Source organism: Gopherus evgoodei, chromosome 8 (genome assembly GCF_007399415.2).
Source record: "Gopherus evgoodei ecotype Sinaloan lineage chromosome 8, rGopEvg1_v1.p, whole genome shotgun sequence".
Classification (NCBI taxonomy): domain Eukaryota; kingdom Metazoa; phylum Chordata; order Testudines; family Testudinidae; genus Gopherus; species Gopherus evgoodei.
Window position 1 is genome coordinate 111,158,670 of NC_044329.1, and position 241,246 is coordinate 111,399,915.

At 53.5% G+C, this 241,246-nt stretch overlaps 1 protein-coding gene and 1 non-coding gene across 3 annotated transcripts; both read left to right on the plus strand.

Moving 5' to 3' along the window:
* The first annotated feature begins 1,639 nt into the window (after nt 1–1,639).
* Nucleotides 1,640–236,314, plus strand: ERI3 (ERI1 exoribonuclease family member 3). Of its 2 annotated transcripts, XM_030573808.1 has the most exons (8): nt 1,640–1,704; nt 15,670–15,944; nt 34,907–35,023; nt 41,627–41,686; nt 47,282–47,373; nt 75,844–75,916; nt 153,926–154,025; nt 234,911–236,314. In XM_030573808.1, exons 2-8 carry the CDS (start codon nt 15,693–15,695, stop codon nt 234,991–234,993), a joined length of 777 nt encoding a protein of 258 aa, XP_030429668.1. In that variant the 5' UTR covers nt 1,640–1,704; nt 15,670–15,692; the 3' UTR covers nt 234,994–236,314. The 2 variants fall into 2 exon arrangements, with proteins under 2 accessions (XP_030429668.1, XP_030429669.1); XM_030573809.1 differs by lacking the exons at nt 1,640–1,704; nt 15,670–15,944 and adding an exon at nt 34,134–34,345.
* On the plus strand, nt 111,067–111,139 carry TRNAV-AAC. Its single transcript has one exon. It is a non-coding gene; the product is annotated as a tRNA-Val (tRNA).
* Nucleotides 236,315–241,246: the final 4,932 nt, after the last annotated feature.

Sequence of the window (241,246 nt, forward strand, 5' to 3'; positions counted from 1 at the left end):
GGTTCTCACACTACCAACGTAGTGAAAGGAGAGAGTCCTGCTGAGAAGAGTCTGAACTCTCACAAACAGGCCCTTGCACTTTTGAGATTTCTTAAACAAAGTGAATCCCCTGGACAAAAGCCTCTCCAAAGCATGTTGCTGACGAGATCTGGGTGTGTGGTGATGATGTGTGTGTGGATCCATCATTTGCTATAGTTTTGGTTAAAGATTGTACAGAAAAAAAGGGGGGAAATATGTGATGGTATGTGTGCTGTTTCTTTAGAACTGTGGCAGGAAGGGGCTTGGGCAGGTTCTAGGCAGAAAAAAGACCTGGGGGCAGGGATGGCTCAGTGGTTTGAGCATTGGCCTGCTAAACCTAAGGTTGTGAGCTCTATCCTTGAGGGGGCCACTTAGAGATCTGGGGCAAAAATCAGTAGTTGGTCCTGCTAGTGAAGGCAGGGTGCTGGACTTGATGACCTTTCAAGGTCCCTTGCAGTTCTAGGAGATAGGTATATTGCCAATTTAAAAAAAAAAACCTGCCATAAAGCAGAGGGACAGACAGTAGCTTCAGGGACAATACAACTTTCCATATTCTAATAAAGATGAATAGCCCTAGGTTCCTTAATCCTCAAGGACCTGAGTCAAACCCCAGCCGCACTGCAGTGTTGCCAACTTTAGGGCAAGTCTCACCATATTTGGTCTTTTTCTCAACCCCGCAACCTGCTGGAGGCCTGGGGCAGGAGGGAGATTTTGTGTAAGTGTCTAGCCCTCCTTGTGACAGAAAGAAAAGTTTGAAAACTCTAAAAGCTCAAGAACCCGAAGGCAAAGAGAGAGAAACGGACTATATATTCAAAGTATCATGGCGTCTGAACATGTGGGGTTGGCACCACCAATGCCCCCATACATGGTGCCAGTGACCCCCAAAGCTGGGGCCCCGATTCCTGGTCATTGGCCCCATTGCCCCCCATGGCTAGGACCACGATTCCTGGCCATCAGCCCCACACCGGCCACGGGACCTGCCCCACTGCCCCCCAGGATCCCAATTCCTGGCTATGGGCCCCACACTGCCCACAGGACCTGCCGCACTGCCCCCCAGGACCCCGATTCCTGGCTATCAGCCCCACACTGCCCATGGGACCTGCCCCCCGATTCCTGGCCATCGGCCCCACACCGCCCACAGGACCCGCCCCCCATGGCCGGGACCCCGATTCCTGGCTATGGGCCCCACACTGCCTAGGGGCCTGCCCCATTGCCCCCCATGGCCGGACACCGATTCCTGGCCATCGGCCCCACACCGCCCACGGGGCCTGCCCCCCATGGCCGGGACCCTGATTTCTGGCCATTGACCCCACAGCGCCCACAGCACCTGCCCCACTGCCCCCCAGGACCCCGATTCCTGGCCATTAGCCCCACACCGCCCACGGGGCCTGCCCCACTGCCCCGAGGCCCGGGCCGCCTGCCCGCCCCGCCAGCAAGGCCTGGGCTGGGCCCTGCGCTCCCCAGCGGAGGCGTCGAGCCTCGGTCCCCGCCCCGCGCGCGCCCCGCCAGGGGCCGGGACTACAGGCCCCAAGATGCCGCGCGGCGCGCGCCCCCGCTGCCAGCCGCCCGCGCGCCTGCGTCCGGGTCGGCGGGGAGGAAGCCCCGCCCCCGGCGGCGGGAGCGGGCGCTCCGGTTGGCCGGCCGGGCTGCCGCTCAGAACGGGGTCGGGGGTCAGAGTGCGCGGAGGTGAGTCGCTGGCTTGGGGACTCGTGGTGCCGAGTGTGGGGGGAAGGGCTGGCGCTGCCCCCGCTGTAAACACCCCGACGGCCCCCGGGGGCGGGGGGGGCGGGGCGGCGGCCGGCTGGGCCCGAGGGGCGGCGGGCCGGGCCGAGGGGAGGGGGCTGCGCTGCGCTGCGCGGGGGGGGCAGGCCCAGGCCGGCCTGGCGGGGACGGGACCGGGACCCCCGCGGCTGGGCTGGGAGCCAGGCCAGGGAGGGGCGTGCCCCGCGGGGGGGGGCTCAGCTGGTTGTGTGCACACGGGCCCTGGGGCGGGAGAGGCGGTGCCGGGCTGGCGGGGGGGGAGCGAGGGGGGAGCCGGGTCTCCCCCCGTGGCTCAGGCCAGCCGTGGGAGTCAGCCTGCAGCCATGCAGTGTGGGCAGAACTGTGAGAGCGGCGGGGAGCCCTGGGGCACCTTGCAGACTGAGGGACCTTTTGGAGCATGAGCTTTCGGGGGTGAATACCCACTTCGTCGGATGCCGGATGTATTCACCCCCGAAAGCTCATGCTCCCTTAGTCTATAAGGTGCCACAGGACTCCTTGCTGCTTTCACAATCCAGACTAACACGGCTCCCCCTCTGATACTTGACACTGTGCAGAACTGGGCATTCTAGCTGTGTCTTAAGTATTTCACCTCCCTGTGTGGCCCCACTTCTAGTAAGGAAGGAAGGAAAGAAACTCTGAATCTGGTTACGGAAGAGGGGCCCGGCATTGTGGCCCAGTGACTTTCACCGTGTTTCAATTCTGTGTTAAGTTGGGCCTCTGCTCCCTGGGCAGTTGCTTGTTCTTCAGTAGAACTATTCGGAGTGTTGCTCTTGTGGTCACTCCCCAAAATTGTAGTCTGATTTTGATAAACTACTGTTAAGTCTTTGGGCAGCAGAAGGGTGGGGGGTAGCTCAGTGGTTTGAGCATTGGCCAGCTAAACCCAGGCTTGTGAGTTCAATCCTTGAGGGGGCCATTTAGGGAACTGGGGTAAAAATCTGTCTGGGGATTGGTCCTGCTTTGAGCAGGGGGTTGGACTAGATGTTCTCCTGAGCTCCCTTCCAACCCTGGTCTATGATTCTAAGCTGATTGCCCACTGAACTGACTTAAAAGAGGCAAGAAATATTAACAGGGATTTTGGAAATTCCTTTTGGGGTTTGAAGGTTCTGAAAGGGAATGAATGAGGGAGTAAATAGTTTGACTTATGAGATTACACTTATTGCACATCTTCTGAGTGTGAAAGAGCTTGAAACTCAGGAGTGAACTTGAGAGAGTTGAGAAATACAGTGTGTTTGGGTTACTTGTGTGACTGGTCGCAGGAGTTTCTCCTCTCTCCCTTTTCTTGGTACTGTAGTGTCACAGGTGTTTCTCTTAAACAGCATAAACAGATGTTGTGCCTTTTTTCCTGATACTCTGTTGTAAGCCTTATGCCTGGTAGCTTTACATGGCAATGAGGCATTATTAGGAAATAAATCCAATGTAGACTTGGGTTTCTCTTTATTTCTTGGACTTCTGGTTTTAGAAAGAGAGTGGATTAATGGCTTCAGTTTAGTCCGATCTGTGGTATTCTTTAGGCCACAGCACAAAGGGCTGGTCTGATTGGTTAGATTGCACCAGATCTCAACTCAGAAGAGATAAAGAAGGCTTTAATCAAGTGCTTTGGGGGTGGTATTTCTAAAAGGACTTGGTCCTGTCAGACACTGTAAGCTGCCCATTTTGAATGGTAACTTAAGGTACTTAATAGTTTTGGTGCTCTGTGCAATACCGTGGCGTTTCATAGCACTTTCACTGTAAACTTGGCAATATAAGATTTCACAGCAAGAATGGTTTCTTCTTAAATAAAATGTGTGTTAGAAATCCAAATGGTTACTCTTCTGGATGGAGATGGGTGGTGGAAGTGACTTCAGATGTACTTTTGTACCTTAAATTGTTAAGTTTGGGGTGGGTTCTCTGTAACTGAAATTTTGCAGGCTGTTAATTTATACTGTAGATGAAATGCTTCTATTGTTCTCGAGAGACCTTTTTCGTGGCAGTTTCTTCTCTGAAGCATAGGTTGCTCTGCGTACAATAACGTGTGTGCACGCGTTCATAAAAAAGCTTCATACGTGCATGTAGCCAGACTTGATTCTCACCAAAAGTAAGAAGACCGACTGCATTAAAAAGAAAATGCTAATTAGTTTGGACACTAAACAAAGAAGTCCCTGAATAAGTGCACACAGATTGAGATGACCTTAACTTCCATAGTTTTGAATGAAGGATATTTAGCTGGAACTTGATTCCTTTAGGAGGATTGCTATAGCTGCTACAATGCCTGTCTTGTTTTGGCTGTGTTACTTTTAGTAGGTATTGAATTTTTCCTTTGTTTAATCTAGGAAATAAAGTTTTGAAAGACATTTGGCATGTAAAGTTCTTGCACTTGCACTTCCTCTGTTTTGATCTAATAATAACCTTTGCATGAACTGCACTGAATCTGTACAGCATATGGGAATGGTGATTCATGAACTAAATCTGAATGGGAATGGACACCATTAACTATATTCATAAGAGGCCATTGGTGACTACTAAACAAATATACATATTTCCGAGCCTGCTATTGGGTGAGAAGGACACATAGTTGTGGCAGGTGGTGGTCCTGGAGAAGCGCAACAGAAGATGCTTTCTGTTGGTTCTGAACCATTTCCCCAGCATAGGGCTGGGGGTGCTGTGATACTTTGGGGGATGGGGTGCAGTTTTGTAGATGAGAGGCAAAACTGAGGCCTCTGACCATTTTAGTCACTAAATATTCTCTGAGACTATTTTTTTAAACCTAAGAATAGAGTGGTTAATGATACTGGCCAGATTCCAACTGGGTAATTGCATTGTGTGTCAGAATCTCTCCTGCATTTTCAATTGGATGAGGATTCTTCACTTCCTGTCCTAAATTTCTTGGCAGTATAACTATGTACTGTTAGCATTGCTGTTTTTACCCTAGAAGTGACTGGTTTTCATTGCCTTTGGAAACTCTCTGTGCAGTGCCTCTATCCCTTGCCTGGTTTTTTTTCCAGGATTATTGTGAATTTGAGTGGTTTCACAAAATCTGGTATACCTGCCTTCTTGAAGTATCTTCTGGCCCTTATGACCTTCAGATTCCAGAAAGCAAACTTTCTTTAAAAATATCTAGACCATATGATTGTATAGAGAACGACTCAAATGTGAACTAAATAGAAAATCATGCAGAATTGTCAACACCAAACTGTAGACAGCATTAAACAGTTGAGGTGTAAACCATCCTGTGTGTCTCAGCTGAGTGTTAACTCTTGAGCCTGACAGTAACAGAGCCAGATTTTCAAATAATTTAGCTACACAACTGTGTACCTGATTTGCATCACAGCAATTGCGTGTGCAAATCAGGTAATCACATCTGCCAAGTACCATATAACCAAAGGGCAAAAAGACACAGTCCTAAAAGTGCCTGGTATTTTTACTTTCCACTGAATTAGGCTATGTGTAACAGCAACTCTGCTAACTCCATTGCACTTAGGTAGGAACTCAGCTGTGGACTGAGAGTTGCATGTGGCCTTAAATTATAAACCCAGCCCAAGGACCACAATTAAAAATCTAACTTGCCCCTTTCCACAGAACACACTGAGGCCATCTGATGAAGGCACTATACCAGGTACCACATACATTCTTCCACTGTAGCTTTACAATCTGTCTACTCATGCACTTCAGGTTTTTTTCCTCCCTCTACTTTCTCACTAAGGGGCAGTGCTGCTGTCCTTCCATGTGCAGAACTCTGGCAGATCTCAGCATGAGATCCATTTGTGTAGCCACTGCCGCTCTTGGGGAAAATTGAAAAATACAGTAAAATCTGTTTTAAGAGACCATTCAAGGAGCTAACAAAAGTTGGCTGCCTAGCAGAGTTGGCCTTGGAGCAGAATTGTATCTTGTATCTTTGGGAAATACTTCAGGGACAGCCCTGAGATAAGTGGTCTGGTGAGAGCTGCATCTTGATTAGGTTTCCCTGCAGTGTCAAGTAAGCTGTGATACCTGTTTCATTCCCCGCACACCGATTATCCATGCGTTAGCCACAGGAAGTTCTCTTCTTAATTTTGCTCCTCCTCCTCCTCAGTCCCTGTGATCTCACAAGACATTGTGTCTGTGACATCACTATGGAAACAGTTCTGATGGTCTATGCAGTGGTTTGGCATGGCGTATCTCTAAAGGAATGTGGGAGGAGCAGGGTGCTTAGATAGGAGAAAGCTTCCCTACTCATGGAATTCCCTCCCTGTTTTAGTCACTCCTCTCCTTCACATGCCTCTTTAACTCACTTCACTCAAAATGCCTACACATAGTGAGTCAACAATGGTATTTTCTTTCAATTGAACTATCAGTGTGTGCACATGATCTCCCTGGAATAACTCTCATCCTCTCCACTGTTCTTCTCATTTGTGTCCCATCTAATTGTAGCTTGTAAGGTTTTGGGAACAGGGGAAGGGCTAAGCACAGTCTTGAGGATCTGTAAAGATAGTCCAATAGTCAATTGTATTGGTGACAAGTAACGAATAGGAACAATACACAGACATTTCAGGGAGTGCTTTGGGAAACTTACAATGTAACTTTCCCAGAATGTGGGTTTGCAACAAACAAACCCAACCAAAACCCAAAGGAATTAAACTAGGAAAATATATTGAACTAATGGTAAAAGGATATTGTCAGATGAATTGATTAAACCAGTTTACCTGGTTTTCTAACACCACTTTAAATCATTACAACTTTTAGAATACTGTGTTAATGTGTTTTTATTTATTTACCCTTTTTAAAATAAGTTTGAACAGTGCCGCTAGACTCACTAGTTTTTGTTTCTAGTCTTTAATTTTCTGGCTCTCAGGCCATGCCAAAGTGCTGTGATATTTGGGTTGCAAACACTGCAAGAACAGACTTGGTATTTAAAAAAAACGTAAAGTTCACTTAAAAAAAAAAAAAGTCATGGACATGTAAGCCTCAGTCTGATAGAAACATCTGTACCAAATCTAAACATGGGCCCATGTTTGATCTGAAAGTGTCCTGTTAAATGCTGACTAAAGTGTGACCATTCTTGGACTCCAAGTCTGGGCTGCTGTTGCTGCCTTAATGCTAGGGTTTGCTTGTTCTTAGATCGTGTCTTCCCCCTTCTCCCAATTTGAGGCTATGTTATCACTCCAGACTGTCAGCCTGAACAGTGAATGTGTCTGCTCTTGGGCGGAAAGCAGGCTGTTGAATTATCTGACTGTCTCATTTTGTCCTTGTATGATTTTGATTTGTTTTAATTAGTAAAATTTAAATATTAGTATTATGCACAAAGAACCGGTAAAGCTAAGATTCATAGACTAATTTGTCTCTCTGTGCACAAATTAGTCACAGGCATGAATGCCATTCATCCTACAAACCACAAGGCGTACATACGTATGCAATGCATTTATTTGTGGAATGAGGTCTCATACTTCTGCTACCAGTGGAGAAAGTTGCTTAAAGTGCCCTGATCACTTCATGACTGGCACTGGTTGTTAGTTTCCCATCCCTCTAGCGCAGGGGTTCCCATACTGTGGTATGTGTACCCCTGGGGGTACAGGAGACATCTCTAGGGGATACGCAATTTTTCCCGTGTAATGGTGGATATTATTTATTAATTTTATTTACTGCATTTTCATAATAGGCTATTCGGATGAAGCTTTGAAACTCTGAGAATTTGTTTTATAAAATACAAGAGTTAATTTACTTCAACATGTACCAGCGAGAACACAGAGACACTGACGTATCATAGAATCATAGACTATCAGGGTTGGAAGGGACCTCAGGAGGTCATCTAGTCCAACCTCCTGCTCAGAGCAGGACCAATCCCCAACTAAATCATCCCAGCCAGGGCTTTGTCAAGCCTGACCTTAAAAACCTCTAAGGAAGGAGATTCCACCACCTCCCTAGGGAACCCATTCCAGTGCTTCACCACTCTCTGAGTGAAAAAGTTTTTCCTAATATCCAACCTAAACCTCCCCCACTGCAACTTGAGACCATTACTCCTTGTTCTGTCATCTGCTACCACTGAGAACAGTATAGATCCATCCTCTTTGGAACCCCCTTTCAGGTAGTTGAAAGCAGCTATCAAATCCCCCCTCATTCTTCTCTTCTGCAGACTAAACAATCCCAGTTCCTTCAGCCTCTCCTCATAAGTCATGTGCTCCAGTCTCCTAATCATTTTTGTTGCCCTCTGCTGGACTCTCCAATTTTTCCTCATCCTTCTTGTAGTGTGGGGCCCAGAACTGGACACAGTACTCCAGATGAGGCCTCACCAATGCTGAATAGAGGGGAATGATCACAGCCCTCGATCTGCTGGCAATGCCCCTACTTATACAGCCCAAAATGCCGTTAGCCTTCTTGGCAACAAGGGCACACTGTTGACATATCCAGCTTCTCGTCCACTGTAACCCACAGGTCCTTTTGTGCAGAACTGCTTCCTAGCCATTTGGTCCCTAGTCTATAACAGTGCATTGGAGTCTTCTGTCCTAAGTGCAAGACTCTGCACTTGTCCTTGTTGAACCTCATCAGGTTTCTTTTGGCCCAATCCTCTAATTTGTCTAGGTCCCTCTATATTCTATCCCTACCCTCCAGCGTATCTACCACTCCTCCAAGTTTAGTGTCATCTGCAAACTTGCTGAGAGTGCCGTCCACGCCATCCTCCATATCATTAATTAAGATATTGAACAAAACTGGCCCTAGGACCGACCCTTGGGGCACTCCACTTGAAACTGGCTGCCAACTAGACATGGAGCCGTTGATCACTATCCGTTGAGCCTGATGATCTGGCCAGCTTTCTATCCACCTTATAGTCCAATCATCCAGCCCATAGTTCTTTAACTTGCTGGCAAGAATACTGTGGGAGACCGTATCAAAAGCTTTGCTAAAGTCAAGGAATAACAACACATCCACTGCTTTCCCCTCTCCCACAGAGCCAGTTATCTCCTCATAGAAGGCAATTAGGTTAGTCAGGCATGACTTGCCCTTGGTGAATCCATGCTGACTGTTCCTGTTCACTTTCCTCTCCAAGTGCTTCAGAATTGAAAAGAAGGGATCTTGAAAGGTCATTGAGTCCAGCCCCCTGCCTTCACTAGCAGGACCAAATACTGATTTTTGCTCCAGCTCCCCAAGTAGCCCCCTCAAGGACTGAACTCACAACTCTGGGTTTAGCAGGCCAATGTTCAAACCACTGAGCTATCCCTCCCCTCCAGTCACCGTACAGCATGGGCTCAGTTGCCCAGTCTGAGTTCAGAACTTAGGGTTTTTTCCCAGTTGTATAGGTCCCGCTATAACTCTATCTGTACTTAACGGTGAAATGTCTACAGATGGCTAAAGACAGGTAGTGTTAAAAAGAACACACGCACTATCCGTGATGAGGGGGTAGGTGTACGCGGGCAGCTGGTAGATTTGGAATGGGGGTATGCAATAAGAGAAATTCGGAACCTCTGCTCAGGGGTTCTCACAACAAATTTTTTGGTGAGCTCAGAGTGTGGCCACCAAGTCTTCCTGGTGGCCGCTCTGGCAGTTTTTCCTAAAATACTTTAGGAAAAACGAATAAATAGGCACATGCACACGTCCAAATTGTAATTTATTTACATAGGATTTTTTTTATTTTGCAGACTCAATAATTAAAAAAAAAAATAGTAGTACGGTCGTCTCTCTTCTTTACTAGACCTAGCAGAATAGAAACACAAATAAGGTGCTGTGCACATTCTTGTGTTTTTTGTTGTTGTTTCTTTTTCTTTTTTGGTTGCTTTTTTTAGACTTACTAGCAGGTAAGTCTGCTGCTGTGAAAAGTGATACTTGTATGTTAATACACCTCTACCTGTCCTTGGGAGCCAAAAAATCTTACCGCGTTGTCGGTGAAACCGTGTTATATTGAACTTGCTTTGATCCACCGGAGTGTGCAGCCCTGCCCCCCCCCCCCCCCCAGCACTGCTTTACCGTGTTATATACAAATTCATATTATATCGGGTGGTGGTATATCAAGATAGCAGTGTATCACTTGTGACAACCTCACTGCTAGCTGCTAAGTCTGCTGTGAAAAGTGATATTAACAAACATACAAATATCACTTTTCACAGCAGACTTACTCAGCCCAGGGACAAATTAAGCCCTGGATAGGGACATGGTAGGGAGGCAGTGGGGGGCCAGAGGTCATGGGGGAAATGAATGGGGGGGCTAGGAGAGGTAATAGGGGCCAGCTGTGATGGCGGGGCAACCCCGGGACCCCAGGGCTGAAGCATGACCCTGCTTCCCTGGGCAAGTGGGGAACTTACTGGCTACCTACTCCTCCAGCATTTGTGTCTCTGTGGGAGGGGGTGGGGCGTAAGGCCCACTCCCAGCTGGTGGCCCCAGGGTAGGGGCTCGTGCTTCCCCAGCCCCCATTCTCCACCCAGGAGGCTGTGGCCGCGAGAAAAGCCCCTGGTTGCCGCATGCAAGAGTGCTGCTCTAGTGGATACTTGTGGTTCCCAATAAGCAGTTCTCTCCGATTCATTCCTCTTGAGACCTGAAGTGAGAGAGGCGCCGGTGGAAGTTCTTCTCTGTACAGTTAATGAGACATCCAGCAGCCAAGCCCGTACAGCCGGTGCTTGTCTGGCTTTTGACTTTCCTTACTTTATAGAGCTCAGCTGTGGTGCTTTGCCATCATTAACATGGCACACAGATGAGGAAGAAACCTGACTGGTCTGGGTTTGCCCCATGCCATTCTGGAGGCAGAATAACTGCAGGTCAGACTAACTTCCAGGATTTCGTAAGCAATAGTTACTGGTTACAGCAAATGAAGAAGTCATGTGTGACATACAGTAATACACAGCCTATAAAACTAATGTTATCTCCCAGCTGTAGCCCCCCGCAGGTGGATATTTTCCATGTTATTGGGAGTTACGAATGTAAATGCTGTAACTTTTCCTATGTCTGTGTACAATCTGTCAACATACTTCATGAAGTCCAGCCATAGTTTACAATCCCACGACAGTTAATGTATATATCTATATAAGGAATTGTAGCTGGATAATATGAAACATTAAGATGGTTGGACTGAGTGCCAGATGTGGCAGTCGACATGGAGATTATAATCTGTCCCTGTGTGCATAAAATACATTTATCACACTTCATTTGGGTTTGGAAATTGAATCATTCAACACGTGAATTGATCAGGGTAGTGTAGGGTTTGTATTTTCTTTTTAAAGTTGTGTTCTGACTGAGTATCTGCGTTGCTGTGTGTTGGAATAAATATTGGATAATTAGGAGTGCCTTGCATCTTCTGTCATAGCTATAAATGCTTTACACAGGGTTTAATAAATAGCATCTGCTCACCAGCTCCCTAATGCTCTGAGACACTCTGAACTCGCCTAGGAAGACGTTACAGTCTCTTCCCAAAATACCTGGAAGTCTAGAGTAGAGACTGGCTAATATTATAGTTAAGACTTCACTTGCCAAAAAAGCAGAGAGCAAAAGTTTGCTATTGGATTGTTCCTAGTCACGTGCTGGCTGTCCAGGGGATTAGCAAAATGTCCCCTCGCATGCTTCTGTTCAGTGCTTAGCTGTATCTACACAGTAATATACATTAGAGAAATACTGGTCTTACCTAGCCATATATATTATGTTAATGGATGTATTTAATTTAAGGGGCCATTGTCTGACTCCCTCCACAACTTCAGTTGTATTTTTTCCCTTTTCAGAGTAGGTTAAATCAGAATCATAGAAATGCAGGACAGGCAGGAAGGGCCTTCAGAGTCATTAAATCCAGCCTTCTGTGCTGAGCAGGACCAAGTAAACTTAGATCATCCCTGACAGGTGTTTGTCCAGCCTGTTCTTTAAAATCTCCAGTGATGGGGATTCCACAGTCTCCCTGGGAAACTATTCCAGAGCTTACCTACCCTGAGAGTTAGATAGTTTTTCCTAATATCTAACCTAAATCTCCCTTGCTGCAGGTGAAGCCATCCCTTCTTGTCCTATCTGCAGTGGACATGGAGAACAATTGGTCACTGTCCTCTTTATAACAGCCCCAGGGCTGGTGCAAGGATGTTTCTTGCCCTAGGCGAAATTTCCACCTTGCGCTGGCCGCCGCCCCTGGCCCCCCGCCCTGAGGGCCCCCCCCACAACAGATTCCGCCCCCCGCCCAGCTCACCCCTGCTCCACCTCCTCGCCGAGCACGCCATCGCTGTTTCATTTCTCCCGTCTCCTCCCCGAGCACGCCATCGCTGCTTCACTTCTCCTGCCTCCTCCCTGAGCGTTCCGTGGCTGCTTCACTTCTCCTGCTTCCCAGGCTTGCGGTGCCTAAGCTGATTGGTGCCGCAAGCCTGGGAGGTGGGAGAAGTGAAGCAGCTACGGCGTGCTTGGGGAGGAGCCGGGGCAGGGGTGAGCTGGGGCGGGGAGTTCCCCTGTGTGCTGGCCCCCCCCATACTTGCTACAGGCAGCCCTCCCTGCGTTCCCCTGCCCCAGCTCCCTCCGCCTAAATGTTGGCAGTGACTGGGGCGGCCAAAGATCCGGCCGCCGCGGTTGCTGCCGAAGAAAATGGCGCCCTCCAAATCCTAGCACCCGAGGCGACCACCTGGGTTGCCTAAATGGTTGCACCGGCCCTGAACAGCCCTTAACATATTTGAAGACTGTGATCAAGTCCCCCCTCAGCTCAGGGCTTGTCTACATCAGAAAGTTGCAGCGCTGGTGAGGGAGTTACAGCGCTGCAACTTTGAAGGTGTACACATCTGCAGGGCATCACCAGCGCTGCAACTCCCTGTTTGCAGCGCTGGCCGTACTCCCGTTTTGTCTCGGGTGTAGAGGATCCAGCGCTGGTGATCCAGCGCTGGTAATCCAATGTAGACACTTACCAGCGCTTTTCTTGACCTCCGTGGAAGGAGGAAGCCTCTGGTAATCAAGCTGGTCTCCTTTCCCGGTTTGCTCTCTCGTTCCCGGAACCCCGAGCAAGCAGGTCTCCTTCCCTGCGGTTTGCAGGGGGGTTCGGGGAACGCGAGAGCAAACCGCGGCGAAGCTGGTCTCCTTTCCCGGTTTGCTCTCTCGTTCCCGGAACCCCGAGCAAGCAGGTCTCCTTCCCTGCGGTTTGCAGGGTGGCTCCGGGAACGCGAGAGCAAACCGCGGCGAAGCTGGTCTCCTTTCCCGGTTTGCTCTCTCGTTCCCGGAACCCCGAGCAAGCAGGTCTCCTTCCCTGCGGTTTGCAGGGTGGCTCCGGGAACGAGAGAGCAAACCGCGGCGAAGCTGGTCTCCTTTCCCGGTTTGCTCTCTCGTTCCCGGAACCCCGAGCAAGCAGGTCTCCTTCCCTGCGGTTTGCAGGGTGGCTCCGGGAACGCGAGAGCAAACCGCGGCGAAGCTAGTCTCCTTTCCCGGTTTGCTCTCGCGTTCCCGGAACCCCGAGCAAGCAGGTCTCCTTCCCTGCGGTTTGCAGGGTGGTTCGGGGAACGCGAGAGCAAACCGCGGCGAAGCTGGTCTCCTTTCCCGGTTTGCTCTCGCGTTCCCGGAGCCCCCCTTGAAGCCGCCCAACAGCGCTGCAGTGTGGCCACATCTAACACCACTTGCAGCGCTGGTTGCTGTAAGTGTGGCCACTCTGCAGCGCTGGCCCTATACAGCTGTACTAATACAGCTGTAACAACCAGCGCTGCAAAATTTTAGATGTAGACATGGCCTCAGTTTTCTTTTCTAAAGACCAGTCTTCACCACAACAAATTATTAGCAGCTTTATTCCAAGATGTTTTATCTCCTCTGATAGACCTTCAGCTCCACAGCTGACAGCTTTGAAGATCTTAAGCATAAATATCTGTTATCAAGGATAGGTTAGATGTGAATGGAAGTGATTTCTATTTGGCTGTAATTAATCTATTAATGGCAATAAAAGTACGAGATGGAAAAGTGATAGGTCTTGCTGAACACCTTTAGGATTAATACAATGTTAGGCTTGCAGGGCAGCTCTTCATTATGGTTTTATAACTGAGGTTTTTAGTTTTCCAGGTGACTCTTGCTTGCAACGCTGCTTTAATAAAATATACGGCCCCAAAAAACGAAAGCCAGGAGATACAACCAGTTTATGCCCCGAAAGTCAGACTGCAGGAAGTGACTCTGTATTAAACCTCAGTCTCTGATTTCCACCTGTGATATGCATGTGTGTTTCTTTAACACAAAATCCTTCTAAGGGAAGGTTACAAAATGTGTATTTACCTAATGCACATGACCTGCTCAGCGGCAATTATCTCCTAATCTGGTCTTTCTGAGTTTCTCTGGGTCTCTCAGGTAAATACAGCTTTAGCTGTTCTTCAAGGCATATTATCTCATTAAGTGTGTATTTTGGCACGTGCATTATTTACCTGATAGACTAACAGATACACAGGAACAGTTGCTGTCTGTGCAAATAATCACAGTGTTGTTTGTGAATGATCGTCCTCTGGTTTCTTTGAGGCAGTTTTTATTTTGTTGTGTAAATCTGGCTGCTCATCATCTCCACCAAGAGGTGCTTCCTGCCCTCCGTGCAGGTGCTGGAGGCATTGTGTGTACACCCAGGGGAGTCTGCACTTTGTTCCGCTGCAGTAAGAAACTAAACAAAAGCAAGACACGTGTCCCTTCGTGCATGGAAGGAAGGAAGTCTGTACTGCTCCCAGCGTCTAGACACCTGCTGTCCTGTGTCTTCTATCCAGTCTAGCATGTGAGCTCCTTGGAAGCATGGACTGCGCCTCCCTATATGTGCTGTGCACACTTGGAACTGTATGCTCAGAACAGCGGTGGTACAGGCAGTGACCCACTACTGGCTTGGCCCTGCCTGTAGGGGCTGAACTGAGTTCAGTCTCCATGTTTGGTCGCTGGCCTAGGGGCTAGATGTGGTGGGTTTTGGGGTGATTGAGATCCACCTCCTAGCAACCAGATTTCAAATAAACCACTGAAAGGCCAGGTAGCAAATACTGACCTGGGCTGGCTTTGAACTGGCATCCTAGAGTTGAAAGACTCTGTTACCTATCCCTGACCCATGCATTCCTGGAGAACAGCATTTTTTCTTTTTTTCTTTTTTTTAAAGAAATCATTTGAAACTTCTTCCTCTCCCCTCCCCCAGCAAAAAACCCAGATGCCAAAGGGTCACATTATGGATGAGTGATCTGTAAAACTACCACAAAGTTTTTAAGTCCTAAGAGTATAAATAAAATAAATAAATAAATAAATAAAAACTTAGAGTGGGTGGGATTTTCATAGGGGTGAGGGAGGAATGAATTAAACTTAATCAGTTTGGATTTTGTTGGAAGGAAAATTCATCCCTTGAATGTCAACATTTTAGATCATTTCTCCCCTACCTCCTCTGCCCTCCTTCACCCTGAAAACCCCCTGCTGAGCAAGAGATTGTGTGTGGCACCTGAACCCTGTTGAGAGTAACCAAGTGGGATGCCCTATGGAAGCATGTTATCAAGAGGCTGACACACGGGGTGAGAGGGGGAGAAAAACTGACTAATGTATGGGGAGTGGAATTGGCTCTAGCTGGGGGGCCTGGGGCCAAGCAGATGATATCTGCACTTGTCTCATTGTGCCTGACTCCTATTGTGTGCAACTTCTGTTACCAGTGTACATGTATCAAGAGACTAAGAGTCTTTCCACAGACTTCAGTGAGCTTTGCATCAGACCCCTAAGTCCCTAAGCAATCTATATAGTGTTCTGTAGCATGCAGATGCCTGATCTGGCCCCTAGAGCAGTGACTGTGGTGTCTTTGCCTCTTAATGTAGAGCTATTCACAGCGATTAATTTCTAGGTTGCTAGTGGGTCTAGACGCTGTCTAGTGTATTTGCAATAGGTCACAGTATTGCCTGGGTTTTTTAGTGGAACCTTTCATCTAAAGGCACAAGAGTGTCTGTTACAAAATGGCTAGGTTGAGCAGATGGCAATAGAAGTGAGATGTGTGTGCATTAGTAACACAAGCCCCTCTCTCTTTCTAAGTTTCAGATGCCTCTGGATGTTCAATGATAGCACTCTTCCATACTGGAGCAGCAAAGATTCCTCCAACCTTACTTCCAAGGGTGAGACAAGCTCTGTGCTCCCACCGCCTACGTTGCTTTCTCCAGGGGTGCGGCTCCACCTTAAACAGGAAACTGGCGTCCCACGGCTTTGGTGCGTCCATGGCAGCAATGTCATCCTTTCCTCCACAGAGATATCACTACTTTTTAGTGTTGGATTTTGAGGCCACTTGTGACAAACCACAGATTCATCCTCAGGTAAATACCCAGCCCCTTTTATTCTTCCTTTGCAAACTGCTGCCTCCACCCTGTGAAGTGGGATGCAGTGTCTGTCCCTTCACATCCTGACCAACAGCTCTGAGGTTTACCCCATGCCCTCCCACTTCTATGCACGCTTCCTCAGCAGCTGTTATCGGCCCAAGTCGTTTCTGATGAGCAATATGAGTCATTCCTGCCCCTTAAAATGGCCGTCTGCAGCACTGCCAATTTATCAGTCCAAAGGGAATGAAACCAGAGACCTTGGCCTCCATCGTGACAGCGTTGAAAAGACATTTGTTGTCTGAGAAACTTTACCTGTCTTAGGCCTTAAATGCTTCTCACCTCTCTGGCTTGGGGATGGATTGAGCTGGTATTAGCTGGGAACCCCGTATTATTGGCACACTCCAGACTGCCTCATCCATTTCTGCAGGAGAAACACGTTTCTAGCCTATAAAGTTGTGAAGGAAGCAGTCTGGAGGTGAATGTATGCGGGGCTGCTTGTTGGAGTCCGCAGGTCTTTAGTCATCATAGCGTTGAAAGGTGTGAACTTTCCCAGGCTTGTCTTATCTGGGTGTTTAACTCTGAAGTCCAGCGATAATCAAATAATTAAAATAGAAACCTCCAGCTACACTGGGATTTTGGGTGCATCCTGAGAGTGCCATTTGCAGCTTCTCACCCCTGGAACTAATACCAGGTGTAGACCTCTTCATGTGTCTTCTGCAAATGGTTGTTTCCTTGACAATGGAATGCAAAATTAAATTAATAACTATATTTTCAATAGGGCTATCGAGAGATTAAAAAAATTAATCGCGTGATTAATTGCACTGTTAAAGAATAATAAAATGCCATTTATTTAAATATTTTTGGATGTTTTCTACATTTTCCAATATATTGATTTCAATTACCTCACAGAGTACAGTGCTCACTTTATATTATCTTTTATTACAAATATTTGCACAGTAAAAAACAAAAGAAATAGTATTTTTCAGTTCACGTAATACAAGTACTGTAGTGCAATCTCTTTATCGTGAAAGTTGAACTTACAAATATAGAATTATGTACAACCCCCCCCGCATTCAAAAATAAAACAGTGTAAAATTTTAGAGCCTACAAGTCCACTTAGTCCTACTTCTTGTTCAGCCAGTTGCTCAGACAAACAAGTATGTTCACATCTGCAGGAGATACTGCTGCCCACTTCTTGTTCACAGTGTCACCTGAAAGTGAGAACAGACGTTTGCATAACACTACCGTAGCCGGCGTCTAAAGATATTTACGTGCCAGATCCAGTTAAAGATTCATTTGTCCCCTTCATACTTCAGTCACCCTTCCAGAAGACATGTGTCCATGCTGATGGCGGGTTCTGCTCGATCATGATCCAAAGCAGAGCGCACTGATGCATGTTAATTTTCATCATCTGAGTCAGATGCCAGCAACAGAAGGTTGATTTTCTTTTTTGGTGGTTCAGTTCTGTAATTTCCGCATTAGATTGTTGCTCTTTTAAGGCTTCTGAAAGCGTGCTCCACACCTCGTCTCTCAGATTTTGGAAGGCACTTCAGATTCTTAAACCCTGGGTTGAGTGTTGTAGCTATCTTTAGAAATCTCACATTGGTACCTTCTTTGTGTTTTTGTCAAATCTGCAGTGTTCTTAAAACAAACAACATGTGCTGGGTCATCATCCGAGACTGGTATAACATGAAATATTGAAAAATACGGGAAAAACAGAACAGGAGACATACAATTCTTCTCCAAGGAGTTCAGTCACAAATATAATTAATGCATTTTTTTTTTAAACGAGAATTGTCAGCATGGAAGCGTGTCCTCGGGAATGGTGGCCAAAGCATGGAGAAGGCTTATCAATGTTTAGCGTATCTGGCATGTAAGTACCTTGCAATGCCAGCTACAAAAGTGCCATGCAAACCCCTGTTCTCGCTTTCAGGTGACATGGTAAATAAGAAGCAGGCAAGGTTATCTCCCGTTAATGTAAACAAGCTTGTTTGTCTTAGCGATTGGTTGAAGAAAGAGTAAGAGTGAGTGGACTTGTAGTCTCTAAAGTTTTACACTGTTTTGTTTTTTTCAGTGCAGTTATGTAACAAAAAAAATTCTACATTTGTAAGTTGCACTTTTATGTTAGAGACTGCACTTCAGTAGTTGTATGTGGTGAATTGAAAAATACTATTTCTTATCATTTTTACAGTGCAAGTATTTGTAATAAAATGATATAAAGTGAGCACTGTACATTTTGTATTTTGTATTTTAATTGAAATTAATATATTTGAAAATGTAGAAAACATCCAAAAATATTTAATACATTTCTATTGGTATTTTATTGTTTAACAGTGCCATTAAAAATGTGATTAATCACGATTAATAAGTTAATCTCAATATTTTTGAGTTAATCACATGAGTTTACTGCAATTAATCAACAGCCCTAATTTTCAATCATTAACATAAGAACAGCCATACTGGGTCAGACCTATGGTCCATCTAGCCCAGTATCCTGCTTTCTGATAATGGAGGGTGCCAGAGGCTTCAGAGGGTATGAACAGAGCAGGCAGTCATTGAGTGATCCATCCCCTGTGGCCTATTCCCAGTATCTGGCAAACAGATGTTAGGGACACCCAGAGCATGAGCTTGTACCCTGACCTATCTTCCATGAACTTTTCTAATTCTTCTTTGAACGCTCTTATAGTTTTGACCTTCACAAAATCCCCTGGCAAGGAGTTCCACAGGTTGACTGTGCATTGTGTGAAAAATACTTCCTTTTCTTTGTTTTAAACCTGCTGTCTATTATGTTAATTCACTTACCCCTGATTCTTGTGTTATGTGAAGGGGTAAATAACACTTATTCACTTTCTCCACACCAGTCATAATTTTATAGACTTCTGTCATTTTCCCCCTTAGTCGTCTCTTTTCCAAGCTGAAAAGTCCTAGTCTGTTTTATGTCTCCTCATATGGAACGTGTTCCAGACCCTTAATCATTTTGTTGCCCTTCTCAGTACCTTTTCCGTTTCTAATATATCTTTTTTGAGGTGGCTACCAGAACTGTACACAGAATTCAAGGTTCGGGCATATCATGAATATATATAAGGGTATTATGATATTTTCTGTCGTCTTATCTGCCCTTTTCCGAACATTCTGTTCGCTTTTATGACTGCTCTTGCACACCGAGTGGGTGTTTTCAGAGAACTATCCACAATGACTCCAAGATCTCTTTTTTGAGTGGTGACGGCTAATTTAGACCCCATCATTTTGTATGTATAGTTGGGATTATGTTTTTTCAATGTGCATTACTTTGCATTTATTAACATTAAATTTCATCTGCCATTTTTTTTGCCCAGTCACCCAGTTTTGTGAGATCCCTTTATAACTCCTCACAGTCTGCTCTGAACTTATTTATCTTGAGCAGTTTTGTATCATCTGCAAATTTTGCCACCTCACTGTTTACCCCTTTTTCCAGATCATTTAGGAATATGTTGAACAGCACTGGTCCCAGTACAGACCCCTGGGGGACAGCACTATTCACCTTTCCATTGTGAAAACCGACCATTTGTTCCTGCCCTTTTTTTCCTGTCTTTTTAACTAGTTACTGATTCATGAGAGGCCCTTCCCTCTTATCTCATGGCACTTACTTTGCTTAAGAGCCTTTGGTGAGGGACTTTGTCAAAGGTTTTCTGAAAGTCCAAATACACTAGATAAGCCTTGTCCACATGTTTGATCCTCTCAGAGAATTCTAATAAATTGGTGAGGCATGATTTCCCTTTATAGAAGCCATATTGACTTTTCCCCCACAAATCGTGTTCATTTATGTTTATGATAATTCTGTTCTTTATTACAGTTTCATCCAGTTTGGCTGGTACTGAAGTTAGGTTTACCAGCCTGTAATTGTCAGGATCACTTCCGGAGACATTAGCTATCCTCCAGTCATCTGGTCCAGAAGCTGATTGAAGTGATAGGTTACATACCACAGTTAGTAATTCTGCAATTTCATATTTGAGTTCCTTCAGAACTCTTGGCTGATTACCATCTGGTTCTGGCGACATATTACTATTTTACTTTGTTCCAAAACCACCTCTCTTGACACCTTAATCTGAGGCAGTTCTTCAGAGTTTACACCTGAAATTAATTGCTTGGGTGTGAGATTCTCCCTCACATCCTCTGCATTGAAGACTGATGCAAAGAATTTATTTAGCTTCTCCGAAATGTCCCTATCTTACTTGAGTGCTCCTTTAGCACCTCAGTCGTCCAGTGGCCCCACTGACTGGCAGGCTTCCTGCTTCTGATGTTCTTAAAACATTTTTTTTGCTGTTAGTTTTTTAGTCTTTTGCTACCTGTTCTTCAAGTTCTTTTTTTGGTCTGTCTAATTATACTTTTACACTCAACTTGCCAGAGTTTATCAGTGTGGGTCTTGGATTTCTGTTTTTATTGAGTATTTTTATGCATCCAGGGCCCAGCGTGGTAATGAACAGCCAGAATTGTAGTGTCTCACAATAGTCACCAGATTTGGTTCCTGTACACTTCATCTACACTAGGAATTTGACCAGTCGCTGGCATTGGCTGTTAGCAGTGGGTGTCTGATGGTATGCTAATAGCTTTGTCTCATTTGTACGGAAAGTTAAACAGTTTTCAACTCTGGCTCAGGGCGTCTCAGTACTGAGAACTATTGTAAGAAACCAGTTCTTTAGTGGATAAAGACCTGCCTTAACCTGGATCTTTACTTAGAATTACTGTAGACTTTTAAAGAGGGGTTTGCAGGTCTGGACTGAGCATTCATAGCATCTCCCCATGCAATGTCTTGCTCTGAGCAGGGCTGTCGGTGCCTCATGTCTGTGAAGACAATTCACCGGAAAATTGCCTCCTGTGGTATTGTGTCTTCCTGAGGCAGTGCTGTGGTTTTGCATCTAGTTCTGCTGGGCAAGCCATCGCCTCTGTCCAAGTCAGATGTCAGGATATTTCTTGCATGCCCAGCTTTGGGTGCACAGACCTGTCAAAACTGCAAATTGGTTCTACCTTGTCCTTTTTGATATGGATTTGGTCTGTGCACATTTTGATGCAGAACCATGAGGCATGTGGAGCTGGTTTACAGCTGGTAGTAAAATGGAGCATGAGTGGAATATGATTACTACTGTTTTAAGGAGCTTTGTCCCCAAGTCCTTGCCATGAAAGTAATGGTTTGGACCAGTGCAGATCTGCTGTATATTTTGTTGGTGAGATGGAACCTTTAAGGTGGGGATGTTCTTTGATTTTGTTCTTTAATTATCTGTGTTCAGTACCTGCCTGCATCATGCCATGCGTGGCCAGGGCTGACAGTATCTCTCTTCTGCAAAAACAAATTAGCCTGAAAACTAAAGAAATGATGCTTACTATGGTTCTTACTGCACTGGAATCGGCACAGCTGATAAGGCTTAGCGAAAGTGTCCTCAGAAAAGCAACCAGGTAAAAATGGGACCTTCCCATTCACTGTATCTGAGTCACCTGTTTACTGACATACGTGTGTTTTGCTGCTGTTAGTTCTCTTGGCTCTTCAGTGCTATCGGTAAGCATGCTGACTTTATGCTGCCTTAGGTATCTCCAGGGACAATGCTGGCTATGTTCCAGTTACGGAATCTTTTACTGGTAGCGATGTAAGATGCAGAGGTTTGGTCTGAGCGTAGGATTTGGAGCCAGGAACAGCCAAGTCTTAATCTTACCTCTGCTACTGATTCCTTCTATGACCTGGAGCAACTCATTTAACTTCTCTGCCTCAGTTTCATCACGGTAAGATAAGATCATGGGGTGCTGTCAGGAGAGCGCTTTGAAGATGAAGATGCTGTATACATGTTAAGTCAGGGGTGGGCAAACTTTTTGTCCCAAGGGCCACATCTGGGTATGGAAATTGTATGGTGGGCCATGAATGCTCACGAAATTGGGGGTTGGGATGCAGGAGGGGGTGAGGGCTCTGGCTGGGGGTGCGGTCTCCGGGGTGGGGCCCGAAATGAGGAGTTCAGTGTGCAGGAGCGGGCTCTGGGCTGGGGTAGGAGGTTGGAGTATGGGGAGGGGGCAACTTCATCTTTAAAAAGTATAAACCACCCTTATTATAGCAACAAGCCTAGAATACTAGGTACTCAGGTGGTCACCTGTAGGTACTGGTTGAGAACTAAGCAGGCCTGGACCAATCTGTTACTGGCAGGCCAATAAGATCATCTGCTTTAAAGCAGTCGCAGTGCCCCATTGCTTAACAGCTCACTGAGACCAATGACTAATGGCAAGCCTATGCTACAAAAGTAAGTTCACCTAAGTTACATCGATGTACAGCCACTGCAGTAATTGCATCGCTTTTGCATGTCCACACTGAAAGGCAACTGCAGTTGATGTAAGTAACTCAGTGTCTGCACTGACGCTGCGTCGACCTAACTACCTCGACCCAAGTGCTACGCCTCTCGCAGAGATGGAGTTAAGTCGGTGTGGTGAGCGAGTTACATCGGTGGGAACAACATTTTAGCGTTGACACTTACAGAATTAGATCAGTGTAAGCTGCCTTGTGTTGACCTAACTCTGCAATGTAGGCCAGTCCTAAATTATCCCAGGGTGCACTTGTGCCCTTGCACTATTTAAGCACTGTACCATTAGCTATACAATCATTAACCTGGGAGCCGGTAACCAATCGCATAGTTAAATAGGGCGGTTGTTGCAGAAAAAGGTACTTGAGCAGCACTCACCATGGGGGGGCAGGGAGATCCATATCGCCTCCAAGTAAAACCCCCTCTGACCGCACACCTTTAGTTGTCACCTACCACCCTGTATTGGAACCCACGTGGGGTATCAAGTACAATCCATGCTCGATGGGGACCCCATCTTGAAATAAATCTTTCTTAAACTCCTCCTTCTGGCCTTCAAACTACCCACCAGTCTCTTCAAGCTCATCATCAGAGGCAACCTGTCACCTGTGGGTGAACATTTTTCACAAGCAGTCACTCTATATCTGACCTCTCAGTCCTCATCCTCAAAGGAAACCTGCACAGTGCTTTCAAAAGAATCACCTGGGAGCTTAAATTCATAGCGTTGCTAGACACTAAAAATCATAGTCTCAATAAAGACATCAGATTTATGGTTTATTGCAACAAATGTAACCCGCTAACCACCCTTCTGTCCTGTGATTATAGGGGTGTTAATGGGCCACTTCTCCTTGAATGGTCCCTTAGAATATGTGCTAACTACTTATGTTAAACTATTTGTTGGGTCTTGTATTTAGCTCTGACCCTCTCAGTACCTTTCCCTGGCCTGAAGAAGAGCTCTCTTGTAGCTCGAAAGCTTGTCTCTCTCCCGAACAGAAGCTGGTCCAGTAAAAGATATTACCTACCCCGCCTTGTGCAGCTGAACACATTTGCAGCCTGAGGGTAAGGGAACAAGCCCAGTAGTTTAGTGCACTTATGATATTTTAGTAGCACCTTGAAACTCCAGTCGTTCATAGCCCCATTGTGGGTGTGCAGTACAAACGCTGCCTGTAAATATTTATAGTGGAAATATTTCAAAGCCATATTTGTAAAATTTGAGTCATCAGTGCTTGCTGAGGACATCTTGTGTCCTTTCCAAGTATGATGCTTTTAAGCCAAACAGTATTTTTAAGTTACCTGAGCTCAGAAGAGCATCTGAACTATCACTAAGACTTTGTCTACATTATCACTTTTGTTGATAAGGGTTTTAAAAAAACTATCCCCCTGACCGACATGCTTTGCCAACAAAAGCGCTGGTGTGCACAGCCTGATGTCGGCAGGAGATGGTCTCCTGCCAGCATAGTTTCCGCTGCTCATTGGGGGTGATTTGATTATGCTGACGGGAATGCTCTCTCCTTTTGTCATAGAGCAGCTACATGGGAGACCTTACAGCAGTACAGCTGTGCCACTGTAAGATCTGTCATGTAGACATCGCCTAAAGCCTGCAGATTGAGCCCCGAAGGGAAGGATGCATCTGACTCAAAAGTAACTGAGTGGCTGTTCTTCAGACTCTCCAGAAAATGAGATCTGGGACCAAGCCCAAGCAGGAAAAACAAAAGTTCAGAGAGTAAAAAGGCATCAAGAACTTTCCAAGAAAGCATCTAACTTCATGGTCACTTTTCTGCCCACCTCACTGAAATCCTTTTGGGCTGTAGGCAGCCAGGGGACAGTGGTTTGGATACAGAATTGGAGCCAGGAGCTCTTGAGTTCTAGCTCTGGCTCCAACACAGACCCCTGTGTGACTGTAGGCTAGTGAGTAAGCTTCCTATGCCTCAGTTTCGCCAGCTGCAAAATAGGATTGTTCTCTCGTTCATTTGTGGGGTCCCTGAGAGGGGCTGGATAGGGCCCCTGTTTTCCTCTTTTCCTTGCTTTGGTCATAGGGTATATGATCTCTAATTTGGATGAAGGGAGTGGGACTTAGGCCTTGGCTACACTCACACTTTACAGCGCTGCAACTTTCGCGCTCAGGGGTGTGAAAAAACACCCCCCTGAGCGCAGCAAGTTACAGCGCTGCAAAGCGCCATTGTCAACAGTGCCCGCGCTTCCAGCACTGCAAGCTAATTCCCACTGGGAGGTGGAGTACCTGCAGCGCTGGGAGAGCTCTCTCCCAGCGCTGGCGCCGTGACCACACTCGCATGTCAAAGCGCTCCTGTGGCAGCGCTTTAAAGTTGCGCGTGTAGCCAAGCCCTTAGTGCTGTTAAGGTCTCACTGCTACTCAGTGGCTAATCCCCAGGGAGTGAGGAATAGCCAGCCTTTTAGTGATGAGATTTTTGTGCATGTCCCCTCTCTCCTATTCCTTAGCCTGGCTTGCCAGCCATCACTATGTTATCTGTTTAGACTTCGGTTTGGTGGCAGAGTTATTCTGATTCTGCTGTTAGGCCCTGTCTATAAAATCAAATCAAAAATCCACTGCAGCCTACTGTTAGCCGGGGTGTCTGTTACGCCCCGGTACACACACACATGACCTTCGCACCCATGCCATGTGTTTTACCAGCGCTGGTAATGTCGATCGTTTGCGCTGCTTGGTGTCAGCCTAAGAACTGGGGAGGGAAACATTTCTGGACCTTAATACAAGAAAGTCTGAGTTTGTTTCAGGCTGAAGAGGGGAGAGTCTGTTGTGAATGACTGATATCTTTTTTTATTTTTTGGTAAGGCAACAAGAAGGTAAAAATGTGGGGCCTCTCAGCATTCAGGGTAAATGTCACTTGCACCCCCTGCGTTATGCATGAGGGACTGCTTGTTAAAGAAATGGCCAACTTCATAGAGAAGGTGTCCTCTGCAGAACAGTGCCAGCTCTGGTGTATTAGGGTTTTGTTTAGTACATTGATTTTGACAGTGGCTGATGGGAGGAAAAGGCATGTCTCGAAGAGCCTGAGGCCTAGTCTACACTGTGGGAGGATCGATCTAAGTTACGCAACTTCAGCTACGTGAATAGCGTAGCTGAAGTCAATGTACTTAGATCTATTCACCGTGGTGTCTTCACTGCAGTAAGTCGATGGCTGATGCTCCCCCGTTGACTCTGCCTGCGCCTCTCGCCCTGGCGGAGTACCGGATTCGACAGGAGAGCACTTGGCGGTCAATTTATCCCGTCTAGACTAGATGCAATAAATCCATCACTGCCCGTCGGTCCAGCGGGTAATGTAGCGAAGCCCTAAGAATCTGCTTGATATCAGGGAAGGGAGAACAGCTCCTGCAGCCAGAATTTGCCTTCTTATTTCATAGTTTGAAAAAGGCTTCAGTGTGGGTTGTCGTCCTTTGCGATAAAAAGGTAACGTCTGGAAGTGCAAGGATCGGCTTAGCCCGGCTTACCCTGCCCTCCAGGGTGATACATGCTGTGGCTTCCAGTCTGGTTGGAGCTGCAAATCTTCATCGCGACATCAAGCTTCAACTATTGTAGCTCTACAGTCTCGTACCACGGGCAGTCAAAGATGTAGGAGTGGCTTTTGAGGAAACAAATGGATGATGTTGCTGATTCTGAATGTGGAAGGGAGGAGAGTCTGTTCAGCTAATGGTTTGGGGCAAGGAGCAGTAGGAAGGCTCAAAGCATGTATACGAGGGAGTTGGGGGGAGCGTGTGGGGCAGACAAGTGTGATGGGCAGAGATCAGCTCAGGAGTAAATGGAGGGTTTAGGCCAGCAAAGAAGGATGAGGAGGATGAGCTGGCTGTCTGAATGTGGGATCCGTCAGTGGTTCTGTCATGTTTCCTGATGGAAACATCCCAGTCTGCAGATAGCTAAATTGAGGCTTACGTCTGGATTTCAAACCCACCTAGGGGATTTGGCTGCCCAGTTCTCTTTAACTTTACTAGGATTTGAGCATCTGGGAGTGAGGGCATGTGAAAAGTTTGGGGACCACTGCCTTAAGTGGCTTTGAAGATCTGTGAGGAAAGGCTCTAGAGATGGCTCCATATGTAGACTTGGGCCCCAGGCAGGGTTAGATGACGGTGGCTGCTGAAGCTGTGTGAACACTAGTGCTCCTGTCATTACTTGTGCTCACAGAGCGGCTCTGCTGTTAGCAAAGGTGGGAAACTTTTGACATAACTCCCTAGTGCAGAAACAGTCACTGTGTGCCCTGGTATGAGGCCTTGGACTCAATCAACTTGATTGGAAAAAATGGTTAAAAAGTAGGATTTAGGCTTTTCGTCATCGAGGTTGTGGGTCCAATTCAGTGCTTGGTCCCAGTCTCCTCTATCTGGGGCTGGAAGTACTTTGGTGATCATAGACATTAGAAGTGGGTCTCCCAGGTGCTGGGGCAGAGGTGTATCCGACAGGACACTTTCTGGTGCATCCATAGCAGTGAGGGCCACGTTTTCTGCCTGTGGGAGACTGTTTTAATGCACGTCACTGTCAAGACATTGTTCCAGGGATTTAGTTGAAAACTTTCCCATTCAGGGCTCATGGATTAAACTATTTTTACCCCGTGTTGGATTGAATAATTCCCTTTTCCATGGTGTTCATACACCCTTCCGATGTCCGTACAGATGACACTTGGTCGACACGTGCCCCCAGCTCTTAGTCATTGTTTAGCTAAATCATATATATCAAACTCATTCGGTCTCCTTCGTTTCTGTCAGTCCTGCTGGCCCCTGACCATTTTTCTTTGTCTCACAACCAAAAGGAGCCCAGTGTTCTCAGCTGCGGGGGGAAGGAGAGGGTTGAGTGTCCCTCACTCACCAGCCGCTGTACTGCATTGGTACGTTCTAGTGGGGAGTCTTGTCCAAGCCTGCTCATCCAGGGACGTGGTTGTGGCTTGGGGCAGCAAGCTGGAAAGGAAAGATATAAAATTAACATAGCACACTTTAAGTGGACATAAAGCTGGCCTGCTGATAGGTCTCAAAATGTAATTATAGATGGGGAATCATCATGCAGTTGGGTGTGTTTCTAGTGGGATTCTGCAGGGATCAGTTCATGACCCTCTAATATTTGATAAATGATCTGTAAGAAAATGATTCTGGATAAAGTTTGCGGATTAAACAAAAAGTGAGGGAGTGGTGAATAATGAAGCAGACAAGTTACTAATACAGATCAATCTGGATCACTTGGTAAGCTTGACACAACAAACAATATGCATTTTAGCATGACTAAATGCTCTTCATCTAGGAATGAAGAAAGGAGGCCACATTACCGGATGGGGGACACTATTCTAGGAAGTGGTCATGGTGAATGATCAGCTGATCACGGGCTCCCACTGTGATGCTGTAGTCCAAAGGGCTAATACAGTTATTTGTTGCACGAATGGGAATCCTGAGTAGGAGTGGAGAGTTTATTTTATCTCTGTATTGGCACCGGTGCAATCCTGTGTCCAGTTCTGGTGTCCACACTTCAAGGAGGAGGTTGATAAATTGGAGAGGGTTTGGAGAAGAGCCAGAATTGTTAAAGGATTAGAAAACTTGCCTGATAGTGATTGACTCAAGGAGTTCAATCAGTTTATCTTAACAAAGAGAAGGTTATTGGTGACTTGATCACAGTTTGCAGTGGCCTATATTGGGAACAAATATTTGATAATGGGCTCTCCGGGCTAGCAGAGAAGGGTCTAACACGATCCAATGGCTGGAAGTTGAAGCCAGACAAAGTAAGACTGTAAATAAGGCGTACGGTTTTAAAGCTGAAAGTCACTAACCAGTGGAACAATTTCCCAAGGGTCCTGGTGGATTCTCAATCACTGGCAATTTTTAACTCAAGATTAGATGTTTTTCTAACAGATCTGCTCTGGGAATTATTTGAGGATGTTCTGTGGCCAGTGTTACACAGGAGGTCAAACTCGATGATCATAATGGTCCCTTTTGGCCTTGGAATCTGTGAATCTCAGTGTTGCAAATTTCAAGTTTGCGATATTTGGTGTCTGTCTTAAAGCACAAGCTCCTGGAGTCCTTTGATTAAATTAGGGTGACCATGTAACCCGATTTTATAGGGACAGCCCTGATTTTTGGGTCTTTTTCTTAAATAGGCTCCTATTACCCTCCACCCCCGTCCCGATTTTTCACCCTTGCTGTCTGGTCACCCTAGGTTAAGTGGATGCTGAGAGTCTCTCTCAAATAAATAAATTAAATAATACAAAAAGGTTTCTTGCTGTCGTGGTTGTGGAGAAAAGCCTGAAAATGTGACCCAAGTGTGATCTAAAGGCTCAGAACCCGGAAGACTACAGAAAAAGAACCTCAGTTGATCATTTAAAGAAAATGTCCTGATTGTCGAGAGAGTCTCATGATTTTGGGGGCCTGGCTCCTGGTGTTTGAAAGTTTGGGGCAGGCAGGACACTGATCCTAGCGGCAGGGATGGCGGGAAGAAAACCCTAGTGTTCCAAGAGCCAGCTGGCATCATGTCAACCTTTTCTGCAGGATTCGTTATCTTGTGGTGCTTTCCATTGTTCCCTTTTGTTATTCCTTTGAATGATGCTGAGTGTGAAAGTCTGGGATTCCCCCCAGCTTGCACTTTCTCTGCTCCTTTCCCAGAATATATTTGTTTAAATGAATTTAACTGGCAAGTGTGTGCGTGTCTTCTTCCAGGTAGTTATGGCAGAAGTAATCTGGTGCTTGCTGCTGCAGAAAGGGCTCTTGAACAGGGTTGACTAATACGCAAAGTAACTTGCCTCAAACCATGTGCTGCAGTATTCCACACTGTGTGTGTGTGCGTGCGCGTGGGCATGTTAGATGACCATTCTTCAGAAAGTTAGCACGGCCTTTGATCTTCCCCTCCCCCTCCTTTTTCCCGTTACTGACCTCATTGTCTGTCTGGTGTGTGTGTTGGTCAGTTTAATCGAAATTAGCTATTGGGGGTAAGACCTGTTAGCTCATCTCGCCAGTCGCCCCTGGAGGCCAGTGCAGGACTGCTCAACTTGAAAACAGCTTTAGTTAAAATAATTAAGGAAGGGAAAAAAGACAAATCTGTTAGGTTTGTACTGTCCAGGCTCTGACCCTTTTTCTAGTTTAATTGCCCTGGAAAAAAAGGAGAAACTAGCTTTCTAAAAGCTCAGATTCTTCCCTCTCTTTCCACCCCCCCACCCCCGCGTCCGGAAACTTGGAGGCATCAACTCTCATCTGTCAAAGTGTAAATCAGCAATTAAAACACAAACAGTGAAATGCCAAAGATGACCTGAAGCACAAAGCAACTGACAAACAAGTCCGGACAAATCGGCGGATAATTTATAAGCATTGCCCTAAAATCTAATTATTTGGCAATTCGAATTTGCAGCCGGCCAGGGCTGTGCAATAAATTTAACCCGCCATAAATTATTTAGGAGCAGCCCGTGGTGTAAATCAAAACCGCGAGTGTTTGTTTAAGAAATAAGCTCTTTTTTTGTATAAAATGACTTTTTTCTTCAAAAGAAAAACAGTTGAACGGACTGCACGGCCATTGAGCGTGTATCCCCTCGACAGAGCACCCTCCTGCCTCTGCCCCCTTGGGAAGGTGTCAGAGGAGGTCTGTGTCTTAGCAGAAAGTTCTGTCCTTTTTCTGACCAGAAAAATCCTTTCCTCTCCTAGGCAGCACCCACTTGTTTTTATTGCATTTTGAACAGTCAGCTCTAATTTTTCCTGATATCTTTTATCCTTTGTATTTATTAAACTTCTTCAAGGGGTGGGTGGGATGGAATAAATCATACTCCAGAGTAGTTTTTGAACTCAATGGGCAATAGTCTGTAACCTAAATAAATAAATAAGAGGCTTTGAGCATGCCCCGCCCACTCCTCAAATAGACACTTGGGTTAAAGGGTTTGAGGAGCCTGGAAGATCTTGCTGCGTATTTTATACTTGTAATCCACTAATGTTAGGGTTCCAAGAATCCAAGAATATGGGCAAAGGATTCCTCTGTGAATAGCAGTGTAACTCTTGCTGTTTTGTTTCTAGAACCAAGAGATTTCCCCATTATGGGAACATGTTTAGTGAGTGTAATTGTTTAATTTCTTTATTATCAGCAGAATTAAAATTACTAATTTCCCCTTCCCCCTCTTCCTGCCTCCCCATTTTGATGTTTTAGGCAAGAGGTTTCATGTAGTGAGAGTGAAGCAGTAAAAGGCTGAATTTACAGAGGTGATTTCACAGGCCCTCATGAATTTTCCTACTCCCTCGGAAGAGGAAATCCTTGTTAGCTTTGCAATCAGCTAGTTGTGATGCAGCCTTCCAGCTGTTTCATAGAGAACTGTCATGGGACAGGCAGGTTATTCTGAGTGCTTGCATGGGGTGTCTCTCTTTTGGGGTGGCTGGGAAGGAGGGCAAAAATTATCAGTGCACTGTCATGCAGTTTAGTTTAAAGAACTGCAGACTCATGTATATGAGCAAACAGATTTGGTAACAGGATATTTTTAATTTTAACTTTTCCCACATTTGTATATTAGCACAGTGTGTGTGTGGGGGGGGGAATTGTGGTGTCTTTTCAGACCTGTTAAAATTGATTTTTAGAATCTCTTTGTTTCCACAATATAATTGCAAATACCTGTGCCAGTGATTTGGAGCTGTGTGCCAAAGACTTTCCCCATTCAAAATGTATTCAACTTTTCATGATAATGGAAAGGCAGATAAAGAGTGTGTTATTTATCACCAGCAATTTGAATTCCAGAGTTTCCTTTCAAGTTGGGCTACACTGCTAAATAAAATGTATAACTGCACTGGGAATGGGCGTACACAATGGATTGCTCGTATTCCTGGTAGAATATGGCTATTTGCAGTTTCCAAATACCTCCAAAACAATTCTAATGCATTCAGAACTCCTTATCGTGTTTGCGTTTACTAGTTCAGCTTTGGTGGTGAGAAATCTATAAGAAAACAGTTAAAAAAGAGATAGAGATGGGAGAGATTGATACTGGTAGAACTAGATCTGGGAGGCACTGAAGTTGGCATTTATGCTCCCTAAGGTCAGAATTAGATGCGGATGTGTGTGGGATCCCTGTGCAGTTTTTAAGTTCAGCCAAAATGGACCAATTTCCATTGTACCTGTAATTGTAATGTTTCTCCCCCAAAACCGGTTTGACAGTGTAGATGTAACCTGGCCCTGTAGTTAGCCAGGCCAGTTGTGAGAGTGTGTGGGTGCTCGGCTGCTTTTCTGAATCGCAGTCTGTCAGGGTGGAGGGAGGGTTGGCTCACCATTTCATAAGAATTACTAATGAAATTCTAGATCGGTAATAACATTTTAGATATCTAAAACAAGCCATATGCTTGGTGTTTTTTATTTGTTTGTTTGTTTTTTAAGTGGAAACAGATCAACTTTAAGCCATACATTCTTGGTAATAGAGGACTTTTTTCCTATTTATATTTGATAGATATTTTTGTTTCCGCAGGAATGTCAACTCCTAATTTCATGATGCATCATGGGCTTAAGAAAATTGAATTTAATAAAGGCGAAAGATGAATGGCACCTTTAAAGGCCCCAACACTTGTCTTTATTAGTAGGACAAACTGCAGGGTCTCCGAACACTGCTTCTCTCCAAATGAAAGTTTAAATGAAAAGTACAGCGATGTCACAGGTTAAATTTCATTGCAGGACTGGCTAACATTGTTAGTGAGGAGTGGAGCTGATTTCAAGGGGCTAGTATCTGTTGCCTTAGATACCAGCGGAGCAAACATCGCCAGAGACTGGAAAAATCTCCACTCTGGAGAGCATTCAGATAAACAGCTTTTTGGGAAGATCCTTGCCACTCCCTTGAAAACTGACCAAATAAACCAAAATAAATCTGTTAGTCTTTCTCCCAAGACATCCAAGTTGCTTGTCATTTTTTTTTCTGTGGCCTCAGATAGCATTACATTTTCCAGGTTTTTCAGTTCAGCTTTTTATTTTCCCAGTCTGTTTTAATCCAACCCTCCTGAAAGAGATTTTTGCCTCTGTTCTGGAAGCAAATAACAGACACCTTTGTGCATCAGCTTCTTGGGCAGCACCATGCAAGGCTCTCTTTCAGCCCGTCTTCACCTCCGGGCACTTGATAGGCCCCTCAGGAGCAATCCGTTCCCCTAGGACTGCTCTCTGCAGGGCAACACACATGCAGTCTGTGGCTGTCTCTCCATCTGGGAGAGAGCAATTTCTTTTCCTTTCATCCTGTGATGGAGATACCCCTTTGGACGGCAGCGCCTCATGTAGAGTCCAACCCTAAAAGGTGTGGCGCTTCCTTGGCTTCCGTTGAAGTCAGTGGGGTGGAGAACGAAGAGTCCTCGAGCTTGGGAATGGAAGACTGGCAGGTAGGAGAACACTAGCTGTTAGCTAGCCCTCCCTGTAGCAAAGGCTACAAAATGCTTTCATTGTAACTCCCTTCTCATAGATGCCCTGACTTGCTAAAACATTCTCCTCCTGAATCGAAACTCGCAGTGCTGGGTGTCTGCTCCGCCATGATGGTATGGAGGGAGAAGTCGAGCCACGTGTCTTCGGCCGTTCAGGATTACGTGAGGGGGAAGAACAAAAGCCCATTTCTGACCACCAGTTTTGCTTTCCGGGTGATCATTTAAATGGCTGAATTCATTGAGTTGAGATTTAGAGTGGGACTAGGTCTGAGTGGTGTGTGGGACCTTTCCAAAATCTGAACAGTGTTACCTGAAGCATATTTACAGAGAAACTTTGAGCCTTTATGCAGTGCTGAGGCAGAGAAATCATGCACTCCAGAATCAGGAAACAAAATTCCTCCTTTCCCACTGCAGGTTTGTAGTGTGTCATGTGGCAGGGTTAATGTTGTGGGGGAGCCATACGCTTTGGCATTTCCTGCTGCTGGATTTCTCCATCTTAACCTTGCATTAAGGCTGAATGTTGCACTTATTTCTTCTTCTGTTCATTTGATGTGCCTTTCCCACGTTTCCTACTTCACCCCACAGCCTACTCTGTGTCTGCCCCCTTTACGCCCCCTTCCCCCAAGTCCTTGGATCAGGAGCTATCAGGAGTTGTTCACACTGTGGCAGTGTATTCATGTACACTATATGAAATGGAAATGGTGTTACATGTTGTTCCCTTTCTCCCAACCCTCCCCCCCTTCTCCCTTTGGCTTTCAGTGTGTGGTGATGTCATCATGTCGTATTTATGACCTCACAATAATTTCTGTGCCTGGGTCACTGGGGTTGCAGCCGGGGCCTGAAAGCTATGTTAACTACTCTGCAGCGACTGCATTTTCCACATGCTAATTTTACTCACAAGAGTTGCCTTTTATTTATTTATTTTGTATTATTTATTTGTCTCTTCCAGATGTTTTCAGGCAGTTTTTTGTTGTTAAACTAATTCCATTCATGTTTTAAAAATTTATGAAAGCGCTAATAAAAATGTCAAAGTGGTAAAAATGTTAGCTTTTGCTGTGCTTTGATTAAATTTTGCAAACTGTTTTTGAATATTAAAAAGCAATATTTTTTTTATTCTCTCTCTCTCTCCCGCTCTCCCCGTCTCCCCCTCAAGTGATTTGAGAGTCTTGTTGCATGGTTATCACTCAGTGGGCTCATTTGCACTCCGGAACCCTGGTGCCATGCATCTCTATTAAATAACAGAGACAAATTATTCTTTAAAGACACCAAATTGTCACTTCTCTTACATTAAACTTGGGGGGAGAAGAGGAGGGGGACAAACACAAAGGATTTTATTGCCTTTATTCAGGGGTTGGATCTTTTAATTTCATGTATATTTTTTAATAATTGAGAAATCCATCATAACTGGCTTTGTTTAAACTTTTTATGAACAGGTCCATGTAAATTTTTGATTGCTGATTAGTCCTATAATTGAACGCTCCTGATGAAGAACATTTCTATTTCCCTATCAGCATAAATTCGCTGTAAGGAATAAGCCCGGGTTTGCTGCAGGGCTCTGTACCATAAAGGTTGCAGTGGTGAGGGAGCTCCTGGTTCATCCCAGCATTCTGTGTATGCAGTGGCCTAGCAGTTCGGGCTGTGGGAGAGTACATCGCAACTTCAGCTCCAGCCTCTCCCAGCAGGAGGCGCTTTATGCAATTGTCTAATGTCCCATATCCTTCAGAAGAGCCCCTGGTAAAGTTTACGAAGTTGGTCTCTCTCAGAGTACTGCTTTCTGGCTAAGTGACAATGGGTCTGCTGTATGTGTCTGTGTGTTGGCTTTGTGGGTACTGTTTTGAGAGAGATGGCAGGCTGACTTCCTGCGTGAGGGTGATCAGATCCTGGCTGGAAAATTTGGGTTTGTTGTGACTTAGACAGGTACTTGGCAGTAAGTCTTTGCTGCCTAGTTTTGGCAGCCACTGTAATAAACTGCAAACTTGTATCCCTTCCTAATAGCAGTGTTGTGACCTCAGTCGTTCCTGGGCGACTCTCCTGCTTACTGTGCACACTGGGCCTAGCTTTTACCTTTTCAGAGCTGTGTGCCTCTTCTTAAAATGGGGAAGTGCCATCTTCCCATAATGTATTGTTTGCATTACCATGGTGCTTGGGAGGCCCAGTCTGGACCAGGACCCCAGTATGCTAGGTGCTGTCCAAATACAGAACAAAAAGATGGTCCCTGCCCCAAAGAGTTTGGTTTGGGTCTTCCCAGCTGTCATGTTTTTATAATAACTGTTTTTCTTTTGTACCTTCTTTCAGGAAATCATTGAGTTCCCCATTCTGAAGCTCAATGGCAGGACGATGGAGATTGAATCCACCTTTCACATGTATGTGCAGCCGGTGGTGCACCCTCAGCTTACACCCTTCTGTACAGAGGTAAAACGCGAAGGACGCACAGTGCTCCAAGAGTTTCTTTCTACCCGGGAAACAGGTTTACCTTTTGCATGGGGTCAGGGTTAGCGCATCGTAGAGCAGATTGAACTTAAACCGTCACTCCAACTCTGTGCTGTTGAGTCTAATAATAATAATTTTATTATAGTGTCTTGGAGCCCCTGTCCTGGACCAGGACTCTTTTGTGCAAGGCTCTGTACAAACGTTGTTAAACTCTTTTGTAGCAAATCTTTTGTTTTAACTAATAGACAATCACAGTAGACAACCTTTTTAATTCTGTGGTTCCTTAATGCCATCAGAGAGCAGTGAGAGGGGCATGTCAGACTGTTGACACTGTTCCAGTCCAGTGGTTTGGTGTGGAAGGTTAAATAGAGCATGTTCCGAATGGAAGGAAATAAATAGCGTTGTGCTGCTGTGTGATTCGAGGGATCTGATGTCTTATCCCATGAGCTTCACTGCTATGGGTTGATGTCACCAGAACCCACTAACCTTGTGATAAGACAATTTTTAAAAACTTAAAAAAAGAGAGTCCTGTGGCACCTTAAAGCCTAACAGATGTGTTGGAGCATAAGCTTTTGTGGGTGAATACCTGCTTCACCTACGAAAGCTCATGCTCCAATACATCTGTTAGTCTTAAGGTGCCACGGGATTCTTTGCTGCTTTTTACAGATCCAGACTAACATGGCTACCCCTCTGATTAAAAAAAAAAAAAAAAAAAGATTATCTTTCCAGGATATGGCTGTGTGTTCTTGTTATCTGATTACTGTCACCACTAAGGGCTGTTGTTCCCCTACTCCATATCCATCTCTTCCCAAATGTTCATAATGATAGGATGCAAATTACACAGGGTTCTGAGTCATGAGATCCTTGGTCTATAAAAGGAAGAGATTTGTTGTGTTCTCTCTTGCTCTCTCTCTCTCTGGGATTGTTTAGTCTGCAGAAGAGAAGAATAAGGGGGGATTTGATAGCTGCTTTCAGGTACCTGAAGGGGGGTTCCAAAGAGGATGGATCTAGACTGTTCTCAGTGGTACCAGATGACAGAACAAGGAGGAATGATTTCAAGTTGCAGTGGGGGAGGTCTTGGTTGGATATTAGGAAAAACTTTTTCACTAGGAGGGTGGTGAAGCACTGGGATGGGTTCCCTAGGGAGGTGGTGGAATCTCCTTCCTGAGAGGTTTTTAAGGTCAGGCTTGAGAAAGCCCTGGCTGGGATGATTTAATTGGGGATTGGTCCTGCTTTGAGCAGGGGGTTGGACTAGATGACCTCCTGAGGTCCCTTCCAACCCTGATAGTCTATGACTCTAACTGGCTATGTATTGTTTGGAAAGAGAAGAGTAAGGTCGGGGGGTATGATAGTGGTCTTCAGATATTTGAAAGTTGCCCCCAAAAAGATGGAGAAAAGTTGTTCTCTCTTGGCACAGAGGGCAGGACAAGAGGCAGCGGGTTCAAACTACAGCAGAGCAGATTTAGATTAAATCTCAGGAAAAACTCCCTCACTGTAAGGCCAGTAGGACAATGGAACAGAGGCCTCGGCAGGTTGTGGAAGCTCCTTCACTAGAGGTTGTTCAGAAGGCTGGATCCATCTGTCTGGAATGGTTTAGACACAACAAATCCTGCCTCTTGGCAGGGGATTAGACTCGATGACCTTTATGGTCCCTTCTAACCCTATGGTTATAAATTACATTTCTTTCACATGGTCTCCTGCCTAAAATATTGGACTGGGTTCTATTCCAACTCTCCTGTTAACACAGTGTGTGATTTGGGCAAGTCATTTTCCTTTGGTGTGCCTCAGTTTTCCCTTTAGAGGGATAAAGCTTACCCGCACTAGTAAAACACATTGAGATATGTGAATGGTATACACGCTCTGTTGTTACACTCCTCATATCCCCTATCCTCGTTTCTGCAGGCAGCAGTTTCGCACTAGGTAACTGTAGTTCTCATCACCAAGCAAGATCCAGAGCTTGACCCTTCCCCACTGAAGGCAGTGGTGATTCAGTGGCAGCAGGATCGGGTATCCATAGTACTTGTCCTGTGCCTCTTAACATAGTGTCTGAATGATTAAAACTTGAAGAAGACTCTGTGTAAGCTCGAAAGCGTGTGTGTCTCACCAACAGAAGTTGGTTCAATACAAGATATCACCTCCCACACCTTGTTTCTCCATTCTGCCAGGCAGAAAACCCTCTTCAGAGACAGCTAATCTCTCCTCTTTCTCCCCATTGTAAAAACAAATGCTCGTTTATTCACTCTCACATAACTGAAAACCAGCCAAAGGGATTTTGTTCAAACTTTCCGAAAAAACTAAGCATTGAAAATGGAATCCCACAAGCAGGAGTGCTTCCAGAATTAAAACGTGTCAATATGGGGGTATAGCGGAAACGCATTGCAACTGCAATAATAGCATTGTGGGCCTCTACTCTGGCTCTGTGTGCGCGCATGTGAGAGATAAACAGGCATGGGTTATACATTTAGAGGGACGTTGCCTCGTGGATTTGGGCCCAAACTATAGGTTTGTACAATTTGACCTAAATTTGCTAGAAATAATCTCATGAAGTTTTAAAAGTTGCAATAAAAACCATTTTGTGGGGATTCAAACATTCCTCTGCTTCCCCCCCTCCAAACTAAACATGGCAGCTGGGTGTTATTGCATGAGTGCCCACCAGGGAAACTGGCTGTTCTTGCTTCCTTGGGTAAGCTGAGTGTAATTGAATGCATTACGTGAACAGATTATGCTTTCCTCTTTGGGGCAGGGTCTGTCTGGCGTTGCATTCGGAACACACCTCAGGTGCTTGGGTGGCACCACGCTCTAGCTTAGGCTTGATGCAGGGATCCCTGAGGGAGGTTTTCTGGCCTGTGCGATGCAGAATCACAGTGGTGCCTGCTGGCCTTGGAACCTGCGACACACAAATACATTAGACATTGAAAAGTTCTTTCAGTATTAATAATCTGAGGTTTTGTAGAAAGCTTGGATAAGGAAAAATGTATTGACAAAATGGCTTTTTGTTGTGGTATGGATATAAACCAGCTCCTGGAGATAAGTGTAACCTGAACCCTGAGTTAGGCACAATTCCTTGTGCCTTAAGAGATGTCAGGTTCTCAGCCCTTCGCTCTGATCACCGAGGCAAATCCTAAAGGGGGACATAGCTGCCTTGTGGATTGATAGCCACCTGGCTCCATCTTTAGCAAGGTCTTGAATTTGATGTGGCTGGATATTCAGTTTAGGTCCATCGCTGGTGATCTTCTCTCTCTTCCCCCAAGTTTTTGGCAATCATGTGCTGACCAGCCGTGTAATCACATTTCTGGGTGAACAAGAAGTTTTGATACAGCAATTTTCCTTCAACCAAGAGGAGTTCCTGTTTGCAGCCCAGCCTTCCCTCTGCTATCATTTAAATGTTCTTTTTAGGTGATTTGTAGATTCCAAGGCCAATGGGGATCATTGTGATCAGCTAGCCATGGTGTCCCTAGCTTGTTTGCCAGAAGCTGGGAATGGGCGACGGGATGGATCACTTGATGATTCTCTGTTCTGTTCATTCCCTCTGGGGCACCTGGCATTGGCCACTGTCGGAAGATAGGATACTGGGCTAGATGGATCATTCGTCTGACCCAGTCTGGCTGCTCTTATGTTCTTATCTGACCTGCTGTGTAACACAGGTTGGAGAACTGCCACACATTAATTTCTAGAGCAGATCTTGACCCCTGTGCACAGGGGCTAGGCTCACCAGATGAGTGGTGTAGGAGGCCTGGCACTGTCGTGGGATCTTGTGGATAGGGGGCAGCCAGAGCCATGAGAACACAGCTGCGGGTTGGACAAGAAGTCTGTAGTGCTCCCCCTCCTGCTGCTGGAGCTACCAGCTCTTATCAAGTGTTCGTCTGAACAGCTGTGATGCTTAAAGTGAGCTTTCAGCGCTGTTTTATGTTGTCCGAAAAATAACCCATTTTGCTAAATGCCAGTAAAGGGCTTTGTCTAGGCACCTCTACTTATAAAGGGTGAGATTTATTGGCCTCTTTGTCCACAAAGAAAGACCAGGCCTGATGATCAGATTGTACACCAGAGACAAGTGCTTATGTAATCAGCAAACTGTCTTGGTGTGGAAATACGATGGTTTCTGAGATAAACGGCAGAGGGAAAGCTGCGGCGTTGAAGTCTCCCCTGTCTGCCTGCCCTCTGCTCGCTGCTTTCCCAGGGGAGCAGAGGTGCCTGATGCTTACAGGGCTGCATAGGTAATTGTACACGCATACCTGCCTCTCTAGAGTGATCCCGAGGAAAAACTTACACCAATCTCCTTACTCCCTACAGTGTGCCTAACTGTGCATGGTGCAACCTTCCTCTCCTTCCTAATAGGATGTAATCCAGCCATGGCCCCACCCAGCCACCCGCATGCCTTGCATCCCTCCCTCCCCTGTACCCTTTAATGAGTGCAGCTGCTAAATAAGTGAGATGCCAGTGAGGTCCAGAAAGCCGTGGGAAGCCATTCACATGGACACTGGCTGTGTGAGATTTCTTAAGGCCTTTTACCAAAACAGCTCATCCTCAGCCAATTTCCAGAGCATCAGTTTGGGCTGCTCACCGCAGAGCTGGGGCCAGCTCCCACTAGAGAGTAATGGTGAGGGGTGAGTGGTGGGAGAAATTTTTCCTAAGCAAGGGACAAAACAAGCCAAGGAGGCAAAGTGTGAGTGAAACACCATGCTAAAGAACAGTGCAGTTAATCTCTTAAATTTATTTTCCTTTAGTGCATGGGAAATCTGTAAGCAGCAGCTGTTACACAATTAAAATACAGATTAATATAAAAACAGTTTCTGGAATATAACAGTGTCTGTGTTTCTCCACTTCCTTAAAATTCCACCTAATAATGACTTGATAAACTTCAGAAACCCACCTAGAGGAACTCTACATTCTTAAAATGAAAATTTCTTCCCTAAAAGGTATATATTACCATTGGATGTAAGTCGCCACGAGAAAATAATCTTCCCACTTAGAGCCAGCTTATTCAGTAAATCAGGTATTTGGTATTCATTAGATGTAATTACACTTTAATTGGAGTTTAATTGTTTTTTTTTTTTTTAAGTTTCAGTGCTGTAAGCCAGGCAGCCAAAGAAACATAGGGGTAAGCTAGCTTACATAGGCTGCCGTCCGTTTAACAAGGCGCCGAGGCCCTTGGCTTGTCATAAGGCTCGTGTTCTCTGGGCTGAAATCTTCTACAATAGAAGCGTTGTTCCTGGATAGGAGGGAGCCTGTCAAGAATTCTTCCCGTCTGCAGCTCGTGATTAGACTGTCATGGCTTTCTGTGAATCTGGATGTTGCATGTATTAACAAAATCATAGTCTTCAGCCATATACAGTCTTCACTTTAATTGGGGCTCAGACATGATCAGAAAACTATGATACTAAATGAAAAAACATGGTTTGTATTTGGTTTTCCACGCCCCGTGAGCAATGGAGTTATACCCACATATGTGGTAGTGTAGACCAAGTCTAAGGGCCAGTCTATGCTACCATGCTCCACTGGCACAGCTGCGCCACTGTAGTGCGGGTGATGAAGACGTGCTGTGCCGACAGGAGAGCACTCTCTTGTCATAATGACACCACCACAATGAGAGGCAGAAGCTACGTCCACCGACATAGCGTGGGCTGGACCCCACTTTAAGTCACCATAGCGTACATTGCTGAGGGGGGGCTGGCTTTTTCACACTCCTGAGTGGCATAGCTCACCTCGCCTTAAGTGGTAGCGTAGACCAGCCCTAAGTGCCCCAAACTATACTAGGCATTTTTCAGACACACATCTTGACCCTGGAGACACTCATGCATGTGCTGAACTTGAAATACGCTAGTCATCCAATGGAAGTCGGTGAAACAACTGATGTGCTTAAATGTTCGCAGGATTGGGCCCAGCATCAGTGTTTCCTGAAAAACACAATGTAGCCGTATTTTAAAATGGTACGGATTTTCTTCAGATTTAATTTAAAAAAACCTCAAAAAAAATATTTCACTGCCTGTGGCTTAAAATGTAAAAACGGAGTTTTAAACTAATATAAATCATGGATACATGCTTCTCCAATCACGGTGAAGGGCAAACTAACTCCCTGCACACCTCATTTTACGAGACAGGTTTATTTTATTTATCTGTTCCTAGGCATTTCTGTTGTGTCATCAGCTCAGCATGGGAATGCTGGAAGACAGCTTGTGTGCATAGTAAAATCTGGCTGCGTTAACTTAGGGCAGCAGCAAAACTGATACGGAGAAGATCGGATATAGAAATGGGGAGCGTCTAGGTATTCCATTGTAACACTGATCGCAGGGCTGGAAAAAATTCAGTATTGTTCCCCTAAACAAATCTGTATGACTTTGAGTTCCAGGATTTCATAGCTTATGTGTAAGAGCTCACTGCTCAGCGGTTTCTGGAATTGTGCCGTGTTCTTGCCTGCTGGTGGGGCAGTTCCCAGGGCTGCTGTACTGCAGTTGACAGGACTTTGTATTGCCCAGATTGCTCACAAGAGCATGTTACAGTTTCAGAAAGGTGGGCAGGAGAGGAGATCTTCTAATGGTCGATGTAATGCTTCTCTGACTCTTGTTTTCTCTTTCTCTTTTGTTTCAGCTGACTGGAATTATTCAAGGCATGGTGGATGGGCAGCCAAATCTCCAGCAAGTGCTCGAGGTAAACAGGATAACCTTTAGTTCCTGAACTTTGACCTCTGCTCCCCCTTCTTCACCCCCCCGGGAATTGAACCACGTAATTTGACTATGATTATGGCTTCATTAGAATAACATTTGCTGTCACGCTGGTGACATGCTGTTGAGAGTATTGAACCATTGATCTGTCATTCCCAGCTGCTCATGTCAAGAGTACTCACAAGATGTCCAGACTCCTGCCTGCAGACAGGAGAGGAGGTGATTCCTGCTTGAGCCAATCTTAAAGAGCCAAGACATTGCTTTAGAGCATTGCATGGGAGCTGCTCTCCCCCCTACCCCATTAAATTAATGCTTCTACCTATTTAAATACTCAATAATACACAGAGCATAGGCCTCTAAAACCTAATCTGTGGAATGTGCAAATGCAGATAAAGTCCTAATAATGCCATCTGCTTAATGTTGAATTCCTGCAGCATTTAGGATTAATTAGCTTGAAAGTATTTTGCCATCAATAGCTTTTGTTGTTAGTCAAATACTGAGGGAAACCTCCTCCAGGAGAGCCCAGTCTGGCTGCCGGTCGCCGTTCAATGCGTTGTCTCTGTCCGGATATGCGCTGCTGTGTGGCCTAATTGTTCCTAATCAGAATGATTGCAACAATTGCTTCTGTAAGGAAATCAAATTAAAGGCTTTGACACCCTCTGTGGCGACGGCTCGCTCACGTCAGGGATTTTAGAAAGGTTACAAGTGCTGTTTTTCACTCCTGGGGCCCTCTGGTGCTGAGACACCTGGGAAGGCGACATTGCAGCCCCTGGGACTCAAACTGGTGAGTGGGGAAGAAGAGCATCCAGAGCGTCTCACTGATGAATGATCCTGCTGCTGAGGAAGCTGCTGTGACCAGTCTCGAAAGGAGTCTCGTGTTCCATCCCCAGCCTGAAAGAGCGAGGGAAGTTCTGTGCGTGGCCAGCACCTGCCATCCAAACCGAATCCCGAAGCACAGCCTGGGGCGAAGTAGTAGGGCCTGGGTGGAGCCAATCAAGCGTCTGAGTTAAAAGTGTGGGCCAAGGATGATGCCAAGCACTGCAGAAGATGAAAGGGGCATGGAAGGAGATGCCTTTGGGCTTCCGGAGGGTCTCTTGCCCAGGAGAAGCACTTGAAGGCAAGGCATTTAGCTGAAGGACTCTGAGATGAAGCCATAGGTTTCCCAGGCCAAGCCAGGCAGAGGTCATGGAGGGGGGAAAAAATGAGGATTTGCGGGAAGGGTCGGGGGAGTTCTACCACTCTATCTGGAACATAGTGGGGCCCCAAGTACCAAGGGTAAGTGGGAAGGATAAACCCTTCGAATAAAATCAAGTTAGAAGCTGGCTTGCCCCGACCTGCAGCACTGCAGCTGAGGATATGCCAGTCACCTCGCAATCCTGAATGCCTGGTTGTCTCCCACTCGCCCCAGCACCAGGCGCAGTCTCCGCACTTCTCCTGTGGGTGGAAGCTGGAACAGTAGGACTAGAAGAAGACGCTGTGATGTGTAAAATCACAGAGCTCACTGCATACTCCCTATTGCTCCCACTTGCCAGGGCAGGATCACATGGGCACCCAACTGTCATGTGACCCTACTCTAATGAATTGCCTTGGTGCCAAAACTTCTCTTTAAATAATTAGAGTATTGATGTTAAATACATTTGGTCATAGGGCTGTCTTTTGGTCAATTGGATTGTTTGGCCATTGCTGAGTGTATGAACGGGTATGTTCGCGCAAACATCCCCATATGGAATAGACTTATTCTAAGAAAACCAGTGGAATTCCTTAGAAATTACTTGTACATCCTGCAAAATTCCTAGAGAATGAAAACCTTTTTATACGTTTTGTAGGCATCCTATAGAATTCTGTAGCAGGAATCTAATTCTCTATTAAATCCTATGGGATGATTATAAAACCAGAAAACCCCATAGAGAAAACCCACAGAAAAGATATTTTCTATTGCATTCTGTAGGAAGTTTCCATCATTGTTTGGTCTGATTAATCTGTGTTGTGAGCAAGACACGAGAAGTCATTCTTCCGCTCTACTCTGCGCTGATTAGGCCTCAACTGGAGTATTGTGTCCAGTTCTGGGCACCACATGTCAAGAAAGATGTGGAGAAACTGGAAAGGGTCCAGAGAAGAGCAGCAAGAATGATTAAAGGTCTTGAGAACATAGAATCATAGATTATTAGGGTTGGAAGGGACCTCAGGAGATCATCTAGTCCAACCCCCCGTGACCTATGAGGGAAGGCTGAAAGAACTGGGTTTGTTTAGTTTGGAAAAGAGAAGACTGAGAGGGGACATGATAGCAGTTTTCAGGTATCTAAAAGGGTGTCATCAGGAGGAGGGAGAAAACTTGTTCACCTTAGCCTCTAAGGATAGAACCAGAAGCAATGGGCTTAAACTGCAGTGAGAGAGGTTTAGGTTGGACATTAGGAAAAATTTCCTAACTGTCAGTGTGGTTAAACACTGGAATAAACTGCCTAGGGAGGTTGTGGAATCTCCATCTCTGGAGATATTTAAGAGTAGGTTAGATAAATGTCTATCAGGGATGGTCTAGACAGTATTTGGTCCTGCCATGAGGGCAGGGGAGTGGACTCAATGACCTCTCAAGGTCCCTTCCAGTCCTAGAACCTATGAATCTATAGATTCCGTCTGCCGGTCGAGTCCTGTCTCAAACCTAGGCCTGAGCTTGCTGGGCTAGGGATTGTCTCCTTTGTTCTTTGTACGGTTCCCAGCGCACTGGGACTTTGACATTGAATGGGGTTCTTAGACTTTTCTGCAAAACAATTAATAAATCTGCCTATTTCTAGATTAAAATGGGATTGTACATTTGGCTTCTCTGAGGGTTGGTTTAGGCAGCCTGGCTGCTGCTACCTGTATTTCAAGTGTGGGTGAATAAGGCAGTTGTCTGCTGCTGTAGGAGGCTGTGTTCCTTCCCCTGTCCTCCGCTGGTCATGGAGAAAGGTTTTCAGAACAGTGAGTTGTCAGGTCACAGCAGCCACGCTGCAGAAAAGCCCGTGTTGCCATTCCTGCCCCATACATGCCTGGAGTCTTTTCACGTTCCAAAGCCATGTGGCCACCTCTACGGGGGATGTTCTGTTTCAGCAGCTGCACGCGTCATGGGTGGGAAGGGAAGACGCACTTCACCCACTGAGAATCTAGGCAGCCAGAGTGCGTAATGCTGACTTGTGTAATGCCTGCCACCTGACGGTCTCAAAGCACTTCACAAACACAGAACTAATTCCAGCTGGAACAGTAGGACTAGAAGAAGTAAGCAGGGTGTGTGTATATTGAGTTTGTAATGGTGGCGTGCATGCCTGTGCACCCATAAGTGTCCATTTTATGTGTCACATTCATTGCGACCCAGGTGATGTGCTGTAAGTGAAAAATCCCATCCAGGGATGGTTGTCCCTCAGAAATGAGGGTGAGTTGAATGAGAATCTCTCATTCATGTCTCTTTTGTGGCTTATTTTCCTTCCGTTCTCAGTCTGTGGAGGCTCCTCCATGGTCTTTGGGTTAATTTCTAGCTTCTTTAAAAAGCTGACAGAACTTCAAGAAATAAGGGGCTCTCTATTGGAGGAGACTTTGAAATATAATAGGTCTGTCAAGCGATTAAAAAAATTAATTGTGGTTAATCACGCTGTTAATAATAGATTACCATTTATTTAAATATTTTTGGATGTTTTCTACGTTTTCAAATATATTGGGTTCAGTTACAACACAATACAAAGTATACAGTGTTCACTTTATATTTATTACAAATATTTGCGCTGTAAAAAACCAAAAGAAATAGTATTTTTCAATTCCCCTATTGCAAGTACTGTAATGCAATCTCTTTATCATGAAAGCTGAATTTACAAATGTAGAATTATGTAAAAAAACCCCTGCATTCAAAAATAAAACTTTAGAGCCTACAAGTCCACTCAGTCCTACTTCTTGTTCATCCAGTTGCTCAGACAGACAAGTTTATTTACATTTGCAAAAGATAACGCTGCCCACTTCTTATTCATAATGTCACCTGAAAGTGACTGCATGCGTTCTCGTGGCACTGTTGCAGCCAACGTCGCAAGATATTTATTTTCCAGATGCACTAAAGATTCATATATCCCTTCATGCTTCAGAGGACGTGTCCATGCTGACGACAGGTTCTGCTTGATAACGATCCAAAGCAGTGTGGACTGACGCGTGTTCATTTTCATAATCTGAGTCAGATGCCACCAGCAGAAAGTTGATTTTTTTTTTGGTGGGTGGTTCAGGTCCTATAGATTTTGCATCCGAATGTTGCTCTTTTAAGACTTCTGAAAGCAAACTCCACACTTTGTCCCTCTCAGATTTTGTAAGGCACTTCAGATTCTTAAACCCTGGATCAAGTGCTGTAGCTATCTTTAGAAATTTCACATTGGTATGTTCTTTGTGTTTTGTCAAATCTGCAGTGAAAGTATTCTTAAAATGAACAACATGTGCTGGGTCATCATCCGAGACTGCTATAACATGAAATATATGGCAGAATGTGGATAAAACACAGAGCAGGAGACACACAATTCTCCCCCAAGGAGTTCAGTCAGAAATTTAATTAACACATTCTTTTTTTAATGAGCGTCATCAGCATGGAAGCATGTCCTTTGGAATGGTGGCTGAAGTATGAAGAGGCATACAAATCTTTAGTGCATCTGGCAAGTAAATATCTTGTGACGCCAGCTACAACAGTACCATGCCTGTTCTGACAGTCAGATGACATTGTAATTAAGAAGTGGGCAGCGTTATCTCCTGTAAATGTGAACAAATTTGTTTCTCTTAGCGATTGGCTGAACAAGAAGTAGGACTGAGTGGACTTATAGGCTCTAAAGTTTTACATTGTTTTGTTTTTGAGAGCGGTTATGTAACCAAAAACCCTATATTTGTAAGTTGCACTTTCCTGACAAAGAGGTTGCACTACAGTACTTGTATGAGGTGAATTGAAAAATACTCTTTCCTTTATAATTTTTACCATGCAAATATTTATAATAAAAAATAATATAAAGTGAGCATTGTACACTTCATATTCTGTGTTGTGATTGAAACCAATCTATTTGAAAATGTAGAAAAACATCCAAAAATATTTGATAAATGTCACTTGGCATTCTATTGCTTAACAGTGTGATTAAAACTGTGATTAATTGCTATTAACTTTTTAAATCATGATTAACCTTTTTTAGTTAATCGTGCCAATTAACTGCAATTAATTGACAGCCCTAAAATATAATGTTACAGCTTATTTGATGAAGGGAAGAGAAAAATGGGGGGTGAGGGCTAAGTAATATTTTAGCTGTATTGTCCCATAAACACTGTACAATTCCTATTCTTCTGTGAGCAGAGCCATTGTAGTGTTTGATAAGATCGTCTCTGCACTGGTCGCCTGTTGTTTCCTGTTGGAAATCTTCCAAGGTCCAAACATGCTCTAGTTGAGATGATGTGAGCGAAGAAAGGGAGAGAGGGGTGGGGCCTGCTGCTGGATAAGATCACAATTTTCTCCTTGTCTGATTGCGAGGAGCTTATCTGTGTTTAACTGTTGTTACTCTTCCCTGTCTACAAAGTTCATCCTCTTTCCCTCCGTTCCTTTCAGAGGGTCGATGAGTGGATGGCGAAGGAAGGCCTCTTAGATCCTAGCGTCAAGTCGATTTTTGTAACCTGCGGAGACTGGGATTTGAAAGTAATGTGAGTATGGAAAGGGAAGCTGCCTAGGGCTTTGTTACTGCACGCTGTGGGATATGTTTCCTCCTCTCCCATTGCCTAGCTCTTGCTGGCGCAGTGGGATGATTTGTGTAACTTCACACAGGTTTTTGTTTGGTGGGGAGGGAAAGAGCATGTTGATTATTTCCTCTTCCTGTTAATTCCCATGTCTTAGTTCTGCTGGGTTCTCAGCTCAGTTCGAACCAGCACCCACTTTAACAGTGTGTTTCAGTTGATGCTGAAAAGCCCTCATGTTCTCTCCATACCATCCCGATTCCAGCAGCATTCCCTGCCTGACTCCAAGCCCCGGCTGCTTACAGGTGTCAAGATGCCACCATGTGATCGTTGAGGGTCAGAAGTGGTAACGGCAGGGGGAGTGGGCGGAAGATTGATCAAGGAGAAAGGCTTTGTACATGGTCACTGGGTAGGGTAGCAAGTGAGTCTGACCCCACACCCCTTGAAGAGTTTAAACTGGGGGCTTTGGGATAGCTCCATTTTTATCCATTATCTCCTCTGAACTGACAAGCGTAGTAGGTGTTCCTCCTGTTTCTATCCCTGCCCCTTTCCTGAGTGCGACCGTGTGGCAGACTTCGAGGATAAATACCTGCCCCTTCCTGAAAACGATATTGCATTTACCACATAGCGCCACATGCAGCCAGCACAGCCTCGGAATGAAGCGTGTTACCATTTCATGCAGGGAAGAAGGTTGAGGAGGAAGGGTTTACGTATGTAGGATGGTCATTGGTTCTGTATCCTTGAACGAGGGGTGACCATTGGCTTGCTTTCATAGTCAAGGCCTTCCCTCTCTTCCTGGTGGATGTTAGTTGCTGAGCCGTCACGTAAAAGAAGAATAAAACCCTGGGGTCCAAGGCTGGCCTGTTAGATTGCTGTGCGCAGTAACTGCAAGACTGGCTGGTCGGCGCTGCAAGTGGCCATGTAGGCGTCGATGTCACCATTTGCATACCCAGATGTCGGTGCACCATGTTGCACACTGAGTTGGGCCTGCTATTTAAAAAGCAGCCCTCGCCGTCTCAGAAGGAAATGACCCAAAATGCAGCGTAGGCTACATAGTGTCACAGAGCCCTGAATTCACTGGAGCACCCGTCACCTCTCGGTGGCTTTTCCTTGTTTAAGTGCCTATTAAAGGCTGCTGTTTTCATCACACCGATCAGGCGCAGGCTTGATACGTCCAGCACTGAACCGACATCTACAACTCGTTATCGGCGTTGCTTGGTTTTCAGTTTCACATCCATTTCCCCTGATGTTAAAGTTAAATAAAATGCCTGCAACCCTGGAGAAGGCTCCATTTCCCAGTCAGGTCTTGGGGTAGCTGCTGCTGCTCCTTCTCTGGTTAGTGAGGTCTTGAGAAACAGGGACTGAAGTTGCAGCACAAGCCCTGCAGGGATGACAAATCTGCTCTCATCGAGACAAAATCATTGCTTGCTTGCCCTTGTGTGTCAACAGAGAGGTCTTTATCAAGGCCATGCCTAGGGTTGACGTGGATACCTTTCCCTTATGTGTATTGCCATGGAGGTTAATTTCCATGTAATTTTGTATTTAAACCTTTACAGGGGACCAGCACAAAGAAGGCTTCAGGGGTGTTGGCCAGTCATTTCTGATCTGTCCTCCCCTCGTGGCTTTTCTGTGCCTTACTACTGTACTGAGTCAGGCTCCTGGTGTTAATAGAGAGGGTTGCCCAGGTACGAGGCCAGTCCTTCTGTCTCTTTCATTGTGCATGTAACTGCTTGTCTAGGGGATGTGTGCAGCCTAGGTTAGCTTCTGTATTGAACAGGCTGCCTTCTAGGTTTGGTAGTCAGGAGCTGTATTTTGGGGGGAGGAGGTAGGGCTATGGTCTCTTTATTTTGGGGTTGCTGTTTTTTCTTCAAAGTCCCAAACAGCGGTTCAGTGTCCCACATGTATCGTCTGGCCTCAAGTGGGAAATGCAGAATCTGCTCTGAGAATGCTACCCTGACCTCACCATGAAAACCCATTCCCAGAGAGTAGTTATCGGTGGTTCACAGTCATGCTGGAAAGAGTATCAAGTGGGATCCCACAGGGACCAGTTTTGGGTCTGGTTCTGTTCAATATTTTCATCAGTGATTTAGATCAGTGGTGGGCAACCTGCAGCCCTGCTGCTTCTCTGCTGCAGCCCTGCGACCAGCTGCTTCCCGCAGCTCCCATTGGCTGGAAATGGTGAACCGTGGCCACTGGGAGCTGCGGAGGGCAGTGCCTGTGGACAGTCAACGTCAGCAAAATGTCTCTCAGCCCACAATCAGATTATACTGATGGATTGCAGGTTGCCCACCACTGATTTAGATGATGGCATATTGAGTACGCTTGTAAAGTTTGTGGACGATACCAAGCTGGGAGGGGCTGCAGGATAGGGGCTTGGAGGATAAGATTAAAGTTCAAAATGATCTGGACAAACTGGAGAAATGGCCTGAAGTAAACAGGATGAAATTCAATAGGGACAAATGCAAAGTGCTCCACTTAGGAAGGAACAATCAGTTGCCCATACACAGAATGGGCAATGACTGCCTAGGAAGGATACTGCGGGAAGGAATCTGGGGGTCAGAGTGGATCACAAGGTAAATAGGAATCAACAGTGTAAGTCTGTTGCAAAAAAAGCAATCATCATTCTGGGCTGTATTAGCAGGAGTGTTGTAAGCAAGACACGAGAAGTCATTCTTCCTCTCTGCTCTGTGCTGATTAGGCCTCAGCTGGAGTAGTGTGTCCAGTTCTGGGCGCCACATTTCAGGAGATATGTGGACAAATTGGAGAGAGTCCACAGAGAAGAGCAACAAAAATGAGTAAATGTCTAGAAAACATGAGCAATAAGGGAAGACTGAAAAAAATTGGATTTGTTTAGTCTTGAGAAGAGAAGACTGAGGGGACATGATAACAGCTTTCAAGTATGTGAAAGGTTGTTACAAGGAGGAGGAAGAAAAATTGTTTTTCTTAACCTCTGAGAACAGGACAAGAAGCAATGGGTTTAAATTGTAGCCAGGGCGATTTAGGCTGGACATTAGGAAAAACTTCCTAACTCTCAGAGTGGTTAAGCACTGGAATAAATTGCTTAGGGAGGGTGTAGAATCTCCATCACTGGAAACTTTTAAGAGCAGGTTAGACAAATACCTGTCAGGGATGGTCTAGATAATTAGTCCTGCCATGAGTGCAGGGGGACTGGACTAGACGACCTCTCAAGGTCCCTGCCAGTTCTTTGATTCTATCCTTGGCACCTAGAGTTGGACGAAGTTCCTTTTCATCCTCTTCCTGGCTCGTGTGTGTCGTACGTGGGATAGAGGGACTTCGTACACAGCAGTCTTGATGACATGTGCACCCTGCCTCACTTCTGCCATGGGCCTGCCATCAGCTCATTCACCTGCTTCCACGGGGTCGCTCCCTCCTCACATTAAAAAATGCAGTAGTCTGTGGAAGTAGTTCAGCTACAACCCCCTGAACAGAGCAGGGTGAATGGTGTCTCTCCCCCAGCAAGGATCTGGGAGCTGCTCTGCGAGCTGGCCAGCCAGAGGTGCTGTGTCGCATGCTGGAGCTTGGAAGCTTAACTTTCCATTTGTGACTTGTCGTTGCCATCCAGCTGGAAAGGAAGACCGACAAGGGTGCAGTGAGTGGAACAAGTGGTTCAGTTCTCTCTTGTCTGTCTGTTTTTTAACCGTTAAGTTAAGAATTTGATTTCTAAGCTTCTCCAGGGCAAAGTGGAAAATGCATTTCATGTTTCCAAGCTCACAGAAACGGAGTCTGCCTTCAACCTGATAGCAAATAGCAGCACATCACTCTGCTCTAGTGCTGATTGGACACAGTCAGGTGTAGCGTCACATCCGATTAGCAGCATGCCACTGAATGGGGCTTGAGTGAGAACTCACTGCCGGCTCGGGCTTGTCTCATTTCCCATTACTTTTATCCATCACCTTAAACGCCAAATCTCCCTCCTGAGCTAATGAAGTTTGCATGTGTTTAGACACATTGCCAAATAGGGTTTAGCAAAGAAGAACAGAGCTACATCTCTTTTTAAACAGGAAAGGCTGAGCACTGCAACAGGGCCGTGTGGACAAAAAGATGCAGCTTCTGGGATGCAGCATATCTGGGAAACATTCCAAAGACTAGCTCGGTGGTGCCGTGAGGGATGTGCAATGTGCTCCGGGAAGGGCTGCCCAATGCACCTGTATAAATAACTGGCACTTCTCCGGATGGGAAAAGGTGGTGGCTACTTGTCCAAGTATCAGTGGGGTGAAGGGCTTGATGCTTGAGTACTCTGCAGAGATAATGTGGCAGCATTAACTGGTACTAAAGTCCTCTTGCATTCCAGGGGAACCCCAGTAAAATGAGGTCCGGTGCGTCTGAAAGAACGTGATCAGCACAGTGAAGGAGCATGTGTTTGAGGCTATGCCCCCGTTTTCAAGCTGTCTTCATGTTGGGGGAAATAGTAAAATATCTTCTTTTGGTGCATAGCCCTTTGATTACTCGTCTTCCTCTAGGATCTCTGACCCTGAATAGCCCCAAAGTGGCTTCTCACATCCCGCTGCCTAAGGATCACTTCAGCTCTCCGCTGAAACGTACCCGCTCTGGGGTGAAGCGTGGCTGTGCTAGCAGACCTGCATATGAGGGGGCATGAACTCGAGTAAAGTGTTATTAAAACTCCAAGAGGAGTCGGCGACATGTGGAACTTGGCCAGGATATGAGAACTAACCCTACTTGCTCTTGTGAAAACCGGGTCTCTAATAACAACAGTGTGTCAGGCCCTCTTCATCTTTCTTAGCATCTCCGGTAGCATCGTGCCCCATGCAGCGTGCCTGTCTCCTTCAGGAGAAGAACGCCACCTACTGAGTCATTAACTCCATTTCTCGCAGCATCGCTTCCTTGCTTCTGAAATCTGCAGAGGTCCTAGCCAGAGGCTGGCCTGGTTTCCAACTCTGCTTCTCATTTTATCAGGCTTCCTGTTTTAATACTAAGTTCCACTTCTATAACACCTTTCATCTGAGATTCTCAAGTGCAAACACCTTGAGACCATCTCTGCCCAACAGAGGCAAGCTCCAACCTTTTAACCCAGCTTTCTCCTGCTGTGCAATGGTCTCATTTCCCTTTGATCCTGGTTCAATCATGCTCAGTAGGTAGCAGGAATGTTTAATGCTGCCCCATGGAAGAGTCGTTAGGGAACAAGATTGTGCTTCACACCTCCTTGGGCTGGAGGAGATCTGTGGCGTTACTGGGTTTGGGCTGTCTTGTCTGTCTCGGGTATTTCCGGGGCACCTGTCTTTAGGGTCAGAGGATGATGGAGGGGAGGAGGCGCTAAGGAAGATGGATACCCAGAGACTGTTTCTCTTTGGCTGGACCCATACTGCAGTAGCTATACCACCAGTTGTGCACTGTGTTCCTCCCTGCCACAGGGTATGGGTACTGTCGGATGGTGGGCAAGCAAACAGGCTGAATAGTGGTGACTGTGGGTAGAAGTGGGCAAGGCCGATGCTTCAGTGCAGTGGAATGGGTATACAAGTAAGGTAGAAAAGCCAGAAGTAGGCTGTGGATAGCCTGCTAAACCCAATGGAGAGCCCTGATGCAGGGGGAATTCCTCTGTATTAAGGCAGCACCCTGTGAATGGCTAGAGAAACCCCAGTCTGTGGCAGGAGAGGTGGAAGTTCTGCTGCTTGGGGCTTTGACACCTGTCATTGGTTTGGATCCTCCAGGTGACATGAGATTGGTTCCAGTGGTTGCTTTTCTTGTGGAGTGGAGCTTGTTTGGAATGCCCCAGATCTCAGGGTGTTCTGTTCAATCTGCCGCCTCCTGCCAGCCATGTGAATCACAAGAACCTAGATGTGGAGGAAGGTCCAGCAACTTCTGAGCTGGGCTGTGGAGGTTCTTCAAAGCTGATAAGGATGCCCAGCCCTGCAGCAACCATATGGGATGGGTCGTAAACCATCAGTGCATGTGGCAGAATAGGAGAGGCTCCTTGCTTTTCCTAGGTGGATTAGATGTCTAGTAGAGACAGAGTGCCAAGCTTGAAAGGGGGCTGGAAAATGAGAAGCTGATCCTGTCTTTGTATTTGGATCGACTGCTGATAAGCACAAACCATCCTGGAGAGGGAGAGACAGCTGTTCTCTTCCCACCTCTCCCCTTCCCTCTTGTTAAGATGCAATTTCTTTAATGAGGAAAACCTCTTGAGTGGGAACATCACCTTTCTGAAGGCTTGTCCTGACAAGGCAATTCAAGCCGACAGTCACATATCACCTTCAACAAATACAAGTCACTCATTATAAAACCTCTTCTCTTACCCGCCCCCCAACCCCCCCCCCCAAAAAAAAACCTCTCCGTCCCCAGACAAGGAAATGAATCATGCTCCTGCTCTTGAATACATCATGACAGTAGTGGTTCTAATGAGAGAGGGCCATTCATTCTGGGTGTAAAGTTCCCTGTGTCGGCACAGAAATGTTATTAATTAAAGAAGCACTACCTCATGCAGAAGATGAAAGGGGCACCAGACCTGCCAAGCTAAAACACGCGAGTGAGGATTCAGCCGTGTTAGGCACACAGGTCCTCAGGCCCGTGTGCGCGCAACAAGAGAATTCCTGTAGCCTGTTGCAAGGAGTGACTTTAAGAGTTGAAAAGCTGCAGGGCCATGCTCAGAGCTGGTATAAGCAGGCTCAGTCCTTGGCCCAGGTTCAGCAGTGTTGCACCTGAGATGTAACTTGCACCAGTGATTCAGTGATAAAACTTACACTGAGGTAGCATTTGATGACACGTGTAACATACATCTTGAGGGGCCAAAAACGAGGAGCAGCTTATGGGTGTGTTGGGATTTCAGTGGAAACAGAAGATGCTTGACACTTAGCTGAGTTGAGCTCTTGTTTCGTAAGCTCTTTGGGAAAGGAGATTTGGGTTAGCATGTTCTCCCTCTTTTAAAACACTGTCTTATCTGTCTGCATATATGGACCCCATCACCCTCCCAAGCCTTTATGTATTTATCCTTTAACTCCCATCTGGCCTAGGGAAGTATTATCCCCCTTTCATAACTAGGGAAATGAGACACGGTGAGATTAAATCCCATGCCCAAGGTCATTTGCACAGTGGCAGAGCTAGGAATTGAACCCATTCTCCTGAGTCCCAGTCCAGTGCCTTAACCACAAGACCATCCATTTAAGCCTGTGCATGGTTACAGGATTACATAAAAATAACAAGCACCATCAGATCCATGAACGTACCGGGACTATCATTGGCAGAGGTGTTGCTAACTGTATGTCCGCCAGAGCAAAGATGCTATTGTAATGCTTTCTGTGGCAGATCCAAGGGAGCGAATTCATTTCTTCACAGAAAATGACTTGTGCAGAAGTTTATTTTGTGAAGTCAGTGGTAAAAGGCAAATGCTCTCTTTCTAATATAGTGATAAAACATAGTGAAGTGCCTTGAAATGTTTATAGCCCTTGGTGCACGTCTTAGGATGCACATTAGTGAACTCTTAGCAAGGAATTATACTATTGCTTTCTTTATTTTACTGTTTTAATTCTTCTTTTGTGAGTTATGCTGGCAAGTCAGCTGCACGTGAAGAGCAAATCAGGCCTCGTTAGAATGACGGAGACCTATGCAGCAGGCTCAAGGGAAGGAATGCTTTTGCTCTTTCAAATCTGGGACCTTAGTGGTTCAGTGAGTTGGCACTTTCTAGCCTTCTCCTCTAGAGGCTTGAGGTAAAGTCCATGTTTGGTCATGAGTGAAAGTGAATTGATATCATTAATATACCCCTTATACATGACAGTAACCAGGATGGGCCAGGCAGTCTTTGCTTGGGGGAGTGGTATTGTAGGCCACAATTCAAGTACATTGACAGGACCGTGCATGGGAACCCGGCAGAAAACCTTCTTGCTTTCTCTGCTGTTAGCCATGTTTCAGTCTGAGCTCCGAAGGGGCCTGGGCCTTGGATAGCTTGGGATGTGGCAGGGCGGAGGTGAGGTGCATCAGAGCTGTGTGTTGGGAGCCCAAGACTGGACTAGTAGTGGGGGGTGGGGGGAGAGCCTGTAGGTTGGGAATACAGCCACATCCACTGAGATTGAGGTGCATTGGCAGGGCTAAGTAGGAAAAGCTCGTCAAGGCGTTTTCCCACATGCTCGGTTCTAGCAATTGTGGTGAGTCCCTCGCTGTTAATTCACCAGCAGCACTGGCCGAACTCACTTCTCTGACCATAACAGAATTGGTGTATTTTAAAAACAAAATGAACTGAAGTCACTTTTGTGAAGTAAGTTCTGCATTTTTTCTTTTAAGATTCCCCCCTGTATTTATTTGAAATGTCTCACAGTCTTGGTCCTCATTATCCTTTGCAGAGGTTGCCTCTGGTGGCCGTCTTCTGTTTCTAGTTCTGTTTGAGATCTGATGGTTCCATGAGGAGTCCTCTGATGTGTAACTTTTCCTGAATTCCTTTTGGGGAAAGGCTTGTAATGAAACGGTTTCTGTAGGACTTACCTTGCCCAGGACTGTGTACGTCGGCGTTGCTCGTCTTCAGCACGCACAGAGTAAGAGCCCTGTTCCTGATTCTGACATCGTTGGAGAGGTGCTGGTTGAAAACATAGTGAACTTTGATGCAAATCCAACTCAAGAGGGTGTAGATTCTGCTGTTTGAGAATCAGGAGCATAGAGTGAGGAGTTAGAAAAGTGAAGATGATATTGTAGGCAATAGAGAAATGCTGGAGAAATGGTGTGATGTGGGGAGGAGTGAGAGAGAATGCTGTTCATATCTGGAAGTGAAGCAGTGAACCACCACTGGAATGGCTCGCCAAGGGGTGTGGCCATTCAGCACCTCTGGGTGTCTTTACATGGAGACTGGAGGCCTTGCTGAAAGAGATGCTCTAGTTCAACCACTAGTTACTGGGCTTGAAGCATTGAAGCATGTGTGATAAGGAAGAACCATTCCCTCCACTGCAGGAATCCCTGGGTGAAATTCTGTGGCCCTTGCCGTGCAGAAAGACTCACTCAGTGATGACTTCTGGTTTAAAAATCTATGAATCTGAGATACGGAGAAACGGTAAAAAGCCGATTAATGTGAGCGGGAGAGGAGGACTGGCATGCTCCTGTGCTACTGGATTCCTGTTACTAGAGGGGCACGTCTTCCAGCCACATTTCTTCAGCACAGTGCCCCCTTCTTCCCCCCTCCCAGGTCATCTGAAATGCTTGGTATCATGAAGACCACAGGCACTGAATGCCTTTAGGGGCTTGGGCAATTTTGTCCATTGGAGTGTGTGTGAAAGCTACAGTAGGTGCATGATTGTGAGGAGCATGCTACTGTGAGGAATCCGATTGTCTGGCTTGGGACAGCCGCATCATCTTAGACTGCTTTAATGCGTCAGCTTTGTACTCTGGGAGCCCCAACTCACTCTTCTTCCAAGCCTAAGCAAAGCAGTTGTGTATTGGCACTGCCTTCCCAACAGCTTGAGTGGAAATCGCTTCTCTGGGTTGGGAGCCTCCAGAATGTAAAATGCTTCTAACCTGGCAGCTCTGGGCTCCCGTGTCACCAACTCCACTCTCACCATGCGGTTGTTGAGGTCTAATATAACTCGCAACTCGTATGCTAGCTTGGCAGTATTTTCTCCTTGTTGTCACTGCTGTTGGAAGCCATTTCTCCAGATGGGTTCAGTGCTCTCAAGTCTTTTTCCTCTTCGAGCTCCTTGATGGCAAAGACTGATAGAGTCACCTTGAGTCCATCTCAGTGTTTTCCTTACAGGGCATTCTCTAGTGCCATGCCCCACAGCCTTCCGCCATTTCCTGAGGAGTGGGCGCATGGACTCTGGGGTCCCAGCCCTGAAGGGAGCTGGACCTCAGTGATAGCCTTCAGAGTAACTAGCATGATCCGTTCCGACTGGTAGTTGCTATTCCACTGGCATGGCCGTGGCACCTGCCTCTTGCAGTGCTGAGCCGAGCTCTCCAGAGCCAGAATCTTACTTTCCGGGATCATCCGGGATAGACTTGAAGAGACAGATTGAGACACCTAGAGCAAATGGAGGAGAGAAGTGAGATGGGAGAGAATGGAGGAGAGAAGGAAGAGGGATACGGAATAGCATCGGGGGCTGTGGGGAAAGCTCACCTAACTAATTAGCATTATCAGCCTCTTTTTGGACACTAAAATTCCTCTGGCCTTTGGCTTTCTCCTCCCTTCTCTTTGCAGCTCCCTCGTTCTTAGGTGCTGATTTCCTTTCCTTCTCCAGCTTCCCCCAGGTAACCTCCACCTTTGCTGCATTGATTCCACTGTCTGCACATTGGACCATAGAGTCCGCTGAGGCAGTACTGCGGTTAGTCTGTAAATTGGCCAATAGGAGGTCCTTAGGCACAGGGTGAAGATGACTTCCCGTTCTCATGTATGTCCTCTTCAGTCTGCATGCTGGGAGGCTGGGGTGAAGCTGCCACGGTCTCTCCTCTGCGGAAGTGTGCTGCGCTCCCAGCTCTGAAGAGAGCTGTTACATTTTATGGACCATTTAGCTTCCCATTGGTGATCCTAATTCTTCACAGCATACATGTGCCATTTCTTGGTTATTAAAAAGACCCCTGAAAGGGAGCTGCCCTCTGAGCTAGTGCTCTTCCATGCAGTTAATTATGGGAGGGTTTTGCTTGTATCATGAGGTTTAATATCTCCAAACTCTCTCTATGCTAGGAGGATGAATTAATACCCATCTCTCCTTGCTGCTACAGAGAATGACCCTTGTGCTTTGTGTCTGCGCAGAGCGGGAGGAAGACTGTTCCTATCCGGTGTAATACAAAACTTGAATTGCTCAAAAGCAAATCCACGAGCTTTCTGTGTGGAGATCAAGAGAGCTCTAAAGGCTAGCTGGCCAGGTGTCTCTCTTTCATCTGGCTACGCTTCTATTGTGTGACATATCAGGTGCCAGAATAGCTTCTGTTTCTTAGGGGCCTGAGCAGGCTCCACATTTACTGGGAAAGGGTGATTACCTTTGACTGACAAGTTAGCCGAAGGAAGGATCACAACTGTTACATAGCAGGTATGAGATGGATGGAGGCAGTTAAGGGAGGTTCTCAGCATGTCAATGTGATGTGTGCACGGTAGCAGGGGAAACAAATCATTAGGCTGTATATTTCAGGTGTGGGGAAGCTGCCACGGTCCCCTGGCATTGTGAAATGCCAAATGAAATGTTTCCATCATGTGGAATACAGCGGTGTGACCTAGCTGGTGAGGCCCGTCTGAAGAAATGCACAAGCACTTGGCTGGGGTGAATGGATCAGTGCATGCACACGCACTGAGGTTGTGTGGGATTTCGTCGCAGGGTTATTGTGCTTACAGAGAACAGTCTCACGGCACGGCCACATTCAAAGAAATTAGAGCTAATAGGAGAGCGTGACGTCATCAATAGCTAAAGTTCCCTGTGGTGGCTGTGGGCTGGAAGCACATGAAGGGTTTAAGGAGATCTAATCCTGTCAGGCTTATGGTGGGTTTGGGTAAGGGGGAAATTCCCATCTCTGTGGCCAGGGTGTCAGAAGACTGACTTGCAGCTTCTGAGATGTTCCCTTAGAACCAGGTAAGGGCTCTGTTATAGAGCCCAGAGGAGCAGAGAGTCTCCGGGTGCCTGACAGTCCCTTTTCGCTGCTGATTCTCTCTTGCAGGCAGCCTTGGGCTGCCAGTCTCTTTGTTAAGAGAGTGACAGCGGTGTGACACTGTGAAAATAATTACTAACAAATCACGATGCTGACTGCAAACAGCTCGCCGTCTTCAGAGGCTGTCAGAGAGCGTTAGAGCAGTACTGCAAGAGCTGCACAGCGGCCCGAGTGCTTGCGCGCCTGAGAGAGTGCTCAGACCTTTCCCCCACCACCCCGTCCCTCTCTCACTCTCCCCGTCCATCGCTTCTCCCTTCGTCTCCCCTGCCTGCGGAAGGGTAAGCCTGCTAATTGTGCAGCCTGCTTGGGGGAGGCCAGGGCGGTACAACCAGGCTTGCGGGCTCAGTGACCCGGCACAGTGCAAGGGGAGGCTGCTGGCGGGAAGCTCAGGCTGAGGTGTGCTGGCTCTGCCTGGTGCCCAGAATACAAACGCCCTGTTATCACGTATGCAGCGGCTGGCTGGCTGGCTGTGTAAGACTCCCTGTGCAGCTGGGGCGGTGTCAGTCTACGCTCCAAGGACTGCATCTCTTCCTGTGTCCCCTCCCCCCGGTGCTCCCAATAACACGGGGCAGGGGTTCCTACTGCCACGAATTTGTATGCCCCTTTGGTGGTCCTGTAACCAGGCCAGGTCCCTGCCCTGCTGAGCTTACAGTCTAGGCGAGACAACATACAGGAGGGAGCGTGTGCACACGCACCGGCTCTAGTCAGTGGGCGTGACTGACTGGGTACGTTTGGCAATGGGCTGTGGATTCTCCAGGAGTGGAGGGAAGGGGCATGTTTGAATTCTGCTCTGCTATCCCCTGGTGACGCAAGGCGTATAAGGTGAGAGCTGAGAGCAGAGGGGGATGGTTAGTGGGGGAAGAAGAGCTGAAGGGAGTGAGGGAGAGGTATAGGAGACCCGGATTTGGGGCTGGTTTCTGGCTTCGTGGCCCGGCAGGGGTTAGGAGTGTTGCAGAGGCTTTGCACTGTTCCACAGTGATCTGAAAGGTGGACGACAGAGGAAAAGGCAGGGCCCTGGCGGACCGCTGCAAGAGGAGGGCAGGGAGCAACGGCTTCTTCGAAGGCAGCGTTGTGAGAGGTCGGCAGGAGAGGGCAGAGTCTCTCAGATACCAAGACCATGGTGACTCTCACACAGAGTGGGTGAGAGGGATCAGGATGGAGACCCCTAGCTTTAGCCACCACTGGGTACTTCTGAGGTCCATCTCAGGGGTGGAGTGGATGAAGCTGGGCTGGGGGCGTTTCTGGAGAGCTTTAGAGGAGAGGAAGCTGTGTTTTTCGGTGAAGGGTCCTCTTGCGCTGCGAGGTGAAGGACCAGTCTGCGCGCCACGATCTCACTGGCATAGCTGTGTCTGTGTGGGGCGGGCAGAAGTGCGGTTTGTGAAATGTGCCTAGTGTAGATGCACTCACACCTGTAAAACTGCGCTTTTGCCAATGTAACTTTATTTGCTTGGGTGGGGGGAGGTGAAGGGGAGCTGGAATAAGCCGCACCACTAAAAGCGCAGTTTGCTGGTGTAAAGCTGCGTCCACACATGGAGTGCTTTACTGGTACAGCATACTGGTGTGCATGCTCCCAGTGTAGACCTGGCCGCCGCGAAGGGCTGGGAGAGCTGCTGATGAGGGAATGCAGCATCTCTCTCTGTCCCACCCATAGCACTGGAGATCCAGCAGCATGTGGCATGTACACTTGGGTACTCTTTGAAGAAGAGGGAAGTCCCACCAAGCCTTCCTGGTGCTTAAATGGGTAGCTCTTCTCTAGCGCTGGCTGCTCCTCCTTCCCCTTATCCTCAGTGGCACTTACGCACTGGTTAAAGACCTGATTACACCAGCAGGTGATTGCGTGCTGCTAAAGAATGCAGTAGAAGGATGCATGGTGACGAGGAAAGCAGGGCGTGCTTTCCATGCCTGGCCTATTGGCTGCAATAGCCGGCTCCAGCAAGCAGCCCTCACCCCCATTCTCTCTCATTTACCCGAGTGATTTTTCTGACTGTCAAATCTGTAACTAATGTTGCTGGCGTGTCTAGCTAGATGCAGAATGTGATGGTGGAGGGGGAGGGACAGTGCTTTGAAAGGCCTCTCTCACCAACTCATACAATATTTATACAGGGGCTGGGAGTCAGCTGCGGTGACCTCTGAGGTCGCAGAGTTAAACAGCTTCTGCACCCCCTTGCATTCTAATTGCTGCACTTGTGCTTTGCTCTGGAGAATTTGCCTGCTCTGTGGCTGAGGAAGCACATGCTAATGGCAGCCTGTTCCCGGCTTGGCAGAGCATCTTCTCTCTGCAATGAAAGCCAAACTTGTTTATGCTCACACAGATCTAAATTGGGGCTTAGCGCTTCCATGGAAAATCAGATTCAGACCTTGTTATCCGGAGGGGCCAGGCTTCTTAGAACACAGGAGGCATGAGAGAATGCTGGGGTGGTAACCATGCTGAGAGCTTGCTCAGCTATCAGTTCTGCTTTGCCTCTGGGATGTGGGAGTGTCTCTGTTTTTGTGCCTTCACACAAGAGAGTTTCCTCCTTCTGCTGGATTTCTTTCCTTCCCTCATGTTGCTGCAACTGACATCAGGGAGGGGGCACAGACGGTGGTCAGGAGGGGAAAGCTTGGGTTTCAGCGGAAATGAGCTTGCTGTGCATTCTGCTGCTGGAGAGGCAAGGGCAGTGCTGGAAGAGGGTCTTTGCCTCTTGGGTTCAGACCACGGGACTTCCCTGCAAATGGATGCAAAAGAAGAAACTTCGGTTGTAGATAAATAATGTGTTGTTGTGAGGAGAGGAGGGCAGGTGCATGCGCCAGGCAGGGGATCTCTGTGTTTAAGGGGCATAAATTTCCCCACCCCTTCAGTGAGCAGCTGGGAGTCTGTTGAGCAGCCCACTGATGAGTGGGGGTCCCCATTGATGCTCTCCCTAGAGGGAAGATTGTTTCCAATTGAAATGGAGAGCCACAGGCTGAGCAGCATGAGGAAGCCCAAAGAGACTGTGCTGTCCACCTGCCTTAATTGGAAGAGCTGTCGTGAATTTTCTGATGTCGCTTTTCCTGTGGGGCTCCTTGTGCGCCTTGGGGACTCAGTGTTAAGTGTCTGCCAAGGGAGAGCTGTAAAATTTCAATATGAACCATTCACGCCCAGACCCGCATGCAGCAGGGTTGCAGAGCTCCGTGCCCTACCATCAGAAACGTAAAGTTCTGCAGTAAAGTCCGTAAAGTCCAGTGACCCAGCTGGCTGCCCACGTTCCTTAACCAGCCATGTTCAGTTCAGAGGCCCCCTTCGTGGCAGAGAACTGACTGCTCTTAGGTTGAGGGGCTAATGGTACTTACATTACAGTATTAGAGCCACCACCAAAATTGGGCCCAGTTGTGCTAAGCACTCCCACTCTGAGTCCCTGCCCTAAAGAGATTACAGTCTACAAGATCGGCAAAGGGTGGGAGGGAAAAGAGAGGCAGAGAAAGAAGGGATGCACCTCATGCGCCTTTCTTTGGAGATTTCCAGTACTTGTGTATGTGCTCAGACCTCTGTGTGCCCCCCCCAATGAGGAAATAGAGCTGCATGGGCGAACCGCTTTCAGCTGCCCTTCCACCTGAGACAGAGCACTGAGTGTGCCCACTTGACCTGAGCTGTAGCTTTTGCTTAATTGCATCTCCTGTTCACTCTTCTCTTTCCACTGTCCTAGGCTACCTAGGTCTTGTTCTGAGTTCTGTCTGGGTACATGCGACTGCTATCACAGCCTTTCATTTGTCTGTGGAAGGTTTTTCCTCACCCCACAATGCCAAGATTCCTCAGAAGTCTGGTGACTCTTTCCTCACAGATTAAAGAACCCTCCCCAACAAGGGACTTGAACTTTGTCCTTAGCGGTTTTATGAAACACCCCTTTGAGCTACATATTGTTTATGTCACCTGTCCAGGAGAATGACTTTCTTAGTGGCTATCACTTCTGCCCGGAGGGTTGGCGGACTGGGGGATTTAATGGCAGGTCCTCCATTTACAGTGTTTTTCAAGGAAAATGTTTTGTTACAATCACATCCTAAGTTTCTACCTTGAGTGTCTTCAGAGTTTCGCATTAACTAGGTCACTCAGTTCCTAGTTTTCTCCTGAAGCCACAACAGATTAGAGAGGATGCTGCCTTGCATACCTGCTTGCACAGAACCAAACCATTTAGATAGTCTCCCAGACCATTTGAATTGTGGACAGAGCCAGAGGATCCACAATCTCCACCCAAAGATTCTCAAGGTGAATCACTGGGTGTTTTATCTCCTATTATGAGTCTGTCAATACCCAGCCTCCTCTTAAGTTGCTAGCCCATTCTGCAATGTCTCAGTCTACCTCGGTGGCATTGCTCAAAGATGTTCTGGTGTTGAAATGTGCAGAGCTGGACTTCGTTTTCCAAACACCATGTTTTAGTTCATGCCTCTAGATCAGATGCTGCCACTGGCAATGCAGTTCTGTCTTCAGTATTAGCAATGGCTCTCCATGTGGGGATGCTGCTCGGGCGTCACCAGAAGTGGATCACCCATAGGGACAGGACTTGAAGAAGGAGTGGTTACTCACCTTGTGCAGTAACTGGAGTTCAAGATGTATGTCCCTGTGGGTCCTCCACTTCCCGCCCTCCTTCCCCACTGCTTTGGACTTTTCTCTCGTGAGACTTAGTGGTAGAGAAGGAACTGAGGGTGGTTCACCCATGCAGCTCTGTGTATCCTTGCCATGGGGCATGAGGATTCCTGGAGCGTGTGCATGGGCTGAACGGGCACTGCTACAAAAAATCCCTGGGTGCTGGAAGAGGAGCGCCCATGGGAACACACGTCTGGAAGAGCTCCAGTTCCTTCTCCTTTGAAACCCCTGGACGTTCCTTCATTGATTTGGAAGGGTGCAAAGCCTCTGCTGTCAATGGAACAGGAACCTTGACCCATGGGAATGGTATTGGTAAATGAAAACAAAAAGCCTCGTTCTGATCTTGCTTCCACCAATACCTCATTGACTTCAAGTGCAGTTACTCCTGCTTCATACCAATTGTCATGGTACAATTCCCCACTCTGAACCTTAGCGTCCAAAAGATGGGGTACCAGCATGAATTCCTCTAAGCTCAATTACCAGCTTAGAACCTGTAGCGCTGCCACCAACCAGGAATTCCAGTGCCTGGTACACTGTGGTCCCCCCAAAACCTTGCCCGGGGACCCCCAAGACCCAGTCCCTCTGGATCTTAACACAAGGAAAGTAAACCCTTTCCCTCACCATTGCCTCTCCCAGGCTTCCCCTCCCTGGGTTACCCTGGAAGATCACTATGATTCAAACTCCTTGAATCTTAAAACAGAGAGGAAAATTTACCTTCCCCCCTCCTTTTCTCTCCCCCTCCCAGACTCTCCCTGAGAGGGAAAGTAATCCTAAAACAGAGAGAAAATTAACTTTTCTCTCCCCCTTCCCTCCTTTCTCCCCACCAATTCCCTGGTGAATCCAGACCCAGTCCCCTGGGGTCTCACCAGAGTAAAAAAACAATCAGGTTCTTAAACAAGAAAAGCTTTTAATTAAAGAAAGAAAAAACAGTAAAAATTATCTTTGTAAATTTAAGATGGAATATGTTACAGGGTCTTTCAGCTATAGACACTGGGAATACCCTCCCAGCCCAAGTATACAAGTACAAAATAAAATCCTTTCAGCAAAATACAAATTTGAACTCCTTCCAGCCAAATACACATTTGCAAATAAAGAAAACAAACATAAGTCTAACTCGCCTTATCACCTAGTACTTACTATTTTGAATCTATAAGAGCCTGTATCAGGGAGATTGGAGAGAAACCTGGTTGCATGTCTGGTCACTCTCAGAACCCAGAGAGAACAACCACCAAACACTAACAGCACACACACAAACTTTCCTCCCTCAAGATTTGAAAGTCCCCTGATTGGTCCTCTGGTCAGGTGACAGCCAGGCTCACTGGTCTTGTTAACCCTTTACAGTCAAAAGAGATATGAAGTATTTCTGTTCTATTAACTTTTGCTTATCTGTTTATGACACCAGTGTACAGGGAAGCAGAGTGAGGCCCAGCAGATAGAGCCATGTATCAACTTAAGAGAAGCCACTGAGCGTTCGCACACAGATTTATTGTAGCATTGCATGAACGCAGTTGTTGATGAACATTCTGCTCTCAGAGTCTGAATACCTGCTGTGTTGCAGCCCTGCCTTTAATTTTGAGATAGTGTCTCAGCTTGACTCTAGACAGGGCGAATACCAACAAAGGGCCGGATCCTGCTGAGTGCCTTCCACTCTCATTAGATTGACTGGCAGCTGAGGGCACTCAGAGCTTTTCAGGACTAGGCCGAAAGCTAATGAGTGTAATGGTGACTTCCAGAGCCTGCTGCATTGGTGCTGTAGCTGAATTGTTTTTCTTGTGCATGAATCACATTCGTTATCTCCTGGAGCTAACTGCCTTATTCGTTTGACTAGCTGCTTGGAGTGTTTGACTCCCAGATTCCTTTGTCCCTAGCAAAGCCTGAGGGGGCATGGAGAAAATGGGGTATTGCCATAAAGGGAGAGATGGCAAATACCTGTGAAACTGTTAGATCCGTGCAGGATGGCTCCCTAAAAGGTGTCTTGTCCAGTGCAGTCTTTAAGAGTCCGAAGCAGCGGGAATTACAGCCCGTCCCTCAGGCCGTTCTGGCAGAAATGTACCTTGCATATGCAGAAAAATTGTTTCCAGAACAAGCTGTGCAGAGGAGAGGATGGTTCCAAACGTGAAGGTACTAGAATAATTGCTTAGGTCTGGGCTTGTTTGCTTCATTACACTAATTCAGTTAAAGATTAAGGGAAAACAATAACACACTCCAGTGAGTGGGTTGTGTGGGAATAGCGTCCCTTCTCAGGCACAAGGCTTATGATCTTGTGCATCACCACACCTTCCAGGCTGTGCAGTTCCACTGGTGTCTCCGCACACCTTGTTGTTTGCTCTTCCTTGCATGTTGCCTCTTGTCTCTTATTACTAATGGAGCATGGGTGCCTTTCAGCTGCTGGTCAGCCCTCATTAATATCTGGAAGTGACAGGTTGACATTTGTAAGGAAGAGTTTCAGTGACCTTCGTGTTGTGCGTGTAGTACCGGGTTCTGACTCCTTTATCCTGCTGTTGCCTCAGGAATGCGTCCCATCTCTTCTCCAAGGGGCAAATCGCTCTTTAACCCCTTCACGGCTGCCAGGAACATATGCGTCTGTCTGTCTCCCTAGCTGTTCCCTACACAACATCCAGTCAAGTGAACAGCGTGTCTGTCTGTCCTGGCACGCAGCCGTCGATCTGGTGAAGGATGTTACTGGTACACCGGTACGGCAGTGTTCTGATCTAGTGCTTGCTCCGAAGATGCTGGAAGCAGAATTGAGTGAAGCTTGGTGCTGGGGGATAGCAGGGACAATGATCGGTGAAGCACCTATTGTGGATGGAAGGATCTAAAGGAAATTCTTTAGAAACTAAGGGTACGTCTACACTACGGGATTATGCCGATTTTACATAAACCGGTTTTGTAAAATGGATAGTGTAAAGTCGAGTGCACGCGGCCACACTAAGCACATTAATTCGGTGGTGTGCGTTCATGTACCGAGGCTAGCGTCGATTTCTGGAGTGTTGCACTGTGGGTAGCTATCCCATAGTTCCTGCAGTCTCCCCTGCCCATTGGAATTCTGGGTTGAGATCCCAATGCATGATGGTGCAGAAATAATGTCGCAGGTGATTCTGAGTAAATGTCATCACTCATTCCTTCCTCCGTGAAAGCAAAGGCAGACAATCATTTCGCGCCCTTTTTCCCTGGATTGGTCTGGCAGACGCCATAGCATGGCAACCATGGAGCCCGTTCAGCTTTTTTTTTTTACTGTCACCGTATGTGTGCTGGATGCTGCTGACAGAGGCGGTAATGCAGCGCTACACAGCAGCATTCATTTGCCTTTGCAAGATAGCAGAGATGGTTACCAGTTGTTCTGTACTGTCTGCCATGCCATTGTAAATTGGCGATGAGATGACGGTTATCAGTCGTTCTGTACCGTGTGCTGCTGTCATGGATGCTCCTGGCTGAGGTTGGCCGGGTCTGCTAAGACAAAAATGGGAATGACCCGGAGCTCCTTTATGTTGTATCTAAAAATAGTCAGTCCTGCCTAGAATATGGGGCAAGTGTACTAGAGAACCAGTGTACGAGAGAACCAGAGAGCACAGCCGCTCCGTGTCAGATCCTGCACAAATGATAAGCTATATGCCATTCTAGGGGGTGCCCCTGCAACAACCCCACCCGTTGCTTCCCTCTTCCCCCAACCCTCCTGGGCAACCGTGGCAGTGTCCTCCCCATTTGTGTGATGAAGTTATAAAGAATGCAGGAATAAGAAACACTGACTTGTTACTGAGATAAAATGAGGGGGAGGCAGCCTGCCAGTGCTATGACAGTCCAGGCAGGACATTAAGCGGTGCGGGGGAGAGGAGCCCAGCATCCTGCTGCTATGATAGTCCAGGCAGGACAGAATCTTTTCTTTTCACATGAAAGGGAGGGGGCTGATGGAGCTCAGCCCCTAGTTGCTGTGATGAAGACGGTTACCAGCCGTTCTGTTCCATCTACTGGGAATGACCAGGAGTCATTCCTATTTTTACCCAGGTGCCTCCGGCCGACCTCACCTGAGACCAGCCAGGAGCACTCACGGGCTGATGATGACGATGGATAGCAGTCGTATTGTACCGTCTGCCACCGGGGAGGGGAGAGGAGGGAAGGAGAGAGGGTGCTGCTGTTCAGTGCCACAGCATCGTGTCTACCAGCAGCATGCAGCAGACATAGGGTGACATATAAAAAAGTCAAGAAACGATTTTTTCCCCTTTTCTTTCACGGGGGCCGGGGGGGGGGGGGAGTAAATTGATGAGCTATACCCTGAACCACCCCGGACAGTGTGTTTGACCCTACAGGCATTTGTAGCTCAACCAATAATGCAAATGCCTTTCGGAGACTGCGGGGACTGTGGGATAGCTGGAGTCCTCAGTACCCCCTCCCACCTTCCATGAGCGTCCATTTGATTCTTTGGCTTTCCGTTAACGCTTGTCATGCAGCACTATGCTGAGTCCCTGCTGTGGCCCCTGTCTGGAGATTTTTTTCAAACGCTTTGGCATTTCATCTTCTGTAACGGAGCTCTGATAGAACAGATTTGCCTCCTCATACAGCGATCAGATCCAGTATCTCCCGTACGGTCCATGCTGGAGCTCTTTTTGGATTTGGGACTGCATCGCCACCCGTGCTGATCAGAGCTCCACGCTGGGCAAACAGGAAATGAAATTCAAAAGTTCGCGGGGTTTTTTCTGTCTACCTGGCCAGTGCATCCGAGTTCGGATTGCTGTCCAGAGCGGTCACAGCGGTGCACTGTAGGATACCACCCGGAGGCCAATACCCTCGATTTGTGGCCACACTAACCCTAATTCGATATGGTAATACCGATTTCAGCACTACTCCTCTCGTCGGGGAGGAGTACAGAAACTGGTTTAAAGAGCCCTTTATATCGATATAAAGGGCCTCGTTGTGTGGACGGGTACAGCGTTAAATCGGTTTAATGCTGCTAAAATTGGTATAAACGCGTAGTGTAGACCAGGCCTAAGAAGCTGCTGTGATACTGTTAGAATATTAAGCCTGGTATGTCAGAGAGAACCTTAACTTCTGCGTGTGGCCCCGATCATGCACACCCTATCTAGATACCATGGCAATGGACGCTGCCTGAAAGCCTGGATAACCCCTTCGTGCAATCTGACATGATGCTCTCTCTGGCCTAGAGTACTCCATATTGGTCAGTAGATGTGGTACCTGCATCTCTCTATGTTCTGCATTGGTGTGGTAAAGCGGAGGAGAGCGTGTGCTCCCGGGACCCTGAATTCTGCTGTCCCATCCATTTCAAGGGTCGCAGCTGCCAGCTCAGCAATGACAGTTATTAACCGGGGGGCTTTGAAAAAGACAGCAAGGAGCTGTGGCAGCGGCAACAAGTAACATTCCTCCTCACCTCAGCTCATCCGAGACAGGGCTGCTGGGGCAGAAATTCCTTAGTGTTCCCTTACAGCCAGTGGAGGCTCATACTGCCCGTTCCCACTTCCTTGCTCTCATGTCCCTGCTTCAGGCACACTGATATTTAAAGCGGATGTGCAGCTTATAGGCGTGTTGCACTGACAGGTTGGGGGGCGGTGGGAGAAAGACAAGGGGAGGGGAGGGGAGGGGAGGGGAGGGCACTGTCTCTGAGTTGGTATGAAAACAGTGCTCTTTCGACCCTCGCAAGTGTATTGTCTTTCTCCAGCTGCTGCTTGTGAATTTGAACAGCCGCTGCCTCTTGGGCTGTTTGGAGTGCAGATGGGAAAAGGTCTCCCGCGTGCTTGGCATCAGGGTGGGAGGATGGGAACTTGGAGCTCGGAGCACTGCTCTCTGGCAGGGACCAGTAAAGCAAGGGAGCTTCCACTCTTGCCCGGGGAGCCCCATCTTTGGGGTCACTGTCCCACTCCCATCGCTCCGAGAGGTCTTGTGAGCAGGATGTCCAGCTTCTGTGAATTAAACCAAGCTACAAGTCTCTTAGCTCTGTAATTGTGATTGTCAGGGCCTTGCCCCAGTCTTAAAACAAGTCTCAGACGTGGGTAACTACTACTGTTGTTACTCATTGGAGCCTCACAAAAAGGTGCACAAATGGGCAAATTGCCCTGTTCTTCCTCTGCCTCTGTTCTGTCCCTAAGTGGTGTGCGTGTGTGGGGGAGCTCCAGCTCTGCCCTTGTAGTGAGTTTGCGTGTGGTTAATTTGACCACAGGTTTGTACCTGGGCTTTGCTAGGCCCTTGCTGGCCCTGTGTGCTTTCCCGTCTGCAGGAAGGGCAGAAGACTGAAGGAGTGGCATCCTAAGGGAATGTAGACTGTGTACTTTAAACACAGCCCAGCATGTGTGCAAATAGCAAAGGGGGGCTCTGCATGCCTGACCAGTCATAGCTAGCTGGAAATGAACCAGCCTCTAGACACTTCTGCTCTACAATGGTTAGCAAAATCCCACTCCGAATAGAACCTGGCGGAGGTGAAGTGCGCTGCACCGCTGCCTGTAGAAACACTTGCTACTTGGATTGGTGTGGTCATGAAAGTAGATCATCCCCCATTGGCAGGGAAGAGTGTCTCTTGAACAATGCAAGGGCTTCAAGGTTGGGTGAATCAGGAGCCCCTTACCCTGGATTAAAATAATAAACGTTTGGATGAACTTGACACATTGAGCTTTAGACACTGTCTGAACTAAATTCTCTCTGTAGTTTCTGTGGCATACAATGCTTTTCTCCACTTCCTGACCTGCTGTGTGCATGGTTATCAACCACGGCAGTGTCCCTCTTGAGAGGAGGATGCTTTTCAGTGAAGGGTGAGTTTTTTATACAAAAAATGGAGAAGAATATTGTATCTGTGGAATCATTAGAGGGAATTTAGTTCAGGATACAATTACCCAAGTGTCACAATCCATCTCCCTTTTATGGAGTTATGATGCTACAGATGCCAGCCCTGTGAGGTCCGCCTCTACACCTGGGATTGACTTTCATGGCACCTGTTGTCACATAGGAAAGTACTGTTTCCTGGCTTCTTTGTGGTATGTTGTACCAAAGGCCTAGAATACTCCCTCTGTGCTGGAAAGCAGCCGTGTGTTATCCCTGGACAGCTGAGTGTGAAGTCACCAAGACCTTCCCCAGAACTCGGGCACGAGGGGAGAACTTTCCAGGTCAGTGTGCCCACATTCACTAACTCTCGTCTGCAAAGGAAAGTTGTGTTTTTTTAAACTGGTTTAATTAAAATCAGTTTAAAGCTCCTTGTGTGGTTACTCTTCTAAGAGGGGCTTATTTTGATTTAGTTTAAACCTGTTTCCTGTCAACTTAAGGTAAACCAGAACAGGGTGGATAAAAATGGGTGAATTTTTTGGAAAAAATAGGGTTTTTCTCATTTTGTGAAAGGTATAATAAGCTTTTCTTTTTTAAAATATACCCGCTTAAAATGAAATCTGAATTTAATGCAAAATATGTTAAGGCCTAAACTTATCTCTTAAAACATTTTAAATAAAAAAATAAATGTTGAGTCCATGAGCTTCCATCAAAAACTTTGTTAAAGGCTGCTTTGCCATAGAAAGAAAGAATCGGGAAAACATCTAACGTCTGAAATCAAGATTTATAAATATGGCACAGTCCTAGTAAATAAGCAGTAGATCATTCACCATTTTCTAACATACTAAAATGTCCAATTAATGAGAATCTGAAAATGTTAAGCTATATAATTGCTTAATTTAATGTATGCCGTTTTAGTGAGTACCAAAAACCTGTACCAAATCTAGTACACAGGCTCCGTTTAGTTGTAAATCAGCGTGCTTTAAATGGCTGTATCGACCCATGAGAGTTTGCCTTTCTTTAGAAAATAACTGTAGTACAGATGGAAAAGTTGAAAAAAGTTGATGATTTAAATTGCTTTGATTTAAATCAAGCCACCCTGAACCAGAATGAAACCACTATGAAATGTGGTACTTCTCCCCAGGGGGGTTGTTCTCGCTTAACTAAATTGGTTCCAATTCACTCTAACTTTAGTTGGACGGGTGTAGCTTTCTAGTGTAGATAATAAGGCTTTAGCTGTATTTTTATAGTCACAACTTTTGGTCCCTTTTTCTCAGTCAGACATAGCACCTGACCTGTCCCAGGATGTGGCTGTTCCACCCCCACTGCACAGTCTGTGTTAGGAGGGGAGGGGGCACCCAAGCTCTGTCCTTTGCCAGGTTCCGGAAGGGGCGCGTCTTGCATGGGACCATACTGTTGCTGCTTCACCTTTTATACTCAGCGTTCAGCTCTTGATCTTCACGTGAGCAGCCACCTTCTGATCAAGACGGAGCAATGCATCCTGGGAGCTGTAGGCTTAGGCTGCCCCTCAGCTAAAGCTCAGAGCTCCATGTTCTGTAAGGAGCCTTGAGGCCATGTTTTGGTCTCCCCTGCTTTAAACTGTGTGACATTATTGGGAGGAATTTCTAGTCCCCGCTTCTCATGCTGTCACCCCCCCGGGCACCCCTGTCTCCTGCTGCTGCGCCCATGTCGCTTAGAGCAGCGTTGCCAATTTCCCTCTGAGCTGAGAACGTTTGGGAGGGGAAGCGGACAAATGGGGAGTGGATTGCATGTATGGAGAAGGTTAGTGAGAAGATGCTGATGACTGCTGCCGTCCTCAGCATGCAGGGGCTTGGCAAGACTGTAATTAGAGTATTCTGCATGTGTTACACAATGAGGCCGACAGTGCAAGGGTTGTTTTTTTAAAGGCTGAGACCAAGTCCATAAATAGCAAGATTGAATGTCCCTTTATCTTTCCTGAAGAGGGACTTGTTCTAACTGGCTCAATATCAATACACCCTCTGTGTAGAAACTGGCCCAATTTCTTTGTCTTCTGACATCCTGAACCCAGAAGCAGATGGATGTGTACCAAGCCCGATTAGTCAGGAGACTTGAGCATTAATTTTTTATACACTAGGACCACCTGAGTGACTGAATTCAATTATGGCTCCCCCTGTGTTAATGTGGTGGCTCATAGCAGAGACTAAGGAACCTGTTGAAATGAGAAACCCCTATTTCTTGGCTTGACCCCCTGGATAATTAGGGTTAAATTGATATGCTATCGCACTGGTGACACATTTTATCTGCCTCTGTTTGTACAAGAGGATACAATAGTGGAGGAAGGACCAATCTATGCCCTGCTCTAGCTTCCTAGACTGAGATAAAAGGTGTCACTCGTATGATAACGTCCTCGCCTCACGCTCCTTTATTGTTGCTCAATTTGCTATTTTTTAATCCCATCTTTCTTTCTTTCAATACCCTTGGTCATATTTTAACTCCATGCCATCGCATAATGATGCCCTGCTAAATGTGTGCGGAGATAGGCGACTCCGGCTGACAGCCCTCCCAGATAACCAAATTCCTGCCCATCCATCACTAGCCTGCCCTCCTTAACTTAAGGGAAGTGATAACTAAAGCGTGGCCGTTTATCACCGCTGAGCTGTGCGCTTCTTACCGGCTTGCAGAGCTGGCTTCAGAGGGAGAAATAAAGCCATGTGACCTCACCTCCTATTTGCATACGGCTCCTCTCTCGGCCCCATTTACTTGGCAGTGTATGAAGGAGCAGGGCTGTGGTGGAAAATGGAGCTCTTCTTGTGTGTCCAGGCTGTCTAAAAACGGTACAGAGCTGCTCCCACTGGCCAAAGCAAATCTGCGAGCTTGGCTGACTGAGGGCAGTGTGCTCCGCATGTCCTTTCTGTGCATTTAAAATAGCTCTGTCCTGTGTGTGAAGTGGGGCCAGTTGACAAACCAGAAGGATCCAGAGCAGTGCACACGGATGCTTGTCTGCAAACTCTCTGGTTCGCGGGACGGGCTGGGAGAGGGAGGCTGCCTCCTGCTTGCTCAGTTCAAGTGGGGAAGGTGAGCTGTGCAGGCTGCCCTGTTCAGCGAACCTGGGTCCATGTGCCAGTGGAGGGCACGGAGCTCGCTGGGAGAGAATCCTGCTCTGCTCTTCCTAGAGCCGGAATGAGGCCCTAACCCATCCTTTGCTGCTGTAGCCATAGAGAGCAGACCCTGGCCAGCGGGTAGAGCAGACCTGCGGTGTAACAATTAGTCCCTAGTGCTTCACAAAGAGGAATCCGTGTCCCTGGTGCCAATTTACGGTTGGGCGAGCTGGAGCACGGAGAGGAGAAGAGACTGTTCCCAGGCCCGGTGGCAGGTTGGCGGGAGGGGCCAGATCTCCTGATTTCCAACCCCTTGGCCCCATCGTAGTGGAAATCATCCCATGGGGGGTTAGCCTGCAGATAGGGCTGGCTAAGGTGAGCTAGGCTGTTTCTTTATTATGGGTCAGATCCAAATCCTGGGAAAGTCAGTGAAGTCTTTCCGTGTACTTTAGCTGGGGATGGAATGGGTCCTCTGGGAGTTAATACCTTTTGGGCTAGAAGAAGGAACCTAGATTTTAGCAAGGTACCTACTTGTTTACTGCTGTAAAGCTCCTGTGTGGTTACATAGCAGCTGGCCGAAAGATTGACAGGTGTAGCCGGTAGATGGGTCCTTTGTTTGAGAGGGCTCCACTCCTTTCTGAAATTGCCTTTGATTTGAGAACAAGTGGAAAACAGCTTCCTTCCTGAAATGGCTTCTCTGAAACTTGGGCTGCCGTTGGCCCTCCATGATGTCATGCCCAGGTCTGTAAAGCCTAGTAAAACGCATGGCTCAGGCTATTTTTAATATGTGAATTCTATTATGTAATAGCAGTAAGTGATCCCGGGGGTATATTTCAGGGCAGCTGGCTCTAGCATCATACAAGCCATGGCCAGAGAGGAAGGGTCTGCGTGTCTTATTGCTTAATCAGTAACTCACATTTAAAATAGCCCTTGTGCTGCCCCGGCAGCGCCTCCTTTTGACAAGTTCAGTGCTGCCGACAGGGTTTCATTTGGGTCTCTGTCTGGAGTAACATGGTCCAGAAAGGTGCTTTGTGCCCCCTACTCTGCACTTCTCTGGGTTGGGGCTGTGAGTGCGTATTCTGTTCTTGGCCATCGCAGGTGCAGATGTGGGCAGGAGCCTGCCTGACCTTGAATGGGTGCAAAGAATGCACTGTGGCTGGCGTCCTCCCCAGATGTCTTCCAGCTTCCCTTGTTCATCTTCCCATGGATTTGCTGGCAGAACCCACAAGCAAGGGTTTTCCCTGCAGCCTTGTGCTGCCCTCCTGGCTCTCCTCTGGCACTGAACTCCGCTAACCGCAGTGTGACTGCGGAATGCCAAGTCTCATGTTAGTTACACAGGCAGTTACGGGGATTGTGGTAATTACATGCACACGTGGATCTAATTAGTCTCTTTATTTATCTGGATTGTTTCTGCTCTGTCCAGCACTGTGGACAACTTCAACAACAAACGAACGGGCCCACTGATTACCTCACATCAGATCAAATTGAAAATAAAAATAACTAACTTCCCCTCGTAATCGCATGGCAGTCCCACGGCACTGCTATCTAGCCATATCCAGTGCCTGCCTCTCACAGGTGAGGGCAGGCCTTGCTGGTGCCCTGAAGGCTAACAACCCCACGCTGTTGCAGATAGGAAGCAGCTTCCAAAGCCCTGTGGCCCTAATGCCCTTTCAATGGCTCCCTCTCTCTTTTACCAGTGGGGCTTCAGCTCCGGGCGTGTCGGGGAGAGGTGGTCTCTTAGGGGCTGGGCTGTTGAGTACTTGTGATCTAGCCATACAATTAATTACCTGAGCACATATTTGAACATCTGGGCCTAAAAATCCTACTGTGTGGAAATCCATAGCCCTGGGCCGACATTGTCCAGCTTACACATGCATACGCTGGCCCTGCAGCCCGTAGAACAGCATGGCAGGGGACGCCATGTAGGAAGTGTCTGAAAACTGTCATCCCTGAGGCTTAGCTGGGTCACCTGTGTCCTGTGGCTTGGCAGTCACATTGTCTGTCAAGTCTCTTGGGTATGTCAGCTCGCTGGGGCAGGGAGCTGCCTTTCCTCCGTTCTTGGGGAGTGCAATTCATGACTGCCCAGATGCTCCAGCCATGTTCTCGCCCGGGAGAGGGCTGGGCGTAGTGCTGAAGGTACACACCGCTCCCATGGAAAACACCCACCCTCCTTGTTCCAAACAGCCCACGTGAGGATAGTTTGGCAGCCTGCACTTGTAACTGGTGCATGGCCAGGACCAAGATTTCAGCCGAGTTCCAGCTCTCAGGAAGCGCTTGCCAAGTGCCTGGGATCCTCAAGGATCTCGCTTTCTTCTCCTCCTCCTCCTCCTCCTCAGCACCAAAAGTGCATAATAAAACTTGGAGTTTCTGTTGTCAGGATGCAGTAATTGAATTGAACCTGCTCTCTCTCCTCTCTTACAGGTTACCAGGACAATGCCAGTACTTAGGGCTGCCGGTTGCTGATTACTTCAAACAGTGGATTAATCTGAAAAAGGTACTTTTATGCAAACCGCCACGGTCCCCCGACCCCCTCCCGCTCTCCCTTCCTCTTCTGCTCTTCAAGATGGCGTTTAATAACTACTGCTGTTTTGCATTGAAATGAAGGAGTTATTTTCTCAGAGAGGCTGAGGCTGAGCGAGTCCTTCTGCAGCTCCGTATTGTATCTCTGCTAATAGAGTCTTACTGTACTTGATGGAATATGTTCTGCAGCGGTGTAGAATCCCATTGTGGCAGGCCTAGCACTGTCTATCTCTATGCATAATAGCACAGCACTCAGAGGCACCTCTCCAGTAAAGGTTGTGTCAGCTTGTACGGTGCTCGCCCTGTGTTTTCTCTTCCAGGGCTTTAGAGTTCCTAAGATCAAATTCCCTCCCGGCTGAATCCTGGTTGGCAGTTCCTCAGCACAGGGAGCCTTGAAGTGCATACAGGGAAGCATTTAGTTATATATTTCTTCTCTATGCACGTTTCAAAAAACAATTCCCCCTCTGCACCCCGCCAACCCTTCTTCCCGCCTCCCCCCCCAAAAAAAATCACCCTGTGACTAAGAAGGGCCTGCTCCACAGCTAATGCTCTGCATTTCCACACAAGAGACCCAGGTTTGAGTCATTCCCTGTTGGGGGCCTTTCAAAGCATCAGCAGCATCTCGCCTTGCTCTGCGGCATCCCTTCTGGCTGATGGAGGACTGGTCTAGGGGAGGTCTGAAAGGAGTCCTGTCTCGGCCTCTCTTGCTGTGAGGAAAGGTGGTGTGATGCCAAAGCTGCCAAGTGGTGGAAATTGGAGGAGGAGAGAAAACTCGGGTGATTGCAGGGGCTGTGAAAGGGGCACGCGGGCCTTGTGCAGATTAAAGCTGTGGTGACAATTCCTTTAAAGGCTTTTGCATCACTGGGGCTTGTGCCATTGAATCGAACGGTTTTGGTTACTAGCCCTGTCCTGCTAATTAGGGACTTGGTAAACAGAACTTGCAAGAAAACAGCTCTGCAGAGTTTTGGGTTTTACTTCGGGTTTTTGTTTGTTTTATTGTTTTAAATGGCAACATGAGTGACAGGCCAAGCAGCAGCAAAAGGACAATTTCATGTTCTACCCTGTTTGATGGAGTAGATCATGCAACTTAACAAGGGATGCTGGCAGCACGTTCCCCGTTGAACTTGGCAAGGGGATCTTGCATTCCCTGCTGTCAGAGCAAATCTTTTGGCTGATTGCTGGGCCTCTGTAAATGAAATCTGAAAGCACATTGGGGCATTCTGCAGTTCAATGACCATTAATGATCGCCATTTGAAGTTCACTAAACTTCTGGTGAATGGATAGCAGCTCTATAACCAGCAGGTTGATTGATGCAAAAAATAATAATAATAATTTAAAAAAAAAAAACCAAAGCAAACCCTCTGCACTGTGATGTTCGATATTAACCAGCTGAGCCCCACATTGTGCTCTGCCTCTTGGCCCTAAGACAAAGGAATGATGGCTGTTTGCAGTAGTCCTAGGCTACCTGGTTTAGCATGTTAGGAGTCTGGGTTCATCGTAATCCAGTTAGATATGTGGGCAAAGGGTTTTCATGGCTCTTGTTTCAGCTGATACTCTAAGCCCTCACTGAGCACTCGCAGCAAAGCACAGGGCTGCAGTGGGCGAGGGAGGGAAAGAATCGCTTAACGTGGCTCTCTCCCAGCTCTGCACTTTGCATCCAGGGGTCATGGGCTGGGGCCGGGAGGCCGACTGCTCATCTCTTTCAGGCTGTTTAACAGAGCCGGTCCCATTCGTCCTCAGCCCAGCGGGAAGGTAACCCAGCTTGAGAGGGAAACGAGATGCTTCACCTCTTGAGTGGCTCCTCTCCTACCACTCTCAGCTCGTGGTTCCTGAAGAGTGTTCGCATCTGGGGCGCTTAGGGGAGGGGTAACTCTGGCCTAGGTAAACATTTTGCCTAGGTATGGCCTTCGCTAGTACTGCAGGGAGAGTGTGGGGTAACCAGGGACCTGGATTTCCTCCCAGCTGCTCAGTTCTCCTGCCGTCCCCTGACATGTTCCTAGCCCCAAACACACCTAGGAAGGCAGTGCGTCTGTTGGGTAGGGGAATACCCTGGGCATAGGGAGACCCGGCTGTGATTTCAGGGAAGTGCCTTCCCCTCTGGGGTCTCTGTTTCACCTTGTCTGGTTACTGGGTAAGCTCTTCAGGGCAGGGTCTGTCTGTCTCCGAGCAGCACCCAGCACAGGGGGCCCTGGTCTCATTTGAGGCTTCCAGTCCTTCCTGTAGTAGAGATAAATAATAATGGCCAGGTAGGAGGGGAACCTGACAGGGACCCACCCCCTCCCAGTGGCTCAAACAGCCTGACGTCGCCTCCTCCTGTCCCTCCTGTCATATTCCTGAGTCATCTGCCTGTGCCTATAATCTGATCCCCTGGAGGAAAATTTTGGTCAAGCTGCTGGGATTTATGTGAAATGGCCAGTTTCTAGGGTGTGGCTCACGCAGAGACTCAGGTTTCAAATGTTAAACTCAAATACGTGGTTTTCTTATATGAAGTATGTAACTAGAGCAGTCTCTCCACAGCACAGGAAAACCTCTCCTCTGTCACCTCTAGCATGAGCCTGCATTTGAGTTCATTGGTAATAGGAGAACACTGCTCAATTAAAAGGAATCACTGCCACAAACTTAAGGAAGTCCAAAGAATGGGAACATGTGACTTAAAAAATTCCAAGCACATTTCAATGTCTGTGTGTGAGCATGTGCATAGATATACAACTTCCAGCACAGGTAGTTCCACTGGAGTTCAGCGCAGCTACTTACGTGCCTTAGTACCATGGTGAAAGGGCCACTGGCACTTTCTGATCACCTTCCCCCATCCAGCAACCCTGTAATGCAAGTCCTGAAACCTCCCACTTAACAGTGGCACCAGCCTGTGGTTACCATCTAGGCTTGGAAAGGAGTGAAGCTGGTTGATGAAAATGCATGTACCATACTAGCATCATAATTCTACCAAAGGTACCTTTATATACTGCTTCAAAGTAACCGTGAGTCCTGTAGCAGAAGCCCCAAAGTGCATGTTGGGACCAGTTTCCTCCAGCACCAAGTATGTTTTTGGGATGGTCTCTGGAAAAGGGTCTTAAATTGCATTGTGTATTGGGATGAGTTGAGCAAGAGAGGCTGCACGCTATAGGGCTCAGCTGCTGTGGGTGGAGCAAAACACAGTGGCAAAGGAGGGGAGTGTTGTCTTTTGTGTTGATAATACCCCAGATTGACACAGAATCTGTTACTGTTGTTTTATTGGCTTCCCCCAGTGAGCCATGCGTCTTGCTCTGCGGAAAGCCCACGCTGTGTATGCATGCTGCTTTTTTAATGGAAACTGGACCGCTGAGGCTGCTCTTCAGTCTCCAGCGTTTTGCTTAGATATTAAAGTCCCTCTGCTGACTCTAAAGCAGTGTCTGGGAATTCGTTCACACACTCTGACCTTGGGTGCCCTACTGATGATGTCGCAAATGAGGTCGCGTGTAGCGAGATGAGTTGTCCACCTTCCCATTCTTAACCCTCTGAACCAGCGTATTTGTGATGCTCTCCCTCTGCACTGGTAAGAGACCCAGAGAGACTAGTTTGAATTTAACTTAATACATAGCAAGAAATGCTTTGGCACCCATGCAAGAGTTGACGTGTACGTTACAGACCAGCCTGGCAGCGTGTGCTGAGGTTTGGTTCCGAGGCTCACTCCTCAGGCCAACGGAAGGGGTGGGCTGGGGCTTGGGGTCGCTGAGGTCCCATGCTTGTTGCACCTTAGCAAACCTTTGTGTTTGAGGTACCAGCCACGTTGGGGGACAGCTATCGCCTTTGGCTCTCCTCCACCAGGGAAGGTTCTTGGGATGCAGGGCCTTGGGACGGGCAGAGCTGTCTTTTGCTGAGGACAAAAGCCAAAGGAAAAATCACCCCATGCAGCTGAACGCGTTGACAGAAGTTTGACTCCCGCTTCCCCCCCCGCCTGCTAATGTGTCCTCTCCACCAAGCCTAATCGCTGCTTGCTGACATTTGTAATGTCACTGAGCGATCTTGTATCTTTAGTGAACTGTCAATGCAGAGAGGACTCGGGGCAGGGAGTTTATCGCGCCCTTTGCTGTGATTAGATAAGTATTCAGGGAGGGCTGCCAAGGAGAGGGTTTTATTAGAATGTGTCTGTATATCAGATAGCCCCTAAGCCCCCTCGCCAGAGAGAGCCACTGAGCATCACTGTACTGTCTACCCACTTCCATTATGCTTCTGTCTGAATCATTCCTTCATCAGCAGAGGTTCTGTGGGTCAGGGTTAAGCTGCAGTAACGGAGTTGTGTACTCCCAGCCGGGAGCTCCGGACTGCAATAGCAGAGGGTGCTTGCAGATCAGGGTTGAGGGGTATTGGGGTAGCTGTGGGTAGCTGGGGCCCAGGACTGGAATAGGAAGAGGAGCTGCGGGTCAGGGCTGAAGTGCACTGGCAGAGCTGGGTGTAGCAAAGCTTTGCCAAGCCTCTTTCACCTCAGCGCTAAATTCTACCCAGAATAAATACAACCAAGTTTATTGACCATAGTCTGCAGTGTGTCTTTTGTGCTTACATAGTGTGTTCCATCTTTAGATTTCAAATCCCTTTACGAAGGCTGTGAATGCATCATGTTACAACTGGGGGAAACTGAGGCTGAGAGGTGACGTGACTTGCCCAGGGTCACACAGTGAGTCAGTAGTGAGGCAGAGATGGAACCCAGGCCAGCTGGCTCCCACTCCTCTGCTCACTCCACTAGAATAGTGGTTCTCAAGATTATTTGATGGCACCCCCCTTCTTTGTGTCTGTAGTAGTTCACACATACGCACCGTCTCCACACTAGTATATACATTGGTATATGCAGCGGGGGTGCTTCACTTGAATCCGTTTTCACTCCTTTGTTTTTCACTTGAGTTGGGTTTTTTCTGCTGCACAAATGACCCAATGATCCATTGTCATAAGAGCAAAAGCAAAACTGTGATTGTGGCATGCTCACACACCGCGTCGTGGCAAACGGATTTTGAATGTACAGCTGGCAACGACTTTGTATAATGCTCTGCTAGCGTAACAGAAATCCGGCGCCATCTAGAGTCGAACGCACAGCGCTATCTGACGACTTGAGGTGTCTGGAGCAGTGATTCTCAAACTTTCCGGACTACTACGTCCCTTTTAGGGGGCTGATATGTCTTGTGTACCTCCAAGTTTCAGCTCACTTAAAAACCACTTGCTTACAAAATCAGACAGAAAAATACAAAAGTGTCACAGCACGCTATTACTGACAAGTTGCTGACCTTCTAATCTGAGCCTTAGCCCTGGTCTGTGCTGGGCGGGGATTGATCTAAATTGTGCAACTTCAGCTACGTGAATAATGTAGCTGAATTCGACGTACTTAGATCAACTTACCATGGTGTCCTCACCACAGTGATTTGACTACTGCTGCTCCCCCGTTGACTCCACCTGCGCCCCTCACAGCAGTGGAGTACAGGAGTTGACGGGAGAGTGCTCGGGGGTCGATTTATCGCGTCTAGACGCGATAAATCGATCCCCACTGGATCGACTGCTGCCTGCCGATCCAGCGGGTAGTGAAGACATACCCTTGGTCATTGTCTGTATGCAATTTTAGTTTGTATTGACTTTGATAGTGCTTCTCACGTAGACTGTTGTAAAACTAGGCAAATCTCTAGATGAGTTGATGTAACCCCTGGAAGCCCTTGGTGTACCCCGGTTGAGAACCACTGGTCTGGAGGAATCAGCTTTACTAGTTATTCATTGCTGTGGGTAAAATGTGTGCAGTAAGTTATTTCCCCTAAGGCTTCTCATCTGCCCCCCAGTTTAAGAACCTCTGCACTAGACCACAGCTGCCCCACCCAGCAAGCTAGAATCAGATTGCTTCCCAAAGAGTATCATCAGTTAGGTTAGACTGTAACAAAAATCATTCTGTGTGTAGTATTTATTGTAACACGAGGGAAGGCCTTTGCTTAGGCTCGTCCCCTGCTCCTTTCTCAGGCTTTGTTGTTTCTCATGACAACTCCTGTTTAGGTTCATGATCTGCTAGGCCAGGTCGGGCGTCCTGTCCATGGTAAAGCTCCATGTTAAGGATTTAGAGCCAGGGTCATGCTAGGCTGCAATTCAATGTCTCTTGAGATGTAAGGATAACAAAGGACCTGTTCTGGAAATGGAAAGACAGCATCAATAAAGGGAGCCCACAGCCCGACACCACAGTGAGTTAATGCTGCCTGAAGGGGTAAAAGCTTGTACAAATACATCAGAGGGTGTAGGCCAAGAGAGAAAGGACACCCAGCTATTTATGGGGAGGGGTGACGTTAATGAGGAGTCTGAAATGTGTGATTACTCAGGTACTCTTTAAAAACTGAGCAAGAAGAACAGTCGAGAAAGAGGCATGGACAGTTCAGAAAGTAATGAAGGCCATAGCAACATAACTGTGGTTTGAGAACAGGTAGGACAGTACTTGGCCCTGCTGGGTCTGAGAGTCCACAGTTAAGGTTGCAGAAGCTGTTCCTCTGTGTGTGCTGTCGGATGCTGTCTTCTCATCGCTCTCGTAAAGCACAATGACTGTCGGGAAGAGTTTTCTCTTGTATGTCCAGTGAGTTCTCTTTGGACTGGTTTTGTTTTCTCTTCTAAAAATCTTCCTTGTCGTGGCGCTAAACCTCCCTGCAGGCAAAGCTTTGAGCTTGTTTTGTGAGGAAATGTGAACAGTTCCCAGGTGGTAATGAGATGCCCCTAGGCCCTGTGGTAGCAGGTGCTTTAGAAATATGCCTGGGGTGAGATCCTGGCCTTATGGAAGCCAATGGGAGTTAGACCTTTGCCTTCAGTGGGAGCAGGATTTTTAACCCCTTCCTCTGGAGAGGCGTCTCAGCTTGTTCTAATGATAATCTCCTACAAGGGTTGTGACGTGTTCCAGGCACCTCCCCATTGTAGTATCTGCCAATCTGAGTGGCTGCAGCCTCCTGCTTTGCTGGAGATGTTCGTGAAGGGGAGCTGATTACCTCTCTGGGACCCCCTCACCCCAATCCTGTGAGGAAGAAACAAAGAGCAGGTGGCTGGGAGGGGATAACAGTCTGAGGCCTAGCCTTGTAGAAACAGCGCCAGGAGACATGGAGCCTCATAAGGGGGAGATGTGCTCAGTTGTTTGGTAAGATGCGGATCTGTTTGTCGCTATCCCCCTTTCCTTGCCAAAGAATGGCCATTCGATGGGTGATGACCCATCAGCTTTGATGGCACCTGGCTGGTGACAATGTGTCCTTTGTCTTTGAGAAATAGGTTTACCTGTTTCCCAGACTTGTCTGTTAAACACACTTCTATCATGAATCCAGCTTATGTTCATACCTTTACTTATGTTGTTGCTACGTGCATTTCACCATGATATTACTGGCCAGCAAGATATTCGTTTTCAAATGATACCTTACAAGGCCTATTCTGTACAAAGATTATAACAGTAGTGTGCAGGATGTGAACACAGGAGTGCTTTCACTCACAGGCGGAGCCCAAGATTTTGAAGGAATTAGCTAGTGATGTTGACAGTTGTCTTTTTTAAAGTCATGGGGAGCTAGGGAGTTATCACAGGAAAAAAGCAAATATGGTCTCAATCCTCCAGCAGGAGGTGCTGTGCTGTAGAGTAGCACAGGAGGCCAGCAGGGGGCGCTGTGCTGTACAGTGGCGCAGGAGGCCAGCAGGGGGTGCTGTGCTGTACGGTGGCGCAGGAGGCCAGCAGGGGGCGCTGTGCTGTAGAGTAGCACAGGAGGCCTGCAGGGGGCGCTGTGCTGTATGGTGGCGCAGGAGGCCAGCAGGGGGCGCTGTGCTATAGGTTGGCGCAGGAGGCCAGCAGGGGGCGCTGTGCTGTACGGTGGCGCAGGAGGCCAGCGGGGGGCGCTGTGCTGTACGGTGGCGCAGGAGGCCTGCAGAGGGTGCTGTGCTGTCGGAGGAATCACCTTTCCCACAAGGCATTACATCAACAGCCAGCAGCTGGGACCCTTTCCTGTGAAAGGAAGGTGACCATGGCATCTGTAAACTGAACTTCAGTCTCTAGTAAAAAAACAAAAAACCCACTCCCACTCCAGTATTAGGGGAGAGAATCTGTTCTGTATAGCAATGGGCATGTTAGAAATGCATAATTAGATTAGATGTACAGGGTGAATGAAGCTTCATTGCTTGGATCATCTTAAAACTGAACCGGACAGAGCTCTGGAGAACATACTGTATGGCGTGATCTTGCACTGGCTGGAAGGCAGGTCTGCATGACTGAATGAACCTCTTCCAGGTCCAGTTGTTGGTCTTTTGTGTGAAATATGAGTGTGGAAGCTTAAGATGAGTGTGTGTTTGTTAATTTATTTAGTTAAATTTTATTTTGATTGATGAAAGTATTAAGATTTGTCCAACCGATTGTTGTCCTCTCCTTTGTTCTTTCGTTTTGCAGAGGGTGGGAGGGATGTCAGTTGGTATTGAAGGCAGAGCAAGTGCTTGTGGGGAGGAAAACTGAAAACGTGTCTGTCTGTGTCTGAGAAATGGTCGCTTTAAATCTGTTCTGTGCCTGGATGCCTGAAAGTTGCTTTCAGGAAGTTTAATCCCAGGAGAACCTGTCCAAATTGTTAGCTGTTATTTCACGGGTTTATGCGTATCTCGTGAGTGGATATTGTGACCTCTATAAAATGCATGGCAAGCCTCGAAACGATCAAAAGAAAAGCAAGGTACAGCAGGTGCAAAGCAAACCTCTAAACCCGCAATAAGGGCTAGATCCTGCAGAGCACTAAAGCATGTGCTTAACTTTAAGCATGTGAGTAGAGACTACTGCTCAATGTTCAGTACCTTTTGATGTGCTTTGCTGAATCATAGCTCGAGTGCTCAGCCCCTGGCAGGATCGATCCCTAGCGGAGCACTGCGAGATGCCCGCTTTCCATGACCGCGGTATGCCCGCTCTGTCCACCTCCTGAACTTTCAAGTCCTGGCTGCAAGTAGCTTGGCGTTGGTGGGTCTGTCTCAGCCCCTCTGTGTTGTTTCAATGCACCTCTTGCTGTATCGGTTCCTTATAACTACAGTTCTCTTGGAGGCTTTTGATTTCCGAGAGAGCCAAAGCTCTGCACACATGACCAGCTTGGCTAGCATGTGACACACTGCATGGGGAATGGCAAAAAGGCTAATCGCTTGTCAGGGCGTAGGTGTGTGGCTCTGATCCACATGGCAGGTAAGCCCTCTTGCCTTCCGTTGACTGAACGCAGCCAGCCTTGTACCACTTCTCCTTTAAATCTGTCGTACAGCTGTCTGAACTCTGAAATTTCTTTCACTCTCTCCCTTGCCTTGTTAACATGTGTTGCCTTTGGGGTAATCAGGGAAAAAATATTATGTCCTTTTACAATTACCGGGTTTTGGAATATTAAAATGTCTCTCTGCATCGGCAGTGTTATTTTGATTGGTATTCTAACCTTTGACTAGCCCATAAAGCGAGCCGCTCTTCAAGCCAATATTGCAGGACTGAAATTTAATTCCGAAATGATTCCAGATAATAGGGAGACAGATAATATATGCATGAAGGATATTATGTTTGGACTAAATGCAGCAGGGCCAGGGCTTGGGAGTTGAATAATAGCCCAGAGTGCGTTATAATCTGTGGGACAGAAATACCTTACTGTCAGGGCCAGGAGACGAACTCTTAAATCAAAGGGAAGGAAAACAGCAGAGAGCCAGAGGATAGTCAGCTGAGATGGAAAGGGCATGCAGGAGAGGCCTTAAAGGAACAGCCCTCTCTGTCCCACTGCAGAGGGGCAGTCGCTTGGATTGCTGTGTAACTGGCAGTGCTGGGTACGAGGTGAGTGGACTTCTGGCATGGACAAGTCCCTCCCGTCACCCACAGAATGTTTCCACAGTCTTTGTGCCTCAGTCTCCTAGAGGTTCTGAGCAAACGGCCTTAGGGAAACACCTCCCTGTGTTTGAGTTTGGAATCTGTGTTTTGGCCAGGCACATGCTGTTGCTTTTTGTTAGGGCTCCAGCCTGGGTACCTGACCTTCAGGCCTCCTGTTCTCCTCTCTGGGTGTCTGGATCAGCCCCTGGGAAGGACGGTCTCCTGTTGGCTGCACTGTCACTGACGCACTGGCTCATCACAGGGCCGATCCACCCAGCGCCTGAGATGAGGTGGAAGCGTTCCTGCTCCAGAAGCTTTGTGAGGCAACGTTATGTGCTTACTGCTGTTTAGTTTAGCATGTCCATTATCCGTCCCTTTGCGGTAAGGGTTTGTGCAGCGCTTTGGGGGCTGTTCTCAAAGCTGGGATAGCACAATCACAGGAACGTTTTTCACTAGACAGTAGCTCCCCTTAAGAGAATGACCAGGATGCTGTGCGTACAGGGGATCTTTAACTGTCTGTAGCCTCTGTCTAGTGCCCTGTCTGGAGGGGGAGGGCACTTTGCGCAGCAGCACTGTTACCTTCTTGCCACGCCGTGCTGTCTGCAGTGGGCAGGAACTGAACTGATGACCTGTCGCCCCGGAGGCGAGAGCATGGTCGCTGGAGCGAGGCTTCCTGTGCAGCAGAAAAGTGCAGGTTTAGCAGAGGGGGAGAGAACAGATGAGCCCGTGAACCACTGCCCACACTGCCACGTAGGACACACGTTCACACTTCCTGAACCTCCTGCTCTTTGCAAGGAGATCATTCCAATGGCTGAGCGTGTCCACCCTCACCGTGCACTGCAGGCAGCCCCTAGAGAAACTTCATTCTGCTGTCAGGCCTGGAAAAAACAGACCGGCAGCACTATCAAGTGCTTGGCAGGGAGAGAGAGACATAAATCCCTCTTGTGGAGAAAACCTCTCTGAGAGCAAAGGATGCGCAGCCCCATCACAGCCAGAGCTGTGGTAGAGCTCGGGACATGGTTCTAAGCATCACACCAAGGGAGCGTTACCTCGGGACGCAGCCTGGAGTAACAGGCTCAAACTAAGATACAGGGAGTGTTGACTGGACTGTCGAGGGACGCGTGCTTGGCACTGAGGTGGTTAGGCTGTGGCATTGTCTCTCCAGGGAAGTGATTGTCACTGCATCGCTTGGGACGCTTTAAAGCTAGGCTGGGCGTGCACTGGGAAACAGAATAAAGGGAGCGGCCCTGCTTTGGGCTGGAGATGGAGTGGATGATCTGATAGTTCTTTGCCATCCCTGGCAGCTGTGATGATACCAATCGCACCTGTATACACAGAGGATTTGGCTTAGACTGACAGGAGCCTGGATTGTTGGTTAGGGTTCTCACGCTAGCTTAAAACTCCTCTTCCCGCAGTCTAAGAGCCTGGCCCTGCAAACACTTGCCCAGGTGAGATGGGATCGTGCTGAGTTTGAGGCCTGCTCCAAGGGTGGTGGATTTTACATATCACGCGGGTTGCTGGAAGTGCACGTTTCATCGCATGCAGGTTAAGGACAGTCTCTGCTGTAGTCCTCAAAATCCTGCTTTTGCAGGGCTCCAGTCAGAACTGCACTGTGGTGTGGGGCATAGATTTGTGTGTGCTGATGGCCTGGGATTTTTTTGAATCTTAACGTACAAGAAAAATTGCACATCTCAGCGCCCCACACCTGCCTGCCTGAACCTCCCGAAGAGTGGGCAAGAGATGGGAGTGATCCAAGGGTCTTGTACTGGAGGAAATTCTCTGGCTCTTGTTATCCAGGAGGTCAGACTAGATGATCAGCATGGTCCCTTCTGGCCTTAAACTCTATGAATCTCTTAGCGAGGCCTCCGGTCAAACGAACACTTGGAGAGCAAATTGCAAAACACTATTTGAGGAGCAATTATCAGGCACATGGAGTTTCCGTTCTGCCCAGTTTACGTGTGATTGCTGTTTTGACTCTATGATTGTAAGGATAAAGTTCCATTTTTGAGCTACGTCTGTGCAAAAAGGAACATTTTAATCCTATTAAACACAACCCTTTCGCTGGCTGTTTGCTCCTGTCTTTCAGGCCAGGTCTACTCTGGGAGAAGGTGTATTTTTTAACATGTTACATCCTGGTGTAGACAAGGCAAATTGTAGTCCTTACGTGCTTTCTGTCTGAGGTGGACACTAGCCTCCCTCGAGTGTTTATCTTGACCTGCTAACCCTCTGTAGAATTATGGCTTGCCTTGTCTGCACTAGGGTTTAAAAACCCACCTTTTCTCCAGCTGAAGACAAGCCCTTGGTTGGGGTACGGGTAGGAACCCCCCTGTAACAGCGATTCATGCTGCACCGTAGTCTCTTCTCGCCCTTCTTGGAATAACCTGATTCTGTGCTATGAGAATAGCTGAGCCGATACCAAATTTAAATTCTGAAAAATCCAGACCTGAGTCTCCAAACAGTTCCGCCCGAGCTGGGCTCTGGCCCGTCAAGTATCCTGCCGCTGAGGATGCTGGCACCGCAAGTCAACTCCCTGGAAGATGAGGGTTCGAATGGACTCTGGCAGATTTACATTGTGGCAGCACTACGCAGACTGTATCGCCATAGCTAGGTAGGCAGTGCAGCCTGCGCCAACGGAGCGAAGTTGGCCATAGCTATTGCATGTCTGTCTGTTCCAGCAGCAGAGAGAGGATGGGGTTCACTGGCCTTCAAACTCTGATTTCTTAGAGTTCCCAGCCTGTACCCCTCATTCTGTCTTTTGTAAGGTGGCCGTTCTCGCAAAGGGCCTCTTGCCCATAGTTCTGGTAACTGATCGGTATTGGGAAAGAGATTTTGTTGTGTGTATGTTCTTTGTTGCGTTTCTAATGCGAAGTGCCCCAGATCATGATGTTTATATCGGGTAATAGTTCATGTCAGGTGGTGGTATTATTTATTCATCTTAAGGCAGCGTGTGGAGAACATAACCAGGATCAGGGCCTCATTGTACTGTGTGCTGCACAGATGCTAAGCAAGAGATGGTCCCTGCTTTGAAGATCTTACAGTTTAAATAGACATGGCAGAAAAGTGGTGGGAGGGGAAACCGAGGCGCAGAGGGGGTGAAGTGACTTGCCCCAGGTCGCACAGTGGGTCGGTGGCAGAGCCCTGAATAGAACTTGGTCTCCTGATTCCCAGTGTAGTGCTTGATCCACTAGGTAGGAACGTAGGCAGCAGATAACTGTATGCACTTTTCAGTTTTATACTCAAAATGCCCTTGGTATTTCAAATGTGAAATGCAGAGGGGCTCGAACATGGGTTATTGTGCACATTTCCTATACACACGTGTTGCCATAGTTGGCGGGCGAAAGGCAGAGAAGCAGGTATGCAGATCCATGTGTAGTGCTTTCCACCTAGGAGCCTTTGTGCTTACCAGCACCCAGCTGTGTGTACCCTGCATTCCTCACATCTCTCTCCTGTGCCTAAGAACTGCCTGGTTCCCAGCTGGCTCCATTTGACGTGCTGTGTTGCTGCTCAGGTTAATGGCATAGCGCAGACTCTGCACGCTGAATCTGGCTGTTGCTACCTGCACTGCAGTCGGTCTGGTGAAGGGAAGAGTCAGAATAGTCATCAGGTTTTGTCCATTCATCACATGTTTGTAATAGCTCTTTGTGTATGTGGCAAAGTGGAGCATGTCCCTGGGATGAATCAAAATCCAAACAGCATGTGCCAGGAAATCTTCCTGAGGTGGCAGGAAGAACATACCAACTGGTTAGGCCCCGATTCTGCTCCAGCTTACACTGGGTTCAATCAGGAGTAACACTGGGGAGCTCTGGCAGAATTGCTGTGAGTGAGTTCAGAATTAGGCCTTTAGCTTGATGATGAGAGCGAACTGTGCAGCCCTCTGATAGTCTGACGTTTGCACAGCCGTTGGGTGCCCTGGCTGTGAGCACAGTTGTTAGACCCTGCACTCTGTGTGCATTGTTGTGTCCTACGGAACCAGCGGGACCAACCCTAGCTCTGAAAGCCCTGCTGGAACCGGGTGTGGGAGTTCTCGCAAACTCGGCCTTAGTCCAGCAGCACAAAGCCAGACGTTTCTCTGGAGAGTTTTACCTGGGCCTTGTAAGTCTGGTAAACCATGGAATAGCTATTCAACTGTCACTTCAAAAACAATAAACCCCACTGAACTCTGTATCCCAGGAAATGTGTGTGTCTGCTGAGTCCCCAAGCCGTTTGCCTCTAAAACCTGCCTTCAGACCAGCACATGCCCCTATCCACACTTCCAGCAGTCCCGGGTGTCCTCTGCCCCCACCTGTGTTGTGGGGAAGCTCTTGTTTTCCTGGCTCTTGCTTTTCTGGGTTTTCCTGGGTACTGCAGTCTGCTGAGAGGCTGCAGTGCAGTCTGCATCCTGCTGTTGAAAGAGGCAAGCTTGACCCCACACCTGACGCAGCCTCCCCCCAGTCAATACTAGAGGAAGGCTAGAGGAGAAGGGATTAAAGGCAGGGCATGTTTTACAATAATCCTGCAACGTGTGTTGCATTCTAGGCCAGGCGGCAATGGTGAAATGCATGAACGCTGGCCTTTTCCTGACTCCCCTGGGCCTCGAGAAGGGGTCAGGGCACCCCCATAACTCCGCAGTGCCCAAGGGGGCTCTGTGCAAGGACCAGAATTGCTTCCCAATTGCAGCTGACTTGATTCTATTAGAAGAGCAGTGACAATACCAGGAAGGCAGAAAGCTGTGTGACCTGCTCACTGAGCTGGGGCCTATTTTACGTGAAGGGGATGGCAAGTCAGTCAGGTGCACGTTTGGAGGAGGGGGAAGGAAGTTTAGCAAGAGACCTGGAAATGAGCCCCACTTCCCCTCCCTCTGAGGGCAAATGATGCTTTAAGAGCAGTTCTCTGAAACGCGACCATGAAAATGGTCCCTTCTTCTGTAGCAGCTCCCTTTACCCCAGGTGTGTCAGAGTCCGGTCTGCTAGTTTCAGGGGTTAAAGTGTTACAGGTGCATAGTCCTGCAGCACCAGCATGGCTCTGCGAGAGGGAGCTGGAGCCTGCTGGCTCCCAGATGGGCCCCAGAATTGCTCTGGGGTACAGTTACTGGGTCAGTGAGTTACACCGGGCCATCCTGTGCACAGCTCTCTCATGTGGTACTCAGGCACATGGCTGCCCAATTGCCCAGCTGAGACATCACCCGTTCACTGGGACTTCAGGGTAGGCCTGTCGCTGCTGCTCCTGGTTGTGCAGGGCCACTGCAACGCTTGCTGTGCTGGCAGCCAGGCAGCCGCTCTCTTGCTGCACGGGGCTGGACAGCAGCAGGGAAGGAGCAGCTGGCAGCAATGGCATCAGAGGAAAGGACAGGAGAGAGGGGGCCAGTACTGGCCCCAGACAGCCTCCAGCATCCACCTGCTACTTGGGGTGAGCGTGTTGACCATAAAGTTTATGGTTACGTGCAGATTCGGTTTGGCAAGCCAGTCAAGTGACTGTCAGGCAAATGATGTCACCTGAGCACCTATTATTTCACCATGGTCAGATATGCCAGCGCCTGGAGGCAGGTGGTGGTGGCCCACCGGTTTGTGTGCATCGTTAGCAGGCTCGCTCAAAGGTCCTACTTGCTCACTGCAGCATGTGCGAATGGCACCTGTTGGGGAAAAGGTGAGCGAACCGAAAGGTGAGCATCTTGATTGGCTGGACTCTGAACAAACAATTTATGGAACCAACAATATATGTTTGCTGGAGAGAGGAGGGTCTGCCTGCCCCCTCCCCCTTCATGTGATCTCGGAGTCCATCAGGGTCCTGGGAGGAGGGGACAGCATGCCTGAAAACATTTTGATTGTCTGGAATCTTCTGGAACAGCAGTGTTAGAAATAGAATTGAATGGTTACTGTTTGCTTGAAATACAAGAGACGCTTCATAATCTAGAGAGCATTCCAGAAGCAGTGAGACGTTCATAACAGTGACATGATAAATTATGCAGTCAGGGAAAGCCAAAATAGTTTTTACTAGACATGCACCTGGAAACGCTGTTAAAACTACGCAGTTTGGTGGTTCTGTGTATGCAGCACATCTAGGCAGACTGGAGAAACACTACTTAAATTCTTGTGATGTGTCCAGCCACTGTCAAAAATAGATTACTGCAGTCCAACAGCAAGAAAGGGAAAACTGGTCTGCATCAAAATTCTGCTTCTTCTTCATCTTTGGCAGCAGCATCCCAAAGCATGGAGTTTTTTTGATGAAGACATTGACATGAGTGACAATGAAAATGAAGCGAAGTCCGTTTCTTCATCTTCTGATAAGAATTTTGCTTCTTCATCTGCTTCAGCATTGAAAACTCCTACTCCTGGAAAGTCATCAGACATTCATCAGATTGGTATTAAGAGGCTTTTGGATAGTCTATCGTATGACCAGGAAAATGAACTTGACTGTGTGTTTGCTTGCAATACACCATTTCATATAGATGAAAATCCTTGTATGCTAGAATTTTTTTCATAAGTTGCATCTAATTTACGAAGTACCAAATAGGTAATGGCTTGCAGGAAGTCCTTTGAATGCTGACGTGGACGATGTGAAAAAGAGAGTTGGTGGTCTGATTGGACAAGTTTCTCACGTGTCTCCGGTGTCATCTGGATGGAACAATATTCATGAGGAGGGTGTCATCAGCTTCCTGGTAACAACTCCAGGATCTTGTTCATTCCAATGCACAACTGAGCATCATGACACAGCCCAATATATTGCTGACCAGTTTAAAAATCTAATCATTGAATTGGGTCCATGGAAGGTTATTTCAGTTGTGACTGACACCGTGGCTGATATGAAAGTAGCTAGAGATTTGTTGATAAATGAGTATCTGCACCTTGTGTTATGGATATGCTGCCCATAGGATGCAGCTTTTCACTGGTGAAGATCTGACAACTTTCTCATCACGTGTCAAAAGTTAAAAGCATTGTCAAGTTTTTAAAAAACAAACAAGTACCAGCAGCCACTTTTTCAGCATCGTTTAGTACAGCACTCAATTTCATCCACACTGAGTAAGCCTTATCATACTTGACAGGCCTTTTCTATTAAATGTCTCAGAGATCTTCAGATATGCAAGTAAGAGCCTCAGCCGTCTGCGATTGAAGAAGGGGTGGCCAGGTGTTTTCCCTGAGTAATCCACATGGACAGTTGCTTGACTGTCTTTTGAATGCAAAACTCAAAATTAATTTCACTGGTTGAACCTATAGCTCAGTCTTTTCAGAATGTGGAAAGTGATAGATCTGCATTGTGTGATGCCAAGAACTCGTTCCTGAACGTTGTTAAACATATTTGTGAGAATACGGAATGCAGTCTACCTACAAAAGCTGAAGAGAAAAAGATAACAGACAAAATAATATCACGTAATGCTGCCTGCCTTCTTGATCCAGGCGCCCAGGGCCAAGACTTTTCTGATGATGAATTCAGTTCAGGTTGTGACCTCATAGTGGCTGTTGCAAACTTTAAAGGCTATACAAGCAAGCAAACAAACAGTTCAGATGAAGGTAGCAAATTATAAGCTGAGGCAACCTGTTCAGTCTTGAAACAAGGTGGAATACAATCCCAACAGTTAAATCGAAAGTGCTTGCTCTTTCGTCATGGGGAAACAAGTTGTTTCCTTCTTACATTCTAGCTACATGGCAGAAATTCTGTTAACGCTTCCAGGTACAGCAGAACTTGTGCAGAACAAAACTGGTTGGCTTGGGGAATCATCTATTCAAAAGCCAGACCTCCACGGCTGGGAAGGTGATGACAGTGTATTGCAATTGAAGATGAGAGAAGAAAATGGCAGATGAAGAGAAAGAAGGAGATACTGAGGAGTGTGATGATGGCAAAGATATATAGATAGAAACTCTTGAACCTGATAAAGAAAAGCAAGATGCTTGAAGAGTTGGCCTGCTGCCTACCTTAACAAGTGCATTTAAAAATGACTTTTCTTTTATAGTTGCTAGGTGTTTTTTATTTCTAATTTCATTTTTCTTTTCTAACTGTTCAGTCTTGAATAACATGCAGGTTTAAATGCTAACCTGACATTGCTGAGACGATGATAATTGTTCTTTCATGTTTTAGAACTTCATTTCATTGCATTTCACATTTTTCTGAGTTAAAATCACTCTTCAGGCACTTGTTTTTGGTGAGGCATAAGCATCTATTTAAGGCTAAACCTACTGGAGATCTTGAAGTCTTTCTATTTTTTGTTAGTTACTGTTCTGATAAATTAGTGCTTTAAAATATTTGACCATTTTTAGCTGTATTTGATCAGTGTTTGACCAGTCAATAGACCAGTAATTTTTGGATTGGTCAAATGCCCAGTCCCAAATTTTGCATAAAATATGACCCCTGGAGCCACATAAAACTTGGTGGCTGTGTGTTCCACCTCTTAGTGGAGCTGTGCCATTGTCACAGAAGGCAGAAACGGTATAGCTGCTGCTGCTGTGCAGGAAGAAAGTGGCTGTGAGACGTACTGACCTGTGTTCTTGTCGCTGGCCTGAGCCATTGGCTGAGAGGCCTAGTTTCTCTTTGCATAGACACGATAAAATGAGCAAAAGGCGCTGCTTTGGGCACTGGGAGGTGCTCAGTGCCTGAAATGCCTGTGTTCCTATATTCATAACGCAGTGTTTTACAGTCATTAATTCAATATCTGAAAAGCCCAAGGGTTACAAAGCAGTTTGGTTTCAAAGCCAGGATTAAAACTCTCATGCCCTTGCTCCCAGTCCTGTGCACACGCCAAGAGGCCCCTCTTAAATGTTCCATAGAGGCTTTTTCTCTTTCCACTTACAGGTTCCCCTGTGAGCGCTCTCTGTTTGGGTGCAGTTTGTTGGAGATCTGTGGATCGGACCCAGGGAGTAGATCCTGTCCTGAGTGGATTTATTAGAAATAGCCAGACAGCAACAGTCTGCAGGAGCACCCAGAGGGTTGTTTTAGGAACCTGCTAATGTCTCCTATTGTCACCATGAAATAAATCCTAGGTTTTAGATCCTCTTCCTGTCCCACTGGTTGCTCTGAAACAGCAGCGCTTCAAATCACAAAGCAGTCCGTTCTCCCAGCCTCGGAGTTATGCCTCCAGCGTGTGACGCACACCCCTTCCCTGTGTACTGTCTGGTTCTCGGGAGCTCCGGTATGGTCCTGAACATTCCTTGTGGAGACAGGAGACTGATCCTGAAGCTTGTACAGTCTAGATTGCTGTACTCAAGCATCCCAGCCCACAACTGCTCCCCTGCAGCAGGACTTGAGCTCTTGGAGTGGCGTGTTGGGGAGGAAGAGGCCTTGTCCAAGGGGGCGGGGGAAATGCACCTGTAGCTACTTACCTTTCTGTCTACCTGCTGCAGGGATCTTGCATTAAAGATGATACAATTGAGTGCATTTTATTGGCCTCCCATCCTCCAAATGACTGTGCCAACATTGCTCATAGTTAAATGCCTTGCAAGCTGGCTCAGCACCGTGTCTCTCTAAGCTAGGATGCTGGAGTTTTCTTGTGGTGCCTCTGTCCCTTTACAGGCTCATTATGTGCTTTCAGATGCTTATGTCAAGCAGGGTGTGGAGGGGGAGTGTAGCTGAGCGTTTCTTGTCCTGCATGGAATGAGCCAGCATTGGCAGCAAGTTCAGCCTGGTGGTGAAAATGCAGGATGCCACTGAGCACTTTTGTACACCAGAGCTCCTACTGGTGCTACCCGCACTGCAGCTGGGCCAATGGTAGGAGGAGCGGGAAGTTTTGGGGAAAGTTTCCTGATGTAGACAGAGCCCAGAGAGAGATCAGGGTTCATGTCCTGGAAAAGACAAGAATGGAAGTACATCCAGTGACTGGATATTTGGGATTTGCTCCCGTCAGTCGTATATGAGGGACCTAAAAGGACTTCATTGTTTTGCACTGATGCTTGAATGCTCCATCTCCCTTGGAAGTCTTCAGAGACTCAGGTCTGGGGGGAAATGGTGGTACTCAGGCTCCACCCACAGTTCAGTCCCACAAATCTCAGGGCAGCTGTGTGGTTCTGCCAGGGCTGGTGCAAGGATGTTTCGTGCCCTAGGCGAAACTTACACCTTGCGCCCTGGCCCGTCCCCCACGGCAGCTCCCCACCTCCGCCCTGCAGTGTCCCCCCATGACAGCTCTTCACCCTGAGGCACCCCCCCCGAGCTCATCCCTTCCCCACCTCCTCCCCGAGCACGCCATGGCTGCTTCACTTTTCCCGCCTCCCAGGCTTGCGGTGCCAATCAGCTTAGGCACCACAAGCCTAGGAGGTGGGAGAAGTGAAGCAGCCACAGTGTGCTCGGGGAGGAGGCGGGGCAGGGGTGAGCTGGGGCGGGGAGTTCCCCTGCGTGCCGCCCCCCCCTTTCTTGCTGCAGGTGGCCCTCCCCGTGCTCCCCTGTCCCAGCTCCCTCCGCCTAAATGCCAGCGGCGACCAGGGCGGCCGAAGATCCAGCCACCGTGGTCACTGCCGAAGAAAATATCTTCCCCCGAATCCTAGCACCCCAGGCGACTGCCTTGATCACCTAAATGGTTGCACTGGCCCTGGGTTCTGCTAAAATGGTCAGCAGTGAAACAGTTAACAGGGAGGGCATGTGCACTGCCATCATTAGATTTCAGAATTAACAGCTCATTGAGTGAATGGAGGTCTTTTCACCCTTCTCCTAGAGCTATTATTAAAACAAACTAGGGAAATACAACCTAGATGGAGCTGCCATAAGGTCAGTGCATAACTGGTTGGAAAATCGTTCCCAGAGAGTAGTTAGTTATTAGTGGTTCAGAGTCCAGCTGGAAGGGCATAATAGATGGGGTCCTGTAGGGATCGGTTCTGTTCAATATCTTCATCGGAGATTTAGATAATGGCACAGAGCATACACTTATGACATTTGCGGACGACACCATTTGGTTGCAAGTGTTAGCAAAGGTAGGATTAAAATTAAAAATGGTCCAGACCAACTGGAGAAATGGTCTGAAGTAAATAGGATGAAATTCAATAGGGACAAATGCAAAGTGCTCCCCTTAGGAAGGAACAATCAGTTGCACACGTACAAATGGGCAATAACTGCCTAGGAAGGATACTGCGGAAAGGGATCCGGGGGTCAGAGTGGATCACAAGGTAAATAGGAGTCAACAGTGTAAGTCTGATGCAAAAAAAGCAAACATCATTCTGGGCTGTATTAGCAGGAGTGTTGTGAGCAAGACACGAGAAGTCATTCTTCCACTCTACTCTGTGCTGATTAGGCCTCAACTGGAGTAGTGTGTCCAGTTCTGGGCGCCACATTTCAGGAGAGATGTGGACAAATTGGAGAAAGTGCAGAGAAGAGCAACAAAAATGATTAAAGGTCTAGAAAACATGAGCAATGAGGGAAGACTGAAAAAAATTGGGTTTATTTAGTCTTGAAAAGAGAAGACTGAGAAGGAACATGATGCCAGTTTTCAAGTACATTAAAGGTTGTTACAAGGAGGAGGGAGGTAAATTGTTCTCATTAAGCTCTGAGGCTAGGACAAGAAGCAATGGGCTTATATTGCAGCAAGGGAGGTTTAGGCTGGACATCAGGGAACACTTCCTGTCAGGGTGGTGAAGCACTGGAATAAATTGCCCAGGGAGGGTGTGGAATCTCCTTCACTGGAGGTGTTTAAGAGCAGGTTGGACAAACACCTGTCAGGGACGGTCTAGATAATTAGTCCTGCCATGAGTGCAGGAGACTGGACTAGGGGACTCATCGGGGTCCCTTCCAGTCCTACGATTCTGTGATTTCCGGCTCCAGGCTCACTCAGCCCAGCAGCAGTTGGCGTTTGTGGAGGGCTCGTTTGTGTGTGCAATGTTGGTCGACGTAGCTATGGAAGAATCCACCCCACTGGGTGCTGCAGCTGTGCTGAGTGCAGCTATGTTGGTGGCAGAATACTACCAGTGCCCAGGAAGGTGCAGTTCCTGCAGTGACAGGAACCCCCCTTCTCTTGCTGTGGGCCGTGGCTACGTGATGAGATTACACTGGTATGGCCGCGGTGCCCTAGCTATGCTGCTATAGTCCCTGTAGTGTAAATGGGGGCCTCACTGTCTTCTAAAAAAGCAAAAACTTCAGTTCTGCAGAGACGGCAAGGCCCGCAGAGCGCCCTGCAAAGCACTGCCTCACCCAGGTCTGGGGTGCCTTGCTCTGGGGCGGGGGAGAGGTTTGCGTGTGTGTTAAGTTTTCCAAAGAGGTTGTTCCATAGAAGAGCCCCTTTCATCTCTTGGTTTTTGCCTCTCTGCTGAGAGTGCCAATGAAGGGGCCAGTGGTGCTGCTGCATTTGCCCACGAGGGATCTGCACTGTATCCACATTCGTTGAGGTTGTCGTCATTCGACAGACTTGGGAAAGGGATGCCTGTCTAATCAAAACTTTGTGTTGGGTTTTGGTTTAGAAAAATGTTGGGTTAAAGTCTTTATTTTCCCCAATTTCTGGTTTTCCTGATCTCCCTTTGTTTCCTTCCCAGCCCCTCTCGCCAGTTTATTTTTCCTATTTCCATCTGACCACAGGAAAAGGGGGAGAAAAGGGAAGTGATAAGCCAGAAACGATGCCTTTTGTTCTTTTCCAGTTTTGCCCAAAATGGAAGCTTTTGAAAAGAGAATTTTGGCAAGAATTTCTGACTTTGTAAAATGGCTTGGGTTTTGCCCCCAAATGTTTGTTTGTTCAAGGTTGTTGTTATTTAATATTGAAATTGTGGCAGTGCCCAAAGGTCTCAATCAGGAGTGGGAGTCCCATTGTGCGAGACGCGGTACAAACACTTCTGTGCCCCCCTCCCCCGTGAAGACTTCTAAAGAGAGGGCCCAGCTTCCTCCACGGTCGATGTAGTTTTGTCATTGGAATCACCTGCGGTTGCCCTTTGTTCTACCCTAGTGGTGCCAGGAATCTCTTTGCTGTGGTGCAGCACCCAGCGCTGCCCACCGCATTCCGGGTAGAGTTCTCAAAGCGCCTGTCACTCTGCCAGCAGCACCTCATTAGCTTTTGCCAGAAGCTGGGAATGGACGATGGAATGGATCACTTGATGATTCCCTGTTCTGTTCATTCCCTCTGGGGCACCTGGCATTGGCCACTGTTGGCAGACAGGAGACTGGGCTAGAAGGACCTTTGGTCTGACACGGTATGGCCGTTCCTATGTTCTTATGTCTTCTATTCGACAACCTGTGAGTCCCTCCCACTGCTGCTCCAGTACATTGGGTTGATGGCTTCAGTGGCTTTTCTGCCTGCTGCTCCATCTTGGGGGGCAGAATGTTACTCTGAGACGCCGTGGAAGGGCTGCTCTGGTGGAGCTGTGACACGTGACTGAATTGCGTGTGCAGCTTGCACCATTGTGGGCTGGCACAAGGGAATGAACCCTGCAGTCTCCTTTCTTTTTAAATGATATTTTCATTGCTGTAAAACAGCACAATGTTATGAACAGACATGACATAAACTACAAGCAGAGGGGTTTTCTTTTTTGGACAGTAATGTACTACACAAAGAGGGGGAAGAAAATAGGAAAGTAAAAGAATCAGGTATCAGAGGGTAGCCGTGTTAGTCTGGATCTGTAAAAGCAGCAAAGAATCCTGTGGCACCTTATAGACTAACAGACGTTTTGGAGCATGAGCTTTCGTGGGTGAATACCCACTTCCTCACATGCATCTGAGGAAGTGGGTATTCACCCACGAAAGCTCATGCTCCAAAACGTCTGTTAGTCTATAAGGTGCCACAGGATTCTTTGCTGCTTTTAAAAGAATCAGGTAAGAGTTCGTCAGGAATGGGGAAATTAATAAACTAGGTTTTCTGCTAAGCGAACACCCTGGGTTATCTAGTCCTTTACTAGGTTTTTTGTTGTAAGAATTTGCAGAAGAACATGATATGGGCACAGAGGGGAGACTAGCCATGCAGGTTTGTACAGGCATGAGCTTCTAAGCCTGTTGAACCTATTCCAAAATGGAGGGGAGTCAGGATTTTCCCGTCTCTCAACACGTTCCTTTGCGAGGAAGGTGAAAACGGAGTTAGCATCCAGGTATCTGTCACTTCCGGCAAGGTTCAAGTGTCCTAGGTTCCAGGCTCCGAAGGGCCTGGGCACCAGAAAGCCAGGGCTGTTCTCGGTGGGATACTGAACAAGCGGCCAGGAAGGAGCTAGTTTTGGACAGGACCAGAGAACCTGAAGTGTAGGCTTCTTTCTTTGAAAAGAACTGAGATCCTCAAATGTTGTCGCAGTTGAAATGCTGGCTGAAAGCTCTCCCCTCTCCAGCCTAGAGCGGGCGCTGTGGCTCAGTCTGACTGAAGGCACCCCAGAGGCGCTGTCGCCAGCTCGGGCTGTCCCAGCCTCCCCGGAGTGGAGTTGCACACAGGTGCCAGCGGCTGTGTTGGTCCGGTGGCATTGCAGCGCAAGACGACCAGGGTTAATGCAATGGGCTCCCCTCCCTCGATGCACTTGGAAAACTTGTAGAATGATTTGTTACAAGAAATTACGGGGTACTGGAGTAGGGATTTAGTTTAAACAAACTCGGGTATTAGGTTTGTGGTCTCCTGCCAACCTCAGGAAAACCTGCGCTCCAGGAACTCTGCGTGTCACCTCTGACAGGCTGTCTCTGATTGACGTTATTAATATTTTAAAGATCATTTAGGATCTCTACCGTGGCTGTGCTCGCCTGGGGAGGCTGGCAGGCTGTGGCTCTGTAACCTTTGCAGCAGAAGAGTGCTAGCTGGCTCTTGGTATGTTTGACAGGAGATGGGGCTGCAGGGTAGTGGAGCCATTGGGAGTAATGTAGTAACAGGGGTTTCCAAGAGCTTATTATTAATCTCTGACAGATGGGGGCTCACCCCTTCCAAGGGGGAGGGCCTTAGACCCTTCCTGGGACCTCAGAGAGCCGCGTTTGTTTTCAGGCTTTGTTTCCCAATCGACCACACTTCAGGCTGACGGGCTTGTCGTGACTCTTTCACGCCCCAATTGCCGCTTTCCTTGGCTCAGCCAGGGTGTTTGCTGTGCAGGGCTCTCCCACGGCTGCGTGTGCATGTAGGCATGCCTCTTATTTCTGCATCCGTGCGGGGCAGCTCTGAGATTTGCTGCAGCTCCATTTGCTTGCTCAGTCGCTCTGTAACCTGGTGCTCAGGGTGTGTTGGGTATGCCCTACCCGCAAAGAATATGGCTCCGCTCTGGCTCCCACTTAGGGGACATATCCCTTTAGCTGTGTGTCAGAGACTCACCCTTTTGGCTCTCAAGGTCCCTGGTTCAATCTCTGCCACTAACCAAGATGGCGAGCAATAAACTTCCGTATTGGCATACTGCATATTGCTGGCTGTGAGGTTGCTTCTTAGGGGGCAAACAGGTAGTCATGGTGTTTATGCTCCCTCCCCATTGAAGCCTGCTAATATCATCCACCTCAGCCACCCTGGGTCTCTGTTCTGAGCCTGCTCTTATCTACGGAGCCCCGGGGATTTTACACTGGAGTGTCTCTTGGACACACTCTGCTGTTAACCGTCCCTGCGGAGTCAGCAGCCCCGGCCCCAGAGAGAGGGGCCACTGCAGGGCAGCGGGGGCTTGGTGTCCTGTGGGGATAAGGGCTGAAGCAGGTCCAGGTGGCTGAGTGAAGCCATGTGCCATAATCCCAGACTGCGTTTGCTCTGCCTAATTATCAAAAGTAGGAGTTTGTTCTGGTAGGTGCACATTATGCCTTTATCGTGGTGTAATTACGCTAGCTGCCTATGTTCAGTGTCATAAAAAGGAATAAAATGCCCATTACCCGCCGAAAGAATTCTTCTTGTGTTTTTTTTATTTTATTTTTATTGCTCTGGAGTACACAGTGGGGATGTCTTTGATCAGCTATTCTCCCTGTAAAATAGCTAGTGAAATATGGTGCCTTTTGGAGAGCTCCTCTAGCCAGCAGCCTGCGAACCCAGTTGCCCTGTCAGACTCACCCGGCGCTGCTCGCATTCCTTATTGCCTGCCCGGTCTGGTGGTCAAGACGGTGAAATGTCCCTTCTGGCTTCCTTGCCCTGAAATAACGCAGACCTCAAACGGGCTGTGGTTGGGGAAATCCATGTGCCTTCTTGCCCATTGGGTCCCCCAGCACTGTGTTATCATGGCAGTGCCCCGAGGGAGCTCGACACTTCCCAGCAGGGTGGAAGAGGTGGCTCCACTCCCCCGAAGAGCATGCAGGGTAAAAACAGCCAGATGGATGAGTGGGTGTGGGGAAAAGCACGCGGCTGATTTAGTTAGTGCTGGGTATGGACTTTGTTTTGAGGGGATTGAATCTTTTATTATTTATTTGTACTGCAGTCTTGTCTAGGGGCCCTAATCGTTGTGCTAGGCACTATCTCTGCCCCAGAGAGATTTCCAGAAGTAGAACCTTTAACACAGACTTCCTTTAGCCGAAGTAGTAAGTCATTGTTTAATCAGACTGGGATTGGGGGTTAAGAAATTGCAAACCAAACCCCCAGTGAAAGCTTTGATGGCATCTTTGCAAGAGCAGGGATCTTAAGTCCAGCGTCCCAGCCAAACTGCAGCCTCTGTAATTGTGTTCTGCAGACTTACGGTTTCCTGTGGCTTCTTGTCATATCATTACTTAAAATTTGCAGAGTAGAATTGGCTGCAATCCTATGATGGGTTAGGATTCCCCTGTAAATAGCATCGGGATCCTCCAAGACTCCTGGTGCTGTGCAAATACCGATATTAGAGGCTACCTTCCCAGGAAATCAGTGGCGAGGGTTTTTACCTGTCAATGGGATTTTTGCATTATTCAATAAATAATTGCTTATCTTGGAAAAACAAACCCTGCATGTTGGAGATCGTTAAAACCCGATTTCTACTCCCCTTCCTTTTACTTCCTTTAAGAGTTTTGGTTCCTAACTGGTAACTGACTTTATTAGCCTCTTTGGGAACTGCTAGTGCTGGTCATGGATAGCTCTGAAATGCATGGTTCTGATGTACAGTAAATCTGTCGCTTTAGCTGGTTAATTCTTCAGTCAGATGGTTGTCTAAGCAGGTTCCCAGTGCTACTGTCTGGTTGTGCCACAGATTCCATGCACAATGTTCCTTTTCATCCCTTCTGCTTATTTCATACGTCAGGTGTTCCTTGAAGTGGCCTTCACAGTTTTCTACCCTTCCAGCAGGCGAGTGCGTCAGTGGAAGATGGACTTGCATAGGTAGCGCCTCCCCTCAGCTTCATTGCATATGCACATGCTGTCTGCCCTGGCGGCATGATTTCTTGGGTGAGGAATCCGAGGGGCTGCTGATAGCAATCATTGATTAAGAGGGTAATTGTCCTGAAAACTCAGATTGATCAAAAGGCAGAAATGATAACTTGTGTAACTGTGTTTAAACCCACGTCCTGTCAATAGGGGAGACGGAGATGCCGTGTGCAGAAAGCAGGGAGAAATGGATGCTTGAGTATGTGCTGCTCACAGAGGAGGGGGAGCCATTCTTCTTTGGGGTCCGTATCAGGATGTTTCTTGTCACTAACGCTAGGCTATTGGAGATTCAATCACTTTTATCTACCCTCTCTCAATCCAAATGCCTTTTCATATTAGACAATTAGAATCAGCTCTGCTCATGCAAGATTTATTAGCTCTGCTGAGCAATAGCACAGAAGAATAAATGATGTCGCATTTCAGGGGCTTTTTACACATTATGACCAAACTCACAACTTCTCAAGTATTCTTCCACTGAGCCACTGCAGGGTGTGTAGGGGGTGGAGATGCAAACTTCGCTCTGCAAATAGCTGTGCAGTGGCTTGGCTGTCCCCTTGTTATGGGAATGATGAGAGGTGGGTGCTAACATGACTGTTCTCTAGGTTCCCTTTCTGTGCTAGGCTCCCTGAAAACAGTCCCCTGGGAGTTTAACACATTCCAACAGATAATTTTTGTCCCCACTTTACAAACACTTTCCAGTGCTAAAATGTTTGTGTGCTGCTCTCCCTGTTGGTAACACTCGCTTACAGACTGGCAAATATTCTCTCTTCACTTGCATTTTACAGACACTGATTTTTCCAGCTTCTCGCCTTGTGTCTAACAGAGCTTCAGTAATGCATAATGATGATGACCCTTTGTAAAGAGCTCTGAGATCCTTTGATTGGAAGGGCAAGCATTAGTGAATGTAGCCTCGCAGGTCTCTGTGCAATAAGTAGTACTGTAGGGAAACTGAGGCATGGGCAGTTGTGACTTTTCCAAGGTCACACAGTGAATTAGTGGAAGTCCCTGCCTCCTGGTCCTGTGCTTTAGCCACCAGACCCTGCTGGTAAAATTTATCATTTTCAAAGTGTTTTGCAAACCTTAGCCCTTGCACAGCTATGTGAGTGAGGTCAACTTCCTGTTTTTCAGGGGATGGGCAAACTGAAACAGACACACAACTTGGCAAGGGTCACAGAAGAAGGTAGGGTCAGAGTGAGAGAAGCCCCAGGAGTCCCAGTCTGAGACCCCCTAGACCAGGCTTATTTTTAAAAACTTATTTATCGTACTTCCTTTGTACACCATCCATGATGTTTTGCAGAGCTCTGAGCATCCAACAGAGGGCATGTAAGAGGCCAGAGCATTATTTATGTAGACCCTGTCCAAAAATGTGGGCTGTTGTAAAGAGGAAAACCAATTTACGTTTCCCCCTCAACCTGTTTTGGAATTTGCCCAAAAGAGGAACAAAGCCTCTCACCATCCTTGTTTAACAAAGTAAACAGCAGCACTGTATAGGGATGCAAACGTGACTTCCTGGTCACTCTGCTGGAGCGAGTGACATTGCAAGCCCTGTTGAACAATGGGAATGGGAATCAGGATATGGAATGAGGTGGGTTGTTCATAAGAACATAAGAGCGGCCACACTGGGTCAGTTCAATGGTCCCTCTAGCCCAGTCTCCTGTTTTCTGACAGTGGCCAATGCCAGGTGCCCCAGAGGGAATGAATAGAACAGGGAATCATCAAGTGATCCATCCCCTGTTGCCCATTCCCAGCTTCTGGCAAAGTTCAGATTTTTGTCTGTGTTTGTTTTGATAGCCGTTGCTCAGGCATGGAGATGTGGGAGCCTACAGCTGAGGTTTTGTGGGCTTGTGGCCGTGTCTATGCTCACCTTTTGGGGGGAATCTCCCCTGTTGCTAAGATTGATGTAGAGAAGGCTCAGGGCAGGTGTAGGCCACAGAGTGGTAAAACATCTGCTTTTTCCCATCATTGCTAACATAGCCGGAACTGCTCTTTTGCCAGTGCAGCTATGTGGGATTTCCCAAGAAAGGCTAGTGTTGCTAAGGCCGGCGAGGTGCTGGGCAGGATTTCAGTGGTGATTGAGGGCGCTCAGCACCTCTGCAGAATGGGCGTCGAGGGAGGTGATTTTATTAAAATGCTGCACTAATTGCCTTTGAGACAGCCACTAGCTTGCTTCTCCTTGGAATTCTCCAAACACAGCTTGAACGTTTGTCAAAAACCTTTGCAGTTCGTCTTATAAAGAGAATCTTAAGCAGAGTGATGCTTAAATATGTCTGTCTATGGAGGAGGTTCCCTCCCGGAGTACAACAGCGTTTTAAGACAAGACAAATTTTGGGGAGAAGAAAGTACTTGACATTTTTTTCACTTCAGATATAAAAGCTTCAAGTTCTTCTTAAGTCAATGGTAGGGTATTAGTTGCTCACTTCTCTGCATGCTAAATTTGCCTACTTATTTTAAAGAACTGTACAAGGAATACAGATAGCAATCGCTGACTTGCCTTGAATTTTTCCTCCTTTAAGTCTTTGGTTGCATACGGGCATGTCTGTGAACCTCGATCTGTCGCTTGCTGTGGTTTACAAGACAACTTTGAGGGTGTCGTGACATTGTTTGTGTGGTAGCTACAAATAAAAGTAGATGCTAATCTGAGGCATTTAGAGAGAGAGTCTCATGGAGCTCCAAGTTGTTACATGAATGCTTCTGTTTTCAGATTTAGATGCTGGAGAACTTGAGTCTGAGTGGAGCAGTAGGTTGAGGTCCCTAGCAGGCAGCGGTGAGAGCGATGGGGAATTCTGAGTAACACATGTAGATGTTACCAGCCCCTTGCCTTGGTAGGTGAAATTCTTGCCATGCAGAATGCCAGTGCGAGGCCTGTGTGCTGCTTCTGGTGTAGGAGGGTTGATGTGGTGCCTTGGCTGGCAGGCTGGCTGCACTGGGATGGACTGATCTCACCCTGGAAGAAGAACATGGTATTCTCACGTCTTTGGCTCCCGCTCAGTTTTTCAGTCGCTGTGCTGAGTTCAGAGAAACCCTGTACTTCTCAGAGCTCTTCTGCAGGCCCTTCCGTCATCCCACAGGGCCTTCATCCCCGGTTCTCCTCTCCCCTCACATGTTGCGGCATTGGGACTGCAGTAGGGGAGGCAGCTAGGACAACAGCCGGCACGCGTTCCGGGAATCACGTCAGCTGTCATTACTTACATTACCTTGATTGGGAACAGCTAGTTATGTCACCATCCATCATTGTGTCTCTTGCGGGAGACGTAGGGGACAGAGGACAGGAAAAGGAATTATAAAGCACTTCTCCCGGTGCTCAGCCAATCCCGCTGCTCCATTGGCCAAACATCTGTCTTCAGCCAACTTGAAGAGAGGGTGCCTGGTGTGATGGATCGGCCCATTGCAGCTCCATGGGCAGGAAGCCTTCAGCAGCGATGGACTGTTCCATTGTAATTGTGTGAGTCAGGAGGAGTGGTGGGACCTCTTGAAATGAATTGTGCGTCGTGGGACATGTACAGGGGAGCACGAGGAAACGTCTTGGAAGCGCTGGGCTTGCAGCGTGGGCTCAGGGTGCTGCTTTCCATCTCCCTGCTGCACGGACAGGGCGCTGTCTGCTGTGGAGAAGGTGGTTTGTCAGCCCACCAGGCCTGCTCTCAAAGCCGCGCGTGGGGTGAAGAGAAACGGGGCTTATGGGATTGGGCAAGAAGAGATTGCAAGGCTGCTTAATGCAGGCATTAACCACATGCATCAAGGCCATTAGCCCCTGCGTGCAGAAACACATCAAGAAGCACAGCTGTCCATGTGCTGTGGGGAGGGTGAAGGCACCTGGCCACATGCACATCACCATCAACAATCAGTGCAGACCTTGAGGGGCGGGTGGGACACGAGAAGTCTTAACTGTAAAATTGTAAAGATACCATTTTAAATCCTGCTAGCTCATGATCTACCAGAGCTAGCTTGCAGCAGCTGCTCCTCAGAGTTATAAATCACTTGCTTCCAGCCCTGGGGGGTTAGAAGAAAATGGACTTTAACCCTCTGTGGTCTAGGACCGAGGATTGCCTGTCCTGCATTTTAGAGCAGTGTCATTGGAGCGGAGGAATTAAAAATGTGAACGACCTCCCCCTTCCCTTTCTGGGCCAAATTCTTTCCAAACACTGGTGGCTCTTTCACGCTGCTTGGTGAAGTGAAGTGTTTTGCCTGGCCCCAGAGGGGGTGGATTAGAGGACGGAGAGCAGGTGGGATGTGTTCAAAGGCAAACGGCAATGCAGCTTGTCATGGGGGCCCATGCTTTATCACATGGATACCACCAGCACACGTTGTAGCAGGAGTACCCGTTCCCCTGCAGAGGTCAGTCGAGCAAAGCGTTACTTGGGTGAGATGCCAGCAGGTTTAGTTATAGGCTGAAGTGTCTGTGGGACTAGGCCCATGTGTTGTCAGACCTGTTCATGTGTCTGCAGCACCTCTCCGGGGTGAAGTCCTGAACTCCCACTGGCTTCAGCGGGGCCGTGCCATCACCCTTTTTAGAGGTTTTCAGATGTGAAGTGGCGTCAGTCACCAGCACTGGGAGATGCTCAGTAGCTTTGGCTGGCTGAGTGTATTTAAAGCATATAGGACCAAATCATTCTGGTCTTACTCATGTTCACACTCCCATTGGACTCAGCGCGCCTGCTTGTGGGAGTATGGCTAGCAGGGTTTGACCTGTAGTCCATACTGGCTCTCTAACAGCTCCATGCTAGACTGATGCGGGGCTTTGGCTCATGCCGGAAGCTCCCTCCATCATCGTTGTTATTTCAGTTACAGTATTTCTGAGGGACCTCAATCAAAATCAAGGCTCCATTGTGCTGAATGGTCCTTGGCTCACAGAATTTACACAGGAGCATAATGGGTGCATGCAGCATGGGGGAGGTGGGGGCGGAACATTAAGGAGTAAAAAATAAAAAAGTGCATTCCCCTGCACCGTTAGTCTGGTGAGTAAATATGTGTTACAAACGCGCTCTAACAACCTCTCCCCAGGATCCCGCAGGCCCCGAAAAGCCAGCCTGGCCTTTGCAGTGAATAAAAGGAGAGCTGGGCATTCAGTTAGTGTGTCTGTTTTCTGTCTTTTTTTCTTCTGGTTAACTCTGGCTGCAGATAAGAGTTTTCCCTTTGAAGTTCTGAAGGGAAGGGAAATCCATTGTTAGAAGAGGAGACTTTCTTTTTACTTGATATCTATCTGCAACCACACAGAGGAGGAGAAAAAGATTTGCTGTGATAAAAGCAGCATTGAAAAAATTGGTACCTGAGTGTTGCTATTTTCTGTACTTCAAAGGCTGTAGTAGTATGGAACAGTTTAAAAACCAACCAGCCCAACCTGCTCCCGGCTATGCAGCACTATATGTTCCCTATGCAGCTTGCTGTTTGGTCCTGTGAACATCCGGCAGCCATGCTGTCACAGAGCCCTATGCTGCTGAGGCGCCACAAACTATTCAACACACTCAGAGCACGTATTGTCGCATGGAGCGTCACGCAAAGAGCTCGCAGTCTGTGGATAGCCAGTGCAGTCTAGATACAGGGTGCCAGCAGTTAGCGGTCTCAGCTCAGGCCAGTGCAGACCTTCTTTCTGGGGTGCTGGTGGAAGTGCTTTGCAGAAGGCGTCCGTCTTCAGGAGGGATTTGAACACAGAGAGGTCGGTAGATGGGACGAGAAGTCGTAGACTCTGTAAGCATGGTCGGAACTGCACGTAAGGAGATGCCAAGACGAGAGTAACATTTAATAATTAAAACGACATGTTAGAGCCCCAATGCAGCTCTGCCAAGCCAAGCAGAGACGTCACTGCAGTGGAGGGGAGGTGATCGTAGTAGTAATAATACCTGGCGCTTACAGCCTGGAGTCCTGCAGCAGTTAGCTCTCCATGATGGTAACAGGAGGGGATAGTAACCTCTCTTTCCCCACCATCCCACAACTGCTGGGCTGCTTCCCTCAGGACTGGCCGCTGCTTCCTCATCTGCCAGGAGTCATCTCCAAGTGGCGGCTGCTGCTGCATTTCTCCCCCTCACGCCCTTGGAGCTAGCACCAGCCTTGCTGACTGAAAACCCCTCCAAAGTGCACCCAGTGGCAGGGTGTTTCCATTGGGCTATGGGGCTGGTCCCTAGGTGCACGTCACTAGGGCTCGGGCAGCTTTGAACATGCAAAAGCCAAGACCTATCGGGCTGCCCCTGGTGACTGTTCTTGGTACATATAGGGCCACAGTCTGGCGTCGCAGGACGACGTTCTGCAGGCTCTAATGTTCCTTACAGCGGGTAAATGTCAGAGGGACCCACAGCAGATGGGAATTAGCTATTCAGTCTCATTGCAAGGCAGGGGAGTTGGGTGCCTACCGGCCATCGAATGTAAGACCATCTGAACTGTGTCTGCACGCCCCAAACTGCCCCCTGTGCCTGTGGAGAGCTCCCCCCAGGTGCCGCAGGAGGATGGGGGTTAGTACCGGCGGGGTTTGAGGAGGGGCGGGCCATTGGATGAGGGAGGTTCTTCTCCACACAAGTTTGTAAGCTCTGGCTTTAGAGGTAAGGCCAGTGTGAGTTGCTCGGTTAGAGCCCGGGGCAAAAGATGGCTGATTGGAGGGATGTTGTCTTCCACTCTGTGCTCCACTGAAGTTTGTCTTGCAGGAGCTCTCAGCTCCTCTGCCCCTTGCTGTACTGTTAGTCCTTTAGGTACAACTTGGATTGAAAATGGTTCTGATGTCACAGCCCAGCCTCCTCTGCCACTTGGCATGGTGCCTTTGGCAGGCAGCTAGGGTCAGGTGCTCTCCCTGTCAGCGCTGGGGCCTGGGGCAAAGGGCAAAGCTGCAAGGGAAGGAGGTGGAAGGCAGTGCCCATGCAACTGACAGGCATTGGATTCCCACTGGATTCAGGAGTTACTGCACAAGTTTTCCCCACAAATACTGCTGGTCCTTCTCCCTCCCACCGTTCCAGCCCTGGGCGCCTCACCCACAGCGCCCCTCCATTCTGACCTGCAGCCCTCCTGCCGTCACCAACCTGTGCCCACCCAAGCACCTAAAATCCACCCCGCACCCCTCGCTCGTCCAAGCTGATGCTCCTCCAGCTCTGCCCACATAGCTCAGTCCTGGCCTGCAGCTTCCTCTGCTAGTGTAGTCCAGGCCTTTCTCGAGCAGAGACAGCCAGTCAGGCAGTGCGTGCTGCAGGCTTTGCCTTTGAGAGGAGCCCGTCTGGGAGCAGGGTGAGAAACCAGCAAACTCCTTTGCACTCCTGACCCAAACCAAGACGGGCAGTGAAAGGAATTCCAACAAAACACGGGCTGGTAGGAGTTGCTAACGAGCCTTTTCTTTGAGAAATGTTTTACATTCTTTAAAGAGCACTGCCGCTCTGCCAGCTCTTGTTGAGATTCTGTTGAGGTAAATGGCAGAGTCAAGTGTGCTCTCGTCTTTTCTTTTTCTTTTCTTCTCTTTTTTTTTCGCTTTCCCCTTTCTTGGTTCTCTTTATTATGTGGAGTTGCTCTGGCTCTTTCTCTCACTTCTGTTTCTCCTTTTGTTCTCTCTTTGTCTATTTATCACACTGTGAAGGTTGAAAGAGATGTTATTAATCTGGGAGAATGAAGGCAGGATTAGTGGTATGAATCGGATTTTGAGAGGTGTAATGATAGAAAGACTCGCTCTGCTGGCGGGCTGCGTGAGTTTGATAAATGGGGAGCACTCCAAACTGACTCTCGCATTCCTCCGCACTGCGCGCTTTGCCCGCTGGGGCGTGCCGTGCTCTCAGATCTGCCAGCCATCCCACGCCGCTCCTACCTGAACCAGAGCAAAAAGCCAAGGGTAAATCAGAGACAAATATCTCCCATTGCACTGAAAGAGATCATTTCTTTCAACATCTTTTTCAAACAGAGTCCTGTCAAGTTCTTGGACAGCCTTGTGTGTAGGTAGGGTTTTTCCTGGGCCTGCTGCTCTGCACTGAGGCCTGTGTTACTGCACTTTGCCGTTGCCCCATCAGAGTGCTCACCTCAAAGGGCACAGACCAGCAGGAGCAATCTGTTAAAGGCTCCAGCTTGCTATGATAGCCCCTTCCCAAGGGTTGGCCTTTCACTTGGGCTAGCTGGCGGGTTTGAGGATCTTTTGTTGAGTTTACTGGAGTCCTGGCTCTGAAATTCCTTGAGGTATAAGAACGGGCAGACTGGGTCAGACCAAAGGTCCATCTAGCCCAGTTTCCTGCCTTCTGGTTCTGTAGTGTAGCGGTTATCATATTTGCCTAACACGCAAAAGGTCCCTGGTTCGAAACCAGGCAGAAACATGATAGCTTACTTTTACCCCCAGCTCCGTGTGCAGGTGGCGGAGTCCCCCGCGGTGCGCCAGAGGTTGGTCCTGGCAGAAGCTACCAGGGTCGGAGACCTCCTGGACTACAACCGGGGAGACTGGCTGGATCCCCTGACGCTCGCTCAGCGTATGGGGCTCTCCAGACCTTATACTCCCTGGCGTGTACTACAGGAGGTGGAGGCCACTTTGCCGCCCGCTGCTCAGGCCTACCTCGACCGGGTCCTATGAGAGGGCACGTTCCGCCCACCCACCAGCCCGGGCCCTCCGGACCTTTTCATTGGGCCTCTGCCCCGTGGACCCGACTGGCCCCCTCGCCCCTTCTCCGCAAGCCGGCTGCACAATCTGTAGCCGGTCCGCTTCCAAACTGCGCCAAGGAAGCATCTCTACACGCTCGTGCTCCACACCCTTCACTTTCTCACCCTCGTGTCCCACCCCGACACAAAGTGGCGGGACCTCCTGCCACCTCTGGAGGGTGAGGAGCCCTGGTGGGCCAGCCTCTACTCTACCCTGGTCCTGAGGCCTGCTGGGGATGTCAGTTGGTGGCTCCTTCATGGGGCTGTAAGCACGGGCGTGTATTTGGTGCAGTTTACCCCTGTCCCAGACACCTGCCCCTTCTGCGGCGTGAGGGAGATCCTGGCGCACGTTTACTTAGAGTGCGCCAGGTTGCAGCCCCTATACCGGCTCCTCATTAATATCCTGTTACGTTTCTGGCTACACTTTTCCCCTCACCTCCTTCTCTATGCACTCCCTATCCATGGCCCCACAAAGTCACGGGACCTCCTGGTCAACCTCCTCCTCACCCTGGCTAAAATAGCCATCTGTGCAACCAGGGAGAGAAGGTTGTCCGGTGGAGACTCCGGTGACTTTAGGGCTTTTTTCAGATCCATGGTCCGTTCACGTATCTGGGTGGAGTTCCTCTGGGCGGTGTCCACTGGCTCCCTTGATGCCTTCGAGGAGCAGTGGGCGCTGTCAGGGGTTCTCTGCTCGGTGTCCCCGTCAGGCTATCTTCTTATGACCCTCTGACCGCGCTCCTGCCCTGTTCTTTTATTAGTTGTCCTCCGAAATCGATTGGGTTCTGAGGTCCTGTAGATCCTCCCCTTAGGCTGGGGAGGGGATCCTTTAGCATTGGGTGGGCTTCCGCCTGCCCAGTTCCCGGAAACCCAATAGGGACAGCAGCCAATGCCAGTTGCTTCCAGGGGAATGAACTGACCAGGGAATCATCAAGTGATCCATCCCCTGTCGCCCATGCCCAGCTTCTGGCAAGCAGAGGCTAGAGACACTTTCCCTGCCCATCCTGGCTAAGAGTCCCCAGCAGGGCGGAGGGAAAGGGGAGGTGTCCCCTCTCATAGCTGAATTCCGCGATGGCTAGTTACACATGGGCTCGAGGGTGTGCAAGTTGGTGTAAGATGGGGGCTAGGGGTTGGTTGATGTAAAGCAGGCCTGCCCCAGCTGCTTTATTTATACCTCCTGGTTACGTCTCTTGCTAGAATGCCCATTTGCCATTCTGTCCCATTGGTGTGCAACGTACACCAGAGCTCACTCACCCCTTCGGGCCCCTGGTGTGTGCATTCACTCAGGTTACACGGGGGGATGGGTGTGCATTGGGGTGTTACACAACGTGCAGCTCCCACTGCCGCTGCCTTCACCTCTGACCCCAGGCTCCTGTGAGGGAGTGGAGTGCTGAGGAGACTGCGTCCTGTCCTGATGGGATCCTGGATGCCTTGCAACTTGCCAGCCTCCCTCTCCCCTGGGTAGGCTGGTGGGTTAGGCGTAGGGTGACCAGACAGCAAGTGTGAAAAATCGGGACGGGGGTGGGGGGTAATAGGACCCCATATAAGAAAAGTCCCAAATAGCGGGACTGTCCCTATAAAATTCGGACATCTGGTTACCCTAGTTAAGTGGGGTTGTATTCTGGGCTGAAGGCTTGGCTTGTGCCTGGTTGTTGAGCTCAGATTCGGGGGCTTGGCAGCTCTCTTGTACCAAAAGACTCAACAGCCAGAGCCCTTCCAGCAAAGTCACCAAGTGACGTGCACAGCAATGCGTGCCTATGGATCTGTGCCCGCTGGATGCAGATAGGTGAGGTTCACCTGTCCCACTCCTGCCCCGTTCCATTCGTGTGAACAGGCAGTGTGCTCGGAATGGACACGTATGGGCTCTCTCAGGAGTATGGTCTCTTTGATCATGCTGCCTGTTCTCGAGAACGGAGCACATGGGTCCTGTGGGTGGAAACAGCTGCGTGGCTGGCTGTGAATGCAGGGCCCTGCCGTGCTTTTGGGGTGTGGTGAGATGGCAGGCCAGGCTCCAGGAAAGGGCTGTACTTGTCACGGATTCAAGTTGGAGGCTGGCGAGAGTTGTCAGGGTACCTTTACCCACATGGTGGCAGACTGCCCCTGCTCAGGCCAAGCGCTCTCCTGCATTGGGAGGGATGGTAATGTTCGGCAAGGCTAATGAGATGTGTGCATCCTCAAAGGGTCTTGGCTTCCCAGACACACTTTTTTTTAATTATTTTTTTAAAGCTCCAATGTCTTGGCCAGTGAGGCCTCCATCCTGTTTGCTTTTTCCTGGGATTCCCCCCCCCCCCAGGTCCCCAGTGCCGCTCCCCTTCACCTCTTACCGAAAAGGTGAACACCTGGTCCAGAAACCTGCAGGTGAAGCGCCAAGGAACCTTGCTTGGTGGGGTTCCAGGCTGATTTGCTCACTACGTTAATCTCAGGACAGCAGCCTCTCTTCTTAAGGCCCCTCCTGGCTGTGGGCTGAGGCAGCTCTTGCTAAGGGACTGCGCCCTCCCTTGGCAGTTATGTTCAACTGGGAACCAGGGGGACAGTCAACCTCAAGGTTCGGATGGGTGAGAGCGAGGCAGAGCGTCCGCTGTGCAACTCCCCTCTGGAGCAGGCAAGGGCAACCACAGAGCTTGGTAGCTTTGGTGCGAAATGAGCCCAGCCCTCACGACGCAAGCGCGGAGAGGGGGAAGAAATGTGTGCGTCTACACTCACGGGCAAAGAGGGGAGACAAATCAGCAGCAGCTTCCTGCAGAGGAGGGCGAGCCCCTGGTTGGGCCGCTCAGCTCCTGGCAGGTCTGAGGTAGTATGGGCGTGCTGTCTGGGCTGTGGGTCACGCCTGCTTGCTGCACTGCTCTGCCGAATGTGGCAGCGTTGGGCGCCGTGTGCTGGGCACTTTCCAGACATCGGGGGGGGGTGGACACTGTCCCTGCCCCAAGGAGCTTACAGAAGTCGTATGAGGGAGTGGGAAAGGGATACAGCAGGGGCAGGCAACCTATGGCACGTGAGCCGAAGGCGGCACGTGAGCCGAAGGCGGCACGCGAGCTGATCTTCAGCGGCACTCGCACTGCCCGGCTCCTGGCCACTGGTCTGGAGGGCTCTGCATCTTAATTTAATTGTAAAGGAAGCTTCTTAAACATTTCAAAAACCGAATTTACTTTACATACAACAATAGTTTATTTATATATTATAGACTTAGAGAAAGAGACCTTCTAAAAACGTTAACATGTATGACTGGCACGCGGAACCTTAAATCAGAGTGACTAAATGAAGACTCGGCCCAGCACTTCTGACAGGTAGCCGAGCCCTGGGATACAGCATAGAAGCCAAACTGTAGCCACAGAGCCAGCCTGTCCCAGGAGGGAATGATGTGGGAGCGCCGTCCCAGCCATTGCAGTCCCATCCTGGCCCAGCAGGAGGCGATCTATGGCGGGAGGGAGGAGCACTGGCTGTGAGGGAGCTCTCCGTTACGCCCGTCCTTGCTGTCCCAGGAGGGAATGATGTGGGAGCGCCGTCCCAGCCATTGCAGTCCCATCCTGGCCCAGCAGGAGGTGATCTATGGCGGGAGGGAGGAGCACTGGCTGTGAGGGAGCTCTCCGTTACGCCCGTCCTTGCTGTCACAGGAGGTGCACGGACCATGTGGAAGGGCCGGTGCTTGGACTCCTTTCTCTGGTGCGATGGTCCCAGAGCTGCGAAGCTGAGGATGGGAGCGTAGGTTGAGGGACACACCAAAGAGTAGCGGAGAGAACAGATTTGTAAAGTCCTTGGAGGCAACTCTATTGTAAAATGCCTTGGGACTTTTATACCGTATTCTTCTAATTAAGGCCCCTTTAGCTGTGTGTGCGCAAGATGAATACGATGCAGAATGACTCAATCCCCTCATCTAGCATGGGGGCCAGCAGCCTTCCCGCGCCCACCGAGGAGCCTCCGGTCAGCCCAGTACATGATGAAATTCACCAGTGATCCGGTGAGTCAGTAGGTGGCCCACTCTGGACCCGGGGCCCTCGCGTGGCGGGAGGGGGCGCCGTCCGCTCTCCGGACCCGGGGCCCTCGCGTGGCGGGAGGGGGCGCCGTCCGCTCTCCGGACCCGGGGCCCTCGCGTGGCGGGAGGGGGCGCCGTCCGCTCGCCGGACCCGGGGCCCTCGCGTGGCGGGAGGGGGCGCCGTCCGCTCGCCGGACCCGGGGCCCTCGCGTGGCGGGAGGGGGCGCCGTCCGCTCTCCGGACCCAGTGCCGTCACGTGGCGGGAGGGGGCGCCGTCCGCTCTCCGGACCCGGGGCCCTCGCGTGGCGGGAGGGGGCGCCGTCCGCTCTCCGGACCCGGGGCCCTCGCGTGGCGGGAGGGGGCGCCGTCCGCTCTCCGGACCCGGGGCCGTCGCGTGGCGGGAGGGGGCGCCGTCCGCTCTCCGGACCCGGGGCCCTCGCGTGGCGGGAGGGGGCGCCGTCCGCTCTCCGGACCCGGGGCCCTCGCGTGGCGGGAGGGGGCGCCGTCCGCTCTCCGGACCCGGGGCCCTCGCGTGGCGGGAGGGGGCGCCGTCCGCTCTCCGGACCCGGGGCCCTCGCGTGGCGGGAGGGGGCGCCGTCCGCTCTCCGGACCCGGGGCCGTCGCGTGGCGGGAGGGGGCGCCGTCCGCTCTCCGGACCCGGGGCCCTCGCGTGGCGGGAGGGGGCGCCGTCCGCTCTCCGGACCCGGGGCCCTCGCGTGGCGGGAGGGGGCGCCGTCCGCTCTCCGGACCCGGGGCCCTCGCGTGGCGGGAGGGGGCGCCGTCCGCTCTCCGGACCCGGGGCCCTCGCGTGGCGGGAGGGGGCGCCGTCCGCTCTCCGGCCCCGGGGCCCTCGCGTGGCGGGAGGGGGCGCCGTCCGCTCTCCGGCCCCGGGGCCCTCGCGTGGCGGGAGGGGGCGCCGTCCGCTCTCCGGACCCGGGGCCGTCGCGTGGCGGGAGGGGGCGCCGTCCGCTCTCCGGACCCGGGGCCCTCGCGTGGCGGGAGGGGGCGCCGTCCGCTCTCCGGACCCGGGGCCCTCGCGTGGCGGGAGGGGGCGCCGTCCGCTCTCCGGACCCGGGGCCCTCGCGTGGCGGGAGGGGGCGCCGTCCGCTCTCCGGACCCGGGGCCCTCGCGTGGCGGGAGGGGGCGCCGTCCGCTCTCCGGCCCCGGGGCCCTCGCGTGGCGGGAGGGGGCGCCGTCCGCTCTCCGGACCCGGGGCCCTCGCGTGGCGGGAGGGGGCGCCGTCCGCTCTCCGGACCCGGGGCCGTCGCGTGGCGGGAGGGGGCGCCGTCCGCTCTCCGGCCCCGGGGCCGTCGCGTGGCGGGAGGGGGCGCCGTCCGCTCTCCGGACCCGGGGCCCTCGCGTGGCGGGAGGGGGCGCCGTCCGCTTTCCGGACCCGGGGCCCTCGCGTGGCGGGAGGGGGCGCCGTCCGCTCGCCGGACCCGGGGCCCTCGCGTGGCGGGAGGGGGCGCCGTCCGCTCTCCGGACCCAGTGCCATCGCGTGGCGGGAGGGGGCGCCGTCCGCTCTCCGGACCCGGGGCCCTAGCGTGGCGGGAGGGGGCGCCGTCCGCTCTCCGGACCCGGGGCCCTCGCGTGGCGGGAGGGGGCGCTGTCCTTTCTGAGTGGGAGGCACAAAACCTGCTTCGTTGGGCTGCTTAAACATCCCCCATCGTTTTTTTGCATGTGTGTGTTAGGGGAGACTCGCTAGCATTAACTCCAGTGGAAAATATATTTTGCCTACTTAAGTTCGCCCTGCGGTTTCACTTGCATATGGCAGGTGTATTGTTCGCTTCCTGTCCTAAGAAGCTGCGTGGCTTTGCCCTACACTGTTAAAACAGTTGTGTTCCACGGCCGAGGTGGTTGCATTTCAGTGCAGATGAGGTGATCCCTGTGTACAGTTTGTTAGATGAAGTCAGTAAAATGCTGAGCTGAGGGATTCCTTCCTGGGGGAAGGTGCTAGCTAAAGGGACACACACACCTAGTCTGGAAGTAGACTAGCTGGAGGTGGAGAAGTGCTGGGATGCAGAGGAGTGGTGGAGTGTAGGGGGTAGCAGAGGGGAAGATGGAAAAGCTACTTGGGAACATCATGCGATCAGGAATTCGAGGGTATTTTGGGTGGTGGGGAATTGTGTGCAGTTGAGTTGCAGGTGTCTCTGTAAGTGTGGGTCTGGCCCTCTGGGAAGAGCTGGCATGGAGCAGGAAAGCCGTGTGCAATGTGGAATGTGATAGACTGCCTGCAGATACATTTCAGCCCATCCTCACTGTTCAGCTTCACAGGCTGAATTGGTTCAAAGCAGCCAAAATGAATGAGGAGAGAAATGATCAGTCAAATATTTCTTAAATCCCCTTTTTAAGAGCTTGGCTGGGACTTTAAGGCTGGGTACGAGGCTCTCTTCAGATCAGCTGGTGATGTGGAAACTGCGAGATTGACCATGCTGCAACTGGCATACGTGAGAGCTCTGCCACGGCCAGAGCAGGGTGCGGCACTGAACTGCTTCGTGCCCAAATACTCTTCATTAGGCTCTTCCCTCCACCATCTCCTCCGGGGGCCGCTGGGACCAGAGCTTGCCGCAGCAGCACCGGCCCCTCCACTGCCCCCCTGGGGGACAGGCTGGGTGTTCCATGGAGTCAGGTGCCATTCCCTATCCGGCTCTGCCCTGGCTTTGCGGTACATCTGTCCTGCTATTTAAGGCAACTTGTTCCTCTATCTCCTAGAACTGGTGGTGTTGTAACTAGTGTGAAGATTGACGTGTGAATGTGTACGGGGTTCTCTTGTGCATGGTGAGCAACACACACAGTGAGAGCATCAGGTGGGAATCCTTGCAGCGCTCTCTGACGGGCAATAATCCCGCCATGCTCTTCGAGCCGGGAAAAGGGCTCTAGTGGTCCTAGCACCCAGGCGTGGCTGATCAGACCTGCTGCTGCTGTTCAGTGTTCACAGTGCAGAAAGCTCGACGGCTCCGATCCCCCTTTGGTGCCCCACTGTTCGAGGTGCTGCATGGTCACAGAGAGAGAGCCTGTCCTTTCCCCTGGACAGTTTCCAGTATAAACCCTTCCAAGATGTATGTGCTTAACTTAGAAGACTTGGGTCCTTTCATTATCAGTGGGGCTGTTGGCACATGTAAAGGTAAGCGCGTGTGCGCATCTCCGGGGCCTGAGAAATGTGGCATAGGAAAAGCTGAAGGAGAAGGTTTCACACCCATAGGTACGTTTGCAAACTGTTATAATTGTAAGGAGCTCTCCCCATCTACCCTTCAGACTAATCACCGTTAACCATCTGAGATCCATGGGTAGGGAAGACGGGTCTGGAGGGGAGTGGGGACGTGGCCCTACTGCCAAGTTCAGGGAGGATGTTCTATGCCATATCTACAGGGCAGCAGGGAAGAGCAGCTCAGGTCTCCTGGGAGCTTTGGAGAACAAAGTCTTTGGGAAGAATTCGGTCGATGTGTTGGGTTGTTCTGTTCCCTTCCCTCTCCCATTTTTATTAGAGAGACATGGTGGAGGAGGTAAGATCTTCTACTGGACCAACTGCTGTTGGTGAGAGAGACAAGCTTTCGAGCTGCACAGGGAGAAGGCTCAGGATAGACATAATAACAGGGTACAAATACCTTAATGGGGTCAGTAAAATATCAGTACTTAGCACTTCTCTGGTATCTTTCATCCGAGAAGTCTGTCCCTAAGGCATACAAACATTATCTAGCCACTGTGAGCTTCACAGCACTTCTGAGAGGCAGGGCGGGTGTATTCGTTCTGGTTTCCAGCTGGGGCAGAAAGAGGTGAAAAGACTTGTCTAGGGACCCCCTGAAAGCCAGTAGCAAAATTGCTAACAGAACACAGGGGCCGCAGCTGCCAGTCCACTGCTCCGATTGCTAGATGATGCTCCCGTCCTTTGTGGCTCATTCTCAGAAGACGGTAGCCCAAGAAGCCAAGGAAGGGAAAGTTCGGAAGAGCTTTTGCAGGAGTAGTCTAGATTCCCAGGGATGTCAGAGTAGAGATTCAAGCACACGTGAGCCGGGATGTTAGAAGGAGTGATGCCCTGCCTCAGACTGCATGTGCTGGGCGGCTCCTTCTCACTGGGACCTGTGTTTCATTTAGTCTTCAGCCTAATGCAATCCAGGGAAGAGAGAAGTCTAACTGGCCACCTTGCTCAGTGTTCTCGCTTGTGTCTCCTGATCTAGGCGTCCAGTTGGTACATGCCATGCCACCCTGGTCTGCCCCGGTGCTGGACTCCACCGGCCTTTTACAGGCCTAGCAAGCTTTCTGCTTTGTAACCGAGTTTTCGGGCCTTCTATTGTTAATTATTGAGATGTAATAATGCGATTAGTGCACTATTAAAAAAATTGCTGATATGATTACCATGGATTTAATATCACATGATATATCATTACATTGTTACGTGGTGACAGATGTAATTGAAATACACTTATTGGAGCCGGGGGTCGTGTTTCATTCTATCACCAGGGCACCTTGGGGGAAAGCAGAGATGGCTAAAAATAAGCAGCAGGAGAGGAAATTGTAATGAAAACAAAGAAACTTGCAACCTTGTTCGTATCCTGGGCAACTGCTTCTTTGGCTTTCTTCCCTCCCCCCAAATTGTGGGCACTGGCCTGTGGATCAACTGGGCTGGTGGAGAACGAGGGTCAGCGGAATTTAGATTCTCTTCTGTGTGTCAGGAAGGGGAGGCTGTTTTACAGATGAGTGCCCAGGAGGAGTCCAGCAATGTGTGTGACCTGGCAGTGTGGCTCTTGTGCTGGGGACCGGCTGGCCCCCAGTGCTCTGAGCTTGGAATGTCTTTTGAACGCAGGTAGGGCAGAAAATCACAACCCTGTGCTATGGTAAGGCCAGACGGTGTGCCGGCCTTGCTTATTCCTGGATTTTTGGAATTTGGGGGCTACTGAGCTGCTTGTTCCGTGGGACGGGCCATCTGGTTCTGTTTTTCTTCCCTACTGGTTCCAAACAGACCATGGCACGTAGTGTGGGGATGCAGACTTAGCTCACCAAAAGGATAATGGTCCTGGTCAAGTTTCTCTTGTTGTCACTGAGAATGGCAACATCTGTTTATCCTAGTGCAGATCTGTGTGTGCGCTGAGGGAGAGGGGCAACGAAAGGTGCATGATCCATGTGCTTGGGATATATTATAACTTGAGGCTAGTGAGCGAGCAGAAGCTACATGTGAGTGACTCCGCTGTCACATTGCTGCCAGTGCTGGGAGGGCCAGGCTCAGGTTGAAGACGTGCTAGCAGGAGAGAGCCCCAGAGAATTCACTTGGGAGCAGTCGCAAGGAAAGGGCAACAGACACTGATTCCCAGCCCTGGGCTCTGAGCACTAGACAAGATGGCTTCTTTGTGACAAACAGCGACTGACAATTCCCAGCATCCTGCACCAAGTGAAACAGCCCCCCTCTCTTGCCCCCCCCCCGGGGTGGGGTATTAACTTGTTTTGGTTCTGATCTCCTATGAGATGCGCAGATACCAGCCAGCTGCTCTAAGACCTAGAGAACAAGTGGGAGTTGGTTAATATTTGTAAATCACCTTGAACACGGTCAAGTGCCGTTTCCCTGTAATGGGGCACGGATAGGGGCTGGACTGTGCAGGGCAGTGACTAATATCGGGAGTTCCTGGGTCCTAGTCCCACGTGCAGGCCACTTGTGGCTATTGTGGCGTGGCAAGATACTGTCTTGATCATTATTAAATAGAGTGTGCTGTGTTCATTCCAGATTCATTCAGAACCCAGAGGGGGGCGTAATGTGTCAGAGGGGAAGCGAGAGAAGTATAAGCATGTTTCATACCCAGAAGAGAGTGACAAGCAGTGGAGCATTTGCAAACAACCAAACATGGTCAGGTCCCTTTAAAGGGAATAGGCAGATAACTATTTTAATCACCCCGATTATGGTATTTCCCTTGTGTTGCTCTGGTGGTTTGGATCATTATCCCACACTGGGTTTCTGACCTCAGTAGCCGTGGTATAAATCCACTGAAGTCATGGCTGTTGCTTCAGAGTCACGGAGATCAGCATCCTGCCTGGCCTGGGGAGGCCATCGCTTCAGGGCTGTCTAGTTCAGAGCAGTGGATATTGGGTGACCTTTAGCCCATGCGCCAGTTTGTCCATCCAAATCACTGAATCCTCATTGACACTCGAGGCGCCATTTCAAATGGACATTTCTTGGCGTGCTTCTCACATTGCTTTCAGAGTTCCCATGCTGAGCCCCTGTTTTCCAGGGGCCTATCGAAATTCATACCCGGCTGACGCAGGAGGGCTGTGGCAGGGAGAGATCCTGCAATAGGAAGCATCTTTCTTTTGAGGTTGCCAACATTGTTTCCATCTGATCTCTGAATTTTGGAGCCTTTGCTGGTTTTCGCCAGCCCTTGGATGGTTTCTGTGTGTGGTTTTTAAACAGCCTCATTCTCTTGTTTCGAAGCTAGTTGCTGTGTCTGCTTCTCATTCAAGGATTGTTGTGTTTTATTAGTGCTGTTATTATTCCATTACTGTCATTGTGTTCTTTTACAGCAAATAGCCTAAGTTAGTTGAGATACACAGATGCTGAGAGTTTAAGTGAAATCTTCATCACTTGCTATGCTAAGTGCCGAGCAAATGTTCTGTAAGCACACTTGGCATAAACCCTTCACATAAAAAGCAAATCAGCTGCCCATTGGGGGCTGGGGGCTATGGACTGGGGCACATGCTTTTCACATCAGGGGGACCTGAGTTCAAATGTCATTTAGGATGTCAAGGGAATAAAGTTTTCAGTGGACTCTTTAACTGCTCAGACGGGATGCTATTGGAAGCCTCTGTTCCCAAGACTCTGTGTGCTGGGATGGCCGAGATGCTACGAAGCAGGACTGAGATGCCCCTGCAGAGCTGTGCGTGGGCTCCAGGTGCTACGTTGCTCCAGGGTAGTGGTCCAACCTGCTCCATCTTCTGAGAGAGGCTGTAAGGGAGCACCGGAATACAATGCCTTTGCCCTGCTTGAACAGACCCATTCGAATTTGACAGAGGTATGACTGTAAATGGCAGAATGAGCGTGTGCAGTAGAAGATGGGTAGCATTTTCACAAGTGATTCTGGGTATGTCTCCACAGGGTTAGGAGTCCAGTCTGTGGACCCTGGGTTTGCAAGCCCAAGGCTTGAGAGTCCACACTGCATATTGTCCCTAGATTTAGAATTTCTGGACCCAAACCCAGGGCTCCAGAGTGCACACTACAGTACACAGACCCAAATCAAACCACCAAAGCTCTGGCTTCCGACTGCCTTTCCTGGTTGTGGCTATTCCCTCCGCTGGTTCATGGTGCTGCCTGGGTAGACGTGACTGTTATAGGAAGTTGTTGCAACCTGCCAAGTTCCATCAGATCTGGCTGAGCTGTCTATTAGGTCTGCGCGTTCCCTGCAACCGGAGTCAGCAATGTGGATGAGTCACCATTTGAAGATCTTCTCTTGCTTGTGCTTTCACTCCTGTGTCAGCAAACGGGCAGAGCATCTCTGACACTCCAGTGGTGGTTTCTGACCCACCGACGCCACTTGAGAGGGAAGAAAGAGGAGGACAATACAGACATGGAAGGACTGATCCAGCTGATGATGCTAATGACTCTGTGTAGGTGCTTCTGGCTCAGGGCCACAAACACGAATTGGAAGGCTCACATCGACCAGCAGACCTGGGATGACAGCAGAGGGGCCAGAGCTTTCAAACGAGGACAGATACATTTTTGGAGCTTTGTGAGCAGCTTGCCCTGATCCCCCAGCATCCAGACACTCAAATGAGGGCAGTGTTACCAGTCCAGAAGTGGGTTACTATAACTCTCTGGAAGCTGGCTAAACCAGACTGCTACAAGTCCACTGCTAACCAGTCTGGCGTTGCAAAGTCAACCGTGGGTAAAGCAGTGGCGGAGATTTCTGAGGGAATCAGGCTTGGGATTCACCCTAAAGTGGCGGGCATGAGCAATGGTTTCCATACTGCTCCGGGTTCATTGATGGGACCCATGCCCATCGTTTTCCCTCAGCAAGAAGCACGAGTGCATAAGTTGCAAAGGGTATTGCTCTGTTGTTATGCAGGCCCTTGTAGACCATAGAGGCAGATTTATGGATGACAATGTGGGGTGCATTGGACAAATTCATGATGCTAGGGGGTTTTTAATGATCAAGAATCTACATTCATGGACAGGCTGGGACACTTACCACCAAACGAAGAGGAGTTACTGTCCCCGTGGTTATGCGGGCGGGCTCCGCGTTCCCCCTTTTACCTTGTCTCAGGAAACCAAATCCTGATCTCAGAGCACCTGGCAAAAGGTTTAATTTCACTCTCAGCGGGTGTAGAATGGCGGTTGAATGTGTTTGGCAGACGGAAATCCTGCTGACGCTGTTTACAGACACGTTTGGATGCCTGTGTCATCAACGCTGTCTGCATTCTTGTGGTTTGCTGTGCTCTTCACAATCTTTGTGAAGCCAAAGTTGAGCCATTTGTCCCTGAATGGACCCATGACAGTAAAGGGTTACTGAACCAGTGCCCTCGACAAGAAAGTGCACCGATTCTAGCCTGGGCATGATGTACCCGGGCAGCACAAATCAGGGATGCTCTGTGCTCCCCCATTATGGAGTTGCCTGGGCCAGTGGCAATGGGAGAATAGTGCATTTATGAATGTGCTTGTATAGTCTGTCCAGTAATGGGTACTGTCACGTCACACAATGAAATGTGGGGAGGTGGGGGTGCATTGCCGCCATGCATTGTCGTTTTGAATGACATGGCTGCTTATGGAATGGGGGAGGGGACAAGTGACGGGAACTGTGGATTTATAGTATGGCTGGATGTAGAGAAGGGCATTGGGAAATAGCCATTCCACAGAACCTCCCAGTTGTCTCTTCTCCAGTGTTTACCTTGGTTATTTTCAGTACACGTTCTATGAAGTGATGCAGAGATGGCAACGGAATTTGTTAATAAAATACAAACCTTTAGTTTTGAAAAGCACAATGTTAAAGCTTTGCCAGGCAGGCCAGCAACCCAGACACCCAGGGCCGGCGCTACCATTTAGGCAGCCTAGACAATCGCCTAGGGTGCCAGAATAATTGGTGGGCGGCATTTTGCCGGAGGGGGCGGCAGGCGGCTCTGGTGGAGCTGCCGCAGTGGTGCCTGCGGACGGGCGGCTGCTCGCGCGGCTCCGGTGGACCTCCTGCAGGCACGACTGCGGCAGCTCCACCGGAGCTACGGACTAGTGGACCCTCCGCAGGCACCACTCCGGCAGCTCCACCGGAGCTACGGACTAGCGGACCCTCCGCAGGCACCACTGCGGCAACCCCACCGGAGCTGCGGGATCAGCGCGCAGGGTGGCGAAATTGCCGTGTGCCTAGGGCACTCAAACCCCTAGCGCCGGTCCTGCAGACACCAGTGATAAACCAACACCGACCCTTTAACAGAAACAGAGTCATGACCTGGGCCATCAGTAACGCTCCCAGCCCCCTTTTCTCCTTTCCCTCCTGCCACATGGCATGTGTCCTTGGCACTGCTGCTGGGGGGTGGAGCTGTTCCCGGTGGGCAGGGTCTGCACGGCAGTGGAGGACTGCATGGGGTAGATTTGCCCTGTCTAGCTGCTAAGTCCTGATTGCCTGGGTAACCGAACCATGGAATTGTCCAGAGTGTCTGGTCTGCAGCACACGGAACTGTGGAAGGGACTCGCGCTCTGGTCTGAGAGCAGCAGGAGCCTGTTTCCGGTGGCCATAAGTGTTAGCAACCTCTCAAAGAGGGCTTTCTGCGGGCTCTATCGTCCTCCCTCAGCCGACATGCTGAACCTCACGTGCTGAGTCTCTGGCCTCTCGCTCTGCAGCCAGGCTGGGCCTTTCCATCTGCCTTTCTGCTAGCCATGAATCCTTCCCCCTCTGCTACGCACCTGCTTGATGGCCTGGTCCAGAATGTCCACCATGAGTTCATCACGGAAATGCTTCTGCTTGGACTGGTCCGTGACAGTTCTGCATCCCAGCGACCTGCTGCAGTGGGTCTGTGCTGCTAAGGTGGAAGGCAGGAATGGCCCACAGGCAGACATCAAACAGTGCATTATTGTGTCACCGCTTCAAACAGAGTCAATGCGTCCCCAGGCAAAAGTGCCTTGCGGAACCAGAAGGCCAAAAACTGATACTTTGTAAAACAGAGCTTCCTTATATCCTGTGAGGAACCTCTCGGCTCCTGGAAGCTGCTTGGACAAAGCCCAGTGACTCGCAGCAAGGCAGCGATACCTTACAGCGATCCCTTACCATTTACCTTTTCTTGTTGTTTAAAAATTGCAGAGCTGCTTGGCCTTTTGAGGCAGGGTGGGGAGGAGCTGCCATGTACGACATAAGCCTTCTCTCTACTTTCAGCCGTTCCACCCTCCTGAGGACATTACAATCCTAGAGGTCCCACAGTGCAAAGGGAGATTTTACTCCAAGCTGCCGGTGGCAAGCCAGCCATGTACGCCACAGAGATTTTCAAAATTTTGGTGGCAGAGTAGCACATCTAAGAGTGGAGTGGGCCGGGAAATACGCCCTTCTCTGAAACATGGCTACCTGGCTGGAGTTCCTACTATGGGAACCGTTTGTGGCAGTCAGCCCCAGGGTCTGGGTCATGGGGGGATCAACAGGATGGTGACTGGCTCCCTGCGTCGGCTGCTCTCAATGCATCTACCCAGTGGCTATATGCAAACACACACAGTAATACAGAACTACCCAGCCAACTGTCCAACTAAGAGTCCATTTTACTTTACTTCACATGGGGGGAACAGCCAGAGACTTTAAAAAAAAGACCAGTGGGAAACCACGGCCAGCACAGGGTGGTGCTGCCAGGTAAGACATGGTGACATAACGGGTGCTGCAGAGTTCTAGCTGCCAGGGAAGGCAGGATGGCATCTGCTTTCCGTCTCCAGTGAGCATCTAGGAGCCGGAGGCAGGGCCCTGGACTCAGGAACTTGCCTGTCCAGCTGGCCAGGGCACTAATGTCCCAGGTGCTTGCCCTGCCAGGGAAGTTGGGAGTTCTGGACTGGTACTGGGAGAGATTCAGTTTGACATTGTCCTTTTCTGATTGGGTTTTGCACCTCTCCTGGCCAGTGCATTTAACATACTGACAAATTAGGCTGAACTGGGGCATAAACTGAGGCTCCTAAATCCATAGTTAAGTGACCTGATTCTTAAAGGTGCTGAGCACTTCAAGTGACAGGCGAAGGCTTCCCGGGTGTTACGTGGAATTGGTGCATTTGTGTGGCAGCCCAGCACTGGTCCTTTCCTGCTTCTTTCTTTAATTTGTGCTGTGCCGGGTGCTTCCCACAGGCCAGTCTGGTTCCCGGGGTATTCCTCCCTCTGTGACTTCCTGGCTCCCTGCGTACCCACTCCCTCCCGTCTGTAGTGTAGGGCGTGATTGGTCTCTCCCTGCAGTTCTGCACATTGCCCAACCTGCGGGGCTGAATAGATTATCGCCTCTTCCCCCTACTTTGGATGGATAACTTCTGAGATGTGCTCGCTTTCAAATCTGGGTCTCCTTCCTCACAGCCACTGCTTTTCAAGTTCTTCCCAAGTCTCTTCTATTGGACTGCCCCCAAGCCCCATTCCCTTCCCTTGGGCCGGGGGAGGCACACATGACCCAGCAAAGATCTGGGAAGCGAATTAGCCCTCTCCTCCTCCTAGGTGGTTTTAAAATAGCAGTGGGATTTAGCAGGGAGGGCTGGGGAGGTTGACAGCACACACCTGACTCTGGGATACCCATGGAGTGATTATAGGGAGGGCCGGAAACCATCCGGCCCGTTTGAGCCAAGCAATTTCAGAAGGCTTCGTGGCTTGCTGGCTCTGGCCGATGCTAGGATAACCAACAGCAGGCACCGGCTGCGAGCCTGGTTTTGCTTGGGGCCTGCTTTATCACTTAGGAGAAACAAGTTAACCTCCCTTTGATCTCGGTTCACGGCTAACCCTTTAACAGAGTCCGGGATGTGTGAGGAAATCAATACGAGGCACTGAATTTAACACCAGCCACCAGCTCAAGCGGAACATGCCGACTCCGATTACAGGGAGCAGACTCCTCTTGGCGCACGGGCTTGAAGCTCTCTGGAGTGGCGGCAGGGGGGCCACAGCTCAGCGACTGACGAGGCAGGATTGCTGTCACTCGGGAGAGCCGACTCCCCGTGTGACATCCATCTTGTAGTGCCCCATCTCTCCGTTTAGATGTGATTTGCAGCCTCAGCAGCTGTTCCCTGGCACAGGAGCAGAATGCTCGGCTCGTGGGCGTTGGGAGTGTCGGTCTATCCCCAGCGTGTGTGTACGCACGGATCTGGCCTTTGCTGACCAGAACCTGCAGTGAGACTTCATAGGGCAGATTCTGCTGAAACATACAAAGATCTTGCCAGTAAAACCCCACTGGAGCAAGGCTGTGGCGCTGGACTAGGACTTGGAGAGCCTGGGGCCCTGCTCTGTCCCTGACTCCCTGCGTGACCTTCAGCAAGTCGCGTCACCTCTCTGGGCCTGTTCCCCAGCCGTACCATGGGGCTAATCGTATTTCCTTTGTCCTGTCTGTGCAGGGTGTGCGTTCGCCAGGGTAGGGACTGTCTCTCTCTCTTACTGGAATGCCATGGTCAGTTCCCCTGCTTTTCTGTCCCCACCGCCCCCTCGCTCTGTCCGAGTGTAGCTGTTTAGAGGAAGCTCTTTGCTAGGGGGCCTGTTGGGGGTCTGGATAACCAACAACCTGCCCTGTAGATAGGCATATGTCTTACACTTCCTGAGAGCCCCCAGCTACTAGAACTTCCTCTGGAATTGTCTAGGGGGCATCGCAGCAGGGGACGGCGTCGCTGCCCTACACATTGGGGTGGAAACACCTGGCTTCCCTGGAACCTCCTGTTCAAAGGCTGCCTGGGGTGGCTGTGCCCTGCCTTGGGAAATAGCTGGAGGTCCCTGTGTATGGCTTCTCTGGACGCATTGAGGGCTCCATGGACCATTTGGCTCCAAACCCTTCCATTGTCAACAGTGGTGGTTGCAGGGCCATCTCCCTCTTGCAGCTGTGCTAGAGATGTGTGTTACAAGCCTTCTCATCCCAGAGGGACGTGCTTTCTTGGCTTGACTTGGCTTCCCTCTGCTTTTTATACCAAAGCTGGGCTTTTGAGTGATATGGGAGCCTGGTCCCATGCTGAGCATTGAGGATTGTGCTCCTAAATCCTCTTGGCACTGTCCCCCCTTCCCCCCCGTGTCTCCCCAAAGCCTCTCCAGAGCTTGGATTTACTGGCAGTTGTTAATTGGGATCAGTCCGCTTAGTCTTAACAGCATTTTACTCCATAAAAATACAGCTGCACTTCCCTTCCCTTCTCAGGTGCCCACAGCTGATGTAACTCCTCCTCTCCTTCCCCCCAGAGGGTTTTATGAATCACCCATCAGCTCTCTTCCCAGGACCCCAACCCAACTTTCTCCTTCAGAGTCTTGCCTTCGCTGTGTGTCTGCCCTCCTTCCAGATCCATTCTTTCTCTGGTGCTGTCCGCTCCCCGGCCCCACTCCCTCTGTTTGCTGTTCCAGCTAAATCCTCTTGTCTCAGTTTTGTCTCCCACCTCCTCAACTGACCGTGCTCGCGTGGCCTGGTTGTGTCTTCTGCATCCATCAATGCTCTTAGTGGCATCTGTGTTTTCACGGCCCTAATCTTAACCTTGACCTGAGTCGACAAGTGGCAGGAAGCCCTGATGTTTAGATGATCCAGTGTAGACTCCACCTTTGATTAGACAGGTGTCAACCCCACACGCTGTCTCACCAACAGCTTGTTAACTTTTCTTGGTGTTTCCGTGGTGCAGCCATGGGATCCTCAGCCGTTGGCCCAGTAATCTGTATTAATCTCTCCTCCCATGCCCTGGGCATTGATTTGCTAGCCAGCTCCTTTCCCTCCTTCTGTTCACTTGCTCCTCCAGGCTGCCTCTCCTATGAGTGGGTGCAGGGCTGGTTCTGGGGTCAATAGACCTGTGTTATTTAATTCTCCTATAGTAGCTCTCGGAGGCGCTGGTTGGGATGAGATCAGAGCTCCATTATGCTGGATGCTGCCTAAACCCAGGAAGTGATGGTCTGTCCCCAAAGAGTTTGCAGCCTAGGAAGACAAGTGACATATGAAGGGTTATGGGGGATAAGGATATGAGCAAACAGATACTACGTAAAGCCAACAATCCTTATCTGCCACTTGTTAGCCACTATGTGCTGAGTGGTTTCTTAGCAGCACCATGGCAGTGGATCCATTGCAGGAGGCCGCTATGTACTTAGCGGACAACATGGAGGAGGAAGAAGCAGTGATGGGGAGACTGAGTGAGCCATGAGCGGATGAAAGTGTGGGTCAGAGCCTGGAAAGGGAGAGCAAGAAGCAGTGAGACGGCGCCAAAGGGTTAATCGCTGTTGTTTCTTTCTAAACTCCATGAAATACACTGAATCCCAGCCCTCTCCGGCCTCCTCGCAGGCAATAGCTGAGCTTTATGTCCGACATCCCCATGGTACCAGCTGGTGAGAGACAGCAGGCTGGGTGGGCAGTTACGCGGAACACAGGTAGTAGTCACCTGTTTGTCCTGATCAGCTGCCAGCAACGTCATGGTGTCGCCCTGCTGCCCACCCCATCTCTCATTCCTTTGTTGGGAAGCAGCTTGGAAGTTCTCCATTCAACAGCTGGAGGAGTGGCTGACTGTGCCTGGGGTGTGGCTGATGTGCTTTATAACCCCGTGGAAACTGGAAACTGAAATCTGTGGCATTTCCTAAGTATTTCCCGTAGGGATGTGGGTGCACGCCTGGCTTTCTTATTGTGGGTTCCTGCTGAGCAGTAAGGTGTACCACTGGTTTGTGGCTGTTAAGTAGTCAGATAACAGAAGCACCTAGAAGCCCTGGCAATTGGTATGGCTTATTTGGTGCTGAGTGCTGGGCCTTCTGGGCCAAACACACTTGTGTATATTGCCTCTACATAATGACTAGAGATGGCCAGTTTTCCACATGAAAAGTTTTCCTGTTGGAAAATATGATTTTGTTGAAACAGAAAAATTCCTCTGGAAAATGTGGGCAGGGGAATATCTTTCCATTGAAAAATCTGCAACCAGAAATTTCATTTCAGATCTGTATTTCCCAAGGAACCAAAATATTCCTCTTTGGAATGTTGCAGTCTTTGTTTGGCCAGGCAGTGGTGACCCTTCCAAATGGCACTTCATGTGCTGTGAAATTTTCTGATGTTTTTGACGTTTTGTCCCGATTTGGGATGAAAAAATATTTCAAAACCTGGGAACTCCCTGTAAGACGGCCCCAGCTCTAATAAGACGACATGCTGTAAGGTGGGTGATTTGGACACACTCCTTTTCTGTCCTAGAGGTGTGTGTAAATGAGCTGTGGTTGGATCATTCATGGTGTTTCCACCTGGGCAAGATAATGTGAGCCAGCCAAGCCGGACGAATTGCATTCAGGGTATAGTATGGGGCAGTGCCAAGAACTGGGGAGCTGGGTCCATTTCACTGGCAGCTCATGTGTCTCTCTTCCACATCCCATGTTCACTTTAAATATCTTCATAATTTTCCTTCTGAGCATTGGCAGTCCCAGCAGCCCTGGGGAATTCGCCCTTTTCGGTAACACGCTGATGTTCGTCTACCGGGGCTACCTTCTGCAGTAGGATGAGGCTTACTTCAGTTCAGGCCTCAGACCTCCTACCGGGTCTCTAATCCCAAAGGTTTATGTCTCAGGGCCTCATCTTCGACAATCTGATCCTGGCGGGGAAGAACGCTGTGCCTCTGTGCAGCTCAGTGGTGGATGATCCCTGTACTCAGGCGCTGAGGAATAGGCTGCCGGCTGGAGAAAGGGCCCCTGAGCTCTGGAGAGGGCTCTGAAATTGAAGCTGGCTGGTGAGTCTTGCCCACATGCTCAGGGTTTAGCTGATCGCCATATATGAGGTCGGGAAGGAATTTTCCTCCAGGGCAGATTGGCAGAGACCCTGCAGGTTTTTCACCTTTCTCTGCAGCATGGGGCACGGGTCACTTGCTGGTGGATTCTCTGCAGCTTGAGGTCTTCAAACCACAGTTTGAGGACTTCAGTAACTCAGACATAGGTTAGGGGTTTGTTATAGAAGTGGATGGGTAGGGTTCTGTGGCCTGCTTTGTGCAGGAGGTCAGACTAGATGATCACATTGGTCCCTTCTGACCCTAAAGTCTATGAGTCTATAAGTCTGTGTGTGTCTGGTCCAGCGTTACAGCAAATGGGGAAGGACCAGGCACATCCTGATTTGCAGAGGCACTTAGCAGACTTTGTCTTAATTTGAGCAGCTGTAAGTGTCCATGCTGGTCTGCCAAGCAGAGCTCAGCCAGCGGCGCTGTGCTCCAGTGCATGCTCACCTTTTGTCTGGTCTTAGCCTCGCCTTTCAACCTCATGGAAATGATTTTACAGCCGTCTCTCTCTGCAGCTGCTGGATGCTGCCCAGTTATTAGTTCCTTACCCAGGTTGCTATGATATTTGCTGCCTAGTTAGAGTTTCTTGTACCAGTTTGTGTGATGCGGTCTCCCCGGGATGAGCAGACTCCCACCCTGCAGGCTGATGTGTGCTGTGCGCTTACTGTGCTGCTGGCAAACTGCTGAGTCCCTCCTCCACGTGGGGGCACACGGCCGTGGGACAAACTGTCATCCAACATGCCCACGCTTGTAATGGAGGGCAAGAATTCAGAGGGTGCTTTCAGCCCCGGGTCCCCAGATGCTGGAGTTTTAAGATAATGATCTGACCTCTCTGGTCGACAGTGTTCGTCTCGGTCCTCTTGGGAGGCTGCTGGCCAGAGGCAAATCAGTGGTTTGTTTTCAAGCCTCTGTGAAGCTGGCACTTGGGTCAGGGGCCCCTTTCTGTGCCCTGGGCTTCGTTTCTGTCCTGGACTTGCTGACCAAGGCTCAGACCTTCCTGGGGAGCTAAGGGCTCCTGTTTTCATGCTCTCTCCCAGCTGCTGCCCCTGAGCACATGGCCAACACCTAGGCTAGGAAACTCATAGACTCTAGGACTGGAAGAGACCTCGAGAGGTCATCGAGTCCAGTCCCCTGCCCTCATGGCAGGACCAAATACTGTCTAGACCATCCCTAATAGACATTTATCTAACCTACTCTTAAATATCTCCAGCGATGGAGATTCCACAACTTCCCTAGGCAATCTATTCCAGTGTTTAACTACCCTGACAGCTAGGAACTTTTTCCTAATGTCCAGCCTAAATCTCCCTTGCTGCAGTTTAAGCCCATTGCTTCTTGTTCTATCATTGGAGGCTAGGGTGAACAAGTTTTCTCCCTCCTCCTGATGACACCCTTTTAGATACCTGAAAACTGCTATCATGTCCCCTCTCAGTCTTCTCTTTTCCAAACTAAACAAACCCAATTCCTTCAGCCTTCCTTCATAGGTCATGTTCTCAAGACCTTTCATCATTCTTGTTGCTCTTCTCTGGACCCTCTCCAATTTCTCCACATCTTTCTTGAAATGCGGTGCCCAGAACTGGACACAATACTCCAGTTGAGGCCTAACCAGCGCAGAGTAAAGCGGAAGAATGACTTCTCATGTCTTGTTTACAACACACCTGTTAATGCATCCCAGAATCATGTTTGCTTTTTTTGCAACAGTATCACACTGTTGACTCATATTAAGCTTGTGGTCCACTATGACCCCTAGATCTCTTTCTGCCATACTCCTTCCTAGACAGTCTCTTCCCATTCTGTATGTGTGAAACTGATTGTTCCTTCCTAAGTGGAGCACTTTGCATTTATCTTTATTGAACTTCATCCTGTTTACCTCAGACCATTTCTCCAACTTGTCCAGATCATTTTGAATTTTGACCCTGTCCTCCAAAGCAGTTGCAATCCCTCCCAGTTTGGTATCGTCCGCAAACTTAATAAGCGTACTTTCTATGCCAACATCTAAATCGTTGATGAAGATATTGAACAGAACCGGTCCCAAAACAGACCCCTGCGGAACCCCACTTGTTATACCTTTCCAGCAGGATTGGGAGCCATTAACAACTACTCTCTGAGTACGGTTATCCAGCCAGTTATGCACCCACCTTATAGTAGCCCCATCTAAATTGTACTTTCCTAGCTTATCTATAAGAATATCATGCGAGACCGTATCAAATGCCTTACTAAAGTCTAGGTATATCACATCCACCGCTTCTCCCTTATCCACAAGGCTCGTTATCCTATCAAAGAACGCTATCAGATTAGTTTGACACGATTTGTTCTTTACAAATCCATGCTGGCTATTCCCTATCACCTTACCACCTTCCAAGTGTTTGCAGATGATTTCTTTGATTACCTGCTCCATTATCTTCCCTGGCACAGAAGTTAAACTAACTGGTCTGTACTTTCCTGGGTTGTTTTATTTCCGTTTTTATAGACGGGCACTATCTAGTAGCAGCAGCAGCCTGATCCCTCTGCCCACACTGCCCTTCCTCACACTCGCCCTATGGCTTGGGTGTGGGGGGGTTCTCCTTCCGCCTCTCTCCAATCTGTGTATGCCGTTGACAACCAGAACTCACTGCCCTTGCCACCATGATCCTTTCCCCCTTCCCACATCATCTGTCTCCACACTTCCTTCTTCCTCTGCTCCATGCCCAAGCCTTCCCAACTCAGCGGCCCCCCAAAATGCACAAGGGCTTAACCCTATTCCCAGAAAACAAACGTGACTCAAAAGTCAGGTCTCCCCTGTGACGTTGCCCTCCATATGTTTTCTGGAAATGTGCTTATGAGTGTGAATATGATGTAACTGGAATATACTTTATGCAAAAGGTCTCTTGTAAGATGTCATAACAAAGGTTATAACCTGCTGAATATATTCCTCCTACTTGTATGTATGTATCATTCTTGTATCTGAAACTGGAAATATGATATATAACTCTGGGGTCCTACTGTAATTATGCAAAGTAGGGGCCATTAATGGTGGTTTAGAATCTTGATGGCTCCCATTGACTAGGACAATTGGTTGTAGATGGTTTATTTACCTACAAGCCTTCCTGTGTACATGTGGGCCAACCCAGGAAGAATGGAGACTAGGGGTCACCTGGTACTGGAATCCATCTTAAACCTCGTGTTTTCCATTTAGGAAGAGGGGTGGGGACCCAGAGAGACAAAAGATTCCCAGCTTGTGCCAAAGCTATAAAAGGGAGTGGAGCAGGACAAAGGGGGCTGCCAGTCATGAGAAATCCCCTAGTTACCACCTGAGATGGCTGCTGGAACTAACAAGGACTGTACCAGGGAAAGGATTAGGGCCAGACTAGGAAGGAGTCTAGTCTGTGAAGGAAGATTATTGGAACATCTCTGAGGGGAAGATTTACCTGTAATCAGTTTCTAGATGTATTAGGCTCAGACTTGCGTGTTTTTTTGCTTTTTTTGCTTGGTGACTTACTTTGTTCTGTCTGTTATTACTTGAAACCACCTAAATCCTACTTTTTATATTTAATAAAATCACTTTTGTTTATTAGTAAACCCAGAGTAAGTGATTAAAACCGGGGGGAGCAGGGGGAGCAGACAGCTGTACAGATCTCTATCAGTGTTATAGAGGGCAGACATGAATGAATTTACAAATTCACCCTGTATAAGCCTTAATAATGAGCCGGGCATCAGTGGAATGACTTTAGGCCCCACTCCCCCTGCAGCTCTAGAGTTGGGGAGAGGCCCTGGGCCTGGCGTTCATGCGCACAGTGTGCCACGGGTGTCGGCATGGTCCCTGGGTCTGGCATTCAGATGCACCACGTGCCATGGGTGTTGGTGTGTTCCCTGGGCCTGGCATTCAGATACACGGCGTGCCACGGGTGTTGGCGTGTTCCATGGGCCTGGCATTCAGATGCACGGCATGCCACGGGTGTTGGCGTGTTCCCTGGGCCTGGCATTCATGCGCACAATGTGCCACGGGTGTTGGCGTGTTCCCTGGGCCTGGCATTCAGATGCACGGCGTGCCACGGGTGTTGGCGTGTTCCCTGGACCTGGCATTCATGCACATGACGTGCCATGGCTGTCGGCATGGTCCCTGGGTCTGGCATTCAGATGCACGGCGTGCCACGGGTGTTGGCATGTTCCCTGGGCCTGGCATTCAGATGCACGGCGTGCCACGGGTGTTGGCGTGTTCCCTGGGCCTGACATTCATGCGCACAATGTGCCACGGTTGTTGGCATGTTCCCTGGGCCTGGCATCCAGATGCACGGCGTGCCACGGTTGTTGGCATGTTCCCTGGGCCTGGCATTCAGATGCACGGCATGCCACAGGTGTTGGCGTGTTCCCTGGGCCTGGCATTCAGATGCACGGCGTGCCATGGGTGTTGGCGTGTTCCCTGGGCCTGACATTCATGCGCACGGCGTGCCACGGGTGTTGGCGTGTTCCCTGGGCCTGGCATTCATGCGCACAATGTGCCACGGGTGTTGGCGTATTCCCTGGGCCTGGCATTCAGATGCACGGCGTGCCACGGGTGTTGGCGTGTTCCCTGGGCCTGGCATTCATGCACACAACATGCCATGGGTGTTGGCGTGTTCCCTGGGCCTGGCATTCATGCACACAATGTGCCCCGGGTGTCGACATGATCCCTGGGTCTGGCATTCAGATGCACAACGTGCCACAGGTGTTGGCGTGTTCCCTGGGCCTGGCATTCATGCGCACAATGTGCCACAGGTGTTGGCGTGTTCCCTGGGCCTGGCGTTCAGATGCATGGCATTCCACGGGTGTTGGCGTGTTCCCTGGGCCTGGCGTTCCGATGCATGGCGTTCCACGGGTGTTGGCGTGTTCCCTGGGCCTGGCATTCATGTGCACAACGTGCCATGGCAGTCGGCACGATCCCTGGGTCTGGCATTCAGACGCACGGTGTGCCACAGGTGTCTTTTTGTCCATAAAATGTTCCAGGGCAATCACTGAGTATTGCTGGTACGATGCAGCAGCCCAGCTGGCTGTGAGGATTGGGAATTGCTGGCTGTTTGTGTCGTTAGCAGTCAGAGTGCAGTAGCCTTATAAAACAGAGCCTCGTAAAGAGGTCCATGGCACGTTAATGTCTATGTCTTAACAGTGTGGTGGCACCTGTAGTACGATGTTGGGCTTTCCCTCCTCCCTCCCCCTCTCGAGTAAATAACTGTGTGCTTTATTTAGCTATTTCCTGGTGTCAGGCATCTCCCTGGCTGGCTGTTTAACTGTCTTTATCTCCTCCTCTCCATGTGATATCGTTCTAGAGAAACCAGAGGTCTGGGTACCGTACTGCAGCAGCTGGTGGTTTGCCTTTCCCTGTCTTTGTTTTGTCTTAAGGAAATGCGTTAAATAAGGGATACTTCATCCAGTTAAAATACAGTTGTAGCAGCTGCTGAGCCCACCCGTAAGCCTGCTTGACGCTGCATTTGTGATGGGACTGACAGTGCATGGCACAGCCTGATTACACACAATTCCATCTTAGCAAGCCCGGCGGTGTAATTTCACAGGGCGATCAGGGTTTGAATGTAATAGCAGCCTGTGCTAAGGTGTCAGAATATTAAAGGCGCTAATGGAAAAGCTCCCTGATACACAGGGGGGACAGCATTACAGGAGACGTCGCAGATGGCTGGGCACTGAACTAATGGGGCAGGATCCAAGAAGGAAAAAAAACCTAGAGAAGGGAGAGCTCACGGGAACACGGGCACCTGCTTCCTTTGCACACAGAAATTAAACAGGGAGCGTGTGCCTGTGTTTGTTTAAAAATCTGTCGGAAGGGCTGGAACATTTCGACAGCGATCCCAGAGCCAGTGTCTACAGTGAACTCTGTATGAGTTAAATGGGGGTGTGTGTGTGTGTGTACACGCACACGTGTGTGCAGGGGCACATCTGCATGTTAAAGTTACAGTTCTTCGACTGCAGGAGGCTGAGGAGAAAGAGCTAGATTAATAGATACTGTTACACGGCTTTGTGTAATGGGGGAAATTGTGGCTCACTTCATCTAATTTCCAGCCAGATCTAGTGGGAATCCCTGTCCAGCTTTCTGCAGCCCAGTGTGCTCTAGAAAATCTCTGTTCTACCTCTTTCATCTGTCCCCACTCCTATCCCCCAGGCTCAATCCTGGAGTTTAACTCTCTGGCTAGTTCTCATCTTTCGAGGGCCGAGCTATGCTGTTTACTGTGTTCACAGGCCTGTGTTCCAGTTCTGGAGAGGGCAGAGCCAGAGGTGTTTGCAAGGAGAGGATGCAGACAGCTCGTGCTTAGCTGTTCCCCTGCTCACAGCCAGTGGGAATAGCTTCCCCTTCAAACTTCCATACAAGAGATGCGGCTTTTGAGTTACCTGTCGCTGTAGCCGTCTGATCTCCCCGCCTGCATGTGTGTATAATACACCTCTGATCTCTGCCATCTGGTTGGCCTTAGCCAAGATCACATGTCCCAAGAACACCGAGCCCTGTCGCTCTAGCAAATGGTAGCATAACGGACAAAACCAACCTCCAGCGGAAAGCCCAGTTAGCAGAGGAGCTGCGCCTGGTGCTGGGTTTGGCCCAGGCTGTGCTGGCCCAGACTTTGCACCATGCTGTGGAGAGCGTGTGGTGCTAGGTCTGTACCTAGCTACCCTCTGAGTGGGCTCCCTTTGGTGTTCACACAGGGATCCTGGATTCAACCCTTTTACGTCCCAAGCCTCCACTTGCCAGGCTGTCATTCAGCCAATTAAAGTGCAATTAGGTGGCACACCGAGGGAGCTGTTTAGCGCATGCGGCTGCCCCCCGTGTACTCGGCGTCTGCCGGGATCCACCAAGAGCCGAGAGCAATGTGGTTCGGTAGGTTGCAGGAGCCGTTACCTCAGCATGTGAGAGAGATTTTTTCCTGGGGACTGGAAGGATGATCAGCTCTGTGTTGTTACTCCCACTTCCCTGCCATGCTCCGTGTGTGTCTGGCTTTCACATGCTAATTGGAGGCTGCTTGTGTATCTTAAAATCCAAAGCGCTACTTTGAGATGATTGCTTAAATGGGTGTAATCTAGCCCCTATGTAAACAGCCCTACAGTGCAGTCAGACCTGCTGGGACCGGAGAGAAAACAGCCTTGTGAAAAGATGTGAGCAGGTGCTTATCCCAGGGAAGAGTGGGAAACGTTAGGTATAGGGCCACATGTGGCATTACACGAGCTTCCTCCCTGTGGCTCTGCCAATGCATCCTTCAGTGTTCCTGCGGCTCCCCCAGACACAGCTCTGCCGGTGTCCCTCATTCCCGACCCACAGCTCCCTGCCAGCCCCACCCTGGGCTGCCCCACACACGCTCTGCCAGTGCCCCTCAATCCCGACCCGCAGCCCCCTGCTGGGCCAGCCCTGGGCTCCCCTCAGCTCTGACAGTGCCCCTTAATCCCAACCTGCAGCCCCTGCTAGCCCAGCCCTGGGCTCCCCCCAGCTCTGACAGTGCCCCTCAATCCCGACCCGCAGCCCCTGCTAGCCCCGCCCTGGGCTCCCCTCAGCTCTGACAGTGCCCCTCAATCCCGACCCGCGGCCCCTGCTAGCCCGGCCCTGGGCTCCCCTCAGCTCTGACAGTGCCCCTCAATCCCAGCCCGCAGCCCCCTTCCTATTTCAGCTGGGGGCTCCCTCCATAGCTGTGCCATGCCCCTCACTTCTGGATTGTACTACCTTGGGCTGCCTGCACCCTTGCCATGCTGGGGTTAGTTCTCTGCTGAGCCAAAACGGCAGAACTGGGCTCAGACCACCCCACTTATTTTGCATGTGCGAGAAGCCAGGACTTGGATCCAGATCTCCAGAGTGTTGCTATTCCCAGGCCAGACAATATGTGGAACTCTGGGCCCGGGGTTCCTGGCTGCGGGGCTTTTCTTGTTCAAACAAAACTAAAAGTGAGGCCTAAAGTTCTTGAGACTGTCTCTTCTTCAGGCAAAGTTGCCCACACAGTCTGCTCCCCTGGCAGATACACAGGCCTCTTCCCCTGACAGCAGCAGCGTTTTAATTTCCTTCGAATGTAGGACTCTGTTCTGTAGCGTGCCTGTTGTGCTGTCCTGGGGCCAGGCCTTGTCTGTCGTGCTGCCCTTGGGGCTAAGAACTCTCCAGGTTCGGTGCATTCCCAGGAGAGGACAGGTTGGGCTTCTGGCTAATGCTCAGACTCCATGCTTGACTGTGAACCTGTCGTCTAATCGCTCTGGGCCTCGGTTTCTCCCATTTGTAAAACGGGGTTGGTAATCCTTCCTTTGGCCATCTTGCCTGCTTGGACCGTGAGCTCCCTGAGGTAGGGGCAGTGCCTGGGCGCCCGGTCTAGGTGCTACAGAAGAACAACTAATAGAAAATAATGTGTATGTGTGTGTGACTGTCTCGCCATAACCATGCTGCCTTCAGTGTGGGGGGCTTTCTGCAGAGATCCGACGCTGGGACCTGCTCATTTTGTTAAGGGAAAAGGATGGACAGTGCATCTAGCGCCTTTGTTTCTTACCCAGCCTGTTACTTCCCTCCCTCACCTGCCAGTGCTGAAGGCTGGGCATAGTGGGACGCCTCATCTGAGTCCAGCTGCTCGTGGGGGTGGGTGTTTGCGCACGTTCTGCCTGACGTCAGTGTGCAGGCCTGGGCCGTCGTGTTAAAAGAAGGCTGTCGGTGGGGTTTGTCACTGACTGCATTGCGTGCTGCGGAAAGCCCGGTTCCTGTGACAAGGCCCTCACAAACTCAATGAGATGGACACGTGGTACGCTGGCTGTCCAGGTGAAGTGCAGAAATCTGTCCTGTGGGCAAAAGTTGGACTTGACACTAGTCTTTAAGTAGGGAGACCGCTCCCTCACCTCCTTTACCCCTTCCCCTAGCTCTGCCCAGCCGGGTGGACTCTGACCGCCCCTTCCCACAGGCTGTGGCAACGCCCGGCCAACTTCAGCCCCAAGGTAATGCAAGAAGATGAAACCTTTGCAATGGACAGTGTCGTTTTCCCCTTACCCAGCTGTGTGCTTCCACACAGCACCCCCGGCCCTGTGAGAAGGGGGCTGTGAGGAAGCCACACCATGTAGGACGTTTGGACGAGGGAGTTAGCGAGGAAGCTTTCAGGACACCCATGGGGTTTCAATGGATCCCTGTTTACCAAGCCTGCTCTGTGCTAAGCTGTTAAAATCCCAGTCAGTTGAGTCGAAAGCTGTGTGGCTCTGCCTGAGTCCTCCCGAGTCAGGATAGTGACTTGAACTAACACCCCTTGCCGAGGCGTGTTCACAAACACAGAGAACACACTAGCCACTGGTCTTGTAGACCCTACAATAATGGCTTGTGTGCACACGCAGTCTCCATGGGGGTGAGTTACCATGTGGTGCCCTCCTCCTGCATTGACACCAGCGTGACCAGTGTGTCGGGGGTGCTGATGCTGATGCCGTGTGTAGCAGCCAGGACGGAGGGGTGAAGGGGGCAGGGTTATGTCATGGATTAGAAGCAGTTCCCTTGAGTGACCTCATGTTTACTCGGTTCTCTTCAGAACCCAGGGGAAATACCCACTTTCCAGGCCTGGAGCCTTTCCTGCAGTGCTTGCATGTCCAAAGAGCAGTAGAGGTATGTAGCATATCCGTCTTCTCGGCCTAACTGGAGGGGAGACAAACAGGCCTGGTCGGTGACCATTTAACACTGGTGTCCCAGAGGCCCTGTCGGAGGTTCGTAGCAAGGAGTGCGCCATGATCCAGCCATGTGCCCCCACTCCTGTCAGATGTGCCGGGACCCTCCACTAATCCCGACCTGGGGTTTTGCAGCGCAGACCCTCCCGCTTGGCCCCAAGCCCTGCGCTCCCACCAGCTGGGGAAAGGGCCCGTTCTCCCTTTGTGACCTCAGGTCCGGCAGCACTCAGCCTGCTGAAGAGCAGGTTTATTTGGCAGAGGGCAGGGAACCCTTGTGCTTCTCCACTCTCCATCTTTAATTAGCACGTGCGTTTAATCCAGAGACTCTAGCGCAGTGTTCTGTATTCTGCATGCTGAACGGACCCGACACATACAGTGCTTGGCGTGTGCAGCCAGGGCCTACGGAGCAGTGTGTGTGAGTGCGGGCGAGTCGGGGCTCCTGAGAAAGTTATTAAACATCCACAGTCTTTGTGCTGGTGTGTGTGCGGGGGTTCCTGGCATATTCGAAGGTTCCCTTTCCTTGCTGCATTTGTAAAAATTAAACGCCTCTTATTAGTGGCTCGGCAGAGATCCGCGGTACTCACACGGGCGCGTGCACAGAAAGGCAGGGATGGATGGCGCTGGTGTCAGGGCAGCAATTGCTTATCATGCCTTATCTGGGAATATGAAACTGTATTGCATGACATCCAGAGGCAGGCTGAATAGATATGCCAATTCATCTCGAGCCCGGGCTTTGACAAGCTAGACTGCCCTTGTTGAAAGGCATCCGTCAAACAAGAGCTGCTGCCTGCTTTTCCCTTTCTTATACTTCCCCTCGCTCCATCTCTCGCGCTCGCGCTGCCCTCCCCTCCCTTCCTCCCTCCCTTTTCTCTAAGCTTTTTCCACACAAAATTGAAAAGCTTTGGAAATAATAATAATAAAGCCCCCCAAGCTAATACCATTTTAAGTTCCCCCCCTCCCCAAATGGGATTGATAAGGAGCCCCAGTGTATGAAGGCATGTTTAGATAACATTGAGAATATTAGAGTGAGTGAAGGAAAGTAGGGGAAAAAAACCCTTCTGCCATGTCTAAGCCGGGAAAGGCGACGACACCCTGGCTAATACGAGTGTTTAATATTTGATGTGTTGGGATAAAGCAGGATCACCTTTGAATTGAATTGAGTGTCAGAACGAGAATCTATTACTGAAATTCGTGTGTGATTTGACAGCCAAGCAGACGATGTTATTCTTCACTAGTTACCGCAATCTTCTCCCCTACATCACTTAAATATTTTTTTCTTTGCTTGAGTAAACACACATTATCCCCCCCCCCTTTCCTTTTTTCCTCCCTCTCTTAGTTATTTATTTATTTGACTCAAGCCTGCCTTTGCGGGGCTGATAGAGTCGATTGTTATTTCTTTATTTGTCCTATTAAATGGGATTTCTGATAGTTTAATCCTGCTTTTGTAAGTGATTCTAAAATACTTGAAAAGCCGTGAATGTAGCACCGCTTCTGACTAAACTGCTTAAAAGGGACAGGTTATCCCGGGGTTTGTGGCGCTGGGGCTGGGGCCAATTCCTGCCTCCTGCCAGCTAGCCTAGGTCTGCAAACCCGCTGAGAATCCTGCGTACACAGCACCAGAGCAGAGGCAGCTAACGCTGCTTGGCCTTAGAGACCCGGGAGCCCTTTTGTCATTGAACCTCCTTTTCAAGGTCCAGCCTCCTCTCCTCCTCTCCTCGCCTGTCTACTTGCAGCTGGGGTGAGGATTTAGCCCGAGAGTTGTCAGCCCGGATGTTGTTTGATTACCTGACTCTTATTTGCACAGGATCAGCCCTTAAATCCACGTGATCTGGCTTTGGTGTCAGTATGTCAGCACCTCAGCTTGCCCTGATCTGCTTGGTGCAGGGGCAGAAAGTTTGCACTGGCAGAAGTCCATCTTGCCAGCTCCACACCCGGCATGAGCTTCAAACGATTAGTCGCAGTAACGTGGGTATCCCGGTAGCTCCTGGAGGCTGTTGCTGAGTTTGCGGCTCCGTTGTGTGAGCGCTGCCCAGACACTTGGCAAAAGGCTGCCCCTGCCCTGCAGAACGGACTGGGGAAGTAGCTGGGTTTGATTTAAAACCTTTTGAGATGTATTTTAGAAGCCTATTTAGTTGCAGACGCACAAGCTTTCTCCTGCCAACTTCTGTGATCATATAAGCCCCTCCATGGCTAACTGAATAGGTGAGCTGCAGGGGAAGCATCTTCTGGTGTATAACGTTGGGCAAGGCTGACCAGACATGGCTGTCTAGTCACAGAACGTACGAACGGTCACACTGGATCAGCCCAAAGGTCCATCTAGCCCAGTCTCCTGTCTGCTGACAGTGGCCAGTGCCAGGTGCCCCAGAGTGAACAGAACAGGGAATCATCAAGAGATCCATCCCGTCGTCCATTCCCAGGAGAAAGCTTGTGCGTCTGCAACTAAATAGGCTTTTAAAATACAGCCATTTTCCACACCGCAGAATGTCGTGGAGGCGAGTAACGATTGGCAGGTTGGTATCGAGAGCCTCCCTGGACGAGGCCTTGCCCCGGGGAACGGGCCCCACTCACAGGCCGGGCAAGAGCCAGCAACTAGAGTTGGTTTGCATTAAAACAAAACAAAACAAAACAAAACAAAGCACTGTTTAAATGTTGCTGTGTTTCCCCTGAAATGGAATTTTTTACAAAAACATTGGAATTTTTTTTTAAAATTAGACACACTTTTAGGAAAGCTGTAGCCTCATGTTCCTTCACGCGTGTTCTTTTCCTCTTTCTTTGCACTGTCCCTTTGTTCTGCGGAGGGTTTTCGGCATCGAAAGAGTCTTGTTTTCAAAAACTCTGATTTGAAATTAAAAAAAAAGTTAAAAATGATAAAAGAGTAGGTGGAAAATTAGAAAAATGAGTGTGAGAAACGCAACTGGACAAAACACAAATTTGCCCAAATCTTCTCTCGGTTTCCTGCGCGGCTCTAGGTGGGACCGAACCTGCCTTGCTGAAGGGTGACATTTCCACCGCTGGCCATGTCTGGCCCAGAGAGTCGTTAGTGCTGCAGCAGGGGGACCAGGCTGCCATGAATGTCGCCCTTGTTCTCTTATATTGGACGAGGCCGGTGTTAGCGGAGGCACTCAAGGATGGGTTTGGGAGTCACCCAAACATTTAGTGCTGGAAATGAGGCTTGAGCTGGGGCTGCGAATGGAGCCTACAGGGTGTAAGGACAGGGCAAACTTTGTATTCCTCCTCTGCACCAAATCCCACCGTCAACAGCAGAGCCACCTCCTGTTATTGTCAGAGTCTCTGCTGGGGTAGGACAGCCCCAGCTGGCCAGAGGCGCTGAATGGGGTATGCGCAGAGGGTTTGTGAGATCACGCTGGAAGTGTGCGAGCTGACGTCCTGTTTGCGTGAGGCAGGGGAGGCTAATCTCAGTGTACTCTGATGTGTGAGCGAATGTGCTGGCACTTCCCCATAAATAAATGATAGAGGGCTATGCAGGTCAGCTAAATCAGCCCGCCAGCCTGACGGGCCTGTTCTGGGAATTTTCTCACTTCTGGAACGTCAGCTTTGCCACAGTGCTGCTTATCGACTGTCGAGGTGCAAACCCCGAAAGCTCATTCCCTGCAGCCAGGCGGGCAGAAGCGGTGGGGCGTGTGTGTGTTTGGATTCACAATACGACTGGCTGGTACGAGGCCCAGTGAGTGCATGTCGGGAGCGGTGCAGGAGAGCAGGGTGGTGGATATGGTGACATTCCCCCCAAATCCAGCCACTGGGAACGCTGGAGTAGGGGTTACTCTTGCGCCTCCGCTGTTGAGGGGAGCTGCCAGTGACCCAGCTAGTTCGTAGGCTTGGCCAGGGCACTATGGGACTGTCAGTGAGACTCTGAGAGACGGGCTGAGTTGGAGCCCCTCTCTTTTTCCCTGACGGGGATAGCGGTGAATTCCCTGCTGTGCCCTGTACGGTCTGCTTTGCTCTGAAATTTCCTTTCTAGTCACTCTTCTCCTCCCACAATTCCCTCCCTTTCCCTGAACCAGAAAACTGTCCCGGATGCCTGGGTTCTTTGCTGTAATTCAGAGAGTTTTGCTATTTAATTTTTCTTTCTCTTAATTTTTATTACCAGTTTAGGCCCCGATCCAGGAGAGCTCTTAAGCCCGCGAGTTGCGCTGTGCATGTGGAGCGTTCCACTGAAACTCTGGTGGGGCGTATGTATCCATGTTTAGGGCTTATGCAGCACGCGAGAGACTCATCCTCACAACACCTCCCCCTACACCTGGACGGTACAGTTGGTGAATTGTCAGCTTGTTTAGAGGGGGAAACTGAGGCACCGAGCGATTGCGTTGTCAGTTTATGGGGAGGGAAGCCCGTGTCTGACTAGCAGCAGGAGTCCCTGCGGTGTCTGGGACCTTCTCGCATCCCTGCTGCGCCCAGCTCCCTGCCATGCTGGACGGAGCAGCGCACGCGTTTGGCCTTGTGCAGCAGTGCTTGCATGAGCGGCCGGACGTGCTGTCAGGCCGCAGCTTGTTGCCTGCTAAGAGAGCATTTTCCAAACTGCAGAAAGCTGAGCCCCTTCAAACCATTATGCCTGCAGCCTAATTCATACTCTACTCAGCCTAATTCATACACCATCCATGCCTCCGGCGGCTTCTTAGTGCGCTCCCTTCCCCTTAGCCGGAGCTGGGATCATACGACATTCCGCTTTCTTCCATGCATTGTCGAGCATCACGGGAGAACTTGCTGAGATGGATGGCGCAGTTCACGGTATGGAGCTGTTGTTTCAGCCTCTCTGCAATTTCAGACAGTTGCTTCTGCATCATGTTTTGAATGTTTTCTTTGCATCCATAAAGCTAGAGATTTCATTTTGTAAAATAATGGAAACTGAGAATTTGGAGAATAATTGAGAGGCCTTTGTATAACTGTAACATTCCCTCCACCCAGCCAGTCTGCTGGGCACGCCCTGTGCTTTGGGATCACTGCGTTCGAGGGAGTGTTGAGAACGGCTAGCTCTCCTGACACCCAAGGCTGTTGTATCTGCAGAGTGCTGGCTGGGAGAACAGGAGCCCTGAAGCCTCCCACGTAGCTGGTCACAAAACTTAGTTTCCTGAAGTCTCCTGCTATTCTTGGCCCCTGTGTCGGATGAGGCAACAAGCAGAGTGCCAGTGGGGCTGACCAAAGGGGGCAGGCAACTTCATTCCAGCAAACATCCATGTTATCTGGCAAAACTCTGCAGCTGCAGCCACGCCCCGGCACAGAGCTCGCTGCCAGGAGCGTCCTGGGAGCAGTGGGTAAGCACAATTCAGAGTACGATCTGCAGACTCAGGCTGCCTGTCTAACCTGCTGCTGTTCTTAGGGCATGCCCAAAACCAGGGCAAACTCCTGCAGGCAAGAACCTGTGATCGGATTTGTTTATGAAGTGCCAGAGTTGTGTAATTAACTAATTATATGACTGTAAAGGGGCACCGTCAGGGAGTTTAGAGCCAAAATGTGGATTTCATTAAATGAAAAATAATGTTAAAGTTTTATATTAATGGAAATGTTTACATGAGGGGAACTAGATTCTCTTTTCCAGATAGCTTTTTCTGCTTTTTTACCAGCTCAAGGAGAGCGGTTGAAAAAGTTTGAAAATTCACAGTGTTAACAAAAGATTTCAAAATGTTCTTGCTAATTTTTTCTCTGTCTTTTTTGACAACTAAGGTTTATATGTGGGGGGGTGGACCCCAAGGAGACTTGTTCTGTGTTTGGGATTTTCTCCCATAGGGTTGTCAGCCCAAACCCTGTAACAATGACTCGAACCAGAAAGGGAAATTAACTAGTCTGGTTTCCTTATCGGAGCCAGCATAACCGGTGAAAGAGACACCGCTGCAGCTTTTGAATGCCTTCGGTGTAAGCATTGATGGTGGTGGTAGTAACACGGGAGGACATTGGACTGGTTTGTTTAAATGACATTTATTTATTATGTCCCTTTTCAAGCTGGAAATGTGCGTGTCTGCAGGCTGCCTGAAATCTCACTGGTGCTGTAGAGAAGGGTAGGCCAAGAACCCTGGGTCATGGATGAGTGTCATTTGCAGCTGTACTTCGTGCCTGGCTGCTGCCAGGAGCTGGCCTCCTCTGTGACCCTGGCAGGGTGAGAAGCCCCAGTGTCTGAGACTTTAAAGCACTTTCCATCTTGCGTTAACAGTCAGAAGAAGAGCTTTCCTGTTTAAAGATTAAACGCAGCCTTTAAATATTAAACAGTAAAGCTCGTCTCTCCTGATTGTGTGGCTGCTGCCGGCAGGCGGCTCAGAATTGCCAATTTTAATTAAAAAACTTTATTTTCAAATACAATTCACCGATCCCCCATCTCGGCGCAGTCCTCCTCCTCCAGGTGGCTGTGCTCCCGGCAGGCTGGGGGCAGCTTGCCTCTCGAAAGTGGCGTGTTTTGTTTGCTGTGTCTGTGAGCAGCTCTGGGGTTTGCACCTTCATTTCCATCTGCCTGTGCCAAAGTGACAGTGTCTGCGAGCCCTGAAGTGTGAGCAGCCTTGTCTGGGGCTGATCAATGCCCCTGGCAGTTCCTTCCAAAACCCCCGGAAAAACAATTAAAACCCAATCGATCCTGCAGACAGCTTTGAATATGCATAAGTGCACACTTGACCTTCAGTGGTCAGGCCACCTTCCACACTGGCTGCTTAGCTAGTTTGCTCAGGTATTGCAGCCGTACCAAGTGACCTTGATTAGCAAAGGAAAGTGTTATGCCTGGTGCTGATCCAAAGGGCCGAGGTGCGTGGCGCAGACTTCCTGCCTTGGCTGCTGCTCTTCCGGTTCCGTTTCCTACAGCTGACTTCCACGTGCCCAGCCACTGTGCAGAAACCGGGCTTGCAGTGTGTGAAGTTGGTTGAGAGAGAATGTCGCTGGGCTCACCTGTGCCACACCGAGCCCGGTAGTGAAGTGGGGAGCTCATGGTGAGGCACCCAGGAGATGTTGCAAAGGATGAAGTAGGCAGTGAAAAGCCCAGGTCTTTCCCGGGGTCAAAGGGTAGCAGGTGCTATCAGTAGAGAAGGGGGGAGCTGCTAGAGCAGGGATACATCTTCTACCTATTCAGGTGCTCGAAGGTTTGATCCTTCTGTGTCATCTGTCCTGTGCTGTCCCTCTTGGAGCACAGCCCTCCCTGTGCTTTCTGCGTACCTGTCAGGCCGTGGAGAGGTTGTCAGCATCCTCTTTCCTTCCTGCTCCCCAGCCTCAGCCAGGCAGAGCCCCCAAGGGGAGGGCAGCTCTCTCCTGCCCAAGTCAGTGGCCCTGCAGCCAGGCCCAGCTGGAAGGGAAGATACTGCCCGATTCATACAGCTGGGATTGCCTCTCTCCCAGCTGCTGCACCCTCTGACCCTGCCGTTGATCCAGAGCAGGGTGAGTGTGTGGTGAGCGAGCGATATAAGAGCTGGGGGCAGGCTGGGGCTCCCCAGGTCTCAGCTGGAGAACCAGGTGGGATGTTGGGAGGTACAGGATCATACTGCAAACAGATATCTCCTTCCACCAATCTCCCTCTGCATCCTCTCGGAGCCCTCGACTCCCCCTCTAACGGTCACCGCTAAGCCTGCATGGCAGCTCCCTCTCTGTTTGGACTGAAGTCTATCAATGCTGTATCTTAATTGCCCCACCCCACATATGTCCCGGGGGCTGAGAATGCTCGATCTGCGGCACTCCCAGGTGCTGCGGGCTTGGGGAGGAGCCGCGTGCGCCTAGGAGCAGGATCTGGGCACAGCCTGCCTGTGCACGGTCAGGCAGTTTTGGCCGCTGGGCCGACTCACGCAGCTTGTATAGTCCGAGAACAAGAGCTGTGCTTGCTCGCGCAGCCCGTGGAGCTGGCAGATTCCCAGCATGCAATGTGCCATCCTCATTCAATGCCAAGCCCACGCTGCATGATGAAATGTGTCATTTCCAGGGGCTGCCCCTCAGTCTGCCCCGCTCTACGTGAACAGGCTGCCCGAGGTCACCTGGTGAGCTGCAGACGTGGCAGTCTGGGGCATTGTCCGATTTCCGGGCAGCCCAAGAGGGGAGCTGGGTTCCCCCAGCAGGGGGCCGCCCGGCTGGCGCGAGGGGTGGGGGTGAAGTACAGGCATCAGTCTGACTTGCGAGCGACAGACCCGGGTCTGGGCCAGAGGGAATCTAATGAACAATAAAGATATCAGTGCATATTTGTCGAAGGCCAAGGGACCCTCCCCGTGTGTACACACAGTGTAATTTCAGTGAATTATGCATAGACTTAATTAGGAGTTTTAATTGCTAATCATCTCCCAGTAGGATTAGCAGTGCTGTCTATTAATTATCTGTGGAGCCCTGTGTTTTGCTAAGGCAGGAGTAACAGAGCGGCATGAATGGTTACATATGCTGGCAATAAATTCACTTCCAAGAACCCGCGAGGCCCCAAGGACCAGCGAAGGCGCTGCTGGCTGGGAGGAGCCTGACACTCCTGGGGGGAGCGTGGGGCTGGGCAGAGCCGCAGGTGGCAGGAAGGGGGCAGTGGTGGGGCTTGCCTGGCGGGGTTTGTATTTGGCACCTGTATCTTTATCTCTGAATTCTCGCTGTGCCCACTCTCCCCACACCTCCGTTTAGGTCACCACCCACCTGCTTGCTGGAGGGACAGGGAATTTATTTTATAAATCCCACCATGGTCCCTCCTCTGCTCCTAGGGCCAGGGCACCTGCAGGCAGTCAGGGGCATTGCCGGCTGCCAGGGCTGAGCTGTGAGCTGGGCAGCTGCTCTCTGAACAAAGGCCATGTGTGACCATCTGCCCTGTCAGGGCTGGATCTTGTGACCCCCCGGCGAGCGCTGCCAAGAGTTTTCTCTGCGCAGGGTGCTCCAGGCATCTCAGCATCAGGCCCTGAAGTCTGAGAGGTGATTTTTCCAGGCCTGGCACCGTGCAGTTGGGACACCAGCGAGGCATAGTGTAGAACAGCCAGCAGGGGCACTGAAATTGGAGTAGCATAGGGAAGGGCATACGGAACCCGCTGTGCCAACGGGCGTATTTACCATGGCACACGATGCCCCTGGGCTGGGGGGACGTGGCGCCCGCTGTGCCAACGGGGATACGTACCCTAGCGCACAGGGCCCCTGGGCTGGGGGGATGTGGTATGCGCCATGCCAACGGGGATATTTATTATAGCACATGATGCCCCTGGGCTAGGGGGACGTAGTACCTGCCGTGCCAATGGGCATATTTACCATAGCACACGGTGCCCCTGGGCTGGGTGACGTGGTACCCGCCGTGCCAGCAGGCATATTTACCATAGCACATGGCGCCCCTGGGCTGTTGGGACATGGTACTCATCGTGCCAATGGGTATATTTACCATAGCATGTGATGCCCCTGGGCTGGGAGACGTGGTACCTGCCGTGCCAACGGGCATATTTACCATAGCACACAGTGCCCCTGGGCCTAGGGGGACGTGGTACCTGCCGTGCCAAGGGGGATACATACCCTAGCGTGCGGGGCCCTGGGCCTAGGGGGACGTGGTACCTGCCGTGCCAAGGAGGATACGTACCCTAGCGCGTGGGGCCCCCGGGGTTGGGGGGACGTGGTACTCGCCATGCCAAGGGGGATACATACCCTAGTGTGCAGGTCCCCAGGTCTGGGAGGACGTGGTACGCGCCATGCTAAGGGGGGTATGACACCCACTGTGCCTTTTGGAATAGGATACCCCATTGTGCCACCGGGACCGCAGTGCTGCTGGGCCAGTGCTGGCTGGTGGGCGTGAGCACTGGGTCTGATTTGGGCAGCCTGACATCCAAGGCCGTTCTTTCCATTTTGCAAGGGTCATGAAGCAGCTTCAGCCCCTGGAAAGGGGGCCCCTCCTTTCTGTGCGTCACTGTGACCCCCCCCCCACCCCGGCTGACTACAGGCAGGGCCTCTGTGCACTGGAACCCAGCCCTGCCTTTCCACCTGTGAGCTCAGCCTAAGATTGTGGGAGAGGGTCCCCCCGCCCTTTGGGCTAGTAAGCATGGGGGCTGGCCGGGGGGTGGCGCCGGGCTCCTTCTGGGGTGAGAGTGCCGCCTTGCCAGGGCCATCAGTGTTGAGGGCAAGGAGCCAGGTGTGGTCCTCAATACGCCCCCCAGGAGCCGTGTGTGATGGAGTAGGGACTGTCTGTGTGGGGAGTGGGAGAGCTGGGGAGGACTTTAGGGGATGGACGATACTGGAGCCTGTAACCTGAGCTAGGTAAGGGAGGGGAAAGGTCAACACCTTTGCCCGGGAAGGGGAACAAAGGAAGGGGGTGGCAGGAGGGAAGCAGTTTGAGTTTGGGCTTGGGCTGTGGGGCGGAATTCAGGGGATCCTAGCTAGGATCCAAGCACCCTGAAAGCCCAGAAGGACTCTGTGGAGGGGTCCTGACTGTGCCTGCAAGCTCTGCTGTAACCGGTGTTCCTGTTGTCCAATAAACCTTCTGTTTTACTGGCTGGTTGAGAGTCACTGTGGGTCCCAGGAAGAGGGGTGCAGGACTGGACTCCCCACACTCTGTGACAACGTGTCCCTGCGTTCTCCAGCCCTCTTCTTTCTGTTCTGCCCCCCTTTCTCCTCGCTGGGGGTCAGGAGGAGGTAGGGGTCACGGCTGAGGTCTGTCCTGGGGAGCAGGGTTCTCGGCAGGAACGGCCGGGCGAGATGAGCCTGCGGCGATAGACATGCTGCTGGGTTCGCGTGATCTGCTCAGCGGCCAGTGGCTCACGAGGCAGCAGCTCAGGCTGGGGGAAGTGAAGCTAAGCCCTGGCCTGTTTGCCAGAAGCTGGGACTGGGCAACAGGGGATGGATCAGCTGATGACTCCCTGGTCTGTTCATTCCCTCTGGGGCACCTGGCACTGGCCGCTGTCGGTAGACAGGATACTGGGCTAGATGGACCTTTGGTCTGACCCAGCCTGGCTGCTCTTATGTTCTTAAGGCAGGTGCTGCGGCTGGGGCTCCCAGGGCAGCCAAGATGAAGGGATGTGCTGCTGTCAGGAGGTAATTATAGATGTGTATGACATGGACACTCAGCCTGGCTGTTTGCAGATTTGCATTGTCCTACCAGTTTAACTTCATTAGCGTCTCCTCCGCCCCTCTCGCTGGGAGCCATCCTTGTGCCTCAGCCCCGGCACGGCAAGGCCCGTGTTGTGCAGCGTGTCTGGGGCAGGGGCAGGGTCCGGGTCCCTTGTGGTGCCGGGGGAGCAGGACCAGAGCCATCTGCCCTGTCGGCAGGCATTGCTGCTGGGGAGCAGAGCTGCCTGATGGAAGGGAGGGTTCACAGAGCTCCCGGCCGGTGGGAATGGGGAGCTGGCAGAGGGCAGCCTTTGGCCGAGGAAGGCACCTTCTGGGTCCGGTCCCCCAGATCCACTGGCTGTCGCGTTATTTATCCCTGGTGGAGAGGCTGAGGGCAGCCCAGGACACTCGCCCAGAGCTCCCTGCTGATGGGGGCTGGTCCCCTTTCAAACGGCTCCAGCCCAAGAGAGAGCACTGATGCTAGGCCCAAAGTGAGAGGCTGGAGGGGGCTGCTCTGGTGGGCGTGCTCAGAGCGCACCTGCCGGGTCACCATGAATGGGTGGGTGCCCTGGGGTATAGGCACCTGCAGAGCCGGGGGGAGCCAGGCAGGGTTTGCAGGTGCCTACGTCCTTGTGTGGATCTGGGCTTTGTACCCACAGCACTGTGAGCTGCTCGGGGTTCTGGCCCCGCGGCCTCCCGCACAGCCTGCCGACCGTGCAAAACCCAGCCCCAAGGAGAGGCTAGTCAGGTGCCAGGGGACAAGCCAGGGATCCAGTGCTGGCGAGAGCCATGGCAAGGCCTGGGGTGCAGCGTGGAGGGTCACCCAGGGGTGGGGCGCCAGTAGCAGGTGCATGGGGGAGATCTGGGCTCAGGCCCAGCCAGCAGCAGTTGTGTGTCACCTGATGCCCGGAACACAGCACTGTAGCTTTGTTCTCGCTGCTTTTGTTCTCGATTTTGTCCTTGTTCTGTGCGCGGGGGTAGCTGGCGCTGGGTGTCCCCCTCCCCTCGGGGGAGCTAGGTGGACAAACTGGTTGTAATGGCTAAGCACGTGCACAGAGATGTGTGAGGGGGAGGGGCCCTGCGTGAAAGGGTGTGGGGAGCAGAGGGGGACGTTCACTGGAGGTGTATCATGGGCTCTTGGCTTCCTCCTGCCCTCCCGATCTAAGGCCCAGAATTCCCCGCTGCATCCCTAGGGTGACAGCGCTCCCTGGCTGCTCTCCGGGGGCCTGTCAGCCAAAGGGGGACAGAGCTCCTGGGATTCTTGCCGATTCCAGCAGGAGACTCTCTAACAAGCCCAAGGGCAGCTGCTGTGTGCAGGGCAGAGAACGGGACTGGGGCATGGGCTCTCTACCCAGGACCGTGCCTGAGTGAGCCATCCCCTGAGCTCCCTGCTGCCGAGCATGTGCACCTGGCCGGACGGAGACTGGATGCAGACCTCAGAGCCGCCGGCCGTCTGGCCTTGGAGGCTGCGGGGAGGAACGAGTGACCCTTCCCACTCCAGTGGCCGTTGCAGAACTGCCCCCTCGGGGGGTCTTCCACCCTGCTCCGAGGTAGCTCGTGCTGGCTGTGGCTTGGGATGGCACAGGGCAGGCCCTGGCACTTCTGAGGCTGATGGCTAGAGACCATGATTCGTTGTTGTTGTTGTCGTCCCTTTCTTTGTGGAAGCTCTGAACGTTGTGGCGCTGGGCACAGGGCAGGGCTGGGGGACTCTGCGGATGCTGGCGGACGATGGAGATTGCTGAATGTTGAAGGGGCTCAGATGGTGGAAGGCGCTGGGTTGGTGCTGGGCGTTCCCATGGCGGGAGCAGGGCGGTGGCCGGGTAGATGTCTGAAACGTGGAGCCATCTCCTTGGGGTTAGACCAGAGCTCTGGGCTGGCTGTGGCTGGAGGTGTCTCAGGATGGCTGTTGTGAGAATACAAAGAACTGGGAGCGCTTCAGAGCTCCAACTGCCCTGGCCGGCGGAGCCACTCCAGAGCCCTGGCAAAGGGCCCGGCGGATGCTGCTCCCAGGCAGAAAGCACCTGCCAGCCACCCAGCGAGCTAACCCCGCTCTCTCTCTTTCAGGCATACAGCTTCGCCATGGGGAGCTGGCCGAAGAACGGACTCTTAGACATGAACAAAGGACTCAACCTACAGCACATAGGGAGGCCCCACAGCGGGATCGGTGAGTGACGCGTGTGGGGCTGGCGGGGGCTGCACCAGCCCTGCTGTACTGGGGGTGGCGGGAGCCTGCCAGCTGTGGGGGCTGTTTCTCACAGTGGGTCGGGAGTTTTGGTGCACTCGGGACTGGGACGCTGCTGTCTCTGAAGCCCTTGAGAAAGGGCTCCGGGGTAACTTTAAACCCAGGCCAGGGAGGACATGTGTCCCCTCCCCCCATTGGGACATGAGCTACCGCCTGGGTGCCAATCCGTGGCCTGCGCCAACTCCCCTCCATCCGCTGGGGGGCCCTGCAAGCTGCATCTCCGGCACATGCGCTGGCTCGCTGGTGTGGCCCATCTGTTACCTTCCCCCGGCGAGATCCCTCTGGCTTGGGCTTTGGTCCGCTCCTGATCCCCTCTCACTCCCCAGGCTGGGCGCTGGATGCTGGGCCCTGGCTTGATGCATCGTCTCCGTGTCTGTGCTCTCCTGGCAAATGGCAGCTCGACGCCGTATCGGGCTGGCACTGCCCTGTGGCCGGCTCTGCGGGGCTTGCCGTGCAGTTGGGAAGCAGGATGCAGCTGCATTACAGATTCTGGGGAATTGCGCTGGTTCGTTCCCTGGTTAGCTCGCGCATGTGATGAGTTTCATGGTCAGGCACCTTGTTTCCTCGTGGACAAAACAGAGCCACAGTTCAGTGTGCCTGGCTGCTCGCACTCGGAGGGGGGTCAGGAAGCGTGGCAGGGCTGAGGTGCATGGGAAAGCCGTGCATGAGGCCATGCCTGGAGTAGCAGGGGGACAGGCCTGTGGGTCAGGCTGGAGGGGCAGTGGCCTTGCTGTGGGTGGGAGCCCAGAGCTGGGAGAGCAAGGGGGCACTGGTTGGACTGGGTGGAGGGGGCTGTGGGGTCGAGATTAAGGGATATTGGCAGAGCTGTGTGGGGGGAGAACCTAGTTCTGGGCTAGCAGGGGACAGCAGGTGGGGACGGTGTGCCAGGGGCTGTGGGTCGGGGTTGAGGGGTGGGGACCAGGTTGAGGCATAGCGGCAGAGCTGTACAGAGGAGTGCAGCATGGCCAGTGGTGGCAGCATCTCACTGACCCCAGCAGCCCGTTGCTCTGCTCCCCCATCTTGGAGATGCAGCAGGTTCCTGGCCCCTGGCTCGCAGCCCCTTATCTGCCTGGCGTCCATACGCGTCGACGCTGGCCAGGGTCTGAGATTGAGCTGGAAACGTCACCCACTCGCTGAGCCTTCAGGAGGCTGTTTAATATTGTTCCAAGGCTCTAACCACTAAACTCTCCAATCAATCCGAGTTAAGGAGATGAATTATTTAAAGCTCACCAGCTTTTAATTAGCAGGCTCCTTTTGAACTATGGATCTGGTTGCATTATTGACGGAGGGAGCATTAAAATTTGCTTCCTTGCCCAGTAGCACATTCATGTCACTAGCGCGTGGGGTGGGGAAGGGCCCTCAGAACATGGGGGTCTGGTAACAACCCGCTCAAGCTCGGCTCCTGGGACTGAGGGTCACAGCCCACTGGGGGCGTCGCTCCTTCTCGTCACATTCCCAAGGGGGCTGTGTGTCTGGTATCTCCTCTTTCCTTGATAGCCCCGAACACCCCTTGAATATCATCTGTCTTTGCCCTTAATTACCGTCTGCATTTATCAGAGCGTCATTAGCTGGCCGGGGTGTTTGTCTGCACTGACGAATCGTTTTGAAAGCCGGTTGTTTGTTCTCCCCCTCCCGCCAATCGTTCTGTTCTTTATTTCCCCCCGGTCTTCAGGAGGGTTTTGCGTCTCGTTTCAGCGAAGCAGCCTTCAGGTGGGAGCACAGGCTGCTGCTGCGGGGTCTGGTATGACGCGCAGGCCCAGTGCCTGGAGCGGGAGCCAGCGTGGGTATGAAATGGGGCCTTCTCAGAGCCAGGGCTGCCATGCCTTGGGGCTGGGGCTGCCCTGCCGGGGGGTCGGGGCCCTGGGGCTGCCCTGCCGGGGGATCGGGGCCATGGGGCTGCTGTGCCAGGGTCAGGGGAGACGGGGCCCTGGGGCTGCTGTGCCGGGGGCAGGGCCCTGGGGATGCTGTGCTGGGGGGTCGGGGCCCTGGGGGCTGCCGTGCCAGGGGCGGGGCCCTGGGGATGCTGTGCTGGGGGGTCGGGGCGCAGGCAGAAAGGCAGTTCTCACAGGACGGCTCAGTGTCCCCATCCAGCAATGGTGTCCTCTCCAAGGCCTCTGTGGAGTTGCCTGGGGGAGTTCAGTCCCCGTCCTGCCCGCGCTGGGGGCCTTTGGCACCCCGCTGTCACTGGCGCAGCCCTCGCCCTGGGCACTGGGGGCTCAGCTGAATAAATTGCTCCTTTTCTGGAGAGCTGCTGCTGGAAGGGGGATGCTGGGGTGGCCGACAAGCTGCCCATCCCAACCACCAGTGGCTGGCCAGGGTGCAGCTGGGAGTCTTCATCTTTCCCAGGGCAGTGCGGACTGTGGAGACTACAGGTTCCGGCATGCAACAGGGCCTGGCCCTTCCGCTCACGAGAGCCTGGGGCGCTGGGCTGCCCCTGGGTGCGATACAGGGGGGCAGCCGGACTCAGTTCTCAGGTTTGCAGCTCGGGGTCACTTGCTCCCTCAAGTTCCAGGCCTCCTGGTGTGGGGCCCTCGTCGCACACAGGCACCCCCTCCCCCATCGCCCTGGAGGGGGGCGGGAGCGCGCGGTCCCCTCCCCCATCGCCCTGGAGGGGGGTGGGAGTGCGCGGTCCCCTCCCCCATCGCCCTGGAGGGGGGTGGGAGTGCGCGGTCCCCTCCCCCATCGCCCTGGAGGGGGGCGGGAGCGTGCGGTCCCCTCTCCCATCACCCTAGAGGGGGCGGTGTGTGCCGGGGGGGGAGTGGAGGGCACTTTTGGATTAAGGAAAATAGGTTCAGCCTGAGCTTCCTAACTTACCCCAGGTGTGTGGGGGGTTCGGCAGGAGCCAGGACAGGGTGGGCTAGTGCCTGCGGGGCTCAGGATGAGTGAGACTCGAAAGGGACCCCCACCCCTGGTTTGTATGGCTTAGCACCAAAACTGATCGCTGCCGTGGGTGTTGGATGCTGGTGTTTCCTGCTCTCTCTTTAGCGAGAGATCCAGCATGGAGCATGTAAACAAGACACGAGAAGTCATTCTTCCGCTTTACTCTGCACTGGTTAGGCCTCAACTGGAGTATTGTGTCCAGTTCTGGGCACCGCATTTCAAGAAAGATGTGGAGAAATTGGAGAGGGTCCAGAGAAGAGCAACAAGAATGATGAAAGGTCTTGAGAACATGACCTATGAAGGAAGGCTGAAGGAATTGGGTTTGTTTAGTTTGGAAAAGAGAAGACTGAGAGGGGACATGATAGCAGTTTTCAGGTATCTAAAAGGGGGTCATCAGGAGGAGGGAGAAAACTTGTTCACCTTAGCCTCTAAGGATAGAACCAGAAGCAATGGGCTTAAACTGCAGTGAGAGAGGTTTAGGTTGGACATTAGGAAAAATTTCCTAACTGTCAGGGTGGTTAAACACTGGAATAAACTGCCTAGGGAGGTTGTGGAATCTCCATCTCTGGAGATATTTAAGAGTAGGTTAGATAAATGTCTATCAAGGATGGTCTAGACGGTATTTGGTCCTGCCATGAGGGCAGGGGACTGGACTCGATGACCTCTCGAGGTCCCTTCCAGTCCTAGAGTCTGTGAGAGTGCTCCAGCTCCCCGGGCCAGGGTCTGCAGACACCGATCGCGATTGCAGGAGCCTCCGTCCTTGGGCACGTAACAGAGACACCGCAAGGGGCTTCGGGGCTCAGTGGGCAGCACTCTAGGGAGTCCCAGCTGCAAGGCATCTCCAACCAGGTACCCAAATTGATCTGTCCCAGCTGAAAGCTTGGCCTGCGCTACCGTTGTACTCTGCAAACCTTCACCCTGCTGTGTGTGTGGCCCCTGAGATGCTCCGGTGCCCTGCAAACCTGGCGGGAGGTAGATGGATGCTGAGCGCACGGTACTGTCCTTCCCAAGGCCTCTCAGGTGACTCTCCCAACGCGCGATGGGCTCGCCTGTCTTCTCGCTCCACAGTGCTCTCTGGTGTGCTCGCAAAGTACGTGGGTCACAGCATAAGATGCTCTCCTAAGACCTGCTGCTTTGGGCACTGGTGTGTGAAATCTGCCCCCACTGAGACGGCCAGGCGACGGGGGTCACCTGCCTTTGTGCCCTCGTTTAATTACTGCCTAGAATAACAGAGCAGCTCCTGTGTGCAGCCCCTTTTCCTGGAGCCATGTTTCCGGGGGGATCCCATCAGGGAGACTGGCAGTTCTGCTAAGATCCCAGCCCAGTTCTCCAGAGGTTTGCAACATGGACGATTTGTTTCAGAGCTGACAAGAAAATTGTAGTGAATTGCCACTTTCTTACACGCAAACAGCAGGGAATTTTGCCCTCTCAGTGGTACCTGTTTCCCAATTAATTCCATGTTGTCTTGTTTTCCAATTATTCGGAGACTTGCTGGGCCAACTGAAACCTGCACAACTCAGCAGAGTCCTGTCTATTCTGGGCCTGATCCTGCTCGGTGCAACGCCTTGCCCGGTCCTGCTCTGGAATCCATAAAGAAAAGGCAACTCTGGAAGTGTGTTCTGCAGAGCAGGAGGTGGTTCTGTGTGAGTCGGGGCGAAGCTCTGGGTCTCTGAGCATCCTCACGTGGGAAGTACAGCTAAACATACACAAAAGGAAGTTGCACAGCTGGAGACCCACACACTGAGCTTTCAATGGGGCTCCACGCCTGGAGGAAGCTGCTAGTCCTGTTACCCTACTGCCAAGGGCTAGTGAAGCATTTTATGGCCCCAGAGAGTCATGTGACCATCTTCTGGGTTTGAGCCGCGGTGCCCATTGTGGTTGCATGCACGAGTGGTAGAATGTACGTGTGCAAAACCCCGTTGCATTTACACATGGGTCCAGTGTGTGGAAGCTCAGTTTTGCGTTGTAAGCTCTGTGGCACAGGACGTGTCATTGACTGTGTGTGTGTGTGTGACCTTTGAGCTGATGTTTGTTCATCATGTAACTCGAACAACTTCGGCTTACGAAGCCAACCTTGGCAAGCTAGTGCCCCATAGGAAGGGCCTGCTGCGGTGGGGTGGACGAGCGCTGGTCAGAGACCTGTGCGTGGTTCCCCTGGTGGTGGTGCCCTCCCGGAGTGCCGATATACAGCGGGGTGTTGTCTCCAGGGCTCTTGGAGATCCCCCTTCAGGGAGAAGCGGTGGTGAAAAGCGTCATTGTACTCGAGCACTCGGCACAGCTTCATGCTGTGGATGCACCTGCAGCACTTAGAGGGGCGCGGTGCCCACAATCCCTGGGGATGTCCAGGGGAGGCTGAAGGAGACAGAGTGGGTTTTGGAGAAACAGGAGTCAACGTAAGGACAGAGGGAAAGGAATTAAACCACTCGTGTGTTTTCCTGCGAGCGGTGAAAATGCCTCCCGGAGAATGGCTGTAAATACAGCTGCCAGGTGACTGACTTGGTCACGGTCAAGTGTTAAACAAGCATCCAGTCCCGGCAAGGGTAGAAAGCACCTTTGAGGGGGGCACGTGATAAATCTGGGCATGTCTGTGCTGGGATTCTGGATCCTGAGCTGGAGTGATGGAATGGGAGCTTTCCCTTAGGGCAATGGCGTAACGCTGCCGACTACAACAGAGATTACCAAACGGATGTCGGTCGAGCACCGGACACCTCTGCCCCTGCACAGAGGCTGCTTCCCGATGGCTACAAGCTGTGTCCAGCTCTGCAGAGCCTCGTGCTTGGGAGGCCATGAACTGAAGCCACCAGTTGACTGGACGTGGTGGGGAAGGCAGCGCCAGCCTTTGGGAGTCCACAACCAATTCCCTTTCCAGCCTGCCTGGAGCTTTATAACCCTCCCACATCTTCGTGGCTTTTGTCCATAGACCACGTCGTGACCTGTGGGTTGGCCAGGGCGTGGCCCATTGTGATAGAAACCATAGAGGATCCGGCTTGCTGGCTGGCTGTTCCAGGGATTCCCTCGTGCCCACTCTGCTCCTTAGCTTCTCTCTTTCCTGGCTCCCTGTCGCATCGGCTTCCCCAGGTGGCCTCTGCTCCGTTTGGTCACATGCACCCGCAATCAGTTTAGAAACGTATTGGAGAGACCCATGGCTTTGCTGGCCCAGCATCCTGTCTGTGATGGTGGCCAGTGCAAGACTCTGCAGGGGAAGTTTGTTTCAGCCCGGGCTGAGTTCCTCCTTGTGGTTCGATACCAGGCTGCTGTGTTGGACCCAGCGTTTGCATTCCAGGTGCATTCAGGCCCAGTGGGTCTGGGCAGCATCCAGACATTGTCTCCTGGGGGACGCACTCCGTTTGGCACCCTCCTTGGTATGTGAGACCCTGCAGTCCAGCAGCCCTGGGCCCCAAGACCTGTACTGACCCTTTTCCACCAAGTCCCCTCTAGCGTAAGCACATCCTCCCCGGAGCTCCTGTTGCAGGGGCAATTCTGGTTTCCAGCTTAGCTCCTTGAGGCCCTTGTGATAAAGGAACCCGCAGACTGTGCAAAGGAACTGCTAAACCAGACACTCTTTACTCAGGGACACCGCAGAAGAGTTCCAGGTCGAGGCAAAAATAACAAACCTCTGCACACCCAACCCTCCCTCGAGTGCATTCTCCGCACCCAGAGCCTTCGGGGTTTGGGTGGTCTCCTCCTTCTTGCCCGGTCTCCCATTGTCAGTCAGTGGATGGGCAGCGAGCGAGAGAGGCCAGGCTAAAGAAGACCCAAGTTCTGGCTTCCCTCTGTCTGGTGACCCCCTGAGCAGCTTCAGAGCCCTCTCAGGTGACCAACTGCTTAGCTCCAGCCCCCCATGGGGTCCAGAGTGGGTTGGGCTCACTTGACTGGAGGAGTGTCAGGATTGGGGACTCCTGACAGCTTTCCCATTGCCCCCCCTCTCCTCACACCTCCCGGGTGTCCCAGCCCAAGATGGAGGCTATAGCGCAGCAGTGAAGGGCACAGCGCAAAATGGCGTTCACCACACAGAAGGGAGGTTGCAGATTGATATCGACATCTGCAGACAACTAGTAACCGTCACGCTGCCAGAGCACCCTTGGGAGCGCCCGATTGTGCAGCTCCTAGTGACCCCAGTGGGTGGCCAGCGGGGGAGGTGACAGCTCCGGTGGCTTTGTCCCAGCCCGTCTCACTGCAGACTCTGCTGTTGTGCGAGACCACGACGCACGCAACGTTGGCTGATAACGTCCCATTGCCAGCACCTCCATTCATGCGCCTCTCTCTGCCTGTCCTCGGGATCCAACTCCCACGTTCCTTCCCCGGCCCACCCGCTCTGCTGCGTCCCTCCCTGGAGACCTTTGTTCATTTCCTGCAGCCGCTCTGGCCTGGATCCCTCCCCTCTTCTCAGGCCCCTTGCCACTGCCCTTCAGAAGGGTGGGAGCCTGGTCTAGTGATCAGGCGTTCTGATGTCTCTTCCTTGCTCTGCTACTGCTGCATGTCCTTGGGCAAGTCCCTCCCCCCTCTCTGCACCTCTGCTTCCTCATCTCTCACATGGGGGCGCGGCTGCTGCCCCCCTGAGACTGGAGTGGAAAGACTGAGGTCCTGGTACCTGCCACGGGGCAGGGGTCCTGCCGGAGGAAAGGCCTATGGTCTGCACTGTCTGCTCCCATGGAGGAACAGCAGTGGACACGGGGTGTCTGTCTCTGGCTAGCTGACCCCCCAGCCCCAGCCCAGATGGTCCCTTTGGAAGCAGGATCCCTTGACCCTGTTTCAGGGCCCTGGAGAGCCGGGCTTCGGTTTTGGCCTTGCTCATGGCTGATGGGGCGGAGGCTCCAGGGTGACAGGTGTTCTTTGGATCGTCCTTGGGCTGGGCCTTTCTCCTGGGTGGCGAGATGACCTGGGGCTGTGTGCAGACTTGCTGGCTTCTGTGGGATGGCACCTGGTTCCATCGGGGGGCTTGGCGCCTGCCATGTAGTGCAGAGAGCATCGTACCCACACAGAGCCAACGCTCACAGCCACCAGCCTGCGGTTTTCCGAGTGAGCTGGTCTAACTTCACAGCTGGAACCTTTCCATAGCAGCCAGCTCCCCGGCGATGTGACTGCCACATCCCGGGCCCGGTCCTGCTCCTGTTGCAGATCGAGCGCTGGCAGACCTTGGGCCGAAGTGAGGGGAGGTGACTGAGAGAGAAGTGGCCCTGGGCTGGCCCTTCCCTTGGGGTGATGGGAGCCCTGGGGAAGGGCTGGGTTTGTCTCTTGGAATTGGACTAGTACCTGTGCTCACTGAGCTGGGTGCTTTACAGGGCTGAGAGAACTAGGTGTGTCAGAGGCCAGAGGGGCCTGAGGGAGTCATGGCTGCCTTCCCTCGCGGCACAGAGCATGCCATGGTCAGAGCGCCGTCTCAAAGTGATGCCTGCGCGGTACATAGAATGGCTAAAGCCTAAAGTAACTCGTTAGCCTCCTAGCACCGACCCCTGTCCTCTGAGGCCTGCGGATTGAGCTCCAGCACAGTGGGACTCACTCACTCTTAATAAACCTGAGCACTTTCCAACCAAAATGGCAGCCAGGCTGCTCCGCTGGCCCTGCGCAGATGCTTCTGCTCGTGCCTCCCTGTGCTCACGACGTGCCGTCACCCTCCCGGAAAAGCCCTGCCTATTTTAAAGGGTCAGCAGCCCATACGGCGAGAGACGTGGTGAGCGCGGCTCTGTCTTTCTAGCGCCCTCGCTCTCTTTTCATTCACTGATTGGGAATGTGGGAAGGTTAGGGTGGTAGATTGTTCCTGAGCCAGAGCATTAATTAGGCCTCGCCGAGAAGAAGAGGAATTGCGTGTTTTTAACAGGGAGGTTAATGGGATGCTCACAGAGTAGACAGTTTTAATGAGCTTCAACTCGATGTGCAGTGAGTTTACTCTTTGTGTTAAAAGGGTCACACTGCAGTAGTTTGATGTGGATTGTCTCCTGGCCCCCGGTGTCATAGGTGAGCGTCTGTCAGAGTCCAGTCAGAGCGCGTTTACTTAGTGACACGATTCTAATTAACTACCGCCGAGCTGCCACCGCGCCGTGGGGAGTGCCTGCCGGGGTGCAGCTCAGCTCTTCCTGCGGGTCGGAGGCACCACCGGTGCCCTCAGCGCTGACAGCGAAGGAGAGGCTGACGGGAAGGAGCGCGCTTGCTAAGTGCAGCGACATGTTTGGCATAATGGGTGCCCTGCCCTTTCGTCCCTGCCCTGCAACCTGGGGACGTCTCGTCCCCTTGAAGGGCCTGATCTTCCTGGTTTTGCTTCATCTGTCTTTTATCCTCCCTGCTTTATTCATGCACGCTCCTTCACTCCTCGTGCACACCCAGCCCCAGGGGAGCAGTCACTGTTCTTCTGCCGGGCTCTCCCCGGCCTAGCGCCTTTAGACTCTCCAACTTCCCTTGTGCTCTTTGTCACAGTCAGCATCTCTCCAGCCCGTCCGTCGTCAGAATACCTGTGCCCACTGTTCCCAGCCGTGATGTGTGCATTACCCCGCTTCCTGGTGCCCACTCTGGTGGTTGGCAAAGGGCAGCCGTTCGATAGCCAAGCGTTGAGGGATTGGGTGGGGCTCAGCGCTTATCACAGGTGCCCAGTTTCACCGGCCTCGGCGTTGTTCTTGATTGATCTGTGTTCCCATAGCACTGCGGGTCCCTAGCCGTGGAGCAGGACGCCCGAAAGGACCAGACCAAGGAGCTCCCAGTTGAAGTCTGAGACGAGAGGCGGTAGGTGGACGCAGGCAGGTGGAAGAAAACGAAGGGAGAATGAGACAGTAACTAGGGGTCTCTGCGCACCAGCAGCCCAGCCTTGCCAAGTTGTTTGCAGGCACCACGGCCCAGGCGAATTCTTCGGTGGAGTGGGAAGGAGGAGGGTGGGGCAGCTTCGCAGATGTGTCCGGGGAGCTCCTCCCACGCGAGGGGGCAGCAGGGAGAAAGCCCTGGGCAGTGGCAGCATCTCCAGCCTGCACTCACCTCCAGCCTGAGTTCCCCCTCGGACCTGGGCACCAAGCCGGGACGTGGGCTTTAATCACATCCCAGCGGGTGTCTCCTGAGGCTCGGCCTTCAGACACCCAGTACACCAGCAGCTGCAGGGGGTCGGATAGTGTGGTTACTGCATCTCCCCCCCCCCAGGGCAGGATGGGCCCGGTGTTCCTGCAGCGTTCCCCAGGCTCTGGAGCCCAAGTATGTTGCGGGTGTCACGGTGTTGCGCGGTTGTGGTGCTGTTGGACGATGGGGAATGCAGGCGCTGTGGGCAGAAGAGGGCTGGGTTGGGAGTCCCTGGGAACTGTCTCGTTCTCTCGTAAGCCGAGCTGCTTCTCCCCTGTGCCTGGTGGCACCCCTGCCATCTGTGGCACTGGTTGGCCCAGGTGCAGGAGCCCTTGGGGCAGGGTGTCCTGAGCACCCCTGGCGGCAGGCAGGCCCCATTGCTCAGCTGTTGGTTTCACCACACGGCCGCCGGACCCGGCTAGTGGCCCCTCCCTTGGGGCAGCCTTTGGACGCTTCACTTGTGCGCTGGTGTCTTGTCATGCGTTGCTGGGCCCAGCACCTGTCTGAACGGTGCGAGCGTGCTCCACCGCACTGCTCCGGGGAGGGACTGCGCCGCCGTGGGGTGTGGCCACGGCTCGTGGCCTGGGCTTGCTCTCCCGTGCCGCGCCACGCCGCCCAGGGGCCGGGGGAGATACTCCCAGTTAAATAATTAAAAGAGACTTAAGTAAAAATCAACAGAAATGTCATGAAATGAGCAGTGTCGTTTTGAATTAGTGCTTGTAAAGGTCAGGCAGCGCCGGGACAGGTGGAGCGGATGCTTCTGAAGTGTTGCAGTGAGGCAGGCTGTCCCGGGCAGGGCAGCTGGGGAGGCGGAGTGGGAGGGAGGCATGGCCGGCTGGGGTGGTGGATCGCAGGGCGAGCGTCTGTCAGAGTCCAGTCAGAGCCCATTAACGCGGTGACATGATTCTAATTAACTACTGTGAGAGGTGTCACAGCTGGAAAAGCAGCGAGCGGAGACAAGCTTTTAAAAAAAGCAAAAAGCATGTGACAGTCCTCTCTTTGCCTTGTCCCCTTGTGCCGCTCTCCCCTCCGTGTGGGAGTGGAGCTAACGATAATTAGGATGTCTGCCTGCCTGGGAACCTGAGCCAGGGCTCTTTTGCTTTCAGTCATGTAAGTTTTCGACATCTCTCTGAAGGGACTTGGTGGCACAGTGCATTACTGCGCGCCAAAGTGACAGAACTCTCTTCTAATCGTAAACCCTTTGGAAACAAGATTCCGCTCTCCCTTTTCTCCGCCAGCGGCAGGGGGTATGTTCTGATCACGGTAGCTCTGTTCCCGCACAAGCGACAATGGGAAACTCAAGGTCTTTCAGATGTTTCCTACAGTTAACAAAGGCGGAACGAGGAAAGGGAGGGAGCTGATTGAGTGTTTGTGTTGACTGTGCTCCCCAGCCTAAAGCTGAGCCTCACTTGTTCTCTCCGCCCGGGTCAGGTGGGCGGGGCTGGCACGTTATGCCCTGGCCCGGTACCGCCGTGACCGATGGAGCCCAGCACTCACTGCAGTCAGCCGCAGTGCTGGACTGCCTTTTGCCGCTCCTTGTCCACGATGCGATGTTGGGCCCTTAGGAAGCTGGTGCTGAGTTACTGACCCATTGCCTGTGGCCCCAGAGGTTGAACTGGGATGAGTAAAGTAGCAGAGCTCTCACAGACTCCTCCAGCGCTACGCTTGTCCCGGAGAGGCCCGAAGTAGGTGGCACTCACAGCAGACAGGACAGAACTTGGATGCAAGCATCGTTCTTCCTGCTCGGTGCTGTGGCCAGGAGTGAAATAGGTCGTAATGCTGACACTCACCCGCTATTGATAGGCTTCAGAGTTAACAGTGACGATTATATGGTTTGTATTTCGGTAGGGGTCCCACTCATGGGCTAAGACCCGTTGTGCATACAAACACAGACCAGGCCCTAACAGCCACACCTCGCCAAGACAGCCTTATCTAACCTAGCCATCACAGAGCCATCACCTCCCTGCATGAATTGGGGCAACCCAGCCTTGTCTCTGAGCTACTGGTTCAGACTCTCAGCAGAGTCAGGCAGAAGGCCCTGCACTAGTTCTGCTCAGATTACAGCTGGAAGAGAGTCTTGCTCTGCAAGAGAAGCTTGTCTCTCTTTTTCAAATAAAAGTGAAGATTTCAGAGTAGAAGGTAGCAGCTGTTACACAAAGTACTGGCTTGGAGAGCTCCTAACAGCTGGCTCAATTCAGCCCCCGCTCTTCCCCCCATGGAGGTGAGGGTGGCTGCGGTCCCACGGTACAACTGTCTGGCATCCCTGAGGTTATACGTATTGACATTTTATTTGGGTAGCACCTGGAGGCCCCAGGCATGATCAAGGACAGCTAGTGCAAGGTGCTGCACGAACCCTACAAAGACACAGTCTTCTGCCCCAAAGGGCTGACAGCCTAGAACTGACCTGTGCCTACAGAGAACCACGTGCATCTTGTGACAAGTTCTCACCCAATAGCAATTTAAATGATCCGTGCCAAACACTCCCCCGCGCACTACCCCAGTCCTTCAGGGAGCAGCAGTCCCCATCACAGAGCAGGTGTGCTTCTGCATGGCAAACTCTCCAGGTTCCACTCAGCCCCACAGGACCTGGCCGCAGCCAGTGCTGGCTGCTCAGCGGCAGTGCTTGGTACTAACGTGGTTCTCCCATGCCCAGAGGAGCCTGCTCCACTGCTGCCAGCAGCCTGGTTTGTAAAAGGAGCGAATACTGGACGCAACTGCGCTGGAGGATTTCTTTCAAGGGGGGCAGGGTGCTATACAGGGACTATGAGATTTTCCCAGCAGATTCTCTGCTGAGGCATCGGCCTGGGCTGCACTCCAGGCTCAGGTGGCGAGGTGGCGTGTTGTGGGCGGTGCTAGTTTCGGGATTGGGGAGGGAGTGTAAATGTCTCCTCTGGAATGGGTGACAGGATTTTGAGCTCGGTCATTTACCTGAAGGTTAACGTAACATCATTACACCAATAACAATTCCCACGCTCCCCCTTCTGCACCTCCTGCTCTAGCAGAGCAGACTCTGGTCTGTAACATTCCAGCATCTCAGCCTCACAGGGTGATCTGGGGCAAGTCTCTTTGCCACTCTGTGCCTCAGTTTCCCACTCTGTACAATGTGGGTACGGGTTCTTTGTCTAGTTGTGAGGCCTAGTGGATAGAGCACCGGACTGGGAGCCAGGAGACCTGGATGCTATTCCCCGCTCTGCCACAAGCCGCTAGTGACCTTGGGCAAGTCACTTCCTCACTCGGTGCCTCAGTTTCCCCTGTAGCCGTACAATGGGGCTAATGATACTGACCCCTCCATAAAGTGCTTTGAGATGGACTGATGGCAAGTGCTAGAAAAGAGCTGGGGGTTCTTCTGCCAGGATCTCGAAGCACTTCCCAGAGTGCTAATGTGCCCGTAGCAGTGGGGGGAATGAAAGCGTCACATCACTCCTGGAGTCAGCGGACGAGGGCTGGAGGACTTAGATAAGGATCTGCCCCTCAGGGGCATGGGGGATGTCCCGAAAGGCTGTCAGCCCCTCGGACGGTGCTTGAGAAGGGCAAGGGCAGCTTCCTCCTCCGATGGTTCGTTCTACATGGCCCATTCGGCCCAGCCCTGGCTCTCCCCAGAGCGTGGCAGCAGGCAGGTGTCAGACCACCGGGAAGCTCCCTGTCCAGCAGCGTGCACTTGCTCCCCACCCTGCCCTCACGCATCCTCACCCAGCTCCAGCTCCTCGCCTCCCCGGGCTGCCAGAGAGAGTGCTCAGCGGGGGGAGCATCATCCTGCCAGCGGCCCAGACATTTGGGTTTTAACAGTGAAATTTAGTTTTAAAAGTGCAAGTACATGAGAGGCTGGTAGGGTTAGAGTGAGCCAATCCCCGCTCAGCGCTCCCTCCCCTCACGCTGGCTACATGCCCCCAGCCTGCTGCTTGACCCACAGCCCCTGCTAGCCCAGCCCTGGGCTCCCCCAGCTCTGCCAACGCCCCTCAGTCCCGACCCGCGGCCCCTGCTAGCCCAGCCCTGGGCTCCCCTCAGCTCTGCCAGTGCCCCTCACTCCCGATCCGCGGCCCCTGCTAGCCCAGCCCTGGGCTCCCCCAGCTCTGACAGTGCCCCTCACTCCCGATCCGTGGCCCCTGCTAGTCCAGCCCTGGGCTCCCCAGCTGTGCCAGTGCCCCTCACTCCCGACCCGCGGCCCCTGCTAGCCCAGCCCTGGGCTCCCCAGCTCTGCCACTGCCCCTCACTCCCGATCCGCGGCCCCTGCTAGTCCAGCCCTGGGCTCCCCCAGCTCTGCCACTGCCCCTCACTCCCGATCCGCGGCCCCTGCTATCCCAGCCCTGGGCTTCCCTCAGCTGTGCCAGTGCCCCTCATTCCCGACCCGCAGCCTCCTGCTATCCCAGCCCTGGGCTCCCCTCAGCTCTGCCAGTGCCCCTCACTCCCAACCCACAGCCCCTGCTAGCCCAGCCCTGGGCTCCCCAGCTCTGCCACTGCCCCTCACTCCCGATCCGCGGCCCCTGCTAGTCCAGCCCTGGGCTCCCCCAGCTCTGCCACTGCCCCTCACTCCCGATCCGCGGCCCCTGCTATCCCAGCCCTGGGCTCCCCTCAGCTGTGCCAGTGCCCCTCATTCCCGACCCGCAGCCTCCTGCTATCCCAGCCCTGGGCTCCCCTCAGCTCTGCCAGTGCCCCTCAATCCTGACCCACAGCCCCCTGCTATCCCAGCCCAGGGCTCCCCTCAGCTCTGCCAGTGCCCCTCAATCCCGACCCACAGCCCCCTGCTATCCCAGCCCTGGGCTCCCCCCAGCTCTGCCAGCGCCCCTCAGTCCCGACCCGCGGCCCCTGCTAGCCCAGCCCTGGGCTCCCCTCAGCTCTGCCAGTGCCCCTCACTCCCGATCCGTGGCCCCTGCTAGTCCAGCCCTGGGCTCCCCTCAGCTGTGCCAGTGCCCCTCACTCCCGACCCGCGGCCCCTGCTAGCCCAGCCCTGGGCTCCCCAGCTCTGCCACTGCCCCTCACTCCCGATCCGCGGCCCCTGCTAGTCCAGCCCTGGGCTCCCCCAGCTCTGCCACTGCCCCTCACTCCCGATCCGCGGCCCCTGCTATCCCAGCCCTGGGCTCCCCTCAGCTGTGCCAGTGCCCCTCATTCCCGACCCGCAGCCTCCTGCTATCCCAGCCCTGGGCTCCCCTCAGCTCTGCCAGTGCCCCTCAATCCTGACCCACAGCCCCCTGCTATCCCAGCCCAGGGCTCCCCTCAGCTCTGCCAGTGCCCCTCAATCCCGACCCACAGCCCCCTGCTATCCCAGCCCTGGGCTCCCCTCAGCTCTGCCAGTGCCCCTCAATCCCAACCCTCAGCCCCCTGCTAGCCCAGCCCTGGGCTCCCCTCAGCTCTGCCAGTGCCCCTCACTCCCGACCCACAGCCCCCTGCTAGCCCAGCCCTGGGCTCCCCCAGCTCTGCCAGTGCCCCTCACTCCCAACCCACAGCCCCTGCTAGTCCAGCCCTGGGCTGCCCCAGCTCTGCCAGTGCCCCTCATTCCCGACCCGCAGCCCCCTGCTATCCCAGCCCTGGGCTCCCCTCAGCTCTGCCAGTGCCCTTCACTCCCTACCCGCAGCCCCTGCTAGCCCAGCCCTGGGCTCCCCCAGCTCTGCCAGTGCCCCTCAGTCCCCACCCACAGCCCCCTGCTGTTGCAGTCGACCTGCCACGAAGTTCCATTGATGGGTCTGTTCTGACTGTAAAACCCCAGCGGCTCTGTTTCCCAGGCTGCGTTTGAGCAGAGGCTGGAACTGGGCTTGGTTCGGCTACTCTGGGTGATGGTTTTCAGAGCAGGCAAATGCGGGCTGTGCTGAGAGTCGCCCAGCGTGTCACCAAGTCAGAGCAGAACTTGAATCTGGAGCGGGAGGGAAGACAAGTGATGGCTCCAGGGCGCCAGGCAGAAATCTAGGCGAGAGGCCCTTAATCCCCCTTCCCCCCGGTGCAGCAATCACCAGCCCTCCCACCCAGCCAGGGTGTGGGGCGATACCCGCCCCTTGTTCCCTGGCCGGGAATCCCTAGTGTAAACAGAGCAGGGCTCCAGTTCCTGAGCTGGGCAGTGCTGGAGATACATGCAACACAAGTGAAAAGCTGCTGTTCTAAGCCCCGCCTGCAGACGTCGCTCTGTGTGTGTGTGTGTGGCGTGCACACGCTGCGAAGGGTTCTCGTTCCCAAGACCTGAGATATGGGGTGTCTGTAATGAGTCCCCAGAGACTTCCCTCCCTTGGCGCTGACACTTCCGTCGTTAGCGACCCTCATGGGGGCTGTGCGAGGTCCAGAAAGCCCTGATTTTAATGTCCGTTCTTCAGGACTGGGGAGCCGAGGCCGGCCTGGGGGCGAGGGGTGGGCAGGACATCAGGCTTTGAGCTGGCCCCTGGACACTCAGGCTGGGCCGGCAGGGGGAAAGCCCTGCCCAAGTTTCACAGCAGACCCACTTTCGCCTTTGTGAGGTCTGAAGGCAAGGCTGTGTCAGCGAAGGACATGGGCTTTAAAGCTGCCCCTGTTCACCCCATGAGAAACAAGGGAGAGGTGCGGGGAGCAGGGTGGCAACCAGCCGGAGAGACTCGGCGCAATTTAACTAGTTTCCTTCCCCGGGAGCTCCTGCCAAGCCCCCCTCGATGGCCAGGCAGGAATTCATAAGCATAAGATAATTAGGATGTCTCAAAGCTGCGACCCTCAGCGGAGTCCTTGGATTAATCTAGTTTTTCCCTTAAAGACATCGGTAACTACAATCTTTGTTTCTCTCCTTTTCCTTCCCCTGCCCTCCCCCCCGCCCCCCCGGGCCTGTCTCTGTATCTCCTGTCAGACCCTTGCAGACGTAAATGACAAAGAAATCAGAAAGAGAGATCAATGCAGTCCAAATTAGCACTTGGAGATAGACTGTGCTGGAGATGTCAGAGCCTGACCCCTGTTGATCTGCCAGCCTCCACTGGTGATATTATGCAAATTGCATCTCTCTGGCAGAGCCCACTCCAAGGAATAATGGTGCAGGATCGGAAGGGGGTGCATGCGTGTGCGTTTGGGAAGGGGAGATATTTGGGGGCTGATTGACAGGAAAGATAAGGTGATGCACTGGATTCATTTGTGCTCCTGGGCGGATTAAGAACCAAAGTCCAGATAAGAGATAAGAAAACTTCATTTGCTTTTATTTTATTCCGTATTTCCCACAGACACACACAAACCAGTGTCCGTCCCTCCCCACGTCCTCCCACCCAAAACCAAACAAACCCCAAACCCTCTTTTCTCTTATCCACACGTCATTACCACCGCTGGCAGTCTGCGGGAGAGACAAAGTTGGGGAAGGAAAGCAACCAAAAAAAAAGCCAGCTGTAATGGGAGCACAGATAATAGAAATCTCAAATGACGGTTATCGCCTTGTTACGGAGTTTGAAAATCCTGCCAGATTGCCCTTAATGAGAGAAATATGGCTGTTAGTTAGTGAAGGAGGAGGGAATGGACCTTGTTTCAAGATCTGTAGCTCACACATCAAAGAGGTACCGGCTGTTTCATTTCAAAATCCTGCTCCTCTGCCTGATATTAAAAATAGTTGTTAAAGGCTTTGACTTGCAGGATGATTCCTTTGGCTTCCTACTCTCGCTCCACCTTCCCCAAAAGACTTGGCTAGGAGAGAACTTCTGTTTTTAAAAAAAGAAAGTTTCCAGGTTTGTGGTGGATGCTATGGGTTTATGCTCCAACCAGGTTATTGCACAGGCGCATGGAAGGATCTCTCCCCCAGTTGTCAAGCACATGTGCTGTTCCGTTGGGATAAAGTCTCCTTCTGCAACATACCTGTGACCTTGGAGCCATGGTCTTGCCATTCTGGGACCAACCTCGAGTGCCCACTACACCCCCCAGCCAGGGGGTTCTGTACGCGGTTACCAGCAGCCCGTGTGGTTCAGCTCCTGTGGACGAGTTTGCCAACGTGCCAGTGTGGGAGGGTTGCTGGGTATAGATTATTTACAGCCCTGCGTTTGCGAAAAGGTGGTGGATACAAATCAGCAGTAGTGGCACCATACTTGGGTCACCTGCCTTGGTGTGGAACTGCTGGACTCTTGTATCACTGCAGCGCCTGCATGTGTCTTTCTGTGCTGAAATGTGGTATCGTGCCTGTGCCGGGGCTCGTGACACATCCTTCCTCCCCTTCCCACGGAGCAACTGGGGGGCCTGGATTCCTTCCCTCTCCATCGGTGGCAGGACAAGGTTCGCCGGTGCTGTGCTGCGCCAGTGCCTTTCTGCACGGTCACGCAGAATTCCTGCAGTCAAAGTGGGGACCTAACCTAGATCCCCCCAGCTGGGGGCAGTGCTAAGGAGAGATGTCTGGGTCTGGGCCTGCAGCATCCGAGCAGCTCTGCCCTAGAGTCGCTGCTCTCTGACAGCTGCTGTCGACGGGCACGGGCCTTTTCTGTCCATTTCCTTAGCACCCACCCAAGGGATCAGCAGAAATAACGGAGACAGAAAGGAGCCCAGTGGGCAGGACCCGGCAGGGCAAGCTGCTGGGAAGGGGGCCAGGTGGGGAAAAGGTCCTACGGCTGCCCCTCAGCCCAGAGAGCAGACGATCCCCTCCCACCTGCCGGGGCACCTGGGAAGTGAGCCTCCATTCTGGAGGACTCAATACGCAGCCAGCAGAGCCTGGGCCCTGTGGGCCCCTGGCAGCCAGTGCCCAGCGCTGACATGCCTGGTTCGTTTGTCCTGGGCTAGGGCACCACTGGAAACTTTCCACCTCTCGCACCCTCTCCCCTGGGGCTTTTCCCTCTCGGCTGGGCCCCCACCCTGCAGGGCTGTGGGGGAGAAGAGTGAGACCCTGCAGGGAGGGAAGTTTGGGCAGCTGCAGTCTCATCAGGACTCTGTCCCGGCCCCCCGGGCTTGGTCTAGGAAGAGCCGCGGCGTTCTGCGCTAGGCCGGGCGAGGGGGAGCTGGACAGCTGCAAAGTGGGTGCAGGAAGGAGCTGGCTCCAAGTTCAGCTCCAGCCATTCGGCCGCCCAGAGTGGATGAGGCCAAATCCCGTCAGATCCCTGTTTGTGCAGAGTGGGCGCTTGGCCCAGCGCAGCTGGGCCAGCCCTGCGCGTTAACTCTGCTCCAGATCTGGACCCTGGCTTGAGCGCAGCTGGGCAGGGAAGGGAGCTGTGGGAGTGGGGTGAAACTCCGGTTATGAACCAGAAGAGTCCCCATCTTCACCCACCGAACCCAGCCAAGTCCTGTCCTAAAGCCCTGGATGGTCTCTGTCCTGGAAGCCTGTCTGCAAAGCTCTTTGTTTCTGTTAAATCCTGCCACAACCAGTGCTGCGTCTCTCCTGTCTCTCCGCTGGCAGATGCCGATGCCGTTGTGCTGGAGGAGAACTTTGCTTGTAAGGGAAATGGCAGCAGTTCAGTGGTGACCCAGCCGAGAAGGGCTCTGGGTGCAGCACGCCAGCCCCCACCCCTCGTTAAGAGCTAACGGGCACCTCTGTTCTGCTTCGCTGTGACCCGTGACTTGTTGCCAGCCTGCTGCACTGCCATTCCCCTCATTCACCGGGCTGGCGGCGGCTCCTCGCTCCCCTGAAACGGGAGGGCTGTGTTAATTGGTTTCAGCATCACTGCCCCTTGTCCTGAATGGCCTGGTTCAGATAAGGAACTTTCAGCCGTTAATAGCCAGCGTGATTCAGCATTGGGAGTGCAGGGCCGGTGCCAGGCTGACGTGCCGGGGGAGACAGGCACAGACTGGCGAGCCCCTCAGAAGGGCGATCAGTGTTACGTCTCTGCCTCCCGAGTTCTTAAAGCCTCAAATCCCAGCAAGAGGCGCCCCTGGCAGCAAAGCGGCTGCCGCCCCCCCACTGATCCTGCTTGGCAGTGCAGTAGCATCAGGCTGTTTGCCGTGGCCCCTGCACTCTCCAGGTGGGTGCTGGCAGGGCCTCGGCGCCTCCCCAGCTGTCAGAGCCATTGGAGCCTCTGGTGCGGATAAGGGAGGTGTTGACTAGGCTTGTCCCTTACTGATTTCACCGCGTTCCAGGCAAGTCTGGCTCCCGTGAGAAGCCCAGAGAGGACGTCCCCATGCAGCGCTGGGATAGACACAGAAAAGAGGGCTCCTGGGTTCTGGCTGTGCTCACTGGGTTGGTCACGCTCCACCTCTGGGCCTCAGTTCACCACCTGTAGAATGGAAACAAAGAGAGGCTAGGGAATGGCCAGACGAGCTGGGGTCCACGTCCCTGCTTCGGGGGAAGGTGTGAGTGCTCCATGGGAGCAGATGTGGGACAATCTGCCCCCATGTCGATCTCATCCTAATTCCTGGTCAAGATGGTTTTAAACAAAGAGCTACAAGAATGATTCCAGGTCTGCAAAACCTGCCTTGTGGTGGGAGGCTTCAGAATCAAAGTCTATTGAGGGTATCCAGGATACGGTTAAGAGGTGACTTCATCCCACTCTACCAGTACGACCTGGCAGGAGAGAGGGCTCTTGACTCTAGCACTAAATGGCAGGCTGAGATCCCGTGGCCTGAAGCTGAAATTCTCACATCAAGACTAGCAATCAGGTCCCGATGTTCAGCAGTGATGAGTGAATAACCACTGGAGCAGAAGCCCTGGATTCTCCTGTCTTCAGGGCGAGACTGGCCGGCTTTCTAAAACGCATGCTATTGGGACAGGAAGTGAGGTTCTTAGCCCCGGGGTATCCTCCAGGGTTCAGACTAGACCAGTGGTTCCCAAACTTTAACAACCTGTGAACCCCTTTCAACGAGATGTCAAGTCTCACGAACCCCTCCTAAAAGTGAATATTTCCAGGGATTTTCTCCTTTACCTGAGTATAAATTGATCTTGGAAATATAAAATGTGTTTTTATGACATGCTTATTACACACTATTATTAATTATTTATCATTATTACATTATGAAAATGACAACACTCTTCCAAGATCTCACTTCCGTAGCTTGTATCACTTTGAATAAGCCTGGTATAAGACAAGGCTCCTATGTTTCATCAAGGAGTATCAGATGTGAAACAGCAGGAAAGGATTTAAGAAGCCAACTCAGCGTTCCTCCTACACACGCATTCAGGGCTTGAGCAGTGCAGGCAAACAACTCACGTTACAACAAAGCTTAAACTTGTTCTTCATCATAATTTTAAAAACAAGACTAGCTGCCTATTTCATTGTAAAAACAGCAAAAAATACCCACTTCTCTTTCCATTTCTCATAAGGAGTCTTGAAGTTTCAATCTCCTCAGCGTGGTAGATGCTGGCTTTGATCTGCTTAGCTCTTGGAAGTCCAGGGGCTCCGGGCTGCTGGCCCTGTGCTGCCCAGGGTCCTTAGGGACAGCTCTGTCCGCCATTAGGGGATTTTTCCTGAGAACTCCCTGTAACATTTCGCGAGCCCCCAGGGGTTCACAAACCCCAGTTTGGGAACCACTGGACTAGACGGTCATAATGGTCCCTTCCGATCTTAACCTCTCTGGATCCACCAAAGCCCTGAAGTGTGAGGTTTCCATCCCTTCCAATACTCCTGTCAGCATTAGCTACTGTCACTCTGGGTATTCTTGTTATCCATAGAAACATCCCATCCTGCTTTTTGAATCTCGCTGGGTTCTTCGCCTCAGCGCCATCATGTGGGGGTGAGTTCCACAGGGTAATTACATGTTGGGGGGAAGTGTTTCTCTTTCTCAGTTCTGAACGTCCCCCATTTCCATTTCTCTGAGACCCACATGCCTTCCAGGGGCTTGTGGGTCAGTTCATCGGCTCCTGTAAAGTGCTGTGAGATCTCCAGTGAGACTGGCAAGGTGGGGCAGTGTATTATCCACAACTCTGCAGGTCAGTGCCTCTACCCAGGCAGTCCGAATGAATGCAGCTAGATGGCAGCTCTGCCAGAAGCGCTGGTAGAGGGCAGAGCTCTGTGGTGCTGGGCACTGCATGGACATGCATGGAGGGAGCGTCTCTGCCCTAAACAGACTGCGGACGAGTGGGGAAGCCGTGCCCAAGGTCAGCATAAATCCACGTCAGGCCGTGGCCTTCAGTGAACCACAACTGCTCAGCCCCAGCTGAGGATCTGCCCCTCGGTTCGTGGTGTCAGCTCAGGGACTGCTCCTGGGGTACCTCTGACCAAAGACGCCGATTGCTTGGAGCCGGAGGCGTGCTGGCCGTGCCGTTCTGGAGGCTGCCCGAGACCCGAGCAGCAACGCAGTGGACGTTTGGTAGGCCGATGCCCCCCCTGCCCTTCACAGGACCCTACCTGCTCCCTGCCTTCCATGGCATTGGCTGGGGTGGCCGACACATGCCTGGAATGCACGTCCGCTGCTGGAGGCATGGACAGGGCTAATGGGACACCAGCTCCATTTCCCCAGCCCGCCCCCGTCGTCGAGTTTGCTGCCTGACGCTGCCACTCTCCTGCCTGCGCGGCCTCCTCCCTGGCCCATGGGATCGGTTCTTGTGGCTGCCGTTTAATCCTCCTCTGGCTCTTTCTCTGGCTCGTGCTTTGTGGGGCTGGCACCAAGCCGGGCCGGGGAATGGCTCTGGGCCCCGTCTGTGCCCAGAACGCTGCTCCCTGGCAAGTGGGATTTAGCACAATTTGCAGGGGCAGTTGCTGGCCCCAAACAGGGCTCGTTTGTGGAGACGCAGTCCCCTGGGGCCATTCCCTGGGCTTGAAGAGGGAACCAGTGACTTTGCAGGCGATTAGCACCCTATTAGCACGTCGCGCTGCTCGGCCTTGTGCTGACAGCAGCCCTCAGTGTGCTGGAAAACCCAGGGAGGCAGGAAAGCAAAGGGGGGAGCTGAAATAATCTTCCCAACAGCCCCTTCCCCAGGAGGCCAGGACTCTTCTGGCTTCAGAGACTTCATCAGCTGTCAGGGGAAATCCTCTTTGGGGGCAGCATAGCCCAGTGGTTCCCAGCGTAGGGGCCGGGGTTGCTGATGGGATGGTGGGGCCTTTGGAATGGAAAAGCAAAGGCCCCTGCCTGCCTTGCCACACAGCCCATTTCAAAGCTGGATCAGCCCGACCAGCTTCTAGTCCAGCCAGGTCCTCAAAACCCTGCGCTAGCTCGGTGCTGTGTCCACACTAGGAGAAGGGTAGCTAAGGCGTGGTAACTAGCCCGGGGGGACACCGAGTGTGAACACGTTCGCAAGTCGAGGGTCCTGGTGCAGGCCTGGCTTTTGTCGTGGCGGTGGAAGGTGTGTGAGCGACCGGGAGGGAAACCCGAGTGCGGATGAGGCAGGCTGGAGGTCACGGTTGAGCTTCTGGGGGAACTTGGTGTGTAACCCATGTGAAACGCCAGACCGCCTCGTCTCCACTAGGACTGTGCCTGGCCGTAGCTGCCTGGAGCCTTGGTCTGGAGCGAAGGCAGGCGCAGTCTCTGCCTGCCTGGGGCTGGCTCTTTGGCACAGCTTGATTCATCCCCACGGAAGCCCAGCTGGCTGGGAGTGGGAGTGGGCCTGAACTGGAGCAATAGCACTGCCCCTCTCGAGCACTGGAAAGCCTGCCCCCCCCCCCGCGCGCCTGGGCCTGGCAGCCCCACTCTGCACCCAGCAGGCAGCGAGAACCAGCTGGAGAGCTCTTGCTCTGAGTCGCTGGCTGGACTGGGTCCCTGGTGGCCCCCCAAGAGTGACTCATTTCAGAATAGCCGACGGGGGGACAGAAACCCCGCTCTCCTGCCTGCTGTTCATAGAGCAGCAAATGAATGACTTGTTTTTACACCAGGGGACTGAAAGTTGGGCAGCCTGGCTCGCCGCAGTCCCCAGGAACCCCTCTCCCAGATACCCCTCTCTGCATAAACCAGCTTAGAGCGAGACATTGCAGATGGGCATTCGTGCATCTGCACAGAGCAGGCTCCTAATGAGAAGAATCTGGCTGCTAGTTAGCAGGGGGGTGGGTCCTGTGGGCTCAAATGAGATAGTTAAACGGCGCTGATTGAAGGTGGAGGTGAGAGGGCAGCACAATTACGCTCGGTAGCATCAAGGCCCCGTTTGATAGGGTAGTTCTAAGCGCCCAGCCAGTGTCAGTAGTTTAGCTGAGTTTTTTGTGGGCCCAAGACAGGAAGGATAAAAACTCTGGGAATGAGTTGTTACTATTATTATAAAGTGGGTTTTTTTAAACCACCCTCCCCCCCCACCTTTAACTGTTTCCTGATCGTTATAGTTTAAACTTCTTCAAGGACAAAGCAAGGCCCTGCCTCCCCCAGGAGAGCGGCTCTGCGTTTTCTCCTGCGCTGGGGACGTGAGTTACGCATGCAGCATCCGCACACTTCTCTGATTACAAAGCAGGAGAGCAATTAGTACTTCAGATTATGCCAGGGCAAACTCTTAGTCTCAGAAACATGGCTTAAGAGTTGCAAGAGAACCTAATCACCTGGTGCTGTCCCTGCTAGAACAGCATGTTCTCTGCTCCGCCTGTTTACAAGGGGAGCCTCATGCCTCTCCGTAAGGGTAGCACCTCTTCACTGAGCCGCAGGAAGCCTCCGCAGATGGACCCGGCATCACAGCCTGATCCTGCAGCAAGCCAGGCTGGCTGGCCTGTGCTGACCACACAACCTGCTCCCACTGTACCTGTCTGTCTTCTCTCCTTCCCTACTGCCCTGTCCTCCCACCTAGCCGTGCCCCCGTGGGTGCCCTGGAGCGTCCCTCCTGCAGGCTCTACACAGGTTTGCTAGGCCAAGCACAAGGTGCCAACGCATCTAAGCCAAGAGCCCCACCCTGAGCAAAGGCAGAAGGTGCCCTCCCCTCCCCCTCTGAACAGCCCGTCTTCCTAATCAGATCTGTAGCCAAGGCCCACGGTTTCTGTTGCCTTTGAGCCGAGTGACAATCTCCTTTATTTACTCTAATGGATCTCGGTTTGAAATGTTAATTCCTCCCTGAAGAAAATGTCTTTTCAAGATGAGTTGCCCGTCAACGCGTTGAGCAGATCGGTCTCGGTCAGAATGGGCGGGGGCCGGGTTTTGTACCTGTCCCACTCCCCGCGTCTCCTGCCTCCGGAGCTCTCATGTCAGAGCCAGAAAGGAGCGGCTGGGAAAAACAACCCCCAGGAAGGGCAGCTCTGGGGGGAGCCAGCTGACTGCAGGCCCCTTGGGATGGCCGGCTCCCTGAGACCATCCAGCTGCAGAGCTGGCAGCACCAGCGCCTGCTGCCTGGAGTCAACATCAGGGGTTCGCGTGGATGGGACGAGCCGCGTGGGGATCACAGGGCTGACAGACGTGGCACGTGGACCTGTGCTGGGGTGGCTGCCGAGGACCCATTCCCTGCCTGCAGGGGGGGTCCCCGGGTCTGGGAAGAGCCTCAGGCACGTCACATGCACTGTCCTCTCATGCTCCCTTCTTGGGGCTTTCGTTTCAGAGACCCGGTTGGAGCTAGTGGGGTCTGGTTGGAGTTCAGGTCTGAGGGCTGCCCCACCGCGGTTGCCCGGATGCTGACTGGCCTCCCTGGCAGTTGGGCTGCAGCCTTCTTGGGCCAGGCCCCTGCCTGCCCTAGGAGAGACCTGCGGTGCTGCCCCTGAGCCCTGAGGGGCACCCCGCTCCCCTTTGTGCACTCAGGTCTCTGCTGGAAGCTGCTCTCGCTCGTCTGTTGCCTGCAGGAGCTGCTTCTAGGACACAGTGCTGCTCCTGTTTGAGTCGGTGGCTCCAGCCTGGCACCGTTTGCCTGTGATCTTCCCATGGGATGGCTGCTCCGGGGCCTCACCTGCTGTGTAGCTGCGGGGAGGAGGGTGGGGGTGTGTGTGAGTGGGACTTCCCCAGCCTTCCACACGCCCAGGTGTGTCCTCCTAGGCAATCCCTGCATGGAGAGACCTGCTGAGAGCAGCCAGAGCCCCCAACTCCTGCCAGAGGCAGAGAGCAGCGTGTGCTGGGGACTGAATCCCGTGTGCTGACGGGTGGCCCTGGAAGGGGACAGCAGGAGTGAGGCGCCTGGGTGGGGCTATAGGCGGGCACAGGGCTGCAGGGGCGGGGTGGCTGTGGGTTTGGGTTTGACATGTGGATTGGAATCTTGCCGATCTCCCTGCATCCTGCCTGCTTCCAGCTGGTGCGCTCAGCCCTGGGCATACGACTGGCAACGACATATGGCTGTTAGCAGCACCCAGCCCTCCCCTGGTGGGGGCGGATCAGCTGGAGCCTCTCCCCCGGGGGACCCACTGCCCCGGCGTACAACAGAGCTGGTGGATCCAGCCTCTGGGGAGCCTGTTCTCCCGGCCCAGCCCTGGGCCTGCCAGCGCCAGCCATTGCTCCCAGCCCGGCCCTGGGCCTGCATGTCAGCACGTGGGGCTGTTTAGCTGGGCTGATGCCTGGAGTCTAACACAGCGTGCACCTCTGTGTGTCCCGGGGGCACCTTCCTTGCAGTCGCTCACCCCTTCATCTGGTCCCTAGCCCCCTCTGTGGCGTTTGGTAACGGGTCCCTGCCAGCTTTGCAGGCGCTTCGCGGCGGGACCCTGGCTAGGGGCACAGAGTGAGGTGCTGGCTGAGCCCTGGGCCGTGGCGGGTGAGTGGGCTGGAGCTGGGTGATGGGAGGGAAGACTCCGGGAGGGCTGGCAGCCCAAACGGTTGTGTGTATGGGGGGGCGGGGGGTTACCTACCTGTAGCCTCCTGACTGGGGCAACGAGAGGATCCATTGATTGGGTTTGCTGCTTGTGCTCGCTGGGGTGTAGCTGGAGCGTGTCGGGGGGCGAGGAGTCAATACCTAAGAGTAGCACTGGGCTGGGCTGGGGCCCTGGGCCTGCTGCCCAAGGGAAACCCAGCGCCAGGGCTCCCTCCCTGCCTGGGAGAGAGGGGGAGGCCGCATGGGGGCTGTCCCAGCTCTTCGCCTCCTCCCCCACAGCCCTCGGGGAAGTGCGCTGCACGCTTCTGCCTGGGATGCCTTTCCACCCTGCCTGGGCCACACGGGTCTGCTGCCCCCGCCCCCCCCCGAGGGGTACATGGGCCTGCTCCGGTCACCCAGGGCCCATCCCACCAGCAGGAGGCAGCCAGGCCCTGGGCGACTCGGGCGATGCCCCTGCTCCCTGGGGGCACACCCTGCGTTCTGGCTGTGGTTCTGTTCTCGGGGATCTTGGGGCATGTTCCTCAGTGGATGTATCTCTCTGCCCCCCCCCTCCCCATCGCCCGGGGACGGGGTCTGCTCTGGTCCACGGGACTCACCCGGCTGTGCTCCAGGCGGCTGCCCAGGAAGGCCTGGTCAGAGAAAAGCACTTTGCACTGTGCCCTGCAGGCCCAGTGTCTTGGCTTGGGCCACCACCCTGGTCATTGCAGGTATACAGCTCCAGTGCTGGGGTGGGGAGTCCTGCCCCGCACCCCGGCCCTGGCCATCTGGAGCCAGGACCCTCCCACTGACTGGCATGGCGGGCGAGCTGGGTGCCGGGTGAGGGCTGCAGGAGACCCGTGCTGCCTGGGTTGTCTCAGTGCCAGCTCTGTCTACCCCAGATGCCCAGTGGGGAGGTGGTGATGGTACGTGCTATTAAAGCTTGAACTAGAACTGGCTGGCTGGGGGCGCTGAGCCCCTACTGCTCCCCTGACTTTAGAGGGGCTGGCAGGAAAGGCTGCGTTGCCCCCAGGCAGGGTTTGCAGCTACAGCGGAGCGGAGCCAGAGGTGCAGGAGCTCTGCTGTGGGTGCATGTGGTGCCCCAGGGACTCCCCATCTCTGTGGTGGGGGTGAGGGTCTCTGCCCAGTGCTCTTTGAGCCGTGAGCTGTGCGCTGCCTGGGACCCCAGGGTGGTGGCCTGTATCCAGGGGTGGCCCAGCAGCCAGGCTCTGTGCCCCGGCCCTGCAGCCACATGCAGATGGCTCTGGTCTGTCACATTAGCGACTGCCGTGGCCCCCTGCCACCTCGGCTGCAATTAGGGCTTGATTGATTGTCCCCGAGCCGGGGTCTCCCGCCTGGCCTCGCGAAAGGGACCTGCCTGCGCCGAGGCAGCCAGCGGCCCGCTGTGCAGTGTCGAACAACAATTTCTAATCTCGCTCGGCGCGAGGGCGGTGGGTGGGGAGAGGAATTGGAGATAAATGTTAGCTCATTTCTTAAGTAATTAGTTACCTCCTCATCCCCGGGTTGTAATTGTGAACACGCTGTAATGTTTAATTAGTGTGTAAATGAAACCCCAATTTCATAATGGCTACGGTGACAGCACTAAGTGAGCCGGGCACAGACGAGCCGCATTGTTTCAGCGAAAGATGAAGCTGTTGCCCGGCAAGCCGAGCGTCTCTGGGAGAAAATGGAAATGATAAACGAAGTGAGGCTAATTAGCAAAATCATACAGGCCCCACTGATGGTTCTCATCAAGGGGAGGTAATGAAGCGGGCGGGCCGAACTGAAAGGGGATTAATTGGAGCTGATTCCTGCACACTGAGAAATGCAGGGAGAGAGGCCAAGGCACCAACTTTCTGCTTTGCTTTTCTCCTCCTCCTCGGCCGCTGCAGGGCCCGGCTCTCTGGGGTGCCCCGCGTGGTGGGGGGGGCTGGTGTCCTGGTGCAGGGGGGACGTGCTAGCTCTGAAATGACCTGGGTCTGAGTCTGAGCTCCAAGCACAATCAGGGCCAGCTTTGAAGTAGAGGCCTGGGGAGCTGCAGTTGAAGGTACCTTCAGGAGGTCCATTGTAAGGGGGTGGGATGCACTCTCCATGAGGCGGGGGGACCGTGTGGGGCTCCAATGGGCAGGGGCGTTGCTCTCCATGGGGCAGGGGGGGCCATGAGGGGCTCCGGTGGACGGGGCATTGCTCTCCATAGGATGGGGGGGCCATGTGGGGCTCCAGTGGGCAGGGGCGTCGCTCTCCATGGGACAGTGGGGTGGGTGTCACACTCCATGGAATGCGGGGGCCGTGTGGGGCTCCAATGGGCAGGGACATCACGGTCCATGTGGGGCTCTGGTGGGCAGGGGCGTCGCTCTCCATGGGACAGTGGGGTGGGTGTCACACTCCATGGAATGCGGGGGCCGTGTGGGGCTCCAATGGGCAGGGACATCACGGTCCATGTGGGGCTCTGGTGGGCAGGGGCGTCGCTCTCCATGGGACAGCGGGGCAGGTGTCGCACTCCGTGGGGCGGGGGGCTGGGTCCTGAGCCCCACAAGCAGCAGATGCCCCGCATGACTCAGTGTTGGAGCTTGCAGTGCCGGAGGGGTGGGGGGGTTGCAGCTGGGGGAATCCAGGGCTGCTCCAGAGCCGGACTTTATCCTCGCCCGCCTGCTAAGAAACGGCCGAGCCTGGCGCATGCCCCAGCATGCTCCATTACTGCTGACACTTCTGGGAGAGCTCGGATCTGCCAGCTCCCCGGGGCCGGGGTCTCACGCCGACGCAGCCCTACCTGCTGCGCCGCCTGCTCTGGCCCCCCCCAGCCTCAACGGGGGGAGGAGAATAAACCTCTGGGGTTTGCTTGGCTTGCTTTGGCGGGGCAGAGCCTGTCTGCACTCGGCCCGGCTGCCTGGGGCAGGGTTAGTCTAGCAGTTACAGTTGGGGGGGAGGGGCTGGATTCTAGTCCCACCCCTGCCTCCCTGTGACTCAGTTTCCCCTGTACTGTGGCAGCGATCTCTGGGTGGTAAGTGCCAGTGTAACCAGGTTTGCGTGGTGTGCGGATAGTCACTTTAACTCCCGCCCCCAACTCCTCTGCTGCCCCCACCCTCCCCGCCCCCGGCTGGGTAATGAAAGATTTTCCCAGGCCACCAAGGCCTGTGCAGAGGGGCTGAGGAATATTATTTATTCAGTTGTTTACAGAAGCGTTTGATCAGGAACAGTTCTTCACTGCCAGCCCGTTGTGTATTATTCATTGCAATAATCTCCGCAGATTGTGATAAACTGTAACAGCACTGGGGCAGCGCACACCCAGCTCTGCTGCCGCTGCGCCCGGCTCTAAAATATCGGCAGCTGCAATCATAAATCTCCATTTCCAAGTGTGCCTATTGCACGGGGAGTTATAGTTGGACTAATGATTGCTTCTCTGTCTTATTTTTCATGTTGCAACCGAGTAATAAATTTTTAAGAACAGCCCGGGCAGAGCGTTAGCGCAGCTTGTGTCTTCCTTTCAGCAGGAGCCGCTCACTCGCACACGCTGCAGAAACCTCGCTGGCGGAGGAACTCCGCCCGGATTGGAGTGGTGGCAGTAGCCTGCCACCAGGACAGGCCTTGTAGAAGACGCCATGAGGGATGCGTGGGGACGGGGCACAGGACAGGGAGCCAGGAGACCAGGGTTCTGTTCCCCGCTCTGCGGCCTTGGGAAGGAACGTCCCTGCTCTGGGCCTCAGTTTTCCCTGTCCCACTGGCCCGGTGAGTTGCTTTGCTGCATTAGTTGTTGGCAATAAAGCTCTCGGAGATCCTGTGATGGATGATGCCAGAGAATAGCAGTAGGTGGGGGGTGTAATTTATTAATAGGTTGCACTGGGGTCCATCTGTGACGAACTGGGAAAGTTCTTAATGTTTTCTCTGAATACTGTATTGGTGCCTCAGTGTCCCCATGGCAGTTCTTAAGTATCTGGCAGAGCAAAGGGCCAGTGCACCTAAATGCCTGGCACTCTGTCTCCTAGCAACTGATGGCCTGGGCCCCCCTCTGCAAAGGTGCCAACTGAAGGTGTTGGAGACAAAGGGATCAGGTGACCTCATGGCCCGGGGAAAGGAACTGAGCAGAGAGGAGGGGCTAGGAGGGGTTGTTAGTCTGGAGCTGGCTGGGGTCAAGGGTGGAGGGCAGACCTGGGGGTCTGGCTCACTGCCCCCCAGAATGGACCCAGCCGAGGGGTCCGGTTCGCTGTATCTACAAGCTCTGTTTTAGACCCAGTTCCTGTCATCGAATAAACCTCTGTGTTACTGGCTGGCTGAGAGTCACGTCTGACTGCAAAGTGGGGGTGCAGAACCCGGTGGCTTCCCCAGGACCCCGCTGGGGTGGACTCGCTGTGGGAAGCGCATGGAGGGGTGAGAGGATGCTGAATGCTCCAAGGAGAGACCCAGGAGGTGAAGACGTGTGAGCTTCTTGCCCTGAACAAGTCTGCTCCAAGGGAGAGGAGGCTCCCCAAAGTCCTGACTGGCTTGGTGGGGAGCAGTTCCAGAGCATCGCCCGGTGACTCCGTGACACCATCCTAAGGGGAGGGGCCATTCCCGCCTCCCACCCCCGCCAGGGCAGGGCCTTTCCCAGCAGGCGGGGCAGTGTGGCTAGAGCCATGCTGAAGCTGAAGCGGCCTCGGCCCAGTAACTGGCCCAGCGACTCTCTGGAATTCGTCAGCCGTGAAGCATGGCTCCCCGGGGCTGGCTGGGGGGGCCCGATCTGAGCCTGGCGCGGGGTGCAGGGACCGTGTCCTGGCGTTTCTCGCCTCTTCGAGAGCTACGACGAGCGGCCTCTGATGGATGCCTCTGTTCAGAGCCGTGACAGCGTGATGTACAGGGAGCCTACAGACATATAGATTTTCCAAGTGGCCACTTTGAGCATAATTATAAATATCCAGCCCCTTTACATAGTAAATTGCTGCCAATAAAAGCCAGGCTCCGGGGGCTGAAATCCTGGCTTCCCAACTTCCTCAGCCAAAGAACTCTGGAGAGATCCCTCACCTTTGCTGGGAGGGGACCGGCACCCTGGGAAGGGCACGTCCCCATGGACCAGGCCCCCCCAATAGCTCCCCTCCACTGTTCGTTTTCCCCACTGAGGAGCCGCTCCCAGGGCAGTGCCCTCCTGCTCCTTTGCATTAGCACATTTCAACCTGATTTTAACTCCTTCCGAATGAGTGACTCCTGTTCCAGATCAGAGCGCGGGCAGGGGCAGGGCTTTGTCCCAAGTGGCATGGCTGGCAGGCGTGGGGCACGGGCGGAAAAGCGGACGGGGGGCCCTGGGCATGGCTGCTGCAGAGTTCTGGTTCCTAAGCCCATTCTGGGGGCTGGGGTCTGGCAGAGTGAGTGCTGTGTTGGGTGGGGGGCTGCTTGGCAGCGTGGCGCATCCCAGCATTCGGGGGGGCTGGCTGAGGCTGGGATTGGGGGAGCTGCAGTATTCTGCTTTGTCCTCCTGTGCAGAAAAGCTTTGTGTCGGCGGGAAGTCTCTGCCCTGCAAGGCAAGCCTGCTGCAGCCCTGGGCCATCCCCGTTGGCCTCTGGGACCTCCACGCGGGCAGCAGGCTCTGGGTTTCAATGCAGTTGTTCCCAGCAGGTGGGTTAGCTCAAGCTCGGCATGGGGCTGGCAGCAGTTCTGCTAGGAGAGGTGGATGCTGGGGACCAAGCCCCGGTTGAGATGCAGGCATGGTCCGGTTAGAGTGTCGCGGCCCTGGCTCAGCTTGCCCTCCTCGCTGCTCTCAGGGCCTCTTGTGCCCGCGAAGTCCAGGCATCCTGGGCAGGCTGTCCTGAGCCGGGGGCTGCCAGAGGGCAGGGCTGGCTCCTTGCGCTCCCAGTAACACGGCCTTCACTCGCCTCTATGCTCACATGGTGCCCTTTGCTGCCTTGGCCCTCCCAGTGCATTCTGGGGGTCCGGAAGTGATGGCAGGGTCCTGTAGAAAAATAGCATGTGACCATGTAATTAAAGACTGTATCATAACTCATTGGTGTTCATTTCGGGGGGCCTGGCTCTGCAGCCTGACTGGTGTTGGCAGCGCGGGTTGTGTGTGATTTCCCAGGGTTCTGAAAAGCAAACTGAGGACACAGAATTTCCTTCCTGTGGCTTCCCCGGGTGTCCCACAGCAGATGCACTGCACAGACTTCTATTGCTCGAGCAGCCAATAGCAGTAGTAGGCTGTCATCCTGTGGGGACCAGCAGTAGAGGTGGATGGGATACTTGCCCATGGGTTGCACGGATAGGTGCTGACAGCCGAGTCGGTGAGACTCGAGGATTTTGCGTTCCATTCCAGGCTCTGGAGGGGAGTGGGCTCGACTTTTCTGCTCATTCCCCGCAAGCTGGGTTCCTGCCCTGCCCTGCCCTGTCCTGCCCCCTCCTGGCTAGCCCCACAGGTAGGGGACACCAGAGCTTCTCAAAGAAAAGGTCAACATCCTTTTTTTTAACAGGGCCAAACGTATTTCTTACCAGCCTCGTTCGCCGAAACGGCTTTGCCGCTTTGTCCGAAATGAAAGAACAAGTGGAGCTGAGGCAGACCCCTTGCCCGGGCGAGTTCAGCTGGGACGGTTATATTTTGGCAAAGCTATAAGCAGCTGAAAACAGCATCTTACAGTGGAGAGCATTAGACAACCTCAGTATTAGCCGGCGTTGTTCCCGGGTCTGCTGGTAATACACACACACACGCACCCCACTACAGGACCAGGGCAGTGGGAATGTTAGGGTCCTGTTCCACCTGGCCGGCAGGAAGCACATCCTGCCTTGCAGCACGTCATGCTCGCGCCTGAAATGTTGATTCACATTGCTCCAAGGTCCTAGCAAAAGTGGTTTGCCTGGCCTGGCACTGCAGTCATTCGACTGCTGCGTTAACGCCGTCCCTGGACACAGCCCTACAGCCTGCTGGCTTTAAACAAACACCAGTGACGGGTTCGTTGCTGTAGCAATGTGGTCATTAAGCTGGGAGTGCGGGTTTGACCTGGAAGCGATTGAGTGAGAGATGCAAGTAATTTTAAAGCTGCAGCTGCCAACGGGCTGCTCCGTTTGGAGAGAAATCTTCCATCTGAGGAGTGTAAATAATTGAAACAAACAAGTGACGTCAGGTAAAAGCGCTATCCCGGGCTGGGCTGTTGTGTCACACGGCTGAATGCAGAACAGGGCGCTGCTCCTCAGTCCCTTGTGCTGAGGGCTCTTCCGTTAAAGAGGTTGGTGCTGAAATGAGGAATGAACAGGACCAACCTTGCCGCTGTCCCTGTGGAAAATGAGCCCACGTTCTGAGTCACTGCATCCTACTTAGCTCACACAAGTGCTTAATGAAGGAAGGTCATAGAGGGGAAACCAAGGCACAGAGAGGTGACACAGCCTAGTGAAGGGCCCACAGAGTCACCGACAGAGCCAAGAATAGAGCCCTGGTCTCCTGAGTCCCTGAGCAGTGCCCCCCTGCCACCCCATGGGCTGCTGCCCAAGCCCCCGGCCTTACCGCGTCTCCTCCCTATGTCATGTGGGACATGGATTGGGGCGAGGGGGCTTTGGCTGCAGCAGCCAGAGCCCCATGTCTGCCTGAGCCGCTGGATGGCACCAAACGCTCCAGCTAACGCTGGAGCAATTTGTACAAAGGTAAAACCCCCTGAACACCGGGACTTAGATCTGACTGGGACCAAGAGGTCCCTGATTATCACAGGGCTTAGCGGGCACCGCGGCAGGGACCCATCGAGATGTCAACGCTGACTAGGGGATCTAGAGACCAAAATCCCATTAACACGTGTGAGTTGTGTGTCTAAATCCCCACGTCTGCTGTGAAAATCTGCGTAGAGAATGCTTGTGTGTGAGCGGGGATAGATGTGCGCCTGCATGCGTGTGTGAATGGCAGGTGCACACACACGTCCTGCCCTCTGGGGACCTCAGGAAAGTCTCCAGTTGTGCCTGCCAGGCTGGGCAGCAATGCCGTGGAGCTGTTTGTGTAGGTTCCCCCCTGCAAAGCAAACCCACGGCAGTTGCTTGTGGGCCAGACCCTAGGCTTGACTAGCAGAGCCGTTCGTCCAGGAAGGTTCATGACCCGACTTCCCAGGCTGTGTCTGCACCGCCAGCCAGGAGAGATTCCCGCTCGCAGACACATACGCAGACCCACAGGGCTCAAAGGAACCGCCAGGGCCAACCAGTCTGACCCCCGCTATGCTGCAGACGTTGTGGTGTCTGGACCATCCCAGACACCTGCTCGGCAGCCCTCTCGCACCAGATCTCACAGAGCTCGCACGAGTGTAAATAGCCGGGTAGTCACAGTAGCACAGGCAGCAGCAGAGAGGCCTGGCTGAGCCATGCCAAGTACGTAGCCACCCCGGGGGAGACCTTCCTGCACCCACTGTTTGTGCGTGGATGTTAAAGACCCTGCAGCACCTTTTGTAATGGTGGGTTCCCCCGGCTTCATTTATTATGAAAGAGGGGCCGGGGCCTGAGCAATGGTTTTACATTCATAACTGATGTGGCAAGCGCAGCAGTGCCGGGGCTCTGACCTGCCAGGCCCAGAGGCGCCGGGGCTCAGCCCTGCCTAACTAGGCCGTTCCTCGGGGAAGCCAGCTTGCCTGCAGGCCGTGTGGCTTTAGCAGATCAAATGGAGAGCTGCAGAGCCTTTGCCAGAGCTGACTTGTTCTCCCAAAGCGCTGTGTTACTGAATACGGGATAATCCACGCTCCACGCTGGCTGCGGGTCTCCTGTCTTCCAGCGCCGCTGACCCCGCTGCCAGCCGCTGCCCAAGAGCACTCGCTAGCCTGTTAGCCAGGAGGGGCACACACAAGCCCCGTGAGCGGCTTTTCTACCAGCGGATCCTCTGCACTCCCTGTGTGGGGTGGGGTCCCCCTCCCTGGAGCTGTGCGTGTGGTCGGAGCAGTGGCATCTGTGCTGGCGGCAATCCATCGTGTGGGGAGGGAGGTTTGCTAACTGTACCCGTGTAGTGACCGTGGGCAAAGCCTCCCTCAGCACCGGCGAAGTCCAGATCCCGTGAGCTCCGTGCGCCATCCCCCTTCGTGAGACGTCTGCCTGACAGATCCCCGTAGCTGCCTGGCCTGGCTGCAAACAAACACTTCTCCCAGGCCGTAAATGCAGGGGGGCCCGTGCCCACCACGCTCGCCTGTTGCCCGGAGCTCCCAAGGGCCAAAGTGCCGAGCTGCAGGCTCTGCCGGGCGTGTAACTGAGCGCTGCCCTTGTGCCATGGATTGAAAGCTCAGCGTTGTGGACAGGGGCTCAGATCGCTGTGGAGGGTCCCGAGCCCCCCGTTCAAAGGGACGCGATGAGGACTTGGGCCCCTTAGGAAGGGAGGTCTCCCCCCTTCCCTGCTAGCGCTGACCAGCTTCCCCTGCAAAGGGCTCCCTGGAGCGGACAAGCCGCCATGGCAGTGATTGCACAGGCCTCACCCAGGAGCCTGAGGGAGCTGGGGCTTGGGTGGGATCGTCGTGGTTCTTTGCATTGCCAGCACCTAGGAGCCCTGGGCGCGAGCAGGCCCTGCCGTGCAAGGCGCTGGACAAACACGGCTCTGCCCTTGAGCAGATCCACATCCTGGCCCCAGCCTGTGATTCTCCTGCTGGCTGAGGGGACGGGGACCTGCGCCATGGATTTCACACCGCTCCATTCGGCAGCATGTTGGGCGGATGTGTCTGTCTCTGCAAACACGGCTGGGGGCTGTGCCCTCTGCCCACCGGCCCCACTGCATGGGCCAGCTGCGTTCCCAGGGGACTGGCCCCACCCCTGCATCTTCCCCATTAGCGACATGCCAGTCGGTGAAGCAAAGGACTCCCTTGGGAGAGGGCTGCTGCCCGAGCTCCTGGCCTTACTACGTCCACTCCCCGTCCCATGTGGGACATGAGTTGGGGCGAGGGGGCTCTGGCTGCCGCTGGATGGCAGCAAGCGCTCCGGTGAATGCTAGGGGCTGCTCCCTTCCCTGCTTCCTCAGCAGGAGAGGCTGCAGGACACACCTAGGAGGGCAGCCTAGCTCTGCAGTAACAGCGGGGTTGGGGGGCAGGGGCAGAGCTGGGGTGGGGCTGGGCCTGGCATACCGGGGCGGGGGGTATGAGAACAGGGGGCAGGGGGAGATCTGGGTGGGGCCAGGCCTGGCATGGCAGGGGGGTGGGTATAAGAACAGGGGCAGGGGCAGATCTGGGTGGGGCCAGGCCTGGCATAGCGGGGGTGGGAGGTATGAGAACAGAGGGGCAGGGGCAGAGCTGCCTGCTGTGATGCCCCGACAGGCCAGGTCTGAGGTGCACCAGCTGCCCTGTGCGGGGGATGCTCCCCCCGTCCCTGTGCTGGGGATGCCCCCCCTCCCATCCCTGTGCTGCCCCCTGTCACGGAGTCACTGGGCGATGCTCTGGAACTGCTCCCCACCAAGCCAGGCAGGACTTTGGGGAGCCTCCTCTCCCTTGGAGCACACATCTTCAGGGCAAGAAGCTCACACGTCTTCACCTCCTGGGTCTCTCCTTGGAGCATTCAGCATCCTCTGCCCCTCCGTGCGCTTCCCACAGCGAGCCCGCCTCAGTGGGGTCCTGGGGAAGCCACAGGGTCCTGCACCCCCACTTTGCAGTCAGACGTGACTCTCAGCCAGCCAGTAAAACAGAGGTTTATTCGATGACAGGAAGAGGGTCTAAAACAGAGCTTGTAGGTACCGCAAATGGGACCCCTCGGCCAGGTCCATTCTGGGGCCAGACCCCCATGTCTGCCCTCACTTCCCGTCCCCAGCCAGCTCCAGACTGAAACCCCCTCCAGCCCCTCCTCTGCGCTTTGTCTCTTTCCTGGGCCAGGAGCTCACCTGATCTTTTTGTTCACCTTTAGCCATCCCCTTGCAGGGGGGAAGGGCCCCAGCCATTAGTTGCCAGGAGACAGAGTGTTGGTGATTTATGCACACTGGAGACTTAAGAACCACATAGGGGAAACTGAGGCACCCACACACAGTATTCAGAGAAAACATTAAGAACAGTCCCACGTCGTCACACCCACCACACCCTCTTGCCGCATAACAGGCCATTCACCCTTCCCCCCCCCAGCCAGCCAGCCAAGTCTGAGGGTAGGCGCCTGCTTGTGGCTCTCCCCAACCAAGCTGCCCCTCGCTCATCCGGCTTGCCATGTCCCGCGGGGCGAAGCCAGGACCTGGGGCCTGCCTGGCACCCAGCGCCCCTGGCTCCGTGTGCCGGAGAGGCCCCATTTCACGTCTCTCTGTTTAGTTCCCATCCCCTGCCGGTTCGGCGCGCTCCAGCCAGCATCCCAGGCAGCAGTATTAGTCCTCATTACTAATTAAAGGAGGCAGGAGTAATCGGTGGATGGCGGATGGTGGGGGAGCCGGCGTGATGAACGGCCCCTGTCCCTGTGCCAGGGACGCATGCTGGGTGCTACCTGTTAGCTCCAGATAAACAAACCTGCGAACACATCCATCAGCGGGGAGAGCAGCCGTGTGGTCGGGCCATTAATAGGGGTTGGCGGGAGCGCCCTGTGGCGCCGGCTGGCCGGGGGGGCAGCCATCTGTACGGGGCTGGAGCAAACAAGGGGACGGGAAACATTCATCACCCTGCTCCTCCCAAAGGCTGCACCATGCCGGCTTTTCAGCACACGGCACCTGCCCCCGGGCAGCGCCCGGCCTGGCTCTGGCGACTCGCACGGTGCTGGGGCAGGGCTAGGCACCTGCCAAGGAGCCTGGGACGGCGTTTCCAGGGGCAGTCTGCAGAGCGTGTGCCCTTTCCTGCCCCCCGGGATGACAAGCGAGGCCTGGGTTTGCCTAGGAATCTCTGGCCTTCCCTGGTGTTGCTGGAGCACTTCGGGGAGGTCCCGGAGGGGTCGCGGAGTGGGGGGCCAACCCTTTACCCAGGTCTTTGGCATGCCAGCCACTCCCCGTCACTGGCTGTAGCATAGGCCCAGCCCCTCTGGGGAGGCTGTAGTGGGAGCGCTAGTGTAGACAGGGATTGTCTACCACCATTGTGGAGCCCTGCTCTCCCTAGGGTTAAAACCTGCCTGCCCTGGGTCCCCCTGCCCCCCTAGGGAGAAAGCCTGGGAGCCCCCTCCTGCAGCCGCTGGCTCATTCAGAGCGCCAGGCGCGTGGGCTTATGGATGCAGTGCACAGACCGGGGTCCATAGTGCTGGCACTGGGGCTCCTGCTCCCTCCATGCTCACCCCTGGGCATGCCAGGACCTGGCTCCCAGCTCTGTGCAGCAGGCTAGGAACCCGCTTCCCTTGGTGAACCCAGCCTCGAGGGGCACCAGGGAGCTTGGGGGAGCGCAGGGCTGAGGCAGCAGGGGCTGCGGGTCGGGAGTGAGGGGCACCGGCAGAGCTGGGACAGCCAGCCCGTGGGAGACGTGTTCACTGCTGGACTTTAGGGACCATTGAATTCGTCTGTCCTGCAGAGCCGGCCCCGGAGGGGTGTGCAGGCCCCGGGCGGGGGGAGCGCAGGGCGAGGAGGGCACGCTGCTTGGGGTGAAGCCCTGGTGAGCATGGTGTGATCCCGGGGGGAGGCGCCCGTGCCCAGAGCATGATGACACCGTGCAGGGTCACTGGGGGGCCGAGGTGCCACAGGCCAGGCCATGCTAACAACACTGGCTGGCTCCCCTCACCACCCTGGGGGAAACGGGGGCAGGATCATCCCCTGCCATGGGGGCAGGTGCCACAGGCAGGGTGAGTGGTGCCCCCCTCCTCCCGGCCTGGGCCCCCCTTCTCCGAGTCTGGCCCCCCTCCTCCCAGCCCGTGCCCCCCTCCTCCCAGCCCAGGCCCCTGTTCTCCGAGCCTGAGGCCCCTCCTTTCAGCCCGGGTCCCCACCCCGTGCTGATGGCATGTGGTCCCAGCGCTGCCCTGGTCTCTCGGCCCTGGCAGAGGGAGCGGTGCTGGCACCTGCAGGTCTCTGGATCGTGCCCCTGCCCACTGGTGGCTGCCGCCTGCCTGTGCCAAGCCGCTCACTGTCGTGTGCTGTCTGGGCTCAGCGAGCGACTTGGCCACCGGGGACGTCTCCTCACCCCCAGTGACACTTGCATCACCACCTGCACCCTGCACGCTGTCGCATCGACCCATCTCATCGCTGCGGTAGTGTGGTGATAACAGAGTCCCCGGCTGGGAAGGGACTGTGCAGCAAGCACAGACTGAATGTCAGCGGCTCGGACCCCCGGGCGGCGGCTGCGAGAAGGCCACGTCCTTCTGTGTGACACACTCCGGCGCACTCCTGCTTGCTGAGTGCTTCCCTCCAGCCCCCAGGCGCTGGCTGCCTCCGCTGCACAGCCTGGCACCTTGGCACAGCGCAGAAGGGAGCGGATGGGGCAGAGCTGGACGCAGGGAGCTCTGGCTCACGCGATGGCTGCAGCGTGGAATGGACCTCGTGACTGGCGGATCCAAGCCAGCCTGGCCCATCCCCACGTGGGAGGCACCTCCACGGGTAGGCTGCTGCAGGGCTGGGGTGGGGCTCAGTGGGGGGTGCTCCCCTCGCACTCAGTACTGGGGGTGCTGTGCCGCGGGGGCTGGGGCTCAGTGGGGTGCTCCCCTCGCACTCGGTACTGGGGGGCTCCGTGCCGCAGGGGGTGGGGCTCAGTGGGGGGTGCTCCCCTCGCACTCGGTACTGGGGGTGCTGTGCCGCGGGGGCTGGGGCTCAGTGGGGTGCTCCCCTCGCACTCGGTACTGGTGGGGCTCCGTGCTGCAGGGGGTGGGGCTCAGTGGGGCGCTCCCCTCGCACTCAGTACTGGGGGGCTCCGTGCCGCAGGGGGTGGGGCTCAGTGGGGCGCTCCCCTCGCACTCGGTACTGGGGGTGCTGTGCCGCGGGGGGTGGGGCTCAGTGGGGTGCTCCCCTCGCACTCGGTACTGGGGGGCTCCGTGCCGCAGGGGGTGGGGCTCAGTGGGGCGCTCCCCTCGCACTCAGTACTGGGGGGCTCCGTGCCGCAGGGGGTGGGGCTCAGTGGGGCGCTCCCCTCGCACTCAGTACTGGGGGGCTCCGTGCCGCAGGGGGTGGGGCTCAGTGGGGCGCTCCCCTCGCACTTGGTACTGGAGGGGACTGTGTTTTGGGGGTGGGGGGCTCAGTGGGGGGTGTTCTCCCCTTGCACTCCCCTTGGGGGTGGGGGGGCTGTGCTTTGGGGCTGGGGGGGCTCAGTGGGGGGTGTTCTCCCCTCACACTCGGTACGGGGGGGCTGTGCTGCAGGGGTGGGAATCACTGGGGAGTGTTCTCCCCTTGCACTCGGTACTGGGGGGGGCTGTGCTTTGGGGGCGGGGGGGTGACGAACTGGGAATGTTCTTAGTGTTTGCTCTGAATACTGTGTTGGTGCCTCAGTGTCCCCTATGCAGTTCTTAAGTATCTAGGTGGTGGAATAAGGGTGTGTGTTGCTACAAAGCGAAGGGCCAGTGCACCTAAATGCCTGACACTCTGTCTCCTAGCAGCTGATGGCCTGGGCCCCCCTCTGCAAAGGTGCCAGCTGAAGGTGTTGGAGACAAAGGGATCAGGTGACCTCCTGGCCTGGGAAAGGGGCTGAGGAGAGAGGAGGGGCTGGGGGGGTTCAGTCTGGAGCTGGTTGTGGACAAGGAGTGAAGTGCAGACATGGGGTTCTGGCTCACTGCCCCCCAGAATAGACCCGGCCGAGGGGTCCCGTTCGCTGTATCTACAAGCTCTGTTTTAGACCCTGTTCCTATTATCGACTAAACCTCTGTGTTACTGGCTGAGAGTCACGTCTGACTGTGAAGTGCGGGTGCAGGACCTAGTGGCTTCCCCAGGACCCCGCTGGGGTGGACTCGCTGTGGGAAGCGCACGGAGGGGCAGAGGATGCTGAATGCTCCAAGGTCAGACCCAGGAGGTGAAGACGTGTGAGCTTCTTGCCCTGAACAAGTCTGCTCCCAGGGAGAGGAGGCTCCCCAAAGTCCTGCCTGGCTTGGTGGGGAGCAGTTCCAGAGCATCGCCCGGTGACTCCGTGACAACTGGTGGCAGCGGTGGGATGTACTGCACCCCGTGAATGATGCTGCTTGCAGTAAATGACTGGGGAGCAGTAAAACAAAGGAGGGATAATGAGGACCAGGCGTGCTGAAGGCTCAGAGAGGGAAGGTTTCAGGGGGCGGTTAACCTCTGGGAGTGTGTGACCAGCGAGAAGGACTGTTGGAGTAACAGGGTCCCCCTGAGGACTGCAGCGAGCAGTCTCAGGGGCGGAGGAGCTTGCCACTCGACTCTGGGAGAGAGAAGGATTTTGCAGTAGCAGGGTTCCCCTGAGGATTGCAGGAGCAGTCCCAGAGGCGGAGGAGTCTGCAGCTCGACCCTGGCAAAGAGGTGGTGATCACGAGACGGGCTGGCACACCAGGGGTTCTTCCTGGAAACCATGGGGGAGCCAAGAGCACACAGGCCTGAGAGTCCAGAGCCACTTGGGAACGGTGAAGTGATGGCCTATCACCATCTCCTTGAGAAGGACACTGTGATCCTGTGCACAAAGAGAGGGTTACGCATGGGGACGTTCACCAAGGCACAGTTAATCGTGCAGTTGGAGGAGAAGCACCGCTCTGAGGAGCAGATTCCTGGCCCAGATGGGGCTACAAGAGGATCTGGGAGCAGCTTGAGCAGCAGCCAGGCATCCCCGGGAGTCTGGTCCCCAATCAGACGAGGGTCTTCACGATTGGGTTCCCCATCAGAGGATTGGAGACGGATGGGATGGGAGCAGAGCCCGAGAGAGCGAGAGGACCGTGAGAGAGAGCAAGAAGCTGAGGAAAAGCTGCAGGAGAAGCAGCAGCAGCGTGGACTGGTGATGGTGGAGCAGAGAGACATAGGGGGCTGCCCAGGGGTCAGTGGGGAAACACACCTGGGGTGGCGAGACCCTGGGACAGAGAGAACTGTGGTGGTGCAGCCGCAGATGCTGAGGGGCTGTGGGACCTGGGTGAAGGTCCCTGGGGTGAAGCCCCTCGCCCTGCCTATGGCCCGGATCCCTGTGCAGACCCAGGAGGGGTTCGGCTGGCTGGTCATTGGGGTTCTCCGGGATATTGGCTGGGAGGCCCTGTTGGGGAGTGATTGTGTCTCTTTAGGACAGGATCCAGGCCCTGCTCCTGTAAAGGCCGAGGGTTTGAATTCAAATCCAGGGAACCAGTTGGCTGGGATGGAAATGGTCAGTGAAAATGCAAATGACCTGGCTGGCAGTGGGGAGGGGCTGCTGGGCTCAGGATACCTGCCTACCTGAAACCAGCCCCCTGGGGCTGAGTGGGAGGGAGAGATGCTTCCCGCCCCCCTGCACACCGGAGAGGGGGCTCACGCTGGCTCTGATGCTGTGACCAGAGCAAAGAGCTAGCTGCCTGTCCCCACTGGGGCAGCCAGGGCAGTGCTGAGCACGGGGGGAGCTGAGACCCCAGCTGAGTGGGGGGACACCCAGGCAGGGCAGGTCAGCTGCCAACCAGGTTTGCCTGGTCCAGACGTGCTGCTGGGAAGTGATTACACAGCAGGGAGGGAGCTACCAGGGACAGGGCTCAGGGGGGCTGTGACCCTAGGCCCAGCCAGCGAGAGGGAGCAGGTCCCACTCCCTGCCCCAGCTGCTGAATCCCAGACCGAGCTGCAGAAGGATCCCTCCTTGGAGAAGCTGAGGGAACTTGCTGGCCACAGCGCTGCAAACCCCCTTGGGGAAGGCTGCAGGGACAGAGTCCTGCCGGAGAAGGGATTCCTGTACCGGAAATGGGCTCCCCAAGGGGAAGTAGAACTAGGGGGAATCGGGAGGCAGCTGGTGGTGCCGCAGGAATCCACAGGTTTCTTCTCGTTTGAGCTGCTGGATGGGAGGAGAATGAGGGGATCCCTGGACCCAGAAAGGAAGGATTGAGAGGAGAAGGGGGAAGACCCCCTGGGGGATCTCTTCCCTGAGGTGGGAGCCAATCTCCCCATCAGGTGTTCCCCGTTCAGAGTCACTGGGAAAGCAGCCCAGAACCTGGAGAGAGAGGTCAAGGACATGCTGGCTTTAGATGGGATCCAGCCGTTTTACCGCCCATGGGCCTCACCGGTGGGGCTGGTCTCCAAGGGAGACTGGATGATCTGGTTTAGTGGGGACCATCGGAAGCTTAAAACCATCACAGTGTCTGATGCCGACCCCATGCCTAGGCCTGGGGAGATTCTAGACAAGCTGAGAGGGATGGAGAACTTGGCCCTGACAGACACTGATAACATGTGCATCTTTAGCCAGACCTGGGAGGAACAGGTGTCCCAGGTAAAGAGGGGGCTGGGCTGCCTCAAGGAGGTGGGACTGACGGTAAAAGCTGGAAAGTGTAAGGTGGGGATGGCAGAGGTGTATCTGGGCCACAAGGTGGGGAGCGGCTGCCCAAGCCCAGAGCTGGCCAAGGCCAAGATGGGGGCTCTTAACCAGGAGAGCCCAAATCGCAGACCAGGGTGCTGGGAGAAGACCCCGTCCCAGTTTGAACCCCAGGGGTATTGGGGTGGCAAAAGAGTACGGGCCGCATAAACCTTCCCACATGCGGCCTGCGAGTGCCATCGAGCACACCCAACCCAAGGGAGGGCGTGACACTGGACTGCCCTGGTGTAACTCACACCAAGAGATGGGAGAGATGCTGGGGCATCCATGGGAACCTTGGTGGGTTCAAACTTCCCCAGGTCACTGGCTGGAGTGACCTCGCTCAGTTCGGTCTTGAAGAGGGGAGAGATGTGATGAACTGGGAATATTCTTAATGTTTTCTCTGAATACTGTGTTGGTGCCTCAGTGTCCCCATGGCAGTTCTTAAGTATCTAGGTGGTGGGATAAGGGTCTGTGATTGCTGCAGAGCAAAGGGCCAGTGCACCTAAATGCCTGGCACTCTGTCTCCTGGCAACTGATGGCCTGGGCCCCCCTCTGCAAAGGTGCCAGCTGAAGGTGTTGGAGACAAAGAGATCAGGTGACCTCCTGGCCTGGGAAAGGGGCTGAGCAGAGAGGAGGGGCTGGAGGGGGTTGTTAGTCTGGAGCTGGCTGAGGGCAGACGTGGGAGTCTGGCTCACTGACCCCCAGAATGGACCCGGCCGAGGGGTCCGGTTCTCTGTACCTACAAGCTCTGTTTTAGACCCTGTTCCTGTCATCGAATAAACCTCTGTTTTACTGGCTGGCTGAGAGTCACATCTGACTGCAAAGTGGGGGTGCAGGACCCTCTGGCTTCCCCAGGATCCCGCTGGGGTGGACTCGCTGTGGGAAGCGCACGGAGGGGCAGAGGATGCTGAATGCTCCAAGGTCAGACCCAGGAGGTGAAGCCGTGTGAGCTTCTTGCCCTGCAGACAGACAGTCTGCTCCAAGGGAGAGGAGGCTCCCCAAAGTCCTGCCTGGCTTGGTGGGGAGCAGTTCCAGAGTATCGCTCGGGGAATCCATGACAGGGGAAGCAGTGGGGGGTGTTCTCCCCTTGCACTCGGTACGGGGGGGCTGTGCCGTGGGGGTGGGGATCAGTGGGGCATATTCTCCCCTTGCACTCGGTACAGGGGGGGCTGTGCCGTGGGGGTGGGGATCAGTGGGGGGTGTTCTCCCCTTGCACTCGGTACTGGGGGAGAGGGGCTCAGGAGGGGGCGCACCCCTCGCGCTGGGTGCTGGCCCTGATGCCCCAGGGCAGCACTAGGGGACGCTGTGCCACTGGGTTGCACGTCCTGGGTGGCTCGTGGTCATTGTCGGGCTGCAGCCCAGGCTGTTCTTGGCGCTGCACGAAGAACCATCCATCTCCTGGTGCTTTTCACAGAAGTCGGGTGTTAACCTGCTGGCCTTGCCAGCTTCCCCCCTTCATGCCGGCCTGCCCCCCACACACACCAGCCTCCCCCCCCTCGAGTCCCCTGCTTCCCCCCCCGGCACCAGTGCAGCCCCCAATCCCAAATGGTCACTCCTCTAATTCCACCATGCCAGCACTGTCCCCCCAGCAGTGCCAATTCCCCTTACTCCTGACCCACAGCCCCTGCTAGCTCAGCCCTGGGCTCGCCCCAGCTCTGCCAGTGCCCCTCACTCCCAACACGCAGCCCTCTGCTAGCCCAGCCCCGGGCTCTCCCCCCAGCTCTGCCCCAGCGAGGTAGGTCTGTTGTTATTTCTGCTTCACAAAGGAGGGTGCTCAGGCACGGAGAGATGATGTGACTCCCCAGGGTCACAGAAGATGAAATCCCGCCCTGGCCACACTGCGGGCCAGGAAAGCGAGGCAGCCAGCCCCCCGTGGTGCAGCCAGCCCCCCGTGGTGCAGCCAGCCCCCCGTGGTACAGCCAGCCCACTGTGGTGCAGCCAGCCCCCCGTGGTGCAGCCAGCCCCCTGTGGTGCAGCCAGCCTCAGGCCTGGCGCCGAGGCGGGGCAGCAGGCTCGGTGGGCGCTTCGCCTGCCCTGCCCTGTCCCGCTCTCATTTCTTGTGGAGTCCTTGTGCCACACCCGGCTCCTCTGGCTCAGTGCTGGGGAGGGCTTGGTATTGGAGCCAGCATCACTGGTGCACGATTCCCAGCCCCCTGCCGGGGGGGACAAGCTGCCGAGAGCCACAGGCCACACGGGCTGTTTCTTGCCCTCATTTTTTGTGGTTCTGCTTCACGACTCATTTTATCAGCTGTCAGTCGCCAAATGCCTGTTTTCAGGAGTTGGTTATAGCCACTAATGGACTGAATGCCATTGCACTGGCTGCAGTTAGCGTTCCACCGCTAATGACCGTCATTAATGCTCCACTCGATCTGCTTGGAAGAGGCGGCTGCTGGGAGCCCCAGGTCTGAGCTGCTGAACGAGCTCTGCTCCCTAGAGAACGGGCTGGGGGCAGTGGGGAGCTCAGAGCGGCTCCAGCCATGCCTGTGCCTTGGGGCAGCACAGGGTGCCCCGTCTTGGGCTCAGAGCCCCCACCCGGCAGGGTCTGCGGGCCTGTCGGGTGCTCCGGGGCGATGAGAGCCCAGCTCGGGGCCGGGAGGGTGCTGGGCCTGACACTGTCTGTTCTCTGGGTGGCGGTGCTGGCTAGAGGCCGGGCGCTGGGCACACGCAGCAGAGACGCTCCAGCCCCTCCGAGCCAGGTCTGAGCCGGATCAGTGCGAGTATCCCTGTGTTACTGAGCAGAGTTCTGGCCTGCAGAGAGGGGAAGGGACTTGCCCAAGTCACACAAGATCAGTGGCAGAGCTAGGAATTGAACCCAGGCGTCCTGGCTCCCTCTCCTGTGCGCAGACCATCAGACGTGCTGCGATCCCGCACCGAGGGCTGCATCCCGCCTGGAGACTATTGCTTGACAGTGTTTCTCCCGGGCGGCACTTTCCTGGTCTTGGCTGAGCTGCAGGGGCCCGACAGCCTGGGACCACTGTCCTGACCTGAGATCCGCCCCCAACCCCTTGGAAGCTGGTGGGCTTGCTACGGGCTCTCCACGTGCCCTCTGGAGCCCATGGCACGCTGGGACCCTGGGACCTAGCAAGCTCCCTGCTGGGGCAGGGTCCTTCCACTCGACCCATCACCGTCGTCGGGCAGGGCTGCTCATCACTGCTGGGTGGTGCACGCGGGTTTGTTATTGTCAGGATGTTTGTGGGCCAGGGCCGCACACACTGCTGTTACCGGAGGGGGTGCGCCCTGGGGCTGGACTGGGCATGGGCTGTACGTCCTGTGTTGTTATTGTAGGGTTGCTCCTGGGTGCTGGGCCCCTCCTGTGGGAGCCGCGCTGCTCGTGTTGCTTTATCACTGCTGGGTGGCGCGAGTGCGGGCAGGCTGGGTGCGGTGCTGTGTTGTGGGTTAGGGGAACTCCAGCTCAGGGGCACGTGTAACAAACCGACCCGGAAATGCCTAGAAAGAAACTCGACCCTCTTGGCGAGGGGCTAAGGGTCCTGAACTGGTCCCTGTCCTTCGAGAAACGAGAGTGACCCGGACCCATCCCTGAGCCTGCAAGCTCTGAGCAGGGGCAGCCCCATGCAGGGCTCTGCCTGGATCTGGGCACCCTCCTGCCCTGTTTAACCCGAAAAGCAGGCGACTCTGCCCAGGGGGACACAGTCCTGGTGTGCTGCTGAAGGTGGCTCTGCCCCTGCCTGGCAGGATTCTGCCATTTCCCCTCTAGTGTGCACCACCTGCCAGCCCCTTTGGGCTCTGAACTCCCCAGCCCCCACTTGCCCTCCAGAGAGAGAGGGAAATGCACAGAGCTGTAACCCAAGCCTGGATTTGCTAAACGCGTCTGTTCAATACCTGCAACAAACAGATTAGCTGGGGCTTTATCGGGGACAAGAGACGGGAGAGAATGTGATAATGGTTTTCAGCAAATCCTCGGGCTCTCTCAGATTAGACCGGCCGCGGCAGAGTGTTATCAGACCTCGCATCCCCCCTTTGTCTCCTCTTCCCATCGGCGCTCGCCAGAGAGCTGGGCAGATACAAGGAGAAGTCGGTTTCAATCTGATCTGCGATTGGTTTTCCCGGCAGCTGATCTGTGTCGCTCTATCGATCAGATGCTCCTCACCTTGTTTGTCTGCACAGGAAGGTGGTGGAGGGGGCAGGGGTGACCAGGCGGGGGATTGAAGCACACAAGCTCTTGGAACTGCGTTAAACTTGATACATACGATTGATCTCCAGGCTGGAGCACGAACAGGCCAGCAGGCCGGGCGGGAGGAGCGCGAGCCACCGGCCCTAATCAAAGGAGTTTAAATGACTGTGACCTTCTTACCAAAGGAGAGGAATGGCTCTGGAGCGGGGGCTGTGCTGGGAAGGAGGCAGCTGTGCTGCCACCACCCAGCCCCGTGCCCTAGTGACAGGCTGGCACCCGCTCCCAGCTCACGCTCCCCTGAGGGCGCAGCTTGGCCCCAGCGGGCACTCAGCATGCTGGGCCCTGCCATCTCGGTGAGGATGTAGGGCAGCCCGGGTGCCTGCCCAGGCCATCCCCTGCCATGCTCCATGCCTCATAGACTCATAGACTTTAGGGTCAGAAGGGACCAACATGATCATCTAGTCTGACCTCCTGCACAAAGCAGGCCACAGAACCCTTCCCTGGGAGGCTGCCAAGCCATGCGGGGCTTGGAGCCTCGGTTCTTGTGGGGACCGAGCGTGCCACATGGAGATGGGTTTGCCCAGAGCCCCTGGCTCCGCTCCCAGCTCGCACCCCAGGGAATGCCTGGGGTGGGGTTTTCACCCGTGGGGGACACTCCCATCCTCCAGCGACAGGGACCAATGCACACATCCAGCTGGGCAGGCAGAGGCGGGGCACTCGGAGCTGCCAGGTGCCGGTTCTCCCTGGCTCCTGGGGATGACACTGACCTTGCTTGTGAGTAGCTCCCGCTGCCCCTCTGCCCTCTGGTGCGTGTGTCCTGGCAGCAGGGTCAGGTCTGGCTCCTGGGGTTTGCTGGATACTTGGAGATCCTCAGCTGGAGTCTGTGTTCTCGTAGAGGCACAAATCCACCGGACACCTTCCCAGGGGACGCACTGAGCCCTTTGGGGGCCTCCCGGACTCATCCAGCCTAATCCCAGGGAGTCGAGGGTGCGTGGTGGGCAGGGGAGAGGAGGGGAGGGAACAGGTAATGGGCCCGGGTGTGGAGACAGTGTTAATAAAGTGTATTTCACTTTTAATTTTGACATATAATGTAATGATCTTTTTTAAGGCCCTATCATATTATCTGCATGACTAGATTATTGAGTCTTCATCATCTCCAGATAAATTTATGGCCTGGCCGATGCTGGGAATTTATCATCAGTCAATAGAGCTCAATACTCTAACAAGGCGTGTAATAAGATATACATATTTAATGATCCGGAGTAAAGCAGCCTCACTGCTGGGGAGGGCTCGAAGGAGGCTAGAGCATTCATTTCCATCCTCCCCCCTTTCCGGCCCGGGTTAGCCTCTGCTCACACTCAGCACCGCAGACAGGAATGGCCCCGCCACCCCCCAGAGGGAAGGTTCTGTGGGGAACATGAAGGGAGTGGGCCGACTGCCCCATCTTCGAACAGCCCCTCCCAACTGTCCTGTCCCGCGCTGCACGGGGGTGTGTGAAATACGCATGGTACAGAGAGACGCGTCTCAGTGCTGGCTGTGTGGGTAATGTACACCTGTAACGTGAGGTGCGGGTCTGTGGGATGCAGAGGCTCCGTTTGTCCCGTGTGCACGGCTGGCTGGTCTGTCGGTCCACCCCCGGGGCCAGAGATGGCTGTGGAAGTGACTGGTTTCCAGCGACAGACAGCTGGGGATATTCGGGTTATGAGGCACTGGCAGTAACTCCATAATGCCGGTGGCTTTGAGACTGGCACTGAAAGCCGGCCCAAAATCCCCATTTCACTCTGGGACCAGTCGAGTCCTTCAGTGGCTCGTGAGGGGACAGCTGGGATTTCGGACATTTTGCTCTGTTGTCCTCATGTTTCTCCAGGTTCCGCTTGTCAAAGCACCCCAGTCCCCATGTGCTCCATCCACAGTGTGAGTGAGCAAACTCTTGTGCACACACGTGTGAGCACGCATGAAAACGGACATGTGTACACACCCACACGAACACAGACACGCGTATACACACATCCACCCTCCTGTGCATTCTGATACCGTCACTAATTCAGGCCACTTTCTTTCTCCAGCTGTTGTGATTGGCAGGCCCAAGGCAGGCGGTAGAAGTGTCCCCCTCTGGTGCCTACAAAGCTGCCATTTCCCAGTACTGCCGGCAGGCCTGGGTACAGGGCCTGCGGGCAGGGTTGCCACCTCTTTCCGAAACCCCCCCAAACCAGTGTGGTGGGGAAATGCTTGTCTGAGGCCATGCATGCACGCCTCCCGGCTGCAGGGCCCAACACCCCAGCCTTTCCTTGGTGCCCCCCAGTGCTGAGCCCTGGCCCTGCTCCAGCGCCAGCGGTGGGCTCCCTGGGGAAGCACTGCGGTTGAGAAGGTTGGAAGTAGTCCCGGCAGAGAGAGATTGCTGGAGCAATGACAAGTCTCGCAGACAGCAATGGCCACGTGCGGAAGGGGACGAGTATCTCTAGAGGTGTCAGTCCCTGGCTCCCTGCCTGTGTTCTGTTCGCAGCTGCCGGTGCTGATTTTTCCCGCCCTTTGGGATGTTACTGTTAGTTCCCTGGGACTTTTAATAAGCACTTTTGGTTCCTTTGAAGCGTGCGGCTTTGTGGGGAGATTACAGCCCCATGCCCCTCTTGCTGGGAGAGAAACAATGGCACCAGGGCCAGGGTTTGATGTCCCCTCCACAAGGCAGGAGCGGGTTGTGAGGCAAAGAGGTGAGCGAGTGATGTGGAGCGGATGTGTGAAAATAGGCTGGATGAAGAGAAGTGGCCTCCTCCGTGGGCCCAGCTGGGCCGGCAGCAGCCGAGCTCGCTGCATTTGAAGGCTTCGAGTCCAGCTCTGCAGTTGGATGCTGAATCCTTTTCAAGCCAGAACTAGGCCATGGCGCCGAGCTGTAAAAGGGGAAGAACTTTCCGTTGGGCTCGTGGCGCTCCCGGACGCTCCAGCCTCACCGCCTTCTCGTGGACACATCCTGACAGAGGCCAGAGACGGACCGAGGGCTGCGTCGGGAGCTGTACACAGACGGGGGAAGGGGTGCGTGGCAGCAGCAGAGATGTCAGGCTGTGCCCATGTAGATGAGCAAGGCTTGACGTGCTTCCCAGAGCCCTGCCCGCGCGCCCAAGCAATACAGCAATGCCAGGGCACCCCGATCGGAGCAGATCTGCCCCGGTTCCCAGGGAGCAAGGGAAGCATCGCCCTCCAGTGCGCCTCCTCTCTGCCCTCTAGTGCCCAGGACCAGGAAGCACGTGGCAGTTTGGAAGGCCAAGATCACCTGCCCCCTATGCCCCCTGCCCACTGCCAGGTTGTGCTGAAGAAATGGGAGGGCCGGCTCTAGGTACCAGCGCTCCAAGCATGTGCTCGGGGCGGCACTTTCCAAGGGGCGGCACCCAGCTCCTTTTGCTTGGGTCGCAAAAAGCTGGGAGCCGGCCCTGAGCGGAGGTGAGCTGCGGTGGTGGGGGGCACGGGGAGGGCCGCCGGAAGTAACCCGGGGGGGGGGGGCAGAGGAACCACTCCCCCCGCCCCCATCTCACCTCCACCTCCTGCCCCAAGTGCGCCACAGGGCCGGGGATTTGGGGAAGGGGTTGGACTGGGGCGGGGAAGGGGCGGAGTTGAGGCAGGGTTAGGGGGGAATTTTTTGCTTGGGGCAGCAAAAAACTTGGAGCCAGCCCTGAGAAATAGCCACATATAGGGGCCTACTCCTGGTAATTCCAGCAGCCATGTTCCTCGCCGGGAGCCAGACGAGGCTGTTAAGAGCCAGGCTCCATCAGAGACGTGGAGGTGGGATGACAAAGCAGAGAGAGAAGAGCCCCAGTATGGGGGGCTGACGCTAGGCTCTGCTGTCTGGGTCACGTCGGCTCTGGACTTCCTGAGACACAGGCCTGTCGTGCCGTCTGCAGAGAGATTCCTCTGGCCCGACAACTTCCTGCTTCCCAGGCCAACCGAGGCAGCGGTGACCTGCGCCCGGAGCTGGACCCTGCACTGGGCAGCTGCAGCCTTCCCAGCGTTCTGTGTCTCGGAGCCCAGCTGGCTGGTGGCTTACAGAGGCTAAGGTGAAGGATTGGCCCCCACAGGCCCCTGATCCGGAGCAGCCAGCTGCTGGTCCCAGTCCAGTGAGCGAGTGTCCTCCTGAGCAGTGGGATGGATCCACTGAGGTCACTGCCCTAATGGCCGGGCATCGGGGTGTGAGCTGCGGCTGGGGGAGGAGAATAACCAGCTAAAGAGACGGCTGAGTTATGCAGTGCGAGCAGCATGGGAATGGCTCCACGCCGGCTTGCTGCTGACGTGTGGCCGGGGAAAGGCGTCGAGGGAGAAAATGGCCCTTTAGCTGTGGATAACTACCGCTGACTTTAATAGCCTGGAATAAACTCGCCATAAATATTGTGATCATAAGTGCTTAGATATGGCAACTTTACAGTGAACGGAGGTTTTACCCTTCCCTGTGGAGAACAGTCTCAGATCACATGCCGCATTTATTCCACTGCACAGCTCAAGCCATGCCAGCACAGCCCGGCTTAAGGTGTGCTGCTCAGAGCCAATACCCCTGGGACTCCATGTCATCCGGTGCAGGGGGGGTATTCCGCTGCTGTGCCTTTTCCTACGGCTGCACCTGGGCTGGAGTACGTTCGGCAGGTCCGCAGCCTGCGTTCCCTGCCTGTTGGGCCAGGCTTGCTCCGCTGCTGGCCCCATGACCTCAGGACAGGCCACACCTGGAAACCGTATTGGAATGATGTGCAGTGTCTCCCCTGCAGCTCAGAAACCAGCGTGAAGAGGGCACCGTTCCCCCCTCCCCCCCGCCCCGAGCAGCTCCTCCTCGGGAGGGGCGGGGGGCATTTCCCAGGGCAGCAGTGCACCAGGGGAGAGGCAGCCTCTCAGTTCCCAAACCCTCCAGACATACTCGCTCCAAAGCAGCACCCAGGGACTGATGGGAAGCTAGACTGGGCTGCAGTCAGGGCAGGTTCTGGCCACCCAAATGGATGCTGAGACAGCCCCTCCCTCTGCAGGACAGGTCAGTATTGTCCCCCCCATTTACAGGTGGGGAAACCGAGGCACAGAGCGAGAGGGCACCTTGCCCAGGGCCACACAGAGTGCATCTGCAGCAGAGCCAGGAATGGAACCCAGGAGTCCTGGCACCCCTCTATCAGATCTAGCTGGTTATTTCTCAGGATCCCGAATCCTAGTGCGCTGCGCTAGGCACTGTTGGGCTGCCTGGTCTGATCTGTCCCCTAGGCCACACCGGGGGTTCTGTTCTGTCTGCTCCCACTGCTGCCGTGCCCGAGTGTCTCCGTAGCACGGGCCACACAGCGCTCAGACCTGCACCCTCGGACTCCTCCGAGCCCCTGGGCAGGAGAGGCTGCTGTCTCCAGAGCTCCAGGCCTGCCCTGTCACTGGATCTCAGCTGTGTTTAGACCAGCTTCTCCGCAGGGAGCGGCCCTTGCTGGCCATTGCAGAGACAGGTGGGCCCCCGGCTGACCATGCCAGAGCCGCTAGCCATGGAGACTCACCGCTGCAGTCTGCTCAGACTTCCTCTCGGGGGCGTTTCTCCCACGCCTGCCCTGGGGGAGGGTGGCACTGCTGGCATCTCCCCCAGCCATTCAGCATCCAGGGCACAGCAGTGGCCGCAGTGCAAGCGATGCTGTGTGGGTCTGTCCCAGCGGGTTGGCCTGTGGGAGTCAGGCAGTGTGGCCTTTTCCAAGGAGCCTCTGGAGATAGGGGCCCAAATCCCATTGCTGGGTCTCCTCTCCCATCCCGGACCTGGCAGTGCTGCTAGCGCCCACCTCCCGGGGTGGGGGAGAGTGACTTACCCTTTGCCCAGACATTGCCATTCATGTTGCCATGCGCAGTGGGGTCCTGCCCCCCCAAGGGGACGTGAGTTGGCCTCTGATGTCTCACTGCTGCAGCATTGGGAAAGCTCTGCCAGCCAGGATGGGGCCGGGACCCGGCCTCTGAGGTTGCACCTGCAGTTTCATTGCCCTGGGAGGCTGCTGGTGCAGGCATCCATGTGACAGCCACCTGTGGGGAAAGGCCCTTGAGTGGGGCTGAATTCCTGCCCGGGGCACGTCCGTGAGGACTTTGCCATTGGCTGCAATGAACTTCTGGCTCTGCCCCAGGCCCCGGAATGAGGCAGGGTGGGATCTCAGCAGCCCTGTCCCAGCGACTTTGCACCAGCTGTAAAACACTCGGCGAGTTAAACACCCCCCGCCGGTGTGCGGTATGAATTACAGGGAGCCCATGGGGGAGCGACAGGCTGCGGAATAAATTAAAGGCTGCGTGCTGTGATTCAGCAGAGGGACTCGCTGGCCAGATTGATCTCTTGCCGAGCATTTTGTTTAGTGACGTGCTTGTCATAAGGGAGGGCTAATTACTAGCCTGGATTCAGTGAGAGCCAGCGCCAGGGGCTGCGGCACAGCGGACCCCCCCAGATTTCCAGGAGCTGCTCTTTATCATGGATCCCATGTGGTGGGCTTGTGTTTCGCCCTGGTGCTAGTGGCCCACCCGGCGGGCCCTGAGCCATGTCCTCTTTGCTACCTAAGGCGCGTGGCCAGGTGGTCCATGCAGTGAGGAGCAGAAAGGCGGTACGTGTACCAGGCAGCTCATTGGTGCCAGCCCCGGCATGCCAGGAGTTTGCTGAATAGTGACCAGGTGGGGGGGGGAGCACATTCGCTAGCAACAGCCCCCAGCTCTTCATGGCCTGGGTGAAATTCAGTCCTGGGCAAGCAGCCGTTGCGCTGAGTTCTCTGCACAGGGTGAGCGACTTGCCAGGCCTCCTGGGCCCCCTTTCAGCGTGCGCTCGCCTGCTCTGTGCCCTCCGCTGGATGGAGCCAGCACTGCTCTACCATGTCATAGGCCCCGCACTGCTAACAGCTACTGGGAGAGCCTCCCTTTAGAGCCAGTGGCAGGACTTTGGGACTGCAGGAGGGGCTGAGCTCTGTTGTCGATGAAGCAGCCAGACCTCGAGTGACTGCAGTGCACAGCAAGGCGCAGCTCTGTCAGCCTTACGGGTTTGGGTTTATTGCAGGCGTATACGGCCCCTTCATCGGGAGCACATGTTAGTTCAGAGATTTAGAGATTCCCATGGTGACCGCCCCAGACGCCTGTCCTGAATAATTCCCAGGGCGGATCTGTTAGAAAAACATCCAGGCCTGATCTAAAAACTGTCTGGGATGGGGAATCCACCACAACTTGGGAAATTGTTCCACTGGTTTATTACCCTCAGTGCTAAACCTGAACACCTTGTTCCCAGCCTGAATCTGTCTAGCTTCAACTTCCAGCCATTGGATCGAGTTGGAGCTTCCGCCGCTAGACCAAGGAGCCCACTGTTAATTATTTGTTCAACCCATAGATCCTTACAGACTAGGGTCAAGCTAGCCCTTAACCTTCTCTTTGTCAAACCAGATCCATGGAGATCCTGGAGTCCATCACTGTAAGGCAGGTTTTCTAATCCTTGAATCATTCTCCTGAACCTCCCCAATTTATCAGCCTCCTTCTTCAATCTTGGATGCCAGCACTGGACACAGAATTCCCACAGTGGTAGCACCAGGACCAAACACGATACAATAACCTCTCTGCTCCTATTCGAGATTCCCTCATTTACGCACCCCAGGATCCCATTAACTCTTTTGCTCACAGCTTCACACTGGGAGCTAATGCTCAGCGGATTGTTCTTTTCCACCCCCCCGCTGCTCCCAATCATTCCCTGCTTCCCAGGATCGAGTCCCCCATTCTTACGTGTGGCCTGCATTCTTTGTTTCTAAAAGCAGACATTTCTATTTAGCCACGTTAAAACGCATATTGTTTCCTTGCGCCCAGTTTATCAAGCAATCCGGGTCACTCTGTATCAATCCTCTTCATTATTTACCACTCCCCCAATTTTTTGTTATCTGCAAAGTTTGTAAGTGAAGATTCTGTGTTTTCTTTTGGGTCATTGATAAAAATGTCAAATAGCAGAGGGCAAAGAACCGAGCCCTGTGAGACCCTGCTGGAAACACATCTGCTCAATGACAATTCCCCATTTACAATTATAGTTTGAGACCTATCAGTTAGCCAGTTTTTAATCCATTTACTATGTGCCATGTTCATTTTATATCTTTATAGTTTTAATCAAAATGTTTTGCGGCACCAAGTCAAACGTCTATAGAAGTCTAAGTCTGTTACATCAGTGCTGTTACCTTTATCAACCAAAATTGTAATCTCATCAGAAAAGGGTATCAAGTTAATTTGAGAGAGTATTGTCCATAAACTCATGCTGATTGGCATTAATTACATTACCCTACTTTAATTCTTTATTAATTGAGCACATATCAGCCACTCCCATTATCTTGCCTAGGATTGATGTCAGGCTGACAGGCCTATAATTACCTTTTTAAAAATTGATGCAACATTCGCTTTCATCCAGTCTTCTGGAACTTACCCAGTGCTCCAAAACTTATTGAAAATCAACATTAACAGTCTTGTGTGCTCCTCAGCCAGCTCTTTTAAAACTCTGGGATGCAAGTTATCTTGACCCACTGATTTTAAAGTGTCTGATCTTTAGTCGCTGCTTAACACCCTTCTGAGATACTAGTAGAATGGAAAGATTGTTATCATCACCATATAGTGAGACTAGATCATCTATTTTTTCCCCCAGATATGGAACAGAAATATTTATTGAACACTTCTGCCTTTTTTGCATTATTATTGATAATTGTATCATTTCCATCTAGTAATAGACCAATCCCATTGTCAGGATTCTTTCTGTTCCTAATATATTTTTAAAACTTCTTCTTATTGTCCTTAACGCTGATGGCGATAGATTTCTTCTTGTGTCCCTTTGCTTCCCTTATCAATTTTCTACAATTCCTAACTTCTGATTTATATTCATTATCACAACTTCCCCTTTCTTCCATGTATTATATGTTTTGTTTTGTTTTTTAAATTATAGCTGACTTCACTTCCCCTCTAAACCAGGTCAGTTTTTTAACCAGTATGGCCTTCTTCCTCAATTGTGGATTGTGGTTTTTGGGATATCTTGTAAGGAGTTCTTAAATGATTTCCAATTATCTCAAATTTTTCTGATTAAATTTTTCCTCCCAGCTGATTTTGCTCAGAATCGTTCCCGGCTTTGTGAATTTTTCCATGTTAAAGCACCGAGCATTTATATCACTGGTCTGGACTTTATTCTGCTTGCACATTGTAAATGTGATCAAGTCGTGCCCATGTGTTCCTCAGCTACCACTGATTTTGAGTTCTGTGATCAGTCCCTCTTTATCTGCTAAGGCGAGGTGAGATAAAAGATTCCCCTGTGTTGGCTGCGACACGTTTTGAGTTAGGAATCGAAGTCCCCATGATCACACAGCTTATAGAGAGACGCCTAAGGACCCCGTGATGCCATTCCCTCGTGCGACTCTGGTGGTCTGTAGCAGATACCAGCTAGTGTCCCGTCTTGCTCTGTATCTGTTCAGCCGTGGTCCATAAGCACGTCCCTTTTCTTCCAGCGTATCAGTGACTCAGCGGCAGGCAATGCCAGGGCTGATGTAGAGTGCCACTTTCCCTCCCCTTTTGCCTACTTGATCCTTCCCACACAGGCTCTAGCCATCGATTTTAACATTCCAACAGTGTGAACCCTTCCACCAGGTTTCGGTAACACCGACTAGATCAAACTTATGCTCATTAATGAGTAAATCCAGCTCCTCTTGTTCCTTACTCCTGGCATTGGTGTCCAGGCAGTTCAGGAATTTCTCCTCTTTGTGTCCCTTGATTAGTTTTGTTCTCAACACCTGGATTTTATGCTCGAGTGCTAAAGCAGAAGCCAGATGAATTCAAAGTAGAAACAAGGCCCATGTCTGTGGCCGCGAGAGCAGCTAACCACTGGACAGACTCCCAGCGGCAGTGGTGGATTCTCCATGCTGGGATGGCTTCAGCTCCTGCTTGGCTGCCTTTCTGGATGATGCTGTAGTCACATGCGAGTTATTTGGCTGGGGCACCCGGGTAAAATCCGCTTGCCAATGTCAGGAGGTCAGATTAGAGGGTCTGTGGGCTCTTCTGCTTTTAAAACCTACGAATCTCTGAAATGCTTCAGGATCCATCCAACCTGGAAGCTGAACAGGGCCGGGCTAGCTGGGCTTCTCCTGGTAAGAAGGCTCTGTCCTCAAAGGTGTTGAAGCACCATTTATTTCAATGGGAATGAGGCCCTGAAATGCCTTTAAGCGTCTGGGCTGTAATGGCGGGGGGCACGTGTGGAAGCCAGGGCAGAGGAAGTTGGGCCTGCGTGGATGGTGTGACTCCAGCTGGCACCGCTCTGCTTTACAGGCCTTCCCGGGCTGCGGAGATGTGCAGTGGTCTGTGACACATGCACTGCCCGTGCGATGGGACAGCAGGGAGATACTCCCCCCGGAAGGGCTATGGGCACTGGCCAGGCTCCCAGTGGGCCACTCTTCCTGCTGCTGTGGATGGAAGCCGATGTCAAACACTGCTGACGCTTTCTCATCTTGTGCTGGGGAGGGAATTGATGTGGAAGCTAAGGAGGGGGGCCTGGACCCAGCCGCTAAGGTTGCACCTGCAATTTCTTTACATCGCAAGGCTGCTGGTAGGGGTGAAATCCACCCTTGGGGAAAAGCTCCTCACTGGGCTGCGGTTCCATGTCAGCCCGAGGGTGGAATTCAGTGGTGCGTAGCCCAGGTGGGGCTGCGGTCTGGCCAGCAGGAGCAGGGTCGGGGGCAGCGAGGCCTGGGAAGTTTGGAGTGGAAACGGCTGCTGCTCAGAGGCCAGCAGAGGTGCAGAGGGGGGCTGGAGCGGGGAACACCCCATGGGAGCGTGCAAGAGGAAGGGAGCCCAGCACACGCATGGAGCTGCTCACACCTCCAGGAGCGTGCGCGGGAGCAAGACACAGGCACGCCCCAGCACCAGGCCGTGCGGGGGGTCTGGGTGGGCCTGGGGAAGTTGTGCATGGTGTCTCTGGTGGCGTTCTCAGCAGGCTGTCTGTTACCCGGCGGGATTATGAGGAGTGAGCATAATGCATCGGCGTATGAATAGGGTTGTCTGGCTGATGGTGATGTATCGTTTTTCATTACCGCCTCTCAAGCCCTCCCTGCTCCACGGGTGGAAATTCTATTTATTCCCTAATTTGTAAAAATTCCCTCCTTATCTGATACCAATCAGGGAGGGGTAATTGGCTCTCCAGGGCTAGCGGCTGGGGTCCTGATGAAGAGATATGTATGTCTGCTCCAGCTGCCCAGCCACCCTGGCCTGCTCACCAACCACCCAGGCTACAATTAATAATGATTTGCAAATGGCAGACAAGCAATAACACAGAAAGATGTCCAGCCGGCCTCCTGCCCGCCCCTTCATTTCCTTCGGTAATATAAATGGCACAGGAGCGAAAATCCAGCACTATCAATTCTGAAATTAGTTATTCACCATAATAAATGCTTCCTTTATTGGTGCGTGCTCCCCCCAGCCTTGCTTTTCCGACCCCCCCATCTCACCAGCTACCTACTTCGTTTGAGTCCTAATATGCAAATACTGTAATTTAACGGGACGGTGAAGTTGATTTTCATGTTAACTTAATTACTTTGATTTATGAAAGGCTGGCATGCCGACATGGCTACATCATTACATTTCCTTCCCCTTCGCCGCTACAATCCCACTGGCCCCTTCCTCTCGGCTCTTCTCTTCTCTTCTCTTCTCTTCTCTTCTCTTCTCTTCTCTTCTCTTCTCTTCTCTTCTCCTCTCTTTTCCTTTTCTTTCTCTTTTTTCTTTTCCTTTCTTTCTTTCCTTCCCGAGTTTAGTGTTTTATTAGCTGGCGTTAAGTGGACATAAGTCCTCACCACAAATGCAGAATGTGGAGGACAAATTCCCCGTTCTGCCTTGTTTAATCGTGCCTGGATAATGGATGTATAATTGACTCATTTGAATGCTTTTGCCTACAGGAGTGCATAGCATTAAATGTTTGATTGCCTTAATTTCCAAACACATCGTTATCCCCTTCTTACCCACTCTTAATAAACACTTGATGAGGATTTTTTTTGTAAGGGGAAAAAAATTCTCCACTCCTTGTACTTCTGTGAAGTGATAAACTCTAATTAAGTCTAATATTTAAAAATATGGTAATGGCGACTTATTTGAATAAGTGGCCTGCATTTCCATAATTTCATTATTACGTAAAACACGCTAATTATTTGAAGTGCGCTTATTACTAAAAGAGAAATCGCCGCCTAATAAAGATGAAATTGGCTTTTCCCCGTATTGCTGCGCGTGTGGCTCTCCCTCAATCTCTGCCTGGTCGTTAGTCCTGGGAAGTGGGGGCTTATCTTGGGGGGCCGCAGAGTGGAGATGGCTTTGTCTCCCCAGGCACCCAGTGAAGGAGTATCACAGTCCCAGAGCTGCGAACCAGGAGTGCTGTGAGGAGCTAAGCCATCTGCTCTGAGAAACAGGTGTAGCCTGGGGGGCTGGAACGGTGCTTATCCCAGGGACGCGTTTCCACGCGGCTCTCAGTCCCCGGGGCGTTTACTCCCCCCTGACCCCCTGAGCAGACAGCAGGGCCTGTCGCTGGGATTTCCCAGCCACACCAAGCAATCAGGGCTCAGACCCAGACAGACTGAATTTATCCGTGTCGTGTGTCCTACAGGTGACCTGCCAGAGTCAGGGGTGGGCCTATTTTTTATGCATTATGCTAGTCAGAGAGGCCAGAAAGTCTGTCTCCCTCCTACCCAGCTGTGTTTTCCCCCTTACTTGAGTTTAGCCTTCCCTGTTCTGCTGGAGGCTTGCTGGTAGCCGAGAGGCTTGGCGTGGCAGCTTCCCCTGGCGCTCCAGGTGGGCAGGGTGCTGTGTGCAGGGTACTTTCCTCCCAGCGGTGAGCCCTGTCTGACCCAGGGGTTGTCTGTACCCTTCCCTAGCGCGGACACAGCCCAGGGAGGCCTGCGGCCCTCTCTGGGGATGAACTGAAAAGTGCCCGTCTGCAGTGCCGATCAATCAGGTGCACAGCACCTGGGCGCTTGTGGCACTGGGCAGGGTGTGGGCGTGCAGCAGGCCCGCTCCCGGGGCAGTGCCGTTCTTTGCAAACGTGCCCGAGATTCTCTCGGTCCCTGAAGGCATCAGTGAATTCGTCTGGGGAGGGCGAAGGGAAGCAGAGGAGGCCAGTCCCCCCTGCACCCCCACACTGCAGGGCACAGTCACTGCCCCCCTCCGTGGGCCAGCGAGTGCCAGAGGTGCCAGCTGCTCAGGAGGGCGAGGGGCGGACGTAGAGGGAGGTGTTTGTGAACATAGGACAGCGTGTGGGGCTCTGCTTCCACAGCTCCCTGCAGCTGGGGCTCTGTCCCTGGGTCGTTTTGAACCCCACCTGCCCAGTTCATTGCTGAGGGCGTCTCACGGGCGGTGGGGTGGCTCTGACTATTGACTCCTGACTGACTCTTGTAGTGGGAGCTGGCGGCTGCTTGATCTCTTCCTGTCTCGAGCACCGTGGGGCAGGGGCGGGCGAGCCAAGCACCTCCTGGCTCGGGGGCCAAATGGGAAGGAAGCGGCTTTTCCGGCCATCAGCCGGGCCGAATGTAAACAAGAGATGGCCAGGAGGAAGCAGGTGCCTGGAGGCAGCAGGTTGAGTCCGGCGCAGAGTCCCCCGTCCTCCTCAGCTGCCTGCCAGCCCCAGCTGTATCCTGGGCCCGGGGCCAGCAGCACGGGGCATTGTTACCCACGCCCCAGAGAGCAGCTGCTGACCTCGTGCTGGGCATCCGGGGGGGCTGGGGTGTGGGGCTGGCTGGGGGGCATGACACTGGGTCGGCATTGGCTCTCCCACGGGGAATATGGCAGGTGGCTGGCAGGCGGCTGGGTCGGTATCGGCTCTCCCACAGGGAATGGGGCGGGGGGCTGGCTGTGGGCTGGGGGGCTGGGTCAGTATCGGCTCTCCCACAGGGAATGGGGCAAGGGGCTGGGTCGGTATCGGCTCTCCCACGGGGAAAGGGGCAGGGGGCTGGGTCAGTATCGGCTCTCCCACGGGGAATGGGGCAGGGAGCTGGGGCAGTATCGGCTCTCCCACGGGGAATGGGGCAGGGGGCTGGCTGGGGGGCGGGGGGCTGGGTCGGTATCGGCTCTCCCACAGGGAATGGGGCGGGGGGCTGGCTGTGGGCTGGGGGGCTGGGTCAGTATCGGCTCTCCCACAGGGAATGGGGCAAGGGACTGGGTCGGTATCGGCTCTCCCACGGGGAAAGGGGCAGGGGGCCGGCTGGGGGGTGGGGGGCTGGGTCAGTATCGGCTCTCCCACGGGGAATGGGGCAGGGGGCTGGGTCAGTATCGGCTCTCCCACGGGGAATGGGGCAGGGGGCTGGGGCAGTATCGGCTCTCCCACGGGGAATGGGGCAGGGGGCTGGCTGGGGGGCGGGGGGCTGGGTCGGTATCGGCTCTCCCACGGGGAATGGGGCAGGGGACTGGCTGGGGGGCAGGGGGCTGGGTCGGTATCGGCTCTCCCACGGGGAATGGGGCAGGGCGCTGGCCGGGGAGGCAGCTCCATAGAATGGGGTAGGATTTCTGGCTGTGCGGGTCTCCCAGGCTCTCCAGCAGGGGGTGCTGTAGGGCGCAGGGCAGAAGCCTGGGCTGTTCCTGGTTGTTGCAGCCACGCGTGGCAGGACGTGCTGAGCGTAGCCCAGATCAGGGCGGGGGAGCACAGGGCTGAGCCCTGCCTTGTCGTGGTCGAGTTGCACAGATTCCGGTGAGCTCAGGCTGGGTTAAAGCCTGGATGTGGGAGGAAGCAGCCATGCTGGGTCCCGTCCCTCCGCCTGCCCCATGAGTGCCAGAAAGCGGCAGTCAGAGCCCAGGCCTGGCTCGGGACACGGCGTCCTGCCAGCATGTAAGGCCACCAGCCAGGGAGACCTCCCCCCATAAACCCCCCGGCCCTGCGACCTCCCTGCCTGCCCAGGGGAGCTGTGCAGGGAGGGTACAGGGGTCTCCAAAGGGAGGGGGAGGCAGCGCATTAATATCCAAAGTGAAATGGCCCCCTGGACCAAGGGCTAATGGCAGGGGGGGTTACCAGGTCCCTGAGCCTCTGCACTCGCCTGTGGTGCAGGGGGGCATCTCTCTTCCCACCAGCGCGGTCAGGCCTCACCTAGGCCATGAGGAGCCCTCCCCCCTGGCCCAGCCTGCCCCCCTCTGCAGGGACCCGTCTCCCCACCCCCACCGGGGGGAAAGCAGCAGCAGGTTTGCCACGAATGCCCCTTTGGAGCAGGGCAGAGGGGAGGGGGCTCAGGGACGGCGCTCAGATGAAGTCAATAGAAAACTAATTTTCTGTTCTGCGTGAAGAAATGAGGTGTGTGGCCGTAATGCGATTGCAGCTAATGAGGTAAGTTATTCTTAATATCCCGAGCGCTCGCTGGCAGCTCCACCCGATCTACCTGCCAGCTGTCCCGGGGCGCCCCGCCTGCCCGCCCGCCAGCAGAGAGAGGTTATTAGACCCGTTCGTTTGTGGGGAGGTGGGCCAGGGTCACCCCCCTTCTATCCTCCCCACTCCTCCTTCACGGTTCTGCCAGCGACAGGCCCACCGTGGGCAGATCGCATGGGCTGGGAATAGCCCTGGGAAGCACCCTTGGAGGTCCCAACGCCAGCGAGCGCTGTTCCTGCAGCAGCCAGAGGGGGGCGCTCTGGAGCAGCAGCAGCCAGTCTGCCTCCTCCTCACCCGCAGGCCTGGGGAGCTCCACGCCCACACTCACCCACCCGCAGTGCTGCCCTGCGTGGGGTGATGAGGTATGAGTCCATTGGCTTCCCGCCGTCCCGGTCCTGACGGACACTCGCTGCGGAGACCTGCTGCTGCTGCCTTCAGCACAGGGCCTCCCCAGCTGAGCCCGGCCAGGGGGAGCCGGCTGAACACCAGGGGTACGCAGGCTCTCTCCGCGCTGAGAGCCTGGCGCAGGGAGGGGCTGCCGGGCAGAGGCAGTGGCTGTTCTCTGCCCAGCAGTGCCTCCCTCCCAGTCTCAGAGGGAACGCTGGCCAGGACGCCTGGGTTCTCCCCGATCCCTGGTGGGGACTCTGACACCCCCTTCAAATAGTGCCTGGGATCCTGGAGCCTGCAGCCTCGTGGGGCAGAGATGGGCTGAGCCACACGCCCTGGTTACAGGCAGTTCCTATTCCGAGAGGGCCCTGAGCCAGCTCCCACTGAGCGACGGCCTCGGGATGTGACCCACAGAGTCCTGGGACAGGAAATGGGGCAGAGATAACTTTACTCTGGTAGCAAACGGCACCATTCGCACACGGTGTTAGCCCTGGCAAAGCCCCAGGAAAGGAGGTGGGGCAGGAGTGAAACCTGAGAGAACATGCAGCTCCGTGCACTTCTCTGCGGCAGGCAGCTCACCCTGGGGAGATGGGTGCTCCCACAGCAGCTGGGTCGTTGTATCTCACCCCCTGCGACAGAGCCCGGCAGGAGGGCGGATGCTGCCCGGCACCTGCTGTTAGCAGCTGGCAAGTGGCACAGGCAGGAGCGAAGAGGATTTGTAAAATGAGAAACCAGGAAACAATCGTGTGCAATTGTCAGCGCATGTGGCCGGCTGGGGCTGCTGTCGGCTGGGGCGGGGGCTGGCACTAGCCCGGCCCCCGCAGCCGTGCTCAAGGTGATCTGGCCTCGGGATGACAGCAGGATGAAAGAGGGCTGGGGTGGGCAGCCCTGTTCCCGCTGCCCAGGCTCTGTTCTACAAAGGCAGCGGTGATATTATTCATTACCAGTAATCTGCCATTATAACATTGACAAATGGTCCCTGGGCACCTGAGCGGCGGTTCCTGTACAGACCATAAAGCATGGGGACAGTTTAAATATGGACCTGTTCAGCGCGGGGCTCGGGGTGATCCATCTTCCCAGTGGGAACGCGTGCTGCAGGGCTGGCCAAAGGGGCCCGGACACCTCGAGAACAGGGGCTGCCCCCGCTGTGATTTCAGCACCCGCTTCCTGCGACAGGGCTCAGGATGTCGCCGTGCCATGGGGAGCTGCTGCCCTGGCATAGCCCCCTGCAGCCCGGTGCAGCCGCAGCACATCAAGCCAGCGTGCTTGGTGTTAGCGACCATGCTGCCATCCAAGGCCATGGCATGCAGGGCAGGGTCTGGCCAGTGGTGTTTGGTGTGGGTGCCTGGCTCCAGGGTGGGGTGACCCAAGCTGTAGTTCCTGCTCAGGGAGTAGTGTCTGTCGGTTGAGCCCCTTCCCTTCTCTCCCAGCCCCCAGTGGAGCCTGACACCTGCATGGCCGTACCTGCAGCATCGGAGGTGGGGGAGACGGGGGGACTTCACCTCCCTGATGCAGCTGCCTTGTGCCCCTTGCTGCCCCCCGGGCACTAGGGCAGCATCCCTGGAAACACTGACTCACGACAGCCCAGCTGCAGCCCGTGACGTTGTGGTGTCCATGTCCCATGTCTGGCTCTGGCTGTATGCGGGTGGGAGACCACGGAGCGTCTAGATGAGTCAGGATGTGATGTTTGCAACTCAGGAGTCAGCGCAGGCCCCCAGCCCCACTCTGGCACTAGGGGGCGCTGTGCTGCCATCTTTGGGCTGAGACGTGACCTGTGTCGGCATTCAATATCTTGGCACTTTTCATAAGCCTGGGAGCAGTGGCCCGGGGTCCCTGAGAAATTCCAGACAGGTCGTTCTGTTCTGCCTCTCCGAACTGCCCCGCAGCAGGGAATCGTCTCTCACGCTGTTGGGGAATGGTGCTGTGCATTGGGGAGCAGCTGCCACCTTCCACCCAGAGGTGGCTGCATTGCAGTGGTGGGGGAAAAGATCCTAGCTACCGGACAGGCTCCTTGGCTTTGTAAAGCTCCTTGGGAGAAAAGGCGCTGTCTGAATCTGAGCTGTTAGTCAGCGGAGACTCCGGAGTTCTCTCACCGAGGCACATGGTCCCCCTTCCCACCCTGTGCGGATTCCCCTGCCCACCCCCGGGGAGTCCCTGGAGGGCTCTGCGTGTACAAGTGCATACTGCTCGTCTATAGGCCTCAGCCCCATGGCCCCCGTGCGGCTGCAGCTGTGCAGTCACAAGTCCCGAGGGAGGAATTCACCATGGAGTGGGCACAGCACAGTTCAGTCCCAGGGAAAGGCCCGAGTCTGTCACACTGGCCTGGCAGCACCCGTGGGAGACCCACAGGCTCACACCTGGGTCTGGCTTTAAAAAAGCCAACTCCCTGGGGCGGATTCTGAGCCCCCTCTTGCTGGCTTGACAACGGTGGGGTTGCTCCTGGGGGGAGATCAGCATCTGGCTCTATGCGCCGGGGGCCTCGGGGGTGAAACGTGTGCTGACGGAATACGGATTGACACCGAGAAGCCTCAGAGGCTCTTCTCTGGTGGGGGAACAGGCTGAGAGCATAGACTAGCTGAAGGGGGAGCCGCTCGGTCGACTGTGGAGACGGGAGAGCAGGAGCGCCTCTTCTCGCTGTCTCAAGACATGAACCAGGCGGGATTCCATGGAAGGTGGCAAATTCCAACCCACAGCTGGTAGTGTGCCTGTGGAACTCACCGCCACAGGATGGCCCTGCAGCCAAGAACTTGGGGAGGCCCTGGACGGGGATCACAAGAACAGATGGAGGCGTTACCATGGCAATGCTAAAGAAAAGCCGTGTTTGGAGGGATAAAATCCTCCTGCTCCAGGGTTTAAGCCAGTCTGTAGTTCCCGGAGCCCGGATGAGACCTGGTGCAGGGAGCAGATTGTCTCCCATCTGCTTGGTGCAGGGTTCTTACACCAGCCTCTTAGCACATGGGTTGGCCAGTGTCGGAGACGGATCCTAGGCCAGATGGGCTCAGGTCTGGCGATTCCTAGGTGTCCCCAGGTGGTTCACTCCCTGCAGCGGCCTGGGCCTTGGGCTTGGGAGGGGGGTGGTTCTCTGAGCTGGGACAAACCCAGCAAAGGGGAGCACTAGGAGCCTGTCCGAGTAACCCCGCGCTGACCCCGTCCATACACACCACACAACAGCCCCTCCATCAATTGCATCTTATTATTACAATATCAATATACAATATTCCTACAATAACACCATCGATTTTCTCGTCAGAGGCTGCACCCACAGCTGCTTTCAAGAGGAGGGAGTTAATAGTGGCCTCATTAAAAATCTATAGCTTGCCCCCTCCCCCAAAAAGAAAAAGCAGTTTATATTCATTAGCGCTATTGAATATAAAGTAATATGTTTGTGTAGGACATTGGAGTAATGTGATAATCCGGCCATGTATCAGGGAGAAATCCACTTAGCAGCCCTGTCAGCTTGACAAGAAAAATGTGCCCATAAAGTCAGGAATACATTGAAGGGGAGAGAGGAAGAGCATGTGTGTGTGTGTGTGTGTGCGTGTGTGCATGTGTGGGTTGGACACCAGGTGTGTGTGTGTTGCACCACGTGTATTCATGCATGTTTGTGTGCACAGATGTGAATGTACATGTCTGTGTAGCACCAGGTGTGTATGTGTGCATGTGCATACGTGGGGGGGGACAACAGGTGTACAGGTGTGTGTGTGTGTGTGTGTGTGATCGTGTTTGTGCATGTGTGTGTGTACCTTCATGTAAGTGGCACTAGCTGTGTGTATGTATGTGTGTGGCCCCAGCTGTGCATGTGTGTGTGTGTGTGTACATACATGTGTGTGGCCCCAGCTGTGCATGTGTGTGGCCCCAGCTCTGTGTGTGTGTTTAGGTACATGTCTGTGGCCCCAGCTCTGTGTGTGTGGCCCCAGCTGTGTGTGCGGGTGTATATGTACGTGTGTGTGTGTGGCCCCAGCTGTGCATGTGTGTACGTACATGTGCACGTGTGTGACCCCAGCTGTGTGTGTGGCCCCAGCTGTGCATGTGTGTATGTATGTGTGTGTGGCCCCAGCTGTGTGCATGTGTGTACATACATGTGCATGGCCACACACACACACACAAGCACACACACACAACTGGGGCCACATGCACACACGTATGTACACACACACAGGCTGCAGCCACACACACACACACACACACACATATGTACACACAGGCACACGCACACAGAGCTGGGGCCACACACTGGGGACAGCTCTGTGTGTGTGTGTACATATGTGTATGTGTGTGGCCTCAGCTCTTTGTGCGTGTGTGTGTGGCCCCAGCTGTGCGTGCGTGTGTGTGCATGTGTGTAAGTAAGTGTGTGTGTGTACATATGTGTGTGTGTGCCTGTGTGTACGTACGTGTGTGCATGGCCGCAGCCTGTGTGTGTGTGTGTACATACGTGTGTGCATGTGACCCCAGCTCTGTGTTTGTGCTTGTGTGTACGTGTGTGTGTGTGTGGCCCCAGCTGTGTGTGTGTGCCTGTGTGTATATACATGTGTGGCCCCAGCTGTGTGTATATGTGTGTACATACGTGTGTGGCCCCAGCTCTGTGTGTGTGCCTGTGTGTACATACGTGAGTGTGTGTGTGGCCGCAGCCTGTGTGTGTGCCGTGTACATACATGTGTGTGTCCCGAGGTGTGTGTGTGTGTGTCCCCAGGTGTGTGTGCACAGCACCAGGCTGAGAGATGAGGAGCCGGCAGTCACAGCAGTGACCGTGCTGGGGCCCCGTTCCCCCCGGGTACGACCGGAGTGGGCGCACTGGACTCTGAGGGGCAGGCTCAGTCACGTCGGGTGAAACAAGGCCTAGGCCTCGCCCTGCGCTGGACCCTGCCCCACGGAGGGCCGCTCCCGGTTCCCAGCGCTGGGCCGGGGAGTCCCCAGGCGAACGCATGGGAGCTCCGGCCAGTGAGACTAGGAGGGCGGGACGGGGGGCCTGCGGGGTCAGGTTACCCAGAACCCGGCTGGGGAAGGGAGCAGTCGCTGCGCCATGGACATGCTTCCTGCACAGCCCGGGCCCCTTGGAACACGGCGGCCGAGGGGCTTCCAGCTCTCCTCCCAGCATGCCCTGAGGCAGGGCTGGCGCACGGTGCAGGACCACAGGCTTGCATGTCGCAGGGGCGTGGGCACCCTCGTGTTTGCAGAGTCCTCCCCAGAAGCGGGCTGGCTGCAGTGAACTGGCGCCTCCATTCGGGACGGGTGGTGACGCACTGGAGGGGGGTCAGAGAAGAGCCGCGGTTCGAAAACCTGCCTTCAGTGGCGGACTGCGGGAGCTCAGAGAGTTCAGTGTACAGAGCTGGTTCGGGGTGACGCGATCTCAGGCCGTAAGTACCCACGTTGGAACAAATATTTACCAAGGGGCTGCCAGGGCTTGCACGAGCCAGTGCCCGGGAGCTGAAGCCAGACAAATTCAGAGTGGGAACAAGGCGTCAGGGTCATGGTGGATTCTCCATCCCTGGCCATGTTTAACTCATGAGTGGCTGTTTCTCTAGCAGATCTGCCCAAGGATTTATTGTGGGCAGGTCTCTGGCCTGTGCTAGGCAGGGGGTCTGACGAGCTCCCCACGAGGGTCCCTTCCGGCCTGGGGATTTGGGGGTCGGTGACTCCTGCGTGTGGGAGGAGACGTCTGAGCTCCTCGCTGTAGCTTCCCAGACACAGGCAACGAGTGAGCCAGCAAGCTCTGCTCTGCGAGCCCCAGGCTGCAGTCCTGGCACACCAGGCTTTGCTTCCCCGCCTTGCCTCCAGGCCTGCGAGGCAGCGTGCCCAGGGTGCCCCTTAGGGATGGGGCAGCTGAGGACACGCCCAGAGAGCAGGTGAATGCAGAGCCTGTCCCGCTCTAGTAAACCCTGAACATTTTCCACCAGCTACTGCTACCAACCCCTTGCCACCCCCAAAGTAACAAGACAAGAAACTGTTAAAGGAATCCACACACACCCCACAAAACCCTCCCCCATGCAGAGATTTCCCAGGGACGGGAGAAGATCCGGACTCCATGGACCCCTACGCACTTGGCAGAGCTGATCCATTAGACATGGAAGGTGCCCAGATCCCCAGAGATGGGCATAAGCCCAGAGCCCTAAGGGTCGCTGGTATTTCTGCATTCAGGCTTAGGGGACTCAGGAGCCTGTTGTCAGGAGGTCTGTGTGCATCACAGACATGCCACCAAGCCATCTCCCCTATGAGAAGGGTTTGCCTCGCTATAACGCGCCCGCGGGGTAGTGATGGCACAGGGGGCATCACAACCTTCCTGGCCATGGCCCCAGAGTGAGGGGCCGGGAGAGCTGCAGAGTGTGGGTGCAGAGCAGAGAGGGTTTCCAGGCTCGGGATGGGATGCTGAAAGCTCTGAAAAGGGTCACAGCTGTTCTCTGGGTGCCCTCCCCACCTTCTCTGGGCACCCCACTGGGGTGTTGTGCGCATGGCAGAGCCGCTGCCGGCCTGCGGGCTCCCCTGAGGAAGGGTGACGCACGGAGAAAGCTGCCCCACCAGCGTGCTCCCAGGTTGTCGATTGCCATTTTTGTCATAGAAATTCCTTGCACTGGGCACCGCCGGGCAGCTTTGGAGGAGTCCGTAGTGCAGCTAATTCCCCAAACAGCCATCTGACGGGGTGGTTTTAAAAGCCACTTTGTTTTTTTTCTTTGGAGTTTATGAAAATCTCCCACTCTAATATCCCGAGAGCCAGCCTATAATTGTGTTATTAAATCAATCGCAGCGGATTACATTGTAAAATCAATAGCCGGCTGTAATTGCATATTAGAAAGTTGTTCTGCTGTTGGGGAGGTTTCTTTACATGGATAATTGTAATAAGCGTGTTTACCTTAGCGCTGATTTGGAATCAGCCGAGCTAAATGACTTATGACAGGCTTTGCGCTCCAGCACGATCACAGGCTTGTGTTCTTAGGGGTGTGCGGGGGGCATTCCTACTCGGGGGGACCCGTCTGACGTCTGCATCTCACGGGCCTGCGCGAGCCCCAGCGAGCCCAAGAACGGCCGTGGTGAAGCCACGGGCAGCCTCCCTCGGAGCTCTAGGGCCTGGGCGCTAGGGACGTTGTGGCTCTGGATGGAATTTGCGGCATGTTTCCAAGAGGCCGGGGCAGGGGGTCATGACACGCTGGAGCAGGGGCTGCCGGTCAGCGCTGCCTGGTCGCCGTTAGTTAACGCATTCGTTAGTGGTTTGGAAGTGGGGAAGTGCAGCACACTGGCGGGGCAGGGTATGGGCTGGAGGCTGAAGCACAGGACGACGGCTCCGGCTGCAGCCCTGAGAAGGCACTGCCGGCCGTGCCACGGGGTCTGGGTTTGGCTGCCTGTCGTCCCAGTGGTATCTGTTGGCACCAGCCCAAAGCGTAGCTCTGCCGCCGGAGCTGTGAGTGCCCTGGATTTGTGTCTGCGCCTGGGGGGGCTCCGTCTTTGGACAGGGAACAGCAGCTGGCTGGGGGGGTAGGTCTGGATATGGCTGCTGCGTGGCTGCCTCACTGCAGGGCCTGCCCAGGGAGTTCACGAAGCCTCTGGAACAGCTTGGGAGGGGAGGATCTCGAGACAGTGCCAGCCACACGGCCACAGCCTCCCCAACAGACCCGCTCAGCCGGCCCTGGCTGGAGCAGGGAGTGGGGAGCGAGGCCAGGCCAGTCCGCGGTGCACCGGGATTCCAGCCAGGCCAGATTCTCTCTCCCGTGGTACTGGCAGCTGGGAAGAGCTTAGCACACATGCCTGGTTCTCCGGGCTCGCTCCCCCGGCGTTTCCCTTGTGCCCTGGCTGGCGAAGCCTCCAGCGTGTGACGTGAAGCGTGAGCAGATGACAGTCCCCAGTGGATTCTCAAGGCTGGCGCGAGCCCCGGGCAGGCAGGGGCAAGGGCGGCTGTTCCCCTGTGTGGGGCCGGGGGAGCGGCTGGTTGGGGCTTTCCGTGAGGCCTGATGTACTCCCCTTGTTTCCTGACCCAGGAACTGAACTCTGCTGTGCCTTGGGTCCGAGCTGGGCACTTGGAGGGGGCACTGTGCTGGCCTGGCCCGGCTGGGGAGCAGTCAGTGGTGTGGGTAATGCTCCGTTGGACAAGGGAGCTGCGGGACCAGGGGAGAGATGGCGAGGGCGTCAGGTGGCCCATGTTCCCAGCCCTCCCTCCCTCCCTCGCGTGGGCGTGGGGCAAGAACACCTGCTGGAGCTGTCCAGGTGCCACCCTCCGGGCAGGCCCAAACCCCGCCTTAGCTCTGCGTTCTGTACCACGACTGCTCCAACCCAGGACTGCAGGTGAGCTTCTCTGGTGCTGTAACAGCCTCGCCACGGCCTCCAACCTGTCTCACCACCCCGGGGAGCTGCCTTGGCACCAGATGGGCCCTTGCATCAGCAGTCATAGCAGCATTCAGGTTCCTCCCCATCCTAAAGGACCCATCACCCCTCCCAGGTCCACAGGCCCTGGTTCCAGGCCAGCCTGCCTGCGCCTTCATTTTCCTCTTGCTGTCTGGAGAGCGTTTCCCTCCCGCCTGGCTGCTCCATCCCAGCTCTGCCTGGAGTCTGACCCAGGTCCCACCCGCACACCCTGCCCCTCTGGGCATTCGCCAGGGGGCTTGTCTGCCTCAGATAGGAGCCCTCAGGCCAAGCCTGCCCTCTTCCTTACCGCAGACCTGTGGCCTTGTGTCATGGCCCCATCAGCTCTCCCAGGCTGGGCCTGGTCGGTGGGCATTGCTGCAAGTGGGCAGGTGATTCACGGGTGCCCCACACGACGGGCCGCCATGCTGCTGGAGGTCCCTGGGGTGAGACCTAGCGCTGCGTCCCAGCCCGCGGGTGGCGCCTTGCACAGGAGTTGGGATGTTATTGTCCTGGCCAGACTCCCCGTTGGATAATTCCAGCCTTGGAGCCATGGTCCCTATTGTATCCATGGCGGGTTACGCACGGGCGCATGGAGCGTTTGCAGGTTGTGCAGTTCTGCCGGCCGTGCACACGCCCTGCACCGTGTACTCATGATTTCATGCGAGGTGATAAAGGGCATGGCAAGCCCCAGCGTCTCCGGTTCCTTCTCAGCGCCCATGGTCTAAGTGAAGTGCTTCCTCTCCTCTTGTCCTTGTGCCGCACTTTCCAAGACTTTACAAACATGCCCTCGGTGCTGTCCATAGCTTGGAGTTCCCCTGTTCGCTTTCACCTTTTCCTTTCATACCAGAGTTAGAACTTGGGACATCGCTTTGGTAGTGTCTCCTGCCAAATATCCATCCCCCTCCCAGTACCCGGGCCAGTACCCGGGTTCTGGATTATGCTGAAGACTCTGGGGTCCAAATCGGTGCTTCCTGCGATGAGCACCACTGCTGCCTGTACTGCTTGGGGGAAGCGGACATCATGTCCAGAGGCAGGATCTGCTTCTCCGTTCCCACCCGTACTCGGGAGACTGGGGTCTCTGCCTCAGGAAACACCTTATGGACGCTGTCATGGGACCGGGATCAGATCCTGGCCGGGGAACCCCCCCTGCACATTGGTCTGTGCAAGTGAAGAGCGCCCCTCCACCGCAGAGCCTTCCTGGGGCACCAGTGCATGGACCCCATGCCGGGGCCTGGCCATGGACAAGGAAGCATGTGCATAAGCCTGGCAGTGAGTCTAAGAAGGATTCGGCACTGGCCACGATGGAGCTGCGTGTTCCATCGGTCGCACCGATGACCAGATCTGCTGGTACCGATCACGGATCCTGCGACTCCACCAGCTCCCACTGCACCAAGTCCCAGGAAACATTGGTCCCCAGACAGATGCAGTTCCCGGGAGCGTCCAGCACCCTCGTTGGCCCCAGGAAGACTTGGAAGCACCCCAGGTCCCCATAGTTGTTTGCACTGGAGGGACTCTGGTCTCCACAGGCCCCGAGCCGATCCCCAAATCAAAAGGACCCTTCCCCCGCTATGTTCCTGCCCCCCCCCCCCCGTTACAGCGGTTTGAACAGCTCCACCCCTTGGCGAGATTCCTGACTCTGATGATCCGGATCAGACATGTTCCCCCGCTCCCATTCCCAAAGCATGATTCCCAGGAGGTTCCAGCGGCACCGGGCAGTTCCCCATCTTCTTACCCGCGGAGTTGGTATTCAGCACCATGGTCACAAGCTACACAACAATGGGGTCAAATGGCGCTTGTGGCCCCAATATTCACCCTTGGAATGGTCCCGCTGGGTTCAGGGGACTCCCCCACGTCACACCACCACAGCCCTCGTTGGGCAGGCGCTCTGACATAGCTCTGGAGAGCTCATCAGTTAGCCCGACGGTACCAACAGATCCGGAGAATCATCCCTCGTCTTCTCCAGACACAGCCCCTCTTCAATCCCCTGCTCCCCACCAGATGGCTAGCGCCAGTGCCAAGCATTGCTGTGAGAATGGTGTGTGTGCACGTGAGCATGCATGCACTGTCCGTGTGTGTGCGCACACATGCTCGGTGTGTGCAAGTGTGCACACTGGGTACGTGTCTGCATAAGCATGTGCGTGCACATTGTGTGCGTGTGCCCTGGCTTGTGACACTAGTGCTTCAGTGTGAAACACGGGCTATGCGCTGGCGTGTGACATTAGTGCATCGGTGTGAAACGTAGGGGCTGCGCTCTGGCGTGTGACACTAGTGTGTTGTGAAACGCAGGAGCCATGCGCTGGCATGTGACACTAGTGTGTTGGTGTGAAACACAGGGGCCACATGCTGGTGTGTGATACTAGTGCATGTATGTGACACTACTGTGTCAGTGTGAAACACAGAGGCCATGCACTGGTGTGCAACACTAGTGCATCAGTATGAAATACAGGCCACACACTAGTATGTTATGCTAGTGCATTGGTGTGAAATGCAGGGGCCATGCACTGGTGTGTGACACTAGCATGTGAGTGTGACCCACAGGGGCTGTGCAGTGTGACAGCAGTCTCCTGATGGAGTAATCCACACGGATTAGGAGTCTGCCCCCCTAGCTTCTTTCCGCCTCGCCATGAGTGGTGTAAGTAGCCACACTTCTCCTTCAGCCTCGACACTGCGGTGCGCCGCCAGCCGAGCGCCCGAGAAACGCCCTCTCCCCGGGCCCCGCTGGCGGACGTCACCCCTCTGACGTCAGAGCAGGGACACTTCCCAGAAGCCCAGGCTGAGTTTGACGTGGTTTAAACCAATTGGAGAGCAGCATGCAGATGAAGTCTAGACAATGCTTTGACGATTGGCTGAGCTGCCTCTGTTGTCACCGTCTCCGCACTGAGCAAGGCACCAATGTCAATTCATCCTGGATGCTGGTTTTGAAGGTTTTCCCGATATTCGGTTTTTTCGATTTCCTACGCCATTTCCGAAGGAATAACGTGGCACCCGGCTCAGGCCACCTCTCCAGCCGCTGCTGGGCCCCCGGCCCCCCTGAACTGCCCTGAGCAGCCTGGATACAGGGGGGAGATGGAGGCACGGCCACACCCTGTGGCAGAGCTGGGAATGGACCCAGGTCTCCGGTCCCAGCCCAGCCTCGCTCATGGCTAACCGGGAACTTTCTCTCATTGTGGCATTCGGCGCTCTGTGAAACGCAGCAGGGAAACTGGCTGATAACAGCACTTTGTGTACCTGGCAGGGGTCTCGTGTCCTCAGCCCCAGGGTACACACAGGGAAACTGAGGCACAGAGCGGCGGCTGTGACCTGTCCAGTGGCGGAGGCAGGCGTACAGCCCAAAACTCATTCATAGCTGTTGCAGCCCGCAGAAACCGCTGTGGCCATTTGGTCTGACCTCCTGCGTCGCCCAGGCCAGAGCCCGGCCCGCACGGCTGCGCCCAGCCCATCCCTTCTGGTCCGGCGAGAGCAGAGCCTGTGGAAAGAGGCGGCTTAACCCCAGCCGCCTGGGTTGACCCACTTGGTGACGCTCCCACCAGAAGAACAGGCGTGCCGTGCCGTCACCGCCTTTCTGCCCTCGGAGCTGGCTTGGGCACTGATCCCAGGGAGTGGAAGGGAGACAATGCAGCTGCCACCTGGTTCCCGGGGGAAGGATCTCTTCCTCCCAGCCCTGCTGTCGGGGTGTCGCTGGGAACCAGAGGGAGGCAGCTGGCTGATGGTGGCCTGTCCCTGTGAAAGGGAGGGAGTAGGGGCTAGTGGTTAGAGATGGTGGCCTGGGTTCCAGTCCCGGTGCTGCAGTGCAGTTGCTGTTTGACGGGGGCTCAGGCCCGGCCCTGGGCAGGGGGAACGGGAGGAAATGGTTGTAAAGCGCAGGACGCCTGGGCTGGGACGGCTGCACTCCGTGATTCCCCAGCAGCGTGGGGTTGTGAGCCCTCCGCTGGGCTGGGGGCGGTCCTGGTGCAGCCCTGTCTGTGACCCACCAAATGAGCAGTGGGTTTCTTTCTTCCAAGGGGACAAGTTCTCCCCGTGGTCGCTAGCGAAGAGCGACTGGCAAAGGCCTTGGGTCACTGGCACACACTCCGGCCTGTCCTCCCTCGTGGGAAAGGAGAGACAGGTGGCGAGCGGCAGGTCTGTTACAGAGCCATGCAGTGGGCTGGGCTCCTGGGCAGGAGAGTCACCTGCACTGCGAGTGTCTCAGGGTGTGCGTGGGGAGAGACTGGTGCTGGCACATGGAGGGTAGAGAAAACTCGATCTTTCCGTGTGGTCTGGGAATGGCTCATCATGGGAACCCCTCGCCCCCCATAAGCCCCTCGCTTGGGAAAGAAGCTGTCTAAATTCCCAGCACGGACAGACTGCCGTCTGCCTGAGTCCTTCTGCAGTGCCCATCCCCATGGCATCGAGCCTCAACTCCGGGCCCTGCTCGGCCTGCACCCGTGTGTGGGCGGAGGCGAGTAGGTGCAGTCCCAGCAGGAGGGAGGAGTGGGTGAGCAGTGGGGAGAGGGAAGGACCTGAATGCGAGAGGGGGGTGTAGGGACACCAGGCTCCCACCCCCCCGTCAGCCCTGCCAGGCGTTCCTGGCTGTTGTGAGGCCGGGGGGATAGGTTGGCCATTCAGGATGAGCTTGGGGCTGGACGTTGCTGCTGGGGGTTGGGGCAGGAGCTGGGGCTGGGGCTGGTGGGTTTTCTGGTGGCACGTCCCGGCTCGTGTCGTTCCAGGGGTGGCACCACTGGCGTGTCTGAGCGGCTGTGTCTGAGCTAGGCAGAGGCGCTGGGGCTCCCACGGGGCCGATCCGGCCAGGTGGGGGCATGGAACGACCATACACAGCAGTTTGGTGCCCGGGGAGTCACCGCGCAGTTGCACTGCCCCACAGAGCCCTCGCTCCCCGGCCGGGCCACAGCAGGAGGCAGAGTCCTTGCCTAGCTTGGCGGCTGGGGAGGGGGGCCCTTGAGCATGCGGTAGGGTGCAGGGGGCTGCACCTGACTCCAGGTGGGCAGGGTTGTCCCAGTGGTGTTGGCGGGCACCCGGAGCACCCAGGGCTCACGCCCCATGCTGCATGGCTCCCCATAGCTAAGCTGCCCGCCCCAGGGCAGCCCTTCGGACCCTGCCCACTTCCCCCGCTCCAGCACCCAAAGGCTTAGCGGCAAGATCAAAGCCTCTTCCCAGTGTTAAGTGGCTGCCGGTGGCACCTGGCAGCAGTGGGCAGGGGCTCTGCCTGATCCCGGTGCACAACACTCTGTCACCAGCCCGGCTGCTGGCGCCGAGACAGTGAAATATGGACACAATTAGCCCGGATGCAGTTCAATTATGATAAACAGCGTTTGCACCCTTTAAGCCGTGATTAAAAGGCCTCCTTCCATTGATAGAGAGACCTAATTTCACATGATTATCGCTCCACACTGGTTATAAAGCACTCCCTGGATTTACCCGCCCGAGATGAATGTGGAGGCGTCTTTATCATTTACACATCAGTAATGATGCGGCTTTCCCTCGCCCAGCACATCCATCCGCTGTGCCCCCCCTCGCCCCCCGCCGGTGTGGCACACTCGCCCCACGGCAGCCGGGCCCCGCTGCCACACGCAATGGGCAAAGTCACCCTTACGGTAGCAGCCTGATGAATGGCCGGGCAGTAATGAAATGGAGACATCAAGGCGTGGGGCGAGGAAGAGAGAGTGGTAATCAGAGGGAGGGGAGCTGTCCCGAGCGGAGGGGAGCGGGAAGAAGGATCGCCTCTCTGCTGTGTGCTGTCAAGGGAGAAATTACACATTTACTCTTGCTTTTTCTTAAGGAGACGGCCCCCATAGATCAAAACAGGGGTTTACAAGCCAATTTTCGACATGAAATATAGACACCAGGAATCAATTTAAGCCCTGCTTCTATTTTAGCAAACGGTGCCTGCGTTTAGTCCCAGGTAAATAACACAAGCAGGCGCCATTCCTCCCGCCTCGCCATGCGGCCTCCCTACCCCAGCACCGGCCCAGCTCGCCAGGGCCAGTCCCGCCTCCGGCAAAGGCAGCACCGGCCCCGCCAGCCCGGCCCTGCTCGGAGCACAGCGCCTCCCCAGAGCTGGTGATTGCCGTCAGTGCCGGGCAGGGAGTTCTCTGGGGGATGCTCCCCCCGGCCCTTGGCATGAGAGTCAGGGCCTGCAAGGGAATGTGGGGTTGGCCAGTGGAACTCCTGGCCACAAGCAGGTCAGAGGATTGGATGCTTGGGTTGGATAATTGAATCTTGGTCCCTGCGGGAGCTGAGCTTGGGGACACCAGCATGTGGAGGGCCCCACTGAGATCAGGGCCCCGCTGGGGTGGGCTCTGCCCAGCCAGCCCCAGCCCTAGGACGAAGGGTGGGAGGGGAAGAGACAGGGCCGAGGCAGGGGGCAGTCGCAGCTGGCCAGGTGCGCTGTGGGAGCAGGGTGCCGGCCTGTCCAGTGACCAGGGTCCAGCTCCCAGACCGGCTGGGCCCCTGGGCCAAGGCAGCGAGCCTCGGGGCCGCCCCTGCCGCTGGCTTAGGGAGGGGAGCAGAGTCCAGGGAATCGGCAGCTCTCAGGCAGGAGCAGGATGGCAGCACGGTCGTACCGGGCTAGGCGCGTGCAGATGGAGCACCTCACGCTGGGGGTGAACACTGGGCCCAGGGAGAGTCGTGAGACCCATGGAGAGTGGGGGTGGGGCGGTGGGGAGCGTGGGAGGGGTTGGCAGTGGGGATCCGGGGGTGGAGCAGGGGGGAGTGCGAGGGTGGGGTCCTGCAGAGCGATTGGGGGCCACATGGCAGGGCTGGGGCTACCCCAATCCCTGGGAGATGATTGAGGGCCATGGGGGCCCAGGGGCTCACGGCATGGCCCCTGGGCGGCTGTGAAGTCACGGGGGGGGGATGTGACAGCCCCCTGGGCACGGATGGGGCCACAGGTGCAGTAGGTGGCTGCTCTCTAGCGACTCCCACTGACTGGTCCGTGGGCCCACGGGGTGGGTGGGCACCATCCGTCCCTCCCAGAGGCACCATGTGCTGGGACATGTGGCTCCAAGGGCTGCCTGGGGATTGCGCTCTGCCTCCGCCACCTCCTCTCCCATCACGGCTGCTGCTTCCCTGGCCAGGGCCCAGCCCGTCCCCACCCGCTGGCGCGTCCGTCCCAGGGCTCGGCCTCCCACAGCCCTGCCGGCAGGAGAGGGTCTGGCCAGGCCCTGCAGGCACTGCCTCTGGGGGCACTTGCTGGGGACCCAGGCCCAGATCCTCAGAGGGGGCAGGTCCCGAACCAGCCCTGAGTTCAGTGGGCATTAGGGGCCCACGTACCCTGGAGGAGCTGCACCCCTTGCTGCTGGCTGTGTGTGCTGAGCACCAGCTGCGGGACTGGCCTGCAGGGGGCATGGGGCACGTTACACGCAGCGCCCCCCGATGGCTGCAGGTCTGGCCTGCCCCATGTGCAGGGTGTGTGTGGCATGTGGCACATTGCACACAGCGCCCCCCGATGGGGGCTGCAGGACTGCCTGGCCCCACGTGCAGGGGGCGTGAGGCACATTACACGCAGCGCCCCCCGATGGTGGCTGCAGGTCTGGCTGACCCCATGTGCAGGGTGTGTATGGCACGTTACATGCAGCGCCCCCCAATGGTGGCTGCAGGACTGGCCAGCCCCATGTTCAGGGGGCATGGGGCAGGTTACACTCAGCACCCCCCAATGGTGGCTGTGGGTCTGGCCAGCCTCACGTGCAGGGGGCATGGGGCACGTTACATGCAGCACCCCCCAATGGTGGCTGCGGGTCTGGCCAGCCCCATGTGCAGGGGGCGTGGGGCACATTACATGCAGCGTCCTCCCGATGGTGGCTGAAGGACTGGCCAGCCTCACGTGCAAGGGGCGTGGGGCACGTTACACGCAGTGCCCCTGCTGCTGGCTGCAGGACTGGCCGGCCCCACGTGTGCGTGTGCAGCAGTGGGTCGCCTGGCAGGCTGCCGAGTCGCTCACCCCACTGGAATGCAGATTTCCTGCCCGGGCCCAGCTGAGCAGGACGAGGCAGGATGTGAGCTGCTCGGGCCGGGGCCTCCTGCAGCCTGCCAGAGTCACAGCCGGTGCCGGGAGCTGGGCAGGGCGCTCCCGGGGCTGGCGGGGGGGAGTGTTACAGGGGAACTAACTCAGGGAGGGGACAGGGCCAGACAGGTGCAAAGGGAGGAACAGCCCCAGGGAGACCCCCTGCAGGCCCGGGCCCAGGAGCTGCTGGGGGGCTGGCAGATCCGAGCTGCACTGCTCAGCCTGGGGGTGGCACTGGGGGCCTCGCTCCCTGCCCCAAGTGTGTGACGGGGGTTGCTTGGGGACAGTGCAGGCCTTGGCCTGGGGGACAGAGGCTGCTGTGGGATTCACCCAGGAGAATCCCAGGAGCTGTCGTGCCAGGGAGGCTGGGGAATCAGCCCCCAGACTTGACCCAGACCCAGGGGTGGGGGCGCAGGGAAGGAGGCTGCTCCCAGACGGGAGGAGATGGCAGAGCCTGGCGGTGCGCAGCTAGATCAGGGTTAGTGAGGGTCCCTCGGACTGCCAAGCTGGTTATTATCGTAGGGCCCAGGGGGGTTGTGATCATAGGGCCCGGGAGGTTGAGACTGTAGGGCCCGGGGGGTGGGGTTACTGTAGGGCTGGGACCCTGGGGGTCATGATCGTAGGGCTGAATGTGGGGTGGGGTTAATCGGTGGCTTTTTTTAGAGGCGTTTAATCTGGAGCGTAACGACCTCACCGCGGCTGCTTGGGGTGGGGTCACTGGCAGGTATCTCCTGGGGGCTGCTGGACAGCAGTGGGGGCCGTTTGCGCTTCCCAGGCAGGCCGTGTGCCCTGTGGGCAGGCGATAAGCACACGCTCTGGCCTGCGTCCCGTGGCCACGGGCCAGCAACATGGGCAGGAGGGCCCCGGAGCGTCTGCACAGGCCAGCCACTCGCCGTTCCCGCCGTCAATCCACAGAGCCGCCCACCGGCTGGGTACGCCCTAGGGCTGCGTTTCGACCGCCCGGGCGCTGCCCATGGTGGGGGCTGGCTCAGCCCAGCGCCGGGCCCTTGGCGAGGTGCCAGGCGCAGGGTCACCCAGACCTCACCCCGGCTCTGCTCTCTCCCCAGATGACTGTAAGAACATCGCGAACATCATGAAGACGCTGGCCCATAGAGGCTTCATCTTCAAGCAGACCTCCAAACCCTTTTGATCGGCGGGGCGGGCCGGACAGGGCTGCATGCGGCCGGCTCCTCCGCTGCGGGAGGACGGGCGATAGCATTCAAACGGCAACCGAGGACAGAGGCGACGCCACACCCAGCTCCGCTGTTACGCCAGTAGAGGTTGTATATATGGAAAGGAAAATCTGTGTAGACCTGACGTGGATCCCCCTGTCTGGGCCGCTCCGGCCATCGCCCGCCATGCCCCCGGAGCCGCCCAGGGCGCTAGCAGCACCTGGTTAGAGCCGTAGTTCCTTCGTCTTTCTTCGCCCCTGGTTTCCGTTACCCCTCGCGCCCCCCAGCCATGGGTCGCCCTCTTTCTTTTCTGTGTTTGTTTCCCTTTCGCCGGGCACTGCCGGGCGACCCGCTGGGGCTGCGTGGGAGCTCCAGCCTGACGTGGCCGTGGGAGCCGTGCCCCCGCCCTGCCCTGCCCCTCTCCCCATTGCAGTGAACACTAACCCCGCTCCCCTGTGTGTGTCAGTAACCCGGCTTTCTGCTCCAGCTCAAGTGCCTGTATTCTCTGCCTGCCGGCTTCCAGCCAGGGCTCTGGGAACGGGTGGGGGCGGCATGTGCCTCTCCAAGGGGGCGGGTGGGGGCTCCTGCCCAGCCCCCCCACTCGCCCCTGCCGAAGCGATTCCAGCTCCTGGGGGCACCAGGTCCATTGCTGGCAGTGGACACACCAGCGAGTGCTGGCACAGAACGACGGTCATTCCTCTGCCCCCCACGGTCCCACCGCTCCAGGCACGGGGTCCGTCCGTTGCGTGAGCCCCTCCCCTGCCCACCCACCTGGGCTGCAGCTCTGCCCTCACCTGCCCTGTTCCCCACGGTCCGGGCTCTCCCCGTCGCAGGCTCCCTGCCGAGCTCAGCAGCAGCTGGCTTGTTGCCTCTTCCCTTCCAACTAGGGGCTCTTGGGCCCCGTCCTTCAGGTGGGTTTGGGGGCAGGCGTGGGGCAGGCCCCATCCCCCTCAGAGCCCCAGGGCCATGGAGCTCCTGCAGATCAGCCAGGACTCCAGATCCCTGCTGAGCCGAGCCTGCGCCTGGCGCTGGCCCATGGAGATGCTGCAGCGCCAGTGCCCGTGGTCAAGTGGCAGTGGGACCCGCCAGCACCCAGGCTCCCTCCCGCCCCGCAGCCAGGGGCTGAGCCGGCTCGGTCACCAGAAAGAAAATACAGGCACTGAACATAGCAGTAACCAACTGCATGGTGTGTGGTGTTCAGCTCAACCAGCCGATAATGCAAACCCACCATCCTCATCGTCTAGTTATCCTGAGCCTTGCTGTAAATGTGCCACATGAATAAAGTTTGGGGGAAAAGGCGCCTGTATGTGCACGTGTGTGTGTGTGCACGTATGTGTGCCCCCTGCCCCCCTGCTGCTCACCAGGCGCCACGTGAGGGGCGCCACGTTACGGTCCCTGCCACCAGCTCGGTGAGCGCCCAGAGCCAGCCCAGATGCCGTGGGGATGGGCAGGGTGCACCTGCTGCTCCGAGGGGCGACCTCTCCCACCCACTAAGCAGCTTGCAGAGAGGTGATGAGGCCACGTGCCGAAGGGAGCGACTTGGCACCAGGCTGCCATGTCGACGGGGGAGGGTGCTGGTGCATTTCCCAGCCTGCCCGTCTGCCACGCACCACCCTCCCGGCCAGCCCAGGCACAGTGCTGAGCCCAGCGGCCCTGCAGCCACCACGCCAGGCTGTTAGCAACATGCCCATCGAACAGCACACCCCCCACCCCACAGCTTACTGAGAGCTGCCCCCCACCCACCACAGCCCTTAATTCAGCTACTGCCACCCTCTGAGCCTGGCCCAGGCCAACCCCAGGCCCTGCTTTGGGCAAGCTGGCCACGCCCCGGGGAGCAGCAGTAATCAGGGGTGCCTGTCTGGAGGCAGCACAAGGTTGGGGGGGGGGGGCAGCCGGGCCGCAGCGCCCCAGTGTGGGGAACCTTGGAGAGGGGCCAGAGGTGTTGAGCTGATGGCCCCTAGGCCTGGACTCAGGCCCTGCAGCTGGTGTCTCCCCTGCCCCGGCCCAGCCTGTTATAAAACAAACTGGCCAATTAAATCAAAGGGAAAGCTCCCTGGCCTGACCCTGCCCCCCGCCCTGCCCCGGGATCATGCATGGGGGCAGCACCACCCAGCAGCTGGAGCTCACCGAGGCAACACGGGCACTGGGCAGCCCCAGCCTGGCAGGTGAGTGGCCCCGGTTTAGCGCTCGCCAAGCCAGGGGCACAGGGCAAAGCCCTCCCCAGCCCTGCAGCGCACGGGGGCTGTGCCAAGCCCCCATGTGAGCACCACAGCCAGGCTGTGTCTGCACTGAACCGCCGAGCACCAGGTCCCTGCTCTGAAATGCCCACTCGGGCGCTGGCCTGCTGCCCTGAACCCCAGCGCTGCCCGCAGTGATGGCCCCTAGGCTGGCAACGGTGTCCCCGCTGGGCACGCAGCAAACAGGGCAAGTGGGGGTGTGGGCACACGGTGGGCGCAGCTCAGGCGCAGCATCTCCCCTGCCACCACAGTGGCACAGCCACGCTCGGCCTGGCGCTGGCACACCCCACCAGGACTCTGGCTGCAAAGGGCATGGCAGGCCGGGCTGCAGCACGCACCCGGGGCCTGACAGGCGCGATTGGGCATGTTGGCTGGCTGGAGATGCCCGGGGAGCACCCAGGGCCCTACAAGTGCTGCGGTGAAAGACGCTGCATGGGCCCCATTTGACAGCTGCAGCAGCCACACCAAGGCCCCGCCTGGCGCATGGAGACCGGCCGCCCCTTGCCCCAGCAGTGGGGCCCAGGCTGCAGGAGCGAGATCCTGGGCATGGCCCCGGGGTGAGGGGGACACTGGCCCGGAAGCTGTTGGGGATAGCTACAGAACGGCCCCAATGCTGCAACTCTCTGGTCCCGTTTGGGCGGGGGACGGGGGGGGGCCTGCTGAGCAGCTGGTTCGTAGCGGGGGCGAGGGGGGGGCTCACAGGCAGAGGGGAGACTGGAGGGCAGGTGACTCAGGTGCCATGACTGTGCTGCTGGGTGGGGCACATGGTGTGGGCCCTGCCTGGTCCCCGCTAGGTGAGTGCAGGCTCAGGGCTGCTCAGAGCAGGAGCAACTACCCTGGCACCGGCCAGACCCCCGCCCATACCCGCCTGTGTGCTGGGGCGTCACTGTAGGGCATAGGGCCCTGGCACGGCAGAGCATGGGCCCCGCCCACTGCAGCAGTAGGCTTGTGCAGGAGACCCTGGGCCTGGCCCCCAGGTGGGGGGGGGGGCACTGGCCCTGAGCTGCACAGGGGCTCTGGGGCCACCAGCCTGTGGCCAAGCCTCTTGCACCAGCACACCCCTAAGCACGGGCCTGTCACAGACACACCGCTAGGGAGGTGCCCGCTCTGGCCATGGGCCCAGGCAGAGGGACCTGCCAGTCCCCACACGGTGAACACAGAGCGGCGCAGGCAATGGGCAGCAGCACCTCCGCCATGCTACTGGCACTGCCCTGCTCTGCCCAGACACTGTGCCTGGCCCTGGGATGGTGGCGCAGGGCACAGGCACCTGGGGGGGCATTAGCCAGTCCACTGTTGCTGCCGGGCTCCGCTGGCCCCACCACACTGACTCATGCCCAGCTGGGTCACAGGGTGCAAGGAGCCTCCCCCGCTCGCTATGAACTGAAGCGGGTGCATGGGCATCACCCACACCTGGCAGGGGGCAAAGGGGCATGCCGAACCCCCATGGTACCCGCTACTCTGGCACCAGGGAGCAGGTGCTCTGGGCACGGGCCTGGCCCCGGTGACGCTGCAGGCCCAGACTGGGGAGCAGAGGGGCCCACGCACCCTGGAGAGGGGCAGTGCCCAGGCTGGGGGCCAGCCCCAAGGGGGGGGTTAACGATGCGGTGTAATCACCTGAGCCGGTTTCGCGACCTGGGGCGTGATGGTGGCTAATGCGTTTGCTGTGAGAACTCGGCCCGTGGCCTTTGCGCCTGCGGGGGGGCTGGGTGAGTGGGGCCAGTCCCGGCCCATTGATTGCCCCACGTGCGTGGGGGCTGCCGAGCCAGCGCCTGCCCCTGCTCATGGGGGTGGGGGGAGGGTTAGGGCGACAGGCCCGGTGCCCCTGGGCAGGGCCAGGCTCTGCCCTCACCCTGGGCCCTCCAGGGAGGAGGGCAAAAGGGGAGGCAGGGTGAGCGCGCCCTGGGCTAGGAGGAAGGGCAGCTGAGATGAGTGCTTGGAGGCACTCGTCCCCTCCTCTGTGATGCCCCAAGACCCACAGCTGGGCGGGCTATGGCCCCACGTCCAGCCCAGGCCCCAGGGCAGCCCCACCAGGCTAGCTATGGCCCCCACACCCAGCCCCGGGGCAGTGCCACCAGGTTAGCTACAGCCCCACGTCCAGCCCAGGCCCCAGGGCAGCGCCACAAGGTTAGCTACGGTCCCCATACCCGGCCCAGGGGCCCTGGGGCAGCGCCACCAGGTTAGCTATGGCCCCCACACCCAGCCCAGGGGCCCCGGGGCAGTGCCACCAGGTTAGCTATGGCCCCCACACCCGGCCCAGGGGCCCCGGGGCAGCGCCACCAGGTTAGCTACGGCCCCCACACCCGGCCCAGGGGCCCCGGGGCAGCGCCACCAGGTTAGCTATGGCCCCCACACCCGACCCAGGGGCCCCGGGGCAGCGCCACCAGGTTAGCTATGGCCCCCACACCCGGCCCAGGGGCCCCGGGGCAGCACCACCAGGTTAGCTATGGCCCCCACACCTGGCCCAGGGGCCCCGGGGCAGCGCCACCAGGTTAGCTAAGGCCCCACGCCTGGCCCAGGGGCCCTGGGGCAGCACCACCAGGTTAGCTATGGCCCCCACACCCGGCCCAGGGGCCCCGGGGCAGTGCCACCAGGTTAGCTATGGCCCCCACACCCGGCCCAGGGGCCCTGGGGCAGCGCCACCAGGTTAGCTACGGCCCCCACACCCGGCCCAGGGGCCCCGGGGCAGCGCCACCAGGTTAGCTATGGCCCCCACACCCGGCCCAGGGGCCCCAGGGCAGCACCACCAGGTTAGCTATGGCCCCCACACCCGGCCCAGGGGCCCTGGGGCAGCACCACCAGGTTAGCTACGGCCCCCACACCCGGCCCAGGGGCCCCAGGGCAGCACCACCAGGTTAGCTATGGCCCCCACACCCGGCCCAGGGGCCCCGGGGCAGCACCACCAGGTTAGCTACGGCCCCCACACCCAGCCCAGGGGCCCCAGGGCAGCACCACCAGGTTAGCTATGGCCCCCACACCCGGCCCAGGGGCCCCGGGGCAGCACCACCAGGTTAGCTATGGCCCCCACACCCGGCCCAGGGGCCCCGGGGCAGCGCCACCAGGTTAGCTACGGCCCCACGCCTGGCCCAGGGGCCCCGGGGCAGCGCCACCAGGTTAGCTACGGCCCCACGCCTGGCCCAGCCACCTGCACACAGCGCGGGGGAGGTTACCGTGCACAGTGGCCAGCAGCTGGCTGGGATGGGGAGACAATGACATGGGCCAGGCAAGGTCCCGCTACCCCCTCCCTCGGAGCCCCCAGGCCTTTGTCCAGGGCCAAGGCCTGAGCCCAGCCAGGTGAGGAGTCTGGGGCTCGTCTCCACCAGCTAGCATGGGTGGGGCTCTGGGGCCCCATGTGCACTGCCCTAGTACACGTGTGCCCGGGGCACGGCTCAGACCTAGGCCCTGCCCCACAGCCAGGCAAAGGCAGGGGGCTACCCGCTGAGGCAGCAATGAAAGATGCCATTGTGCCAGAGGAAGCAAGCCCCAGCCCAGGACCCAGCCCCCCACGGCTGAGGGGACTTTGCAGCAGGGCCCCTAGGAGTCAGCCCCCCACCCCAGGGCCTGGACTGGCTTGGGAGCAGGTCACGGGGGCTCCCCGTGGTCAGCGCCAGGGCAGCCCTCAGCTCTGTGCCCAGCCGGGGGGAGCGTGCTCGAGGCCCCAGGATTGGCTGAAGGGACACCCCGCACACAGAGTCCCATGAGCTGTCGGGGTGCGCAGGGGGCTGGGCTGCAGGGGCGACGCCCTGGTTTCACCCCCACGTGATGGCAGCAGGCAGAACAGCCCAGGTCTGCAGGGGCAGCTCCCGCAGGCACCCGGCTGGTGGGGCCAGAGCCCATCCAGCAAAGCACAGCCAGTGCGCCATGCAGCAGGCAGCTTGGGTGCAGCCTGGCACCACCAGCACCTTGCAAGCTGGGCTAGGGAGGGTAGCCAGGCTCAAGCCAGGCAGGGGCCGAGGCTGGGGTCAGGCCTGGGCCTGCAGCTCCTGGGGAAGCTGCC

What these genes read in the sequence shown, in the direction of transcription:
- ERI3 (XM_030573808.1), top strand. Translation starts at nt 15,693, where the DNA reads ATGATAGCACTCTTCCATACTGGAGCAGCAAAGATTCCTCCAACCTTA. An exon ending in AACCACAGATTCATCCTCAG is followed by an intron (nt 15,945 to 34,906) that starts GTAAATACCCAG and finishes ACCTTCTTTCAG; the next exon opens with GAAATCATTGAGTTCCCCAT. An exon ending in TTACACCCTTCTGTACAGAG is followed by an intron (nt 35,024 to 41,626) that starts GTAAAACGCGAA and finishes CTTTTGTTTCAG; the next exon opens with CTGACTGGAATTATTCAAGG.